The sequence below is a fragment of the Prionailurus viverrinus genome, chromosome B3 (genome assembly GCF_022837055.1).
Source record: "Prionailurus viverrinus isolate Anna chromosome B3, UM_Priviv_1.0, whole genome shotgun sequence".
NCBI lineage: Eukaryota > Metazoa > Chordata > Mammalia > Carnivora > Felidae > Prionailurus > Prionailurus viverrinus.
In genome coordinates, this window is record NC_062566.1 from 47,670,160 (window position 1) to 47,894,083 (window position 223,924).

The following is a 223,924-nucleotide window of genomic DNA, read 5'->3' on the forward strand; positions in this document are numbered from 1 at the left end:
ACTTCAAAGCCTCCAAGGGCGCTTAATAGTTTTGAAATATATAAAACCTTATTCCATTTTAATGTGTTAAGGTAAATCAACAAGGTTTCTGTGTAGAGACAAAGAAGCTTTTTCTTTGAAGCCGTTTAGCCTAACATAGTCTAAAGTACAGCCACAATTTTGCTGAAAGGTGAGACTAAAGAATTTGCTAGTAATTTTTACTTTTCCTGCACTACCCTTAAGAGTTCAACAGGAGCCATAGTTGCTGGCCATGTTTATTTGTCCTTTTCTTTGAACAGGATAACTAAAGATACCGACAGTATTCAATAAAATAAAATAGATGAAACAAATTCTGAGAGACTCCAATACCACATGCTATATTTAACCTAATTTTATTCATGCTTGCCTTGGGATGGGGAACAGATCATTCAGTAAAAACATACAGTAAAAACAAAATATGTCTTATCATGTACAACTTTTAAACTACAATAATGATGTACCTTAATTACTTCCATGCACACAAGTCTAACATTACAATTTGTTTTGTTTTGTTTAAAAATAAACACAGTTAAGACTTCTAGGAGCATTTTATAATAAAGTAATTCCTAATGTTTCTTTGTAGATAGATCAAGCACCTCCAAAATACAAATTCCTATACACAGTGAGCGCTTTACTTAAAATGAATACGAAAGTAAATTAAGTACGTGGACAGCCTTAGGATGAGCCGACATTATATATTCAGCTAAGTAGGCAACAAACCATAGTGCCAAATGGAAAAAGTGTATTTGCAAATAAATTTCAAAAACTAAGTCAACTTTTTATAATTAAATACAGAAAATATACTGATTTTCTAAAATAAATAAGATGTGATGTAGTAACACTTCACTATAAAGAATGCATACCAGAACATTTATAAACGGTGCGTGAATCTTATTAATAGTTTACTACAATAAACGCTGGCTAAATAGAAGTGCATGTGTGAAGCACTATGGATGGTATATGTTTCGCCACATACTTTTGTTACCTTGAGGTAGATAACACATGTGTACCAAATTCGGCATTCATTTTCAGTTGCTGCTGGTATCATGTGTTTTAAGAAATGTGTACAGTATGAAAAACTTGAAAATACTCATGAATGAAAAATGTTTTAGGAAAAAAATAGATATTTTCATGCAATTATGTACAGTCTCACTGTGTAAATTTCAAGGCAAGATTTTTGTTTCCTGTAAAACAGATCATTGTTCTATGAGAGAATGTTTTTTACTTGTCTTAGTGCATTTCTTTTGTCTCCTCCTGCATTGCATTATTTTGCTCTATTCTTTATTTTTGTGTGCAAACGACATGCCAGTTAAAATGAAAACCATCTCACATGTAGAAAAAAAGTCTGGATTTTAAAAACCAAGAACTAATAAAATCCTTTCTAAATGACACCATATGATTCAAGTAAAAAAATGACTTAAACACTAGTAATAAAAAAGACAAAACACATTTCATGAAGAATACAAAGAGAAATGTCTGCTGAGTGTTTTAGTTCAGATGTTTCAGAATGCTGCTGTATGTCTTATGAGGAATCTGAGGGGAAGATTTCATAGCAGAAGGTGTTAAAGTGGCCTGGATTGACTTCAGTGGGGACCCAACTGGACTGTGAAACTGTGGGATGCCTATGGATTCGAGCTGCTTGTTAAAGAGGAACTCCCCACTGTTGTTCAGAAATCCTTCCTCATTTCCTCTCTCCCCAAGCTTCCCATCCTCTACTGGCTCAGTTTCTAGCATTTCGGTATCTTCTTTCCTGCTAAAGAACTTGTCCAGGTAACTGGTATAAGTGTTTTCCTTCTCAATTTGTTCATCCTTCCTTACCTCACAACAAAATTGATTTATAAGAAAACAGTCCTCCCCACCACCCACAAACTGGCTATCCCAAGAAGACTGGTACAAGGCTTCTAACTGAGCCAAATTTGCCATGCCTTTTTCCTGTTTTTCTCGGCTTACTGACTTTGATATCAAACTTTTCAATTCTAGTTGGGACACTGAGCTATTCAAGTCATTCAATTTATCAACAACATCAGTAGGTTCATGTTGTGAACTAAGTTGAATAGTTCCTGCAATAAAGGAATCAAAGTCAAATCCCTGATTCTTTTCCCTTTCTTTTTCAGCCAGTTGCTGTGATGCTTCCTCTAGAGCTATCTGGGCTTTAACCAATCCATTCCTTTCACATTTTGACTTGCCTTTCTTATCAGACTTTTCTTTGCTTTGTTCTTTCCAATTGGAAAGATCTATGATAAGCTTGGGTTCATAATAATGGTTAACTTCACTCTCTCTCCAAACTAAGTTATCTAAATAAGATGATGACCTTGTTTTGTAGTTACAAGTATGGCTACACTCCAGATCACAATATTTGTTTTCATGATGATCTGGGTACTGCCAACAAGGCTCGGTAGAGTAATTCGTATCGAAAGCAGGATCCTCCAAATACTTCTCACGATCTCCATCCAAATATTTTCGAGGATCGACTTGTACTTCTTCTTCATCAGTGACATCAGACAGAGCTCTTGGGTCAAGCTGAACTTCATCAATATCAAAGTTGTTATGTATAGGCCAATCATGCTCTGAAAATTGGCAATCGTGGTACCTGAAAAAAATGAATACATTACTGTTAGTGCAGGGATATGATTTCATTTTCAAATTCACTGAGTGCCTTTTAGGTGAAAGCACTCTGCTAGGTCTATGCAGGGTAACAGGAGTGTAACTCCTAACTTTAATGGAGAGGTAAGATCTATTACTACATAAAGTAATAAAAGGCAATTCTGGTAATTACCAATGAAGCCTATGATTACAACAAAATTCTAAGCCCTCCATTTTTAAATTTAAGATGAAATACCATTTTACACTTATTCCATCTTTTCTTTATTTTTCATCCACCTCAAACACAGCTGCAGATAAACATCTGAGTGACTGGCATGTCTACGGTTCAAGTCCAACAGTTTCATACACAGAAAAAACACTTTGTGGCCACAAAATGAATGTCTCTAATCTTAATCAGGTCTCTTACAGATTTTCACTGTACTGGTACCAAGTCAGACTAGAAAAAAAGGAAGGCTTCCTAGAACTCATAATGAATAGAAAAAAACCTCTCCATGTATAAGCACTACCAAATACGGTATCCTCTTACTGACATAGCACAGCGAGGTGACCATTCATGCCCAAGTAGCAGCAGACTGGGAGACACACACAAATGGTTGGGGGATGGGGAAGAGAGACTAGGAAAGATATTAGAAGACATCTGGTTATGTACCTACTATACACAGGTAGTAGAAATGTTCATGTGGACAAAATGGTCATTGGCAGAGGTGTGTAAACATACAAATACCTGAACATTTTAGGAGGAAGATGCAATGACTTCACAAACTAATTTAATGATTTTTCTTTTAAACAAAGAAATATATGAAATTTTAAAGTTTTATGACTGTCATTAGTGACTTAACACCTAGTGGCTAAATATCAAAATTATCTGAAGATTTTAAACATCGATCTATTATTATATGCTACAACATTACTTTGAAGCAAAATTATACCTAAATTTCTCCAGAAATTTAGAAATCCTAAAAGAAAGCAGAGGGAAAAAAATCTTTAACTCAAATGTATGATATTATCCATTTTGATATTTTATACTATTCAAAATAGAAAAGTCCCTTATACTGGACCTATGTTAACTGAAGTTTTTTTTTTTTTATTTTTTTAGTGTTTATTATTTATTTTTGAGAGAGACAGAGAAAGACAGAGTACGAGCAGGGGGAGGGGCAGAGAGAGGGAGACACAGAATCCGAAGCAGGTTCTAGGCTCTGAGCTGTCAGCACAGAGCCCAACATGGGGCTCAAACTCACAAACCGTGAGATCATGACCCAAGCAGAAGTTGGATGCTTAACCAACTGAGCCACGCAGATTTCCCCCGAAAGTTAATTTTATGTCATTAGGAAAACAGATTTGAATAGCATATACCATGAATCAAAATAATTGCTATCCTAAGATACAAGAGATTATATGGAAAGATTTGAGACATTATGCAGATACCTTACTGGATTAAGGTTGAGTCTTGTCATCCAACATCTTAAATAGTAACTATTAATATTTAAATTACATAAAGGCTATTCAAAGATATTAAGTTTAGCAGAAACCCCAAGGGACCATCACTAATTATTTTTTTTAATTTACTTATTGTGAGAGAGCGAGCAAGCAAGGGAGGGGCAGACAGAGAGAATCCCAAGCCAACTCTGTACTGTCAGCACAGAGCCCCACACGGGGCTCAAACTTTCAAACTGTGAGATCATGACCTGAGCCAAAATCAAGAGTCTGACACTGAACTGACTGAGCTACACATCCAGGCTCCCCCCATCAGTAAATTTTTAAGAGATCTGCATTGTCTTACCATAATTTAAAAATAAAACTCACATAATAAGTGGGCTGTGATCATATAGTAATTAGTACACTGTTGTGAAAATATAATAAATTGTATTTTTCTATCTTAGCATCAATTTACCTTTCCCAGTTATAAATGTGACTATGAGTTTCATCCATAAGCAAAATATCATCAACTTCATCTTCAATATGAAAAGGATGACTGGAAATTGGCTCATCCATTGGAAAAGAATATATGCTCATGTAAGGATGAGAAAGCGCTTCCTCTGCAGTCAACCGATCCATTGGGCTAAATGTCAGAATTTGTTCCAGGAAATCCAGTGCTGCAAAAGAAAGAGATAAAACACCTTAACTATACTGGAGGTCTGCCAACCAATGTAGAGGAAAAAAAGGGATTATATGATTAAAAGGTAAATTAATTTATCAGTGAAATAAAACTGATTTACAGATTAAAAGGATACCTATTCAATAATCTTAATAAATATTTGAAATGTACCCCAATCTCCTATTATGCTCAGTTACAAAATATATATATATATATATATATTAAGTTGAATCATCTGAAACTTCTATTTTTGTCAGTCAAAAATGGGCAAATGACAGCAATTTCATATGGTTCAACCTAATACTATAGGTTGTAATCTCAGCTCTGCAACTCACAAGCTTAACTGAATTACTCCCTAGCTGTCAAGAGCTAGACAGATTACTTAAACTTGAACTTCAGTTTCTTCATGTATAAAATGGGTATATTGACAGATATCTTATAAGGTATAAAAATTAAATGTAAAGCATAGTGTCTAGTGCTTAATAAAAAACACTTTCCCCTTTCCTTCCCTTATCTCACTGACTAGCTGCTGTACTAATTTGTTGATCTCTGTCTCACATCAATCACTGGGCCTTCCTAAGCTAACTCAGCCTGAACCACACTGTCACCAGCCTGAAGGTTGCCCTTACACCACCACACACTTGTATGCCTTATGATTTATACCAATCTTCAACTTTGAGTGATTTCCCCCATCTACTTTCTCTGCTCCCTAGCCGTACAGGCCTGATGAAAGCTACATGCAAAATCACACCCACGGCTCACTACAAATTCATACTGTGGAATTGCAATTTGGCCTTTGCTATTATTGCTCAGCAATGTTCCACACCATCTCTTTACACTATCATTCTCAACAGATAAACCCGCTTCACATTTACCTCAATCCCTAGTTCACTATGGCCTGTCACACACCCTTGTATCTTTACCTCTGTCTCTAAGGAAAAGATAATTCTTCCATTTTCAATTCCCGATTTCTCATTAATGTAAACAATAGCTGATTTTTTACAGCCTTTTATATTTCACAGTGTTTTCATATACATTATCTCATTCAATACTCAATCACTCCAATAAAGACTACAGAAACTAAGACTCACTGCTATTCAGGCCCTGCAGTGGCCCAGGGCTGAGGCCTCTTCCTCTCCTCCCCCTTATCCCCCTCTTATCATATTACCCTAATCTAGGAAGTCATTTCACAATACATCAAGCTGTTCTTGGTTGTCTTGCAAAAGAGTCCATCTTAATTAGCCCAGGGACCATGTGTCACAAGGCAAGAGAGACTCTAAGGCACAGTTATGAAGGGCTGACCCAGCACAATCAGAGAGAAGGGAGATACATATCCCAATACACAAGAGGAATATACTCAAATCCCTAGAATTTGGGAACAGCAGGTGGAAAGAGGAAGAGGTAACAAAGAAACTAGCTAGGCTGAGCTCCCAAGTGCATGCAATATACACATACATAGACTATTTCCATAATTACAGAAAGTTCTATTGGACAGCACTGCTCTAAAGGAAATAAATCTATTTGCTACGATGGTGTTGAAGTGTGCTAAGACATAAAAAAAATTTTGATGTGAGAAAGCAAAAGGGAGGATGAGAGATAAGTATAGGGGGAAATAAAAAAAGATTATTTCATTGAAAGATGAAGACCACTAGGGTTCTGGGGTGCCTGGGTGGCTCAGTCGGTTAAGCGTCCGACTTCGGCTCAGGTCATGATCTTGCGGTCCGTGAGTTAGAGCCCCGCGTCGGGCTCTGTGCTGATAGCTCAGAGCCTGGAGCCTGTTTCGGATTCTGTGTCTCCCTCTCTCTCTGACCCTTCCCCATTCATGCTCTGTCTCTCTCTGTCTCAAAAATAAATAAACATTTAAAAAAAAAAGACCACTAGGTTCTTAATTGTCTTCATTATTACATGTTAATTCATATGTACTTAATCTTGTTTGGCTTTTTCCTCTGAAGATCATGAACAGAGTGGGAGAAAAGAACATGTATTTCTTATGAAGTCCCCATTGCCTCAGAATGTGCTCTGTTCCAAAAATAAAACTCCAATGTTAAACTTGATTAAGAAGAAACTGGTGTAGAGCACATCTACACAACATATCTTTAGTCTCAGGAAATTTAAAAACTCTGCACTGCACTTGTATATAAGCATAGTTCCACTACTTGTGAATACCAAGGATCTTTGGCTGATGGTTAATTAACCCATTATGAAAGACATACATTCAATGCATTATGAATAAATCCCAGCCATCAGGCAAATATTCAAGTTGATTCACAACCAACTAAGACATGGTCCTGACCCTAATGAGGGTAGGGGAAATAGAAGATTCAAGTTTGGCTAGCCTGCAAATGCTTCAACAGCAATGTCCTACATTATTTCTAGCTTGCCTCTTTGGATAAGACACAGCAATAGTGACAACGGCTCAAAGCCAATCAAGGTTATTCCTGAGCAATGTCTCTCAACCTGGCTGAGTGGAGCCACACCTGTAGAGGGCTTTAAAAACAGACACCTGCTCTACTCCCCACCTTACCTCTGGATTCTGACAGAACAGTCTGCATTTTTAAGAAGCTCCCACTTGGGACACCTGGGTGGCTCAGTCGAGCATCGGACTCTTGATTTCAGCTCAGGTCATGCTCCCTGGGTCATAGCATCAAACTGAGTACAGAGTCTGCTTCAGATTCTCTCCCTCTCTCCTGCTGCCCCTGTCCCCATCTTGTGTTCTCATTCTCGTTCACTCTCTCTCTCAAAAAAAAATTCTCCCACAGAGGATTCTGAGGCACAGTCCAATGCTACGTGACTACTGTTCAGTTACGAAAAAGGGTGTCATGACATGGCTACAAGGTCAGGAGCAAGACAGCGCACTGGAATCTGAATGTGAAGATAAGACTTGAAGACTGGTTAGGAATGTAGAACTATTGAAAAGGAAGCGTACAAAACCTGCTGAAATTAAATACAGCTGCTTCTCATTACTTAGGCATTTACTATATAGGTTCTAAGCACAAGTGAAGAAAACAAAATGTCATTATGATATCCCCATCCAGTGCCTATTTCTCAAAACACTTGCTACTTTAAAACACTTTGATACACACTAACCCAAACCACATATAGTGATCAGAGTGGGTAACATGAATAATGGATATGTAATTAAGAGAAACAACTATATATCCCTAACTTGATTCATGAGAGAACTATACAATACTGACATCGATGTATCTTAATATGATAATTCTTAAAAATATAAGACACAATCAACTTTTAAGAAAGATTTTCCTTATGTCCAATGCTCATCCTTAAAAAAATGTTATCCTGGGGCACCTGGCTGGCTCAGTCAATACAGCATGCAACTCTTGATCTGGGGGTGGAGTTCGAGCCCCACATTGGGTGCAGAGATTATTTAAAAATAAAATTTAAAAAAAATTATCTTACTACAGGTAACCACTACAAGAGTTAAAGACTTTTGTATATTATTTATATCAACAAATCCTGAAGACATGTCACTCTTTTTTGAAACATAAAATTATTCTGTTAATGGTCAACAAAGTTTTGATTCTAAGTTCCTACCCCTTTCAAGCTTGCACAAATTCTCATATTTAGCACCTAATATTCCGAACACGAACCTGCAAACTCTAATGTAATGTGTTTGCTCATATGGAGTTTTGCTCTTTCCTCTACTTCCTTGCCCAGAAGCCTTTGCTTTCTCCCAACTCAATTCACTTTCATATGTAAATAACATTCATATTCATACCCAACTTATCATATAACCCTCACAGAACATTTTAGCTTAATGAGGGACAGTGTTTCTAGATGCTCACCTATGCCAGAGAATCAGAGGTGCAAGCTAAAAAAGTAGATGGAGTTAGAACCAGGAGAGGGGTTCAGTGTATTCAATCTGAAAAATTATTCAGAGGAACAAAGAAAGATATCCCTAAGAGTCAGGGAAAGGGAAAGTAAGGGTTGAAATTTTAGATATATCTTAATGTCTAAAGACTTTTTGGGAATATAGAGATCCTGCTTGCATGCATGCATGTGCACACGTGTGCACGCACATGCACACACATACACACACACACCCCATTACATGATGGTTACTCTTGAGTAACAATACCTTCTCGACTAATTCCTGGAAGCAGCTGAGTTAAAGGTTTGTGTGGCTCAGTCATGTCATTTCTAATGTAAACTGGAATTACGCTGAGAAGCTCCTGACGATCTTCCTCATGTACTACAGGAATAGATTCTAAAATCAGCTGCATCTGTTCAAGTTCATGTGCACCTGAAATTAGATAAACATCAAATACAATATAAACATATTCCTCAATGCTTACTTATTTGCAAAAGACATTCTAAAGTTATAGGAAACTAACTTAAATACTGTAATGACCACTGGGAGGAAAACGGTTTTAACTGAATCCTTAATCAGCATGTTTCTTTACTTTGAATATCATCAATCTACTCAAAAAGCAGATCTATTCCGATTTCAGCTCACTGACATATTTACTTTTGGCTGCTTTGTTGCCATAAGAAACTGACCCTTTATGTTTAGCCTTAAATTAAGGCATCATAAAGTAGTGAAGAAAGCAATGAACTGGGATTCAAGACACATGGATTCTAGTCGTGGCTATATCGCTAATTAACTGGCTATACCTCTGGACATACTTAAGATGATAAAGGCTTCATTTCATCACAAGTAAAATGGATGGCTGGACCAGATCTGCACAACAAGAAGTTTTATAGTTATAGGTTACGCTCAGGTAGCCATTTCAGAACCAGTATTAAAGAAATAAAAGCGGGAAGAGGTGCCTGGGTGGTTCAGTAGGTTGGGTGCCCAACTTTGGCTCAGGTCAGGTCATGATCTCACAGTTTGTGAGTTCGACCCTGTGTCCAGATCTGTGCTGACGGCTCAGAGCCTGGAGCCCGGAGCCTGGAGCCTGTTTCGGATTTTTTGCCTCCCTCTCTCTCTGCCCTTCCCCCACTCACACTCTGTCTCTCTCTCTCAAAAATAAATAAGCATTAAAAAACTAAATAAATAAAAGGGGGAACTTTAAGCTAAATGGTGACTAAAGAAAACCATTCAGTTTGCCTTTCCACGAATTTCTAGGATCCATTCAATCTCCCAAATTTTTCTTGGGGTTCCTACTATGAGCAAGGTACTTTAAAATACAGCTATGAGGGCACCTGGGTGGTTCAGTCGGTTAAGTGGCTGACTTGGGCTCAGGTCATGATATCACCGGTTTGTGAATTTGAGCCCCATGTTAGGCTCTTTGCTGCCAGCTCAGAGCCTGGAGCCTGCTTTGGATGCTGTGTCTCCCTTGCTTTCTTCCCCTCCCCAACTCACAATCTCTCTCAAAAATAAACATTAAAAAAAAAAAAAAGTTAAAAGAAATACACCTATGAAACAAAAAAGACCAAACCTCTGTCTTCACGGAGCTTACAATCTAGTGGAGAAAAACAGATAATAACTCTGTCAACATTTATGTCAAATGCCATGAAGAAAAATAGAGTAAGCAGGGAGGATAAATAGCAGTGTTAGGGGCAGGATTATTAACTTATGCAGGATGACCAAGGAAGGCCTCCTTCCTTGGAAATGCTGAAAATTAAAGAAGTTGGAGAACACACCATGCATTCATATGGAGGAAAGGAGTTACAGAAAGATGGGGAAAGGCCCAAAGGCCCATAGGAGACAGAGGGCTTGTCCAAGAAACAACAATTAGTTAAGTGTAGCTGAAACAGAATGGCTGCAGGGAATAGAAGATAAAGTCAGAATGGTACCAGAACACAAAGGGTATGCTTTATCCTGAATTTGATAGGGAGACATTACAGAATTTCAAGTAGAAAAATGGCATGTTCTGATTTATGTTTTCAGAGAAATACTATGGCTACTATGTGGTAATTAGGCTACAGACAGCAAGTATTAAAGCAGGAAAGACAGTTAAAAATCCTGCAATAGACCAGGAGAGACACAGTGGTTGACTGAACCACAGGGAGGTGGGAAGCTAATAGAGATAATAACAAGCAGTTAGATTCTGAATATATTTCAAAGGAAGAGTCCATAGACTCTGTACTGACCAAAGTGAAAGATGAAGCCAAGATGTTTGCCTTGGCAACTAAAAAGTGGATTTGGTTTACACAGATGAGGAAGACAGCAGAAAAAGAAAGGAGGGAGAAATACCAGTTCAGTTTTGGATAGGTTAAATTTGAGATGGTATTAGACATTTCAGTGGGTGTCTTTTATTGCTCTGTTCATTTGAGGCCTCTATCTAATAAACATCTCCCTCATGCTGCTTTTGTTGAATGGCTCACAAATTTACCAATAAAGGAGAAGAGAATTAAAACTGGATCTTTCAAATCATTTTACATATAATTCTCATTAACTGTTTAAAGTTTACATGGGTGTAAGATCAAAATATTGTTATTTAAAGGTGTTGTTTAATCCAATTATTTTTATTGCTATACTTGAACAATTCTGAATATGTTGAATGAATAATCAATACAGCATTAAGTTCTGACCCCATTTCAAATGACTTAGAGCATGATATAACAATTATAAACAAGCTAGTTTTCCTGATAAAATATTCATTATTGTGGCAGCATTAAAATATGTCCACAAATTTGGGTGCCTGGCTGGCTCAATCATTAGACCATGCAACTTTTGATCTCAGGATCCTGAGTTCAAGCCCCTCATTATGTGTAGAATCCACTTTATTTTATACTGTTTTCACATTTATTTTTGAGAGAGAAAGATACTGAATGTGAGTGGAGGAGGAGCAGAGAGACGGGTAGATGCAGAATCTGAAGCAGGATCCAGGCTCTGAGCTGTCAGCACAGAGCCCAATGCAGGGCTCGAACTCATTAACTATGAGATCATGACCCGAGCCAAAGTCAAACACTTAACCGACTGAGCCATGCAGGTGCCCAGTAGAACCCACTTAAAAAAAAAAAGTCCACAAATTTTTTGGTACTCTTCCCTTCAAAAGGTGGAATCCAACTTCCCTCCCTTTGAGTGTGAGGTATACTTAGATGACTTATTTCTAATGCATAAAATAAAGCTGAAATGACAGTGTGTCACTTTTGAGTCTAGGTCACAAAAAGACATGCTGCATTTAGGGTCAATTGGTTTTTGACAAGAGAGCCAAAATAATTCAATCAGAAAGAATAATGTTTTCAGCAAATGGTGCTGGAATAACTAGGTATCTACATCCAAAATAATAAAGTTAAATCCTACCTCACACCATATACAAAAATTAGCCCAGAATGGATCACAGACCTAAATTCAAAAACTAAAACTATAAAATTCTTAGGGCTCAGGCAATAATTTCATATATATGACACCAAAAGCAAAAGTGACAAAAGAAAAAAATAGATAAAATAGACCTCATCAGAACTAAAATCTTTTGTTTCCAAAGACACCATCTAGAAAGTAAAAAGAGAACCTGTGGAATGGGAGAAAATATATTCAAATCATTTTTCTGATTAAATGATTTGTATCCAGAATATATAAAGAACTCTTATACTTCAAATATAAAATACAAACAACCCAATTTAAAAATACGCAATGGAGGGACACCTGGGTGGCTCAGTTGGTTAAGTGTCCAACTTCAGCTCAGGTCATGATCTCATGGTTCATGGGTTTGAGCCCCACATTGGGCTCTGTGCCGACAGCTCAGAGCTTGGAACCTACTTTGGATTCTGTGTCTCCCTCTCTCTCTGCCCCTTCCCCTGCTCATGCTCATGCTCTCTCTCTCTCCAAACATAAACATTAAATAATTAAAAAACAAAAATATGCAATGGATCTAGATAGTTCTCCAAAAATGACACATTGTCAATAAACACACACTCAACATTATTAGTCATTAGGTAAATGCAAATCAAAACCACAATAAGATACTACTTCATATTCAAAAAGAATATAAGACAGACTACATTTTAATTAATGTTGGTGAGAATGTGGAAAAATAGAACCCTCATACACTGCTGGTGGGAATGTAAAGTGTTACAACCACTTTGGAAAATGGTCTAGCATTTCTTCAAAAAGTTAAACATAGAGTTATCATATGACACAGTAATTCTACTCTTAAGTATATACAAATCCAACAGAATGGAAAACATAAAACTACACAAAAACTGTTCACCGATGCACATGGTAGCATCATTAACAATAACCAAGAAGGACAAATAACCCAAATTTCCATAAAGTGCTGAATGTATAAACAAAGTGTGGCACATACACAGAGTGGAATTATTTAGCCACAAGAAGAGGACATACTAATACATGTTATAACATGGATGAACCTCCAAAATATTACATTAAGTGAAAGAAGTCAGTCACAAGGCCACTTGTTATATAACTTATTTACATGAAATACCCAGAACAGGCAAATCTACAGAGAAATAAAGTAGCTTAGTGTTTGCCAGGAGCTAGAAGAAGGGGGAAATGGAAAGTAACTGCTAATGGTTACAGGCTATCTTTTAGGGGGGACAAAAATGTTCCAAAATTAGATGGTAATACAATCCTGTGAATATGCTACAAAATACTGAACTGTATATCTTAAATGAGTGAAGTGTATGGCATGTGAATTACATACTGATAGGACTTTTTTTTTTTTTTTTTTTTTTTTTTTAAGATACAGAAGCTTTCTCCTTGCTCTCTTTTGGATCATTCATTCTGGGGGAAGCCAGCTTCATGAAGCCAACATAATGAAGACATTCAAGCAATCCTATAGAGAAGACCATATGATGACAAACTGAGGCCTCCTAATAAGTCATGCGAGTAAGCTATCTCCAAGTGGATCTTCCTGCCCCAGTCAAGCCTTCAGATGACTGCAGACCTAACCAACACCTTGACTAAACAAATCTGAGTTAGAACCACCCAGTGAAGTAACCTCCCAATTCCTGACACATACAAAGTATGAGATAATAAATGTTTGTTGTTTAAGCAATTACATTTTGAGACAGTTGGTCATACAGCAACAAATAATACAGTAATTATTTTACATGTTGGAAGGTACTTGAATACCAGGAATATAACCTCCAATTACAGTATTGTTTCTAGGAAAAGATTCAATCCACTCAAGCATTTAGTTTCCAGGAATAACTGGTATTTTCTCAGTTTTCTAAATTGAAATTCAATCACTATCAGACATATCAGAAGAAATTTCAGATAAATTTAGGGGGAAAACTACAAATGATTGGTCAATGTTACGTAAGCTGAGTAGTGCAAATGTCAGCATTAAAAAAGAAAAGTAAGGGCATTCAGTCATACCATCCTTTCTTCAACAGTGTTCTCCTATGCACCCTTATCTTTCTTTTAGTAATCCTTCTTTTGTAAGCAGACCCTACCCTTTCTTCTGCTCTTAGCATAATCTGGGAGTGGTGGGAGGGCCACTCTAAGTAAGATTGGTTAGAGAGAAAAACAATAATGTCCAAAGAGAGAAAAGACCTAAATCACCATCATGTCACTTCTCTAACTAAAAAATCTTCAGTACCTTACTACTTCCTGGTTTTCCAAATGGAATTCTTCTGCCTACTTTCTAAGTATTCTGGCCCCATCTTAACTAGACATAGATATCTTCATTATTTGACACCTTGCTTCCATCCAACTTTTTGCACCAATTCTTGCATGTACACGATTTCTGTCATCAAACTTTTCTCACTGATTCAGGTTCATACCCTCATTTACATTACCAATTTTTTCTTTCTCTTCCTCTCACCAAAATTCTTCACTATTTCTATGTAGTGAAAAATCTCATAGCATCAAACTCAGCAAAAAATTCCTTGTTTCTGAAAGGTCAAAGGAGTCAAGCAACAGGACACAGCAGTTCATGCAACAGGGATGATAGTGGACAAAGAATTACTGGGTTTTCAACAATAGCTAAAAATTTTGACTATGAGTGACAAATACTGACAGCATTATACAACTCAGGTATCACTTACCACAGATTACCAACAAGTATTATAAATCTAAAAATACAACATTATGTTTGGGGTGCCTGGGTGGCTCAGTTGGTTAAGCATCTGACTCTTGATTTTGGCTCAGGTTTCTCATGGTTCATGGGATGGAGTCCCACATGGGTCTCTGCACTGACAGGGTGGAGCCTGCTTGGGATTCTCTCCCAGCCCCACCTCCCGTCCCTCCCTTGCTCACACTATCTCTTTCAAAAAAACAGACATTTTACAAAAAAACACACAACATTATGTTTAAGATAAATACAAAAGAACACTAAAATTCTGACTATATTTGCTGTGTGAACAATTCAGTGAATATATGAATAAGTTTTTTAAATTTTTTAAATATTAAAAACACCATTTTCTCTCTTAATATTCCAGACTACAATTGTTTTAAATCTTATGTAATTCTTGCTTCATAGATAACATGCAAAATTATTTCTCTTTTGGATAATTTTCCATATATTTTAAAATCTCTAACCTGCAAAGAGGGTTTTACCAGTCAGCATTTCAGCAAAGATGCAGCCTGCAGCCCACATATCAATGGCTTTAGTATAATTATTAGGAGAAAGTAAAAGACGTGGAGACCTGTACCATTTAGTAACCAATCCTTCAGAAAGATGACCCTGAAAAAGAAACAAAAACATAGTTCAGTTTTTTTCTTTAGCTGAAGAACAGTACAAAACTTGAATCCCTGATCTTAAAAACGAAACAAAACAAAAAACAATAAAAACGAATTGTGAGATCCTAACAAAATACAGTTGTTTTCTGTATTTTTAAGGCGCTTATACTTTTCTGGCTAAATAGGAGCTTAAACTCCCCCTGAGATATATAATCTATAAGATGATGTTCACATGAAGTCTGCTGACCAAAATATACTGTAAGAATTTAGTGCTGATTCTAGGTCACACTTTCAAAACATGTTTCAAAAGAGGAGCTATTTTTCACTTCAGGTCTTAATTAAGGAGCAGGCATGTTTCAAATCAATGAGGGAAAGGTAGAGAAGAACACCAAAGGTGCTACTTCTAAACTAATGCCAAGCTCCTTACTGACAACCCAGGGGACTGGCTCTACTACATATCCCACTCTTAACCAATTTTGCTACTTTACATTTATAAAGTATTTAACAAAAACAGTTATACATATATTGTGTTACTTCATCCTCAAAACAACCTTGAAAAATTATGAAGGTAGATGTTAACTAGGGGTTCTTTATAACCAAAGCAGCTCCACTTTAATATTTTAAAGATCAGGATCCCACAGATAATTTCATTTGAAAACTAAAAGACCAAAGTTCAACTCAGAAAATACTAACTTCTATGAAGGCAAAAGGTTACCTAAAGTACAGTTACTATGAATCCCTTTAGCTATTCTTACTTCCCATTTTATCTTCATGCAAATTTAGATAGCAAACTAAATTAAGTGTGCCTAAATAAGGCATAACAGAATACTAGAGACTCAAAGGGACACAAGACATAAAAGTTCAAATAGCATCCCCTCTTAACTTCAGATAGAACCACAATTCTGCCCTACACACTTAAGAATATATCCCACTTTTAAATAAGGGAGAGTTTCAGTTATAATAAATAACCATACACTTTTAAGAATTTTTATGTAATTAGGATCCCACTCCACCTTCCTTTCAAACACAGATTCTGACTGAAAGATCTGTATCAGAAAAAAAAAGGTACCAAGTAAAGTTTAACACAGTTAAGGAAAAACATCTGTCATAATATAAAAGAAAATACAAGACCTATTCCTGATGATACACATCAGTTTAAAGATCTGTCTCAGCTGGCTTTGCACCTACCTTATGGGAATAATGGGGATCCATGATCCGTGCAAGACCAAAGTCACCTATCTTCAGCACCAAGTCTTCAGTATTAATGAAAAGATTAGCTGGTTTGAGATCTCTGTGCAGTACGTTTGCAGAGTGAATATATTTGAGCCCACGTAGCAGCTGATACATGAAAAGTCTGGCATGCTCTTCCAGTAAAGGGCCCTGCTCCAGCACATTAGCCAAGTCTGTCTCCATGTACTCCTGAACAATGTAAACACTGTTCAGTTCGGTAAGAGAGCCCACATCGTCTGTTAACTGGCTTCCACTAGGACCAAGAATCTCAAACACTTTCACAATGTTATCATGGTCAAGTCTTCTAATAATTTTGATTTCACGTAGAGCATGTTTGACACTTTGGGGATCAGTAAGGACAATCTTCTTGATGGCTACTCTTTTGTCACAGTCATTGTCTACAGCAGAAAAAACCAAGCCATTGCCTCCACAACCCAATGGTTTTAAGTCCATATACCTAGAGCCCAGATCAAAACCATGAATGTTCATGAGACTTTCAAATTTCTCTGCCATTTTGAAACCTCTACTATTGCCTTTTCCTTTCGAATTGTTGAACTTGTGTAAACAAGGAAGAAAACTGACATCAAAAGGAAAGATCTTTCAAAAAAGGAAAAGAAAAATAATTTTGCTTCCACAGCAAGATGATTTCTTGATGTTCATTGCATATGCCAACCAGGCCCGTTGAGTTCCCCTTAGATTTAAAGCTCAAAAAGCTCTACTCATATTGAGAATTAAAAAGATTGCAGTACTCATAGTTCAAGAAAGGGGCAGCAACTCTGCAGACATTTACAGAAAACACTCAAGAAACTCAAACGGAATGAAATGACATACTATGCACTCAGATTTACTGTGCTAAACGATTTAACATTTAACAAAAATGTGAATAAATATGCACACAACAGGCTTCTATGAACATTCTCCTCACAGTGCAGATACATTCAGTGTTGGACTGGTCCTGAGCAGCATCATTCTAAGGTGCTGGTAAGCACTATTTCCGTTTTGCCTCTTTTCTTCCTTTGTTGCTGTGTATTTCAACAGGAAGCCCTGGTGGCTGTTGGTTAACAGAAGATGTCTTTTGTTAGTGATCAGGTGGCTCCAGCTCACCACAATCACAATCAAAGCTACCGTCCATCTTACTCTGATACAACCTAGAGGATGAGAAAAAAGAAGGAAAGAGTCACCATTGCAGGAAATGCTCTTCTTACACCTTTGTTAAATGACACGAACTGAGCATTTAGCTATAAACAACTACTGGTACATTGAACTTATTTATTTATAGTCACCAAATGGAAAGATGACCCTCAATCAAAAATAGCTATCCATGTTGTAAGCAATTCACATGTACTAACTCCGACTCTAGATCCCACCATACTAGATACTTTATAGTATTTACAGTCATTAGGTTGTATCATTTCTTAAATGCCAATGAATGAAGGAAGGTTCATAATTGTTTTACAGAGCTCTTTAGAACTTTTTGAGGACAACATTAGTAACATTTCCCTAAAACAAACAAAAAAACATAATGAGCCTGCAATGTGTTAGTCTTTGTTAAAAAACATGTTTACTTATTAACTATGCCAATGGATATCGAATTAAAAAAATCTAATAGTACAAATAAGAAATCTGCAGAGCATGCTCTTCAGTTTACAAAAGAGTGAACCTGAACAGTGAATAAACCAATAAAGATGTTTAACTCTACCAGTAATTAGAAAAATCAAATTATTCGAGAAGAAAACATTTCAGATTAGAAAAACATTTTTAAGAGTTGCTAATATCAAATCTGAGGAGGAATGTGGAAAAACAAGGACTTTCATACAATATTTGTGAGTTTAAATTAGTAAAAGAATGAGAAAGAGCACTCTGGAATAAATAAATATGTATATGAATAAGTAGCATACCTATGATTTGGTAATTTTTCTTCAAAAAACATTCCCTAGAGAAATACTTGCAAATGAAAAAATTCCCACTTTTTTTTGTAGTAGCAAAATATTAAAAACAGCCTAAACTTTCAACAATTGGAGAATAAATGAACTATATTCATATAGGGAACCACTATATAATAGTAAAAATGAATAGATGGTTGAAATCGCCATACACTCAATTTAAAAAAGCAAACTCAAGATAGAAATGGACATGCTGAAACCAGTTATTTCAGGTTCATAAACAGGCACAATGTTACTTTATATATCTATGTCTATATAGATATAAATACAGATATATGGCAAATGTATTAAAAACATGATTGGTAAGTAACAAATTCATGATAATCATTACTTTGAGCAATGAGAGAAGGGATTACCATCAGGGTGGGGTTACACAGTATGCTACAACTACATCTTTAATTCTTTTTTAAAAATATGTATGGAGGCAGGACAAATTATTAAGAATTTAATAGAACTGGGAGGTATGTATGTGAAGAGCTCATATAGTGGGGGAAAGACTGGCTGACAAATAAGCAAAACACGGATGTCAGATGGCAATAACTGATGTAAAGAAAATAAAAGAGAAAGGGCACAGGGAGAGTGGTTAGGGAATGTCTCTAGTGAGGTGATATTGACAGCAAAGCCCCAAAGCAGGTGGGCCTCAGGGGTGCTGTGTGGGAGTAACTGTTGTGGACAGAAGGGCTAGCACACCAAAGCCCCTGAGGGTGAGTATGTGTCTCCTGTCTGAGACACAACTAGGTGGCCAATGTAGTAGCTCATTTAACGCATGTAATACAGGCTAACTCTTATATGGAAAGGCTTGTTGTTGCTGCTTTTTGATCTAATAGCTGGCAAAGGTGTACGTACAGTGTTATTTTCTGAATGGGTCTGAAGAAATTGGAAGTGGGACAAGTGCAATATTCATTTATTCAAAGGGCTAATCATTTAAAGGCAATGACAGACATGAAATAAAGCAGTCCATTCTGAACTTGAATTATGTGACAACTTTCAATCACCTTCAGCTGTGGCTTAAGAGAACTGCTAGCACTCTCAAACACATGAGCTGTTTCACAGTAGTGAAGCTTTTGTACAATAGGGAATCTGCCTTTATTTCCTGCCTTCTTCATATTGCCACATACCTCACATGTGGAAATACAAGATTCTGAAAAATATAAGGTACAGCTACTTGCCACAATCTGAGCAAACCACTTTCAAGAAATCCACAAACATTATAACTGTGTGAAAGAGAAACTGATGATACTGATAACTCAGAGTCTAGATAAAGAATCCTTATGGCAACAATTTCACAAAAATTGATATTTACTATCACTGAGTTCTTTTAGTAAATATGAGCACTTCGTGTATCTGATTAATGTTGTCAACAACATTAATAGCCTAACAGCTTTGTTTTACTCTAACAGGGATAGTTTCTTCTCTTTGCAAGCTTTTGTCTGCTTCTCAGAAATCAAGGAAAAAAACAAACAAGCAGACTCTGAAAGATTCTGTACCTTACCAGTTTGTGCAAAACATTTTAAAGTTAAAGTCTGCAAACAAACTTTTGAATTAAAGAATGTTTCAATTTTTAAAAGGCTTTAATTAATACTATCTCCCCTTCCCCTCAATTTTTTCTAGTTGTATACATCTTGGTACTTCCAATTCTCTACCAAATATCCTTTAAAAAACAGTACTTTTTAAATTTATTTTTTAGAAAAAGGGAGAAAGAGAGCACATGCCAGTGACAAAGACAGAATCTTAAGCAGGCTGCTCAGCCCACAGCCTGACACAGGGCTCAATCCTATGACCCTGGGATCATGACCTGAGCCAAAATCAAGGGTTGGACCTTCAACTGACTGAGCACCCAGGCGCCCCTAAAAAAACAGTATTTTTTTAAGGCGCCAATATTTCTGAAATTTTACATTTCCAGTCTCCACCCGAAACAGAATGTTTGTTTCATACTTCTTGCCCTTGTGTAGACAATTCCTTAAAGCTCAGTCAACTTTTAAGTTTTCTATAAATGTACATTTTAAACTCAGTTCTACAGACTTGACATACAGAAAAATCTCTAAGCACTCTCTTAAGCTTCTAGTTCACTAGTAGAGCAATCATAGTCAAGCGCAAATAAGTTAGCTTTGCAAAAAGTGACACCGCTATTATTGGACAGAATAGCACTATAACAGGAACTGCAGCCAGATGACTGGAGAGTCATGAGAACGCCAAGATCTCCACTCAAGGCCTCCACCCACATCTGCTCCCTTTAAATTGTAGTGAGACCCAGAAGCATCACAGACCAAAAACTACAAGGATGACAATGCCTTTTCAGGTATCTGTGACTGGTCAGCACTTACAGGAGTAGACAGTGGGTAAAAAATCATATTGGGGAAGGCAAGGACTTGTAACCAACCTGAGAATCACAGAGTCCTCATTATAGATTCAGATGATGACTATACTGAAAGACTTGAACAGACTTTACAGAAATATGACACCATTCTAGTGAAAGAAAGGAATGTTAATCACCAAAACTATAATTCTACAGTGAGGATTACACTAATAAAAAAAATGGTGGGTGGGGGGGGGAGTAAAGCTATTCTTGCCCAGTGATCTACCTCACTGCTCTGTACTAGTCTTTAAAATCCTTCAATATCCATTGGACCAAAAGCTACTGGAGCAGGTTTTCATCCAGGAGCTTGGAAAGTAAGCCCACCTTAATCAGTAAGTTGGAGATAACGCTATACTTCTTCAAGATAAAGTGGATCCACTAAATGTTTCCAATTCATTCATGCTCCTTTCAGCAAGTATTTACTAATTATATGCTATGTACCTGTAAATATACTAGGTACTGGGGGTAAAATAGTAAGTAAAAACAGACTTGTGCCTTGACCTCATGGGATTTACAGTATGATTGGAAACAAACAATAAACTAATAAAAGGAAAAAAGAGGAAGGCAAAAGGGGACAAGTGGTACCAAGGAATGGTACAGGATGCTGAGAACCTGCACACTGGGGGATCTGACCTAATTAAGGATATCTGGATATATGCCTCTGGAAGCCACAAAAAGGCAGAGGCCTCCCATGCTCACTCTTAGTGACCATGAATACAGTTTCCTCCTTATCACCCTGATACAAATCCTGATGTCTCCAACTACCTCCATCTTATAGGTCAATCATGGAGTTCTTTGGCCTGAATAAAAGCATGCAGTTACAACTTAACTGGAGCAGCAGATTACTGCTCAGAGCACCCTCCATCCATATCAACAATCTCTAGAAATGTCCTATTTATTCCATTTCCTCTACCATCTTTCATGTTTAACTTCATAAAAGTAAAGTTCAAGGCCTAGACTCAGGAAAAGATACATATTCCTTCTTCATTTCCACATACTTCAAGGGAGGAAAAGGAAAACTAAGATGGGACAGTAAGTAACTTAAAATAAACCTTCCCAGCATCCTTCTAATTACTCTACCTCCAAATGTTACCCACTCCTACCAAACCCAGTGCTGATACTGTGTTGCCTGGAGAGGGATCCTTAATTAATTTAAATTTTAATTAACATTAGCCAATGTTTTGTTTTGAACAACAACTAGGTAAATAAAATGAATTACAAGGAATGATTTATAAGAATAAAGATGGCTTAAAGCATAAGAGACTCTTAAAAACTGAGAACAAACTGAGGGTTGATGGGGGGTGGGAGGGAGGGGAGGGTGGGTGATGGGTATTGAGGAGGGCACCTTTTGGGATGAACACTGGGTGTTGTATGGAAACCAATTTGACAATAAATTTTATATATTGAAAAAAAAAAAATAAAGATGGCTTTATGCTTTACCTTTGGTCTTCAGTGATCCACCATATAACAGAAGTAAGTCTTCTATGTAGCCTAGTTTGGGTACCAGCTTCCTACATTTATGACAGTTCCCTGAAACTGCATTGGCCACACAGATCTCCTCAAGCACTCCTTTCTTCCCTTAATCATCCTGCTTTCTGTCACTTAGCCTACCGCCAAGCCAAGAGAAATACAGGCAATGTGAGTCAAGCCTAAGAATATTCAGTAAACTTGTAAAATGACAAAGAAAGAAATAAAACAGTTAAATAAATAACTTCACTCTGCCCCATCTTCCCATTCTATAGAAACTGGATTTTCCTTCCCTTCCTATATAAGAACTTGGCCCCCTATCAGAAAAGGAGTCTGGATGTGCAAAGCAAGTTTGAGGTGAGAGACTTAAACATATAAAGGTTACTTATCTGGTTTTCTCTTCCATCTTCCACTCTACTGCTTATCAGGTTAAACGTTGACATGGGTCATCTGGCCTGATCACATGCACTGACAACTCTCCACCTCCCCCTCCTCAATGCCTCTTGCCTACTTTGCTCCTCTCTAGGGTCAAGTGAGTAACTTGAGTTACCTGGAATCCAGCCAACCTCACATCTCCTCAGCCAAAACCTAGCTGCTTTTGGAGAGAAGGGAAAGGTTGAGCTCTATTTACATTCACCTAGGACTATCTCTTAACCCTGGCACAGAGAGGTGTTGTCATAGCAAATTCATCCTCCCCTAAGATCATGTCTCAAGCTCTCATCAAAGCTACTAAGTTTCTAGGGCAGAAAAGGCCAAAGGTTACAGCTTAACTGCTTGTTCATATTCATTGACAATGCCCTTGCTCCTGATGTAGGGGAGCCCTAAGAGTTACCAGGGATCCCTCTCAAGATATGGAACTCAAGGAGGCTCATTGTGCAAACTAATGTCAATGAATGATCTTAGCCCTCTGGGGTGGGACGAAGGACCTTAAAACTAAAACACCAAAGCCTAACAGGCCTTGCCTACTATCAATATCTGCTATAGAAGCAAACTTACAAAGTCAAAGACAGAGGATTACTTGGCTTCAAAGTATCCAATTTTTTAACAACTCTTCTACTCCCAGCTTCTGTTCTTAAATTGTCTGATCCTTTGCCTGAATATACTTTAAGAATTTGCATTTGCCTTTAACTATTTAAAAACCCATTATAAAATAAATGCCATTACGTTTATTTAGATTCTTATCTCTACTTGCTATTTATTCTAGGGTATCCATATTAGAATATAAAAACACAGACCAGATAACTTGGTCAAAGAATCTCTCAAGACCCTTCCAACTCTAAGTCTATGATCTGTGAAAGTACATACAACAGGTCTTTTACTTATCTGGTCTTTGTTCCCAAGCACTTCTTATGGTGGTATGTCCAGAATGGGGGAAATGTGATTGAAACTGCTATATACTAAACATTAAACAAATACAATCCTTTCTACAAATTTATGGCTGGAAGTTTAAAAATAATTATAATAACCCTTCATCCCCTCTCCTATCTCTCTCTTGCCTGAGACCTCATTTCTAAGACTCCTCTCTTAACTAATGTTAAGGCAACACCAGAGCAAATATATAAGCAGGAGACAAGTGGGCAGCCTCCTCCTTCAAGTGCCTTTGGCCATATGAGGATTCCAACCAGATGAAAATTAATATAAATATCTGTAGTCAACATAGGTTAGATTACTGTACACTAACAGAAAATCCCCAGTATCTCATTGACTTACAACAGAAGTTTTAAGTCATGCTCATGCAACAAGTCCAACGTAGCTGTCATCCAAGTTCCTGAAGGAACTACCAGCTCTGCCACTGCCACTCGATGGTGCCAGAAGGAAACAGAATGTGGGAATACCTCACTGGTCTAAAACTTCCATCCAAAAATGACACATTTCACTTCTGCTCACATTTTACTGATCAAGGCAGGTCACATGGTCAAACCTGCTTCAAGGGAGTGGGGAAATGCAATCCCAACATAGTCCCAGGAGCAGATAACCAAGATGTTTTGAACAGCTTTGACTGAAATAGCTTTAATTCTACCATCCATTACATTTTTATTCAACAAAACCTTACTGCATGTTTACCATATGCCAGACATTGTTTTAGGCATTAAGATATAGCAGGGATCAAAAATAGTTTAAAAAAACAAATACCCTGACCTCATGAAGCACATACTCCTAGATCATTGTAGTAGACTCCTCCCTAGCCCACTAACATTTCTTCCCCCCTCTCTTTTCTAATAGTATTCTCCTTCCCTTGTCTTAGGCCATCCTTGCCCAATCTAATCTCATCTCTACTCTTCAGATCCCTCTACACTTCCAGGGCACCGTTCCCCTCCCCTTTGTTGCATGTAGCTCTTTTTTAAAATAAAAGGTTTAAGATTCAGTTGCTTTATTAATACTTTCTGAGCATAGTACCTGGTACTTGTAGGCATTTTAAAAACTGTACTGAGTGAATTAATGTAAATATCAAATTGTATTTGACAGTAAGAAGTTTTGGAGAAGATAAGCTCTATCCTCAATTTTTTCAGAATCAGATCATACTCTGACCTACCACAGGGGAACATCAGTGATGACTCCTAGATCTGGTACTTTCCTTTCCAGGCATTCCCCCCAGGAGCCTCACCCTATGGTAAACACACAGGTTTATCAACATGTGAAACAAGCTCACTCAGACTGAAAACAAAAACAAAAACCTTCAGCTTTGTTATAGTGCCTTTTTTGTTGTCGAGGTAGTAAGAAGGGGTTGTACCACTGAAATAGTGTCTTATATTAGTAGACAAGCAGGATTCTATAGGAAGCCATTAGCCCATGTGATAGCAAGCAGGTATCATGAAGGTATGGGAGACCTTGACATTATTCTGATTATTCTTCAGTTCATCCTAGCAGGCTCTATGGCATTTAACATCAAAGCTTTCCAGACTGCACATCAAACATAACTGCTGTCATTTTTCAGCTAACCCTGGTGAGGGTATGAAGAAGGCCATGCAAAACACTTTTGGACTGTCATCAAATGGACAGAACCACATACTTCATTGGAGAATAATACCCAATTAAAAAAAAAAATGAATCAGAATGGCATGTAACTTTCCTGGAATATCCTTCCTGGTTTGTTTCTCATTTTCTCCAAGGCTGAACAAGCTTACAAGATTAAAAAGCACAGTGTAAGTTTCCTGTCAGATTCACACTAACGTTTGGCACTACTGAAAAATTCCTGTCTGGGTTCACTAAGCCCATATTAAAAGGGGGTAAAAAATGAATTAAAGAGATCTGACATCTAGTTCAGGATTCAAGGCTAAATTAGCTGTGTATCAAAGTAGTCCACATTTCTAGGCCTCAGTTCCTCATCAGGAAAATGATGTAGCTAAACTACATGACTACTACAGCCTCTTCCAGCTCTAAAATTTTATAATTTTTTTAAGCTTATTTATGTTTTTTGAGAGACAGTGTGAGTGGGGGAGGGGCAGAGAAAGGGAGAGAGAAAATCCCAATAAGGCTCTGTGCTGCCAGTGCAAAGCCCAATGCAGGGCTCGAACCCATGAAACCGTGATATCATTCCTTGAGCCAAAATCAAGAGCTGGATAATTAACCAACTGAGCCACCCAGGTACAACAAAAGTTTTATAATTTTAAAGAAAGGTTCAGGATTTCCACTTCTGATTAGAATGCAGAAAATTACAAGACTCTACTACTCTCACCCAATAAACCACAATAAGCTGGATAAGCTACAATATTGCAGTTTTAAAAAAAACTCAACAGGAAATCTAAAGATGCAAAGAAATCTAAATTCTAAAAAAATTTTTTTAATATTTTTGACACAGAGAGAGAGAGAGAAAGACAGAGAAAGAGAGACAGACAGCGCACACACGCGCACAAGCAGGGGGAGGGGCAAAGAGAGACACAGAATCCAAAGCAAGCTCCAGACTCTGAGATGTTAGCACACAGCCTAACACAGGACTGGAACCCACGAATTGTGAGATCATGACCTGAGCTGAAGTAGGTCGCTTAACTGAGCCATCCAGGTGCCCCAAAGAAATCTAAATAAATTCTAGAAAACATTAAGCCCTTCATAAAAGAAGGACCATGGCATAACTATTCTCATTCCTGGCAAAGTAAATAATTTACCACTAACAAAACTGAGAAGAAACCAACCAAATTTATAACCAACTTTAATAGCTACATGTGGTTTCAGCAAACAGATTAGAATTCAGAGGAGGCCCAGCTTCAAGTCCCACCCGCCAACTCTTCCCCACAGGTCCTCACTGAGAAAAAAAATCTGAGGGTAAGGCAGGAAAGCTGAGAGAGAATCTCATAAAGCATATGGGCCTCCAACACATCCAAGGCAGCTGCCCTCTGAGGGCGGTGGTGAGGGACAAGTCAGGAAGCAATGCATTCTGAATATAAGGCAGATGTTCTTCCTAAAGCAAATAAACAGGGCAAAAACACAAAGTACAGAAAACCTGAAGTGATACCAGAAAGTAAAGAAATGTCCAAGCAGTCCCACGAGCTAACAGCTAGGCTGAACAGATTCAGAAAGCTGACAGGGTAGAAATATATGAAGAGATAGTCAACAAAGACTTTCCAAAACTGACAAAAGACACCTACTCACAGACTCAACAACTCAATGCAAGACAAGCAGGATAAATATAAAGAAATTCATACCTAGGCAGATCATAGCCAAATTGTTGAAAATGGAGGAGGAAAAAAAAAAAAGAGCTCCTCTTAAAAGCAACCAGGTAAAAAAGAGTTAAATATATTAAGAGAAGAATGAATAGGATGGCTGATTTATCACTAGAAATGATGAAAGCCAGAAGACAACCTAACGTCATCTTTCAAGTGCCAAAAAAAAAAAAAAAAAAAAAAAAAGGAAATATTGACCCAGAATTCTGTATCTAGGGAAATACATTACAAAAGTGAAGATGAAATACAGACATTTTCAAAGAGACAAAAGTGACAAGAATTGGTCTCCCTCAGACTTTTGCTAAAGAAATGCTAAAAGTTCTTGGGCTCAAGGAAAATGACAACAAATGGAAGCTGCAGAAAGGAACAAAATCTCCAGAAAGGGTAAATAACTGGAGAATATAAAAAAATCTTAAAACAAAAAAACATCTACATGTTTAAATGTCTTTAAGAGATTACTGATTATTTAAAGCAAAAATAATAATGTATCATGGGGTTTACAGCACATGTAGAAATAAATTTTAAGACAACAAGAGCACAAAGTGCTGGAAAGGGGTGAACTGAATCATGCAATTCTAAGGTTTACAGAATTGGTGAAATAATTTATAATATTTTAAAAAGACTGTGATGACTAGTAAAAGGCTCACAGGTTATCCTTAAACACCTTCTTCCTTTTTGGTCATTATGTTTACTTAATAACATGTCCATCAATGGAGAGTAAAAGGAAGGGAAAAAAGGAAAACTAAATAAATCAACAACTGCAAGTAATGACTTAGTTTGTCAAGAGGTTCTTTTATACTTTTACATCAATCATAATATAAACCAATACATTAAACATTACAGATTCATTGGTAATTCCAAAAGAAATGGAAATTAACCATGTTAATCAAGATATACATATTTTCATTGAAATAACAAACTTGATTAAGAATGTATTATGTGGCAACTATTGTACTGGACATATACTCATATACTAAATCCTAACAAGGCTGTAAAATGGATTTTATGATCTTTATTTCAGACAATTTAAATAATGCATTCAACATCACACATCAATGAAAGAGCCATGATTTGAATCTCAGGTTGCAAACTAAAGCCCATGACCTTCTCTCAAATAATAATGCATTTTTTTTTTTTTTATTGACCAGTAAACACTCCCCCACCTCTTACAGAGTACAATATATTTCCTACAGACAGGACACTCTTCTGTATAACCAAAAAGTAATCAAGATCAGGAAATTAACACTGGTATAATACTACTATCGAATACTCAGATCCCATTTAAGTTTCTGCAATTATACCAATAATGTACTTGAGAGCTAAAGGACCCAGGCCAGAATCACATGTTACATTGACAACACAATCTTTAATGTAGTTTTCCCTTTTAGAAGCTTAAAGGAATCAAACATTTTCTATAGTCCACAAAAATTTAATTTACTGAGTACCTGGCATGTGTCAGGCACTATTTGATGGTACAGTGCATGTTAAGACAGTTAAGGTTCTTCTACTTCCAAAGAGTTTACAATCTAGTTTACAATCTAGTGAGGACAAATTAACAAAGAAATAACATAACTCCAGATTTATCTAAGTGCTATGATTGAGTGTCTGGGAAATGGCCATCTAAGAAGCTGAAATCTAAATGAGACGGTACCAGCATTGCTATGAGATGGGAGCAGAGCATTCCAAGCAGAGAAAACAGCAAATACAACCTAAAGAAGGAAAGAACGTGGTATTTTGGAGGAAAGGATGGCAGTGTAGCCACAGCATCCTGAGCAAAGAGAGGGGGGAGTGATGGGGAGTTAAAACTAGACAAGTAGAAAAATAACACATGAGGCTCTGAATTTTACAGTAAGCACAAAGGAAAGCTATGAAGGATTTAAGCAGACGACTGGCACAGTTTCATTTACATTTTAAAAAGATGAATTCTGGCCACTGGTAGGAGAATGGACTGAAGATAATAGAGTGAAAGTAGAACCAGTTAAAAGCTATTTTCAGTAGGCCAAGTGAGATGATGGTGGCTAAAACTAGGATGGTAGCAATCAAGATGTAAAATAGGAGAGAGGTTCAAAACAATATTCTGGAGACTAAGAGAAAAGAACCTGGTGATGAATTAGATATGGGGGATAAGGGAAAGAGGACTTAAGGACAACACCTAGGTGCCAATTACTGAGATGGGGAAGACTGGAAGAAGAAGAATATGGGAAAAAGTTCTATTTTGGATATGTTAAGCCTATTTACATAGTGTCTGTTTAGGTAACTGAGTGGTAGTATCAGGTACACACTGGATAATGTCTGGAGCTCAGGTGAGAAGTCTAAATGTAAATCTGAGAATTATCCACGGTAGACAGTACTTAAGTTGAATGAGTCCACCAGCTGGGGAAAGAATTTAGAAAGGGTTGGGGGAGGCCCAGAACTAAACTCTGGGATATGCCAATATGTGGAGGCAGGTAGAGGACAGAAGCCTGTAAAAAATTTTAACAAGGTGTGAGGTAGCAGAAAAACAAGAATATATGTCTCATAAGCTAAGAAAAGCAGGTGAATATGCAGAAAACAGTAGTCAACTATATTGAATTCTATTACAAGATCCAGGAAGATGAATTTGGTAAATCAAAAGTCACTGGTATCTTGATTAGAGCAACTTCATGGGGTTGAGATGGTGACACAGGCCAGTCTAGAGCAGGCTGAGGAGCAAAGAGGAGAGAGCACACAAAGACAACCCTTGAAATTTTGCTTCAAAGACAATCAGAGAAATGAGAAATTAGACAGTAGCTAGAGGAGAATGTGCAATCAATCAGGAGAGGGTATGTAACATTTCTATAGACATACTGTTCAATACGGTAGCCAATCAGCCACATATGGCTACTGAACAAATGAAATATGGTTAGAAGGCTGAGAAACTGATTGTTTTTCCTCACTAAATTTTTATTTAAATAGCCACATGTGGCCAGTGGCTACCACATTAGATAGTTCAGAGCACATTTATGTACTAATAAAGACGACCCAGTAGAAAGGGAAAAATTCATGATACAACCAAGAGATGAGTCCTTAAGAAGTCAAGAGAAGGAAAGCAGAGCTCAAGTGGAAGAATCTACAAGGGATATGACACGAGTGAAGCAAAGCATGAAGTTACAGCAACCAGTAGAAACCAGTAAAATCTAAAATTACACTATGCCTTAAGCCTGGTTGAAATCTTAAGCGTAAGACTAAATTACAGAAGGCCATAAAAGGTAACCAGGAGGTCTTAGGAAGGCAATTTGTATTTACTAAGTATGTATTAAGCGCGAGGCATCTTCTAAGTGACAAATTATTTTTGCTACTCAGAACTAGTACCTTGCAAATCTTATTTTACAAACAAAAGTACTGATACTCTGAGAGAGAAAGCAACTTCACTGAAATCATATACATAGTAAATGTGAAGATCTGGACACTGGCCAGTCTGATTTACTTTAGGGTTAGTTCTTCCCTGTGCCTAATGTGTGAAGTTAAGAATCAATCAATGTTTCTGCACCTGGAAATAATATAAAAAATGGCAGGGGTGCCTAGGTGGCTCAGTCGGTTAAGCATTCTGACTCTTTATTTTGGCTCAGGGTATGATCTCGTGGCTTCTGAGTTCAAGCCCCATATTGGGCACTCTGCTGTCAGTGCATGAACCCCTTTCAGACCCTCTGTCACCCTCTCTCTCTGCCTCTCCCCCACTTTCTGGCATTCGTGCTCTCTCTCTCTCAAAAATAAATAAAACATTTTTTTAAAATGGCAGATCAATCTGGCAGCTATCAACAAGTGCCAACAAGGCTGGAGGTACTAGACCAGAGGCAAAAACTATCCCCTCGATACTATCTACAAGATAATTAGGGGCGCCTGGGTGGCGCAGTCGGTTAAGCGTCCAACTTCAGCCAGGTCACGATCTCTCGGTCCGTGAGTTCGAGCCCCGCGTCAGGCTCTGGGCTGATGGCTGGGAGCCTGGAGCCTGTTTCCGATTCTGTGTCTCCCTCTCTCTCTGCCCCTCCCCCGTTCATGCTCTGTCTCTCTCTGTCCCAAAAATAAAAAATAAAAACGTTGAAAAAAAAAAAATTTAAAAAAAAAAGATAATTAAGGCACATTTATTTAACAACTATTTTTAATTTTTTAATGTTTATTTTATTATTTTTGAGCAAGAGAGACAGGGTGTGACCGGAAGAGGGGCAGAGAGACAGGCACAGAATCCAAAGTAGGCTCCAGGCTCTGAGCTGTCAGCACAGAGCCCGATGCTGGGCTCAAACTCAGAACCGTAAGATCCTGACCTGAGCCGAAGTCAGACACTTAACTGACTGAGCCACCCAGACGCCCCTTTAATTTTTTTAATCTGAGTGAAAATATCTTTATTAAGACAAACAGGAAAACATACATTCTTGCAACTTACATTATCTACTAAATACAACAGTATGAATCAGAAAACTGGCAGTACTTTATATTAACTACTAAAATCATATCTGGGTATAATGGAAAAGCAAGCAGTTAGAAACCATCTTTCCAATTTGTAAATGAAGAAGGAAATTATTTTTTAATATTTATTTATTTTGAGAGAGTGAGCGAGTGGTGTGGTGGGGGAGGCAGACAGGGAGAGAATCCCAAGCAGGCTCTATGCTGCCAGTGCACAGCCCTACGCGGGCGGGGCTCAATCTCAGGAACAGTGAGATCATGACCTGAACTGAAATCAAGAGTTGGCTGCTTAACCAAGTGAGCCATCCAGGTGCCCCAAGAAGGAAATTATTAAACTGAGCCTAATCAGTTATTAAATTACACCTTAGATTATTTTAAATTTGGTACAGGCAAAAATCATCTAGATCTGCACTGTCCAATATGGTAGCCACTAGCTACACGCAGCTATTTAAATATAATTAAAACAGGGGCGCCTGGGTGGCTCAGTCGGTTGAGTGTCCGACTTCGGCTCAGGTCATGATCTCATAGTTCGTGAGTTCAAGCCCCGTGCTGACAGCTCAGAGCCTGGAGCCTGCTTCAGATTCTGTGTCTCCCTCTCTCTCCGCCCCTCCCCTGTCTGTGCTTTCTCTCTCTCTCTCTCAAAAATAAACATTAAAAATAAATAAATAAAATTAAGTTAAACATTCAGTTCCTCAGGTGCACTAGGCATCATAAATTGCTCAACAGTTACATGTGGCTAGTGGCTACCTCACTGGACAACAAAGAATACAACACTTCCATCATCACAGAAAGTTCTATTGAACAGTGATCAATTAGAGCTTCAATTTCCCTTTTGACTTTTTTCAGGAGACCCAATAAAAGGAGCAACTCAGAAAACCTGAATTTTCCAATCAGTCACTAACCAGTTAAACAACTAAATATACATCATTTAGCAGAGCTTCTAGAAATGAGTGTGCATTTGAATCACCTAAGAGTCCTGTGAAAATGTAGATTCTAATTCAGTAGGTCTTGGGATGGGGTGGAGAACACTGCACTAACAAATTTCTGGGTGATGTTAATACTGCTGGTTCAAAAATAACACTTTGAGTACTAAGATGTTAGTTCTCTCTGGGCCTCGGGTTCCTCAGCTATCATGTACCTGGGGTAAGATAATGGCCATGACTCCTCTGTAAACGCTAATATTTTATAGTTGATACAGAATTAAATGCAGAGATTTCATTCTCAGCAGAGGAAGTTTCTTCCCTTAAGTATTCTAACAAACAACTTTTGTGCTACCATTTTTTCCCATGAAATGACATACTAACTTTAAATTTTTTTTTTTTTTAACGTTTATTTATTTTTGGGACAGAGAGAGACACAGCATGAACGGGGGAGGGGCAGAGAGAGAGGGAGACACAGAATCGGAAACAGGCTCCAGGCTCTGAGCCATCAGCCCAGAGCCCGACGCGGGGCTCGAACTCACGGACCGCGAGATCGTGACCTGGCTGAAGTCGGACGCTTAACCGACTGCGCCACCCAGGCGCCCCATAATGACATACTAACTTTAAATGAAAATGGAAAAATCTGATTTGCTATATAAATGTTCAATCCCTGTACACTTTTAAATCCTTAAATAAATTTAAAGGGCTGACATGTATGAAAGACAAACCTTTTAAGAACCATCAGCGGGGCACACTCTATTTTCTAAATACACAGCTTATGGAAGAAAAAACTTGATGCTGGACTCAGCCCATACACTGTTACCTTAAAAGCATCAGCTCCACATGAAAAGCCAACTCCCTGGGAAAAGCCATTAACTACAATAACATTATGTTGTTTTGTTTTTGTAAAGTTTCAGTCAGGTCTCTGAGCAATAATACTGACCAAAATCCCCATACCACTAGCAAGCTACAGAGTAATGTTAACAGCCCACAAAACAGGCTGAAGGAGCTGACACAGGGCAGCCAACAATGCCACAAAGAACTTATTTTGAGACATCTATTTTAACAGGAGTCCTAGAGTAACACATGGTTCAAATGGGCAATGCGAACAAGGAACTGGACCGTAGAGGTGTGGCTCACCATTTCATAAGGATCTCATGGAAAGGAGACAGGCTAAGGTATCCAGTTTGTTCATAAATTCTGAATTATGAATGACAGGTAATTACCTATACTCTTAAAAAGATAATACAGGGGGAGGGGGGGCAGAGTGCAGTCAGTTAAGCATCTTACTCTTGATCTCAGCTCAGGTCATGATCTCATGTGAGTTTGAGCCCCACATCGGGCTCTGTGCTGACAGCACAGAGCCTGCTTAGGATTCGGTCTCTCCTGCTCTCTCTGCCCTGCCCCTGCTTGTGCACCCACTTGTTCTCTCAAAATAAATAAATATACTTAAAAAAAAATTTTTTTTAACCTGGAAATTACATGTTCAACCTCTAGGTGATAGGATGTTTTGAAAGAAAATATACGATACTTTTACATTTGTATTTTTATACTTCCTTTAGTGGGAAATACAAAGTTTAAATTAAACTTCATTAAACTTCTGTATAAATCATGGAAGGATCTTCCAAAATCTTTCCAAAGATTTAATTCACATTGGGGCGCCTGGGTGGCGCAGTCGGTTAGGCGTCCGACTTCAGCCAGGTCACGATCTCGCGGTCCGTGAGTTCGAGCCCCGCGTCAGGCTCTGGGCTGATGGCTCAGAGCCTGGAGCCTGTTTCCGATTCTGTGTCTCCCTCTCTCTCTGCCCCTCCCCCGTTCATGCTGTGTCTCTCTCTGTCCCAAAAATAAACAAACGTTGAAAAAAAAAATTTTTTTTTTAAAAAAAGATTTAATTCACATTAACAATACACCTTACTACCTGCAAAACTCTTCAAATAAATCACTTTGAGAAGAAAACCTAGGGGATGGGGAGTTTTTCTTCTCACTTTTAAAACAAACTGCTATTCTCCTCAATCTTTTTTTCCCCCCCTCAGTCTTATTTTAAGCCAACCTGCTAAATGGTGGCTTTAAAAACTCTGTCAAAATATCTCGTTACCAAATTTCAGTTTGAGTCCTAAATCTGGAACCTTACATTCTGCTGGTCTTTAAAAAAAAGACTGATGAGGGGTGCCTGGCTGGCTCAGTCAGTGGAGCATGGGACTCCTGACCTCAGGGTTGTGAATTCGAGTCCCATGTTGGGTGTAGAGACTACTTAAAAATTAAAAATAATTAAAAATAAACTTGGGGGAAAAAAGCACTGATGAAAAAGTGCCTATAACAACACCTACTTCAAGTTGTCTTTATTAAAACAGAAAATTCATGTAGATCAGGAGAAAGCACTATGTATAATTATATCAGAGTGAAATGCTCATGTTCAGAGCTATATCCGACTAATATTTCTGCACCTTTACATTTATTTAAACTAATTTCTAGATATTAAAGATAACTTTTAAATTACCAAAGAGAACATAAGGTTAATTTCTACCCATACCACAAAAGTTCTGTTTTTAAATAATCCTTAACAAATCTCTCAATAAGGGAAGAACTGCTGGTATCAAACGTTTAATCATAGCAACTGACCAGCAATTAATTTTACCTCTCAACAAATGTTACAAAATTCCACCTGTAGGTTATATGACCTTCTTTTAAAATGCAATTTTAAGAAGCCATTACTCTTAGAGAAACTGTGGCTCCTCTTGAGAGAATTATGATGTGGACAGAAACATTTTAGCCCTATCATTTAAAAAAATACAGTGTATAAAAAAAAAAAGGGCCACGTAGCAGTCCGTGGGCAGTATGAGTCATCATCCAACTCAAAACTTGCCACACTTCTAAGCTTCCTCCTACCAGACCCCATCCCCTTCAGTAATGTACCCTGAGTCAGCAAACCTTACTATTTTGTCAGTTATGAATTCTCACGATGCTTAAATGAACTTATGCAAAACACTGCAACACATTTAGTACTAACACTTGTCATGAGAACATGTGCTGTTTCTATCGCAAAATTAACTCATCTTCAAATCAATCTTCTTCAGATTCTTTCTTAATCACAAAAAGTAGCCAAACACTACATTTAATCCTCTTTTGCAAGTAAATGAACTCCAAAATATGGTCATATATAAAGGTTTTTATAAACAATTCCCTATTTCCCAGAGATTTTTTTTTTTTTTTTTTTGCTTAACAGTAACATCTAAATAATAAAACATGTCCTGCTCAAATCTGGCATATTTCCTAGATGACTACAATTACTGAATTTAGAACACCAATAAGCAATTTTACAAGTTTCACCAGGCAATTCTTACTAAGTGATGTAACATATATATGTGAAAGGACTTTACACTCCTTGGCACACTGCAAGCAAGCCCTTCATAAACGTGTTTGAACAACGACTTGTTAGAGAGGTTAGAAATTCTTCCACCCAGTTCAAAATTACTTTTCACACATTAAAACCTGACATTTCTAAGAAGAAACTCTAGAAGCCGTTCCTTTTCAGGGCCAGGCCCTGTTTGGACCCTACATTCTTCCTGTCAGATTACTCTTTCCATCTCAGTTTCCCAACGCTTAAGAGAGAATATATCCAATCAGAACTTTAAAACAGAACAAGGCTAGAAGAAACAAGCAATCAGAAAATTACTCTGAAGCTGTCTGAGCTCCATTTTGTCCCCCGTTAATTTTTTTTCCCTTGACAAATCATCTTGCATCGTTAAAAAAGTTAATACTGACTTTTAAGAGCATTTTTAGCACTGAAGAAAACAACATGAATTGCAAACGCAATAAAGCTTCTAATTCCACCACTTCATTGGATCTTTGCCAATGAGCAAGCAAAAGATAAATAAAACAGGAAAGGAATCAAAAAGATCCTGCTTCACAGAGCTCCCACCTAACACCTGAACCAGTTGAGTCTCGCTAAGCCAAGGAACAAAGGAGGCTAGAAGACCTTTACTTTTCAACGCACCTCACTAAATCAGATAAAAACGCACAGCCAAGTGAAGAGGCCCTTTTTAGTGAACTGACAAAACAAGTTTCCATTTGGGTACTTTCACAGACCAATGCTCTAAGTCCCGAACGCAGCTAAGGAAAGGCTGCAGTAGGGCGGGGGGGGGGGGGGGGGGGGGGGCGGAGTGGAGAAAAGAAATTAGGAATTCCGACTCGGACAAGTTTTCTGTACCTCATTTACAGCTACAACTCAAAACTTAGGCAGAAGACTTCGGGGCTCTGAGACCAGCCGGGTGAGTGGTGCGCGCTACGCAATTCGCCGAGTCCACTGGAGACTTTGCCCGGCCGGAGTCAGCTGAGGCCGAGTCACCGGAGTGGGATGGGGGAGGAGACGCGGGAGCATTTCGAAGGCAGCGTGCCAGGAAGGCGAGACTCCGCGCCACCTCACGCTCCCCGGGCCGCCCATCCCGGCCGCCGCCCCTCGCCCGCCGCTCGCCGCCCGGGGCGGGCTTCGAACCCGCGGAGCCCGGCGCGGGTGGCGGTGCCGCAGCGGAGCAGCGGGGCCCCGGGGCCGGCGGGCGCGGCCGGGCCCGGCAGCCGGCGAGGGGCGTGCCGGGTGGGAGGGGCGCGCCGGCCGCTCTGCCAGCCCCACGCGGGGACCCCGGCCCGCCGCCCGCCGGCTCGCGCGGGGACGCGCCGGCCAGGCCCGAGCGGGCGGGCCGGCGGGCGGGAGGGCCGGAGACGGAACAAAAGCGCCTTTGTTGAGCGGCGGCCGCCGGAGGGTCACACACAATGGAGGAAGGAGCCGGCTCCGCCGCCGCCGGCGGGCCCGCCGCGGCGCCCTCCAGAGCCGCCCCGCCGGCGCGCCCCGCACACGTACACACACACACTCACGGGACTTCTCCGGCTCATCGAGGGAGTGCGGGGCCCGCGGACAGCCCCCAATGTCGGCTCAGGTCTCCGGCTGTGCTGGCGGCAGCGGCGTCTCCGAGGCTCTCGCTTTGCCGCAGTCGCCGCCATGTAACCCCGACCCGCGAGAGAGGGCGAGGGAGAGGGGGCGGGGTATCCATGAGCCACGCCCCCTCGCGTCACAGGCTCACTCCACGGGTTCCCCCGCCCCCGCTCGGCCCCGAGCGCCTGCACGCGCCGGAATTTCCAACGCTGGTGACTGGGTTCCGCGCGCTGCGGGGGCGGCGGGAGAGGCACGCGGTGTCATCAGGCACCTCAGGTGGGCTGGGCTGGGCCGGGGGCTGGGTGGGAGGTGGGCAGACGGGCCCTCTGTGCTCTGCCCTTGCCACGTCACTATAGCACAAAGTGACCAAACTCCTTGCTAGTGTTTGCTCACCTACTACGGGCAAGCCACTGGGCCATCCGAGAGGAGTGAGCCTAAGCCCGTGTGCTTAGGGATGGGCCGGGAAACAAGAAAGCCTGGGCCTGAAGACAGGTTGGCTAGAAGGTAGCAGCCTGAGTACGAGGCCAACGCTGTTAGCGGCTAAAAGCTAAGAAGGTCATTAATTCTGCCTGAGGGTATGGAGGAGGGCTTCTAAGTGAGGTCGCCGTGGGTGATCTTTCATCTGGACCAGAAGGAGCAGATATAACCAGAGGAGGCTCAGCTGGATTTGAAGGAGATATAACCAGAGGAGACTAGGGGGAGGGTGTTGTTGCGTTGGGAACAGCGAGAGAGCTAAAACAGGAAGGAGAGCACCTGGCTTGTTGCTGAGCTGGGACTAGGCCTGAATCAGAATTTGGGAAGGGGTGTACTTTGAGATGTAGTGGGAAATGTAGATTGGTGCCTTCTTGGGACTACTTGGATGAAAGCAAACTTAATTTTATTTACCACGACTTATTTGGTCCAAGGAGCGAGCCTTTCCAGCATTTATGGGAAATTTATGTAGTTAGTTATCAATTTAGAGACATGGGTCAGCACATTTTTAATTTTTTTTTTCAACGTTTATTTATTTTTGGGACAGAGAGAGACAGAGCATGAACGGGGGAGGGTCAGAGAGAGAGGGAGACACAGAATCGGAAACAGGCTCCAGGCTCTGAGCCATCAGCCCAGAGCCTGACGCGGGGCTCGAACTCACGGACCGCGAGATCGTGACCTGGCTGAAGTCGGACGCCTAACCGACTGCGCCACCCAGGCGCCCCAGCACATTTTTTCAATGACTTAATTCCTGGTGAGAACCAAACGTTTGGTAGCCCCTTAACCATTATTATGCCCATCTTCAAGCTTGAGGCAAATAACCACTTTAAATATCACATAGTAGCTTGAAGCTAAGTGGTTGGGATAGAGCTGGTGTGTTCTATATGTTTTATACTTAAAACAGTATCATCTGAGTACCAGGTGTGAAGAGGCTGAGTAGATAAAACCAAGAGAAAGGGGGAGCCTGTTTCCAACCGCAAGATTTTGTGGATGCAGTCTCTCTGCAACAAGAGCTCCTTAGGTGTGACCATTACACATCCCTCCTGCCCCCGCAATAGGATACCCTCAGATCCCTGAGACACCCTTCCTTCCTTGTCCATCAATGTTTGATCACCAGCAGGAGATAGGAGGAAAACAAATAAATACTGCTTTTCCCTTGAGAGCTTGTAATGTAGTGTCAACTCCTGACTTCCAGCAAAGACAACCAAAAGAACCTGTTGATCAAAGCCAAGTTTATTGCTTACAACAGTAAGTGATATCACTATGTTGACAGTCTTAGCATCTCAAAAAGGGACGTCATGTGTAGAATAGTTCTAAGATTCAGGGCATCTGGTTTAAGACAAGTCTTTCAATGAAAGCATGATTGAGACTGGACTGAGTTTATAATATCATTCAGGACGATTACAGGGAGGGGAGAGTTTTGAAGGGAGCCTAGAAGAGTAAACAATTGTTTGACAAATCCAAGAGTAATCTGTTGAGGAGCAGGCTGTTTATCCTGACGAAGGCTAGGTCAGTCAATAGTCTGTTGTTCAGATAAATGGACTTTGAGGAAGTTCCTGAAACTGCAGTTAAGTTATTTGCAACTTCATCTTCTTGGGCAAGAATTTCTTGGAATTGAAGTCAAGTTTCTGTGAATGGTGGAGTTGTAAAGGCATGTTAATGTCATCGGTCTTCGTTCTCAATCCTATTGTGTGGCTGTAAATAGTTTCAGTTCTCAGTAGTTTTTCAAACTGAAGGCTATGATCCAGTAGTGAGTAGTGAAGTGATTTTGGTGGATTATGACTTGCATTTTTTCTTGTGGAAATAGAATAAAAAACTAGAGAGCATTGCCCATAATAAAGTAAATACTGTTTTGTGAAACTTATGTTTCCATTATCTACTATATTTCAACAAATCTGAAATGTCATTAATCATAACATGCCATTATTTTATGTACTATTTAGAAAGTGAAAACAACACAAGTGAAAACTCTTATCAAAATATGATACTCTATTGCTGCATCCTGGTTTTAGAAATATTAACACAGAAGACCTATTTTCTTTTAATTGTTATTTTTGAGAGACAGAGACAGAGCACGAGCCGGGGAGGGGCAGAGAGAGAGGGAGACACAGAATCGGAAGCAGGCTCCAGGCTCTGAGCTGTCAGCACAGAGCCGACTCGGGGCTAGAACCCATGAACCGTGACATCATGACCTGAGCCAAAGTCAGACACTCAACTGACTGAGCCACCCAGGCTCCCCTAGAAGACTTATTTCTTAAATTTGATGAAATAAAGTATATATAAATGAGCCAATTGGATAACAGTGTAAAATGTATTTCTACTTATCTCTCATTATTGCTATGAACTATGCTGTTGTCAAAAGAGTCTGAAAGCCACTGTTGTAGTGGTGTCATGCAGGAGAGGATCGAGTAAGTACACCATAAAGCAGCATGAGATGATTACTTCCAGAACAGAAATGCAAATTACCTGCTCTTATTGGAAAGAACAGTTAATGAGGACATCAGGAAAGCTTCAACTGGAAGAGGGAATATCTGAGCCTGGGCTTGATTCCATCAGGAAGGATCAGGGAAAAAATTTCTGAATGAGAGAGCAAAATGTACAAAGGCATGAATGTGCCAGGCACACTTTGGAAGTAGAAGAAATCTGACAGGCCTAGGGGAATGAAGACAAGTTAGCACCAGACTGAGAAGGCCTTGATTGGATGCCAAAACTTTTGGATTTATGTTAAAGGCAGTAGGAGAGGCATTTAGATGATACAACTAGTACTTTAGAAAGGTAATTCTGCCATAAATGGGAAAGGTGGGTTAGATGAACAAGAAATTAGAGACAGGGAGAAGGTAGGAGAATCTATTGCTTTTTCTGCCCTGCATCCTTAATCTGGTAACAATACTCTGATGCCCTCTAAGAGCCACTCTTTACTGGGTAAGTCAGAATTCTGTCACAGTGACGGAAAACCCAATCCAAACTCTGGTCTAAACATGAGAGAAAAAGAAAGAGAGAGAATGTGTCTCTAGTGGGCACAGAAAGGGAATGACGATACAAGCGATAGTCTTGGGGCAGAATCAGCGGGAGTTGGTGAATGCTTAGATGAGTGAAGGGTAAGTTTCTAGTCACTCAGTTGCCCTCACTTCACCTGTTTGGATTTAAATTCCCTCATTAGACTACTTGTTTTATCTTTTTCCAACTCAATTACTATCTTCCTATTAAGATAAACTGCCAGTATCATGATTTGCAAGATGGAAGGCAAAACAGATTTTAAAAATACAGACCACTAAGCTTGATGCCAAACCCTGGAAATTTCCTAATATAAATCACAGAACACAGTGTGTTAGGGAAAATGTAACTATTAGTAGGAGTCATGGAGTCTTTTCAAGTAAATCATTACAAAGAAATACCACTTCCTTTCTTGATAGGATTATTACATTATTGAACAAATGTGTTGGTCATTTCAAAAAGTCAAGATACCTTTAGGTTGGGATGAGAGGATATGGGTTTATATTATTGCAGAGAAACGTTGATTGGAAGAATGCTGATTAATGGAGTGACACAAATCTTGAAGCCTTGTGTTCTCAAAAACAGCAATACACATTTTTCTTCCCCTTTTGCCCAGTCCTGAGTAATGTTTTTGTCAATGTTTTGAATTAAGATACTTAGCAAATTTAAGAACTCAGATCAGAATATGATAGACGACAGAATAATTATTCAAAATCATGGTTTTTACAGAAAGAGATGACATTTAACTGTAGTAAATATAAAGTATAGCCTCTTTGTTCAGAAAAGTCATTTGGGAGGACTTGGGAGATTCAGCTTGACTTGATAATATAGGGGTAAGTTACAGATACTCATGCGGTATGAGCAATCATAAAAAAATAATAATGACATAATGTAAATTGTGTTAAAGTGATACAGCCAGCATTCAAATCACAGGGGTATCAGACCTATGCTGTTGAGCTCAGAATTTCTGAACTTTTTGTGTACAAATATAGATATCACATAAAAAGAACTACCGTACATAACAAATTAGGATTCTTTCAGAAGAGACATCCAAGAAAAGTGTGGAAATCTTATACTCTGAAAAACAGATGAGGGAATTGGGTCTATTTAACCTGCAGAAAAGAGATCTGCTAAAGGGTTTTTATGCAGAGGAAAGAGTAGATGTGTTTCGTGTTGCTTTGGAGTTCAGATCTAAACCATCAGGAGGGCTATTTCCAAGAGGAAAATTTTGGCTCAGTATAAGAAAGGACAGTTTTGGATATTGGAACTGAACCATAGTGGACAGGACTTCCTGGTGAAGTGCGGTGCTACATTGCTGGAAGCATTCAATCAGAAAACAATGGCCACCTGTCAGGGTGCTATAAAAGGAAATGAGGAAGGAGGGGCCTGCAGAGAGGTGTAACATCCAAGGTCTTCTCTAACTTGAAGCTTCTATGTATCTATGTTTATACTCTTAATTTAAAATGATTGCTCTCTTAGACATGGTTTCTAAAAGAACACATTGTAATTTGATTTGTAAATAACTTTCCACTGAAGAAATGCATTGCCAAGTACAGTTGATTCTTTGTTCATGGTAGCTTTGTTCTATAAAGTCACCAAGAACACTGAATTAGTGACTGCTGAGCCATTGCTTCTAGGGGAAATAACAGGATTAGGATCCTGCAAAACTCTGGTCTCAACATTTTTGCCAATCAGTCATTGTATAATTTTATTTTCTGTGTGTTTCTATTTAAAGACACCTAATTTAATATATATTGTTGATTCTTTAACATTAAACTCATGGCCAAAAGCACTATAACTCATGCTAAATGAAGATTATCTAACATATAATCTCTGAAAGGCATATTACACCTTTCTTATACTTAGGGACACTAGCCAGCACATCAGTATTATTCTTAAGGACCATTTTAAACAGCTAAATCACCACCACCAACAACAACAACAAAGCAAAAAAATATGGCACTAAATAGACCACAGAAAAGACACTTGCTTATAGTATGAGAGTTGATACAAGAAGGTAGACTACTGCCTTGTTCAACCCCTATGGAAACGTAGACGTAGGGCAACAAAATTTTCACCACTCTTTGCATAACCACAAATGACTGAAAATGCTGAGTATTGATTTTGCTTTTCTTGTGTTCTTAGTGGATTGGCATCTGGTTTATAGTGTACAGTCTTTGGGACAAATAAATTGAAGCAAGTAGTCAAGTTTGCAAACAGAATCTGCGAGTAACGAGAATTGACTATAGTTAAAAATTATGAAGAAACTGTCTTCAGTCAAAATCCATTAAAACTGTATGTAAAGTTCATTAAGAGGCAGATCAGTTGAATGCTTTTATGAGGTGGGAGACACCTATAAATGAAAATCAAAGATCCTACATTTAACTTGATGGGACAACAAAGAGCTTACCCCTTGGGAGAATGGTAATAGCATCATTCGTCAAATTCCTACCAAGTAGCCTGTTTCGGGTAAACACTTTATAAACATTATATCATTCTCTTAGGCTATGATAAATGGGATTTTGTAGAAAAGCTGCAGTAAGCAAGCTACTTAAATTTTTTTAGATAAAGCCAGGCTTTCTGTGCAATAAAATTACTTTCTGAAACAAAAATTTGTACACTTCTTCAATAATGGTTATGTAACTAAACATTTAAGTGTACTGGGAAATACCTATTGGAGTAATTTTGAGAATAATCCGGGCTTCTGCCACATAACCACTGTAAATAGAAAGAATAGACATGATTTCCTTCTGCCCATCCACAGGGACTGATAAATATTTTCAACAAAGCAGCTTTCACTGTACAAGGTCATTCCCTTCCCTTTTGCATTCCAAAATAGACAAGCTATCTGTCACTTGGGAAATAAGGTAATTACTATCTGTAACTCTAAGTAAACTTGTGTGGAAGATTTGTTTACATTCAGCATTCTGAGTACTCAAGTTATCAACTAGTATGTAGTATGATTTAGTAGGTCTGCCTTCCACAATCCCATCTCCCACCTTCTGTTTGACAAATATTTTGCCTACCGGCAGTTGCCACTACTCAGACACCCTCCCCTGAAAATGTTATCATCCCTATAGATCCAGACCCACCTCTGGGGTCTTGGCTGAAGCCATCACCATCTCTAACAATACCCTAGGTATGGTGTCCTGAAACAAAAATAGCGAGGCCCTCAGGAGGCCTAAGATCCATCTGCCCACCCTGGGTGGCTCTATCTTTGTGAATGCCCGTGTTAGGCTGCCAGAGGCCTCTCCCCACCTCCCCCAACCTCACCCCCACGCCTCCCATACTCAGGGTGTTATACAGGACCCCACATTCAGAAAGACCATGCTTGTTTTAATACTCTACTGTTGCCATCTTGAAATTCCTAATAATTTTATCCTCCTTTTCTTAGTTTTTTATTTTTTGAGAGAGGGAGAGAGAGTACACACGTGTGTGTGTGAGCTGGAGAGGGGCAGGGAGAGAGAGTGAGAGAGAGAATCCCAGGCAGGCTCCTTGCTGGCAGTATAGAGCAGGTCTCAGGGTTTGATCTCACAAATCAAATTGTGAGATTGTGACCTGAGCCAAAATCAAGAGTCAGATGCCTAACTGACTGGGCCACCCAGGCGCCCCAGCTAATAATTTTATCTTTGAACTTCTGTTTTATAGTGCAATTGATGGGACAATGGAGCATGCATGTGAGCAAGAGAAGCAATATGCACGTCCACTGTTCCTTGCTGCCCCATTCACAGAGAGCATTCTCCATGCCCCACAAGCACAGAATACTCATGGACCCACACTGTGCTGGAGTTCAGTGAAACAAAGCCAGTGAGTACAGGGGGTGTTATGCCCACAGCTGAGTAAGTAGAGGGGGCTGATAGCTCCAAAAGGCCATCCTTTCCATTGAAACCAGAACTTGCTTTGAAACCAGAAAGAAGGCAATGGCATTCTAAGAAACACAAAAGACCAAGGAACCCTATTGTATCCTCTCTTGTGTTTCTTCCCTGTATTAGCCAACCACTTATGCTGAAAACCTTTCCTTTTACTTTCAGTCCTTTCTTCCTCCTCATGAAGGCAAAGGTAGACAGTCCTGGCAGAATGTGTATAAAGAAGTGAAATAATAATGGTTAAGTTAGTTTTCTGCGGTGTTCCACTGCTTTGGCAAGAACAAAATATATATGCATGTACGAGCTACGAAACAAATTGTGTCATTTTGGTGACTTCACATAGGAGTTAAATGCTCTTGTATTTCAAACTGGCATTGTTTATGGCAATATAAAAATTAATTATGAAATCCATGCTAATAACAAAATATTTCCTTACTTAGCACGATATTAAACAGTTATAATAAACTGTCGATCTAAATTTAAAACACCAGGACAAGTCGAGAGAGACCAGAAGGAAGGAAAAACCCTTTATGTTTTAGTACCTTTAGCTGCATTTGTTTTTTTCTTTTTGAACAAGGGGCCCCAGAAATTATGTATCTGGCTTTGATACAAAAGAATGCCGGCAGCCCTACCCTGAAAAAGGTGGGTTGGGGAAAGACTCCCTACCTAATGCCACTCCCCTCACTGGTGGGCTTAGGGCAGGAGAGGTGAGAGACTATCTGTGCCAGGTGGATAAGACATTCCAGTCTGCCACAGAGCCCAGCCACCCACACTAGGAGCTGCACTTCCTGTAGTAAATACACTGGCTTCATTACTCATGGAGGTAGGAAGTGGGGGAGGAAGGAAGACCTCGTTCAGCTGCTGGGGCCCATTTTCCCCATGGAAACAATGCCATGGTGTCCATTCTTCTCACAGACTGGCATATGTGCTAAGTGGGCTCCTATGAGTGGGCCTGAGAACCTAACCCAGGTTTGTCACATTGTTTCTCTGAGGAAAGCTCATTTTCAGTTTCAAACAACCAAGTTAGAAATCAACTTTGGGGAACACATCTTGGTCATACAGGAGCTGTCTGTACCTTCCTCACTCAGAAATGCTAACCACAGACAAGGATGGTGTCTGTCAAAACCTAGGTAAGCATTAAAGAGGAGGTTTATATTAAAAGTAAGAACTTCACTTTATCCTCTTGGTGGGATGAGGAGTCCAGTCCTTCAGATGTGTAGCTTGAAGAAGTTGATTGTAGGTTCACCAGGGATGATAGGTCTCTGGCAACCAACACACGCCTACCAAACCCAAGAGACTGTGTACTGCAAACCTAATGCCAATCTACTAAGAACTCGAGAAAAACTGTGCTCAGTTGGACTAAAGATCTGTCTAGTCTGATATTTTCTAATGATGGTTGTGAACCTCTGTTCTATTCATTGTGAACTCTAGTGTTGAGCAGAGGCCCTGAATTTAATGTTCTCTCAATAAATGTTGAAAATGAAGTGGGGTGCCTGGCTGGCTCAGTTGGTAGAGCATGTGACTCTTAATGTCAGGGTCATAAGTTCAAGTCCCACATTGGCCATGGAGCCTACTTTAAAAAAAATTGGGGTACCTGGGTGGCTCAGTCGGTTAAGCTTCCGACTCTTGATTTCAGCTCAGGTCATGATCTCATGGTTCATGGGTTGGAGCCCTGTGTTGAACTCTGCACTCACAGTATGGAGCCCGCTTGGGATTCTCTGTCACTCCCTCTCTCTCTGCCCCTCCCCTGCCTCCCTCTCCCTCTCTCTCAAAATAAATAAATAAATGTCAAAAAAAAAATTATAAACAACACAGATGTTTAAAAAAAAGAAAATGAAGTATTTTTTAATATTGTAATTGCTCTCTATGACATAAAATTCAGAAAGGTAAGGATTTCCTCCAAATATCCACTTATTTAATAAATTTTTTAAAGCAACTTTCTTCTCAGGGAATCTTTATTTTAGTTCCCCTTTATTACAACCTTATGTATCTACTAGGCTCTTTTTTTAAGGGTTTGGGGCAGAATTAGGTGCATGATTCCAGGTATTCATTATTATTATGTCAAATGTAGGATAAAACAATGTTTCCAGTTTTATTTTCCACATTCTTAGCAACAAGAGCTAGCATCATTCTATATGACTTTAGGAAACAGTCAACAATAACTCATGGTTCTCTTTCTTTCTTTCTTTTTTTCAGTAGGCTCCATGCCCAACATGGGCTTGAACTCCTGACCCTGAGATCAAGAGTCTCAGGCTTTACCAACTGGGCCAGCCAGGTGGCCCTGGCCTTTCTTGAAAATAAAGCATAGCTCCTTTCTTGTGGCTCCTTTCTTGAAATAAAGCATAGCTCCAAGCTCATCTTCTTTTAAGTATGCTTCAGATTAACAATCCTAAATACATTATTCAAAATTAGTACAGGATGAAACTCATTTGTCACACTTATGTCCACTCACATAGTTTTGTGCAATTTATCTTTTCTTCAGTTTAGATCCATCTGCTTGGTATTTACTACCCCAGAGAGCTTCAGGACATCTCAGCCCAGTGACTTTTTTTTATATGAGTCTGCTTCCAAGCAGTCCCTAAAAGTCTTAAATAAGACAAGTCTTCCAGCAGTAATTCATGGGGGTTCCACTCTGAAATCAGAAGAATCCATCTGGTATCCTGCACTGACAGTAGATAGCAGACCTAGGGACTGGTCCCAATTCTGCCACTTATTAGTTGTTAGACTACAGGCAAATCATTTAATCTTATTATTTTTTAAAGTAGGCTTTACACCCTACATAGGGTTTGAACTCATGACCCTGAGATCAAGGCCTGAGCTGAGATTAAGAGTCGGACGCTTAGCTGACTGAACCACCCAGGTGCCCCTAATCTTATTTTTTCAATGGTATAAATAACACCTGCCTCACCTCCCTCCCAGGATTGTTCCAAGGATTACCTGAGACTGTGTCTGTGAAAGCACTCTGAGAATGCTAAACAACTGCATAAATAAGGGGTGTCATTAACATCGTCATTCAGTAGCTCACCTGGTTAAAACATGGTTTCCTGAAGGTAAGCCAGCTCTCTCTCCTTTCATTCAATCCATCCCACAGAGGTTCTTCTAGTGCCTATTTTATCCAAGATAGAACTTTTCCCCCACTTTCTTGGTAACTTGGGTAGGATTTCTTTTCCAATGTTTATCGTGTAAATTGGTAGACATTTTTTAAAAAGTGCAATGTCCACTCCGTGCTTATTTCTGTCTCAAAGAGATGTGGTCAAATAGTGAAGCAGGAGACACGCTTGAGCACACTGCTGCAAAGGTGGAAGGCCAGAGCACAATCCCTACCCGCATCTCCCCCCAGAAAGCAGTCTTTTGCTACCCTCAGGCTAGGAGAGACAGAAAGGAAAGCCTAGAGGGGGTGCAGCAAAGCGGTCAGTAAAGAGAACATGAGGAGTAACTGTATACAACCTCTCAGATCCCAACGATCAGTATTACAATAAATAGATTTACTTACATGAAAGCAGCTTAAAGCAAATCTCCTTTAATTTAGCCTGTGGTCCATTCAGCAAAGAAACATTTCTTCCATTTTTAGAAGCTTCTGATGGAGATTTATAGATACTGTTTCCAGAGGAAAAATAAAAGGCAAGTGATTCTCGGGGAAGAGAGGAAAAACACAAAATTTTTAAATGATTTAGCTGTACAGCAGGTTATGAAGGAAGGAAAAGGAAGAGATTAAAATGGTTCTTTCCCTCCTCCCTCTGTGACTCAGAGATTCATCCTAAAAATAATTTTCATTCCAGTTTGGGGAAGCTGAGCAAAGACTCACGTCTCCACATTCCAAGTTCCATGATGGCCTCAGAGAGGGAGGGAACCAAAGGAAGAGGAAAATGGGAAACAGTAACTATTAAAGGTAATCTGGAAAAGACTTTACCTACTCAGAAGAGGTGAGGTGAAATTAAAGGCCAGGCTAGCTGTAATGAAGCAAGCATTTTCTGTTCTTGCCCTAGTCTGAGGTATGTCGTGTCAGCAAGGATGAAGCCTCAACTTGCCTTTCAGCCTTATTTCCTACCAGCTCTTCTGGTGATCAGTGTTTTACTCATTCAAATGAATTTTTGTCTTCTAACATCATTCCCCTTTCTTGTTTTTTTTTAATTTTTATTTTTTAACTTTATTATTTTTTTTTTAGGTATAATTGGTCATTCCTCTTTCTTTGTATCAGCAGCAGAAGGTTCTTGTTTAGGTGTTTCTTTAGTCACATTTAATTGATATTAGTATGTTCATTTTAAAAAGAGGTTTTTATTTTTAAGGTATTTCACACTTACAGAAAAGTTGTTCACGTAGCACACTGAACTCTTTTTTTTTTTTAACCTGAACAATTGGAGAGTAACCTGAAATGATACCTGTGGCAGATAGCAAGATGCATTGACCAGATGCCCTTCAAGGAAGGACTTGTTGCCCAGCCTTGGAGACTGTAGTCGGCACACAGCTGTCAACTTGCATTTCCTTCAGGGTTTGCCTCATCTGCAGAGAGCCATCTTGCCCAAGGAGATGCCCCTTTCCCAGGTGGCCCAAATCCAATGACTGATAATGGCAAGGATAGAAAGGCCTGGCTATTTTGGCCCTGTGCAAGACAACTTCAATGGCCATTTCCGCTCGAGAGCTCCCAGTGGGGTTAGTTGAGGCGATCAGCCTGCAGCTCAGATCAACTTCTACCTCTCCCCACTCCTGTTTGCTTCCCCTCCTATCCACAGATGTTGATCCCAAGAGCTCTCCCTAATAATTATCCTGAAGACTAAAGTCTGCCTCAGAGTGTGTTCCTAAAACACCCAAACTACTACTCAGCCAGGAGAGGTCTGAGAAAGCAGACAATAAAATGGAGTTTTGGATCTGCATCACTCACCACTCACCTGGTAGGAAGACCTCATCACTGGTGATAGATGGAGGTCAGACAGTGACTGGCACAAGGTGGCAGCCCAGTTATTACGATTTTCACCAGCGATGAATTGGGGTAGTATGCCAGTGAAAGAGAATGTATTAGCTTTTGTACTGTGTGGAGGAGATAGTAACTACAAGGGGATTGAATGGTTATTGTGTAGCTCTACTGAAGCTCTAGGTAAAGAAATGAAAAAGCTGAGAAAGTGACTAGCAGACAGCTGAAAGCCAAGTGTGAGAACCAGAAGGTCTCTTTCATAGCAAGTAAAGAGGCTTTCATAACCTGCAGTGGAGAGAACCAGAGCGAGCTAAACCGTTATGTAACCAAGAGCCAAAGGTTAAACTACCAAGTAAACTAGGTCTCCTATGCTAGAGATGCTGCTGTGGTTGAGAAGGAGTGAGACCCTGGCACATGGAATGGGGACATCTGAGCTGATGCCCCCCAAAATCTTGAATTCCCAGATTTCTCTTGATCCTCAGAGCCTGAAGAAGTGAGCTACCCTTCCCTATTAAAAGCTGCACATTCCCTTTGCTTGAGAAAATAATGCCAAGGCCTCTCTCTGCAAGACAACATGTGACTCCTCAGTATCTGCCCCCACCTCCCCTCCTGTCCACTAAATCTATAACTAGGGTGATGTGGCAGCATAACCCAGCTGGGGACATGCTAGGCCTGAGAAGCAAGCAAAGAAACTAGACCCCAAAGGAGCAAAAAGATCTAACCAGCATGGGCTGCAGGAGGTGGCGGGAATCCACATGGGACTAGATTCTGAGGATACTTGATCAAAGGGGATAGAGCATGAGATTAGATAACAATTTGTGTGTGCTCTCCCAAAGTCAAAGATTCACACTCTGATGTAAATCTTACTTGCTAGTAAAATGGCTTCTGTGAAGCATGGTAAAAGTGATGGCCCATGCTGAGTGAGATCAAAATACCATAAATGTCTTGGCAGGTGGGAGAGGAAAGAATTAAAATGCTAAGAGAAATTTAAAAATAATAAAACATCTAGGAGTGAATTTAACAAGACTTGTACACTGAAGTAAAAAGGGGGGGATAAATTTAATAAGACCTATACACTGGAGAGTACAAAACCTTGTTGAAAGAAATTAAAGAAGACCTAAATAAATGGAAAGATATTCCATGTTCTTTTATTGGAAGACTTAATGTTGTTTCAATGCTAATAACCTCCAAATTGATTTATAGATTCAATGCAATCCCTATCAAAATTCTGCCTGGATTTTTTTTTCTTTCTTTCTTTTTTTTTTTTAAAGTAACAGATCTTAAAATTCATATAGAAATGCTAGGGACCCTGAATAGCTAAAACAGTCTTTGAAAAGATCAAAGTAGAGTACTCAACTCCTAATTTCAAAACTTACTACAAAACTATTGTAACCAAAACAGCATGGTACTGGCATAATGATAAACATAGCATAAGAGAATAGAACTCAGAGTCCACAAACAAGCCTACATGTTTATGTGCAATGGATATTCAGCAAGAGTTCCAAAACAATTATTGAGGAAAGAATAGTTTTTTAAACAAATGGTTCTAGAGCAACTAGACATCCCTATGCAAAAGAATGAGGTGGGACCGTTATCTCACACAGTGCACAAAAATTGACTCAAAATGAACTATAGATCTAAATGTATAAAGCTCTTAGAAAAAAATTAAGTAAATTTTTGTGACCTTGGATTAGGCAACAGTTTCTTAGACATGACATCAAAAACATAGCCAACCAAAGGTAATTTGGTAATTTGGGCTTCATCAAAATTGAAAGCTTTTGTGGTTCAAAGAATACCAGCAGGAAAGTGAAAGGACAGCCCACAGAATAGGAGAAATTATTTGCAAATAATATATCTGATGAGACTCTAATATCTAGATATCTGTATCTATATGTATCTATCTCTTTATTCAATAATAAGAGAAATAACCCAATTTAAAAATGAGCAAAGACTTTTAAGGGGGGCCTGGGTGGGCTCAGTCAGTTAAGCATCCGACTTCAGCTCAGGTCATGATCTCATAATTTGTGGGTTGGAACCCCATGTTGGGCTCTTTGCTGACAGCTGAGAGCCTGGAGCCTGCTTCAGATTCTGTGTCTCCCTCTCCCTCTCTGCCCCTCCCCTGCTCACATTCTGAGATACCATTTAGCACCAATAGAAAGACTGTAATGAAAAAAAAAAAAGGGAAAATAACAAATGTTGGTGAGGATGTAGGGAAATCGGAGCCCTCATATGTTGCTGGTAGAAATGTAAAATGAGGGGCACCTGGGTGGCGCAGTCGGTTAAGCGTCCGACTTCAGCCAGGTCACGATCTCGCGGTCCGGGAGTTCGAGCCCTGCGTCGGGCTCTGGGCTGATGGCTCAGAGCCTGGAGCCTGTTTCGGATTCTGTGTCTCCCTCTCTCTCTGCCCCTCCCCCGTTCATGCTCTGTCTCTCTCTGTCCCAAAAATAAATAAACGTTGAAAAAAAAAAATTAAAAAAAAAAAAGAAATGTAAAATGATGCAGCAAATTGAGAAAACAGTGTGATAGCTGCTGAAATAGTTAAACATAAGGTTACCGTTTGACCCAGGAATTCCATACCTAGGTATATACCGGAGAGAACTGAAACATATGTCTGCACAAAATTTGTATCCAAATATCTATAGCAGCATTATTTACAATAGCCAAAAAGTGAAAACAACTCAATCTCCATCAACTGATGAACAGATAAATAAAATATGCTATATCTGTACTATGGAATACTAGTCAGTTATAAGAAGAAGTGGGACTCTGATACATGTTACAACATGGATAAACTTTGAAAACATTATGCTAAGTGGAAGAAGGCAGACATAAAAGGCCACATATTGTATGATTCCATTCATATGGCATGTTCAGAAGAGGCAAATCCACAGTGATAAAGTAAATTAGTGGTTGCCAGGAGCTGTTGGTAGGAGAGAATAAGGAGTGATTGCTGACTGGCACAGGGTTACATTTTGGTGTGAAGAAAATATTCTAAAATTGATTGTTGTAATGGCTGTACAGCCTTGTGAACATACTAAAAACCACTTCAAAATGGGGAATTTTATGTATAGTTTGTGTTACCTCAATTTTTTAAAAAGGGTTCAGGGAAGTAGGAGTGCTGGTGTGGCCACATTATGTAAGATCAGAATACCCACCAGATGACTGTTCCACAGGAGGACCTGGAGAATACAGTGTCTACCAAAGCAAAGAAGAATGTGTTCGTAAACAGCACTAGAATCACTGTGAAGTCTAGTGGTGGCTTGCTTTTGAAGGCTGGACTTATGGTAGGGGAAGCTGTTACAAAACTGATCTCCTCATTAGCAAGGGAGATCATATAACCCAGAAATGATTGAGCCAGGTGGCATCACGCGACTGTCAGAAATCATGTGGATGCAATTAGGATAATGAGTGGCAAGATCAAAGTGGCAACCATGAGCACCTGACCTACAGAGAGTTATGGAGATAGTTAATAAAACATGGTGTCACTTGCTAGAAAATAGATGGGCAGCCAATAAGGGTACTACTCCTTCTGTATAAGCAAAAGAAAACAGAGGGTGAAGGGAATGGAATATTTGGGAGCAAAGTTCTTATATACTGTTGAAATTAAATTCATATAAAGATGTTAATTGTAATACCCCAAGGAACCACCAAGAAAACAACTCAAAATATACATATGTACTAAATAGGAAATGATGAGAGAATTAAAATGGTACATTGGAAAACATCTTTTTAGCACAATAGAAGGCAATAATATAAGAATGAAGGAATAAAAAAGACATGGCATATAGAAAAGAAAGCTAAGTGACAGATGGGCAGATATAAATCCCTCATGTATAGAAGGACTCAGCCAGTTGATTTTGCCTCTGTTACTGACCACACTATTGCTGGCACAATGGATACGTGAATGAAGTGGCCATGGTGGCAGAGACTGAGGCTATTCTTGGCCCGATAGCATGGGTTCCCACTTCTCAGGGCTCATCTAGCTATTGCCACTGCTAAATGTCCAACTTGACAACAAGAGATCAATGCTGACTTCCTGATAGAGCACCAATCTTCAAGGAGACCAACTAAGCAATTGGTGGCAAGTTGACTACTTTGGGACCTTTCCACCTTGAAAGGGCCAGTAGTTCATCCTGCTAGGATGAAGACATATTCTGGGTAAGGGTTTAAATGTCTTATCTTCAGGCTTCGCCCTGGGCTTACACAATGTTTGATGCACCAGCAGAGGACCTCCCATAACATTGTATCAGATCTAGGAACCCAACTTACAGCACAAAAGGTGTGAGAGTGAACTCATGACAATGTTATCTACTGGTCGTTATCACTTATTTTAGCACTCCAAAGCTTCCAGCCTTGTAGAGCATCGGAAAGCCTTGCTGAAGGCACAGCTGAAGTATTAGCTTGGTTGAAATGCTATGAGTGCCATCTTCCAGGATACATTAAACCTATTGAATAAAAGATCTTTATGTGGTACTGTAACCCCAGCAGGAAAAATACATGGGTCTATGAGACAAAATATGGAATTAGGAGTGGTCTTGCTTATCATCACTCCCAATGGCCCCGTGGGGAATTTATGCTTCCTGTTCCTGCTAGTCTGTATTCTGCAGGTTCAGAGGACCTGGTTCCTAAAAGGAGAATATTTCTACCAAATGGTACAGCAAGAGTCACTTTGATTTACTAGCTAAAACTGCTGCCTGGGCACTTTGGGTTCCTACTATTCAGGAATAATTGGGCTGTAAGTAGAGGAACAATCTTGGCAGGGGTATTAACCCTGACCATCAGAAGGAGTTAGGTAAGGTTGCTGTTATACAGTAAGGGTAGGAAAAATTATTTTAGCATTGAGACCATGTATCTGAATGCTTCCTGTTAGTCCCTTGCACAGTTACAATGGTAAATGAATAATGCAGCAAGGACATGGCAGTTAGGAACTCAGACCTCTCTGGGATGAGAATCTAGATCATGCCCCCAGGTAAGCCACTAAGACTAAGAGAAGTGCTAGCTGAGAGTGAGAGGGATTTAGAAAGGATGGTCAAGGAGGAAGGCTGTAAGTTTCAATGAGAGCCTTGAGACCAGCTACAGCAGGGCTATAGCTTGTCCTACAAACCTTCCTCTTCTAAGTCTCCCCAGGAGGAGAGGCTCATCAGAAACCTGGAGAAGCTACTCTTCAACAAAAATGAGGTGGATCTAAGAGCAGCACAGGGAATGAACATGGAGATGAGCCCCTGAGATTTCTCTTTGCAAGACTTCTTGTCCCGGCTCCCTGGAGGACTGTCAGCAGGCAGCCTGCAGTTCCCAGCTCCTGCTGCTGCAGACAGTTGCTTTATCAAAGCTCAGGCCCTTTGGGGCTAGGCCATAGCCAATTCTTGATCCAGGTCTGGGTTTAAAGCCCAGCCCTTTCAGCCTGGTTTGGGACAGTAATGAAGGGCCATTTCAGCTCCAGAGCTCCTCATGGGGTTAATTAAGGCTGCTCGGCCTTCCTTATACGCAGCTTGCTTTTTCCTTCTGTCTAAGCCTGTTTCTAAGCCTGACACCCTTCCACAGGTATCAATACCAAAGGCACTCCCTAATAAACATCCTGGACACTAAAGTCTGACTCAGAGTCTTCTTCCTGCAAAGCCTAAACTGTGAAAATGCCTTGTCATCTCAAATGTGTTTCTTACTAATGAATGAGAACTTTCATCTAGATCGCCCCAGTAGAAATCAGGAATTTAACATTGATATATGAACATCCGTTCAAATGTCGTCAGTGGTCCCAATAATATCCTTCTTAGAGGAAAAGGATCTTGTCCAGAAATTATGCATTGTATTTAGTTGTCTCTTTAATCTTCTTCAATCTTGAATAGCTTCCTCGTCTTTACTTTCATGACCTTGACACTCTGTAAGATTACAGGCCTTTTTTTTTTTTTTTTTTTTTAAAGAATATCCCTCAATTTGGGTTTGTCAACTGTTTTTCAAGATTACATTCAGGTTAAGCATCATTGGCAGAACTAGTAGAGGAGTGATGCCATGTTCTCGTCATTGCATCCTGTAGGTTGGCACATGACTCTAATTTGTCCCATCACTGATGATATGGACTTGATTAAGGTGATGTCTGCCAGGCTTATCCACTGTAAAGCCACCCTTTTCCGCATTATAATTTACTATTTTGCAGGGAAGTATTTTAAGGCTATAAAAACATCCCATTCTTCATTAAATTTCCTATATATTCTTTTATATATATCCATATTGGTTATGGAATCCTTATTTTATTCAATGACTTATAATCCATTATGGTTATTATTTTGACACTGAGACTGTTACATATTTGGCCAGCGGGAGCCCTTTCTGGTTTGCTTCTTTATCCTTTTGACATACCTCCATTATTCTTTTTGCACTTCTTTGCTTGCTGCACAAGCTAGTCCAAGCTTATTTTGTACTTTCTCTGCCCCAGTCCTAGAATCAACCATTTCTTCATGGAGCTCTGTTTCCCTTTGGTGAAACTAAGGGCATTTAGAAACTAAGATCTCAACATTAGGTGTGCTCATTGCTATTGAGGTATCACTGTTCTCAAGCCCTTTCAATGGACAGAACTAAGATCTATCTGAAATACATGAATGGATGTACATAAATACACATGTATATAAACATATACACATTTCTATAAACACATTTGCATCTGTATGTATATACCTATACATATTCAAAATCATGAGTTCACAATGATACCTCCAGTTCCAATTTAACACCAACTAATTCATTCTAGTGTTTCACATTTCATATATTTGACTACTGTCTCTACCAGTAAGAAACCTCACTCTCATTATCCTGAATATGATTACTTATTTAATTAATCCCTCTGCACATAAGCAACCTCCTGTGATTGCTCCTTTCCCTAGTGTGGACATGCTCTTCACCCTGCACCGGGCTACTGCTCCACCCAGATACCCACCACATCTTGCTTGGGCTCCAATGCCCCAAGACGACCATCAGGATGAGGTCGTCTTCCTCACCCTGATCTGACTCTGACACCTGTGCCAGGTGGCCTTCCTTCATGAATGCCCTTTCACCCAGCTGGATCTCTGCACCAACACTAGGCCTCCTCTCTTCCACTCCCCTTCCCTTGTACTATCTTACTGCCATTGAACTCCAACATCTGGCACCAGGCTGCCCCTCTGCAGGGACTCCATTCCTACTCTGCTCATGACATACTCTGATGTCCCCCCTCCTTATGGGAATACCCTCCTCATCCCAGCTAGGTCACTCCCTTCACAGATGCCCTTCTCACCCCTCCTGGGTTCTGACACTTATACCAGGCTGCCCTCTTACCCAGATGCCCTCCTTACACCTCTTGACTACCATGAATCCACAGCCCTACCAAAGACATCCACCCTGCTTGGCCCATGTAATGACTTTTGAATTGTTTTATGGAGGAAGAAGAAGAAAGAGAGTGGGAAAATGGAGGAAGAAGCGACAAAACATTAGTTCATCTTTTTTTTTTTTAAGTTAATTTATTTATTTTGAGAGAGAGAGAGAATGAATCCCAAGCAGGCTCCATGCTCAGCAGAGCCTGACTCAGGGCTCCATCTCAGGACTGTGAGATCATGACCTGAGGGGAAATAGAGTCAGAGGCTTGACCAACTGAGCCACTCCGGGGCCCCTCAGTCATCTTTTGGTTAACTTTTAATAAAATAATTTTTCTGAGATTCACTTCCATTTTAGTTTTTGGCTAGATCTATTTCTGCCATCATGTCTGTTAAATTTATATTTGTCAGGAAAGCCAAAGCTGCCTGCTCAGTGCATTCCTTATCTATGATACCTACCATCTACCAGAAATATTATGGTTCACACAGGCCAATACATAACTGAAAGTCCTCCTCTCTCACCATTCTTTTCAGTGGGGTTTTCAGGATAATATACTGTTATGGGCATTTATATTTGGGGGTAAGGGCATCTTGCTTCAATACTTTCAACTTTTCCCTGATTTCCTTTTTTCCTCTTCCTAGCAGTACTCCATTAAGCTTGCTAGGTTGATTTAAATGGAACCTCAGTTGCTTTAACTTTGTGCTATACTTTTTCTCATAGGAAGGCATTTCAAATGTCCTAAAGCTACATATACCCCAGATCCCAGTAAGAATGGATTATTTACCTCTCTTCAAATGTGTTCCAAGCTGTCCTACCTGTGTTTTTATTCATGCTGGGGCTCCCACCTGGTCCATCGTCTCATTGCTTCTCCAAAGTCAAAACCCTACATCCTGCAAGGTACACTTCACACACTACCTCCCACCAAAGCCTTTGGCACTATCCTCAGTCCGGGACCTCCACAGAGCTCTGTATGCATCTGTGATGTGTATCCTTTTCTGACATGTTCTTTTTTGAAAAATATTTATTTTTGGGAAGAAAGCAAGCTGGGGGAAGGGCACAGAGAGAGGGACACAGATCCGAAGCCGGCTCTGTGCTGACAGGCTGACAGCAGTGATCCTGATGCAGGGCTTGAGCTCACGAACTGTGAGATCATGACCCAAGTTTAAGTTGGACACTTAACCAACTGAGCCACCCAGGCTCCCCTTTTCTGACATATTCTAATTATCATTCTTAGGAGACCAGAAGCTAGCTCCTTAGATACAGGTACCATTAATTTTTTGTATCTTTACCCCATGGAGGCCTTGCATGCAGTAGAAGCTCTACATATGTTTAATTGAAACCTAATAAGGGTTTGTATATTTTATATTATTTTTCCTTTGCATAGTGCAGTCTTCAAAACAATTAAACTTCCTAGTAGCCCTTTCTGGCATGAGACCTAAATTTTCCACCTTACAGAAGAGAAAGATGTTTACTTTTATCATCCAAAGGACAAGAAAATGAAGCTGTTCATCTTTTTTTCCAACATGATTCAATAGGTTGCATTAGTATATCAAGAGATAAAATCTACTCTCAAAGCAAATTCATATTTGCCTACGGACACCTGTATTTTTATCCTGCCCAAATAGCACTCTAAGTTTTGAAGTTATTAAATACTGACATTGTCTCTAGAACATATGCATTTACTTTGCATAGTGAATAAAATTATATTTTCACCTGCAGAGAGATGGCCCCAATTCCTCACTCCCCATAGGAATTATGTAACTACAGTAGAAGACCGACCTGCTTCTTTTGTGTTGGTCTTAGCCTGGATTCTCATAATCTGTTCCAAAGTAGGGCATTATCAAAAATCTACTTTGTCCCATTTTTTTTCTCCATTTAACTGTTTATTGCAAGGGCAATCCTTAGATTGTAAACACTTTGACTCAGAGGTGTCTTCTAACTCTTTTGCATTCTTGTGTGTGTGTTAATGGCACACTATATATCTGCAATGAATCATTTCACCGAATTACTCTTAGGGTGCTTTCTTCCCTAGGCTATCACTACAGATCTCACTATGTTAAATAGTCAAAATATGAACTTTCGGTGTTTTTCTCCTCATGCTTGATCCTCCTGGTTTTAGATCTCGTGTTCATCCCTACTGGTCTGATAGATATGGCACCAAGATTTTAGAGTTGGCAGCTTGAAAATTTTTAAGCTCCTCTTTCTATATCATGCCACGAAATGGCAAAAACTTGGTGAAGAAAGAAGTGTTGGGGTCCATGAGGAGATCTCCTGTATACTAATAGAACTCTTGCTGACAGATACCCGTGGTAGGCTGAATCATGGTGCCCCAGAAAGACATCTATGCCCTAATCCCTGGATTGTGTGAATGTTACCTTATATGGCAAACAAGGACTTTGTAGGTGTGATTAAAGATTGTGAGATGAAAAGATTATTCTAGATAATCAGGGTGGACCCTACATACAATTTCATGTATCCTTTGAATAGGAAGACAGAGGGAGATTTGACATACAGAAAAGAGAAGGTAATGTGACCATGGAGGCAGAGATTGGAGTGATGGGATCACAAGCCAAGGAGTGTTGCCAGCCACTGGAAACTCAAAGAGGTAAGAAACCCATTGTCTTTATAGTCTCCAGAGGGAGCACAGTCCTGCTGTCACCTTTATTTAACCCAGTGAAATTGATGAACCTCTGGCCTCCAGAAATAGGAAAGAATAAATTTCTGTTGTTTTAAGACACCAAGTTTGTGCCCACCAGAAACTAATACTTAAAGACTTGGAGGGTGGGGAGCATAAAGAATAAACACAAACTCCATCCTTAAGTATCTATGAATTAAATAGGAGCAGTTTGTAAAATATTATGACCCAATGTGTGGTAAAATGCAAAGATAAATGCCAAAGTCAGGAAGTACTGGACAAATTCAGAAAAGTGAGTAATCTTCAGTGAGGAGCTGGAGTAGATTAGGTGGGTTTTACTGCATAGGTAGATTGTGAAAGTAGGCCCTTGTACAAAAGGAGAAGTCTTTAGATTTAATCCCCTGGACACTGGGAATTCAGTAACAAATTCTCTCCTCATTTTCTTTCTTTTTGCATTAGGAAAGTAATCTAGGCTTCTCTTAAAACATTTCATAGACATAAAAATTTGAATGTAAGATTCCCTTGTAATTCCAGGACTCCCAGAGAAAAGCTTTGCTAACAAGTTGGTATATATTCTCCCAGATTTTTTTCTGCACATATAGTAATAGGTTTATATAATTATTGTCAAAATGGGATCATGCTATAAATATTCTTTTGCAACCTGCCATTAAAAGTTTTTGAACAAAATAAAAAGGAAAATCATATTTTAAGATGATTAACCTTTTGGCAACACTAATGTAGATCTCCCTAATCTGTCCTAATTACAGTATGTACTGTACTGAGGGGAGAAATGGAAACAAAGAAAGAGTAGCTGAAGGTTGTTAAAATAATCTGGGTAAATCAGGGTAGGGTCTTTGGCAACAACTGATAAAGTAAGGGATTGGAAATTTTTCTAGTAAGGGTCAGGAAATATATGTATGTATTTCAAGATCTTGGGCCACATAAATAAAAACTAATTTCTCCTTTTTACCTTTGAGAGAGGGAAAAAAATAAAAGATTCTACTTATCCACATTTGAAGATAGCCATGCTCTCTGATTGTAGTAATAGCAATCCTAAAGGGAAGAAATTGCTTTCTAAGCAGTGATGGCAGGGCTAAGTATTTTATATACATTGATGTCTTTTCTGATTATGAAAGCATTACATAATTATGACAACATGGAAAAAATTGAAAAGTAAAACAAAAAATAAAATTACCCAGAATTCCATCATTCCACTATAACCACTGTGTGGTTTTTGGCTTATTTCCTTTCAGAAATTTTCCTGTGTAAAGGAATATAGATGTGTATGTGTATGTATATATATACATATGAATATATATGAATATGTATATAAATATATACACATATATACACACACACATATATATGAAATTGAGATAATACTAGATACTGCTTTGTGACATGCAGTTTTTACCTGACAATGTGTCATAAGCATTTTCCCATGTATTTCAATATTCTTTTAAAAACCTTTGTTTCGCAAATTGGCATTTTGGTGGTGGTGGTGGTGGTTGCAACAGTGATACAATTTCATTATGAAAACTGGAAACAAACACAGCCATATGTGAGGTGGAATATGAACACCTTCTCATAATGTCACGTCCCAGAAGTATAGAGATCTGATGGAACATACTCATGCTGGCTCATTGAGCTAATTGTGTGCTTCTTTCCCAAATCCATGTTCCATAACTATAGCTTGAAGTCAGTCATGGCAGGAATATTTACGCCATGGAAGTTGGCAAACATCAGTCAAGGCTTCTTGTCCTGGAGTGCTGGATGTTAAACTTTTACCATTACATCACTGTATATATCTTCCTAGACATTTAGTGTATATTTAAATATTTGTTTACATAAACATAGATGATTACCATAAGGTTCGTTAACTCATACATCATCTCAAATAGTTACAATTTGTGTGTGTGTGTGTGTGTGTGTGTGTGTGTGTGTGGTGAGAATACTTAACATTTATTCTCTTAGCAACTTTTAAATATACAATTCAATATATTTTTCAAAGATTTTATTTTAAGTAATCTCTGCACCCAACTTGGGGATTGAACTCATAATCCCAAGATTAAGAGTTGCATGCTCTACCAACTGAACTAGTCAGATGCCCCTACAATTCAATATTTTTAACTATAGTTACCGTGCTGTATATTACATCCCTAGGACTTACTCTTATAACTGGACGTTTGTACCTTTTGACCCCCTTCACCCATTCTGTCTCTTTTACTACCCCCACCCCCAGACCCTGGCAGCCATAAGCTCGTTTTTTTTTTTTTTTTTAAGATTCCACATATAAGGAAGATCATACAGTATTTGTCTTTCTCTGTCTGACTTATTTCAACTTTGTATAATATTCTTAAATTTCATCCATGTTGGGCATGGCAAAATTCCCTTCTTTTTATGGCTGAATAATATTCCACTGTGTATTTACCACACTTTCTATATCCATTCATCTGCTGAGGGACACAGGGTTTTTTCCATGTCTTGGCTATTATAAATGCTGCTGCAGTGTATATGGGGGGGGGGGACAAATATCCCTTTGAGATGGTGATTTCATTTCCTTTGGGTATATACCCACAAATGGAAATGCTGGATCCTATACTAGTTCTATTTTTAATTTGGGGGGAACCCCCACACTGTAAAAAACATCCAATTTTTTTTGAAAAATTTTTTTAATGTTTATTTATTTTTGAGACAGAGAGAGAGCATGAAGGGGGAAGGGTCAGAGAGAGACGGAGACACAGAATCTGAAACAGGCTCCAGGCTCTGAGCTGTCAGCACAGAGCCCGATGCAGGGCTCGAACTCATAGACTGTGAGATCATGACCTGAGCCAAAGTCGTTCGCCCAACTGACTGAGCCACCCAGGCGCCCCACAACATCCCATTTTCTAACCAGCTTTGGCAATCTAATAATATATAATGTTCCTCTCTTCAATACATATTCACCTACCTAATCCGTGCTACTTAGTATTTCACTGTATGACTGCATTATAATTTATTTGAACAATCCTCCACTGATGGGTGTTTTGAGTGGTTACAATTTCTGACTATTATAAACAAACTTTCAGTGAACATTTTGTCCTTATATATTTGCATATCTGTCAAATTATTTTCCCACAATAAATACCTAGACATGGAAATGTTGAATCAAAGAGTATACCCATTTACAATTTAAATAGACGATACCAAATTGCCCTTTCAAGAGGCTGTCTTATTTTTCTACTACCTTCACCAGTATATGACAATGCACTGATACATATAATTTAAGTGATTGCATAGGATTTCAGTGTATGGATGTCTGATAACTTGTGTGATCCATTCCCTACTATGATGTTCCCAATATTTCTTATTTCTATGAACAATGCTATAATAAATACCCTTGTACATCTTCATGTGGATCTCTTATTTTCTCAAGATAAAGTCTTTGATACGGAATTACAGAGTCAAAGGTAAGAAATTTTTATGACATTTTGTCATTTTGTCATTTTGACATTATCAGATTCAGGTCAGTATTTGAAATTTAAAGTGGTGTTTAAGAATTTACTTGATGCTAGGGGTGCCTGGGTGGCGCAGTCGGTTAAGCGTCCGACTTCAGCCAGGTCACGATCTCGCGGTCCGTGAGTTCGAGCCCCGCGTCGGGCTCTGGGCTGATGGCTCAGAGCCTGGAGCCTGTTTCGGATTCTGTGTCTCCCTCTCTCTGCCCCTCCCCCGTTCATGCTCTGTCTCTCTCTGTCCCAAAAATAAATAAACGTTGAAAAAAAAAAAATTAAAAAAAAAAAAAAAGAATTTACTTGATGCTAAATAGAAATGAATATTTTTTTTAAGTTTATTTAATTATTTTGAGATAGAGAGAGAAGGAGCAGGGGAGGGGCAGAAAGAAAGGGGGACAGAGGATACAAAGCAGGCTCTGTGTGGACAGCAGAGAGCCTGACACAGGGCTCGGGCCCATGAACCATGAGATCAGGACTTGAGCCAAAGTCTGCCACTTAACTGACTGAGCCACCAAGGTGCCCCAGAAAAGAATAGTTCTTTTTTTTTTTTTTCAATATATGAAGTTTATTGTCAAATTGGTTTCCATACAACACCCAGTGCTCATCCCAAAAGGTGCCCTCCTCAATACCCATCACCCACTCTCCCCACCCTCCCACCCCCCATCAACCCTCAGTTTGTTCTCAGTTTTTAAGAGTCTCTTATGCTTTGGCTCTCTCCCACTCTAACCTCTTTTTTTTTTTTTTTCTTCCCCTCCCCCATGGGTTTCTGTTAAGTTTCTCAGGATCCACATAAGAGTGAAAACATATGGTATCTGTCTTTCTCTGTATGGCTTATTTCACTTAGCATCACACTCTCCAGTTCCATCCATGTTACTACAAAGGGCCATATTTCATTCTTTCTCATTGCCACGTAGTACTCCATTGTGTATATAAACCACAATTTCTTTATCCATTCATCAGTTGATGGACATTTAGGCTCTTTCCATAATTTGGCTATTGTTGAGAGTGCTGCTGTAAACATTGGGGTACAAGTGCTCCTATGCATCAGTACTCTTGTATCCCTTGGGTAAATTCCTAGCAGTGCTATTGCTGCGTCATAGGGTAGGTCTATTTTTAATTTTTTGAGGAACCTCCACATTGTTTTCCAGAGTGGCTGCACCAATTTGCATTCCCACCAACAGTGCAAGAGGGTTCCCATTTCTCCACATCCTCTCCAGCATCTCTAGTCTCCTGATTTGTTCATTTTGGCCACTCTGACTGGCGTGAGGTGATATCTGAGTGTGGTTTTGATTAGTATTTCCCTGATGAGGAGCGACGTTGAGCATCTAGAAAAGAATACTTCTAATGACTACTATTGTTTTTGGAAACAATATCTCGTGGCTCTTGAATAACCTTTACATTATTTTCCCTTTAGTTTCTTCTTTGGTATTTTAGACCCAGGATTCTATCCTATTTCTCCTTCCAAATTTTGTTTCTGTGTAAAATGTCAGATAGAAAGTATATACATGTGTGTTTATGTACTGGAAATGAAAGATATCCATATATCAGTATGAGTCACTATTAACCTAAAATGTCACACCCATTTACAGGATTAACCCTGCCTGTCATTTCCTCAATGAGTAAGGAAATAAACTTCAGTCAAGGAGATAAAATCTTTCCTGGACTCTAAGAAAATTTCATCTTATGGAGCCTAAGAAAAAAATTAAAATTTGCTACTTAATTCAAATGTATGACTTTAACAATAGATACATAATAATCACGTACAAAAAAAACACATTTTCTTGGTGTTTACCAGTCAGTCTTAAGAGAAAACAAGAGAAACCAAATGGTTTCTTCTAAGTTTTGTTAAAGGAAGTGTTTTTATTATTATCTAAAGTTAGTGTTTTTCAAATCTCTTCTCTCCTTCACACCACCCTCACTCCCCAAGTCAATTTTTTTGCTAAGGAAAAACTGATGGGGATGGGGGTGTGCACGCGTGCTGCTGGTTTTGCTGATGAATGAGGTCTCTCCAGGGTATACCATCACCATCTTGTGGCCTTCTGCCATATTACCACTAAGGGTTTTAATACGGGAATGCTTTTTTTTTGCAATTGCAAGCGTGAAACACAGTGTAGCAATCTCTTTGTAGCAATCCCTCTGTGGATAAGATAAAATACGTTGAGCGCCAGAGCGAGGAGTTGCCACCCTTACAGGGAGATGATATCGCTGCACTTATGCTGATGATTCTAAAACAACCAACTGAATAAGGAAATCTAGTGAAGAGATTTTATTAGAGTAGCTTTACTGTAAAGTGACATTTTTCAGTTTTGCTTTGGGTTTCAGCCGAATTTGTTTTACTGCTTCCTTTGTAAAAATATTTGTAAAAATATCGGTTGGCAGGGCAGTTTGTAAATCTAACTTTTTTGTCTGTCTCTTTGGTTCTAACGTTGGGAGGGCGTTCCCACTTTTGTCTCAATATTCCCCCACCTAAGTACTATTTTATTATGTTCTTTTATAAAAATGTGTTGTTGTTTTCTCTCCTTTCCCTTTGTCTCTTTCATCTGTTTTTCCTTCTTTTTTCTCCTGCCTCATACTTCCCATTTTGTTCCTTTGGTATCCTTGCTACGTATCACTTTACTTAGCTTCCTCCATTAACACCCACAAGCACAGCGCCCCGCCTCCCCTTTCTTCGGCCTCCCCTTTCTTTGTTCCTTCTAATTCCTTCCCTGGGTGGTTGATGTTCCGGCTCTTTTAGTGTCTACTACACCGACGTCCTGTGCTGGCTGGGTAGGTCTTTTAAGGACATAGCTCCCTGGTAAGCCTCAGGCTTCAGAGAGAAACCTAAATCCTACGTATTCAAGGAAGCCACTCTCTAAACCTAACCCTAGATTCAAGAGTATAAGTTTCAAAAGGACAACCTTTGCTTCAGTGCTAAGAAATGGTTCTTCACCTGACTCATTACTTCTTTTATTTTTTTTTCCTCAAGTGCAACTTTTCATAGGAAGTGTGCTGAGACATTTTCCAAGCCCACGTGTGCTGTCCAAACTCTCATTTGCATAGGGAACAATTATCAACTAGTGTTTTGCAGTTGACACTTGGATCTAAAGTAAGTTCGTTTAAAGACAGTGAGAGGAAAAACAATAAAGATGGTGAAAGGAAAGAGATTTGAGAAAAGGGTTTCCTATCATTTTGGAAAGCAGCTTAAATTTTATTATGAGATGTAGATTTCTGTCTTTTTCTTGACAGCCTGAAAACTCTCCCATGAGGTAATTAGGTTTACATTAAAAAACTTTTAGGGGCGCCTGGGTGGCTTGGTCGGCTAAGCGGCCAACTTCGGCTCAGGTCATGATCTCGTGGCCCGAGAGTTCGAGCCCCGCGTCGGGCTCTGTGCTGACCGCTCAGAGCCTGCAGCCTGTTTCGGATTTTGTGTCTCCCTCTCTCTCTGATCCTCCCCCGTTCACACTCTGTCTCTCTCTGTCTCAAAAATAAATAAATGTTAAAAAATTAAAAAAAAAAAAGAAAAAGAAACTTTTATAAATAAATTTATTTATTTTATTTTGAGAGACAGAGAGAGAGAAAAACATGTGAGTGGGGGAGGGGCAGAGACAGAGGGAGAGAGAATCCCAAACAAGTTTCACACTGTCAGCACTGAACCGGATTTGGGGCTCTATCTCACTAACTGTGGTAGGGCATCTAAGGGCTTGATGCAGTAAACTGTGAGATCATGATGTGAACCAAAGTTGCTCCTCAAATAACTTCTATCACTCCAACTGAGTAAACAGAGCTTCTATTAAAAAGTTACTTGAGGGGCACCTGGGTGGCTCAGTCGTTTAAGCATCTGCCTTCAGCCCAGGTCATGATCTTGGGGTTCGTGGGTTCTAGTCCCTTTCCAACTCTCTTCTGTCAGCGCAGAGCCCCTTGGGATCCTCTGCCTCACTTTCTCTCTGCCCCTCCCCTGCTCGTGCATGCACCTACTCTATGTCTCAAAAATAAACATTAAAAAAAAAATTACTTCAGGCCCACTGTGGATTATGACAATAACAGCTGTCATTTATTAGTCCAAGAACCCAATTGAACCCTGGGTCGGCTCTGTGCTGACGGCTCAGAGCCTGGAGCCTGCTTCGGAATCTGTGTCTCCCTCTCTCTCTTCCCCTCCCCTGCTCACACTCTGTCTCTCTCTCTCTCTCTCAAAAATAAATAAGCATAAAAAAAATTTATTAGTCTAAGAACCCAAGATTTACTTATTCTTCAGAATCTGAAGACTTCTATAGTCATAGGATTCTGGATGCCAACGTAGTAAAAAAAACATAGTTGAATAAAGAATGTACTCCCTAAAGAAAAATTTTCCCCAATTATTCTAAAACTAATGCATGTTTATTGTAGGAGACTTGGAAAACATAGAAAAGAATAAAATACACTAGTCCCCTATCTGCCTCCCAGTGAATGCTATATATATATATATATATATATATATATATGCTATATATAAATATATATACACTATGTTTTTTTCCTGTACATATATCTATGATAAAGTTTAACATAGAAATTAGCCACAGTAAGAGATGAACAAAATAACTAATAGCTAGCATTATTAGTAACTGTAGAATTCAAATATGAAGTTTTGTTTCATGCTTTTTTATTATTTATGACAGTTTTTTCCTGCAGGATGACTATTTGTAATCTTTAGCTTGTTTACTCGTTTTGCTGTTTTGGTTTCTGATCTGTCATGTTAATATAGAATTTTGTGTGTGCGTATAGATTCTAAAACAAGTCTCACTCTTCTGACAACAATAAAAAATGTTAATACAAAAGAAATAACTAATAGAACCATTATAGCAATGTAGTGTAATAAAAGTTATGTGCGTATGGCCTCTCTCTCGAGTATCTTACTGTGCTGTACTCATTCTTCCTGTTGCAATGCTGTGAGATGATAAAATGCCTTCATGGTGAGATGAAGTGAGGTAAAGGATGTAGGCATTGTGACTTAGTGTTGGGCTACTCGTTACCTTTGGAGGACGCGTTAGGAGGGAGATCATTTACTTTTGGATGCGGTGACTTGACTGTGGGTACCTGAAACCTTGGGAAGTGAAACCAAGGAGAGGAGGGGACTGCTGTAAAATAAAAACCTGAGCATCCTGAGTTAACGAAGCAGTGTTGACATTTTGCTATCTATCTTCTTACTATTAAATTTAATTGAATTTTGAGCACAGTCACTGGGTATAAAACTCAAATGTGTCAGGAAGTACACAGTGAGTGAGGTTTTTCTTCTCTTCCCTCCTCCAGTCCCCTAGCTCCTTTCCTTGGTTTCCAGCTTTTGTTGCAGTCTTCCAGAGACAGTGTATCCATTTATATGGTACACACACACATTTCAAATGTGATGGTAGCTTTATATACACCATATTCAGAATGTTTTTCCCCCGGAACTCATGTGTCTTGGATCTTTCCATATCAAATGGTAAACTATTCCTAAAATTATGACTGTGTGTGACATTTTAAAAGTCAGATAGTACTACTACACTTAAAATACTCAGTGTTTACATAATTATGACCAAGCAAGTCTTATTAGCTGTATAACCTAGGGAAAAACCACTTAGGTTCTCTGTGTTTCCTTCAGGTTCCTTATGTATAATATAGGAATATATTAGGAAAGAGTAAGTTAGTTCTGGCCCAGAAGCCCTTAGCCACAATTCTGAAATCCAAAAGCTCTAAAATAAAAAGTACATAGCATTTGGTAGCAAATGCTGCCGGGAACTGACCTAAAGCTATTTAAAGTTTTATCACTCTTAGTTTGGATTTTTGTACATTTTGCCATAGAAATTTAATTTTGATTTGGGATATATCGTCTTCAGACCTAATTAGATGTGTTGAGGAATAAATATATATGTGCTGTATTCCCTTTCTAAAATCTGGGAAAATATCCGAATCTTGAAACATATGTGGCTCCAAGAGTTTTGGATAAAGGACAATGGATCCATATACAAAGCACTCACAACAGCTCCTAGCAGGTGTAGGTATTATGTGTTATCTCTTATTATTACCAGCTGAGCCACATGGCATTCTGTAGCCTTTGGAGGGCTACATTTCCTATTTCCTTGGAGGTAATAATTTCCTTGGTTTTCTGTTTGCTTAGTTGTTTTTTTTTTTTAATTTAAGTGTTTATTTATTTTTGAGAGAGAGAGAGAGAGAGAGAGAGGGAGAGAGAGGGAGAGAGTGCAAGAAGGGGAGGGCCAGAGAGAGAAGGAGACACAGAATCTGAAGCAGGCTCCAGGCTCTGAGCCGTCAGCACAGAGCCCGACACAGGGCTCAAACCCACGAACTGTGAGATCACGACCTGAGCTGAAGTCAGACGCTTAACTGACTGAGACACCCTGGCTCTCCTCTGTTTGCTTAGTTTTAATGTGTCAGGTACAAATTTTTTTATACTCTAATTACAGGAAAATACCCATTCAAAATATTCAAACACATCAGATATGAATATACAAAACTAAGTGTATCTATTTATGAATTTATTAGTATATTCTTTTATTGTGTCTCATCTTCCACCAAAATGCAAGTTTCTGAGAACAGATGCTTGGTCTATTTTGTGTTCTGTTGTATCTCCCGTGCCCACAATAGTTTCTGGCTTGGAGAAGGCACTTAAATCCCTATTGGATGAGTGACTGCAGCAGGTATTCCATTAGCTGTGCGTCCTTCTCAGACTGCTCTCTCTGGGAGCCTTCTGTGCTCTTGCTCCATTCTGGACCAGCAGCCTTCTAGGATCATAGGGATTCCTTTTGCGTCTTCCAATCTTGGGGTTCCTTTTCCTCTGAAGCTTTTCTCTTCCTTGGTTTAGTTCTTCATTTTGGTGGGTCACAATTCATAGACTGTCAAGTACTTTAGTAACTCTTCCAATTGCTATTGCTATATAACAAACTACCTCAAAACTTGTGGCATTCTGCCACAACACCCACTCATTGTTTTCTGGATTCTGTGAGATAAGAATTTCAGAAAGTCTCAGCTGGGCATTTGTGACCTGGGGTCTCTGACTGAGCTTGTCTTCAGATGGAGCTGGAACCACAGGAGGTTTACAGCAGCTGAAGGCTGGTTAGATATTTCTCTCTCTCTCTTTTCAGATATCTCTTTTCATGTAGTTGAGGACCTCTCCGTTTGGTCTGTGTGTCTAGTTTGGGCATCTTCATGGTATGGCAGCCTTAGGTCTCCTTATATAGATGCTGGCTTACACAGAATATTATTATTCTTTCCTTGTATTTAATGATAGGTTGGTTGGATACAGAATTCTAGAATGATCCATTTTCCTTAAGAATTTTGTTTTCTAACTTTCAGAATTGTTGTTGATAAATCCATTGTTAATTCCAGATCTTTTAAAGTTTTAATTTAATTTAATTTTTTTTTTTTAATTTGAGAGAGCGAGGGAGAGAATGTGAGTGGGGGAGAGGAGGCAGGCTGAGGGGGGAGAGAGAGAATCTTAAGCAGGCTCCGCGTTCACTTCAGAGCCCAATGAATGGCTCAATCCCACAACCCTGGGATCAGGACTGAGCCAAAATCAAGAGTCAGACTCTCAAATGACTGAGCCACTTAGGTGCCCCAATTCCAGATCCTTTCTATGTCAGCTGATTTTTCTCTCTCTAGAAGCTTTTAAAATGTTCTCTTTATCCATAGTGTTCTGAAACTTCGTGTGAATCAGGGAATAGATTTAAGTAAAATAACATAAGTTTTGCTTGGTTGAATTTTACGTTCTGCTCAATTTTATGTTTCGAAAAATGGGTTCCTTCCCATTACTTCAATAGTCTAGCTTGAATCAACCTGTCTTAGTCTGCTTGGACAGCTTTGATAAAATACCATAGACTAGGCAGCTCATACATAACTATATACACATATATAACTATATATACATAATTTGTTTCTTACTGTTCTGGAGGTTGGGGGGGCCTAAGATCAAAGTGCCAGGATGACAGCATTCTGGTAAGGGTCCTCTTCCTTCCTCCTGGTTCACAGCCAGGACTTTCTTGCTGTGTCCTCCCATGTTGGAAAGGGCTAGGGAGTTCTGTAATGTCTCTTTTATAAGAATTTGAATTCTATTCGTGTGGGCTCCACCCTCATGACCTAATCACTTCCCAAACTTCCCGCCTTCTAGTATCATTACTTTGGCATTGGGATTTCAGTATGAATTTTGAGGGGACACAGACATTCAGAACATAGTACTAAGAAACCTTTCCTGACAGACTGCCATTCATGCTGGTCATTTTCTGGCTTTCCATTCTTCAGGACCTGTATATAGTTTATAATTTACTTCTGAAACTTAAATTCTTCAGATGTTTTACACTATTTTCCCTCAAACTTGTGTACACACACACACACACACACACACACACGTTGCATATACCATGTTTGCTATTATTTTTATATCCCTATACCACCCATTGCAGAGATCCAATTCAGCAAAGAATCTAATAAAGGCAGACTATGAGTGACTGCTCCATAGCTTCCAAGAAATGAGCTGCCCCGTTGTTGACTCATGGCTAGGGACAGAAACTGCAGGACTTCTCTCTTCCTCTCTAGTTCAGACCAAACGGTTCTTTTTATTTTATTTATTTATTTCTAATGTTTATTTATTCTTCAGAGAGAGACAGAGCATGAGTGAGAGAGGGGCAGAGAGACAAAGGGAGACACAGAATCTGAAGCAGGCTCCAGGCTCTGAGCGCTCAGCACAGAGCCTGACACTGGGCTTGAACTCACAAACCATGAGATCATGGTCTGAGCCCAAGTCGGCCGCTTAATGGACTGAGCCACTCAGGTGCCCCATCAGCCTGTTCCTTTTAAAGGTTAGCTCCTGGGCACCTGGGTGGCTCAGTTGGTTAAGCTTCCAGACTCTAAGATCAAGCCCCTCTCTGGCTGCGTGCTGGGCATGAAGACTGCTTAAGATTCTCTCTCCCCATAACGCGTCTGGGTGGCTCAGTCAGTTAAGCCTCTGACTCAGGTCATGATTTCATAGTTCATGGGATTGAGCCCATGATGGGATTTTCTGTCTCCCTCTCTCTGCCTCTCCCCTGCTTGCGCGCTCTCTCTCTCTCTCTCTCTCTCAAACTAACTAAATGAACATTACAAAAAGAGGGGGCACCTGGGTGGCTGTTGGTTAACTGACTTCGACTCAGGTTCGTGAGTTTGAGTCCCACATTGGGCTCTCGGCTGTCGGTGCAAAGCCGACTTGGGATCCTCTGTCTCCCTCTCTCTCTGCCTCTAGCTCTTGCTCTCTCAAAAATAATAAAACATTAAAAAAAAAAAAGATTCTTTCTTCCTCTCCCTCTGCCCCTCCCTCACTGCTGCTTGTGCTCCTGGGCTTCTCTCCCCCTCTTTCTCTTATACTGTTTCAACTTGATGTGAACATAGAGTTTATAAATCTTAAAGGTATTCTTGTTATTTTGTAAAAATACTTGTAATAATACAGTAATTGTGCTGTGTTATATAATCAGTCTAGTTGAACCTCTCTGGAGATATTGTGGGTGTATCAAAGGTCACAATTCTGAGGATCTATCTTCACCTTATGAAGGCAGAAAATGGGGAAAAAGAGACAACCTCTCAAAAATTTGGTAACAAGGTAAAGCTGCTCTGTAGTTGTTTTATTTAATCACACATTTGATAGATAAAATTCCCCATCCCTGTGAGCAAATCAAGAGATAATCTTAACACCCAAAATTAAATGAATCAAACACAGGGACACCTGGGTGGTTCAGTTGGTTAAGCATCTGACTCTTGATTTCGGCTCAGGTAATGATCTCATGGTTCATGGGTTTGAGCCCCATGTCAGGCTCACACTGACACTGCAGAGCCTGCTTAGGATTCTCTCTCTCCCTCTCTCTGCCCCTCCCCCACACATGTGAGCATGCTCTCTCTCTCAAAATAACTAAATAAAGTAAAAAAAAAATGTTTTGAAAACACAAACCCAATAGGACGAACTTCTCTGAAGTGAAAAGATCATCTTAAATATTCTAAACATCAATGAAAGTGACCTGGGTGTAACCTTAGGCAAGCAGTACATCAATGATTGTGATTGATTTGGCTGAAATCTAGTTGAATGTATTGTATTTTGTATGAGGAAAGGCAATGAATAGAACAATGATCAGTATAAAGTAGAACAAAAACAAAAAAAGTAAAAAGCCAGAAGTTATTTGTTTTGCATTTTTATTCAAATGAAATCAACACAAAGTCTATTTATTAGTCACGAATATAGGCACTGTAATTCAAGACTGAATAAGTGCACTTTTCAAAGATAGTACTCTGAATGAAAATGAATCACAAATCGAATACTTATTTTTCCAGTATACCCAAAAGTTTTAAAGTGATTCCGTCTACCTAGTCTTACACTTTCCATTTTAAACACAACAGCTCTAGAATTGATACCATATCCACTTGAACCCTGTCAGGCACTCTTATCTGCAACAAAAACATATCTCATAATCTCCAAATTAAAAATCCATATTGCTTGTCCAAGATCAAAACCCTTATGAGACAAAACCCTTATCTGAACTAAATCAGGTAATAATTTAGCACAAATGTACATTTTTTTAAAAAACCAAAATATAAGCTTTCTAAAAAAAGACCTAGTCTGTAACATATTCAAGTCATTCTTTCTTTAAGCTTCAGTGAAGCAAGAGGGTTTACCTAGCAGTAACCCATTATGAAAATTCTTACTGTCTGATTTTATCATGTACAATTATAGCCACATTTCCTACCAAAATAAAACTTTTTGTCAGCAAAATGAACACAGTGGAACCCTCTGAATAGTGTTTTTCCAGTTGCATGCTGTAATCCACTAGTAAATCATGAAAGCAATTTAGTGGGTTCACTGCTTGCTGGCATTAAAACCAAAACAAAACAAAAGCTGAAATAGAATAAAGGAGAGTAGGAAATCTCAGGCAGCATCTTAGTGGTAAAGAAGTATTGTTTTGTGAAATATTTCATTTTATACAGTAAGTGTATAGTGGGTTAGGATGTAAAATTTGTTTGAGATACACTGCTCTGAAACTGTAGTTGTCAAAAAGCGGTCTGAAGAAAACCCTTTCAAGGGGTCTGAGAGGTCCTGTCTGTACGAGGCTAGATTTTCTTCACATGCCTTCAACCAAAACATTTCTCAGTAGACTGAATGTAGAAGCAGGTATGAGAATTAAGCTGTCTTCTAAGCCAGGCATTAAAGATCTTTTCAAAACTGTAAAACAATTCCACTCTTCCAATTTTTTGGTTTTGAAAAGATTACAGTCATTTAAAATTTTAAAATACTATTTATGTTAACCTGTTATTTACACATTTTGAATTTTATTTGAATTGCTTTAATTGCTAATACGTTAAATAGCAACAGATATAACCTACACGAAATGCTCTATGGAGTTCTCAACAATTTGGGAACCGCTCGCCAATCTGAAACAAAGGACTTCAGGCCTGATTCGTGGCAGGTTTAACTCGGTCTAGGCCCTTCCGCCCAGCGACTCAAGACCCGCCCACGCCGCGGACACCCAGACGGGAGACGCCCCACCCTCTGTGAGAGTGCTCGCAAATAGGAACGGATATCGACTAAAGGGCGGGACTTATGCTCACAGTGGACATGGGAGAGTCAATGAGCAGGCAAATACCAGGTCACAGAAGGAAAGGAGGCTTTCAGCGAATCTTTGCGACACTGTCGCGTTTCGTTGGTTCCTTGCCGTAAAGACAGCCGCGGAGGCGCCCCCAGCCGAGGCAGTGGCGGACGTGCGGGTCGATGGCGGATATGGAGGATCTCTTCGGGAGCGACGCTGATAGCGATGCTGAGCGTAAAGGTGGGATCGGTTGGGCTTCAGGGGAGCGGTGCGTGTAGGGGCTTCTGCTGCAGGAGCCCGAAGGCGGTACGGTTCCGGGTCTGCGAACCCTGAGGTGCTACGGACCAGTGGTGGCGCTTCCTCCACGCCTGCCTCAGCGCCCCCTGCACTCCTGGCGGTACCAGCCTCCCTGGGCGGGAATCGGAGAGACGAACACGGAGTGTGAGGCTCGGGGTTCTTGGTGTCCGTGGAGCATGCGGTGCTTGGGAGCCGGTGGGGTGAAGGCGCGGGGCAGAGGTGGCGGCGCAGGAGACCCTGCGCGGCCCGGGTAAGAACCTGGGGGTCCTGCTCTGTCCTGTTTTGCTCAAGTGAGCGCAGAGTAAGATCTGTTTGTGAATGAATGGATAGTAGGTGCTCGGGAATATGGGTATGAGATGGACGAATTTGCAGAGGGGCTCAGAAAGCCCTCTTGATTGAAATCAGAGTGGCGTGATGCGGAGTTTGAGATGTCTGGGTGAGGAGGATTGGCAGGATACAGGGGTAGGGCTTTACATAGGCGTTATGCACCGGAGACGATGTGTCTTGTGAGAACCTGTGCAGAAACTGGAATTTCTTGAGTCTATGGTATTAGATGGAGAGCATATGGGATCTGTGTTTGGAGAGGAGAAAGGACTTGTTGATTAAATGAATGATTAGTGGTGCATGGAAGTACTTCTGGCACAAGGACTGTGGATGTTTGAGTTTGAAATAATGAATGAGTTATTTGAAGTGACAAGGGCCCCAAGACCAAGTTCAGAATTCTTGAAAGCCCCCAGGCTCAAAGTAACGTTATCTACTTTTTTTCCTTAGCAAAATGCATTATTGTTGTGGTTCTTTTTTTCTCTAACTCCAGTTTATTTATATTTTTGAGTGTAGTGAAGTGAGCACCAGGTGGAAATCTAGTGTGAGGGCTCCACTGAGATGGGTATTCAGGAGGTTCCAGTTAGGATGAGTCTGGAAATATAGAGTCCTGTATACTAACTCTTGTTCCATTACCTTTGCTGGTGTTTTCTTTTCCCCCTTATTTTTACTTGTTTGTATCCCATTTACCTTTCAAGGCACAGTTCTATGTGAACTTTCCCATGACTCACTGTCATGAAGTTGTTCATTCATTCAATAAGTATTAATTGATCTCCTATTATGTTCTAGCTACTTTTGTGGGTGTCAGGGACAGAATGATGAAAAGGTTGTCTCCCCGCCCCGTAGGCTTATGTGGATGCTTAATACATATTTGTAAGTAGTTGGATAGAAAGAAACAATAGTTTAGTAAGATGTACCCTGCATTGCTTTCCTGTTGCTAACCCAGTGTATGGAGAAGTGATGTGTGGAGATGGTTGCTTTTCTGGGCTTCATGTTTTACTTTTGTATGAGTCTGTTGCTCCTTTCTTCCACGTTACGGTTAGATAATAGGACACTGTAGGATTGACTTACAAATCTGTCCTTGAAGATTGCTTTGGTCTTGAAGGTAGTATGGATGTGACAGGGCAATTCCTGTTAAGCCTAGCATATTTCATTAGTAAGACAGTTGTGGAAAATAACTACACCTGACAAATATCTTGCCGTAACAATGGGTAAAATCTCTACCTAGGCTCAACATTTCTTTTATGTATAATTGTGTCAGGTGTCTTATTTCTTTTAACAGTGTTTTGTAGCTTTAATTGTAAAAATCTTGCACCTCCTGAGTTCAATTTACTCCTAAGTATTTTAGTCTTTTGAATACTATCTCAGGTGAAGTTGTTATCTTAATTTCATTTTTGAATTGTTCATTGCTAGTGTTTAGAAATATAACTGATTTTTGTATGTGTATCTTCTATCTTGCAACCTTGCTGACTCTACTAGCTGTAATTAGTTTTTTGTGTGTGCATTCTTTAGGATTTTCTACATAAGAGATCTTGTCATGTGCAAATATAGTTTCACCTCTTTTGCAATTTGGATGTTTTTATTTCTTTTTCTTGCCTAATTGCCGCAGCTACAACTTTCTGTACAATGTTGTATCCAAGTGGTAAGAATGGATACGCTAGTCGGAAGAAAGCATCCGTGCCATCACAATTACATATATTAGCTGTGGGTTTTTGTAGATGCCCTTTTTCAGGTTGAGAAAATTCCCTTTTATCCCTAGTTTGTTGAGTAGTTTTATCACGAAAGGGTGTTGGATTTTGTCAAATGTCTTTTCTCCATCAATTAAAATGCTCACTTTTGGGGGCACCTGGGTGGCTCAGTTGGTTAAGCATCTGACTTTGGCTTAGGTCATGATCTCATGGTGTGTTGGTTCTAGCCCCACATAGGGCTCTGTGCTCACAGCTCAGGGCCTGGAGCCTGCTTTGGATTCTCCGTCTCCTCTCTCTCTCTCTGCCTCTCCCTCGCCTGTGCTCTCTCTCAAAAATAAACAAACATTTTTTAAAAAATGCTCACTTTTCTTGGGGTGCCTGGGTGGCTTAGTTGGTTGAGCATCTGACTCTTGATTTCAGCTCAGGTCATGATCCCAGGGTTGTGGGATTAAGCCCCATGTTGGGCTCTGTGCTGAGCCTGCTTAAGATATTCATTCTCTCTCTCTCTCTCTCTCTCTCTCTCTCTCTCTCCCCCCCTCTGTCTCCCCTTCTCTCCTTCTGCCGGTCTCTCCCCTGCTTGGGCTTGCTCCTTCTTTCTCTCTAAAATTTAAAAAAAAAAAAAAAAATGCTTACTTTGCTTTATTTGGTTAATATGGTCACAATAATCTTTTTTTTTTTTTTTTTAATTTATTTTTGGGACAGAGAGAGACAGAGCATGAACGGGGGAGGGGCAGAGAGAGAGGGAGACACAGAATCAGAAACAGGCTCGAGGCTCTGAGCCATCAGCCCAGAGCCCGACGCGGGGCCTGAACCCACAGACCGCGGGATCGTGACCTGGCTGAAGTTGGACGCTTAACCGACTGCGCCACCCAGGCGCCCCTGGTCACAATAATCTTGAACCACCATTTATTCTAGGATAGCTCCCACTTTGTCATATCCTTTTAATATGCTGTTGGGTTCAGTTTGCTAGTATTTTGTTTAGTATTTTTGCATTTGTATTCATAAGGCTTATTGGTCTGTAGTTTTCTTTATTCATGACATCTTTGGTTTTGGTATCAGGATAATGCTGGCCTCATAGAATGGATTAGGAACTGTTCCCTTTGCTTCAAAGAGTTTGAGAAGAATAAGCATTAATTCTTTAAACATTTGATAGGATTCATGAGTGAAGCCATCTTCTGGTCCTGGGTGTTGGTTTTGTTTTGTTTTGTTTTAATTTTTCTAATATTTATTTTTGAGACAGAGATAGAGTGTGAGTGGGGAAGGGGTAGAGAGAGAGGGAGACACAGAATCCGCAGCAGGCTCCAGGTTCTGAGCTGTCAGCACAGAGCCCAATGTGGGGCTCAAACTCACAAACTGTGAGATCATGACCTGAGCCAAAGTCGGACGCTCAACTGAATGAGCCACCCAGGCGCCCCTGTTGGATTTATTTTTTATTTTTTCCCCAGTAAGCTCTATGCTCATCATGAGGCTTGAACTCACGACTTTGAGATCAAGATTCAGACACTCTACCTACTGAGCCAGCCAGGCTCCCCTGAGATTTCTCTTTTTTTTTTTAAATTTTTTAAAAAATGTTTATTTCTGAGAGAGAGAGGCAGAGTATGAGCAGGGGAGGGACAGAGAGAGAGAGCGAAACACAGAATCTGAAGCAGGCTCCAAGCTCTGAGCTGTCAGCACAGAACCCAGTGTGGGGCTCAAACTCATGAACTGCGAGATCATGACCTGAGCCCAAATTGGATGTTTGAGCCACCCAGATGTCCCGAGATTTCTCTTTTTTTAATGTAGGTGTTTACAGCTACAGATTTCCCTTTCAGCACTGCTTTCTCTACATCCCTTACCTTTTGGCATCCTGTATTTTCATTTTCATTCATCGGAAAATATTTGTAATTTCCTTTGTGATTTCTTCTTTGAGCCCGTGATTGTTTGAGTGCATTGTTTAATATCCACTTGTGAATTTTCGAGATTTGCCTCTGTTACTGAATTCATTTTCATTCCATTTTTGTCAGTAAAGATACTTCACATGTTTTCAACCTTCTTAAATGTACTGAAATTTGTTTTGGATCGTAACATATGCTCTAACCTGGAGAATGTTCAGTGTGCACTTGGGAAGAATGATGGTAGTAGAGTGTTCTATTGATGTCTATATGTGTGGTTGGTTTATAGTATTATTTAAGTTCTCTGTTTCCTCATTGATCTTCTGCCTAGTTCTGGCTGTTATTGTAAGTGGACTATTGAAGTTTCCAACTGTTGTTTTTGGACTATTTCTCCCTTCAGTTCTGTCAGTTTTTGTTTTTAGGTGCATATATGTTTACAACTATTATATCTTCATGTCAGATGGGCCCTTTTATTTCATAATGTCCTTTTTTATCTTGTAACAATTTTGTCTTAAGATTTATTTTGTTTAATATTAGTATAACCACTATAGCTTTCTTTTCATTACTATTTACATGGAGTATCTTTTTCCATCCTTTCACTTTCAACCTATTTGAGTATGCGGTTGCCGATGCATAGGGGCACTTGTACCCCAATGTTTATAGCGGCACTTTCAACAATAGCCGAATTATGGAAAGAGCCTAAATGTCCATCAACTGATGAATTGATAAGGAAGATGTGGTTTATACAATGGAATACTACTTGTCAATGAGAAAGAATGAAATACGGCCTTTTGTAGCAACGTGGATGGAACTGGAGAGTGTTATGCTAAGTGAAATAAGTCATACAGGGAAAGACAGATACCATATGTTTTCACTCTTATGTGGATCCTGAGAAACTTAACAGAAGACCATGGGGGAGGGGGAGGGGGGGGAAAGTTACAGAGAGGGAAGGAGGCAAACCATAAGAGACTCTTAAAAACTGAGAATAAACTGAGGGTTGATGGGGGGGTGGGAGGGAAGGGAAAGTGGGTGATAGGCATTGAGGAGGGCACCTGTTGGGATGAGCACTGGGTGTTGTATAGAAACCAATTTGATAATAAATTTCATATTAAAAAAATAATAAAGTGAGACTCTTACAGATAATTTGCAAAGAAGTAAAAAATTAAACAAATAGAAATTCATTTTGCCAACTCCTGCCTTTTCATTGGAGAAGTTAATCATTTCTGTTTAAAATAATTACTGATAAGGAAGCACTTTTGCCATTTTGCTATTTGTTTTCTATATGTCATTTTTTTTGTTCCTCAATTCGTATATTGTTCTCCCCCCCTTTTTAAAAAGTTTTTATTTATTTATTTTGAGAGGGGAGGGAGGGGCAGAGAGAGGGAGACAGAGGATCCAAAGCAGGCTCCACGCTATCAGTGTAGAGCCTGATGTGGGGCTCAGTCCCAGAAACTGTGAGACCATGACCTGAGCCAAAATCAAGATTGGAGGCTTACCTGACTGAGCTGCCCAGGTGCCCAGTCTCTTTTTTTAAGACTGATTTTCTTTTAGGGTACTATTGATTTCCTTCTTGTTTATTTTTCTGTATAGTTTTTAGTTTTTTTCTTAGCGGTTATTCTGGTGATTACAGTTAACATCTTGAATTATAATAATCTAGTTTGGATTAATATGAACTTAATTTTAGCAGTACAGGAACATTTTTTTCTACATAGTTCATCCTCTCTTGCCTTTGTTGTTATTGTCACAAATTACATCTTTATACATTGACTTCCCAGTGATGTGGTTTTATAATTACTGGTTTATGTTACTGTGTTTGAAATCTAATCAAGAAAGGAGTTCCTAGAAATACATTGATGTTAACTTTTATAATTACCTATTTAGTTTCCTTATTCTTTATTTCCTCACGTGGATTCAAACTGCTGTCATTTCATTTAAGCTGGACAGGCTTCGTTTAGGAGGCAGGCCTAGTAGCAATAAACTCTGTTTTTGTTTGTCTGGGAATGTCTCAGTTTTGCCAGTTTGTTTTTTATTGATGTGAAATTCATATAAAATTAACCATTTGAAAAATTTTTTTTAAAGTTTATTTATTTTGAGAGACAGGGAGAGTGCAGGTGGGGGAGGGGCAGAGAGACAGAGGGGTACAGAGGATCCAAAGAGTTCAGTGTGGGGCTCAAACTCATGAACTGTTAGATCATGACCCGAACCTAAGTCAGAAGCTTAACTGACTGAACCACCCAGGTGCCCCTAAAATTAATGGTTTTAAAGTGAGCAATTGGGTATTTAGTACCTTTACAATGTTTCCATCTTTTGGCTGTTTGAGTAGTGCTGCTATGAACTGTATTTAAGTTTATTTATTTTTGAGAAAGAGCGAGCAAGTGCACAAGTTGGGGAGGGATAGGGAGAGGGGGCAGAAGATCCAAAGCAGGCTCTAGGCTCAGCTGTCGGTGCAGGGCCGGATGATGCCGGCACTCAAACTCACAAACCATGTGATCATGACCTGACCTGAAGTCAGGCACTTACTGACTGAGCCACCCAGGTGCCCCTGCTATGAACATTTGTGTACAAGTATTTGAATGCCTGTTTTCAATTCTTTTGAGTATATACATAGGGGTGGAATTGCTGAGTCATATGGTAATTCTTTGTTTAACTTTTGAGGAATTACACCATTTTCCAGAGAGACCAGACCATTTTACATTACTACCAGCAATATTCGAGGGTTTCATTTTTTTTCACATCCTCAGTAACACTTATTGTACATTTTTCTTTTTTTTAATGTAGCCATCTCTGTTGGTGTCAAGTGGTATCTCATGTGAATTCAATTTGCATTTCCTAATGGCTAATGATGTGGAATAGACTTCTCATGTGCTCATTGGCCATTGGTATGTATAACTTTGGACAAATGTCATTTCAAGTCCTTTGTCCACTTTTTAATTGTGTAGTCTTTTTGTTGAGTAGTAAACATTGTTTATGTATCTGGATATCTGGGTACTAGACACTTAGCAGATACATGGTTTGCAAATATTTTGTCCTATTCTTTTTGTTGTTTTTTCAGTTTCTTGATAATGTCTTTTGTATAGAAGTTTTTCTTTTTGAAGAAGTCTGATTTCTGTATTTTTTTCTTCTGTCACTTCTATCACGCTTTCATTCTGAAGTCTAGTTTTGCTGGGAATATAATTCTTGGTTGACAGTCTTTGTTCCAGTATTTTGGATATGTTAACCCACTGCCTTCTCGTTTCCATGGTTTCTGACAAGAAATCATTGTTATCGAGAATTCCTTGTGTGGAACAAATTGCTTCTCTTGCTGCTTTCAGCATTCTTTTTTTTTTTTGCCTTTGTCTTTAACTGTTTGATAATGCCGTGTGTAGGTGTGGATCTCTAATTTTATCCTATTTGGCATTCACTAAGTTTCTTGAATGTCTTTGATCACATTTGGGATGTGTTTGACCATTATTTCTTCAAATAATCTTTCTGCCCTTTCTTCTTCTGGGACTCCCATTATGTATATGTTGGTACACTTGATGGTATCCCACAAATCTTTTAGATTTTATTTTTCTTAATTTTTTTCTCTTCTGTTCCTCACTTAATCTTCATTGACTTCTTCTAAAGTTTACTGATTCTGCCTTCTTCCTGCTTACATCTGTTCTTTAGCTCCCTAATGAATTTTCACTTCATTTATTGTATTTTTCAACTCCAGAATTTCTTTTTGGCTCTTTTTAAATAATATGTTTAAAAAAAAAAATCTGTCTTTTTATTGATATTCTCTATTTGGTAAAACATCATTTTCATTGTCTGGGCTTCTTCTGGGATAGTATTTCTAGCCTTTTTTCATACATATGGGCCATACTTCCTTGGTTCTTTGTATTTCTTTATAGTTTTTTGTTGATAACTGTCATTTTGAGTATTATAATGTGGTAACTCAAGAAATCAAATTCTCTCCCTTCCTCAGGATTTGTTGTTGCTGTTTGTTGCAGTAGTTATTGTTTAGTGATTCTTTTGAACTAGTTTAGTAAAGCCCACAATCTTTGTTGTGTGTGGCCACTAAAATCTCTGCCCTTTAACATAGTGGTCAGCTTGTGATTAGACAGAGATATCCTTAAATGCCTAGAACCAAAAACAAAAAAACAAAATAAGACAAAAAAAAAACCTCCCAGTCTTTGCAGTTGGGTCTCTGTGTTGGGCAGGCTTTCAACTCTCAACCCGGCAGTTTACAACCTGTTTTTGCCTTCATCTTTTGCTTTAAGCACAGAACCTGAAGGTCAACTGGAAGTGAGCTTAGTACCCTCTAAATTCTTTTTTTTTTTTTTTTTTAATTTTTTTTTTTTTCAACGTTTATTTATTTTTGGGACAGAGAGAGACAGAGCATGAACGGGGGAGGGGCAGAGAGAGAGGGAGACACAGAATCGGAAACAGGCTCCAGGCTCTGAGCCATCAGCCCAGAGCCCGACGCGGGGCTCGAACTCCCGGACCGCGAGATCGTGACCTGGCTGAAGTCGGACGCTCAACCGACTGCGCCACCCAGGCGCCCCAGTACCCTCTAAATTCTTTACTGGGCATGTGCACAGCCCTGAGCAAGTATGTGGCCTTCCAGATCTCTAGGAATATGTGAGAGCTTGTAAAAGCCCTTACTCCCTGAATGATGTAATTCTCCAGCCTTTCCTCTTAATTACTTGCCCCAAAGCTTCTTAGTTAATTACTTGCCACAACTACTATCCATTATCCCAGGCAGTGGCAACTAATACATTTGCCTGTAAATGTTTTTGGCAAACATTCCCAGGTAGCTGCCTTTGAGAGACTTCTAAGTGAGATAAAGTCAGCCCTTTGAGCCAGTCCAGTGATCCACCAGGCAGATCAAAACTAACAACCATGATTCTTTGTGAATGAGGTCCCTTCTGCTCCCTCTAGTAGTAGTCCACGTACCAGAAATTTGGGCTATCTTTAAGGCATTATTGAGCTGGGGAGTTGGGGTTGGAGTGGAGCAACAGGATAAATTAAAACATCACAAAGTTTTATTGGAGTTCACCTGTTTTTTCTTGTTAAGCATTCCCCTGGTTGCTGTAGCTTTTGGTTAGTTTCCTGAGTAGAGAGAAAATTGATTCTGATGGTTTTTTGACATGTTTTCTCATTCCTTTTATGTTGGGATTGACTTTTGGTGCTCTTTACCTTGCCTTTTTCACTGACATCATTCTGTGTTTATATGATCTCATAGATTCGGATTCTGGATCAGACTCGGATTCTGATCAAGAGAATGTTGCTTCTGGCAGTAATGCCTCTGGAAGTGAAAGTGAGCAAGATGAAAGAGGTGATTCAGGAAAGCCAAGTAATAAGGAACTGTTTGGAGATGACAGTGAGGATGAGGGAGCTTCACATCACAGTGGGAGTGATAATCACTCTGAAAGATCAGACAATAGGTCAGAAGCTTCTGAGCGTTCTGACCATGAAGACAATGACCCCTCAGATGTAGATCAGCACAGTGGATCAGAAGCTCATAATGATGATGAAGATGAAGGTCATAGATCAGATGGAGGGAGCCATCATTCAGAAGCAGAAGGTTCTGAAAAAGCACATTCAGATGATGAAAAATGGGACAGAGAAGATAAAAGCGACCAGTCAGATGATGAAAAGATACAAAATTCCGATGATGAAGAGAGGGCACAAGGATCTGATGAAGATAAGCTGCAGAATTCTGATGATGATGAGAAAATGCAAAACACAGATGATGAGGACAGGCCTCAGCTTTCAGATGATGAGAGACAACTGTCAGAAGAGGAGAAGGCTAATTCTGATGATGAACGGCCAGCAGCTTCTGATAATGATGATGAGAAACAGAATTCTGATGATGAAGAACGGCCACAGATGTCTGATGAGGAGAAAATGCAAAATTCTGATGATGAAAGGCCACAGGCCTCAGATGAAGAACACAGGCATTCAGATGATGAAGAGGAACAGGACCAGAAATCAGGTAATGCATTTATGAGAACCAAAATGGTTTAGTAGAAGTGTCCATATACAGCAGTGGTGCAGTATCCATGCCCACCTTTAGTACCTGTTTTTCTCTTCTGTTCCTCCATTTCAGCCCTTTCTAAGTATACGTTTTGCTTTAAATTTTCCCCCCTAATAATCCATTTATTTTTATCTACCATCATTTGTTAATTGATGATAGATCAAGAAAAAAAAGAGGACAGTCTTCAGGAAAGATATATGGTGCTTAAGTAGCTAGGTAATGAATGGAGTTGGTTCCATTTCTGTGGGTAACTGAGAAGCATGCCTCAGGTGAGAATAGATTTGCCTGGGGAAAAAAAGCAATGCCATTGAAAATCTCCATAGGGTAGTTGTACTGACTTGTAAATCTCATACTCCAGCTCAAGGTTTTTGAGATCCAAAATTTGATCATCCAGAGGTAATTAGGCTCCAAGGAGTTCATTCAAACTAGTCACTTATACTGATAGTATAAGAAACTAATTTGTAAACATTGAATTGCAAAATTATTGATTTTGAGAGGATCAGTTATTTCTCTCGTCATTGTATACTTGCCGTTGGGGAAAATCGACATTGGATACCAAATGGTAATATCAGGAGGTTGCCTGGGGAGTATAACATCCAGAAGATGAAAACGTGGCTGGATGATCTCAGTGAGCTATGGTAGCTTGACACATGCATCCTCTAGAGAGATGTGCTTGGGTCAGAATACTTATTTCTTAAAGCTGCAGGAAACACATAGCCTAACTTTGGCTACTGACTCCCTTTTATAATAGTTATGTACACTGTTCTTCTCAAGTTAACACATTCTTCATATAGAATATTGAAATTTGGAGATCTTGTTTCTTTGCATTGTAAAAGTCACCTAGGTTAGGTTAGAATTCTTTTTTTTTTAAATTTTTTTTTTTTCCAACGTTTTTTATTTATTTTTGGGACAGAGAGGGACAGAGCATGAACGGGGGAGGGGCAGAGAGAGAGGGAGACACAGAATCGTAAACAGCTCCAGGCTCCGAGCCATCAGCCCAGAACCTGACGCGGGGCTCGAACTCCCGGACCGCGAGATCGTGACCTGGCTGATGTCGGACGCTTAACCGACTGCGCCACCCAGGCGCCCCTAGAATTCTTAAGTAATACCTAGATTGTTTCATTTCCATAGGTGATTGATTATACTCACATATTGATCCTGTCATCTTAGCTTAGATATGGGGGAGAGGGCCTTTAATCCTGTAATACATACTCACAGGATAGCATTCAAGACCACATTTTGGCATTATTTAGGAGGAGGCCAAAGAATTTCGAGAGATGGATAAAGGTCTGTCTAGACTACAGGACTGCGATAAGTATTCAATAACTAGTTTTGGGTAGAGTTATTTGTACTCGTAGCAGAATCATTAAAGTTCATGCATTACTTCCCCAATAATAGCAGACTAACCTAAGGCTAGGGTTATGGTGGGGAATCTTATAGCTGGTTATTCTGCTTAACTCTTACCTAGATCGATGTGGTTTTCTTCAAGTTGACAATTAGGGAAATAGTTGTACCATCCAGAGATAGTGACATACAGTTGACTCTTGAACAACATGGGTTTGAACTCTGTGAGTCTCCTTATATGCAAGTTTTTCATTAAATATAGTACATTATTATGAATGTATTTTATGATTTTCTTAATATTTTCTTTTTTCTAGCTTTGTTGTAAGAATACAGAGTGTGTAACATACCAAATATGTGTTAACTCTTTATGTTGTCAGGAATGCTTCCAGTCAACAATAGGGTATCAGTAGTTGTTTTGGGGGAGTCAGACATTATTTGTGGATTTTTGACTGTGTTGTGGGGGGGGGGGGGCAGTGTCCCTAACCTCCATGTTGTTCAACTGTATTTGTCTCTTCCATTGATTGCAATGTATTTGCCTCTGTTTTTCTTTTTTTGTAATGAGTCCTATATAAATTTGGTCATAAGTTTCAGTACCACTTTTTTCATTCTATCAGGTTTTTCTGCTTATAGAAAATAATGTTCCTTGAATTAATTTTATTTTTAAATTAACTACAGTTTGTATGTGTATGTACAGTTCTAGTAGTGTTAACACATAAATATCTTTGTGTAACCTCCCACAGTCAGGACGCAGAACAGTTCTGTTAACCTAAAAAACTCCCTCATTCTGTCCCTTTTGTAGTCACATCCTTTCTCCACCACTGTCCCCTGACAATTACTGATCTGTTTTCTCACTGCACTTTTGTCTTTGGGAGAATGTCATTAGTAAAATGGAATCAGATGTAGTATGTAGCCTTTTTTCTTTAATTTAGACTTCTTTCACCTAGCAGGATGCATTTGAGATTTATCTAAATTGTTAACATGTATCAGTAGTTCATTCTTATTTATTACTGAGTAGTTTTCCATTGTATGGGTACACCACAGTTTGTTTATCCCCAGTGTTGCTTTTAAAGCACAGAATTCAAAGTTAAGATATGACTATGATTATGAAGAACTTCTAATTCTACCCTTACAGAATCTGCAAGGGGCAGTGACAGTGAAGATGAAGTTTTACGGATGAAACGCAAGAATGCAATTGCCTCTGATTCAGAAGCAGATAGTGACACTGAGGTACCAAAAGGTATTCCAGTTACTTCTTTTACATATATATATTTCTGTCTCTCTTTCTTCATTTAACTGTAGTGCACTGTCGACTCTGGACATTTACCCCAGACTGCAAGATCCATGGAAAAGAGTGTGGATACACTTAGTGTACACAGGGAAGTTGTACAGATATGAGAAATCATTTATGCTTAATCAGTTGGAGAAGAACCTGTTGCTGCTGCTTTTTTTCTTTTTCTTTTTTTTTTTTTAACCTAAGCTCTATGCCCAGCGTGGGGCTTGAACACATGACCCTGAGATCAAGCATCGCATGCTCTACTGATAGAGCCAGCCCCACCCCTCTGCTTCTTCATTTATAGTTAGATAAATCTGTTGTTAGGAGGCTGAGGCTCTGATTGAGGTGGCAACGTCCATTTCTTTAGTTTGAATATTGATAGTTTCAGGACAACTTGTTCTTAATTCCTTAGTAGGTTAATAACACAAGAAGGACTTGATTCTTTAAAGCTATGGGTTAGATGAAGAAGTCATAAAAACCCAGGATTAAGTAAGGTAGGTTTGTTAAAAGGATGAAAGATCTGCCTGTTCATCTCTATGGGTGACTGTTTCAAATGGCAGATTGCTGTACAACACAGATGTTAGTGTAAAAGTTTCCACAAACATAAATTTGATAGTTTCATTACACACAACCATTGTGCTGAATGGTAATTAGGCATTAATGTTAAATACCTTATGTAAATTATTGTAAGTAACACTATAAGTAAAGCAAATAGAGGGTCAACTAGAGAGAAAAGGAGAGAGCTGGCAGAACAAGAAGTTGTGGGATTTACTTAAAGATCTTTGGATCTGTAGCTAGTGGTTATGTGCCTGGACTTTGGAATCAGATGATCCAAGTTAGAATCTCTGTGGCTCCACTTTCCAGCTGTATGAAGTTTGGTCAAATCAGTTATTTACTACCCTTCAGTTTTCTGATCTGTAAAAGGGAGATGATGCTAGCTGTCTTAGAGGGTTGGTATCAGAATTCGATATATTCATTCTTTTATTTAGCTCGGTTGTTTATTGAGAACCTGTGTACTAGTACTGTTCTGGGTGCTGGGAATGTAGCAATGATCAACATTCTGGTAGGGTCAGGGTAGGTTAGGGAGACTGATAATCACACGAAGTAAATTAAACATACACTATGTCAGATGGTGTTAAGAACTAGGAAGAAAATGAATCAGAAGGGACATGAGTTGGGTGGTATTTCATTTTGATTTTATCATACAGATGAACTTGGCAGAACCTGGACCTTCCTTGCCTCCCCCCCCCCTTTTTTTTTTTTAATTTTAATTGTTATGGCTTTATTTTTTTAGAGCTATTGGTGTTTTAGAGCAGTTTAAGATTCACTCTGGAATTGGGGGAAGATACAGAGATTTCCCACATACCTCCTGCCCTCACACATGCATAATCTACCTCATTATCAGCATCCCCCACCAGAGCGGTACATGTATTACAATTGGTGAACCTACACTGATACGTCATTATCCAAAGCCCATAGTTTATATTATGGTTCACTCTGGTTCACTCTTGGTGTTGTACATTTTGTGTGTTTGGACAAATGTGAGTGACCTGTATCCATCATTATGGTATCATATCGAGGAGTTAGTTTCACTGTCCTAAAACCCCTCATGTTCTACCTATTCATCTCTCCTTGCACCTAACGTCTGGCAATTGCTGATCTTTTTATTGATTCCATAGTTTTGCCTTTTCCAGAATGTTATATAATTGGAGTTATATAGAACATAGCCTTTTCTGATTGGCTTCTTTTACTTAGTAATGTGCATTTCCTCCATGTCTTTTATGGCTTGACCGCTTACTTTTTTTTTTTTTTTAGGACTGAGTAATATTCCTTTGGATGTATCAGTTTATCCATTCACCTACTGGAGGACATCTTGGTTACTTCCAAGTTTTGGCAAATATGAATAAAGCTGCTGTAAACATTTGTTTGCAGGTTTTAGTGTGGACATAAGTTTGCAACTCCTTTGGGTAAATACCAAGGAGCATGATTGTTAGAGCATATGGTGAGAGTTTGTTTAGCTTTCTAAGAAACTGCCAGGCTGTCTTCTAAAGTAGCTGTCACATTTGCATTCCTGTGAACGATGATTAAGAGTTCCTGTTGCTCCACATTTTTGCCAGCATTTAGTGTTGTCAGTGTTCTGGATTGGGGCCATTCTAGTGTGTTGCCTCTCCTTTTTTTCAGGGATTTTTTTCTCTCCTTTGTCTCAGTAGCTCTCTCATGGTTTTATTGTAGACTATATCATTGCCAATGATTGTAACTGCTCTATAATCTCAGTTTCAAGCAGTCTACTTTCTGACTACCCTCCTATCTTTCTTTCACCCCCTCCTCTACCTTTTGTTTATTGGCTTATTACAGATTATTGTTGTTGTTTTACCAAACTTACCTGAAGTTCTGCCTCTGATGAGAGGGGCCTGGATAGACAGGGGCCTGCATTTTTAAAACTTGAGGGACTGTGTAGAGAATAGGCCTGTATTGAGGGCTTGATCCCCAAAGGTGAGTATCTAGACTGTAGGAGGACATTTGGGCTCCTGGAGAATAAAGGAAAACAGAAGAACAGGTTGCAGAAAATGAAGGGAAAATAAATGTTTCCTCTACAGCCTTGCCTTTCCCTGAATTTGCCCCCTTCCCCCTCCATAGGTACTCTGGTCACATCTTTGAGAGCCAGGTTCAGAGTTGTGTTTGTGTAGTTTCCTGGTGCCTGGTCCAGAAACCTTGGGACTATGTGGAAGGGATAACTTTGAAGAACTTTTGTAATGTATATTAATACTGTGAATTTTTCCTCTATATTACAGATAACAGTGGAACCATGGATCTATTTGGAGGTGCAGATGATATATCTTCAGGAAGTGATGGTGAAGATAAACCACCTACTCCAGGACAGCCTATTGTAAGTAAAATTGCCAGGGTGAACTGTGCCCTTATTGAAGGTTAAGTAAATGTTTCAGAGATTAAGGATCTCTTTTATGCCGAGAAGAGGAAGTTGCTAACTCTTTTGCAATATAAAAGTACAATGAACAGATGACTTTCTTAGTTATGCAGGGAACACATATTTATAAAGGGGAGTAGGAGTAACCACCCTGGTACATTCATCCGTGGGAATGCCATTCAGCAATGAAAAGGTTGAAGTATTGATACACACAAGAACTTGGATGAAAGTCCAGGGTATGCAGTGTGAGAAAAAGCCAATCCCAAAAAGTTACGCACTCTATGATTCCACTTACATAGTATTCTTGAAATGACAAACTTACAGAAATGGAGGAGAGCTTAGTGGTTGCCTGAGATTTAGAAGGGATGAGGGTAAGGACAAAAGTGGATGTAGCTATAAAAAGGTGATATGAATCTTTGTAATGATGGAAATGTTCTGTATTGATTATATCAAGGTCAATCTCCTGGTTGCCATATAGTTTTTACAAAGTGTTACCACGGGGGAAACTGGATATAAACAAAAAGTAAGTAAGTGCCTGGCATGAGGTTGGTGCCATGCTGTAAGAGAGGAGACTGCAGCGATCTGTGACTGGAAAAACTGATTTAAATGTCTTTCTTGTTCATGCCAAGAAGTGTGTACTGTTGATAATCTTCTCTCATTTTAATTGAAAGAGTGACTCCTGTTGGTGAATACGTGGAAGACAGATTTATCACAAAAGTTTTTTTTTTTTTTTTTTTTTTTTTTTTTTTTAAAGACATCTTTTCTTACATTGATGCTTCCGAACTGATCTTGTTTCCCTTGCAGTTTTTGGTGGGGGCTGGATGGGTAGGGATGGGGACTGAGGGCTGTTTTAGCTCCAGAGTCCCAATACCCTTCTTGTCTACCTAAGTCATTAAAGTGTGGAAGTTCAGCTAGACTAGACCATTTCTAACGTTCTATCAAGCTCTAAAATTCTGTTTCTTTTACTAGGATGAAAATGGATTGCCTCAGGATCAACAGGAGGAGGAGCCAATTCCTGAGACCAGAATAGAAGTAGAAATACCCAAAGTAAACACTGATTTAGGAAATGACTTATATTTTGTTAAACTGCCCAACTTTCTCAGTGTAGAGCCCAGGTAAGGGGATCAGTTAAAAGCGTTTCTTAAAAAAAAAAAGAAAGAAAGAAAGAAAGAAAAAAGGCGTTTCTAGATGTTGGATAGAAATATGTGGAATGTTGATATTTTTCTGATTTTACATTAGTTGGCTAATCACAAAATGGAATATCGATCATGTGTCTCTGAAAAAATAAGCATATCTTGTGATAGAAAAAGTATGGACTGATGTTAAAGGAGACTTTTAATGTTTGTAATTGTTTTTAGCAGTTGATAACGTTCTTATGAGTTAATAGAAATTGCAAGCCTTGGGGTGTTTTTCAACTAGTGCAGCCCTGAAAAAGCTGAAATTGGGAGTGGTGGAATGTGCTAGAGATACTAAACGTGTCCACTTTAGCTGCCATTGTGGATGTAGAAAAACTAATGGTTTGGGACAGTTAAACAGTGTTGATGGATATTATTCACTAAGTAACATATAAGCTTGGTTCATTTTTTTTTCCCTAGTAAAATGATGTAGAAAGCTAGAGCAGGTATGCCCTGTTCTTTGGAAGACATATAAAAGTAAAGAATATTTTGAATATTTAGCCTTGCTTTTCAAGCAGTATGTATTAGCACCAAATTTCAAGAAGGGGCATAATTTGAATACTTCCTTGAAATTGAACATGAAGATATTTATTTGACCATTAGGATTTTTCATTATATTATGATTTTTAGTATAATGGAGTATGTTAATAGAGATGTTATTAGATAGCTGTAATGTTCCTTATAAAATATAATTAATAACTTTATTTTAAAAACAATTTGTAGACCTTTTGATCCTCAGTATTACGAAGATGAATTTGAAGATGAGGAAATGCTAGACGAAGAAGGTCGAACCAGGTTAAAATTAAAGGTACTTTTCCATGTTTTACTCATTTAGTTTTTCCTTTTCTAAAGTAAAACCTGGGATATTCACTTGAGACTTGAGCTTTTCAGAATAATTTATGTTTTTCTTTTCATAAATAAATTGTCTTTTCAGAATATTTTTAGGAAGGAAATATATAGCTTTTTCTCTGTAAAGGTGGCACTTTTCCATCATTGTTTTCACTCTTGTATGTTTTTGATGCTTAAATTAATTAGCTTCTTCCTTCAAAGTAAGTAGCATTGTGGTTTGGTGGTTAGAATGACTACCTCCATATGTACTGTGGGTTAAGTTCTAGCAATGTCCTGCAGGAGGATGTCCTTCAGGCTCTTTGATCTATGGATAAATAAATCATATACAAAAAGAATTTATTACTAATACCTTCTGGTTACTCTTGTTGACTATTAGGAGAGATTTTTATTATGCTACATTCCTATTAATGTTTCTCTTTGATATACTTTGTCTCTCCACGGAGGGCCTCTAATCTTTAATCAAGGAGGGTGTAGTTTAAGCAGATCCTTTAAAATTTTTTTTTTTTTTCAACGTTTATTTATTTTTGGGACAGAGAGAGACAGAGCATGAACGGGCGAGGGGCAGAGAGAGAGGGAGACACAGAATCGGAAACAGGCTCCAGGCTCTGAGCCATCAGCCCAGAGCCTGACGCGGGGCTCGAACTCCCGGACTGTGAGATCGTGACCTGGCTGAAGTCGGACGCTTAACCGACTGCGCCACCCAGGCGCCCCTAAGCAGATCCTTTAAAGTTGAGTTGTACCAAAGAATTAGAAGCAGTTGAACTTACAGTACTGTCACTGGAGCTATCCTTTTTTAATTCATAAATCCAAAAGATTGCCTATGTAAATACCTCATTTTTCAGTGGATATTGCATATGCTGTTTGAATGGTAAGTGGCAGTCCAGCATTCTTAGAATTCAGGGGCTGAATTTTTTACAATAATTCCATCTCTTCAAGTGTGATAAATCTACAAGCATCTAAAGAACCTTATACAAGTTATTTCTATCCAAAATGCATGGACTTCCAGAGCTTTTCACTGAGATTTCACCAGTCCTTTTTTTTTTTTTTTTTTTTTAATTCCTTCCTCTTAATGGAAATATAAATCAAATGAGAAAATGGAAATAGACACCAATAACTTGCTCCGGGTCGCACAATTAATAGGTATAGTTTTTAGACTGTTATTTATTTACTTACTTTGCTGTCCTTTTTCTTGCCTCTTCCCTTCCCCCATTAGCTCATCTGTTAATATTTTTCCTTTGAGATTGTGTATCTATTGATATAAGGTTAGGACTGTGAATTTTTCATGCTTGTTTTAGTGCCTCTAACATTATTTTACCACTTTTCGTTATTTCTCATCATTTATATAAATTAATGTGGTAGTTTGTTATTAACTCCTTATTGATTTTTTGCATTTCCCCTTCTATTAGGGTACAGCAAATATCAATATATCTATTTTCAGGCCATAGAGTGTCAGACTCCAGTATAGGCATCAAAGATTATAAATGAGTATTTTACTCTAAAACTTTGAGGCTTAGAGTACAAAAGGTTGGTGTGTAACTATTTTTTAATGGTGTGTGATGGAAAATAACCCTGGATGCTTTCTTTTTTGCTACATTATTTTTTCAAATATTTATTCAAATTTCAGTTAACATATAGTGCAATATTGGTTTTAGGAGTAGAATTCAGTGATTCATCATTTACAAATAACACCCAGTGCTCGTCACAAGTGCCCTCCATCACCCATCTAGCTCATCCGTCACCCCCCTCCCACCATCAACCCTCAGTTTGTTCGCTGTCTTATTTATTTAAATTATCTTTAAATCCAATTTAGCATATAGTATAATAATTTCAGGAATAGAATATAGTGATTGATCATTACATATAATACCCAGTACTCATATCAACAAGTGCCAAGTGCCCTCATTAATGCCCATCACCCATTTAGCCTGTCCCCCCACCCAGTACTCCTCCAGCAACCCTTAGTCCTATTTAAGAGTCTCTTATAGTTCACCTCCCTCCCTCTTTTTATCTTATTTTTCCTTCCCTTCCCCTGTGTTCATCTATTTTGTTTCTTAAATTCCACATATGAGTGAAATAATAACATATTTGGGGCACCTGGGTGGCTTAGTCAGTTAAGTGGCGGACTCCAGTTCAGGTCATGATCTTGCGGTTTGTGGGTTCAAACCCCACATTGGGCTCTGTGCTGACAGCTCAGAGTCTGGAGCCTGCTTCAGATTCTGTGTCTCCCTCTGTCTCTGCCCCTCCCTCTCTCGTGCTCTGTCTCTCTCCCTCTCTCTCTCAAAAAAAAATAAAAATTAAAAAAAAAGGGTAAGACTCATATCTAAATGTTAAAAGAAATCATATGATATTTATCTCTCTCTCATTCCACTTAGCATAATACACTCTAGTTTCATCCATGTTGCAAATGGGAAGATTTCATTCTTTTTGATTGCCAAGTAATATTCCAGTGTGTGTGTGTGTGTGTGTGTGTGTGTGTGTGTGTGTGTGTGTGTGCGTGTGCGCGTGTGTACACCACATCTCCTGTATCCATTCATCAGTCTATGGCCATTTGGGCTCTTTCCATAATTTGGTTGTTGTTCATTGTGCTGCTGTAAACATTGGGGTGTATGTGCCCCTTCAAATCAGCATTTTTTTTTTATCCTTTGGATAAATCCTTAGTAGTGCAATTGCTGGGTCGTAAAGTAGTTCTATTTTAAATTTTTTGAGGATCCTCATACTGTTTTCCAGAGTGGCTGCACCAGTTTGCATTCCCACCAACAGTGCAAAAGTGTTCCCCTTTCTCTGTATCCTTGCCAACCTTTGTTGTTTTCCTGAGTTGTTAATTTTTCCCATTTTGACAGGTATGAGGTGGTACCTCATTGAGGTTTTGATTTGTATTTCCCTGATGATCAGTGATGTTGAGCATTTTTTCATGTGTTGGTTGGCCGTCTGGCTGTCATCTTTGGAGAAGTGTCTGTTCATGTCTTTTGCCCATTTCTTCCCTGGATTAATTTGTTTTTTGGGTGTTGAGTTTGACAAGTTCTTTATAGATTTTGAATACTAAACCTTTATCTGATATGTGATTTGCAAATATCTTCTCCCATTCTGTCGGTTACCTTTTAGTTTTGGTGATTATTTTGTTCTCTTTTTAAAAGTCTCTTACCTATTTTGACTGCTGTTGAAATAAAGAGGTCATGAAACCCAGAAAAAAAAAAAAAGAATCTTTTGTGGTTTTTTCCCTCTCTCTCTTTCCTCTTTTTTGTTTATTAAATTTCACATGTCAGAGAAATATGGTATTTGTCCTTGTCTGACTGACTTCACTTAGCATAATATGCTCTAACTTCATCCACATCATTGCAAGTGGCAGTATTTCATTCTTTTTGATGGCTGAGTATATTCCATTGTAGATATATATATATACACACACACACACACACACACCACATCTTTATTCATCAGTTGATGGACATTTGGACTCTTTCCATAGTTTGGCTATTGTTGATAATGCTGCTATAAAGATCAGATAATGCTGCTAAAAAGATCAGGATGCATGTATCCCTTTGACTCTGTAATTTTGTATCTTTTGGGTAAATACCTAATAGTGCAAATTGCTGGGTCATAGCGTACTTCTATTGTTAACTTTTAAAAAAAATTTTTTTCTGTTTATTTTTGAGAGATAGAGCATTGTGAGTGGGGGATGGGCAGAGAGAGGGAGACAGAGGATCCAAAGTGGGCTCCGTGCTGACAGCAGAAAGCCCAGGAAGGGGCTTGAACTCAGGAACTGTGAGATCATGACCTGAGCCAAAGTCAGATGCTTAACCAACTGAGCCACCCAGATGCCCCTACTTTTAATTTTTTGAGGAGCCTCCATACTGTTCTCCAGAGTGGCAATACCAGTTTGAATTCCTACCAACAGTGCAAAAGGGTTCCCTGTTCTCCACATCCTCACCAACACCTGTTGTTTCTCGTGTTGTTCATTTTAGCCATTCTTACAGGTGTGAGGTGGTATCTCATTGTGGTTTTGATTTGTATTTCCCTCATGATGAGTGATGTTGAACATCTTTTCGTGTGTCTGTTAGCCATCTGGATGTCGTTTTTGGAAAAATGTCTATTCATGTCTTCTGACCATTTCTTCACTGGGTTATTTGTTTCTTGGGTGTTTGATAAGTTCTTTATAGATTTTGGATACTAACCCTTTATTTGATACATCATTTGCAAATATCTTCTCCCATTCCATGGGTGCTTTTTTAGTTTTGTTGACTGCCTCCTTTGCTGTGCAGAAGCTTTTTATCTTGATGAAGTTCCAATAGTTCATTTTTGCTTTTGTTTCCCTTGCCTCCAGTGACTGTCTATTAATAAGTTGCTACAGCTGAGATCAAAGAGGTTGTTGCCTTTGTTCTCCTCTAGGATTTCTATGGTTTCCTGTCTCACATTTAGGTGTTTCATTCATTTTGAATTTATTTTTGTGCATGGTATAAGAAAGTTGGACCCTTTGTTTCTTGAGTGATGTTCTGGAGACTAGCCTGAACATTTTTAAAGAGTTGGTTGGTGGTGTAATTCTTCAAAGAACAGGAATTGGGGTGGGGTGTCTGACTGGCTTACTCGGAAGAGTGTGCGACTCTTGATTTTGGGGTTGTGGCTTTGAGCCCCGTGTTGGGTATAGAGATTACTAAAAAAAAAATAACCTTAAAATAAAGAGTAAGGAACCAGGTATGGTTTATATATTTCTATGAGGTCATCCATCTTTAAAGGTATTTTACTGTGTTTTTCATCCTGATAGGGTAGGACCTAGCAGTGTATTCTATCATAGCTTCATTCTAATTTGAATCACCTTCTATAATAGAAAACATTTTTCACAATGGCTTCTCAGTTAATAATGGCCCATATATGTGTGTATGTTTTTTTGTTTGAGAGGGAGGGTAGGAATAGGGATAGATTGTTTTGTTTTTATGTCTAATTATTAAGGAAAATTTTAAACACATTACAAATATAATGAGAACTGTATAATGAACTCTGATGTAACCATCACTCAGTGGTTGGACAATTTTGTTTCATCTGTATTCCTTACCCCACCTTACCCAGACTTTTAAACAATCTCAGATATGTCATTGTATTTCATTCATGAATATTGAGTTCTTTCATCAGCCCGCTTCGTAGTTGTTTCAAGTTTATTTATTTATTTTTTAATGTTTATTTATTTTTGAAGGAGAGAGAGAGCATGAGTCGGGGAGGGGCAGAGAGAGAGGGAAACACAATTCGAAGCAGGATCCGGGCTCTGGGCTATCCCATAGAGCCCGATGCAGGGCTCGAACTCACAAGCTGCAAGATCATAACCTGAGCCGAAGTCAGACGCCCAACTGATTGAGCCACCCAGGCGCCCCAGGTTTATTTTTTTTAGTAATCTCTACACCAACCTGGGGCTCGAACTCATGGCCCCAAGATCAAGGGTCGCTTGCTCTTCCAATTGAGCCGGCCAGGCACCCCCATAGTTGTTTATGTAGAGAAGAATAAAAAGGAAAGTGGAAAAACTGGAAGGGAACCATTAGGACCGTGTTGCAAAGACAGTCACAGCTAACAGTGGACATCCAGAAAGTCTAAGTGGGAATGGGAGCAGCTGCTTTTCAGGTTGATGGTGAGGGAATAGGCATAGGGAAGCGTGGGCTTAGATCAGTTTTCAAAATACTTCTTTTTGTTGCCATCTTGATTCATATTCTCTTTATCTTTGTGAGTATGTGTTTTTAAATTTTTTCACTCTCATTTCAGTGGCTTTCCAGGATGCAGCAGTGATAAACTACATGCATTTAATGTGCTATGATTTCCTGGTAGTCCCATTGAGTTTAATTTCAATAGCAGTGGTTTTCATTTTAGGAAGCTCTTGAATATTTTCCACATCTGCCTGCCATTTCCCCTACATGCAATTAAGATAACGTTAGGGGAGCCTGGGTGGCACAGTCCGTTAAGCGTCCGACTTCAGCCAGGTCACGATCTCGCGGTCCGTGAGTTCGAGCCCCACGTCGGGCTCTGGGCTGATGGCTCAGAGCCTGGAGCCTGTTTCCGATTCTGTGTCTCCCTCTCTCTCTGCCCCTCGCCCGTTCATGCTCTGTCTCTCTCTGTCCCAAAAATAAATAAACGTTGAAAAAAAAAAAGAGAACGTTAGACTCTAAACCTGCTCAAAAACTAGGGTTTTAATCTTTGCAGGGTGCTGCTTTTTCCTTACCCATATTTAGGGAGCTTCTCTATTTCCCTAGGTTTTTGGTCCCATATTTATTTGGTTTTTTAGCTGTGTGAAAGAACCTGCTTTATAGAGGGGCTTCAGGTCTAAATTGCTACCTTCTGTGGCCTCAAGTCTTTATCTCTTGTCCCGATAGCTCTTATTGTATCTTAACATATCCAGGGTTATGACAGACTTAGCATTAGCTCAAATGCTCTGGCATTCAGTCCCCTTTGTGATTCCAGCTCTAGGAGTTGAGAAATTCACTTAAGCTAATTGTTTTTCCTGTTGATAACGTATCTCTAGGTGATTAAAACAAAAGGGTTTCAATGTTGTCTGTTTTTCTGTCACTATGTGTGTATGCTTATTCTACAATTCTATGTCTCTTGAGGAGAAAGGAAGCAGAAAGTACAGTACTCTAAGGCACTTGTGTTTTAAAACAGGTAGAAAATACTATAAGATGGAGGACACGCCGGGATGAGGAAGGAAATGAAATTAAAGAAAGCAATGCTCGGATAGTCAAGTGGTCAGATGGAAGGTGAGTCCGAAACACCTAGAATGCGACTAGGAGGGATCAAACTTTAGAATAAAACTTTATTTTTTGGATACCTCGTATTAAAGAATTTCCGTTGCTAAGCCTTGGCATTGCACAGAAATCCTGAGAGAAATAAATAGGTAGTTGAAGGTCGAGGGGGCTGGTGAAACACATTAAAAGTAGGCCAAAGATGTGATCATCCTTGCTGGCTATAGTATGGTTGTTTGGAAATGTTAGACCAGCTCCCCTCCCCATTGCATTCTGCTCAGAATAAGATGATGTGTCAGAAAAGCTACCTTCCACTGGGAAAGTAGTAGAGGCTGAGTAAAAGTCATAGTATGTTTTCCTTCGGAACGTACTTCGTTGGTAAACATGAAAACAACATGTTTTGCTTCTTTGTAGGTTGTTTTTCACATCATCCTGGCTTCTTTACTCTTTCCTTCTGAAAGTAGCAGTTGTATCACATTTTAAGTAAAATAAAATCGTAGAATGAAAGCTTTATGACTTAAATATATGAAGTGTTTCTTCTTTTCAGCATGTCTCTGCATTTAGGCAACGAAGTGTTTGATGTTTACAAAGCTCCACTGCAGGGAGATCACAACCATCTTTTTATAAGACAAGGTACTGGTCTACAGGGACAAGCTGTTTTTAAAACCAAACTCACATTCAGGTAACTATTATCAACTACAATATTTATTACGGTAAAAGCAGTGAATATAGATATTGTCCAAATTACTTGACTCCTGATTGAATATAACCTTCTGTATAGTTCACCAAAGACCAAGGTCTGGGTCTCAACTCTGAAGATTCAAACGCTATTTTGTCAGGTACACTAAAAGTTGCTCTTTCACAGGGAACCAAGTCATGCTAATCGAACTTACAGGAGACTGTTATGTAAATCAGAATGTTAATTTATTCCAGTGGTTACTATAGCTTCCAGGGGGTCTAGAATACTTGCTGGTCAGTGTCTTTTTTTTTTTTTTTTCCCCCAATAAAATTGATCTGGAAGACTAACTGATAACTGGAGGTTGGTAGTGTACATGTGGTCAGAGGAAAGGCAACGAGTTGGGCGTCAAGGCTGGGGTCCTCCTGTTCTTTAGGCTGCTGTGTCCAGACCACTCTGGGGGTGTGTCCCCCATGCAGCCCAGAGTACTCAGGTCAGCTGGTGAGAACATTCCCCTTCTTTAGACTGTGTAGGCACTACGGTGAAATGTTCGCATTTTTCTTTTCTTGATTCTAAGCAGATCATCCTCCTTGGGTAATGTTTATCTTTAGAGAGGACACAATAATCTTGATTGCGACTTAGCTTTTTGAAAACTGCAATGGTCAAAAGTCTAGGCTTCAGAATCAGACCTATATTTCAGTTCCATTTCCACATATGCAACCTTGTGCAATTTTCTCAACTTCTCTGCCTCAATTTCCTAATACATAAAATCATTATTTTCATAGAGTAGCTGTGACAGTGAAATCATATAACTTGTAAAACGCAAAGCACTGTGCTCGGCAAATCTCCTTGAGTTTATGTATTTACGGATTCTGGAGGGTGATAATGCCTTGTCAAGCCTTTTTTACTCCAGCTTTTGTTTCTTACTTTCTTTTGAGATAAGAATGTTTCAGTGAGCCACAGAATGGAGAAATTTTGGAATCCTCTCACCTGGCGTGTGCAGTTTAGTGTCCCTGCCTATTTTTCCCTAGAAGATAAGAATGGTTTCTGGTCTGTTGTTTTTGTGATGTTGATGTGACTGGCTCACAGATGTATTTGGTAAACAGGCATTTTTGTTCATTTCTTGCAGACCTCACTCTACAGACAGCGCCACACATAGGAAGATGACCCTGTCACTTGCGGATAGATGTTCAAAGACACAGAAGATTAGAATCTTACCAATGGCTGGTCGTGATCCTGAGTGCCAGCGCACTGAAATGATTAAGGTACTTTTTTGCTAAGCTCTATCCTGGGATTTTGGGTACAGGCATACCTCAGAGAGACTGCGGGTTTGGTTCCAGACCTCTGCAATAAAGCAAATCAAATCGTTTTTTTTGTTTCCCAGTGCATGTAAAAATTATGTTTACATCATATTGTAGTCTATTTAAAAACAATTTTTTAATGTTTATTTATTTATTTATTTATTTATTTATTTATTTATTTATTTTAAATTTTTTTTTTTCAACGTTTATTTACTTTTGGGACAGAGAGAGACAGAGCATGAACGGGGGAGGGTCAGAGAGAGAGGGAGACACAGAATCGGAAACAGGCTCCAGGCTCTGAGCCATCAGCCCAGAGCCTGACGCGGGGCTCGAACTCCCGGACCGGGAGATCGTGACCTGGCTGAAGTCGGACGCTTAACCGACTGCGCCACCCAGGCGCCCCAATGTTTATTTATTTTTGAGAGAGAGAGAGAGAGACAGAGAGAGACAGAGCATGAACAGGGGAGGGGCAGAGATAGAGGGAGACACAGAATCCAAAGCAGGCTCCAGGCTCTGAGCTGACAGCACAGAGCCTGATGTGGGGCTTGAACTCACGAACTGTGAGATCATGACCTGAGCTGAAGTCAGATGCTTAACTGAGTCACCCAGTCGCCCCCACCCCCCCGCCTTTTTAAAATCTTTTTTTTTTTTTTTAATTTTTTTTTCAACGTTTTTATTTATTTTTGGGACAGAGAGAGACAGAGCATGAGCAAGGCAGGGGCAGAGAGAGAGGGAGACACAGAATCGGAAACAGGCTCCAGGCTCCGAGCCATCAGCCCAGAGCCTGACGCGGGGCTCGAACTCACAGACCGCGAGATCGTGACCTGGCTGAAGTCGGACGCTTAACCGACTGCGCCACCCAGGCGCCCCTAAAATCTTTTTATATCATACTGTAGTCTATTAAATGTGCAATAGCATTATACCTACAAAAATATGTAGATACCTTAACTTAAACATATTTTTTGCTAAAATATGCAAACCATCATCTAAACTTTTAGCAAGTCACAACCACTCATCAGAGATCACCATAACAAATATAATAATGAAAAAGTTTGAAATGTTGCAAGAATTACCAAAATGTGACACAGAAACACAAGGTGAGCAAATAAATGCCGTAAGAAAAATTATGCCTATAGACTTGCTCAGCGCAGGGTTGCTGTAAACCTTCAAAGTGCAATAAAATGAGGTATAGCTATATATTAAGAATAGTATTTCCCAAAACTTTGTTTCTCATCTCTTCTTTGAGTACCTTTTTTTTCTTTCCAGCTGACATGAACAGGAAGCTGGATCAATTTCCTAAGCATTTGGCAAACAAGAGTGATGTGGTGATGGTCATAAAACAGACACAAGGGTTTGGGTTTTCTCTGACCGGGTCCTCAGGGTTTAGTAACAAACTGATTACTGAAAGGATCTGAACTTTTGCATATAATTTCAAAGATGATTTAGTGAATCTGAATAGATGTCAAAAGTTAGTGGAAATGCCAGAGATGTAGTCTAAAATAGAATAATAATAGACCAGAAGTTTAAGTGGGAATGTGCCTCAAGGAGAAACAAGCAGAGTAGCTGGTGGTTTTTAAGGTCCGTTTATAATGTTCTACCTACTAGATTTTCAAATCCAGTTAGCTACAAAGTCAATTCTGGGGCATTGTTTGTAAATGATGGGAGTATAATGCTTGTATCAACCCCTGTGGCCTTTTGTGCAGCGCTTGCTTTAAGAAGCCGAATGCAGCAGTATAGTTTCATGCTTTCTCTTCTCTATCTTCTCTGATATCTGCTAGATCTCTCCCATTGCCCTTCCTGCTTCGTGTGGTTTTGTTCCTTGGTGCACCAGGGCACAGTGAGGCTAAGATACTCTGGTTGCCTCAGGGCCTTTCTTACCGATCTCATTATCAGACTCCTGTCAGACTCTGCTGATGATCTGGCCCTGGGCCCCTTATATTTTGTTCAAGGAGGCAGGTTAACTAAACCAGGTTCATAGCAGTGCCTAACCTAATGGGGTGTAGGTACACTGGCTTTGGGGCCTGACTTCTTGCTCCACTACCCCACCTTTTCTGCTCAAGCCAACGCAGCTGGAGGAACCTTCAGACTCTAGTCTCAGCATGATTGGAAGAGCCCTCTGGATTACCTTACAAGATCCCCCCTAACTGTCTTCCACTTCCCCAGTTTCCATGAAAATGCACAAGGAATGAACTGGTTGGTTCTTAATCCCTGTTATACTGAATACAATAGTACAACCTTAATGAAAAATTTGCTGCATAGAATGTTTACCAACGTATAGTTGTATGCAGTAATATAGAGCAATTAAATTAGAAATTCAAAGAAATGCCATAATCTCTCATATTGTGTCTCTGTCTTGTGAACACCAGTGTGTGGATCGCCAGGCAGAGAAGGGTGCGAAGGGTGTGAAAGTTCTACTTTGGGGTTCAGGGACCCTCCCCTGCCAGCACCTCCCCATCCTGTCATCAGGAGCGACGGGGAGCTCTCTGGGGTGAGGGGCCCTGACAGGAATATGTGAGCACCACTGTAGTTTGATGGAGCCTGAGCAAGTTGGGTTGTCTGTCTCAGGGATTAACAGAAACGGCCGCCCTCAGGCGTCCACTGGGCAAGGATGAGGTTCTTCAGGCTGGTTGCTGCTCTCCAGACTCTGACTGACGGGCAGCACAAGGGGACGCTGCAGCTCCCAGGGCCGTGCCTGTGCCAGTTCTGATCGGCCACTGATGCGAGAGAGCCCTCGGCCTCTTCACCCTGTGTTACCTTCACGCCTTAGAACTAAAGAGTGATCGCTGTGTGGTAACAGGTGTAGAATGGAGACAACTAGGTGTTATCCTGGGCTGGGCATTCACATATTCTTTAGAGTAAAAGTAGTTTCAGGTGGGCAGTAAACTAGTTCATTTTTCAAAGTTCACTATTTTATTTGCTTCTTTACAGAAAGAAGAAGAACGTTTGAGGGCTTCTATTCGTAGGGAGTCTCAGCAGCGCCGAATGAGAGAGAAGCAGCACCAGCGGGGACTGAGTGCTAGTTACCTAGAACCTGATCGATATGACGAGGAGGAGGAAGGCGAGGAGTCCATCAGCTTGGCTGCCATTAAAAACCGATATAAAGGGGGCATTCGAGGTGAGTGTGCAGAAGTTAAATTTCATAATTTCAGGGTTCAGGAACTTATCTTTGCATTTGGCCTACTCTGAATTCCCAGTCACTGGACATTTCATCTTTAAGGAATCCGTGGAATGAGTGATACATTTCAAGAGTTACTAAACCAGACATTGCAGAATTCTTCCAGGTAAACCTGAAGGGGTGGAAACTGCTGCCTTATTCTTAAGGAACAGAAACTTTGAGAGGTCGAGTAACTTGCCCAAAGATGCATAGTTAGTAAGTGGACAGTTCTTGAACCGGGCTCATCTGACTTCTGGGGCATCTGTCTCAGTCCCAGTACTGCATCCAGAGATTTCCCCACAGCCCACGGCAAGGCAAGCTGCTGGAAAGCAGACTGAACCCGAGGTAGAAGACTTGGCCTGGGTTCCCGACCTGAGCCGGCTCTAGTCTCACTTCTGCCACTCTTCTGTTGGATTGATGACTTCTCAAAAGTTACAATACCTACCTTCTATTAACCTCATTAGGAAAAAGCCAACCTATTAATAATAGTATTTACAATAGGAGGTTTTGAGAATTGAATGATGTAATACATACACAGTACTTTGCCCAGCACCTGGCACATTCAAGTACTAAAGAAATGAAACCTAAAACCATTGTTGTTATTCTTACTAGTCGTCAGCTTTAGGCAAATGACTTCGTATCTATGAATATCGTGTTCCCTTTCTGTAAAATGAGACTCTAATCCCCCCTAGGTTAGCCCGAGAGAGCTTTGGGAACCACTGTACAATGTAAGATACACCGTGGGTGACCATACATCCTAGTTTTGTCCTTATTGAGTGACAGATTTTAAGAGCACTGAAATTTCCCCTCTGTCATCCTATAAAATACCTTTTTCCTTTCCTTGCAGTGACTGCATTTGTTCTGGTGAGCTATTTCATCCTTCTTTCCTACCTATTAATTATTTTGGGACTACAGTACAGAGGCGATTTTTTTGTTAGTGCTAATTTCCCACAAAAAAGATTAGTTACAGAAATAAACCACATGAATACTAAATAAAAACAAAAAAAATTGAGGATGCTTTCGGTTCACCAGAGATTGAAAACCTACCTGACAAGTTCATTAGCATTCAGTTCAGTTCCAGGGTAGGCTCTGGGTTCTCAGACAAGGGGGTTGGTCTAAAGTCAGCTGCTCTTGATTCCATCCTGAGGTTCACCTGGGCTGGGGCATTAGCGCAGACTTTTACTCCTCTCCATCTCCCTTTGAAATGGCCATCTGGCAACAAATGGTCTTCTCAGGACCAGGACTCCATCCCTTGATTTGATTTTCAAAGCTTATTTTGGAATTTAGTTATCTCCCAGGAAAGAATGACTCAGGCGTCCATAGGTTATTCTGGAAGAATAATAGTGTTTGTGTCTTTAGTGACCTTGCACACAGCTTTTTTAATACTTAATAGTGGTCAGATGAACCATTCTTGTATTATGAGAGGATAAGTGCTTCATTTCAACATATTAAATCTTACATTTATTTTTAAATCCAAAAAATTTTAATGATTTGTTTCTTACAAAAATATACAGAAGGAATGAAAGATAATCATCAGAAGAACTCAGAAATGAACAAATCACTGTCTGAAAATCACTCACAAATCATTCCTTTGCTTTCAGAGGAACGAGCCAGAATCTATTCATCAGACAGTGATGAGGGATCAGAAGAAGACAAGGCTCAAAGATTACTCAAAGCAAAAAAACTGACCAGTGATGAGGTAAAACCAAATTTGTTCAATTGAAGGGGTTACCCTGTATGCTTGAGTCCACTACTGGAATGAAGAAGAACTCACAGCCCAGAAACACAGACAGATGTGGCTGTACACTTCACTGAGAAATAAATGTAGTGACAGGACCAGGAGTGACCCAGAGGGTCTGAGCCCTGTGATCAGGTGCGTGTTGGAAGGTGGCTCAGAGAGGAAGACCCCTCGCTGATGTTGAAGAAAGTGTTAGCTTGTGGGGCACATCAGCCAGGCGGGCATTCTAGGTGGATGAAAAGGCCTGTGAGAAAGTGTTCGGGGCCCTGAGATGGCAAGGCTTGACTAGAAACTAGATATCATTCAGTGTGGGTAGATCAGAAGGTTTATTTATCTCTTCTTTCTTTTGTCTATTTTCAATACATTTTTAAAAATTTTAATTTTTTAATTTACATCCAAGTTAGCATATAGTGCAACAATGATTTCAGGAGTAGATTCCTTAATTCCTCTTACCCATTTAGCCCATCCCCCCTCCCACAACCCCTCCAGTAACCCTCTGTTTGTTCTCCATATTTAAGAGTCTCATGTTTTGTCCCTTCCCTGTTTTTATATTATTTTTCCTTCCCTTCCCTTATATTCATCTGTTTTGTATCTTAAAGTCCTCATATGAGTGAAGTCATATGATACTTGTTTTTCTCTAATTTCACTTAGCATACTACCTTCTAGTTCCATCCATGTAGCTGCAGATAGCAAGATTTCATTCTTCGTGATTGCCGAGTAATACTCCATTGTATATATATACACCACATCTTCTTTATCCATTCATCCATCGATGGGCATTTGGGCTCTTTCCATACTTTGGCTGTTGTTGATAGTGCTGCTATAAACATGGGGGTGCATGTGTCCCTTCGAAACAGCACATCTGTATCCCTTGGATAAATACCTAGTAGTGCAGTTGTTGGGTCATAAAGTAGTTCTATTTTTAATTTTTTGAGGAACCTCCATACTGTTTTCCAGAGTGGCTGCACCAGCTTGCATTCCCACCAGCAGTGCAAAAGAGATGCTCTTTCTCCGCATCCTCGCCAACATCTGTTGTTGCCTGAGTTGTTAATGTTAGCCATTCAGACAGGTGTGAGGTGGTATCTCATTGTGGTTTTGGTTTGTATTTCCCTGATGATGAGTGATGTTGAGCATTTTTTCATGTGTTGGTTGGCCATCTGGCTATCATCTTTGGAGAAGTGTTTATTCATGTCTTTTGCCCATTTCTTCACTGGATTATTTGTGCTTTGGGTGTTGAGTTTGACAAGTTCTTTATCAATTTTGGATATTAACCCTTTATCTGATATGTCATTTGCGAATATCTTCTCCCATTCTGTCGGTTACCTTTTTGTTTTGCTGAGTGTTTCCTTTGCTGTGCAGAAGCTTTTTATTTTGATGAGGTCTCAATAGTTCACTTTTGCTTTTGTTTCTCGCGTCTGAAGACGTGTTGAGTAAGAAGTTGCTGTGGCCAAGGTCAAAGAGGTTTTTGCCTGCTTTCTTCTCAAGGATTTTGATGGCTTCCTGTCCTACATTTAGGTCTTTCACCCATTTTGAGTTTACTTTTGTGTATGGTGTAAGAAAGTAGTTTAGGTAGGGGCGCCTGGGTGGCTCAGTCAGTTGAGCATCCAATTTCGGCTCAGGTCATGATCTCGTGGCCTATGAGTTGAAGCCCCACATCGGGCTCTGTGCTGACAGCTCGGAACCTGGAGCCTGCTTCAGATTCTGTGTCTCCATCTCTCTCCCTCCCCCGCTCATGCTCTGTCTCTCTCTATCTGTCAAAAATAAATAAATATTTTTAAAAATTAAAAAAAAAAAAAAAGAAAGTGGTTTAGGTTTATTTTTCTGCATGTCGCTGTCCAGTTTTCTCAGCACCACACGCTGAAGAGACTGTCTTTATTCCATTGGGTATTCTCTTTTGCTTTGTCAAAGATTAGTTGGCTATACATTTTTTTTAATTAATGGAAACAGTTCTTATGGCAGGAAAACCTCTTTTTCTTTAGATGAAGTACTATTTGAATAGTATTGAATAGTTCAATAAATTAAATTTCTATTGAAATAATAATTATTCCAAAGTAATTTTAAAATATCTTAATTCATATTTTTAACAGTAACCTTTTCAAATTGTAAGAGTACAGGTGCTGAAAATTTTAAGTCTTTTTTTGAGATATAAGTGACATGTAACATTAGTTTTAGGTATTGTACAATACAGTGATTCAATCAGTACACGTATGTATTGCAAAATGTTCACTACAGTAAGTTTAGTTAACATTTATTACCACACATAGTTAACAAATTTTTGTTCTTGTGATGAGAACTTTTAAGGTCTGTGCTTTTAGCAACTCTCAAATATATAATACTGCATTGTTAAGTAGAGTCACCATGCTGTACATTCCATCCCCAGGACTTCTTTTAGCTGAGCCTTTTTAGATCTTTATCATTGGTGTTTTTGAATTGTACTGAGGTATCTATTTGGTTTTTCCTTTTTCTTTTTCCTTTTTTTTTTTTAAAAGTGTATTTATTTTGAGAGAGAGAGAGAAGGGCAGAGGCAGAGAGAGAGAATCCCAAGCAGGCTCTGTTGACAGCATGGACCCAACTGCTGGTTCAACTTGACTAACTGTGAGATCATGACCTGAGCCAAAATCGAAAGTCGGATGCTGAATTGACTGGACCACCCAGTGGCCCCTCCTTTTATTTTTCTGATTGGGTTTTGTTCTGAATGTGAATTCATCGTCAGTACTGAAAATTTCTCTGTCATCAATTCTTCTGTACTTTTCTTGCTGTCCTTTCTTTCTGAAGCCCTGATTAAATGCATTGTTTAAATTAAATTAAATGCATGTTACTTCTGTGTCCTCCACAACCCTCAAACCATCTTTCATGTTTCCCATGTCTTCGTCTCTGCACTCTGGGGCATCTCTTCAGAGCTGCCTTCTAGTTCACTACATCTCAAGTTGTTAATCTCTGTCACTCAGGTTTTAATTTAGTTGTTTTAGTTTTCATCTGTAGAAGTTTAGTGTCTTTCTCAAATTGACTGTTGTAAAAACTCCTTCCCCAACTTGTATTTCCAATTTCCCCTTTTTATGTCTTAAAATGTTTTAAAGCTGTATATAGTCTTTTATGTCTGATAATTCCAGTGTCTGAAATCTTTTGTGTGTAATTTTATTGCCTATTTTCTGGCTCTATTTCTTGATGACTGACTTGTCTCATGTATTCTGTGATTACATGATTGATTTACTTAGCTCAGCTCGATGGGAATTTTGAGGCCTAGATTGATGGGTTCCTACAAAGATGATTTAGATTTGCCTCTTCCAGGTGCATTGAGTATCAGCTACCTGGGACCACTTTAACCTATACTCTTGGAACTAGGTCTTTTTAGATTACCTGAAAGTATGAATTCTGACTTCATGTTATGAATTTTCTTAGAATCAGTTAATTAATTTTTCCGTTTATTTTTTAACAATGACAGATATTATGTGATGGGATCATTCTGTGAAAGCAGCTTTCTCATACTACTTGGGTCTAGGTTATTTTTTTTCCTCCAAAATCCTGTTCATTCTTCAAAGAATTCAATTACATATAACCTTGTGAAAATTGAGAATGCCAGGTTTTTCTTATATTTTTTTATGTTATTACTTTTTTAATGTTTGTTTATTCTTGAGAGACAGCACAAGGTGGGGGAGGGGCAGAGAGAGAGGGAGACACAGAATCCGAAGCAGGCTCCAGACTCCTAGCTGTCAGCACATAGCCTGAAGCAGGGCTCGAACTCATGAGCCATGAGATCATGACCTGAGCCGAAGTTGGATGCTTAACTGACTGAGCTACCCAGGCACCTCTAGATAGAGGATCTTAATGATGCTTTTCCAGTGTGTTGCATTGTTGGCAAACGGGAATCCTCATCTAAGCAGATGCTGTTTTATTTCCTGGCAAGCAGAAACTGTGAATGAAAATTGAGAATTGCCATGGAACTTCTGTTTATTTCTAGTATTCTCAGAAATGAGATTATTAAATGTGATCCATGAAATAGCCTTCTTTTAGGCTGGGAAAACCTGTAACTGCCTGACTTAAAAATGGCTCTTGTGAATGCCTCCTGGCTGTCTGTTACAGGAACTGCCCTCTACCTCCCTTGTCCACATACTCTCTGTTAGGTGTCTTCCTATATCCCTCCCTTCCCCTTTTGTGACAACAAATTATTTCCTCTGCCTGGACCTCCCATCCCCTGGCCACTTTATCCTCACTACCCCAGCTCAAGTTCTGGCTGTGGATTACAGTCAGGGAGAGGAGTAAGGCTCACACATGCTCTAGGTCCCTCTCCCTGTTTGCGCACCAAACCCCATCCCGATGCCATGAGCCTGGGTGTGTCTTTGAAATGCAGGGGGATCTGCAGATTCTAAGTTCCCAGGGAACTGCCATTATCAGCAGAGGATATGGGGGAGAGGGCATGAGTCTGGATTGGAATGAACTGGACTGTAGAATCTTGGCCACTTCCACGGCCTTGAACAAGTCATCTCACGTTTCTGCATCTGTTCCCTCATCTCTGCAACGGGATTTATGTTTGCTGCTTGCACGGTTGTTGTAAGATCATAACATACGAAAGTGGATAGTACAGTGACATGTAGTATTTGAATAGGAAACATTAGTTTCCTTCCCCAACAGGGTCAGAGTTACAAAAAAAGAGAAAAATAGCTTTTCCCCCTCCCTTATTTTTGGAAGTGGTTACAACTTGAGAAAACCTAAATAACTTGAAAGGTAGAAAAATGGGTAAGAGGAGAACCTGTGGAAAAGGGACAAACCCAAGTGGAAAGAAACACAAAGACAGTGGAAGAGAAAGGATCACAGCCTGTTGTTAGCCTTCTGTTCAGATGGAGCAGGTGACCTGCTGAGAAGGATTAGAGTATGGTACCCAGTGGTCTGGTTCCTCTCCCTGCTTCTCTCATGGAACCTTCATTCTCCACATTGGCATCCCTGCCTTACCTGTTAGAGGCCCTTGCCCTCTGTCTATGGGACCCTAGGTCACTTGGAACAGCATAGCCCCAGCTGCCTCTCTTTTGTAGGATTTCCTGTGATTGGGATTAGGAGTATATTTTCCCAGAAGCCTTTGACATTCTTGGTGTTGGTCTCATACTTTCAGACACTTTTTTTTTTAATTTTTATTTAATTTACTTTTTTAATTTACATCCTAGTTAGCATATAGTGCAACAATGATTTCAGGAGTAGATTCCTTAATGCCTCTTACCCATTTAGCCCATCCCCCCTCCCAATAACCCTCTGTTTGTTCTCCATATTTAAGAGTCTCTTATGTTTTTGTCCCCCTCCCTGTTTTTATATTATTTTTGCTTCCCTTCCTTTATGTTTATCTGTTTTGTATCTTAAAGTCCTCATATGAGTGAAGTCATATGATACTTGTCTTTCTCTGACTAATTTCACTTAGCATAATACCCTCTAGTTGCATCCACATAGTTGCAAATGGCAAGATTTCATTCTTTTTGATTGCCGGGTAATACTCCATTGTGTATGTATGTATATATATGTGTGTATATGTGTATATATATATATACATACATATATGTGGTGGTGTGTGTGTGTGTATATGTGTATATACATATATACATATATACATATATATGTGTGTATATATGTGTATATATATACATATATACATATATATACACACATATATATGTATATATATATAAACACACACACATATATATGTATATATGTATATATATATACACACACACACACACACACACACACACACACACCACATCTTCTTTATCCATTCATCGATCTATGGACATTTGGGCTCTTTCCATACTTTGGCTATTGTTGATAGTGTTGCTATAAACATTGGGGTGCATGTTTCTCTTCGAAACAGCACACCTGTGTCCCTTCGATGAATACCTAGTAGTGCAGTTGCTGGGTCATAGAGTAGTTCTATTTTTAATTTTTTGAGGAACCTCCATACTGTTTTCCAGAGTGGCTGCACCAGCTTGCATTCCCACCAACAATGCAAAAGAGATCCTCTTTCTCTGCATCCTCGCCAACATCTCTTGTTGCCTGAGTTGTTAATGTCAGCCATTCAGACAGGTGTGAGGTGGTATCTCGTTGTGGTTTTGATTTATATTTCCTGGATGATGAGTGATATTGAGCATTTTTTTGTGTGTGTGTCAGTTGGCCATCTGGATGTCTTCCTTGGAGAAGTATCCATTCATGTCTTTTGCCCATTTCTTCACTGGATTATTTGTTTTTTGGGTGTTGAGTTTAATAAGTTCTTTATCGATTTTGGATATTAACCCTTTATCTGATATGTCATTTGCGAATATCTTCTCCCATTCTGTCGGTTGCCTTTTTGTTTTGCTGAGTGTTTCCTTTGCTGTGCAGAAGCTTTTTATTTTGATGAGGTCTCAATAGTTCATTTTTGCTTTTGTTTCTCTTGGGTCTGAAGACGTGTTGAGTAAGAAGTTGCTGTGGCCAAGGTCAAAGAGGTTTTTGCCTGCTTTCTTCTCAAGGATTTTGATGGCTTCCTATCTTACATGTAGGACTTTCATCCATTTTGAGTTTATTTTTGTGTATGGTGTAAGAAAGTGGTCCAAGTTCATTTTTCTGCATGTCGCTGTCCAGTTTTCCCAGCACCACTTGCTGAAGAGACTGTCTTTATTCCGTTGAATAGTCTTTCCTACTTTGTCAAAGATGAGTTGGCCCTATGTTTGTGGGTCCATTTCTGGGTTCTCTATTCTGTTCCATTGATCTGAGTGTCTGTTCTTGTGCCAGTACCATACTGCCTTGATGATTACAGCTTAGTAATACAGTTGAAGTCTGTAAGACACTCTTATTTATGTATATTCTTAGGTATGTTTTTGGTTAAACTCTGAGAGCTGGTTTATTAGTATGAAAAAAATTAGCCTTAAAAACACTTAGTAATTATAATTAGTCTTGAAGATAAATTGTTGGAAGACAGCTCCTTCAAAACCATGGGCAGCCTGTTGTTGTGTCTGTATGGACTTGCACTTATAGCTGTGGCAGCAAACCTCGTTTCAGTGTGACAAGAGTAGTTTTGTCATTTGCGTGTATACATGGCGCAGGGGTTTTCTGTAGCTTGGGTCAGTGTGGCAGAGTCCCACGTGTTTACCATTCACTGACCTTTCGCAACCTCAGCCTCAGAATATTCACTCTGTTTCATCTTTGAGGAAGCTAGTTAAGCAATTCTGGAGTGTCATATTCTGGATAATTTAGCTATTGATATATTTGAATTCTATCTGTAAAAATTGTTTTTAGATAACCTCCTGAATTGTTTCTATTAGAACATCATACATGATTTTTAATTTTTTTTTTAATTTACTTTTTTTAAGTTTATTTATTTTGAGAGAGAGAGCACATGCAAGCAGGGTAGGGACAGAAAGAGGGAGAGAGAGAGAGTGTGCCCTCGAGGGAGGGACAGAGAGAGAGGGAGAGAGAGAATCCCAAGCAGGCTCTTCACTGTCAGCACAGAGCCCAACACAAGGCTCGATCCCACAAACCGTGAGATCCTGACCTGAGCCGAAATCTAGAGTCGAACACTTAACCTACTGAGCCACCCAGGTGTCCCAGTATTGTACATGATTTTAAGTAATGCAAACTTGTGTAATAAGCTTTTAATTCAAATATTTTTAAAAAAACCTTTATGATGTGAGTTTTTAGTATATCCAAAACAAATCATTAGTTTACAAAATTGATGGTCATTAAAATACTGAATTTTAGGTAATGAAGAGGTGAATTGCCGAGGAAGCAGAGAAAAGTTTAATCACCAGATCATTGTAAAAATATACAACAGGACAAGTGGCTATACAGGCAGACTTCTTTGGGAGAGCCTTGATCCTTTCCAGGGCAAACCTAGTTTCCAGTTTTCTGCATGCCCTTCTCCATGTACAAGGCCTTCCTTCCAAGAGATTGGTGATAATTGCTTAGTTCTTCCTTACAGCCCTGAAGTTGGGTTATTTTATAGTTAGTTTGTAATTAACGCCGGTTAGTTGTCATTTTTGAATGCTTCTAGTACTTAGTAGATTTGAAAACTGGCCATGACCTTCACCACTGGCTTTATGCATCTGGCAAGTGTTCTTATTCTAAAAATTGTTTTGTGTTTTCAGAGGATCATTCAGTTCAGAGCTACTTTTGATAAACCTTCTTGTAAATATTCTCTATTGACTACTAGATTTTTAAAAATTTTCTTGGTGTAGGAAGGGGAACCTTCTGGAAAGAGAAAAGCAGAAGATGATGATAAAGCAAATAAAAAGCATAAGAAGTACGTGATCAGTGATGAAGAGGAAGAAGATGATGATTGAAGAAAAATGTGAAAACATTTTATGTATTTTTTGTACAGTTTATTAAATATGATGTAAACATGAGTTATTTTGATTGAAATGAATTGATTTGCTTTTGTGTAATTTTAATTGTAATAAAAAAAATTTTAAAGCCAGTCTCTGCTCAGGAAATCTACTTTTCTGAAAGTGAGTTGATTTTTGTATAAGCTTCACATGAGGCCTGAGGTTTCAGTGAACTGCTGCTGCTCTTTCCCTCCCCACCCCCTCATGAGAAGCGTCCTGGTCAGGGCCGGGTGAGGCAAGTGAGGCATGCTTCTGGGGTGCAGAGTTTTAAAGGCACGGAAAGAGCCTCTGTGATTGTTCGAGTTTGTGGGCTTCTCGAACACAGTACCACAAACTGGGTAGCTTAAAACTGCAAAAATGTGTTCTTTTACAGTTCTGGAGCCTAGAAATCCTAAGTCAAGATATTGACAGGGCCAGCCTCCATCTAAAGGCTCTAGGGAAGAATCTTCCTTCCTTTGTCCCAGTTTCTGGGGGCTCCTGGTAGTCCCTGGCATTTGGCAGTGTAACTCCAGTCTTTCCTTGGTCTTCACATGGCACATTTCCCCTTGTGTTTGCTCTGTGTCTCTGTATGTGTCCAGGTCTTCCTCTCCTTATAAGGATACCAGTCACTGGGTTTAGGACCAACCCCAAGTCAGTGGACTTCATCTTAACTAACTATATCTGCAAAGACCCTATTGCCACATAAACTCACATTGGGAAGTTCTGGGTAGATATGAACTTTGTGGGGATTGGGGGGGGGGGGGGGGATCCCTGTTCAGCCCACTATAGTAATCAAGGTAAATAATGTCGTGATACAACATTTAAAAAATTGGAACTAATGCAAAAATCCATGATCAACAAGATGTCATTTTTGTAAACAGCATCTGATGACTGGAATTAGGGTAAGGCAAGTGAAACGAGTTGCACAAGTACAGAGCTGGATGGATCCTCGCTTTACTTAAAATTTTAATATTTTCATGGGTTTTTCACACGGAGTTTTAAAAACATTGTGCTGCAGTTTAACTTGATGACTGAGATTCTGGCACCCTTATTTCACCCACGGTGAATGTGTCACTTGTTGCATCCCTGTCCTGGCCCTCGTTTGTCACAGCATGATGCTTGGGATCCAAAGACAAGCACCCAAGAGAGGGAACCAGGGACAAGCTGTATTACCTTTTTTAGGTTTTGTGGCTAGCATGGAAAGTCACATTGAAGTCCAACACATTCTGTTCATTACAAGTGAGTCACTAATCGGAGGGAAATTTGAGTCGATGGAATGGCAAGGAATTTGCAGGTATGTTTTTTTTTTTTTTTTCAATGTTTATTTATTTTGGGACAGAGAGAAACAGAGCACGAACGGGGGAGGGGCAGAGAGAGAGGGAGACACAGAATCGGAAACAGGCTCCAGGCTCTGAGCCATCAGCCCAGAGCCTGACACGGGGCTCGAACTCACGGACCGCGAGATCATGACCTGGCTGAAGTCGGACGCTTAACCGACTGCGCCACCCAGGCGCCCCTCCAGGTATGTTTTAAATTTAGCATGCACATGTCTTTTCTGTGGTGTTCTTCTACATACACTGATCTTTCACTTATGAATGGATTCCACCCTACTTCTCGTGCTGTTGGTACAATCTGGGCGTGGGGGCTGTGGGAGGCTTATCCCGAAATTGGACCATAGAAAAGTGACATTGAAAGAGAAGGTCCTAAATCACCATTGTGCCACTTTCCTAACACCAAAACCTTCAGTCTCATGCTGTTTCTTGTCTTATCAAGTTGAAACTCGTATGCCTGTTTGTTTGTTTTTTTTTAAGTTACTTACTTGAGAGAACAAGTGAGCAGGGGAGGGGCAGAAAGAGGGGAAGAGAATCCCAGGCAGGATCCAAGCTGTCAGCACAGAGCCCAACATGGGGCTTAATCGCATGAACCGCAAGATCACAACCTGAGCCAAAACCAAGTGTCAGACGCTAAATGGACTGAGCCACTCAGGCGCCCCTACTTTTTTTTTTTTTTAAACTAGTAGGCATGTGTGTCCGTTATTCTCTTATCTTGCAAGCTTAGTGATGCTGGTGCCAAGTTTCTGTAATCACATTTCATCTTTGCCAGTTGCCCCCTGTTAGGGGGCGCTGGAGGGAGACTGGAAGACTGGATAACAAATAAGAGATTGCTCCTTCCTGTTTGTTTATGGAATTTTCTAGAGGCTTCCTGTCAAGTTGCAGCTTTCCTAAGAGACCCACAAACACTTCAGTCTCAGCAGAGGCAGTTCCTTCCCACAGCAGCTCTGTCCAATTTGCAGCTTTACCAACACTTGGAGAGTCAGCTTTATTGTACCTGCCCCTCCCAGAGGCATTAGTGCCAGCTGGACACTTTTCTTCCTCAGGTATGAGTTTCAGCTCCATACTGTAAGTTTTTAAGTTTAATAATTTCACCTCTTTGTTCCCTCATTTCCAAAAGTGCTAACCTAAGTACAATTAAAAAAAATTTTTTTAATGTTTATTTTTGAGGAAGACAGCAAGCAGGGGAGAGGCAGAGAGAGATGAGGGCACAATCTGAAGCAGTCTCCAGCTCTGAGCTGTTAGCACAGAGCCCGATGCGGGGCCTGAACTCATGAACTGTGAGATCATGACCTGAGCTGAAGTTGGACGCTCAACCAACTGAACCACCCAGGCGCCTCAGTACAATTTTTAAAAAATTCTGTATAGATAACTGGTGTGTTTTCTCTTGCCCCACTTGGACCTGACCGGGTAGTCCAGGAAACAAATCCTCAAAGAGGCGATTGGTAGGTTAGTTTGGGTTTAAATGCAGGTCTGAGCTTCTCACCGACAGGCAATGGGATTGCTGGTAATCCATGGTGTGGTGGCATGATGAATCAGATTATCTCCTATGTTTGAGGGCTTTAATGGCTGCTACACTTTGTTAGGCAGTAGTGATGATTATTTGGACTGTGGTGTGGCATGGATGCTTCTGAGTGCTCTGGAGGACTTACAGAAGAAAATTACAAGCTTAGGTCTTTAAATATTCAGCTCAGGTCATGGTCAGAGAACCAGTGAGTTCATTACATCCCTAAAAGAATCTTCTACCTCATAATCAGAAGGCCGAGGTAGCAGGAGGTTAGACAACACTTAATTGTTCAATTGCAGAACTAAAACATTAATTGAATCCACAGCTTCTTGATATCTCTCATGTGAAAGGACATTGGATAGAGAGAGAAACTAGGAGTGGGGTGTCTGTTTGGATGAAGCTGAAAAGCTCGATTTCCTAGTCACTCTGAGACTCCCTTGCTTGTGAGAAGTTTGCTTCCCTAGGTCTGAAGAAACTGGTCTTGCTTGAAAATGTTGTAATAATGTCACCTGGGGCAGTTTGTATTCTCCTCAAGGCTCACCCTTTGCATGCTGTCTGACCCACTTGTTACCAGCAGACCCAGCGCTACGACCTCCTCAGACTCTGACGAAGAAAGCACGAACTCCCAAATGAGGAAGAACTAGCTTCCCAAAAGAACGGCAAGATTTTGCTGATACAGGGAGAAGCCTAGGGAATATGTGTGGATATATTCTAAGAATATAATTCTAAGTATATTCTAAGAATGTGAGATGAAGGACAGACTATAACACTAGCATGGGCCAAACTGGTTTGGGTACACTTAGGTACTCTGGATTTGATGTGTTAGCGCATATAGCATATAGTGAGACACGGCTCTGTAGCTGGTTGGTTAACTAAAACAAACTCACTGGTGACCTACTTGCAATAAAGCTTCCCTGGCATTATGTGGAGGGAATCCAAAGGCTTAGGGAGATGAGTGTTGGATTAGACATACCTTGTGTTACCTGCATACCATGCCTCACCTTCTCCAACTCCATCCCCTGGGAAGGCCAGATTAAAATAATAAACATTTAATATTTCACCATTTCTGAGGGTCGCGATTGGTTTAGCAGGGTCGTTGTGGCTCAGGGTCTGTGATGAGGTTGCAATCAAGACATTGGCTGAGAATACACTATCTAACGGCTTGCCTGGAACTGAAGGATCTGTGTCCAACATGGTTCATTCTTGTGCTGTTGGCAGGAGGCCTCAGTTTGTTGCCACATGAGCCTCTCTGTAGCAGCTTGAGTGTCTTCATGGCAGCTGGCTTCCCCTAGAGTGGGTGACCTAGAGCAGGAGAGAAAGAGCAAGGCAGAAAAGCCACAATGTCGTGCCCTAGCCTTGGAAGTGAGGTTGTATTCTATCGATCGGATAGACCAGCCATGATAACGTGTTGGAGGAGACTATGCAAGGGCAGGAATACCAGAGGCAGGAACCACCAGAAAGTATCTTGAAAGCTGGCTGTCACAGCAGCTTTGCCTTCCACCAACCAACTTGGCCACCCTCCCTATCCAGAGACACTTGACGGGCTCCTGGGGGCTAGGCTCAGGGAGCCAGTCTGAGGTTGGTTGAGTGGAGAGGAGATTTGGTTTATGAATCTTGGGAAAACGTCAAAGTGATGGGGTAAGAGCTGTGTGAAAAACTTCAGTCAGAGAAATTAATGCTGTACATTTTCTCCCAACACTGAAGGTTATAGTAGGACCATGGATCTATTTGGAGACATAGGTGACATTTCTTCAGACAGTGATGGGGACAATGAAAATTCCATTCCAGGGCAGCCTCATGTAAGTACACTCAGTAACCTCAACAGGTTCCAGTGTTGAAAGTTAAACAAGCTTCAAAGCCTGACGGGTCTGACTCCTATGGGGAGAGGACATTGATAATTGAGTAGCAGTCTGAAACATCTGATACATGGGTGACTTTCTCAGCTGTGTTGGGAATTTGTGGATATTAGAAGGCACCGAAGGAACTGCTCAGAAGAGGTTGATGCTAAACTTTAGGGGCTAAACTCTGAAAACTCATAATTTGAAAACCTTGGCTTAAGTTTTTCTGAACCCAAACCTGTGCCAAAAAGCATGTGCTATTTGACTTCTCTGATTTTCTTTCTTTCTTTTTCTTTCTTTCTTTCTTTCTTTCTTTCTTTCTTTCTTTCTTTCTTTCTGAGAGAAGGAGAGAGAGAGAATCCCATGAGGGTCAGAGAGAGGAAGAGAGAAACAGGGTACGAACTCACCTGTAGTGGGACTTGAACTCACAAACCGTGAGATCATGACTTGAGCCAAAGTCAGATGCTTATAAGCCACCCAGGTGCCCTCTTCTCTGATTTTAATAGTTACATAGTACTGAGGGGTTGTACAATTTCACAGTTCTTTTGTTTAATGTCTTATGCAAACTAGATATGCCAACAAAATAAGTATTTTTTTTCTGGTAATGCAGGCTTACAGGTCTTGTTTCCGATGGTGGTATTGTTGGCGGAGAGGATGAAATTTTAGGGAGAGACCTGGAGGGGTTACTGACTACTTTATTCCTAAAGTGGTGCCTGAATTTACTTCCTGTCACACCTGCATCTGCCTAGTATGGGAGAGCCGGAGCATTTCTTTCAATTTTTTTTATAAAATTCTTTTAACATTTATTTTTGAGAGAGACAGAGAGAGAGAGAGCACGCACGCACACACGCACACGCGCAAGAGGGGGAGGGGCAGAGAGAGAGGGAGACAGAATCCAAGCAGGCTTCAGGCTCTGAGCTGTCAGCACAGAACCCAACACGGGGCTTGAACTCACACACCATGAGATCATGACCTGAGCTGAAATTGGATGCTTAACCAACTGAGCCATCCAGGTGCCCTCAGCTGGAGCATTTCTGATTTCACTTCAAGCTCTCACATTCTGATTCTCCTCTTAGGAAGAACGTGGAGTGCCTCAGGACCAACAGGAGGAAGAGCCGATTTCTGAAGGCAGAATAGAAATAGAAATCCCCAATGTCAACTCTGATTTGGGGAATGAATTGTACTTTGTTAAACTACCCAGGTTTCTCAGCATAGAATCCAAGTAAGAGGACTGATTAAAGTTTTTTTCAAGATATTAAATAAAAATAAGTGGAATATAAATGTTTTTTCTTATGAGTTGGCTAATCATAAAGATTAGAGATTCCTCATCTGAAAGGATGATGCAGGTGTTTTTCACTAGTGTAAAGCTGAAAAATGAGGTTGAGAAAGTTTGCTAGAGAAATCATAAATGTTCAGTGCGAAAACCACTGTGACTAGAAAAGACCACGATCTTGGACAACAACATAGTATTGGGTATTTTTCATGAAGCATCGTGAGTGTAAGCTCTTATGCAATTAAACATGATACTTTCCTTTAAAAATGGTGAAAGATGGACCATATGTTATTTATATTTCAGAAAATGTAATTCTTCAAATAAGACTTCGAATTATTAGTCACATTTGGATTTTATTTCAGATGTGTTAAAATCAAATTTCAAGAAAGTACACTAATTTGCATACTTGCTTGAAGTTTTACATGAAGTGACTTGTCTACTGTGACTTTTTAAAAACACCTTGGTGCATGTTGTAAAGATTATTATTATTTTACAGCATTAACAATATTCATTACTAGATATGGCTAACCTGAGATTAAAAAACCATTTTTAGACCTTTTGATCCTCAGTATTATGAAGACGAATTTGAAGGTGTGAAAGTGCTTGATGAGGAAGATAGAACCATGTTAAAATTGAAGGTACCATTCTGTACTTGTTTCCTTTTTTTTAAGTTTTTCATAAAACAGAGATAATGATTTGAGACTTGAGGTTATGAAATGATGTTTTATGTTTACTCTTCAGTCAACAAACAACCGTTCAGACCAAGGTCTGAAATGTCTCTTCAGAATGTTTCTAGGGGAGAAGTTACATAGCCTCATAGTCCCTGTAATTGTCACTTTTCTAACCTTTTTTTTTTTTTTGCAGTTGTAATTTTTCAATGGAAGTAAAGATAAAAATTCTTGAAAATTGTTAGTTCATTTTTTAAAAATGTTTATTTATTTTTGAGAGAGACAGAGACAGAATGCAAGTGGGTTGGGGCAGAGAGAGAGGGGGAGGCACAGAATCCGAAGCAGGCTCCAGGCTCTGAGCTGTCAGCACAGAGCCCGATGCGGGGCTTGAACTCACGAGCTGTGAGATCATGACCTGAGCTGAAGTCGGATGCTCAACTGACTGAGCCACCCAGGCGCCCCTAGTTACTTCATTTCGTATAAACATAGGTATATGGAACTGCCTCTACATGTTACAGTAGACTTCCCACAATAGAAATCTCTCAGGCTCTTTCTGGAAATTCAGACTATGTACAAAGAGATGCCTTGTCTTAAGATGTTTCCTCTTGAGAAGGCCTGGGATGGCTGTACACTCTACTGCTCACACAGGGCGTCATGAGCTATTGCCAGAGGCAGAACCAATTTTTATGCTACCTTCATGATTTGGGGTTCCCTACTATATGGGTAGGACAAATTTGAACTAAAAAAACCCCAAAAAACAAAAAACAAACAGGGCAAAGCACAAGTCTCCAGTTTTAATTGTTAAGAGTATCTTGGGGCGCCTGGGTGGCGCAGTCGGTTAAGCCTCCAACTTCAGCCAGGTCACGATCTCGCGGTCCGTGAGTTCGAGCCCCGCATCAGGCTCTGGGCTGATGGCTCGGAGCCTGGAGCCTGTTTCCGATTCTGTGTCTCCCTCTCTCTCTGCCCCTCCCCTGTTCATGCTCTGTCTCTCTCTGTCCCAAAAATAAATAGAAAAAAAAAAAAAAAAAGAATACACGATTGTTCATTTAAAAAAAAAAAAGAGCATCTTAAGTGTATATTCTTTTATTTACTTTTTTTTTTTTTTTTTAACATAATGCCCAGAGCTTCCTTGTCTTACTAGGCCAGGCTTACTAGTCCTCCCTTCACTGGGTTCATACCCCTTCAAGTGGACTTAACAGTAGGCAGAGATCTCTATGTTAACTGCCCATCTCATGTAGACTCAAAGCCTCATCCTTTCTTTGAACTTTTGGTGTGTCTGGTAATACCTCCATCCTGCATTGTCCTTGGCTTTTACCTCCACTGTTATAAACTAGAGCTTAGGAAAGATTAAAAAATTTTTTTATTTTTATTTTCGAGAGAGAGAGAGAGAGAGCACAAGCAGGGGAGGCCAGAGAGAGAGGGAGACACAGAATCTGAAGCCAGCTCCAGGCTCTGAGCTTGTCTGCACAGAGCCCAACATGGGGCTTGAACCCACAAACCACAAGATCATGACCTGAGCTGAAGTCTGACTCTTAACCAACTGAGCCACCTGGGAGCCCCAAGCTTAGGAAAGATTTAAACAAAATGGTTAGTTTAACCAATATCCCTAGGTATTTGTAGTAGGAGTGTTTCAGTGTTTCTTCATCAGCTATTTTGGAAGCTTCTTCTATCACTACATACGAATTCTTGGCACATGATTATAAGTCACTTGAGGAAATGAAGAACATGCAGTTTAGTTACACTCATTTTGTAATGCCCTTGTATTTTGAACCAGGTGGAAAATACTATAAGATGGAGGAAACGCCGGGATGAGGAAGGAAATGAAATTAAAGAAAGCAATACTCGGATAGTCAAGTGGTCAGATGGAAGGTGAGCCCATAATGCCTGAAGAGCATTGACAGACCTGGAGGGAGGCCTGGGAGGCGTGGAGTTCTCCATGTGGGACCTTACTTTGGGGTCCTCTTTCACTAAAGAATTAACAAAATCTAGGCCTCTGGGAGGACACTTTAGAAATGGGCCCAAGATGTGATCAGATTCATGGTATCTGCCTTATCCGAGTAAGCGCCCAATGCTCGCTCCCATGCGCCAGGTGCTACTGGACACTATAAATTGGTATTTTGGGAAAAATGTTTCTGTTTCACTAATGAAATGGTAGAGATTGGGAAAGTGACAAAACTATTATGTCTCAAATGGGAAGGAGAAGGAGATTTACCACCTTTTGCTTTAAAAAGGCATAAGTTGGGGCGCCTGGGTGGCTCAGTCGGTTATGCATCCGGCTTTGTCTCAGGTCATGATCTCATAGTCCGTGAGTTCGAGCCCCGCATCGGGCTCTGTGCTGACAGCTCAGAGCCTGGAGCCTGCTTCAGATTCTGTGTCTCCCTCTCTCTCTGCCCCTCCCCTGCTCATGCTCTGACTCTCTCTGTCTCAAAAATAAAAACATTAAAAAAAAATTAAAAAAAATAAAAGGGCATGAGTTATTTATGGCATCTCTGTTTTTCTCAGGAGCTCAGTGCACAGTTGCACAGCATTTTAAGTAAAGCCTATAGGGGAGAATGGGAATTGTAGGATTCGTTGACATGTCCACCCCAGCACTGACCGGTGTCTCCTTTCCAGCCTTTCCCTGCATCTGGGCAATGAAGTGTTTGATGTCTACAAGGCCCCCCTGCAGGGCAATTACAACCACCTGTTCGTTCGAGAAGACACAGGTCTACAGGGACAAGCTGTCTTCAAAGCCAAGCTCACCTTCAGGTAACCTTCATACTGATGTGTTGGTACTGGCTGTTAAAGAGCAGCCAGGCCGAGAGGCCGTGCAGAAGGCCTGACTCAGCCCTGACTGACATAATTTCGGGGTGCAGCTCACCAGGGGACGTGCTCGGTTCCCATGCTGTTTTTCACTTTTGCTACAAGTTGCTGTTTCTCAGGGAGCCAGTTCATGCTATCGAACCCACCATGAGACCAGTATGTAAGCCGGGAGACCAGTGAATAAATTCACCTTGGTCAGTGCACCCGGTAGGAGGCCTAGAGGACTGGTCTACGCAGCGCTGCCGGTCAGTGCCCTTTCCCGTGAGAGGAACACAGCTGGGAGGCCGGCCGATTGTGAGCGTGTCGTTGGCGTGTGCACGCAGCAGAGGCGGGGGAGGGGCTGGACAGGCTGCGGCCTGACCCCAAGCGGATAGGCGCTGCACCCCTGTGCTGCAGCTGCCTTGTTGGGCGCTTTTCCTCCTCCGCTCCTTCGCGCACCTTGCCTCTGAAGGTCATAGCGCTGTTGTCCGTCTTGCAGCTCTCCTTGAAGTGGGGCACTTAACAGATGAACAGTGCTCACAGGATTTCTTTCTTGGGGTCACGGAAATGTCCTAAAATCGGATTGTTGTAATGGTTACACCAGTTGTAATTTATTTTTAAAAAAAAATTTTTTTTAACGTTTATTTATTTTTGAGACAGAGAGAGACAGAGCATGAACAGGGGAGGGTCAGAGAGAGAGGGAGACACAGAATCGGAAACAGGCTCCAGGCTCTGAGCTGTCAGCACAGAGCCTGACGCGGGGCTCGAACTCACGGACCGCAAGATCATGACCTGAGCCGAAGTCGGCTAGTTAACCGACTGAGCCACCCAGGCGCCCCTCTACCACTTGTAATTTAAAAAGTTGTTTACGCGGTGCCTGGGTGCCTCAGTTGGTTAAGCACCGACTTCGGCTCAGGTCATGATCTCGGGTTCGGGGTTCATGGCTTCCAGCGCCCCGCCCCATCCCCCATTGGGCTCAGCTTAGAGGCTGGAGCCTGCTTCAGATTGTGTGTCTCCCTCTCTCTCTGCCCCTCCCCCGCTCGCTCGCGCTGTCTCTGTCTCTCTTTCTCTCTGTCTCTGTCTCTCGCGCTCGCACGCTTCCGCTCTCTCTCAAAAACAAACATTAACAATTTTTTTCTAAAAAGTTATTTACTTGTGTATTAAAATGAGTGAATTTTATGATATGTAAATTATACTCAAATCTTTTGCTCTGTTTTAAAGATTAACAGCACTGAGGTTTAGACATTAACAGTGTCTGACTTCTGTGGAAGCTTGAAGAAGAGTCTCAATCTCACTAATTTTTAGTGTCCTTATCTGTAAATTGGAGATATCTACTTCACAGAATGGTGTGTCAGTTAAGTCAAATGATACATTAGATGGCATGCAGTGTGGAGACCTGCCATAATAAACGTTGTTCGGATCCAACGTCTTAATGAGCTTTTCTCCAGTGGTATAAAAGACAAACAATTCTACAGCGTGCTTTTTTCCCCGTTGTGCCCCGTGTTCCACACTCCTTATGTCCCATCTCTCGACAGCCTCAGAGACTCTCCTAAGTTAGGATCATTCTTTCTTTCTGATGTACCACCAATCTGCCTCCCTTGAGCCAGGAATGTTTTCTGCACCAGCTGTTCCTCTGGGCTATCGTGAGGCCTCCTTGCCTTGCCCTTCCTTCTAATTGTATTTCAGATAAAGGGACTTTTAGTTCTTGAGTCAGGACTTGTGGCCTCTGCACCACCCTCACAGACCTGAGATTTCATATCCCTTCTCTTTCTGCTTGTCATCAGGGATTTCTTTGTAAAAGCCCTTGACCCTGCTGCCTGCTCTCCTTTTTTCTCCACTTGGTGCTTCAGCCCCTTGGCATCCCCCCGGGGAGAAGGGACAGAGGGAGGAACAAGACAGGGGGAAGCCTCAGAGCGCCAGGACCCGAGGTCCAGTGTCCTTCATCTGCTAAAGGGGAAGGGGTCATCGTCACAGCTGTTTGTGCTCTCGGTTTGATCACCTGCGATGTTCTTAGTCAACAGTGGGGCATTCTTGTCCATCTCCCAGCAGACCTCACTCTACAGACAGTGTCACACATAGAAAGATGACCCTGCTGCTTGCTAATAGATGCTCAAGGACGCAGAAGATTAGAATCTTACCAATGGCTGGTTGTGATCCTGAGTGCCAGCGCACTGAAATGATTAAGGTACGTTTGCTAAGCTCTATGCTGGGATTTTTTTGGGGGGTATTACAGGCTTACTCTCCAGAATATTAATTCACAATTTTGTATTGCCACAACCATTTTATTTCTTATAGTTATCAGGGAGCCAACTTAAACCTAAGTGTGTGGTTAACCCTAGTAATATCAGTGGCTTCTGGTAAGATGTAGCAAATCAGACACTCAGGTGTTCTCTCTCCAGTTCATGAGATTTCAGGGAGAAATCTGACAGGTTTTATGACAGGTTATCATAAAACTTTGTGAGATATGAAGTGCTGGGAAGGTCAAAAGGACATTCCTGACTCACTCAACTAGGCTCTGTCTTGTGAACACCAGTGTGTGGATCGCCAGGCAGAGAAGGGTGCGAAGGGTGTGAAAGTTCTACTTTGGGGCTCAGGGACCCTCCCCTGCCAGCACCTCCCCATCCTGTCATCAGGAGCGACGGGGAGCTCTCTGGGGTGAGGGGCCCTGACAGGAATATGTGAGCACCACTGTAGTTTGATGGAGCCTGGGCAAGTTGGGTTGTCTGTCTCAGGGATTAACAGAAACGGCCGCCCTCAGGCGTCCACTGGGCAAGGATGAGGTTCTTCAGGCTGGTTGCTGCTCTCCAGACTCTGACTGACGGGCAGCACAAGGGGACGCTGCAGCTCCCAGGGCCGTGCCTGTGCCAGTTCTGATCGGCCACTGATGCGAGAGAGCCCTCGGCCTCTTCACCCTGTGTTACCTTCACGCCTTAGAACTAAAGAGAGTGATCGCTGTGTGGTAACAGGTGTGGAATGGAGACAACTATATTCTAAAGACAAGAATTGTAGTAAATGTAGGTTCAAGTGAGCACAGAGGTAGTTCATATTTTTAAGTTAAATGGTTGATTTGCTTCTTTACAGAAAAAGGAATGTTTGAGGGCTTCTACTCAGCAGACAGTCCATCTGTGGGAGGGGCAGAACCAGCAGGGGCTGGGTGTCCCCTACCAGGACCCCAATAGTGTCCATGAGGAAGAGGAAGGCATCAAAGCTGTGAAAAACCATAACCAAGGGGACCTTTGAGGTAAGCTGGGCATGGAGGTAACATTTCCTCATCTGAGGGCCACAGAGACTGATGGCCTTTTACTCTCTCTCCTGCTGTTACTTACTTAGGACAACGGTACAAAGGCCTTTTGTTTTTATTTTGTGTTTGTTAGGGTCACTTTCCCACAGAAAAGCTTAGCTGGGAAGGTAAGGCACCCCCAAAATAAAAAAAATCAATTAAATAATTCTTGTTCTTATGGAGGGAAAATGTGTAATAAAGAGTTTGCTGCTTGTATAATTGACCCATTATTTAAACATTGTAGTTTCTTAATGTGATCATAAAACCTCTTGGGTGTTTAAAAGTGATGAATCTGAGAACAAAACTTCTCATATCTGTCATTTCAGCATGTCTGCAAGTTATATACACTTTTTCTCATCAAAACTTTAAAAATGTTGTTGGCTCTTCAAGGGAAAATGTAAGTGGGAAGCAACAATATTCAGAAGAAAAGCTCAGGAATAAACAGGTCTTCATCTTTGAAGTTCATTCCCACGTCTGGAGTTCGAGTTCCTTTACTTCCAGAGGAATGAGCTAGAATCTATTTTTCAGACAGTGATGGGGATCAGAAGAAGAAAAGGCTCAAAGATTACTGAGAGCAAGGAAGGTCACCAGTGATGAGATAGAACCAAATTTGTTCAATTCTAAGGGGGTTTGTCCTGAACCCAGGAGCCAACTCCTGGACTAAAAATTTGCTCACAGCCCTGGGGCACAGACAGATGTTTGTATACTTCACTGAGACTCTGGGAGATTAATGTAGTGACAGGACCAGGAGTGGCCCAGAGGAGGGTCTGACCCCTGTGATCAGGTGCATATTGGAAGACTGCTCAGAGAAGGAGATCCCTCACTGGTGGTGAAGAAAGTGTTAGCTTATGGGACACACTGACCAGGCGGGCGTTCTAGGTAGGTAGAAAGGCCTGTGAGGAAATGTGTGGGGCCCTGAGTCGCCACCACACTCAATGGGAGAGGGACCGATAGCTCTGTGTGGTGGAGCAAGACGTCCATCATGTTCATCGTGGTAACTGGGCGTTCTTATTGTTTGGGTGTATGAGTAGTTGAGGGTTATTCCATTTCCATGTTATTAAAATATTTTCCCTTTAATTATTTCCTTTTCTACTCATAAGTGCAAATAAAATTTCAGTCTTAAATATACAAGGGAATCATATTTACCAAGTAAATATATAAGGGCAAAATGGGAATTATTGCCCATATGCCATATTAAAAACAATTTTTTTTTAATGTTTATTTTTGAAGGAGAGACAGAACGTGAGTGGGGGAGGGGCAGAAAGCGAGGGAGACACAGAATCGGAAGCAGGCTCCAGGCTCTGAGCTGTCAGCACAAAGCCCAATGTGGGCCTTAAACTCATGAACGGTGAGATCATGACCTGAGCTGAAGTCAGACGCTTAACCGACTGAGCCAGTCAGGTGCCCCTGCCCATATGCCATATTAATTAATTCACTGTTTTCTGAACACTTAACATGCTTCACTCCGGGTCTGGAGTCACAGGTGGGAGTAAACATTTCAGTAACACAAATGTTGAGCATGTCAGTTAAGCGCTGGTCACCTGTCCAAGGGAAGCATTCGTTTTCCATGTAAAAAATAGATTTAAAACTTTAAAAGCATACTGAGAAAGCACATAAAATGCAAGCAGTCATTTTTAAAAATCCATAGGCTTTAAAATACTTTTAGATAGGGAAAGTGAAATATTGAGGAAGCAGGAAAACATATTTCAAGTAGTATGATTGGAATGTCAGTACAGAGTGAGGAGGGAGTGTCCCTCCTGCCCTGACCACTGCCCAGGGGCAGCCCGGGGTTCGTATGGCCTGACCAGCTGGAGACAGTGTCTGTGGAGATGGGTCGCTGCTGGGCGGTCACCTTCTAATATGAAGGACTGGCTCCCCCATCAGCTCAAGACTACTTTTTTTGGAAATTTTTATTTTAATTCCAGTTAGTTAACATACAGTGTTATGTTAGTTTCAGATGTACAATACAGTGATTCGACACTTCTGTGTGATACCCAGGGCTCATCACAGTGAGTGCCCTCCTTAATCCCCATCACCCACCTCCCCTCAGTTTGTTCTCTAGAGTTAAGAATCTGTTTCTTGGTTTCTTCCCCCCCCCCCCCCTTGTTCATTTGTTTCTTAAGTTTTACACGAGTGAAATATGGTGTTTATCTCTCTGATTTGTTTCACTTAGCATTATACTCTCTAGCTCCATCCATGACATTGCAAATGGCAAGATTTCATTCATTTTTATGCTGAATAATATTCCATTGTATATACCACATCTTCTTTATCCATTCTTCTAGCGATGGACACTTGGGGGGCTGCTTCCCTATCTTGGCTATTGTATGTAATACTGCTATAAACATCAGGGTGCATGTATCCCTTTGAATTAGTTTTTGTATTCTTTGGGTAAATACCCAGTAGTGCAATTGCTGGATCATAGGGTAATTCTGTTCTTAACTTTTTGAAGAAACTCTGTATTGTTTTCCACAGTGGCTGCACCAGTTTGCAATCCCATCCACAGTGCAAGAGGGTTCCTTTTTTATTTAATGTTTTTTATTTTAATGTTTATTTATTTTTGAGAGAGAGAGAGACAGAGCATGAACGGGGGAGGGGCAGAGACAGAGGGAGACACAGAATCAGAAGCAGGCTCCAGGCTCTGAGCCATCAGCCCAGAGCCTGACGCGGGGCTCGAACCCACGGACCGCGAGATCGTGACCTGAGTTGAAGTCGGACGCTTAACCGACTGAGCCACCCAGGTGCCCCAAGAGGGTTCCTTTTTGTCCACATCCTTTCCAGAACTTGTTTTTTATGTTTCTGATTTTAGTCATTCTACAGGTATGAGGTGATATCTCATAGTCCTTTTGATTTGCATTTCCCTGATGATTAATGATGATGAGTATCTTTTCATGTCTGTTGGCCATCTGTAGGTCTCCTTTGGAGAAAAGTCTGTTCATGTCCTCTGCCCATTTTTAATTGGATTTTTTGGGTTTTTTGGTATTCAATTTTATAAATTCTTTATATATTTTGGATATTCTTTATCAGATGTGTTATTTGCAAATATCATCTCCCATTCTGTAGTTTGCCTTTTTGTTTTGTTGTTTCCTTCATTGTGCAGCTTTTTTTATTTTGATGTAGACCCAATAGTTTATTTTTGCTGTTGTTTCTCTGGCCTCAGAGGACCTATCTAGAAAAAAGTTGCTGTGGTGGATGTCAGAGAAATTACTGCCTGTGCTGTCTTCCAGGATTTTTATGGTTTCAGGTCTCATATTTAGGTCTTTAATCCGTTTTGAATTCACTTTTGTGTATGGTGTGAGAAGGTGGTTCAATTTCATTCTTTTGCATGTGGCTATTCAGTTTTCCCAACACCATTTTTTGAAGAGACTTTTTTCCACTGGGTATTTTTTCCTGCCTTATTGAAGATTAAGTGACCGTATACTTAGGGGTTTATCTCTGGGTTTTCTATTCTGTTCTTTTGATCTGTGTGTCTATTTTTGTGCCAGTACATACTGTTTTGATTACTACAGCTATATAACTTGAAGTCTGGAATTATGATACCTCCAGATTTGTTTTTCTTTTTCAAGATTGCTTTGGCTTCTGGGTCCTTTGTGGCTCCATACACTTTTACGATTGTTCTGGTTCTGTGAAAAATGCTGTTGGTATTTTGATAGAGATTGCATTAAAGATTTAGATTGCTTTGGGTGGTATAGACATTTTAACAGTATTTCTTCTTCCAGTATAGGAGCATGAAATGTCTTTCCCTTTGTGTTCTCTTTCTTTCATCCGTGTTTTATAGTTTTTAGAGTACAGGTCATTCACCTCTTTGGTCAGGTTTATTCTTAGGTATCCCATTATTTTGAGTACAATTGTAAATGGGGTTGTTTTAATCTTTCTCCGGCTTCATTATTGCTGTTTAGAAACGCAACAGATTTCTGTACATTGATTTTGTATCCTGTGACATTGCTGAACTCATGTATCAGTTCTAGTAATTTTTTGGTGGAGTCTTTCAGGTTTTGTAATGTTTATTTAGTTTTGAGAGAGAGTATAAATTGGGGAGGGGCAGCAAAAGATGGGGACTGAGGATCCAAAGCGGGCTCTGCGCTGACAGCAGTGAGCCCATTGCGGGGCTCAGACTCACAATCTGTGAGATCATGACCTGAGCCGAAGTTGGACGATCAAACGACAAAGACACCCAGACGTCCCTTGGGTTTTCTATATACAATTTCGTGTCATCTGCAAATAGTGAAACATTCACCTCTTCCTGATTTGGTTGCCTTTTATTTCTTTATGTTGTCTAATTACTATGGCTAGGACTTAGAGTACTGTGTTAAATAAAAGTGGTGAGAGTGGACATCTTTGTCTTGTTCCTGACCTTAGAGGAAAGGCGCTCAGTTTTTCCCCATTAAGGATGATGTTAGGTGTAGGTTTTTCATAGATGGCCTTTATTATGTTGAGGTATGTTCCCTCTAAACCCATTTTATTGAAGGCTTTTACCATGAATGGATGTTGTACTTTGTCAGATGCTTTTTCTGCATCTATTGAAATGATCATATGATTCTTATCCTTTCTCTTATTGATGTGCTATATTAAATTGCAAATACTGCAGCATACCACCCTTACAACCCAGGAATAAATCCCACTTGGTCATGGTTTAGTGAATGATTTTTTTATTTTTATTAAAAATTTTTTAAATATTTATTTTAATCTTTATTTTTGAGAGAGAGAGAGAGACAGAGTGTGAGCAGGGGAGGAACAGAGAGAGAGGGAGACACAGAATGTGAAGCAGGCTCTAGGCTCTGAGCTATTAGCACAGAACCTGATTTGGGGACCTGAGCTGAAGTCAGGCATTTAACCGACTGAGCCACCCAGGCGCTCCAATGTTTGTTTATTTTTGAGAGACAGAATGTGAGCTGGGGAAGGACAGAGAGAGAGGGAGACACAGAATCCGAAGCAAGCTCTGGACTCTGAGCTGTCAGCACACAGCCCAACGTGGGCTCGAACTCACAGACTGCGAGATCATGATCTGAGCTGAAGTCAGATGCTTAACCGACCGAGCCACCCAGGTGTCCCTATTTTTTAAATGTATTGTTGGATTCAGTTTGCTGAATCCAGTTTGCTAGTATTTTGTTGACGATAGCGGAGAACTACTTTGGACAAAATTTCTAGAAATGGTTGATACTGAATTTTACATCTTATCTCGTATCTGTTTAGGAGGTGAGCCCTCCAGAAAAAGAAGAGCAGAGGTTAAAGAGGAAGAACATGACTCAAGTATGAAGTGTGTGCTCATTGTGTACAGTTGACCCTTGAACACAGATCTGAACTGCGCTGGTCCATTTACACACGGTTTTTTGATATAATGTATTTTCTCTTCCTTGTAGCTTTCTTAATAGCATTTTCTTTAGCTTACTTTATTATGAGCATAGTATATAATACATTAAACATGCAAGATATGTATTAACTGTTATCAATAAGGGTTCTGGTAAAGAGTAGGCTATTAGTAGTTAAGTTTCTGGGGGTCAAAAGTTGTATTTGGATTTTCGACTGTGCAGGGTTTGGGCACCCCTAACCCCAACATTGTCAGCTGCATATTATTTTCCACAGTTTATTTTTTTAATAATTTTTTTAATGTTTATTTTTGGGAGAGACAGAGCATGAGCAAGGGAGGGGCAGAGAAAGAGGGAGACACAGACTCCGAAGCAGGAAGCAGGCTCCAGGCTCCAAAGCTGTCCGCACAGAGCCTAACAGGGAGCTCAAACTCATGAACCACAAAATCACAACAAGCTGAGGTCGGACGCTTCACTGAGCCACCCAGGTGCCCCATCAACAGTTTGTTTTAAAGCAATGATTAAATGACTTGTTTTGATTGAAATGATAAATCGAGTTGCTTTTGCATAATCCTAGTTGTGAATAAAAAATGTTCAAAAGCAAGCCTGTGACTTTAGAAGATCCATTTTTCCCAAGGAATAAACTTGTTTTGGTAACTGTTTGCTCTGGGTCTTAGGTTTTTGTGCATTTGGGCTGCTCTGCCCCACCTCATCCTCCTGGCTGGGCCCAGAGGTGGGTAAATTGGAGTATCAGACTTAAGTGGAATTATGCAGAAGAATATAAGACCAAATTAAAAAGGTATAAGAATATAAAAATCGTTGCTTATCAATACATTTTCTCAATTTAAAAATAATGAAGTTTCTTTGGTAAGTCTGTCTTGTGGTGAGACTGACCGAAAAACATGAATGCTCAGTGAGAGCTGATAGAAGGCACTTCTAAAGATGGTTAGACCCGAGAGCTCACAGCTTTGAGAGCAACAGTTGTTCCCGTAGGTCCACATGTTTGGTTCTCGCGGGTGCCAGGTCTTTAGTTGCAGCCATTTCGCTTTTGAATAGTATTAAGGGCATTATGCTAACTAAGGCAGAGAAAATACTGTATGATCTCATTTATAGGACTATCTAAAAAAACTGAACTCAGAGAAACAATCGCCTGGTGGTTGCCAGGGCGTGGGGGTAGGGGGTGGAGGATGGGTGAAGGTGGTGAAAGCTACAAACTCCCAGTTATAAGATGAGTAGGTCTGGAGGATGGAATGTGCAGCAGGGTGCCTGCAGGTGACAGTACTGTACTGCGTATCTGAAAGTTGCTAAGAGACTAGATCTTAATAGTTCACATCACAAGGAAAAATAATTTCTTTAAAACGATATGAGGTGATGTTAACTAAATTTGGGGTACATATTTTGCAATATATACATAAATCATGTTGTGTATCTTAAAGTAATACAAAGTTATATGTTAATCATATCTCAATAATACTAGAAAAAAAATTTTTTAAGTGAAGTGGCACTGTCATGGAGGAGCACGAGCACAGGACTAAACCTGCAGAGGGTGGAAGCTACTGTGATTCCAGAGAAAGCACAGTCCTCAGACGTGTGGGAGGTGCTGTGGCTCCTGACTCCAAGGGGAAAGTGAGACCTGCGTGCCCTGAGAACACAGAGCCAAAAATAGAGAAGATTTTATGAAACCTTGTCAATCTTTTCATCTTATTTATTTTTTTTAGTGTTTTTATTTTTGAGAGAGAGAGAGCGAGTGACAGCGAGCAAGAGAGGGGCAGAGAGAGAAGGAGACAAAGAATCCGAAGCAGGCTCCAGGCTCTGAGCTGTCAGCACAGAGCTGACACAGGGCTTGAACTCACGCACCGTGAGACCATGACCTGAGCTGAAGTCGGACGCTTAACTGACTGAGCCACCCAGGTGCCCCTCTTTTCATCTTATTTAATGGCAAGGATTAAATATAATGTACAACAGAACATGACTAACATTTTATGAAAACATTTTTTCTTTTATAATTTTTATTATACCATGGAATCCCCTTTTTAAATGAAGATACATCAGATACTGTCACTGGAAAAACCATTTACAAAGTTCTATTTACATGTAACTTTTCCAGAGTGCATCTATTACACAAAGCGAGTATGTGGGTTACTTCATTCAAATAACAAGAATTTGCAATTTAATGACCAAGATAATTCTCCTTGAAATCTCTAACAATCAGTGAGTTTTTTAAAACACAAAATGTATATTTGGTCTTTTAAATGACAGGCACCTTTAGGAATGTATTTCACCTATACTTAAGAATTCTACTAGATTTTAGCTACAAGTTTATAGCACCAAAATCCACTTTAATAATATCGGCATTAGTTATTAATATTGATGTTTTTCAATACAATTTCATGTAGACATACTTGAAAAATGAGATCTTCAGACAAATATAAAATTTTTCAAAATGGGCAATTAAAAGCCTTTAAACAGCAATTTAAAAATGCAAAGAATATTCTTTGATTAGATAACCAGGTAAGTTTAAATTGGTTAGCCTACAGAATGTATGGTCTTAGAAAAATCTTTGGTTTAAAAATCAAGACTATGTGAGAACCCTAATCTCTTACAATGCTTTAGAGCTCTATATAGAAATACTGAATGTTACTAAATGGTTAAGAGGTGCTGGAGTTTCAAAGATCAAAGTAAACACCAGTTTTCTCCCTTGTAGTTACAACTCTTGAAAAGATTTTCTGTATTCAGTTGGATGAATGTTCAGCTTTAAAGATATTGATGAAATCTTTTCTTCAATTATATAATGCACTGTCACAGCTGAGAACTGGAATGGTATAAGCTAAACACTTAACTTCTTCATACTTAGGTAAATAATCAGTGAAAAAGAGATTACCCGTAAGTACCATACACACACTATGTAGGGTCTCGCTTATGTCTATTAAAAAAAACCTGATGATAGAAGGGGTAACATACTTATCAGTTCATTGACTTATAGACAAAGCAAGCAAGGAAGCCCTGGGTGCCTGCTCCGTGCTGACTCCCCATCCTGCTGGAAGGGTGCAGTCTCTAAAGTCAAGTACATTTCCAAAGTTGCATATGAAAAGGGGACACACACACACACACACACACAGAAACCCTTGCTAACTTGGAAAAAAAAAAATCAGTGGTCTCTAACTCAAAGGGAATAGTGCAAAGTCGATCTTTGGCCCCTTTAAAACACTGGATATTGATTCAGAAAAACAAAGACACCCACTTCTTCTGAGGGAAGCTTTTGCCTGTTGAGAAGGGTTAATACCAGATCACACACAAGAAGCTGCCTAGCTCAATAAGTAAACTGTCCAAGCCAAAGGAGTGACGTTTTATAATTCAATTTCAAAAATTCTTTTTAAAAGAATCAACACATCTATCCCTACTTTTAACTGGGATTCTTCCCTTTACTCCGTGTAAGTGATAGAGGACAGTCAGGCCTCAATTTCGGGGGTCAGTATTACTCAGATTTTTTCCTGCCTGCCCTCTGTAGCTGGGCCAACTCTGCCATCGTCTGCTCCAGGCGCTGCCCTGAACAGGTCCACATCCCACCATGGTACACTGTGCAAGTGCTCGTTTGAATACCGTGAGCGGTACGAAGAAACTTCTCTTGTGAGAGATTCCTTTTACACAATATGGACAAAAAAGCCAGACGATGAAAGGGAATATAAAAGTAGATGGATGAGGGGTGCCTGGGTGGCGCAGTCGGTTAAGCGTCCGACTTCAGCCAGGTCACGATCTCGCGGTCCGTGAGTTTGAGCCCCACGTCAGGCTCTGGGCTGATGGCTCAGAGCCTGGAGCCTGTTTCCGATTCTGTGTCTCCCTCTCTCTCTGCCCCTCCCCCGTTCATGCTCTGTCTCTCTCTGTCCCAAAAATAAATAAACGTTGAAAAAAAAAAATTAAAAAAAAAAAAGTAGATGGATGAAGAACAGTTTTCCCTACTGGTTGGAAAATTCGTGGAATGCCAATTCAGTATTGTTGTTGTAATTCTGCAGTGCACACACAAACTTTCACGATACTGTGCCACAATTCATAGACATGCCAGTTTCTAATTTACAGTAAGCATCAGTTTAAGTGACTATTTGGCATGTGCCTCAGACTTAAATTCCATCATGTTTGTTATCTTCGATGTCATGTGTTTAATTACCGCCTTCTTTTTTATTATCCTAAATAACCAAGAGTTGACTATATGTATGCCTTTTACAGGGAAGAAAACAGCTTGTCTACTTCGATGCTTTTTACTATGAGCTTTCACAAAAATTTAGTAATGCCCACATTATTGAAATAAAAAACTATAGTGAATTTAGCCATAACTGTCCTTTTAAACAAAGTACTAACCTGGCCAAGCTGATGACTTTGTTGAAACAAGTCCAGGTGTTGGTGACACAGTGGACAAGTGCAGTGACCAGGAATGTGCAGAAGGCCCCTTTCTCTCCCCAACAGACCGGCTTTTATTTCTCAGCCGATGACCAGATTTGGAGTCGTTTTAAAACTCTGGTATCTTGCTTTCTTGATAGAAGCAAAAAGCACACTCTTGCCAAGTTCATGTATTCTAAAACAGGAAAGGGCTCCATGTGATGGAGTAAGGAAAGCTGTGAATGTCTTGTACCTAACAGGTACAATAGCAATTCTAATGGCAGTAATGTCCCTTTTTGATTTAAAAAAGATCGGTCCTTAAAATGTTCATACTATCTACGTAAATGATTTCCTAAACTTTTTTTACAATTGCATTTTTAAACTCATGACTCCTTACAAACCATTTAAGCTAAATTAAAACTGATTTTAGCAGAAAGAAATAATGTTAGAAAATACAAAATATCACCTACTATTGATTTTGCAATTTGAAACTGATAACAATGTAAACTAGAAAAAAGATACATGTAGTTAAAAAAAAAAAAAGATTTCCAGTCTTTTCCCTTCTATCCAGGAAAATTTTACATCTGACATCACCAACATGAGCCCTTGGTGACCTTTTAAAGTCTCCCAAAGATTGTATCTCGGTGGATTTACTGGTGGTCTCCTTCAACTCGTCTTTTGCGAACTGTGAGAAAAAAAAGAGAGGATGTTAGAAATCCCTGTTACTTTGTACAGGGTTAACTTGCTTGTAACAAACAAGCTGCTGCAGATTCCAGTTATAGTTGTACTGACATGTAACGTCCATTTACTTGTTAAGCACTGAGGGGCTTCAAAATGAGAACAAAGACGTGTCCTCAGCTCCCCTGTGCTTACACAGTAGCATCAGAAATCTAATCATGGTCATCAATCACCTTTAAGTCATTGCACCCATTTGTTATTTAAAAAAATTGACACCTCTGTTAAAACGATGAATTATAAATTACTGTGTTGAATTTTGAAATGACATTCAGGAAGCTGGGATTAGAAAGTATTAAAAGCAACAAATATTTGCATGCTCTCCTGATTAGGCATTACAATGTATCTCCTTAGTTTGTGAAAGAATATACCAAAAACATTTTTTTTAAGTTGTTTATTTAGAGAGAGAGCACAAGCAGAGGAAGGGCAGAGAGAAGGAGAGACAGAATCCCAAGCAGGCTCCGCACCATTAGCGCAGAGCCCAATGAGGGGCTCGAACTCACAAACCATGAGATCATGACCTGAGTTGAGATCAAGAGTTGGATGCCTTAACCAACTAGCCATCAAGGTGCCCCAAACATTTTTGTCATTTTAAAGGTAAATGACTTGCTACTATTTCCCAAATTTTCTTTCTAGGGTCTCCTACAAAATGAACCAGGCTCTGACAAAACAACAAATACAAAGTAATGAAAGTCTCAGATCCTGGTAATGTGGCATAAGGTCACATGAGGGTACCATAATAAACTTTGGCCACCAAAGTGGTCAACTAATTCAGTGGATGGTGTACAGAAAGGCGCATATATCTCAGGAGTTCCCAGCCTCTTCACAGACTGATGACCCCAAACCATTAGGCTGTACTCAGTAACAGTAGGACAGAGTCCTCAGGCAGACATGCAAGTGATGTGCATAAAAGCTTGTCTAGCTACTGGCTGGGTGCTAGCTAGAAAGTAAAAACCAGGAGATAAAAAGTATCAAGTTCCCATGAACATTTTTATACTTAAATAATTAAGTACACCCCGGGCTCTAATTTTAGTTCATGTTAATGAAAAGCAGGTTTCCTGTGTTTACTGAAATACTAAGGGAAAAAATCAAATAGAGACTTGAGTCCTCAAATACAAATCTAATTCATATATATAGATCTCTGAAAAACAGAAATATCGAAAGGTAAATCAGATTAACTCTTTAGGGTAGAACATTTCCAAGAAAAATTTGAATTGCAGCAGGATTTGGATGTTATTGGCAGACCATTTATGATGTTAAAATGCATGTTATAGGGGTTCTTGGGTTACCCAGTTGGTTGAGCATCTGACTCTTGAATTTGACTCAGGTCATGATCCCAGGATCATGGGATCAAGCCCTGTATGTGGCTCCTTGATGAGTGTGGAGCCTGCTTCAGATTCTCTCTCTCTGCCCCTCCCCCCACCCACTCACATGCTTGCTCTCTCTCAAAATAATGTAAAATAAAATAAAATGCATGTTATTAAAAAATACATGTTGTAAACAAGATCTAAGACAAAGTGGAGCAAACAAGAAAGGAAGAAAATTAATTATGTGGTTAGCTAGTGTAAGGACAGTAATAGGAGACTCAAAGTTCAATCATATATTGCAACATATACCATATAATCTCTTTGCTGCTACAGCTAGGACACTTCTTAGCTGGAGAGATGGGAGTAGGTAAGAGTATTTGGATGAACAGAAAATAATGAGAAGATTATCAAAATCAACACTAAAGATCTGATACAGCCCGATTTGCAAGATGAAGAAAAACAATATGCCCAAGAGATTGTGTGTATGTTTCAAGTTTTGTTCTTTGGCATCTCTTTCTGGTGGCTACATAATTAGATTGCATATCAGAGCACATGTCTTTATGCTGGCAGCCTTGATCTGTGGGCAGCAATCAACGCAGGGCTCTAAAAAAAAGCTGCGGGTGCTAGGAGCACATAAAATGCAAGATGGGCCCAAGAGCCATTTCCGACTCTTCCTTGGCGCCTACTTGTTACAAGCAGATCCTCGGCTCAGCCTCTAGACAAGAAGCTTATAAATTTGGCCCTATTAACAATTCTTTGGCAATTTCTTTCCAAAACCTACTCCACTAATACAGGTTCTCAATACTCTATGATCCATCAATTGCAAATAAGTTCTAACCTCATATCCTATCTCTGGAAGAGTAAATAGTTATTTTTTGAAGTATCATTTTAATCATGTATTTGGTGGCCTATAATGGCTCTCCAATGCCTCCCACAAAAAATCCAAAGAAATGAAGTTTCTTCCCATGTAATTTTAGTGCCTTCTACTAGCATTCCCTCTTAATCTGCTGACATCACTTTTTTATTGTTAGCTTTAAGCAGCAAGTACTTATTGAAGAATTATTCTCAAGGCAGCATCCTGCAACGAGAGTCAGTTTTCAAACTCTACAAGCTGTCCTCAGTATATAAATAACTCGCTTGATCCCAAATCTGGGTTTTTAATCCGTGCAATTCCCCCACTCCAGGAATGTCCTTATTCTCATTTCATGTCTCAAAATCTGGCTTGGATCAGAATGCAACAGCATGAGGTGGGGGTCTAGAGAGCTACCAACACAAAGCTGTCTGCTTTCTCTCAGTTCTGCTTCACATCAGACCACACCTTCAACATGACCTCCTCATCTCTATTACATGTGGCCCCCGGCACCTACTCACCTGCACAATGTCAACTGAAAGCAGCCTAGGAAATAGTTTTTATGTGTTCTCTCATCTTTTGGTATATTGTTGATTCTTGATGTAATTAGCGTGACTTTGCAAATTACACTGAGAATCAACAGTATACCAAACACACCAATTTCCTAAAATGCAAGAGGCTAAAATCTTCTATGGGAAACTAAGTCATTGAAGGACAGAAAGGGTTTGGACTAATACTCTTCAAAGTAATTTGGGTTGAGGGAAGGAGGCTGTAACATTTTCTGCATTTAAAGAATGCAAACTCAAATATGGTTGAAGCTTAAAAGAACTGCCTCACTTTGAAGGTGCTATTCGGTTTAGGAAATGTTATTTTATCTCTTGTCTAAGTACCTCTTTAAAAAATCTTTCAGTGACAAACACAAAAGGTTCAATTTTTGGAAACATGTAGAAACAAAATTATAAGCATCATATTCTTTAATTCAGCCTTGGCCAGAACACTTGCATCAAACAGAAGCACAAGCCTCAGCAGTATTTCAGTGGGAACCAGGAAAAAAAAAAAGGGCAACGTCTGACACTGACTGATGTGCACTGCGAGAGGACAACCTGCCCGGTAATGGCTGTGTCAGGGAGACCGGTAAGGACAGCCAACACTTGTGTGCCACACACTATAAAACTTGTATCAAAACTAGAATTACTCCATATTTTATCATGTAAAACTGGATTTCTGTCTAGGCCTGTTTGATAAAAAGGGCAAAAAACTTTCCTGTCATGTTGAAATCTTTAATCAGGAGGTGGCTTGTAACAGAGAACAAAATATTTGTTACAGGTAGCATTTATTGTTTCTCGTAGAAAACCGTTCACTTAAAGCTGTGAAATATTTGTAAGCAGACCCACTAACCCAATAATCACTACAACTGCGCTTAAACTGAACTCTACTTCAATCAATATAAAAAGGCTTGTGCAGATTTAAAAAACAAAGGCCAAGTAATTTGTGCAGATTTAAAAAACAAAGGCCAAGTAATCTGTGTTAACATTTTTTTTTTAAAGTAAAAAAATGTTCCTCTAATACAGCAGCTTAATGATATAATTCAGAAATTTGATTTGAAATGCCTATGTCTTACCTAAGTCATTGTTTTTTGTTATAGCATTAGCTGCCCTGGTTCGGGGTCCCTGCTGTGTAAACTGATAACCAAATTTAAGGATATTTGTATTTTCCTCAAGCATGTTGGCGATTTCCAATTCCACAGCTGTCCCCAACTGTTGCCTCTGGAATAATTAAAAATAAAGAACAGTATTAATAAACTAATTTAAAATATTTTTCGAGGTAAATCAAGACTAAGATATTCAGGTACATGCTGATTCTGTTGGTCTTTTTAAGTTTTCCCAATTCTTACAATATACATAAATAAGATAAACAAATCTTAAAGTTCAGTATATGATCATACAGACATCAAAAAATGAAGATTACCAAAACAAGATACCACTTCATACCCATTATTACAGGATGACTATAATCAAAAAGACAATAACAAGTGTTGGCAAGAATGTGGAAAAATTGGGAACCTCACACATGCTGGCACAAATGTAAAATGGTGCAGTCGCTGTGGAAAACAACATGGCCATTCCTCAGAAAGTTAAACACAGCGTTACCACTTGACCTCGCAATTCCACTCCTAGGTATATGTCCATGAGAAATGAAAACCTATGTTCATATAAAAACCTGTATACGAATGTTCGTATCAATATTCCTAACGTTCAAAAGGTAGAAATAACCCAAATAGATTATTCAGCCATAGAGATTAACTACTGATACATATTACAACATGGATGAACCTGCAGAATATTTTGCTAAGTGAAAGACAGTAGACACAAAAGACCATATACTATATAATTCCATTTATATGAATTGTCCAAAATAGGTAAATGTGTAGAGACAGAAAGTGAATTAGTGATTGCCAGGGGCTGGTGGGAGGGGAGATGAAAATGTTCTGGAATTAGTGGTGATGGCTGCACAACTCTATAAATATGCTAAAAACCCATACTAAAAATACTAAGTTAACATTCTGGATGCTTCAAATGTCTTCATCTCCTTTCAGGCCACCACCTTCCCACAAGATTGCCCCAAAGCCTTCCTCCCACCTGCCTCCTAAACCCCAACCCCTACACAGCAGAGTGGGCTGGAGATCCCACAGTTATCGCTGTAGAACACTGACCTGATTGTCAATCTTGAGCTCTGCCAGGGTTTCATTATCTCTCAAAGCATCAATCAGTGCTAGAATCCCAGCTCCTGTAATAAAGTTGGACTCCATATTTAAGCTCTTCAAATTTTTGTTCACTCTCAGCATATCTGCAAAAGCCTAGAAATTAAAGAAAGTATTTGAAGATAAAAATTGACAGCGTCTATCACATACCTACTATAAACAAATACACTAATTAACAGAACAGCTTTGATGTTTCTCGTTAGGTTGTTTTATCTTGACACACTACCTCACAGGCTTCACATGTATCTACTTTTCACAAGTACCCTGTCACAATATTTAGATTTGTCACTGTTGGTAATATTCTCTGCTGCTGTTCACACTGTTATGTTCATTCACACCCTACTCCTTGCTTCTTTCCCCTGTGTCTCTCAGTTTCTCTCAGTTTCTGGGTAGGACTAATTTCATCAAGGTCTCTTTGGAACAACTTTTCCTACTTAGGTCCTACTGCAGTTAGGTTACTGTGTCACCAAAGGAGGATAAATTGTGGATTGCTTTTCAGGGCAGAGACCAGAAGGGATGCCTAAGGCAGAAGGCCAGAAAAGCTCACAGATAAGCAGAACTTAAAGTCAAGTTAAAACAACAGGCAAGAGGGGGCAGACAGAACTTGGGACAGGTATCTATTTCACTTTTGACACTACATAAAAAAGCTGGCTTTGAGATGGGAAAGATGGATGTGGGCAGCTCAGTGAGGAGACTATTGCAACAATCCAGGTGAGAGAAGATGGTGGCTAAGACTGACCAAGGTGGTAGTTGAGGAAGGGGTGAGAAGTAGTTGGATTCTGGAATATTTTGAAGACAAGGCTGGATATACATTTAAGGTGGTGAGAAAGGGAAGTCAAGGATGACTCCATTTCTTTCTGTCTTAAGCAAATGAAAGAGTGAAGTTGTCATTTAGTGAGACAGGAATGAGTGGGAAAGGAGCATGTGTGGGAGGGAAGTCAGGAGTTCAGTTTGGGACTATTTGGGATGTCTGTTAGACATCCAAGCAAACTGTTAAGTAAGTAGGTGGACATGAGTATGGATTTCAGGACAGAGGCACCAACAGGGGATAATAACACTGGAAGTCAGCAGCATATATAGAAAATACACAGCAGGGGCGCCTGGGTGGCGCAGTCGGTTAAGCATCCGACTTCAGCCAGGTCACGATCTTGCGGTCCGTGAGTTCGAGCCCCGCGTCAGGCTCTGGGCTGATGGCTCAGAGCCTGGAGCCTGTTTCCGATTCTGTGTCTCCCTCTCTCTCTGCCCCTCCCCCGTTCATGCTCGGTCTCTCTCTGTCCCCAAAATAAATAAACGTTGAAAAAAAAAAAAAAAGAAAAAAAAAAGATAATACACAGCAAAGAAACAGAGTGACATCAACTAGAAAGTGAGTGTAGACAGAGAAAAGAAAAGGGCCCAGGACTGAGCCCTGGGTCATTCCAATCCTTAGAGGTTGGGGAGATAAGGAGCAACCAGCATAGGGACCAGAGAAGGGATGTTCAATGAGGAGGGAGGAGAATCAAAGCGAGTGATGGCCTCAAAGCCAAGTGAAGAAAAAGGTTCATACCTTAACCCAGGAATGCAAGGTTGATTTAATATGCAAAAGTTCATCAATATAATATACCAGATTAATAGAGTAAAGGACAAAAACCACATGATCATCTCAATAGACACATTGAAAGCAGCTGATGAAATCCAACACTGTAGATCCATGAATGAAATCCTCTGCAGATGTCAAAAGGTCTAGAACTTTATGCAGTGATATGAAAAGATCTCTAAGATATACTGTTGAGTGAAAAATTAAGTTGCAAAACAGCATATATTGCATGACTTCATTTTTGTTTTTAAAAATTATAGAAAATTGGGGCGGCTGGGTGACTTAGTTGGTTGAGCATCTGACTCTTGATTTCAGCTCAGGTCATGATCCCAGGGTCGTGGGATGGAGCACCATGTTGGGCTCTGTACTGAGCATGGAGCCTGCTTAAGATTCTCTCTCTTTCTCTCTCTCTCCCCCCCACTTGCCTGTTTGCACTCTAAGAATAAAAAATAAAATAAAATTGAAAAATTATAGAAAAGAAATACAGGTGGGAATGCAAGCTGGTGCAGCCACTCTGGAAAACAGTATGGAGGTTCCTCAAAAAACTAAAAATACAACTACCCTACGACCCAGCAATTGCACTACTAGGCATTTATCCACGGGATACAGGTGTGCTGTTTCAAAGGGACACATGCACCCCCATGTTTATAGCAGCACTATCAACAATAGCCAAAGTATGGAAAGAGCCTAAATGTCCATCGATGGATGAATGGATAAAGAAGATACCACATTTTCTTTGGAGTGTTACTCGGCAATCAATAAGAATGAAATCTTGCCATTTGCAACTACATGGATGTAACTGGAGGGTACTATGCTAAGTGAAATTAGACAATGACAAAAATCATATGACTTCACTCATATGAGGACTTTAAGAGACAAAACAGATGAACATAAGGGAAGGGAAACAAAAATAATATAAAAACAGGGAAGGGGACAAAAAAGAGACTCATAAATATGGAGAACAAACTGAGGGTCACTGGAGGAGTTGTGAGATGGGGGGATGGGCTAAATGGATAAGGGGCACTAAGGAGTCTATTCCTGAAATCATTGTTGCACCATATGCTAACTAATTTGGATGTAAACTTTAAAAAATAAAAAATGAAATTAAATAAATCAAATTATTTAAAAAAAAGAAAAGAAATACAGGAACAAACCCACAAAATAGATTATGTACTGCTTAATAGCTAAATATCAACTGAAAAAAGAGTAAGTCATGTTCATAAAATCAGTTTAGCCATCTCTGTAACACGCTTGTATATAGCCATCATTTCAATATTATCAATAGTAGCTTACTTACAGCAGCAACAGGGTCATTGCTCCGGGTGGCTGCAAGACTGAAATATTTCACATGTGTGTTGGTTTCCAAAGCTTTTGCAAAATCTTTTAGAGTTGGAATTGGGATATTCTTGAAAGACAATATGTGAAATATTACATTTTAGTTTTCAAGAAATTCAGTCTATTAATCAAATATATTTGTACTTTTTTTTTTAAGTTAAATGTACTCAAATTATATACACATAACATTTAGTCTACAAATGAAAACAAACAACCTCCTTCATATCTATGTGATTTCTCTCTTATGGTACATCTGCACAAACGGTTGATCTAGAGCAGAGTATATATCATTATTTCTCTAGCATTTAAAGAAATTTCCATTATTCTACACTTAACTATTTGGATTATAGGAAGTCAACACCTTAGTATTCAAAATGGATCCACTTTTCTACGGAGAGAGAGAGAGGTCACTTAGTTTAAGCTACAAGGCATTAAGTGAGATTAATCTTACACTACCTGACACGTGGAAAGATAGACTTCTAGAAGGCACTAATTTCTCCCTTTAGTACCAAGACTACAATTCCCTGTAGCCTGGTTATTTTTTGACCATTACTGTTGATTTAGAATGTGAGGATTTTTTTTTAATTAAAATTAGTGATCAACTAGTAATGTTAGCTTTTTCCAAGGCTTTCCTTTTTTTGCTCAGAGGAAGGAACAGCTGCTAAAGGAACAGAAAGGTCTTATTCTCTAGCTTCTTATAATTACCAGATGCTCCCACAGCCCTCAAAAGACACAAAATGAGGAATTAAAAAAATAATAAAATAAAAAGGAATTCTTAATGTAGCTCTTATACAATGACCATTACTCTAGAGATAATTTGAATTTACTCTTCATAAATTTAATTATCCCTAGGCCCTCCTACCTCATTTCTCCTTTACTCCAAGGAAGAGCTACATTTTTAACAACTCAGTAAGATCCCAGAAAGCCTATTTCTAGGTGTCTACTCAAGAGAAATGAAAACATGTTCGCATGTTCATTATGTGTTTAATGGCTTTATTATAATCATCCCAAACCAGAGAGAATCCACAGGTCTATCAACTGGTGAATGGATAAACAAACTGCAGCACATCCACACAACAGAATACTGCTCAACAAACTGATACATCCAATCACAGAGATGAATCTCAAATGCATTATGCTAAGTGAAAGAAGCCAGACTCAAAAGACTACATACTATATGATTTCATTTGTAATGCATTCTGGAGAAGGCAAAATGATAGGGAAAGAAAACATATCAGTTGCTGTCAGGGGCAGAAAATGATGACAAAGGGGAGTAACATGTTCTACATCTGTGGTGGTGGTGATCTTACAACTTATGTATTTGTCAAACTCACTGGACCTGTGCATGAAATAGCGAGAGTTTCACTATATATCAATTATACCTCAAGAAACCTGATTAAAAAAAAAAAAAGAACCCAAAAGACTAAAAAACTCTTTTTACTTTGAGAGCCAGAGAGATTTATGCTGACAGTCTGTAGGGTTTACAGGTTTACATGCTACTCTTTAAAAAGCAAGTCAGAAAAATATTACACCTTAAGCTCTAGGAATCTAAGCATACTGTTAGGACCAAAAACTTTACCTTTAAGTAGAAAGAATTACACTATATCAAAACTGCCCAAACTCTCATCCTACAGCTGACTCAAAGCAATTAAAAACTTTATTAGTTGCTTAGCATACCTACCTTTATATTATTCAAATTGACTTCAACAAGACGAACATCATTTTCTTTAATTCTCTTTAAAGTCTCTTCAACATCGGTTGGATTTGGTGGCTCATCAAATACTGGAAGAATCTTTTCACCTTTCACCACATCTGTAGTAACAAATGAAAAGAGTAAGTGTCTTATTGGCTGATACTATTACAGTGAATTCATATATGAACTTGATCACACACACATACATGCACGTTCAATAGAACTAACCAGAAAGTTCCCCCCACAATTTCTAAATGATCCGTTATGTGTTGACACATATTTAAAGCACTCAAATAAAATGTTATCCTCTTGTATTGTTTTCTCTGAGATTTAATTAGTAATTACTGTAAAAGCAGTAAGAATCACAGACTTGAAGAAACATAGCCTCGGTGAAAAGAGTAAAGTGAAGGAAGGATACATGACCTCTTTCTCTTATGGGGAGTACTACACCTGGGGAAAGGGGGAGGACGAGCAGGAACAGGGAATGGGGAGACAGAGAAGCAACGGTATATAGAAGAGCTACTGATACAGAAATCCCCCAAATTACTGCCCTCCTTCACTTCTATCCCCCAATCCTTCAACATGTATACTATACCCACACACATAGCCAAAATACAACTATGCAAAGTTGAAAGAGGACATAAAAGCCTTGAATCTTCTAATGAGATCTAAGTGCACTTTGATGTGTGTGTAAAGGTCTATGAACATGTGTAACAGGCAAACTTTTATGGATAAATTTTCTGGGGAGAAAACCTACAGCATCAGATTCACAAAGAGTCAAATGACATAGAAAGATTGACAAGGTCACTGTCTGGCTTAGTTCTTCTTTTCTGCCTTCCTCTAGCTTTTTGTAGCAAAACTCATCTTAAGACAAAGTATACTGAATAAATTCCCTTCTTCTTTCAAAATACCACACACGTATACACATAGCATCCTGAGGAGATCAACTTAGATGATGGTCTGAAAATTATTTTCCTGAGGAGAGTTGAAACATCTGGGTGTATCTAGACTGGACACATATATTAAAAGGAAGTATGCACACTGTTTTCAGATTTATCCTGTAGAAGGAGAAGAGAATTTCAAGTTGTTCTGAAAGGCTGGGTTAGAACAGGTGTAGGTTGCCAGGAGGCAGAATATGGTTCAATACAAGGACCAGCTTCCTATCAGAGCTCTGCTAAAAGGACAGAATGGGCTCCCTCTCACATAAGTTCAGCAAGGTTATCTTCTCCAAGACTATAGATCAAGGGGGCTGGAGAAAAAAGATTTCTTACCATAAAGAAAATTAAGTTCTATCTCAATTCTAAACTTTATAAAACCCAAATATTTCTTTCTTAATTCCACAGAATATATGTGTTTAAAAAGCTTTACTTCTGAATAAAGTAATGGATCCAATAAATGGAATGCTGAAACTATTAAGAAAGGCTCATGGGAGACTTTAAAATGGATGGATCAGGAGGCACCTGAGTGGCTCAGTCGGTTAAGCATCCGACCTTGATCTCAACTCAGGTCCTGATCTCAGGGTTGTGAATTCAAGCCCCATGCTGGGTTCCACACTGGGTGTGGAGCCTACTTAAAAATTTTTTAAAAAGGGATGGATTAGGCTGCTAACATGTGAACACAATGATGACTTTTGGCACATTCCCCAAAGAGGAATGACCAGACTTGATATACGATTCAATTACCACTTAGGAAGCATTCTTGCCCCAAAAAACAAAAACCAAAAAGCTGCACATACGCCTCTAGAAAATAATAGTTTTCAGAAACATAGAAGACAGAGAAATATGTAAAATGATACTACAAGGGGAAGATGGTGATGGAGTAGGAGGACCCTAGGTTCGCCTCATCCAATAAGTACAATTGGGTAACTCTCAGATCATCCTAAATACCCCAGAAATCAACCTGAAGACTAGCAGAACAAATCACAAGGTAGAAAAGAGGCAGACTGAAGAAGGTAGAAAGGGTGAAGACACAGTTGGGGAGAGAAATGGATTTGTGGCCTCTGTGGTAAGGAGGGAGCTGTAATCAGGGAGAAGGATGAGAGGCAGACTAGCACTCAGGAAGGAGCACAGGATAAATGGGTCCCACAAGCAACTGGCTTGGAAGGTGAGTGGGCCCGAATTTTGTGAGTTCTTGCAACCAGTGGGGCTTAAGGCCTGGAGTTTTAAAGGTCAGTGTGCTTGGCTGTGGGAGACCTCGGAGGATATTGAGGCTGCTGGAGAGAAGACAGGCGAACAGCCTGTGGACATACAGCGTGGAAACAACAATCTGAAGAGCGCCTGGGACATACAGTGGGGAGGTTAGTTGCCTCATCTCAGATTGTGTTCCAGAGAAGCAGCATTCACGGACCTCTTCATAAAACCATTACCCTTAAGAAAAGGACACACAGCTGACTTTCCTAATACAGAGAAACAGGCAGAGAGACTTAGACAAAATGAGAAGACAGAGGAATCTGTCCCAAATGAAAGAACAGGGCAAGAACATGGCCAGAGATATAACCAAAACAGATATAAGTAACATGTCTGATGGAGAATTTAAAGTAATGACCATAATACTCACTGGGTTTGAGAAAACAGTGGAGGACATCAGTGAGACCATTACCACAGAGAAAGGGAATAACACACCAGAGATAAAGGGCTCAAAAAAAGAAATGAAAGACAGGCCTGAAGGAAAGAACAGGATGGAAGAAGCAGAGGAATGAATTAATGACCTAGAAGACAAAGTAATGGAGAGTAATCAAACTGAACAAAAGAAAGAAAAAATAATTATGCTTATGCAAAACGAAAATAGATGTAGGGAATGCAGTGACTCCATCAAACATAGTAACATTCATATTATAGGAGTCCCAGAAGTAGAAGAGAGAAAAAGGGGCAGAGAATTTATCTGAAGAAATGATAGCTGAAAACTTCCCTAATCTGGAGAAGGAAACACATATCCACATCAGGAGGAACTGAGATCCCTCAACAAAATCACCAAAGAATTTCCACACCAAGACACATTGTAATTAAAATGGAAAAAAATAGTGATAAAGAAAAACCATTAAAAACAGCAAGACAAAAGAAGACAGTTACAATACAAAAGAAACCCGATAAGGCTATCAGAATTTTTCAGCAGAAACTATCCAAGCCAGAAGGGAGTGCCATGATATATTCAAAGTGCTGAATGGGAAAAACCTGTAGCCAAGAATACTCAATCCAGCAAGGCTATCATTCAGAATACAAGGAGAGGGGTGCCTGGGTGGCTTAGTTGGTTAAGCGTCCAACCGTTATTTCGGCACAGGTGGTGATCTCGTGGTTCGTGAGTTGAAGCCCCACATTATGATCTGTGCTGACAGTGTGGAGCCCAGTCAGATCCTCTGTCTCCCTCTCTCTCTGTCCCTTCCCAGCTTGTGTGTGCTCTCTCTCTCTCAAAAATAAATATATTAAAAAATGTTAAGAATAGGAGAAATAAAGTTTCCCAGACAAACACTTAAAGGAGTTCATGACCACCAAACCTTCCCAGCAAGATATATTAAAGGGGACTCTTTGAGTGGAAAAGAAAGACCAAAAGTGACAATATGAAGGTAGGAAACACAGACGCAGTAAAAATGAAGATTTCTGTAAAAAATGAGTCAAGGAATTCACAAAGTAAAAGGATATAAAATACGACACCATATACATAAAACATGAGGAAGACAGAAGAATGGGTTCAAACTTTACTACCAGCTTAATATAAACTGCTATATGCAGAAGACATTATATACAAACCTAATGATAACCAGAAATCAGAAACTACAAACTGGGGTGTCTGGGTGGCACAGTTTGTTAAGTGTCCAATTCTTGATTTCAGCTCAGGTCATAATCTCATGGTTTGTGGGTTGAGTTCTGCATCAGGCTCCACATTGACAGCATGGAGCCTGCTTGGAATTTTCTCTCCCTCTGTCTTGCAAAGTAAATAAACTAAAAAAAAAAAACCAAACTAATAGATATGCAAAGAATAAAGACAAAGAAATCCAAATATATCACTAAAGAAAGCCAACAAACCATGAAAGAAAAGATCAGAGAAAATCTGCAGAAACAACCACAAAACAAGTAAGAAAATGGTAATAAATATGTACCTATAATTACTTTGAGTGTAAATGTACTAAATGCTCCAGTCAAAAGACACAGGATAACAGCATAGATTAAAAAAACAAGACCCATCTATATATGCTGCTTATAAGAGAATAATTCTAGACTTAATGACACCTGCAGATTCAAAGTGAGGGGATGGAGAACCATCTATCATGCAAATGGATGATAAAAGAAAGCTGGAGTAGCAGTGCTAATATTGGACAAAATAGACTTTAAAACAAAGACTGTAACAAGAGACAAAGAAGGACACTATATAATAATAAAGGGAATAATCCAACAAGATAGGACAATTGTAAATATTTATGCACCCAAAATGGAAGCACCCATATACATAAAATAGTTATTAACAAACATTAAGGGAACTAATCAGTAATCATGCAACCATAGTAGGGGACTTTAACACCCCACTTACATCAATGGACAGATCATCTAAACAATCATCAAGAAAACAATTGATTTGATTGTCTGGACCAGACAGATTATTCAGAACATTCTATCCTAAAACAGTAGAATACACGTTCTTTTCAAGTGCACATAGAACATTCTGCAGAACAGATCATATAGTAGGCCACAAAACAAGCCTCAACAAATTAAAAAAGACTGAAGTCATACCATGCATCTTTTCTGACCACAACACTAGGAAACTAGTAATCAACCACAAGACAAAATCTGGAAAGACCACAGACACATGGAGGTAAATAACATGCTACCAAACAATGAATGGGTCAACCAGGAAATAAAATGTGAAATTAAAAAGTGCATGGAAACAAATGAAAATGAAAATACAAGGGTTCAAAGCCTTTGCAATGCAGCAAAATTGGTTCTAAGAGGGAAGTTTCTAGCAATACAGGCCTACTGCAAGAAATAAGAAAAATCTCAAACGACCTAACCTTACACCTAAAGAAGCTAGAAAAAGAACAAACAAAACCTAAAACCAGCAGAAGGAAGGAAATCATAATGTTAAGAGCAAGAATAAATGATATAAAAACAAACAAACAAAAAAGCCCCACAATACAACAGATCAATAAAACCAGGAACTGCTTCCTTGGGGAAAAAAAAACAAAAAAAAAAAACACACACAAAAAAACCCTGATAAACTCCTAGCCAGAATTATCAAGAAAAAAAAGAGAAAAGACCCAAATAAAATCACAAATGAGAGAGAAGAAATAACAAACACTACAGAAATACAAACAGCTATAACAGATTATTATGAAAAACTATTTAAGCCAACTATTTAAGCCAACAAACTGGACAACCTAGAAGAAATGGATAAACTCGTCAACATATATAAATTACCAAAACTGAAACTGTTAAAAATGGAAATATTTGAACACAGTGATTATCAGCAAAGAAATTAAGTCAGTAATCAAAAAACTCCAAGAAATAAAAGTCCAGGACCAGATGGCCTCACATGTCAATTTTACCAAACATTTGAAGAATTAATACCTATTCTTTTCAAACCATTCCAAAATATAGAAAAGGAACACTTCCACATTTGTTCTGAGGCCAGCATTACCCAGATACCCAAGTCAGATAAAGACACCACAAAAAAAGAGAACTATAGTTCAAATCTCTGATGAACATAGATGCAAAAATCCTCAGCAAAATACTAGCAAACTGAATCCTACAATACACTAAAAAAATCATTCACCATGATCAAGTGAACTTATTCCTGGGTTGTTGGGTGGTTCAATATTCACAAATCAATGTGATACAATGTGATGTATAAATAAGAGAAAGGATAAGAAGCATATGTTCATTTCAACAGACACAGAAAAAGCATTTGACAAAGTACAACATCCATTCATGATAAAAACCCTCAACAAAGTAAGTTTACAGGGAATATACCTCAACATAACAAAGGCCATTGATGAAAAACCCACAGCTAACATCTTTAATGAGGAAAAACTGAGAGCTTTTCCACTAAGGTCAGGAACAAGACAAGGATGTCCATTCTCATCATTTTACCTTTCCTTTTTTTTAAGTTCATTCGTTTTTGAGAGAGAGAGAATGCGAGCAGGGAAGGGACAGTGAGAAGGAGACAGAGCATGCCAGGCAGGCTCTGTGCTGCCAGCACAGAGACAGATGCAGGGATTGAACTCATGAACCGTGAGATCATGACCTGAGCCAAAACCAAGAGTTGAAAGCTTAACCAAGTGAGCCACCCAGGCACCCCTCACTCTCACCACTTTTATTCAACAGAGTGCTGCAGGTCCTAACCACAGCAATCAGACAACAAAAAGAAATAAAAGGCAACCAAATCACAAGGAAGAAGTATAACTTTCACTATTTTCAGATGACAGGACACTTTATATAGAAAACCCAAAAGACTCCACCAAAAAATTGCTAGAACTGATAAACAAATTCAGTAAAGTCACAGGATACATAATGAACGTATTGGTTGTATTTCTACACACCAATAAGGAAACAGCAGAGAGATAAAGATGACAATCCCATTTACAATTGTACCCAAAATAATAAGATACCTAGGAATAAACCTAACCAAAGAGGTAAAAGATCTGTACTCTGAAAACTATAAAACACTGATGAAAGAAAGTGAAGACAACACAAAGAAAGGCAAAGACATTCCAGGTTCATGGATTGGAAGAACAAATATTGCTAAAACATCTATACTACCCAAAGCAATCTACACCTTTAATACAATCTCTACCAAAATACCAAGAGCATTTTTCACAGAACTAGAACAAACAATTCTAAAATATGAATGGAACCATAAAAGACCCAGGATAACCAAAGCAATCTTGAAAAAGAAAACCAAAGCTGGAGGAATCACAATTCCAGACTTCAAGGTATATTACAAAGCTTTAGTAATCAAAACAGTATGTATTGGCATAAAAATAGACACATAAATCAACAAACACAGTAGAAAACCCAGAAATAAACCCTTAAGTTTATGGTCAATTAATCTTCAACAAAGCAAGAAAGAATATCCAACAGGAAAAAGTCTCTTCAACAAACGGTGCTGGGAAAATTGAACAGCAAACACACAAAAGAATGAAATTGGACCACCTTTTTACAACAGAGCAAAAATAAATTCAAAACAGATTAAAGATCTAGATGTGAGAACTGAAACCATAAAAATCCTAGAATGAGCACTGGCAGTAATTTCTCTGACACTGGCTACACCAACCTTTTTCTAGATAGGTCCCCAGACGCAAAGGAAACAAAAGCAAAAATAAACTATTGGGCTATATCAAAACAAAAACTCCTGCACAGAGAAGGAAACAATCAACAAAACTAAAAAGGCAACCCACAGAATGGGAAAAGATATTTGCAAATGACATATCTGATGAAGGGTTAGTATCCAAAATATATAAAGAACTCATAGAGCTCAATACCCTAAACCCAAACAATCCAATCAAAAAATGGGCAGAAGACATGAAAAGACATTTCTCCAAAGAAAACATAGAGATGGCCAACAGACACATGAAAAGATGCTCATCATCACTAATCATCAGGGAAATGCAAATCAAAACTACTATGAGATAACACCTGTGAGAATGGCTAATACCAAAAACATGAGAAACAACAAGTGTTGGTGAGGATATGGAGAAAAAGGAATCCTCTTGCTTTGTTGGTGGGAATGCAGACTGGTGCAGCAACAGTGGAAAACAGTATGGAGTTTCCTCAAAAAAGTTAAAAATAGAGCTACTCTACAGCCCAGCAATCACACTACTGGGTATTTACTCAAAGAATACAAAAACACTAATTCAAAGGGATACATGTACCTCAATATTTATAGCAGCATTATTCACAATAGGCAACATATAGAGGCAGCTCAAATATCCATCAAGTGATGAATGGATAAAAAGATGTGGTGTGTGTATGTATATATATATATATACACATATATATATGTATACACACACACACATCTTTTTATATACATATATATGTACATATGTATATGTGTGTGTGTGTGTGTGTGTGTGTGTGTGTATATATAATGGAATATTATTCAGCCATAAAAATGAATGAAATCTTGCCATTTGCAATGACTTGGGTGGAGCTAGAGAGTATAATGCTAAGTGAAGTAAGTCAATAAGACAAAGACAAATGCTACATGATTACACTCCTCCGTGGAATTTAAAAAACAAAACAAACAAGCTAAGGGAAAAAGAGAGAAACTAAGAAACAGACTCAACTATACAGAACTGAAGGGTACCAGAGAAGAGGTGGGTGGGGGGGATGGGTGAAATAGGTGATGGGGATTAAGAACTGCACTTGTGATGAGCATCAGGCGATTAAAATTTAAAAAAAAAGTGATACTACAAGGTTGCAATCAGTCAAACTGAGAATGTGGAAAATTTGACATGACAACCCAGTTTCTTAAAGAAATGGATACCATGAAGAAAGGGGAAGAGAGGTTGAGGAGGGGAACTGTTAAGTTAAGAGGGGGGCGCCTGGGTGGCTCAGTCGGTTAAGCGTCTGACTTCGGCTCAGGTTGTGATCTCATGGTTCATGGGTTCAAGCCCCATGTCAGGCTCTGTGTTGACAGGTCAGAGCCTGCAGCTTGCTTCAGATTCTGTCTCCACTCTCTCTGCCCCTCCCCCACTCGTGCTCTGTCTCTGTCTCTCCAAAATGAATATTAAAAAAATAATAAATTAAAAAAATAATAAAAATAAACTTAAAAAAAAAGAAAAATCAAGTTCCAAGAAATATCTACAGTATGATCCCATTTTTGTAAAAAACAAGACTATGTAAACCGTGTGTGTGTGTGTATGTGTGTGTGTGTATGTCTTTGTATGAACATAGAAGTCTAGAAAGACATATACCAAACTGTTAACAATTAAGGTTAGGGGTGGGGAGAGCGGAAGGCATGATGGCTATGAACAAAGACACTTTTTTTTTTTTAATGTTTATTTATTTTTGAGAGCAAGAGTGAGAGCGACAGCGAGACAGAGTGTGAGTGGGGGAGGGCAGAGACAGAGGGAGACAAAGAATCTGAAGGAGACTCCAGGCTCTGAGCTGTCAACACACAGTCTGATGTGGGGCTCGAACTCATGAATTGTGAGATCATGTCTTGAGCCAAAGTCGGATGCCTAATGGACTGAGCCAGGAGCCCCTGAACAGTGACACTTTTACTTATGTCATACACTTAGGTATTGCTCAAATGTGGTACAAAGATATGTATTACTTTGGTCATTTTAAAGCATCCTATAAACTATTTTTTAAAAAGCCTTGCTTTTGGCTATTTAATACTGTAACAGATTAAAAGGTTCAGATTCGGGGGTCTGGGTGGCTCAGTCGATTAAGCATCTGACTTTGGCTCAGGTCATGATCTCACAGCTTGTTGAGTTTGAGCCCCGCGTTGGGCTCTGTGCTGACAGCTCAGAGCCTAGAGCCTGCTGTGGATTCTGTGACTTCCTGTCGCTCTCTGCCCTCCCCTGCTCACACTCTGTCTCTCAAAAATAAACATTAAAAAAAATAATAAAAAATAAAAGATAAAAGTTTCAGATTCAGATGGTTTCTCCTGAATCTGATTTTTATAACATAGTTTCTTTGTTAACATTGTTGTGGTTTTCTTGAATATCAGTAACACTGAAAATAAAATCTCAACAAAAGCCAAAGTGTGATTAGCTTTCATAGTGCTTACCACTAGTATTATTTATATATTTATTTTTAATTTTTTTTCTAGTGTTTATTATTTTAAGAGAGAGAGAGTGGGAGAGAGGCAAAGAGCGAGGGAGACACAGAATCCAAAGCATTCTCCAGGCTCTAAGCTGTCAGCATGAAGTCTGACGCAGGGCTTGAACTCACGAACCGTGAGATCATGATCTGAGCCGAAGTCTGATGTTTAACCGACTGAACCACCCAGGCACGTCCCATTAGTATTATTTAGTGAGGTGAGAGTAGTTCCTATTACATTTGCTGACACATTAAGAATATTTAATACTCTATTTTCAATAGTCTTCTATGTCAATACCATCTAACTGGAATCTTAGGTTTCAAGTACTTATGTGTAACATTTGGTATGTATATACTGAAGTTGATACATGAAGATAACAAAATACAGTACATTTAACAAAGGGTTCAAATTCACAACACAGCACAAGTACTCACTTGAGAAATGTTCTTGGTCGACACCATTACTACTTCCCACTATATTACATAACTGTGCATTCGTTATCAAATTGTGCATCCCAAGGATAGCTATAAATACAGAAAAAGAAAGTTATTTTTATTTCCATCAGTTTTAACCATAAAGAATTGGTTTTTCAACCAAAAATTTGATTTTAACGTTTTCTGAACATTTTTCTACTCAATTAAAATACAGATTTTGCAGCTCCCAAAAAAGGAGACAATGTGATTAAAAAATCACCTACAATCCCTTTCTCATTAATACTCTTTTATTTTCCTCTTCATTTTGGAATTTAGATCTCCCACATTTCCGAATTCAGACCTACAACTGGAGCCAGACTAATCTTAAATGTTAATCTATGCTTAGCTCCATTTGGTAACTAAGAGAGAATATTGAAATGATCTGTGTTTGCTGTTAATACTTCGCACAAGGTTTTAGGAACAGTGCAAAAGATAGATTTTCAACCTAACCGTTATTTTTACATTTGTTAACTTTCATGTTCATTTACATTCATATTTTAGTTAAGGGTAAAATACCAAAAGTATAGTTGAACTCTCATCTGTGATATTAACTAGCATCCCTCAAAAATGACAGGAGAGATAAATTTGGTTTTTGGTTTTGATACCCTTTTTGCACAAACATGGCAGAAGCTACAGTATGCCCCCAGCCCATTCCACCCTGATGAAAGCACCATTTACAAACACCTCAGTCCTGAGCACCCCAAGGAATAAGACACCTGCTCTGGCTGTAGACTACACTTCGATTGTCCCTGTCCTGGGTCATTCCATAAGAACCATCACTCTTCTTTCACACATGTTAGCTCTTGGGGTTAGTTGGTGCTAAGATATCCCCATATGTCATATTTTTCTACCAAGGAAAATGGGTGTGTGCTGAGGCTGGTGGGGGAGATACTTGTCCAGAAAAGAAACTGGCAATGATGAAAACAACAGGGCGGTTTGGAGTGTTCCGTATATACTTCAGAAAAGATGGGAAAGTGGTGAGTATAAATGCTTTCCGGTTATTCATCTTGGGGTCCTCTTTTTCTTCAAAGTTTATTATTTATTTTTAGTAATCTCTACACTCCATGTGAGGTTCAAACTCACAATCCCAAGATCAAGAGTTGCATGCTCTACCGACTCAGCCAGCCAGACGCCCCTCATCTCAAGGTCTTCTGATAAAATGGGACAGCAGTTGATGCTGGAGACTCTTTTTCAATGCTTAGATAGGACAGCTTCTAACTGAGCACCAGCTGATGAAACATTTTTATAAAGACTTTCAAATATGGTAACATGGGAAAAGATGTCAAATAATACAATACATTCCATTAACATAAAAAGTTCACCACTGACAGTATTTTAAAAACTGAAATCCTTTATGTCACATTTATAGTGTACAAAACAAAGCCAAATATGTGGTCACTGATTCAACAGCACTTTGCTAGGCAAAGGAAGCATCTGTATGACGTATACAGGATGTGCTGGTACTCCCCTCCCCTCCACACTCATTCACAAATGTGTTTTAGGAGATACCTGCAAGGTCACACAATTCTGTATCAGAAGCACTTGTCAAAGCTTCTTCTAATTCTGGGTCAAGAGATACTTTTTCTTCTGTGAAAGTCTGTACAGGCTTCTGTTTAGGGATAAATATTTTCCCTGTAAAATAAAGCAGTTTGTTAATTCCAATACTACTGCTATGAACTAACTTATTAAAAATTTACTCTTCTAACAAAAATTATGAAAAGTACAATTGAAGCTGAAGGAAAAAGTCAACAAGATAAACAATTACAATAACATTTCATCTTCAATATGTATTATAAGTTTCCAGGGCAATATTTGGCTGTACAAGTTGAAATGAAGAAAAAAAAAAAAAACACACCTGAGGAATTCTATTTGTGAAATTAAAAATAGGATCTTTTTGAAGTAATTATGAATTACTAAACAAATAGCGAATTAAAAGATGAATATAGGAATAAATTTTAAGAATCTATAAAACTTTAGAGAGATTTAAAAGACCCTGCAAAATCCACTTTTTTTAATTATTATTTTTTTAAGTTCTTATTTATTTAAGAGAGACAGAACAAGCAGAGGATGGGTAGAGACAGGGGGACAGAAGATCCAAAGCAGGTTCTGTGCTGAAAGCAGAGAGCCTGGCGTGGGCTCAAACTCAAAAACTGTGAGATCATGACCTGAGCTAAAACCAAGAGTCAGACGCTTAACTGACTGAGCCATCCAGGCGCCCCTCTACTTTTTTATTCTTAAGCAACAAGCTGTTACAGTCACTTAGGGGATGGCAGAGGCAATTTTGATTCCAGAAATTCAAGATCTAATTGCAAAGAAATTCCTGTATGTTCTAAGTGGTTTCGTGAAACTTTAGGTCACTGTTCATCTAAGCCTCGATGGAAACTAACAAGGGTTACCTGATAAGAAACTATTACGTGAAAATCAGTATTTTATTACCATATGTCCAACGCAAGATTGAAAACATGAAGAGAATGAGAAGTGATAATGACACAACTGCTGATCAAATAAGATGTACTCACATGGCAGAGCCTGAGTTACTAAGATTGCCTCCAGTTTCTCTCCCAGGACAAGTGAAAAGTCTTACTAAGTGATCTGGAAAAGGCCTATGCATAGATTCACAGATGTGCCAAAGAAACTACCAGAGAAATATGAAAGAATATGTGGCCTGATGGATCTATGCAGTGCTCTATCAAAAGAATGTGGGTTTAGAATCAGTGAGTGTTGTGTACTTCTTCAAGGTACACATCAATTAGTGTACCCATAAGGAATCCCACCACAATAGACTGCTCCCAGGACTCTGGCCAAAACTGTTCAGCTATTTTCTGCTAAGCCCATCTAAAGGATCTTAATTTCTGATATTGTATGTTTTTTATGTTTAGCATTTCCATTTAGTTCTTTTTTAAAAAATAGTTTCCACGTGTCTGCTGAAATTCCTCATTTGTTCATGCGTGCTGTCTACCTTGTCCCTCAGATTTTTTGGCATTTGTTACAGTTATTTTTAAAGTCCCTAGCTGATAACACCAGTATCTGGATCATGTCTGAGTCTTCTATTGACTGTTATTTTCTTGAGTATGGGGCTATGTGTCTTATGATCTTTGACTCCAAGCTAAGCATTTTTGTGTAAAAGTATGGCAGAAACTGAAGGAAAATCTGGCCTTTGTTGCAACTTTAGTTTGATTCAATTCCTCATTGGCCTCAAACATTTTGAATATAGGATCAGGACTTTCTCTTCAGCAAGACCTTGTATTATAACCATGGTGAGGTTCTGGAGATGTCCTGAGCATCTTCCCTTTTTGAATGGTGAACTTTGAGAGATTTCTCTTGATATGTGGCCTAGGCCATCAGCTTTCTGGATGACTATGGAGCTCTCTTTGTTTTCCAGTCCCATCCCCTAATTTTGGGGCCTTGGCAGATCTCTCAGGCCCTCTCGTCTTATCTGCTTTATACTCTATGAAGTTGGGGTTGGCCTTAAAGGGATTTGTCCCACCCCTCCTGCCTCTCCCTCAGTCTCTCCCAGCTGAAAACCTATGCCTCCGGAATTTTCTCTCTGCTCTACTTTATTGCGTCTGTTCTTGTAGTGTCCCTGGCACTAAATGAAGACCTGCAGGAAAGAACTGGGGGTGCTGCACTATCCAATACGGTAGCCACTAGCCACATGTGACTATTTAAATTTAAATTAATTAAAATTAGAAATTCAGTTCCACAGTCACAGTTCAAATACTTGATAACTGCATTTAGTTAGATGGAGCTACACACTGGTTAACACAGACACTGAACATTTCCATCATGGCAGAAAGTTCTAGTGGACAGCACTGCTCTAAGGCTTCTCTGGATTCTAATCTATCATCCAATCCATACACAGTCATTAAAAGTTTGTTAGAAGTTAGGCTGATTTCTCCTTACTCCTTTCTATCGTAGTTTTCTGTTTTTCCCTACATTTCATTCAGAAAAGAGAGAAGTGGGTCATCAATCTCAAGAAGAGTTTGTCACTTTCTAGAATCATTTATGTTTTGTGTCCTCAAGCTCCCTGATAGCTTTTTAAAAACTATAATAAATGCACTTAGGGGCACCTGGGTGGCTCAGTCAGTTGTGTCTGACTTTTGATTTCAGCTAAGGTCAGGATCTCACAGTTTGTGAGACTGAGCTGAGCCCCGAGTTGGGCTCTGTGCTGATAGCATGGAGCCTGCCTGGGATTCTCTCTCTCTCTCTACCTCTCTCTGCCCCTCCCCTGCTCACATACATGCATGTGCTCTTTTCTCTCAAAATAAATAAATAAACATTAAAAAAAAACCTGTAACAATGCACTTAGACTGCTTGTTTGGGTTGGTATGTAAGAATAATAGTCTCTTGCAACTTTATACATCTTAGAAGTCTTTCTGGTCAAGTATTTTCTTATTTAAAAAATTGTATTTGGCCAATTTATAGTGTATTTGTATCAGTAAGGATGTTTTTTTGTTTGCTTTTTAAAGTTTATTTGTTTATTTTGAGAGAGAGAGAGAGAGAGAGAACAGGGGAGGGGCAGAGAAGGAGGTAAAGACAGAATCCCAGGCAGGCTCCACACCATCAGTGCAGAGCCCAACTCGGGGCTTGAATTCATGAACCGAGATATCTTGATTTGAGCTGAGATCAAGAGTCAGATGCTTAACCAAGTGAGCCACCCAGGCACCCCAGTAAAAATGTTTTTAACTGCATATAACAGAATACCCAATTAAAAGGGTTTTAACTGGGGCTTCTCAAGCTTTAATGTGCACCTCACTCACATGGTGATCTTTAAAGTACAGATTCTGACCCACAAGTCTGATATGGGATGAGAGTTAACTCCCAGGTGATGCCGATACTGAACTACAGACCACTTTAAACAGCAAGAGTTCCAACAATAAGTATTTTTATCATCTCAGTAACTCCACATGTAGGTGGCTATAGGGATGGTTCAGCAGCTCAGTACTGACATCAAGGATCTAGGCTCTTTCCATTTTTCTCTTTGGTTTTAATCAACATAGAAGCCTTTGTTCTCAGGCCATCAGTCTCAAGACAACCTTTGTAACACTAAGTATCAAGCCCTCAAGCAACAAGGTCAGGACAGGAAGGAAGGGCACAATTGTCAATTTTTATAAAGAAAACTTTTTATAACGTTTATAAGGAAAATTGTCCACAGATTTCTCCTCTGGTGTCACGGACCAGCAATGGTCGTATGTCCAGTTGCAAAGGTGGCATTTTCAGTCTATTTCAGAGACAGGTTGTGCCAGTAAGAATGAAGGGATTTTTGCATTGTTACTTAATAAGCAAATAGACTGTATTCCAATATTGGACCAGCTGAAGTACACCTCTGTGCTCCCTGGATTCCCTGAACATTTCGCTATAGCTACACAGACACATTCTGCATATTTGTCTGCCTTCTGTGAGCTTTTCAGGGGCATGGTTTATGTTCTCTGTTTATCCCTGTATCCCTGCCTGGCACAAAGTGGGCAAGACAATCTATTGAATAAATAATTTGGTGACCACCTCCAGTTCAATCACCTCATTTTATAAAGTCTCACTTAAATAACTTACACAGCAGAGTTAATACTAGAACACAGGAGTGTTTCTTCCAATAAACTGGTGGCTTTCACTTAAAAAAAAATTTTTTTAACGTTTATTTTTGAGAGAGAGCTAGAGACAGAGTGTAAGCAGACAAAGGGCAGAGAGAGGGAGACACAGAATACGAAACAGGCTCCAGGCTCTGAGCGGTCAGCACAGAGCCCGATGCGGGCTCAAACTCACGAACCACAAGATCGTGACCTGAGCTGAAGTCAGACACTTAACTGACTGAGCCATCCAGGCGCCCCTAAACTGGTAGCTTTCAAATTAACTTTTTAACAGTAGACTTTTCCCCTCAAACAAATACCTCAAATATATAATGGCATCCATAACTGATCATGTTAGTACCAAATTTTGGAATTCTGATTAGACAATCTTTTATTATTGGTTCACAGACAAAGGCAAATCCAAATCATTACATCCTGATAATTCCAGAGCACTTTTCTCAGTGGTTGATAGTATAATTAAAGTAGCATACCATTCATGCCTTTAATTGCCATTTCAGGATAATTACATTTTCCTGAGCTTAGTCTCACTACATTTTCAACTGTCTATGGGAGGGGCTTCTAAAGATTGGCTGCACACTGGATTCACCTGTGGAACTTTAAAAAATTGTGATGTCCAAGTCCCAGAGATTCTGGTTTAATTGGTCTGGTGTGTGAGACATCTGGATTTTTAGAAACTCTCTAGGGACCTTAATGCATAGCAGTCAAGGTTGAGAACCACTAGATTATCGTATTCACTTATGAAACAAAACTACACAAACTATCAAATAGCTGCCCATGTCTTATTCTAGGGACCAATGGAATTTAAAGCATTATAAAAATCTAAAATGTTTATTTTTGTAATCCTCATCTACATTCCATAGAGGCATTATTCATATCTAATTTTCCCATAAACTTTTGCCAAACTTATAAATACAAAATTAATCTCATCATAAAAAAAACAACAAAGCTAAACAACAAAATTTTGAGGGCTTATGGAAATTTTCCTGTGATATACAATTTTTCTATTTTATACAGCTCTGAAACAGTTTGGTACCTCAGCTGGTGCTCCTCTTTATAATAAATTCTCTGTATATAGAGATTTTTGTTGTAGAGGTATTTAGTCTATACGATATTGTTTTTAACAGTATAAAAATTAAGTACTTCATATTCCTTCATGGTTAGCTTAACATTAACCCTGTAAGACTTGTATTTTAATGCATTTTTACAAAATCTCATTACAGAAAAGTAACAGTAAGGAAATTTAACTTCATAAGAAAATAAGCTAGGCAGAAATGAAGTTTAATATTATGAGTACAAAACCTAAGGAGATCCCCCCAAATTAATTTATAGACTTAAACACTCCCTTTCAAAATCTCAGCTGACTTTTTTGCAGAAAATGACAAGGTGATGCTAAAATTCATATGGAAATCCAAGAGACCTAGGACTGCCAAGTAACCTTGAAAGAGAAGAACAAAACTGAAGGACTTACACATCCCAATTTCAAAACTTAATATAAAACTACTGTAATCAACAGTGTTATGGTGCATAAGGAAAGATATCTGGATCAATGGAATAGAGGTTGAGTGTCCAGAAATAAACCCTTTTTGTTAATGGTCAATTGAAGTCTGTAAGGGTACCAAGGCAATTCAATGGAGAAAGAACTGTAAATGATGCTGGGAGAACTGGATAACTACTTGCAAAATAATGAAGTCAATCCCCTATGTCATACTTACCATACGTTAATTACCATATTAATTCAAAGTGGATTACAGACCTAGATGTAAGACCTAAAACTCTAACAATCATAGGAACAGGGATAAGAAGGGTACCTGGGTGGCTCAGTCAGTTAAGCATGTGACTCTTGATTTCAGCTCAGATCATGATCTCAGAGTCATGAGATCGAGTCCCATGTTGGGCTCTGCACTGAGCATCATGCTTGCTTAAGATTCCCTCCCTCCCGCCCCCTCCCCCACTTGTGTGGGTTCATTCTCTCTCTCTCCCTCTCTCTTTCCAAAAAAAAAAAGCAGTAAGACTAAATCTCCATGACCTCGAGTTAGGCAAAGGATTTTTAGATATGGTAGTATAAGCACCAGAGAAATTAAGTAGATAAGTGGTTTCCTAGGGCTGGGAATAGAGTGAGGAATGAAGACTGACAACTCATGGATACATACATGGTTTCTTTTTGGGTGATGAAAATGTCCTAACCTGAAGACTGTGGTGATAGTTGCACAACTCTGCAAATACACCAGAAGTCATTAAACTGTATACTCCAAATGGGAAATTTTATGATGCATACTTAATAAAGACATTCAAAAAATGTATTAAATATGGTTTTCTGTCTGCCTGAGTAAACTTATATTCACCCCCTAAAACGTAAAGGAAAAAAGATAATTTTCTGAGACGTACTGAGTCATACAGCAGGTTTGTACTTCTTAATCAAAATCAGCTGTTTTCTGAGAAATACATTAGCACACTGCTTCGATCCCATAAAACAGGAAATGCCTTTCTTTTTTTTTTTTCAACGTTTATTTATTTTTGGGACAGAGAGAGACAGAGCATGAACGGGGGAGGGGCAGAGAGAGAGGGAGACACAGAATCAGAATCAAGCTCCAGGCTCTGAGCCATCAGCCCAGAGCCCGACGCGGGGCTCGAACTCCCGGACCGCGAGATCGTGACCTGGCTGAAGTCGGACGCTTAACCGACTGCGCCACCCAGGCGCCCCAGGAAATGCCTTTCTTAACATGTGTCCTAATTTAGTCTTTCATCAGTTAGACTTAAGTTAAAAATCTTAATGACCATGAGATACTGACAAATATAATAGATCTTTATAATGGTTAGTTTGGTTTGCACCCCAAAATCGTGCAAGATGAGTGAAATGATAGGTATTTTGTATGGTGGTGTTTTTTTTTTTTTTTAAATTTTTTTTTCAACGTTTATTTATTTTTTGGGGGACAGAGAGAGACAGAGCATGAACGGGGGAGGGGCAGAGAGAGAGGGAGACACAGAATCGGAAACAGGCTCCAGGCTCCGAGCCATCAGCCCAGAGCCTGACGCGGGGCTCGAACTCACGGACCGCGAGATCGTGACCTGGCTGAAGTCGGACGCTTAACCGACTGCGCCACCCAGGCGCCCCTGGTGGTGTTTTTTGCAGAGTAAGGAAATGCACAACAAATTTGATACTGCTTTTAAAAAAAATTTTAAACTTATTAGTATTCCACTTTATTATGCTTATCTTGATTCCTTTGTGTTTTTTCAAATCATGGATTATTTCTTTAAAGAATTCTCCATCTCATTCTGATAAAATGATTTAATATATATAAAGGAACTGGTATATAATAAACATAATAGACACGTTAATTCTTTTTTAATTTTTTTTAATGTTTATTTTTGAGAGAGAGATAGAGCATGAGTGGGGGAGGAGCAAAGAGAGGGAAACACAGAATCTGAAGCAGGCTCCAGATTCCGAGCTGCCAGCACAGAGCCCGATGTGGGGCTCGAACCCACGAACCGTGAGACCATGACTTGAGCTGAAGTCGGACGCTCAACCAACTGAGCCACCCAGGCGCCCCAACACATTAATTCTTTATTCTTATTTCCCCTGGAATTTCTTGCATGTGTGTGCGTGTGTGTGTGTGTGTGTGTGTGTGTGTGTGTGTGAGAGACAGAGAGAGATAGAGACAGTTTTCCAAGACAAACTAACAACCCAGTAAGATTAAAAAACATAAAGCTCCAAGTATCTTTATCAGTGGTTCTTAAACTTCAGGGAATGGAAACTGGTTATGTATGGTATTTCTGAGAAAGTTCCCTAAGCGATTCTGATAATTACTTATTCAAATTGATAACCACTAATCTGGATGATTATAGTTCTGAAAAGATTAGTATGAGTTACCCTGGACTAATCTAATTGTTTTTCCTCTCCTTGAAATATGGTCAAAAAAGCCCTAACTTATAACTCTATCTAAGTGACTTTAATTTCTTTATTTAACGTAACAAAGCCTAAAACTGCAATTTTTAAAAAACTGAAATGACAATTCTTTATACTGAGGCAAAATAAGACAATAAACAATGACTAGGTCAGAAAACATCTCTCAGACAAGTATGAAATGACATGCCCCCCCAACCCCCAAATGAAACAAAACAAACAAAAACAGAGCTATGACTCTTGGTTGCTAATGTTAGAACAGTTCAGTAATGTTTATGTAACTACAAATGACAGCTAAGGAAATAGAAGAAACCAAGATAAGAATTCATGTAATAGTGATTTAAATGGATGGCACTTACCCAAACTCATGTTTGTGCCAAGAGGGAAAAAAAAAAAAGGGACGATCTTGCCAAGACCCTTGTTTTTGTCACCAATCAGTAAGAGATACTGTTAACCATGTTAACAATTTTATTGCCGGGACCTTTCTTCACTAGTCCTCATCTCTTCTCTTTTGCTGTGATAGCAAGTTACAGCTACCACAAATGTAAAGAAATTATCTTAGTCATAGCTCCCAGCCTTGCTGAGTATATATAAGATATAATAAAAAGAAACAGAGATGGCTCCTATTTATTTCATTTCTACAGAGGTGAAAGGCCCCTAGCTAGCTAATTTTAGTGTTTGTTTAAAAGCTACCAGTTCCAGAACAGATTCCAGGCAATTAGGCCACCTTTTGATCAGATGCACATAAACTTCAAATCAACCAAACTCAAGAATGAAGGGCAGATCCTGGAAAGGCATTTTTATTTTCACCCAAAGACACATGAACTTACTCAGTACTGCAATAAATGCTCATTTATTCAACAAATGTTTAGTGAGTTTGTGTACACTAGATAATAAGCTAGCAAGACACTGTATGGAAAGTAAGAGATCTTTATTTTGGGGAGATAGAATTCTAGAGACTTCCATCTGTGGCCAAAATGAAATAATAAAGACAGGATTTACCCACATGCCTGAAACCCCAAAATGGACAAGATATGTGAAAGAAGTTTTCAAGATACTAATAATCATCACACAACCAAGGGCAGCGATCCCAGAGAGATGAGAAACAAAGGAAATCCTGTGACTGCTCAGCTTCCTGCCTGGAGAAAGTGTCTAGCTGCAGCACAGGGAGCGGGAACCAAGGCAGGGCTGGGAGAACGTTCTGAACCGAGGAGACAGAGCTGAGGTCCAGAAAGACCAAAGTGGCTGTGCATGTGCAAGAAAGAATCCCAGAGAGGAGAGAGTTGCACAGAACTGGAGCTCTGGAGCTCTGCAGAGGGCTGCCTTTTCATACCCAGCAGAGCAGTACTCAGCACATGTGTGTGATGGAACTACTTGGGGCCAAGGAAAAAACACCTGAAAAAATTACAGATAATAGTGCCTGTTCTCATGCAGGGCTGAGAGTAAGACGTGTTCCCAGCAACCAGACTATAAAACCGCATCATTCATAGAGCATTGGGTAAGCAGCTCAGAAGTTCCTGCAGTGGAGAAAAATTTAGCCCTAGACTGAATGAATACTGCTCCAGTCTCATCCAACAAATCTTAAAAACAAGTCCCTAAAAATCAAACTGTTTCCAAGTGACTTAATCATGTCCCAGAAAGAAATTCAGGAATATTTACAGTGAAACCAAAATATCCAGCACCCAACAAGTTAAAATTCATAATGTCTAAATCCAATTAAAAAAATAACCAGAATGTAAGAAGCAGGAAAATTCCATCCATTAGCTAGGAAAAATAATCCAATATAACTGACTTAATAATGACAGATGTAAAATTAGCAAGTAAGGATATTAAAACTGTTATTTTTTTTTAAATTTTTTTTTTTTAACATTTATTTATTTTTGGGACAGAGAGAGACAGAGCATGAATGGGGGAGGGGCAGAGAGAGAGGGAGACACAGAATCGGAAACAGGCTCCAGGCTCTGAGCCATCAGCCCAGAGCCTGACGCGGGGCTCGAACTCACGGACCGCGAGATTGTGACCTGGCTGAAGTCGGACGCTTAACCGACTGCGCCACCCAGGCGCCCCTTAAAACTGTTATTATAATTATATTCCATATATTCAAAAAGTTAAGCAGAGACATGGAAGATATGAGGGGGAAAGGAGGAAAAAGGGAACAAAGAACTGATGAGACAACAGAAAAGATATTCCATACTAGCACTAACGAAAAGAAAGTAAGATTGGCTATATTAATATAAGACAATGTAGATTTCAGAGTAAAGAATACTTTACCAGGGGTAAAAGAATACCAGAGTAAAGAACACTTTACCAGGGGTAAGGAAGGTCACGTCATAGTGACAAAATGGTCATTTCATCAGGAGGACTTACCAATCCCTAAATGAACAAAAACTAATAACAGAGCTGCATAGTATATGATTCTGGAACAATTAATTACAGTATTCTATATAGTATGTAAATTATACACTAAATGTTGGAGGGAAAGGAATATGCATTCCCTGGGTATGGTTACCCAGAGGAAAGTTTCCATAAAACGAGGTCTTAATATGAGCGACGAACGATCCATCTGGCTAACTCCTGACCCCAAAGGAATAATGAGTAAATCATTCAAAAAGACAGAGTGATCGGTCTGAAAAGGAGACACCAGTATGTGTTACTAAACTTAAGCAGCCCATTTCAAATACCAGCTTCATTGGTGGGGAAGAGCACTTTATACAGTGTCGGTGACGACCACTTTATATACGTGCATATAAGGGAAGTTTAGATTTATAAGACATGCATACAAAAGTAAGAGCCCATCTTTATCTTCAAATTAGTGGCAAAGAATTACCCACTGGCAGTTACATAAGCCTGTTGATTCAGGCAGGTTATAATCATGATCTTTTTGGTTTATAAAGGGATGAGGTCTGCCTTTTCTCCAAAGAAATCATGTACGCAGCAAGGTGAGGGAAGCCTCTTTTAGTGTAAGAGTAACTACAATAAGTTTCCCGGAAAGCTGATATAATTATGAATAAAGAACTTGGAAAGCGTATGAGAAGTTTTTAGTTTAAAACAATAAGGTTAAATTCACCTTTAGTAACAAGCAGGGAAAGGTAGGGCAGGTGGGATTTCTGACAATAAAACCCAAGGGCATTCCTTTCTCAGGGAGGGGAAGGAAAAACAACAAAAAGCATAGATGGCTCTTCCCTAAGAGCCAACAGGGAGAACCGGAGGCTCTGTGAGGAATGGAGGAGCCCCATCTGGGTGAGTCAGTGGCTCAAAGGGAATTCTCTGGTGCACCTGAATGTAGTATATAAGGTGCAGCATGGCTCTGGTTCATCTGTAAAATAAGGGACACTTGGGGGACAAAACTCAGGCTAGGTAAGGGTGAAGGGTGATACTAGAAATGCAGAGGAAGACTCCTGGCAAAGAAAAGCAAAATGAGAGTCGGTAAGAAATATTAAAGAGTAGGGCAAATTAGTTCTCCAGGAGCCAAATTCATGGCAAACATCTATGCCTTATCTATCCTGGAGACAGAATATTCAAGATACGTAAAAATATAATGGGAAATGCTAATCAGCTATATAGCCAGCACTCTGCATTTTCACTGTTCTCAGGAATGAGAAAGAATAGGATGAACACTCTCCTTCACCCTTGTCTTGGTCTCTACCACAGTTACGTGTTTTGTAGAATTTCAAGGAAAAAGAGGTAAAAAGCTTCCAAACATTTTAATATTATGTTTTTAAGTAAAAGGAATGAATATTGGAATGTTGTTTAAGTTTTCTTAGGTGCTTAGTTTCTCAACATTTTGAACACAGTAGACTCGTAAGAAAGGCATTTTCTTTAATACTTGCCAAGATTACTTGTTACCATATCATACCTAGCACGAGCTTATTAGATTTAGATGAATTTAACAGATGCATATATGCATACTATGAATTCTACTGTAATGATGCACTTAAAAACAATCCTTAATACATCCTTTGTCAGCTATCCCTTACTAGCTGCTTAATACCTTTGTTTTGCTATTAATAAAACTACACTATTGGGGCGCCGGGTGGCTCAGTCGGTAAGCATCGGACTTCAGCTCAGGTCATGATCTCACGGTTCCTGAGTTTGAGCCTCGCATCGGGCTCTGTGCTGACAGCTCAGAGCCTGGAGCCTGCTTCAGATTCTGTGTCTCCCTCTCTCTCTGCTCCTCCCCCACTCACACTCTCTCTCTCAAAAATAAACAAACACTAAAAAAAAAAAAAACCTACACTATTAAAAGCAGAATATTTACTAGTGTAGGACACAAAATGTTCCCCAAAATGCATCTAGGATTAATTTCTTCTTCTCAGACGTTGGCATACACTTTCAATTTGTAAAATGTACAATTTTAAACATTTCCCAGATCACAAAATAAAATTACTCATTTATCTATATATAACCACTCTCAAGAATCCTTTTTAGTCTGTGATGTCTTTTTAAAACATTTTGAGGGGTGCCTGGGTGGCTCAGTTGGTTAAGTCTCAGACTCTCGATTTTGGCTTGGGTCATTATCTCACAGTTTGTGAATTCAAGCCCTGCAGTGAGCTCTGCACTGACAGTATGGAGCCTGCTTGGGATTATCCCTCTCTCCCTCTCTCTCTGCCCCTATCCCACCTGTGCTTGCTCTCTCTCTCAAAACACACACACACACACACACACACACACACACACAAAACACAAAACACAAAACACAAAACAAAAAAAACCCAAAAAACAAACCATTTTGAGAGGATCTAGAAAAACAAAATTTGGCATGAGTATACAGTTTCTGTCCAAAGAAAAAATCCTGAAATGTCCAATTTTCAGTTTTACGTTGATTCCCTTTGGTCACACCAATTCTGTGTAATTTTACCTCCACAAAGAGGGCGTGTCTTTCAGTGAACAAGTATAATTAATCATTTAATTAGTCTCAGAATAGGAGAAGCAGTCAACTTTAATGGTTGGATAATCCTTTTAGTGGTTCCCAATTTTTTGCTTAAAAAAATGAGTGGTCATCTTTTTCAATCTTTGACAATAATTACAATGTGAGATCACTGTGTGATTTTGGCACATAACTTGGAACTAAGGGACATTGCTATAACATGCACTGGCAAAGACAGCTAATACTGTAATTGGGCACTGAATTCTGCAACATAGCATCTCAGTGTAAAAAACATTTTTTTTTTAAGTTTAGAGATTAATGGCAGATTTTACATGTTCTAACTAGTCCAAGTACACAAAAAAGTAAAATGCTTGCCTTAACAGGTTTGCAAACTTTTTTAAAATAAAGAACCAGGAGAACCTCTACTGCCTAAAAGCATCCTAAATCTGAAAATCTATCTCCTATGAAATAAGCTATTAAGAAATTTGGGACTCAATCTAGGTATTTAGGATAAAAAGTCATAGGACAGGCATCTTAAAAATCTTAAAAAAACATACACCTTGAAAAGAAAGAAAAGCTTTGGGATGTTCAGAGCTAAGAAGGCGATTCACATTTAGCTCAGTTGGAAGGTATGCTAATAAGATGTAGATGAATTATTCTCAGGATCTTCTAGAATGTGATCAAGATCTTGAGGATGAGACCCAAAGAAAGGAAGGCATATTAGTGACTAAGGATAACTAAAGCTAACTGATTTAAGGATGAGAGACTAGGGTAGATTAGAGAACATGAGCTGGCTTTTAGCTCTACAGTATTTCAAAGTAGAGCTCTACAACGAAAGTCTCCCAGTTGTTGAAGACTAATTTGTGCTTCTCCAGGTCTACGACACTGTAACATGGCTTCTAAGACTTGACCCACCCAGTCTAGGGTGGTAGTATTTGCTTCCATCACATGGATTCCTGAAATTCAAACCTCATTTCTGTGGTTCTGGACCACTCCTCCATGACAGAAATTAAAGTCCCTTGTTTGGTAATAACATCACACTTACGATCCTTTAAAATGACTATACCACCACAGAGGCACCTGGGTGGCTCAGCTGGTTAAGCATCCAACTCTTGATTTCAGCTCAGTTTATGATCTCACTGTTATGAGTTGCAGTCCCACATTGGGCTCCATGCTAACAACATGGTGCCCGCTTGGGATTCATATTCTTTCTCTCTCTCTCTCTCTCTCTCTCTCTCTGCCCCTCCCCCTACTCACAGTCTTAAAAAAAAAAATAAAATAAAATGACTACACCATAAAGGATTTTTATGGTGATTTCACTATACCCATTAACAAATCTGGTCCACACAAAAACTGTATGAATGAGGCAAAGCAGATATTCAGCCTGTATGATGCCTTTTACATAAATTTCAAAACAGGCATAACTAATTTATTGTATTAGAAGCTAGGATGGTTGGGGCACCTGGGTGGCTCAGTCGGTTAAGTGTCCAACTCTTGATTTCAGCTCAGGTCATGATCTCACAGTTGTGAGACTGAGTCCTATGGTGGGCTCCATGCTGAGTATGGAGCCTCCTTTGGATTCTGTCCCTCCCTCTCCCTCCTCCCCCACCTTACTTGCACATGTGCAGAAACAAAGATAGAAAGAAGCTAGGATGGTGGTTACCTCCGAAAACAAAGAGAAAAGTGGGAAGAAGCCGGGTAGCAACTACATGGCAGTGCTCACTATATAATCAACCAAGCTATATCCTTCTGATTTGTGCATTTTCTGTAAGCATGTTACGCTTCAGGAAAAATTTCATTATTTTTAAAAATGCTAGTCTTAGTCATTGTGTCATAGCTGCCCATAAATAGTATTCAACAAAGCTACAAGAAGCAGTAAAAATAGTGAATGTATTATAAAAACTGACTATGAATGCAAAATTACCTGCTTTTTAACTCAACTACTTCTGTTTACTTCATACCCATCCAAAGTGTAAGAAATGAGATAAAAATTTTTAGAAGTTAGAAAATGGGGTGTCTGGGTGGCTCAGTTGGGTGAGCATCCGACTTCAGCTCAGGTCATGATCTCACGGTTTGTGAGTTAAAGCCCCACACAGGGCTCTGCACTATAAGCTTTGGCTGCTCAGTCTCCCTCTCTCTGCCCCTCCTTTGCTCAATCTCTCAAAATAAATAAACATTAAAAAAATAATAATAAAATCTTAAAAAATATATACAATTTTACGGGCACCTGGGTGGCTCAGTCAGGTAAGCATCCAACTCTTCTTGATTTCCGCTCAGGTCATGATATCATGGTTTATAAGTTCAAGTCACACATCCGGCTCTGTGCTGACAGCGCAAAGCCTGTTTGGGACAATCTCTCTCTCTCTCAAAATAAAATAAATAAACTTAAAAAAATAAAATAGGGGCGCCTAGGTGGCTCAGTCAGTTAAGCATCCGCCTCAGTTCAGGTCATGATCTCGCAGTCTGTGGTTGGAGCCTGTGTCTGGCTCTGTGCTGACACCTCAGAGCCTGGAGCCTGCTTCAGATTCTGGGTGTGTGTCTCTCTCTCTACCCCTCCCCCACTCATGCTCTGTCTCTCTCTCTCTCAAAAGCAAACATAAAAAAAACCAAAAATAAATAAATAAGTTATAAAAAGAAACAAAATTATTACACACTCCAGCTGAAGGAAGATACATCATTTTTTTTTCCCTGCCACCCATATTCCTCGCCTCTATCATTTCTCCCCTCTGATATTTTCTTGTTTTCCACAATTCTTCTCTACCTTCTTTCCTACTCCCTCTAATCCTCCAAGATCTTTCCCTAGGCAACTGGAGATTATGAAACAAGAGCATACTGGGAAGCTTCCTGGGTCAATTTAGGACAAACACGGCTCTTTCACATCTCTTATTTTCTCTTTTTGTCCTCAAATTCCTTATTTTTTTCTGCCATCTCTCTTCCCATATCTCTCCCTCCATTTCTACCTCCATTTGAGTCCATCTAAAACACACATAACAGTAAAATGTGATCAACCAATGTTTATTCTCATAGACTCATACTCTCCTGTATAAATAGGATTGAAGCTATAAACACTGTGACGTTATAGGTATGGCTGTCTGGATGAAAGCATAACCAGTAGTCTTTTCTGTTATAAACACAAAGGAACTGACATTTTTGTTCATCTCTGTGATTCTCCATACTTTAAAACTATGTATTGGTTTTCAATCCTTTTTCTGGCCCTAAACATTTGAGGACAAGACATTCCCATCTCTAACAGTAGTGTGATGGTTAACATTATGTGCCAATTTGGCTGGGCATGGTGCCCAGATAATTGGTCAAATATTATCCTGGGTGTTTCTGTGAAGGTGTTTTTGAATGAGACTGACATTTAAATCAGTGGACTTTGAGTAAAGCCATATGTGGTGAGCCTCATCCAATCAGCTGAAGGGCTTAACAGAACAAAGACTGATCGTCTCTGAGCAAGAAGGAATTCTGCTGGCAGACTGCCCTTGGACTTGAACTGCAACTCTTCCCTAGGTCTCTAGGCTGTCAGCCTATCCTGCAGATTTCAAACTTAATAAGCCTCCATAACCACACGTGCCAATACCTTAAAATAAGTCTCACCCCCTCCCCAACACAGAGCCTTTTGGTTCTGTTTCTGTTTCTCTAGAGAACTCTAATACAAGTAGCTAAGATAATGATGCTGAACTAGAGATAAAGGGCTGAACTAGATAAACTAGTGAAAGAGCAAATGAGTTGGGGATGACAGATAATTTTAAAAAGGTTTAATGAAGACCTCGTGAATTACCCACTCAAAAATCATTCACTAGCCTTCCTCTGTTACAGAGGCTAGAATGCTAAAATGAATTTTCAAGTTTCCCTTGCCACTAAGGGGTAGCCACGTGACAGAGCTGTGGCCAAATTCCTGAGAAGGGCTTCCTTCCCAAGTAAAAAGCTAAAGCCTAACTAGAAGAAAGCACTATGCTCTAACCTTCTTCCTGTCTGGATTACTAAGGATTCAGGTGTCAAAACAGTGCCTGGAAGAGGTAATCTGCAGATCCTGCAACCGCTGCCACCATTCGCCAGTATTCCACACATGATCTCCTCAACAAGGGTGCAAGCAGACTCTGGCTCTGCAGGCCAACGCGCACTGAAAGCTGAGTAGCTTAATCTACTTCATGTTGTGTTATATATAGAACTTTAAAATATATGGCTATACTCAGTCTCCACTGAGGCTACCTAAGGTCAAACTCTGCAATGGGAGGGGCCTGGACTAGAAAACTCTCCTGAAAGTAATGGTTATGAAGCATTGACAATTATAACTATGAATTACTAAGGAAGGCTGTAGGAATTATAACTATGAATTACTAAGGAAGACTCCTTTAAAAAGAGTCTTTGAAAATATGGCCTGAATTATTTTATGACAGTTCTCCTTAAAGACAGGAGTTAGAACAGAGCACTGCTTTGACATCATTTCCATTCTGAAATATACTAGTGAATTAAAATTTTTACCTCAGCACACTAGAGTGTTATATAAAATCACTGTATAATAAAATCTCAGAAATCATTCAGAAGGAACTTACTGGCCAAGTTGATGAAAAATGCAAATGAAGTGCCAGATTACCTGACAAGTTTCTAAGTCAACAGTGTCAGATGCATCTCTAAAAACATTATTTCTCCAGACCTACCTTACCTATAAAAAGAAAAATCAAATGCTATCGAATAATGACTTCAAAGTTTACCTTTTTTTTCTCCAGTGTAGGGCACATAGTCTTCCCTGTCCTTATGCTCCAATGCCTCCTTCTCCAGGTATGAAAGGAGGTGTTCTCTATCAAACGGCCCTGTGGCGGACTTTGACGTCTGGTTCTTCTGCCGGAACCCTGCAGGCAGAAGGGCATTCTGCCAAAGAGAATGAATCAGCCATTATGACCACCAAGAATGCCAACATTATATGCTTCCACAGATCACCCATTTAAGAAAGACTTATAGACCAGAATGTGATACTGGCATTAAATGTTTCATTTTAGGGCAGCAACGTAAAAGTGTTCTACACAAAGTTTTCTTTATTAGGTAGAATTCACTTCCATTATTAAAATAAGCACATAAACATTTTCTTCAGAAAGTTCTACTAGAAGGAAACACTCCTTACTTTTTAAATGTCCTGCATGGTAATAAAAAATAGTTTTCTTAATGATTAACAACTGCTCAGCATATAAGCATATACAGAAAATAATTCTATTACAAAAGAATTCTAAATGATATATACATCATATTCCTTCATAACGACTTCTATTTCGTGGTAAAGGCTTTTTCATATAAACACATGCATTCCATACAGTAGGATATCAGAACATTAATGTGAAAGGTTCAATGTATGGATAGATTTACATCAGCACTAGGATGTACTGCAGCAACCACCGTCATTGCTACTCACGCACCAAGGCACATGGATGTCCTCCTAACAAGAGCTGTATCTCTGGGGTTCCATGTGGGTACAATCTTTTTGAGAGCATGGAGGGACTGAGAGTGGGGAAGGGGTGCAAGGTCATGGATTAAAGTTGTCTCTTGTAGTTCCTACTCTGAATTTCACTAAGTCCAGGAATAGCAAGTGGCGATTAGACAATGTGAGCTCCATCCTTTTGCTCATCGAAAGGCAAGAGGTGGGGCACCCGGGTAGCTCAGTCAGTTAAGCCTCTGACTTCAGCTCAGGTCATGATCTTGCAGTTTGTGAGTTCGAGCCCCGCTTCAGGCTTTGAGCTGACAGCTCAGAGCCTGAAGACTGTTTCAGATTCTGTGTCTCCCTCTCACTCTCTGCCCCCCCACCCTGCTTGTGCTGTCTCAAAAATAAATAAACATTTAAAAAATTCTGATAAAAAAAAGGGGGGTGCCTACGTGGCTCAGTCAGTAAAGTGTCTGACTTCAACCCAGGTCATGATCATGATCTCTTGGTCTGTGAGTTCCAGCCCCACGTTGGGCTCTGTGCTGACAGCTAAGAGCCTGGAGGAAGCTTCTGTTTCTGTGTCTCCCTCTCTCTCTACCCCTCCCCTGTTCATGCTCTCTCTTGCCCTCAAAAAATAATAATAATAATAATAATAATAAAGAAGAAAGAAAGGCAAAGAGGTGATACTGCCTTGTCTCACTGTTCCTAGATATTTTTTGCTTTAGAAATGGAAGGCAGCCCGGTAAGTCACACAAAAGGGCCAGCCTTCTTTTGCCAGCACCTTCCATAATGCTGAATCTCATGGATGTTATAAGATAATTTTCATTATAAAGGTAGATCTTATATAGATAATAATAGGGAATATACATTTTATAACTAGAAAATACAGCACTTCAACTGTGGCCATTTGCTGAGATCCATAATAATTTTCATAAAATTCACCTGTGTGCTCTCCTCATGTAATGGTATGCATTATACAGAAAGGTCATCTATAAATATGAAATACAAAGGAGGTATGTTCCTAACCCTGCACTAAGAATGTGTTTTGTAATGCAAAATTGTCTACAGGAAGATAATAAAGAAACAAGACTTCTACCCACCAACTCGGAAATTGAGAACTATGCATGAAGAATCCTACCCATTTTTACTTCCTAAAAAACTCATTTGTCTATTTACTTCTCTCCGTCTCCAACACCATTACTTTGGTCCAAGCTATGATCAAGCTGGCAGGGAATATTATACTAACTTCCCGACTGGTTTCCCTGGATCACATCATCCCTCATTCCCATTCCATTATCTCCTACCTTAGCCTCATCTCACATACCCTCCTCATTCTAGCCACACTAGCCTTAGTTCCTCCCCTGTGCCTGCCACACACTTGATTCTACCAAAGACCTTCTCTAGAATGCTCTGTCCACCATTTTTTGCTAGTCATTTTTAAGACTGCAGCTCCATTCCCCCAAAGAGGCTTTTCTTAACCTCCCATTATATGCTCTTATACTAATATGGTACGATTATTTGATTAATGCCTACCTCCCCCACTCCTACCAATCTGCATCATGAGGGCAAAGACCACATTTGTTTTGCTTACTCTTAAAACCTTAAGCCTAGCATAGTACCGGAATCTATTGGTTGCTCCCCAAATATTTACTGAATAAAGATTTGAGAACACTTTTAAAGAAAAATGCTCATTAAGGCAAATTAATCAAAGTTACTTCCCATCACCATCAATAATACCTACTGCTCTTTCATGGGGGTAGTAATGGAGTTGCACTATTCCACCTGCCAGGTCAAAATCACGTGAAACATAGGTTGTTTGGTTTTTTTTTTTTTTGTAATTTTTTAATGTTTATTTTTTAGAGAGAGAAAGACAGACAGACAGACAGACATACAGACAAACAGCACAAGTGGGAGAGGGGCAGAGAGAAAGAGGGAGACAGATTCCGAAGCAGGCTCCAGGCTCTGAGCTGTCTGCACAAAGCCAACGCAGGGCTCGAACTCACAGTGAGATCGTGACCTGAGCCAACCTCGGATGCTCAACCAATTGACCCACCCAGGTGCCCTGAAACATAGGTTTTAAATGATACATTAGCTGGAATCCTGGCTCCTTAAATACATTTTTGAACACAAAATAAGTGACAGGTAACTGGCTTTGGAGGCTATAAACTCATCAACCATGCTTTATTAGGAGTATACTTTACTCAAGTTACTAGATCATAATTATTTTATAACAGGTAAAGATCTCATTAAAATGACTGCCACTAAAAAGTATGTTTCTTCCTCACAGTACAATTTTGTTGTAATGATATATACTCCAAGCCTTGGAAATAATTTTAAAAAAAATTAGCTTTTGCCTAGGCTGGCTGGCTGTCTTGTAGAGATAGATGTTTTGAGAAAATGCAGTAGGTTGGCAAATAAATATACTGAATGCAGCATATGGAAAGTAAAACAGCCCTCCAAAATGTAACAAGGAACCATATACAACCTCTATCTGCCCTTCTCTTATCTTCTGAGATTTGTAAGTTACAGCGGCTTTTCTCTGCCAGAAGTGGACACTACTACCCGTGCACTCTTTTCATACCTCATCTTTCACTGGCACTCTTGCCCAAAACTTTACCCACAAGCGGCATGCTGTCAATAAACATCGTTCTTCCAGTCTCATGAGGTTGGGGGAGTTGCAACTGGGGTTGAGGAACCGGCAAAATACACCCAGAGGTTTGAACTCAAACCTCCCCATAAACGAAGCAGGCCTCATGGTTTTGCAAGTAAGAAAATAGAAACCATCAGTTTTCACATGTATAGCATAGTGCAAGTATTAATAGGGTACTCACTGCAGTTTAGCAGAAAGGTCACTAGACTCTGCCAGGGAGCCATCAGGCAGTGAGGGATCTAGTCTCAGTTCTTTCCTTAATTGTAGTAACTGAATCAAGTCACCTAACTTTTGTTTTCTATCTATAAAACACAGGGCAAGTGCTAGATCAATGTTTCTCAACCAAGGTGCTCCCACAGGGGACAAGTGGCAATGTCTGCAAACATTTTTGGTTGTCATGACTAAGGGGAGGAAGCATTAATCATGTTTTCTATTTTCTGTATTTTATGATGCTTTGCCATCTTGGGGGCTGGCTAATTCCTAAGGATAGCAAACAACTTCCTTGGCCCTCCACCCAGCAGTGGGCTTTCCAAATGAAAACCAACCAATCCGGAGCCCATATCCCAACCACCTCCTTTATCTCTCACCCAGCAAACCATTATTGCTCCTGCCCTAAATCACCCAGGACCAGGTAACTGGACAACTGGAGACTACTCCTGTGGCCCAGAGACCACTGAAATTACTCAAATTATCCAATCCTAAATTTGCTCAAACTTGCCAATCCTGTCTCACCCATTTCTTCCCTCCGAAACCACAAGAATGGTTCTGGGCCATACTTGCTCCTTGCTGCTTCTGCTTCCTGATGAAACCAGGTGTTTTCTCATGTTCCCTCTTGGGGACTATAAGAAATACACTCTTTTTTCCTCCATGTCTGTAATCTTACCAGAGCTAATTAAAAAAAAAAAAAAAATCCCAGTTACATTTGTAAACAGGGGGATGTGCTATTGGCATGTAGTGAGTAGAGGCCAGGATGCTGAACAACTTAACAATGCACAGGACAGCCCCCATAGCAAAGAATTATCCAGCTTCAAATGTCAGTAGTGTCAAGGTTAAGGACTCTGGACTAGATGAGCTCTTAGGCTCCTGCCACTTCTACAACCACTTGATTGAAACAGTTCTAAATAGGTTGAACTGTTTGTAGAAGAGACTGCTGTGACAGGATCAAAACAGCACTGTTATCCTCGGTTACCCCCAGACTTATGAGTACCACAAACTTTTCCTTGTGATAACAATTACAGTTAAGGGTTTTGATATAGGTATATCAAATGTCTATAAGGTATAGACACATCAATGAAGTGCTGAAGTAATGCTGAAAAAAGGAGAATTTTCAATAAAAATTCAAAAACATTCCAGCGGGAAATAAATGTGTTGTAGTAACAAGAATAATTTTATAAAACAAACTCTATCTCAATTCTTAAAAGACACTAAAAATCAATGTCTCAGCATAAAGAAGCATGTAGTAAAGAGAAGAAACCTAGCAAATAACCCTTACCTTCAGGGTAAGTAGCCATAACCTTAGGGGTCTCCCCTCAAGGACTCCCCGCCCACCCCCCACCCTGTACATACCAGAGAATAACAATTCAGGTGTTAAGGGACTCTACCTTAGCCTTGTGTAATTTATAAGACAAATAACACCCACTTCGCAAATTTTTTTTTTAATTTTTTTTTTTTTTTTAATTTTTTTTTCAACGTTTATTTATTTTTGGGACAGAGAGAGACAGAGCATGAACAGGGGAGGGGCAGAGAGAGAGGGAGACACAGAATCGGAAACAGGCTCCAGGCTCCGAGCCATCGGCCCAGAGCCTGACGCGGGGCTCGAACTCCCGGACCGCGAGAGCGTGACCTGGCTGAAGTCGGATGCTCAACCGACTGCGCCACCCAGGCGCCCCAATTTTTTTTTTTTTTAACGTTTATTTATTTTTGAGACAGAGAGCATGAACAGGGGAGGGCAGAGAGAGGGAGACACAGAATCTGAAGCAGGCTCCAGGCTCTGAGCTGTCAGCACAGAGCCTGATGCGGGGCTCGAACTCACGGACCGTGAGATCATGACCTGAGCCGAAGTCAGACGCTTAACCGACCAAGCCACCCAGGTGCCCCCCACTTTGCAAATTAAAATGTATATACATATATTCAGGTCTGTTCCATATGGACTGCAGTACTGCTGAGAATCTACTTAGGTCTACTCTACTAATGACTAGAAACTTACTCAATTTGGTCAGCAGCTTTTAGAATGGTAACAATTAGATTTAAGGTCATGGGGCGCCTGGGTGGCTCAGTTGGTTAAGCGTCTGACTTTGGCTCAGGTCATGATCTCTCCATTCCCAAGTTCAAGCCCGCATCGGGCTCTGTGCTGACAGCTCAGAGCCTGGAGCCTGTTTCAGATTCTGTGTCTCCTTCTCTGTCTGCCCATCCCCCATTCACATTCTGTCTCTCTCTCAAAAAAAAAAAAAAAAAATTTAAAGTCACAAAGAACCTTCTAGAGACACTCTACACAAGGGCCATCATAGTATAGAAGCTCTGAAGAGGCACAGAGGTTGACATAAATCAAAGACCTAATTATCTGCTTTATTTTACCAAAAACATTGCTCCCTGCCCAAAGAGAAAAGATTTTGTACAGGACAGGAAATTTCAGATGTTTGAAAATAAGGGTGTTGGTGAAAATGGTTTAGGATATATTGGCATGTGAGTGGAGAGGTGGGGGCAGAAGTGAGGGAACTAAGAAGAGGCAAAAAATTCATTTGGATAAAGAGAAAATGTATGGGTATCTGAGAAAAGTCATGAAAAAGCTAACTGCTCAAATAAGTTACTTAGTTTCAAAGGGTTTGAAAAGTTATTTCATTAGCACCTACCTCAGGGTCAAGATCATCGAGAACAGTTTCCAGTTGTTTCAGTTCTACTTCTGATAGATTTCCAAGGAGCTCATCTTCATCCAGGTCCTTGTACTTTTCTAAGTCCTTCCGGAATGGTAGTGCCATGATTTGCAGTACAGGAAAAGTCACTTAATTTTTGCTATTCAGTACAGTCAGGAGTGATTTCTACTTTTTCTTAAAGCTATGGAGAGAAGAAACAAACACATTTAAAATATTAAGTCATCTCCACCCACTTAGATCTATTATTAAGTGAAATGTAATTTCTATGTGTCATATAGTCTCTATCCATCACACATTACCCTGGTCTATGAATCATTCAGTGTCCTTACCTCTTATTCAAATGTATTAAAAGAACCATTTGATAGAATTTAGAATTTCTGATAACTTAGTTTTAGGAGGAAATAACTCATTATGTGTGCCAAAATAAAAATTTTCTCATCAGTGACTTTCAAATTATTGCTACCAGAGAACTTTGCTTAAGCACAATATGTTTAAGACACATTTGTTTTACTGTAAATTGTGTAGGAGAACATTATCTTCTGACTCACTATTAATAAAGGGGGATATTAATACACTCCCCATTGAGGAGTAGCCACTTGCCACTGGAAAAAAAATAGGTTTTGAAAAGGCACAAAAATTTTTTTTGAAAAAGTGTTTTTACAGGAAAAATTACAGCTTTCTGAAAATGTTTCTTTAAAACCATGCTGGGATACGTCACCCACTGACTGGCAAAGGTGGTCAGCAAAGTCTCATTATAGGAAAGGACCTTTGTCATTTCCTCACCATGTGAATCTTTCCCAAATGAGGTAAAACTCAACAAGCAGCCTCTTTCCAGATACATAACTGTTCCATAGGAAAAGATACTTTGTTTTTTTTTTCAATATATGAAATTTATTGTCAAATTGGTTTCCATACAACACCCAGTGCTCATCCCAAAAGGTGCCCTACTCAATACCCATCACCCACCCTCCCCTCCCTCCCATCCCCCATCAACCCTCAGTTTGTTCTCAGTTTTTAAGAGTCTCTTACGCTTTGGCTCTCTTCCACTTTAACCTCTTTTTTTTTTTTTTAGGAAAAGATACTTTGAATAAATTCCACAAAACATGCAAAGTAGAAATAAAGTATTTATTAAGTTCTAGCCATAAATGTGGATCATTTGTTTCATAAAATGTTCCTATGTGAACAAGAAATAATCCTTAGTCTTAGATATTTTGCTCGATTTTACTCGGCTGCAAAACACTCAGTACTTTAAAGTGTGGATGTATTCCCTTTACTACTCCTCTCTCCCAAGGTTTTCCAACTTAATATTTAAACTAATATATTTTCCTTCTCAAACCAGTAACAGTTTATGGATCCTTTTACGTGTTTTCATCTCTTAAGAAGAAAGGAACATTCACCACAGGGGTCTGTCAGCTAGTGCCCTGACTAGCAGCCACCTGGGTCGAATAACAAGCAAATTAACAGAACTGTGCTTATGCAGATGTTAAACTGCAGGCATTTTGTGTAACTGCCCAAGACAGGTTTGGCTTATACCTGTTCTACTTGGCATCTCATCTGTCTTGGCTTAGCAATTATTCCGGATTTTTTTTCCGTGTTTTTTTTTTTTTTTGAACATATTATCATCATTGTTGTCATTACTAAGTTTGGTAAACCTCCACTGTATACTTCCAACTTTAAGATACTAAGCTCACAAAGTATCTTGAGAATATATCTTCTCAATTAAAAGTAATACACTCTGGGGTGGCTGGGTGGCTCAATTGGTTGAACATTTGACTCAGGTCATGATCTCAGGGCTGTGGGATTGAGCCCCAAGTTGGGCTCCACGCTCAGCATGGAACCTGCTTAAGACACACACACACACACACACACACACACACACACACACACACACGCACGCACGCGCACACGCACTCTCTCAAAAAAAAAGAAAAAAACACTCTTCAGAGAAGATTCAATAGAAGGTATAAGCATTTTCAAATATATTAACCAACAAATACAACCTTGAAGGTGGCAGGCAATTTTAGGGGGAAAAATTAAAAAATAAGAACATTTTGAAAAAATATTCCCTTCATAGGAGTGCCTGGGTAATTCAGTTGGTTAAGCGTCCAACTTTGCCTCAGGTTATGATCTCATGGTTTGTGAGTTAGAGCCCTGCATCGGGCTCTGTGCTGACAGCTCAGAGCCTGGAGCCTGCTTCATATTCTGTGTTTCCTGCTCTCTCTGCCCCTCCCCTGCTCATGCTGTGTCTCTCTCTCTCTCTCAAAAATAAACATTAAAAAAATATTCACTTCATAAAAATACCAATGACATGGTATTTGAGACAGATAACTGTTAAGAAACTGATAAAAGTATATGAACACATACCAAGAGTAATTATTTAGCTTATGCTATTTTTTTAATGTCTAGACAATCATTATAAAAAAGTTTTTAATGTGGTTTAATATATTTATTTTGGGGGTTACAAATTTCTTAGTAAATATTTCCAAAGAAATATTATTTTAATTATTTTGAGCATCCCCTCCCTTTACTCTCAAAGGTGTTCCAGTAGGGGCCATAAGTTTAACAGTCATCCTATTAGTAAGGCACTAGTGGACACTGTGGACAATATGACAGGATGAATACCCATGAATGCACTATCCAGCTTCAGAAAGAGAACATTACAAGGACTTGCATATTCCCCTTTCCAATTGCATCTCCTTCACCCAAAAAAGTAGCGACTGGATTGAATTTTGAATTAACCATTATTTTAACCATTATTAACCAAAGAATTAACCATTCTTTTGCTTTCCTCTTTGGTTTTACCTTACATGACATGTCCTTAACGGTTTTAGATCTGTTCTTTTTTTGCATTTTATACAAATGGACTCATACAGCATGTATTTTTTGGTGACTTGCTTGTTTCACTGAATACTGTTTTAGAGCTGCACTTCCATTTTCATTTTTGTAGAGTGTTTCATTGTATAAATGAACATTTGACTGAACTTGTAGTTGTCCCCTTCTATTTTTCTGCTATAAACAATCTTGTTACCTATTTCCTGGTATACATGTGCAAGAGTTTCTCCAAGTTATTAAAACCTAGGAATGGAATTGCTAGGGAAAGGGTATGGTAATACTCAACTTTACTAGGTAATGTTAAACTGTTTTCAAAGTGGTTGTATCAATTTATATTCCTAGAAGATTCAGTGCATGACAATTCAAGTTGTTCATCCTTGCTAACTGTTGGTATTAATGGTTTCCTTATTTATGTTGCCACTATCCTTGTATATACCTCCATTATAACCACAGATTATGCCTAAGTATCTTCAAAACTTAAGGGTATAGCTGATAACATCAACATACAATGGTAAGAGATTGTTTCCCAAAGAAGCAGATAGAATAAATTACTACAGAATGGCAGTAACATAACTAAAGAAGGCAGTAAGCATGCAGATTTAAGAAAATGCAGTTCATTGGGGCGCCTGGGTGGCGCAGTCGGTTAAGCGTCCGACTTCAGCCAGGTCACGATCTCGCGGTCCGTGAGTTCGAGCCCCGCGTCGGGCTCTGGGCTGATGGCTCAGAGCCTGGAGCCTGTTTCCGACTCTGTGTCTCCCTCTCTCTCTGCCCCTTCCCCGTTCATGCTCTGTCTCTCTCTGTCCCAAAAATAAATAAACGTTGAAAAAAAAATTAAAAAAAAAAAAAAAAAAGAAAATGCAGTTCATCAAACAATTGTGACCATGTTCATTAATCACAAGGGAGGCATGGTGTCCTGACCAGCAAAGTGACCAGCTCCCACTGCAGGTACAGTCCTGGTATGGAGAAGCATCAGACAACCAAAGCTTGATGTCACTTGACATTTACATCACCCCATTACTTCCCTTTATTCTTCTCCATGCTAAGTAATCTTCTAATTAAAACTTGGCTGTTCGCATAGCTTTCCTCACTGTAAATTAATAAACTGATACTTTGGCTTATGCACCACTCTTGTATGTTCATGGTTAGCATGGGTCACTTTTTTTTTTTTTAACTTTTTTTAATGTTTATTTATTTTTGAGACAGAGGGAGACAGAACATGAGTTGGGGAGGGGCAGAGAGAGAGGGAGACACAGAATCTGAAACAGGCTCCGGGCTCTGAGCTGTCAGCACAGAGCCTGATGTGGGACTCGAACCCATGAACTGTGAGATCATGACCCGAGCCAAAGTCGGACGCTTAACCGACTGAGCCACCCAGGCGCCCCAGCATGGGTCACTTTTTAAGATATTAGGCACCTACTGGAATCCGGTTTCTACAAAAGCAAAGCTGAGGATCACCATGTGAAATCTTACACATGGACTGGCTGGCCAGTAACTCCTAAAGATATCCATCTCATGTCAAACCAACAATGACCCCATATTATAAGTCATCATTTGTCTCCCTTGCTAGACACAATAAGACCCTTAAAAAGCAGACATTCTCTCCTATATCTCCCTCCTTACTGGTTTGCCATCACCAGGGACAGTACCTGGTGCATGTAGTTAAGTCAAATTTGACTGAATTGGATCATACATCAGGCTCTCTTTCCTGTTTTTGGTAGTTCCCCCTTCCTCCCCCCAGATATCTAGTGTCCTTCTTTCTCCCTAACTCTATTCCCCTTATTGCAATTAAAAAAGCACTGATAGGGGCGCCTGGGTGGCTCAGTCGGTTAAGCGGCCGACTTCGGCTCAGGTCATGATCTCGCGGTCCGTGAGTTCGAGCCCCGCGTCAGGCTCTGTGCTGACAGCTCAGAGCCTGGAGCCTGTTTCAGATTCTGTGTCTCCCTCTCTCTGACCCTCCCCCATTCATGCTCTGTCTCTCTCTGTCTCAAAAATAAATAAACGTTAAAAAAAATATTTTTTTTAAAAAAAAGCACTGATAATTAGTCTTTGATACTTCTGCTAATCCTATGGAGCCTCTGTATTATTCACCTTCTCTTTCCTCATGTCAACCCATTTTGGCTTGTTATTCAAAGTTCTCCACAGTCTAATTACCCCAGTTAAAACAAAACAAAACACATCTGATTGTCAGTCATCAGAGCTCTGAAAATTTGATTTTCTTGGGGTGCCTGGCTGGCTCAGTTGGTAGAGCATGTGACTCTTGATCTCAGGGTCATGAGTTCAAGCCCCACATTGGGCATGGAGCCTACTTTAGAAAATAATAATAATTAATTAAATATTTTTTAAAAATTGGGGAGGGGGCACCTGGGTGGCTCAGTCAGTTAGGCTTCCAACTCTTGATTTTGGCTCAGGTCATAATCTCAGTTTATGGGTTTGAGCCCTGCATCAGACTCTAAGCTGATGGTGCAGAGCCTGATTTGGATTCTCTCTCCTTCTCTCTTTGCCCCTCTCCTGCTCATGCTCTCAAAATAAACAAACTAAAAAAAATAAATAAATAAATTAGAAGTAAAATTTTTAAAATTTCCTTTTGGGTAAAGAAACGAGTTTCCTCCTCAGGAGGCACCAAGCCTCACTCTTCAGATGTACCAGGCTCAAGACTGTGCATGTTTTCCTCAGTGGCTTCTTCTAGGACCCCTGGACACTGAACCAGGTTACCTACCAGATCAGAAATTTTTCTCTCAAGATCCCATATGAATATTTGTTTTCCAGTACATTTACTGTTCATTCAACAAATACTTTTGAGCATCCCCTGTACCTGGAATTGACTTGTTCCAAACGACAGGCATTCACAATATACAAGACAGGTTAAGTTCTTTGCTCTAATTTACTTGGAAGGTGGCACACAGACAAAAAATGACAAAGGAACAACATAATATCAGATACAATAGATACTACAAGTTAAAAACCAAGGACAATGCTATGGGTGAGACGAGGGTCAGGAAGGTTACTTTCAAATGGTTCAGAAAGACTGTTCTAGGGATGCTTGGGTGGCTCAGCTGGCTAAGCGTGACTCGATTTTGGCTCAGGTCATGATCCCAGGGTCGTGGAATCGAGTCCTGCATCAGGCTCAGCTTGGAGTGTGAAGTCTGCTTGTGATTCTTTTTCTCTCTCTCTCTCCCCCCCCACCCCCCCACCGTTTCTCTGGCCCTCTCCTGCTTGTGCTCTTTCTCTCTCTCTCTCTCTCAAAAATGAATAAACTTAAAAAAAAAAAAAAAGACCATTCTGAAAGGTGACTTTTGAGTCAGGACTAAAAGGTCCCTAGCAGCTCTCCCACTCTAGACCTCTACTATTTAGGTGAGAAGCAATGGTTGTAGGGTTGTAGCTGTGGAGATGGAGAGAAGTGGATAAATGTGTGACATGTTTTGTAAGCAAACTAAAAGGACTTTTCACAGATTCGTTATCAGAGGTAAGGACAAGATATACAAAGGGAGGAGCACCTGGGTGGCTCAGTTGTTTAAACATCCGACTTGATTTCAGCCCAGGTCATGATCACTCTCACAGTTCATGAGATGGAGCCCTGCATCAGGCTCTGCACTGACAGTGTGGAGCCTGCTTGGGATTCTCTCTCTCCCTCCTTCCCTGCTCCTCCCCAACTTGTGCGTGTGCTCTCTCTCTCTCAAAATAAATAAATGAACGTTAAAAAAAACCAGTATTCTTTAATGTTTATTTACTTTTGAGAGACAGAGAGAGACAAAGCATGAGTGGGTAAGGAGCAGCGAGAGAGGGAGACACAGAATCCGAAGCAGGCTCTAGGCTCCAAGCTGTCAGCACAGAACCCAACGCAGGGCTCAAACTCACGAACCTCGAGATCATGACCTGAGCCAAAGCCGGTGCTTAACCGACAGAGCCACCGAGGCACCCTAAAAGTAGTTATTCTTTAAAAAAAAAAAAAGAGAGAGAGAGAGAGATGTACTCAGGAACGACTCACATGTTATTTTCAGTTAATACTTAGTATTAATTTTTTGTTCCATACCTGTTTTTTTCTGAAGAGTTTAATATGGCTCTATGTCACCTCTATTTCTCAGTCTGGTTTTAAAACAAAGTTTCTTGGCTAGTATTTTCAGGATGGTTTTGAGATCCACATTGTGAACTGCTCTAATATGACAACTGTTGAATAATTTTTGGACAAATTTTTGAATATCCACCAATGAACTGAACAAATAACATAAATAAGCCAACTACAAATTACTAAATAAAACAACTGTTGGCTACGGTCTTTAACATATTTGTATGCTAAACCAAAGCACGTGTTTTGGTTAATACCATTTCTGGTATCATCTTCTGCAAAGAGCTAAATCTAAAAAATGAAAGAAACAAATAATTTGTCATGATTCTTAAAAAAACATTATACAATTACTCTAAATTATTTCCTTTCCAATATTTTCCATGCTTAGAGTCAAACTGCTAAAGAAGAGATGGTCATGAATTTGGCACCCAGCAACCAGCGGTTTTAAGATCTACACAGCTGACCCTTCCAACACCTCGACTCTGAGTTCCTTGACCTTCTCTCTTCTGATGGTCCAGTCTTCGCCCTGCCTCAGTCTGACATCCCCATGGTTGTAACCTAGTCCTTCTCATTACCAATAATTATACCCCTCCACAACTTTTAACAACCTTGAGCCTACCTGTCTCTGAACTCCTCTGGCAAAACCCCAAACCTGGCTAAAACTCTCTTCCTACTCCTCCCCTGCACCCGGGTGGCAGAGCAAGTGGGAGAAAAACATACAGACTGGTCATATTTAAAATTTATCACCACTAACATGCCTAGCAATCCTTGGCATGTCCCTAGTCCAGTCACTCTCCTGCTCTCTTACATGACTATTTGCCTCTTTTCCCTCAAACCTTTAATATTTATCACTCAATCTCAAAGACTCAATCTTAATATTTCACTGAGATTTATAGAAACAATCGTAAGAGGGCAGACATCTAACCTTCCACTGCTACACCTACCACCCTACCTACATCTATATCCATATACTGTACCCTCCCTTTTGCTTCTACAGATGAACTGTCCACACTCCTATCTAAAGTCAATCTCACCTCTTGTGACCACATCCCATCCCTGCTTCTCTATAGATGACTGCTCCAGTAACTGTGACCTTTCTTTCCTGGATCATGCCCATGAGCATACAGGCTGTAATATATCCCCCAAAGTGACTTCATAACCCCTTCCAGACACTACCCTATTTCTTGGTTCCTCTTTACAGAAAAGTTCTTGAAAGAAAATTTCAGTGTCCCTAGCCCTCTCCCTCTTATTCTCTCAAACCTTCTCCAATCTAGTTTTTGTCCCCAGCATTCACCCCACCCAAACTGATCTGGTTAGCAGTAACCTGCACAGTGTCAAATCCAATTGTAAATTCTTAACCTGCATCTTATGGGACCTGTTGGCATTTGTCAATAGATCACTCCTTTTGTCTTAAAACACTTTCCTCAGTTGGCCCGGGGGACATTATTTTCTCTTGGTCCTCCTTTATTTCTTTACTTCTTTGGCTATGCCATCTCATTCTCCTCTGATGGTTCTTCCTCATTTTTCCTATCTTTAAGTGTTGGAGTATCCCCAGGACTTAGTTCTTTGGACAGCCTCTCTTTATACTCAATCCCCAGGTGATTTCACACATTGACAATTCTTGGATTTATATTCTCAATCTGGACCTCCTGATTGAATCCTGAATGCCAGACAGGCTATATAACAGCTCTACTTGGATGACTACCACGTATCTCAAACATAAATGTACAAAACAGACTCCTAATTTTCTTCCCTGTACTTGCTCTTACTGTATTTTTCACCATTTAATAAACAACAACTCCATTCTTCCAGTTGGTTGGGCCAAAAATCTTGGGTGTTTACTGTGACTACTCTTACATTCCACATCTGATCCATCAAGCAAATCCTCTTGGTTCTAACTTTAAAGTATTATGTCATACTATCTTCACTGCCTCCATTCTGGTTCAAGTCATCACTTCTTACCTGGCCTACTGCAACAGCCTAACTGGGAACCATGCTCCCACTCTAATGGCCGTACAGCCTATAGTCTATCTTCTGCAAAGGTGCCAGAACGATCTTGTCCTTTTTAACCGAAGTTTTTTATTGAGATAATTATAGATTCACAGGTGAGCTGTAAGAAATAGTAAAATAGTACAGAGATCTCTTGTACACTTTTTCCAGTTGCCCTCAGTGATAACATTTTGCCCAACTAATGTATACAACAATGAGCACATTGACATTTATATAGTCTGCTGATCTTATTCTGATTTCCCCAGTTTTACTGGTACTCGTGTGTGTGTGTGTGGGGGGGGGGGGTCCATATAATTTTATCACCTTGTAGGTTTGTATATCCACCACCACAGTCAAGATACTTAAAAGTTTCAAAAAAGCATTCCTCCTGTTGCCCTTTTGTGACCAAACCCACCTTCTTCTCTAACTCCTGGCAAACTCCTGATCTGCCCTCTATATCTAAAATGTTTTCATTTCAAGAATGTTATATACATAGAATCATATAAAATGCAATCTTTAGGAATTGGTTTATCATTAAACATAAATCTCTAGAGATTCATCCAAGTTTCTGTATCAGTAGTTCATTCCTTTCATTGTATTCCATGGTATATACATACCTCAGTGTAACCATTAGGATGTTGAAAAACTTCCGAGAATGATTCCAACTTTTTACTATTACAAATAAAGTGTCGATGAACATTTGTGTACAGGTTTTTGTGTGAACATAACTAGTGGGATCAGATTAATTCTACTGCTCCCAATCTTTTAATGGTATCTCATCTCAGAATAAAAGCCAAGTGGCCCACAAGGCCCTACATGATCTCCCTGCAAGCCCCAACTCATCTCCATTCTATCCCTTGCTCACAGCACTTGATGTTCTTGTTCTTCGTCCAACAAACTGGGCACATGCCTACCTCAGGGCCTTTGCACTTAATGCTCCTTCTGCTTACAACAGTCTTCCTTGATACAGCTAAATAACCTGCTCAGTCAGTTAAGCGTCCAATTTCAGCTCAAGTCATGATTTCATGGCTTGTGAGTTCAAGCCCCACATCAGGCTCTGTGCTGACAGCTGAGCCTGGAGCCTGCTTCAGATTCTGTGTCTCTCCCTCTCTCTCTGCCCCTCCTCTGCTCCAACCCCACAGGCTCCCATAATGCTGCACTAGGCAATCTCTTCTTACCCCATATTTCCCTCTATATCATTACCTGACATTACATATTTATTGATTCATTGTCTGTACTGTCACTAAAATCTAAATTCTATTCAAGCAAGGACTTTTTGTTCACTACTGCATCATCAACAGAGAACAGGTTGTGACACATGCTAAGTACTAAAAAATACTCAACATAATTATTTTCAAGGCTAACAGTAAAAACCTGGAGTCATCCAAGATTATTGAAACTAACTTCTTAACTCTATACGATAGTAACTTTGTTTTAGGATGATTCTTCCTAGATCAGATTTTTCTAAATTAGGAAGCTATTTAAGAAACTAAAAAAATCAAGAATGTTTATTTCTTCTTTACACTAAGAATTAATAGGAAGCTTAAACCTCGATTAACATGGGTAACTCCATATTCTTAAGTTTCTCATGTTAAATTGCTAAGCCTAGGTTTGTTTTCTTCAAAATTTGCCTTTTTTTTTTTTAAGTTTTATTTACTTAAGTAATCTCTACACCCAACGTGGGGCTCAAACTCATGATCCTGAGATGAAGAGTTGCATTTTCCTCCAACTGAGCTAGCCAGGTGCCCCCAGAATTTGTCTTTTTAAAAATAAATATAGGAGCGCCTGGGTGGCTCAGTCAGTTAAGCGTCTGACTGCAGCTCAGGTCATGATCTCATGGTCCATGAGTTCAAGCCCCTTGGTGGGCTCTGTGCTGACAGCTCAGAGCCCAGAGCCTGCTTCAGATTCTGTGTCTCCCTCTCTCTGGCCTTCCCCACTCACACTCTGTCTCTGTGTCTCTGAAAAATGAATAAACATTAAAAAATTTTTTTAGATAAATAAACACACACACACACACACACACACACACACACACACCCCTCCAGCATGGCTAAAATAAAAATGATGACAATACCAAGTGTTGACAAGGACATGAAGCAACTGAAACTCTCATAAATTGCTAGTGGAATGCAAATCAATTCAAACACTTCAGAAAACAAGTTGACAGTATCTACTAGAACTAAACATACTCAAATCATAATGATATAGCAATTTCATATGCCCAAGAGACATTAGTGTTTGTTAATAAAATAAGATGTACAAATATGTTCAGTGCAGCTTTATTCATAATATTCCCAACCTGGAAATGATGCAAACGTCCATTACTATTTGTGTATACAAATGTACAGTCACAAACAGAACACTACACAGTAATAAAGTACTGGACATGTGCAAACACATGAATGACTCTCACATGTAATATGTCAAAAGGAATATAAAAAACTGGACATGAAATAATATATACTGTGCGCTTTTATGTATATGAAATTCAAGAACAGGCAAAACTAATCGATGGGGATGGAAATCAGAATAGCTACTGGGGGATATAGGTTAGGTAGGGACACTGGAAAACATTCTGAGGTGATGAAAATGCTATATCTTAAACTGGGTGATATATATGCAAGTATATATACATGAATAAAATTTATTAAGCTGTCCACTTAAAATTTTCTTCCTTTACTCTAAGTTATACCTCAAAATATTTCAATATACACCTGCTTTGCGCAAGTAACTATGTATCTGATGTTGAGAATTAAAGTCCCCACATAGAACAGATTGATTTTTCTTTAGCCATGGTAACAAGTAGTCATAAAAAACAAAACCAAAAAACAATTTGCCTTTGTAAGCCAATCAATCACCATCAGTCTCTCACTTCTGAATGTCAGCCAATCAGAAAGAGACTCACTCTAGTAAACACTCCTGAATGCCAACCAAATCATGCCTCTACAGATGATGTCATTATGGCCTGGGAAAAGTTTGCCAGGCCTGAAATTCCACACTTCCCCAAAACCCTATATAAATAAAAGATTGGTCTCATCTGCTCAGATAGACTATACCTAGCCAACAAAGTTTTCCCTCATCATAGTAAGTATTGTTTAGCTTTGTCTTCTCAGTTCAGATATTGACTACTGACTGATAGTCTCATTATCCTTTCATGCTAAAGAAAACTTCTAGTCCTTACATGTGTTTATTTTTAAATAAAAGTATTTCAATGTTGATACATAGCAGATAATAGTAGTTAGGATCAAAATACTCCCTCTAGATAAATACCCATGTAATCATTGGAACTGGATATGGCTCATCATCCAATAATTCATAAGTATCTACTTCAACTTGCTTTGGTTAAAAAAATAGTCAAATTAGAGTGCCTGGGTGGCTCAGTCGGTTAAGCATCCGACTCTTGATCTCAGGTCAGGTCTTGATCTCAGGGTCATGAGTTCAAGCCTCATGTTGGGTTCCATGCTGGGTGTGAAGCCTACTTAAAAAAAAAAATAAAATAAAATCAACATTGCATTTTCTTTTTTGTTTGAACCTGGCTTCAGAATAAATTCGGAAACAATTTTAAAGTAACTTAATTCCACCTGGAGATTTTAACATTTAAGGCATCTAAAATGCTCTCTCATTTAATATTAGACTTGAGTTTCATCTCTGCTGTTTTGAGGAACAGTCTCTTTGATGGAGAAGACTGGAGTAAAGAAAGTCATCTATTTTTCTTGGCATTATTAAAGCAGAGGCTAAGTATGAATATTTGTCAGGGACAGTGTGCAGCAGACTCTTCAACTGCAAGAGAGTTTAAGAGTCTCTCTCATAAAATCATTTCCCTTTTATGAGCTTATGAATTCTAGATAACACTAATTATAACCCAAACATGTACTTCCTGTCCACTGCATCCAAAGCACTATGTACACAGTATTTACCTTCTAAAAAGTAAAAACCATTTTATTTTAGTTGTATATAATATGTATTACTTTTATAGCAAATAAGGCTTTTTTTAAAGGGAAAAATGAATGCTAAATTCATCCTTCTGTTCACTATATCTTCTATACAATGAAGCCTAAAAGACAGTACATTTAAATAATTTTGTAGCGTTCTTCGGATGCTACTGTTGACCTAGATGAACCCACCTTGGAGAGAGGTAGTTGCTTTGCACACAGAAACTTAAGAAAATGGTGGTTAATTATTCTGTGTAAAAATTCCACGGAAATGAACCAACCCACATATGAGATTAGCTAAGTAGCCCCATATTTCCTGCCACTGCTACTGATGCCACCTCAAAATTTTTAAAATGAGATCTATAGATCCCAAAAGCACAAAGAAAGAAAATAAAATCTGAAGTCTGGAGGCATCCCAGATATACTTGTTAGGGCCAGAAAAAAGAAGAGATTTAATTGGAAGGTCACTGAGGGCATCCTCAAAGTAGAAAGCAGCCAGATAATTTGTGACTATTACAAGAAAATACTTCACAGGTTACTCACAACACTTCAAAAACAATCTTTCAATAAGATTACTGAGAGACTCTGTGGCTCCCATGTACCCTACTTCCTTCTCTGGCTCAAAGCAGCCAAACCAGCTCCCAGTCCTAGCCTACCTCCTCTCTTTTCATTCTTCTTGGTGGTGTGGCATCAGGGATAAAAGGCCAAGTCAGAGAGGAACCCACTCTGTGTGCACCACTGATGAATGCCAAAACAGCCACACCCTTAGCATACTCAGTTTCTCAGGACCAAATATTTTTCAGTCTTCTCCTTTTCCTTGGTTTGTTTATTTAATAAACTGGATAGGCTAGGAAATGCTGGAGCTTTCCTAAAAATTATTGTAAAGTCAAAAATCTTAAAATAGAAATGACATCATATGAACAAGTCTCTTAGGGTAATAAGGTTACAGAGCTCTTTATCTTTGCTGGTTAACCCAGAGTCTTCTACCAGTCATACTGTGGACAGAACCAAATATGATATGAGGTAGCTAGGGGAAGCTTAACAGTGCTCAGCCATCAATCAAAATGCTGAATCCATTCCAAGTGTATAATGGAGAGACCAATCTGAGGGCTTTCTTTCTCTTTCTCTCCCAAAGGGGAGTATCACTATGACTCATTGTTCCTCTTTCAAGAATTTTCTTAATCAACAGAGTTAGTAAGCATTGAACTATATACAAAACCCTAAAATAAACGAGGCTAGGTCTAAAAGGAATCATGCTGAGAGCAATCTGAATTTCATGCAGTGAACAAAAGGTGAATGGTAACATCTTTCTTCAGTTTCATCCCTTCTGAATTTCCTGGGCTTCAGATCAGATTCTTTTTTCCCTTCATTCTGAAAAGCTCTCCTTTTTCAACCTTACCAATTTCCACATTTTTAAATAAATATATATTTGTATGCATTTATTAAGCACCTATTACATACTTGTTTTTCTCCCCGCTTTATAAATGCTTCTCAAATGGCAATTTAAGACATCACAAGAATCAAAGATGGCACAAACAGGGCACAGAAACTGTAATACTCAATTGTAGATTTAATGTTAAATGTAGGTACATACTTAATAGTTTTAATTTTCTTTTGTTACACTGTTATTCTCTCTCAATTTTCAAAAGTAGTGACCAGCAAAGTTGGACATACAGCAAAAGTAAATCTGATTCTCCCTCGGCCTCTCCTGCCACCTTCCATCAGAGTATCGCCTGAGTGGCATACCGAAAAGAACCCATCACTGGGACGTCTCTTTCTTTACTCCCTTTTTCCAACCACGGGTACGCAGAACTCTATCCTCTAGCAGTGCTATATATCAACAATTGTGCCACAATAAAGATTAGGAAGCAAATTGCTGTTAAATTGAAAACATGTTTATATGGAAAAATATACTTCCAAATGAGGAAACTATCCTGGGAGAAATCAACTATTTTCAACAAAATGTGCCTACATGAAGATGTACGTGATGGTTGCTGGCAATACTTGCACATCTGCTGATTAACAGTTAATAAGGCATCAAAATATTTTGTATGAATGCTATCCCAGCATTTTAGAGACTGTAAAAATGTAAGACTTTGGTAAAATATGGGAGAAAGTGCTCTAAGGGATTACCAGAACTAATCTAGATCACCAAAATAAACCCACAAGATGTGGAAAATATTTTTTATATGAAGATTTTCCAAATCAATGACCATTAAAAAAGTACTAATGTATATACAGTATATAGCTACTATTGTTATTTGTGTTGTTTACTGTTATTTGTATTTGTAGCTGCAAAATAACGCACTACCTTGGTCAAAATGGCAAGCAATTCAGTAGACAAATGTCTAAAATAAAAAGTTCTTAAAGTATCTCCCTATTCTGTCTCATTCTACTAGTGTTTTAATCCTTCCTGACCAGATTTTGTTTTGAACCAACAACTGATCTTCAAATAAAATTCATTCTTTCGAAATAAAATTCTACTTTTCTCCCTTTTGGGAGAAGGTGAGTCTGGTTGGATTATAATGGGGATAATACAGTAGCACGTTTTAAAGTTTTAATGGGAAAGCCTTCAGTCTTAAAAACAAATGAAAAGAAAATTCTCAATTTTAGGTAGACTATGTAACTCAAGTCCCTTTTCTCTGCTAGCATAAGGAAAATCCTACCTTTAGACTGTCTGATGAATATTTCTCAATCTTTCCTGAAGATATAACAAACTAGAACAAACTTAAGTAGCGGATAGAATTCAATTATTACTCAAGGAAGAAAAACGACAACAAAGAATCCAGAATACCAGAATTCTTAAGGAGAAAACACCTAGCACTTAGCTCCTAGCACTGAACTGGAAGTCTGTAGATCTATGGACTTAAGAGCTCTGTGACTATGAGCAAGTCTCAATTTGCTTGGGTACATGAAGAATAACTAAAATATGGTCCCAGTTCTGACAATGGACCCATCCACAACGGACACAGCAAATCAAATAGCCTTTTCCCCAGGGAACGCAGACTCGGCCTCAGTCCTTGGGCAGCCATTACCAACAGAGGACAAGTGGCAAGAGGATGAAGCCTGTTCAGTTTAACCATAGGCCTCAATAGTCTCTGGTCTCTCTTAGCTCTAATAATCTATTACCTTAAGGAAACCCTATTGAACTCAACCTTGGAAAAAAATAGCAACGTGCTCTCATCACTGCCAAGATGAACAATGTTACAAGTAGGAAGGAAATATATGAAAGCTGAATCATGCCAGATAAGCACAAAAACAAAGTAAAATATTTCAGGAAAGGGACTTGAAAAACCAGAACAGATAGATTAAACAATGAAAAAAGTAAATAATGAAGTCAAACATGGGCCAGTGTTGTTGTGTAACGGAGAAAAAGTTAAAGTGGAATGACCATATTAATAAATGTTTTCCTGAAAAGTCACCAAATAAAGCAAATTTTTATTTCCTATTTTCTTGTAATAAAATAGAAATGTTTCATAAAAACATGTATTCCCAAAACATCATAAATCACAGGAATAGATGCAAAAATATTTTAGTTGCAAATTATACATTTTATTAATACAGTAAAAACACTAGAGTAGTATTCATTTCTGCCTTGTTCTTTATTTCATTTTCTCTTTTTAAATTTATTTTTTTTAATTTTTCAAGTTTATTTATTTATTTTGAGAGAGAGAGAGAGAGAGAGAGAGAGCAAGCATGGGAGGGGCAAAGAGAGGAAGAGAGAGAATCCCAAGCAGGCTCTGTTCAGCCAGCATGGATCCTGACGCAGGGCTCAAACCCACGCATTATGAGATCATGACCTGAGCCGAAATCAAGAGTCGGATGCTTAATGGACTGAGCCATCCAGGCACCCCCTTCTCCCACTTTTTAAAATTCAAAAGTATCTAACTATTGTTACTATTTTAATTAAATTTTAAAACCAAGATACTCAAGAGCAGACAGTACTGGAAGATATTACCAAAAAGACTTTAGAGTAAGGAAAATAGGTTAGGAAAGTATATTTGGAATTTAGGAAAGAGATGTGTGGGAAGCAGTCTTCATATAGGCTTTAGTTGCAGATGGTGATATCCTAAGGAATTTTAGACAGGTCAACCAACCCCATTATTCATGTACATCCATTCCTCAAATATAATCCACTTTTCTTTTACAATGAGTGACTGTAAGGGTTAACAAATGACTCTTAAAATCCTTCCAGATCTAAGAGTTTAAGATCATTCAACTTTTAAAAATAAGTGCAGCGGTGCCTGGGTGGTTCAGTCAGTTATGCATCTGACTGTGGCTCAGGTCATGATCTCATGGTTCCTGAGTTGGAGCCCTGCATCTGGCTCTGTACTGGCAGCTCACAGCCTGTGGAGCCTGCTTCTGATTCTGTGTCTCCCTCTTTCCCTGCCCCTCCCCTGCTTGCGCTCTCTCCCTCAAAAATAAACAAACATTAAAATATTAATAGAAATAATTTTAAAAAACAAAAAAATAAAAATAAATGCAAAGTTCCACTTTGGTGTAAAAGCAAAACAACAAGAAGCATTAGCCATCAAAGTCCTACTAAAAGAATTTCAGAATGTTACTTAAGAAAAAACCTAACAATCTATGAGACCAATATTCCCAAGTTTCACAGCTTGGGACCAAAGGCCCTCTAATTGAAAACTCTGAAACTGGGATTGAGGCCAGTTTTAGGATGTTTTTTCCTTTTCCCTAAAGAAACATCAAGAGAAATAACTTCAACTTTTCTGAAGTTATGCGCAGGTCTTCAAAGCCTTGTGTTTCTGAACCCTGCCCCTTCCCAGGAAGGATTCCAGTACCTAGTGAAATTTCTGGAGCCTCATAATGAAAGAAGTAAAAACAATGTTTTACCAAGCCTTCTCTCCCAGGGACAAGCAAACTCCCTGCCTAACTCTAAGCTCTTGTTTTCCTGCTCTAATGAGCTTGCTTACAGTCACCTGACTAGGCTTCCTGTAATAGTGCTTTTACATTTCATTCCTTTGCTTAGAATCTTTGATTTGTTAGGTGTTTGTATTTTGACAGTTTCTCAGGTGATTTTGATAAAACTCTACCTTCCTACTTTCACTAAGAATTACTAGGAATCCTTGGGGAGCCTGGGTGGCTCAGTCGGTTGAACATCCGACTTCGGCTCAGGTCATGATCTAACAGTTTGTGGGTTCGAGCCCTGAGTCGGGCTCTATGCTGACAGCTCGGAGCCTGGAGCCTGCTTCAGATTCTGTGTCTGCCTCTCTCTCTGCCGCTCCTTTGTTCCCACTCTCTCTCTCTCTCAAAAATAAATAAACATTAAAAAAAAAAAAAAGAATTACTAGGAATCCTCTGCTCTAATCTGGCTGGCTTCCTTAGAGTCTCACAAGTCTCCTAAGTTCACTACACCCCTTTGCCTCATTTGCTTCCCACAACGGTCTGTACTTCTCTTCAACAATCCTCCCTACCCCATCCTCAAATTTCACTTTTACATTCTATCCAAACTCTGCACACCCTTCCAAGACTAGCTCAAGTCCACCCTCTCCAAATCACTTCCTAGCTCTTCCAACCCTACTTGGTCTCTTTTCTGAAGGTCAACAATGCTCAGGATGCACGGCATTTAGCCTCAATGTTTGCCAATATTTGCACCAGGTGTCTGGTGCCCTGACTAGTATGAATGCACACTCCTCTAGACTACGTCTCACGCCTATAATGGTGAAGACATTTCATACACCTTCACAGAAACAGCACACTTGTGACTCTTAAAGATACTACCAGTTTTACTCTAATTAATTTCAGGAGACCAGGGTCATACTAAGCTCTGCTACAGCAATTAAATTAATTTTCAGACTAACATGGAAAGCAGTTACAATGGTTTAAAAGGCACATGCCTACAATATGCATAATGTGTCTTGATGTCTCAAGGGGAAGATGGAGCCTACAGAACCATTCAAGGGGATTGTAGGCCCTGGAGTGAGGGTATAATTATCTTCAGGTGAAGAACATTGAGAGTAACTTACACCAGTCAATAGGCAAAAAGGAAACATTCTTCAAGAAAATGGCACTACCCCCTCAACCTTGACCTTGAGTCCCAAGTGTAGATAACCTCGATCTTAACAAGTTACTATATTATTCAGAATGAATAATCGAAGCAATAACCAACAGATGGATACTTGTAAGTAACCACATGGCAACCAGGAACAACAGCCACACATCCCACATAAGTGATCTTGGGAACAAAACGGGAAAAGGGCAACTATCATCTTCTAGACCAAAGATAGCACTGAAGAGTTTTTGATAGGAAAAGTCATTTGGTATTACTGAATTGTACACTTAAAATGGATGAATTTTATGGCATATTAATTAAGCCTCAAAAAAATTGTTTATTTTTAAAAAAATTTTTTTTTCAACGTTTATTTATTTTTGGGACAGAGAGAAACAGAGCATGAACGGGGGAGGGGCAGAGAGAGAGGGAGACACAGAATCGGAAACAGGCTCCAGGCTCTGAGCCATCAGCCCAGAGCCTGACGCGGGGCTCGAACTCACGGACCGCGAGATCGTGACCTGGCTGAAGTCGGACGCTTAACTGACTGCGCCACCCAGGTGCCCCTCAAAAAAGTTGTTTAAAACAAATTTGGTGACTTGACCTGGAGTATTTGTATGTGGTGAAGCATCCACATAATATTACAGGTTTTTACTGGGGTTTCAAGACAGAAGGCAAAAAAACCTCTGGTACAAAAAACTGAAATTTTTCATGATATTAAGATAAGAGAGTTCCCTATACATAATTAAAACTACAAAAAGACAACCTTTGAAAAATACATATAATAAAAACTAAACCACATAAAACTACTGAAATAATGAGGACCATGCAACTAGTGGGAACAGTTGCTGGGAAAGGAGAAATGGAAGAGAGTGGGGATGAAATGAAAAACTACTATTTTAAGACTGATGACAGCTGAAAAAAGCAGAACTGATGAAAGAAGGGAAGTTTTAGAAATTATTGCTATTGGCCAAGAAGCCTGGTTTACTGCCCTCAGGGTCATAAGGTTTGCCCTGGAACAGGTTCTTTTAAAAGGGGCTGATGGAAAGTTTTCCTTTAAGAGCAAACAAGGATGGGGCGCCTGGGTGGCGCAGTCGGTTAAGCGTCCGACTTCAGCCAGGTCATGATCTCGCGGTCCGTGAGTTCGAGCCCCGCGTCAGGCTCTGGGCTGATGGCTCAGAGCCTGGAGCCTGTTTCCGATTCTGTGTCTCCCTCTCTCTCTGCCCCTCCCCTGTTCAGGCTCTGTCTCTCTCTGTCCCAAAAATAAATAAACGTTGAAAAAAAAAATTAAAAAAAAAAAAAGAGCAAACAAGGGAAATTGAGAGAGTCACATAGAAGTAAAGGCAATTTAATGCAGGGAAGAAGAGGATGTTGCTGAGAGGACCCAAAACGAAAGTTGAGGATAATTTTTCTCAAATTAACACTTATCATACCAACTGAAAAAATAATATTTTTAAGTGAGAGAATAAGACTGTCTTTATCTTACATCTTAACACATTTCTTTCATTTACCTGAGTTTCTCATATTAACGAGGAGGCCATATGCCATATTCCAATATAATGGGGGTAGTGGGGGGGAAAGAATCAACTTCATTTGCATACCTATTATATGCCAGGTACTTTACCATATACATATCCTCATAAAAACTCTGCAAACTATCACTATCCCCATTTCATAAATGAAGAAACGGAGGCTGAGCCAATAAAGAGCCTGCCCCAGGATGTATAACTTCTTTCTCAACAGTGGATGTGAGATTTAAACATGACCCTAACACCCATGCTTTTTACACTGTATCACACTGCCTCTATAAAACACTTTCTACCATGGTTTTACTTTTATGTTACAACATACTACACATTAACAGAAGCAAATTACTGAAGTGACAGTAATTGGCAACAAGAAGTCACAGGCGGACGCAAAAGGGAAGACCAAACTATAAAACACAAAAGTGTGAAACTATTTAATGCAATTACCAACAGCCTATAAAAGTCAACAACCTCAGAAGGCAAGTCAATAGGACAGAATAATACCAAATGCATACAATGAATTCTAACTTCCACGGGGCGCCTGGGTGTCTCAGTAGGTTAAGCCCCAAACTTTGGCTCAAGGCATGATCTCACAGTTCATGAGTTCGAGCCCCCTGTCCAGCTCTGTGCTGACAGCTGGGAGCATGGAGCCTGCCTCAGATCTTGTGTCTCCCTCTCTTTCTGCCCCTCCCCTGCTTGTGCTCACTCTCTCTCTCCCTCTCAAAAATAAATAAACATTAAAAAAATTTTTAAAAATAAATTCTATATCCTCCAAATGATTTTGGTTAAATTAAATTTGAAGGACTCCATTTAAGATAGTCATCAACAAATGGTGCTGGGAAAACTGGACAGCTACATGCGAAAGAATGAAAGTGGACTTTCTTTCACATACACAAAAATAAACTCAAAATGGACTAAAGACCTAAATGTGAGACCTGAAACCATAAAAGTCCTTGGGGAGAGCACAGTCAGTAATTTCTCTGACACTGGCCATAGCAACATTTTTCTAGATATGTCTCCAGAGGCAAGGGAAATAAAAGTAAAAATAAACCATTGAGACTCTATCAAAATAAAAAGCTCCTGCACAGCAAAGGAAACAATCAACAAAACTAAAAGGCAACCTACAGAATGAAAGAAGAGATTTGCAAAACATATATATGATAAAGGGTTAGTATCCAAAATATAAAAAGAATTCATACAACACTCAAAAAACAAATAATCCAAATAAAAATGGGCAGAAGATATGAACAAACATTTCTTCAAAGAGGACACACAGATGGCCAACAGACACATGAAAAGATGCTCAACATCACTCCTCATCAGGGAAATGCAAATCAAAACTACAATGAGGTATCACCTCACCCCTGTCAGAATGGCTAGAATCAAAAAGACAAGAAACAAGTGTTGGAGAGGATGTGAAGAAAAAGGATTCCTTGTGCAATGTTGGTAGGAATGCAAACTGGTACAGCCACGGTGGAAAACAGTACAGAGGTCCTTCAAAAAGTTACAAATAGAACTACCTTATGATCCAGGAATTTGGGTATTTACCCAAAGAATACCAACATACTAATTCAAAGGGATACATGCACCTCTATGTTTATTGCGGCATTATTTACAATAGCCAAACTATGGAAGCAGCCCAAGTATCCATCAATAGATGAAGGGTTAAAGATGTGGTATATATACACAATGGAATATTATTCAACCATAAAAAAGAATGAAATCTTGCCATTTGCAGCACTGAAATCTCCCAGGTGGAGAATACAAATTCTAGGATGTTGGTGGGAACAGATGGTTACCAGAGGGGTGGTGGGTGGGGGGATGGCTGAAATGGATGGTGGGGATTAAACAGTACACTTACCATGATGAAAGAAAGAAAGAAAGAAAGAAAGAAAGAAAGAAAGAAAGAAAGAAAGAAAGAAGAGAGGTAGGGAGGGGGAGAGAGAAAGAGAGAGAAAGAAAAAGAAAGAAAGAAAGAAAGAAAGAAAGGAAGGAAGGAAGGAAGGAAGGAAGGAAAAACTTTATAATACTTTTTACAAAAAATGACACTTAGGGGCACCTGGGTGGCCTAGTCAGTTAAGCTTCTGAATCTTGATTTTGGCTAAGGGCATGATCTCAGGGTTCATGGGACAGAGGTCTGCATTAGGCTCCATGTTGACAGTAGGGGGCCTGCTTGGGATTCTCTCTCTCCCTCCCCTGATCACACTCACTCTCTCTCAAGATAAATAAACTTTTAAACAATGACATTTAAAATAGATTTAATGGGTGTGTGGGTGGTTCAGTGGGTTAAGCCTCCGACTTCAGCTCAGGTCATAATCTTGTGGTTCCTGGGTTCAAGCCCCTCATCAGGCTCTGTGGTGACAGCTCAGAGCCTGGAGCCTGCTTCAGATTCTGTGTCTCCCTCTCTCTCTGCCTTTCCCCCACTTGCATGCACACATGTGCATGTGCGCTCTCTCTCTCTCCCTTTCTCTCTCTACATTACAAATTTTTAAAAAATAAATTAAAAAAATATTTCAACCTTCCTACAAAGATGTCAGTTTATAACCTTGGACAACAGAGTCAACTATCTTTTGTCCCTCTGTTTTCTCATATGCAAAACAAAAATAATAACAGTACCTATCTCATGAGGCTGATATATTGATTCATTAAATGGATACATATAAATCACTTAGAACAGTTCTTGACATAGAGCAAGGGTTTGCTGTTAGCTAATAAAGTCATTATTAATTATTCTCAAAGTTCATTTTTAAGAAATACTTCATAGCTCATACTAGGTATATGAGATATTACTATGCTGTGATCCATACAATACAGTTGATTGCAGAGACTGGATGAGAGAGATAAAGACTAAAAAAGAGAATATAAAAAAGTGAGAGATGGGGGAGCCTGGGTGGCTTAGTCGGGTAAGCATCCAACTCTTGATTTCTGCTCAGGTCATTCATTAACTCAGCTCAGGTCATGATCTCATCATTGTGAGATCAAGCCTGCTCATGAGATCGATCGGGCCAGGGCTCTGAGCTGAGCATGTAGCCTGCTTGGGATTCTCTCTGTCCCTCTCTCTCTGCCCCTCCCCTGCTCAAGCATGCATGCTCTCTCTCAAAATCAATACATAAACTAAAAAAAAAAAAAAAATGTGAAAGATAGATTTACACAAAGACAACAGTAGAACGGAGGTGCTAAGTCACCACCTTGCCCCACTTCTACCAAAATTTATCTCACCATACTATAATCAGCTATGTCATATCTGTTTCCTTTACAGGCTATGAGGACTTTGAAGACTTATTTTTATATTATCAGACCATCATTGGGCCTGCAACATAATAGATAATAAATGTATAATAAAATAAGGGGGGGGGATCAGTAAGCTTTGAAATCGATGATGAGAGTAACTGATTTAACCACACCCTATTTGGACCAGTGGTCAGTCAACAAAGGCTGATTATCACTTTTTGCTCAATTGATTATCAACATTCTATTTTCCCTTTCTTTCTGAACCAGAAAATAAGTTTCAAAAATGTTTAAAAAAGTTAATTTGTTCTAAAATTAGAAATCATCCAAGTGATGATAAAACACATTTCAGTAATTTATTTTAAACATTAAAAATATTGTTCTGATTAGTCTGTTATGCCCAAAGTTAATCCTAATGGTCAAATGGTTAGAGAATCATAGCAATAAACAGGTACTAAATAAGAGACACAGGCACCTTTCAGCTGTTAATCTGCTGGATGCAGTGCAGGTACAAAAAAGTTAAGGCATACTCACTTCCCTCTGATCTCAGGTACCAAAGCAAGCATATTCGAGGATGTCCAAACCTAAGCCTCCTTGCGTGGGACAACCTTTACCCTAGGCCCTGTTTAGTATACAGCCTAAGCAACCATCAATGCCTCCTCCCTCCCAGATATTTGGTACAGGGGGGGATCCCTAGCCCAAGTAGGAAAGATCAAATCCAATTCTTCACCAGGAATATGGAAAGCTAAGAAACAAAATCTAAACTGAGAGATCACATGTCATCAGTCTAGGAGCAGCATCATAGTGAGTTTAAGCCACATTTAAGCTGAAGCTAAGGGGTAAGCACAAGCCTCGAAAGCGGAGAAAGCCAGCCCATAAAGGAGAGGATGCAACAGACTGGGGCTAGGGAGACAGAGAAGGGCACTTGCCTCAGGTGCAAGATTTAAGAGTGCCAAAAAACTCAGTAATCAAGAGAGGTAATATTATGGGGCGCCTGGCTGGCTCAGTTGGAAGAGTGTGAGACCTTTAATCTCAGGGTCATGAGTTTGAGCCCTACATTGGGTGTAGAGATTACTTACAAAAAAAAAAAAAAGATAGGTAATACTGTAACGCAAAGTATTCATAAAAATCCAAATCAACGTCCTATAATGGAGCACAGGCACAGAACCAGGCTGAGGAGAATCCATGTACACTGTAGACAGAGGAGGGAGCACAGGGGCTTTCCAAGGGCCTGCTCTGGGTTCCAGCTGAGAACCCAGCTACCTATAAGGGAGCTCAGTTGTCTTACAATAACAATCCACTACAACTCCCAGCCCTGCCACCATACCTTGTGAAAGGCTAGCTTTAAGTGGGTTGTGTTCCCTGAGACCTAAGAATCTTGACTAACACACTCTATTTGAAAATGAGACATGCACACAAAGCTTTTTTTTTTTTTTTTTAATCAGAGCAATATAAAATTAACTGACAAAAGAATGGGGCTGGTAATTAGTACTAGAGAAGTTCAGAGATCACTGTGGGTTGTCAGGGAAGGATAGATTTAGCTAGATAGAAGAGAAGTATATACTAAGCAAAGAGATCAAAGTACATGCTGGGGGTGGGGGAGGAATGAGAAGGGAGCCAGGGAAAGGAGTGGAAGAAAAGTAAAGGGGAAGGAGTGATCTTCACACACCCTGTTTTCTGGTGAAAGAAGTACAGTTCCATGCTTTTCTGCCTCCAACCCTCAGATCACAATGTTCATTACACCTGAAATACCTTTCTCCCCTTTTCTCATGTTCAAATCCTTTCGCATCTTTCAGGGACCAGTTCAAACAACATTTCTTTGAAGAGCCTTCCCTGGTATCCTACTCAAAAGGAAATATACACCAGAGCTAAGGTTTTGGCAGTTGGGGTTGGGGGGAGGGGGAAGAAGAGGATATGGCAGGGGGAAGGCTAAGGGGCTGAATGCAGGGATGAGTACTACACTCTGGAGAGCAAACTATACCCAGGAGTTCACCCGGGAACGCAGTCTGATGTCTAAGGAAAGTTAGAGATGGTTTGATAAGAAGTAATAATGGGGGCTCAAACAAAATGGCAAAGGAAAGGCAGGTGTAAAGGGTGTGCTGATAACTAACAAGGCCTTGCCGAGGTGAAAATGGGTGCCTGTCAAATAATCACATATTTATTGACATTTCCTAATCTAATTAAGCATTCTGCCCCACTGCCATCCCACCCCCACCTACTCCCACACTCCCACTAAGCAGGTATAATACCCCAGTGGCTATATTAAAGAGGAAACAAACAAGGAAACAAAAGAATTCTTTAAGAATACTAACTTGGGTTGGGGCATCTGGGTGGCGCAGTCGGTTAAGCGTCCGACTTCAGCCAGGTCACGATCTCGCGGTCCGTGAGTTCGAGCCCCGTGTCAGGCTCTGGGCTGATGGCTCAGAGCCTGGAGCCTGTTTCAGATTCTGTGTCTCCCTCTCTCTCTGCCCCTCCCCCGTTCAGGCTCTGTCTCTCTCTGTCCCAAAAATAAATAAACGTTGAAAAAAAATTTTTTTTAAAAAGAATACTAACTTGGGTTAATAATTACCCACCAAGACCAAAAATAAATCTTGGGGTTATTATTTCAAATTGTGCCATGCCTGCTCCAGGGAAAGAGCTGCCTGAATAGATGCCAGACTTATAATGTATACATTTGAGGGGACTCATCTCTTTTCACTGTATGCATATCAAAGAAATATTCCTTAACGACTCATTAAAATGGTAACACCACACCCAGAGAACCAAAATATTCTGTTCGTTATAGTTTTCCATATGGAAATCCTTTACCTTATAATTACAATTAATAACATCCTGCTCAAAGGGACTGCTATGCAATAGACTAAGGAGCTCCAAGACTCTTACTTGTATGCCTATATACATATTAAATAAATGTCAGACTGTTGCTTCTGTACACGTTAAATAAATTCAACTTGCCATCACATTCTAATGTCTCTTGTCTTGTGTGAGCCCTCATTTTCTCCCAGCTTGCCACGCTGTCAACCGTCTTCTCTTACACACTTCAGGAACTGTGTTCACCTAGATGTACTTGTAGTGGTATTAGTGCTTAGATATGTTCTGATATGAAACTGTTTATTTGGAAAGGGTTATCTCTATCAGTTACCTTAGTCTGTATGCTTGTCTTGGTGTGTTTGTGTTTTTTAATGAGTAGGTGTAGGTGTTTGAGCATATGTACCTGAGGGAGTGTATACCTTTACAGGTCAAAAAGCGTGCACATCTGTGAAGGAAACTTGCTTGTCCGTATTTCAATATTCTCAAATTATTAAGAGTATAAAGGCAAAAGAAATCAGTCACAAAAGACTATACTGTATGATTTCATTGTTATGAAATATCCAGAATAGGCAAACCCATACAGACAGAAACAGATTAATGGTTGCCTAGGTTGGTGGGGACTGGGGAAAGCGGGTAGCAACTGCTAATGGGTAGGGGGTTTCTTTTTGGTGTGATGAAAATGTTCTAAAATGGATTGTGGCGATGATTGCTCAACTCTGTGAATATACTAAAATTCACTGACCAGTACTCTTGCAATGAGTGACTTATATGGGATGTGAATTTCAATAAAGCTGTTACATATTAAAGAGAGAAAATAAGGAAACCAGAGTTGTCCTATATTTCCATAGAGGGGTAACATGTCTTTGAAAATCTTAACTTTGCTTCTATTTTACTTAAGCTTGGGTTTAAGATTCCCCACTGCTAAGTTCTCCAACTGGTATAGTCTCTGTCTCCAGCTGTGTCTTTACTAACAAGGATGACACACACAAGGATGACAACAAGGATGACACACATGTGGCAAAGTGTTTACTGATTATCACTCAATGTCTGAACAGAAAAGAACAGATACACTATGATTACAACCATATAAAAATATGTAAATGGATGAACAAAACCTGGAAGGAAATGAGGAAAAATTAAAACAGTTACACTGGAGTAATATAGTTGAGGTGATGTCTTTAAAAAATACTACTTCTTTCAAAAATAAAAAATAAGAAAAATAATAATAATACTGCTTTCGGGGCACCTGGGTGACTCAGTCAGTTAACCGTCCGAATTCAGCTCAGGTCATTATCACACCACTGGTGAGTTTTGAGCCCCACATGGGGCTCGGTGCTGACAGCTCAGAGCCTGTGTCTCCACCTCTCTCTGCTCCTCCCCTACTCGCACTCTGTCTCTCTCTCTCTCAAAAATAAGCATTAAAGAATAAAAAAAATAATACTGCTTTGTGTTATCAGTCAATAAAATCTGGTAGAAACAATAACCAACCTGTCTCCTTAGAAATTATTCCAGGACACATTCAGGAACTGTTTGTCACGAAGGACTGGACTGGAGTAGTGTAGTAGAAAGATGGAAACTAAAACACGTGGATTATATATATTTACATCTATTTTGACCAATCAATAAACAAGAAAATATTAATTTTCTTGTAGGTCTCTACAGCTTGCTCTAATAGAGTCCTAGATGATCTCTCCGAGCTTCAATCTCCTTCCTTCCCCCCGTATCAGCCTGGCTTATGGATAGGGTACAAGCAATACTGAAACTAACACTGCATCCATTACTTCAACTGCAGGAAAGCCATTTCAAATTCAAATTCATTATTAACGTTCCTCCATCAGAAAATATATGGTAACCAGCCCTGGATCAATCTCAATGTAGCTACAGTCTCAAAGAGGTGCATAAAAGTCTTTTTTTGTATTTTCCTTTTGTGTTTAAAGATACAGGGCCCATGCTTAAGAAACTAAAAATAAAAGCACAACCAAAATACAAAGTAGCTCTATTAATTTTCGGTTAAAATACCAAGTTGATCTAATGGAGAAAGGGAAAAAAAATTTTAAACCTACATTGCTAGAACAACTAGATACCTGTACGGAGGGAAAATGAACCTAAACCCCTACCTCCCATCTTGACACAAAAATTAATCTGCGACAGATCACAGACCTAGATGTAAAATCTAGAACAAGAATGCTTTTAGAATAAAACTGAGAATATCTCTGCAACCCTGGAGCTAGGCACAAAAACACTAACCATAAAATTAAAAACTGATAAAATGGTAAAAATTTTATAAAAAGTAAAAATTTCTGCTTATCACATCATCATCAAGAAAATAAACAGAAAAGGCACAGACTGGGTAAAAAATACATATCTAACAAAGGGCTTATACTCAGAATGTATAAAGAACTCCTATGGGGGCGCCTGGGTGGCTCAGTTGGTTAAGCATCCGACTTCAGCTCAGGTCATGATCTCATGGTCTATGAGTTCAAGCCCCTAATCAGGCTCTGTGCTGACAGCTCGGAACCTGAAGCCTGCTTCAGATTCTGTGTCTCCTTCTCTCTGACCCTCCCCTGTTCATGCTCTGTCTCTCTCTCAAAAGTAAATAAACATTAAAAAAATTTTTAGAATATATAAATAACTCCTACAAACAGCAATAAAAAAGATGAACCATCCATTGGAAAAAAAATAGGCAAAAACTTTAACTGATACTTCACAAGTAAAACCAACTGCTACACAGTAAAGCATTCAATATTTTTAATCAAAAAAAATACAAATTAAAACCATACTGAGGTGCCATTTTACAGCTTCTAGTGTGGTAAAACAAAAAAGGCTGACAGCATTAAAATTAGGCAACATAAAAAATGTGAAGAAACTGGAAGTCATATACAAACCACCTTGGACAACTGTGTGGTGGTTTTTTTAATAAAGTTCAACATACAGCTACCCTATAACTCAGTAATTCCACTCTTAGGTGTTTATCAAAAGAAATGGAAACATCTATCCATAAGAGACTTATAAAGCAAATATTCACAACAACTTTATTTCTAATAACCCAATCCTGGAAAAAAACCCAACCATCCATCAAGAACAGAACAGATAAAGAAATTAGGGTGTATTCATACAATGGAATACTAGTCTTCAATAAAAAAGAACCAAGCACCGATATACACAACAAAGATGAATCTCAAAAACATTATATTACAAGGGCGCCTGGGTGGTTCAGTTGGTTGAGCTTGATCTTGGCTCAGGTCACGGTCTTACGGTTCATGAGATGGAGCCCCATGTCTGGCTCTGGCTCTGTGCAGCCAGTGCGAAGCCTGCTTGAGATTCTCTGTATACCTCCCTCTCTCTCCCCCTCCCCTGTCCCCTATTCACTCGCTCTCTCCCAAGTCCCCTCTCAAAAAAACAAAAAAACATTATATTACATTAAAGAAGCCAGACACACACAAAAAGCATATACTGTATGACCATTTATGTCAAGTCCAAGACTAAGCAAAACAAATCTACGGCATCAGAAATACAGTCAAAAGTGGTTGCCTCCACTGGAGGAGGGTAGGTGAGGGAAACTGGAAAGGATCATGAGGAAACTTTCTATAGTGATGAAAATGTTTTCTATCTTATTTTGGCTGAAGTTACAGTGTATAAAACTTTAGAACTCCTCGAACTGGACACGTAACATACGAATGTTCAGCATTTTACTGAATGTTAATTATACCTCAATAAAAATACAAAGTAGCACTCTGCTTCAAGATAAAAGCTAATGATTTTGTTTCAAATAAAATTCTAGAATACGACAGAATAGACACATACATTTTCAATTATTTGCCACTCTGGATTATTCACATCTCTATTACTGCCAATAACAACGGATTACAGACACATACAGGCAGATACATATAGTATACATGTTCATGTTTCATTTTTCATAAATAGCAAATCTAGTTTGGTTCTTCACAATTTCAATATGTACCTAATGGACTGTTAGAGGTCAAGCAGACTTTTCTGTTTTCTATAGCATTTTCCTCTCAATAAGATCTTATAGTTGTGTGAATCTGAGATAAAAATGAGAATAAATGGGGCAGCTGGCTGGCAGTGGAGCCTGCGACTCTTGATCTCAGGGGTTGTGGGTTCAGGACCCACGTTGGGTGTGGAGATTACTTAAAAGAATAAAATACTTTTACATATATATATATATTTTTTAATTTTAATATTTTTATTTATTTTTGAGAGAGAGACAAAGCATGAACAGGGGAGGGGCAGAGAGAGAGGCAGACACAGAATCTGAAGCAGCTGCAGGCTCTGAGATGTCAGCACACAGCCTGATGCGGGGCTTGAACCCATGAACCATGAGATCATGACTCAGATGCTCAACCAACTCAGCCACCCAGACACCCCTAAAATTTTTTTTTAAAGGAGTATAAGTGAGACATGTAAATCAAATGTCTTCAAGGAAAGTCACTGACAGAACAGTGCTTTAGCCATTATGACAGCCTCAAGTATTGCCCTCAACTATTTTAATCAAGACAGAGTCCACACATACTTAAATTTAAGAGCAATTGAAAAGCTTGATGAATAGTTTCCCAGCTAATTTGATCTTTAAAAGATAACAGAGCCTAAATAACAAGAGCTATTACATTGGTACATCGGACTGACACTTGAAAAGCCACAGAACCATTTTCTCCTATTGTTTTACTAGGTCCTCCTTGGTCTCTTTTTCTTCATCTTTTCCCCTCCCTCTTTTGGTCTCTTTCCAGGTGTATTTTTATCCCTTATTGCCTCTCACTCCCCTGCTATTGCTCTAAATGATTTTCATATAGCCAGCTCACCCCAGAATCCAAATAAATAAATTTACAAAATCTTACTGTATTCTATGTACATTTGTCACACAACCAAATAGTACAGAGACTATAGCCTAGGGACAGTGATGGGAAGTGAGTTGAAAAAAAGGTGATTTCATTTGTTGTCCACCCCCACAACTGTAAAAGATCTCTCCTTAACACCCACTGCAGGCTTTTATTCGCTACACAGGGCTCATACAGTGCTCTGAACTATAAACAAGTACACGTGCCCAGTATCAGAGAGAGTAAGCTCCCAGACAAAACCCAGGTCTTATATGTCTGTATTCACTAGAAGCCTATGACAGCGCCCTGCACAGGATGGGGCAAAACACGTATTTGTTGAATTAGTGAAATACTGAATTAATGGGAATGAAAACAGCTGAGGATGGATGAGGATGAGAGGGAAAAAAAGCTCAAAGTACACAGCAAAGAGAAAAGAAGAAGAGAGGAGGAAAAAAGGAGAAAGAATAGAAAAAACTTGTGAAGGCAATTATTTTTGTGAGAATGGAGAGGATTATTTTTAAAAATTTTGAGAACTGAGAAAAGCCATTGCTATGTATCTAGTATCACAGTAATCAGCACCAGTCATAAAACGTCCCATCCTTGATATTTAAAGTGTGAGAGGGGCACCTGGGTAGCTCAGTCGGTTGAGTGTCCAACTCTGGCTCCGTTCACGATCTCAGAGTTTGTGAGTTCAATCAAGCCCCCACATCGGGCTTGCTGCTGTCGGCGCAGAGCCCACTTTCAGTCCTCTGTTCTCTCTCTCTCTCTCTCTCTCTGCCCCTCCCCCACTCACGCCCTCTCTTTCAAGAATAAAACATTAATAAATAAATATATACAGTGTGAGAGACTACAGCATTCCTTATGTGACATGCAGGGACCCTCCTTAAACCTACAAGATCCCGGGTCAGTTATGCATATTAAAGTCTGAGAGCACCACCCTACACCCTTCAAGTCCTTTCTGTTGTAGGGAACCTACGCTTTATTTAAATGGACCAGTAGCTGAGACTTGAAAAGTCTCTGAATAGAGTGAAAACCAATCATTGTAATGGGATGTGACCTGCACGTATTTAACTTTATGTATGTATTTACGTATTTAACTTTATGTATGTATTTAACTTTAGGTGAAGTTTTTAATTGCAAAATAATTTGGCCTGGAGGGTATACCACAAAACTTTTAAATTAGTCAAAAAATATGATTAAAAGAAACTGAGGGGCGCCTGGCTGGATCAGTTGGAAGATTATGCAACTCTTTATCTTGGGGTTGTAAGTTTGGGCCCATGTTGGGTGTAGAGATTACATAAAAAAATCTTAAAAAAAAAAAAAAAAAAAAAGAGGGCATCTGGATGGCTCAGTAGGTTAGGCATCAGACTTCAGATCAGGTCATGATCTTATGGTTTGTGACTCAGAGCTGCATCAGGCTCTCTGCTGTCAGCACAGAGCCAGCTTCCAATCCTCTGTCCCCCTCTCTTTGCCCCTCCCCAGCTCAACTCTCTCTCTCAAAAATAAATAAATTTAAAATAAAAATAATAAAAAAGAAAAAAGAAATTGAGCACTGGGACAGTAACATCCTAAGGAAATCATTTTTGTTCCTTCAGGCCTACCACAGGACTTGGAATGACAAATGTGGCCAATACTTCCTGAATGAAGAGAATAAATGAATTCTAAAAATCAGAGACATTTAGGGCTAGAATAATCTTGGGGTCACCTGGTCCGATAACCTCATTTTAAAGTTGAGCAAACTCCAGACACCTGGCTGGCTCAGTAGGTACAGCATGCAATTCTTGACCTTCGGGTAGTGAGTTTGAGCCCCAAGTGAGGTGCAGAGATTACTTTAAAAAGTAAAATAAAGAGCAAATTAGGAATCCTGAGTGGTTGGAGAGCAAGCAGGCTAAAAGATTTAGAATATACTGGATCTTACATTTTAATTATCTTTTTGTTTCTTCGCTAGAAATGAGTTGGAAAGGGGATTTTAAATATTATAATAAAAGCACTGTGGACTCTGAAAGAAGTGGTAGGGTAAAATGTGCCAAAGACTAGGAGGAAGAGACTAGCAAAAGTAAATGAGGCTAGAGAAAACTATTTTTCGAAGCCCGATATATTTTTTTGACAGGCCAATTAATTAATCAACCTAATCTGCCAAAAAATTAATCTGAAGGATTCTCAGAGAAAGAAACATGAGCTGCATGAAAATGTTACAACCCAAGGGAGGCTGCACATAACTAACTTAAATCTCCACAGGCTTATTTCCTGTTCAAGTATGACCTCCTGGGATAAATTTTACTGCAGTTCATTACCAGACGACTTTTGGTTTTAAGAGAAGCCAACGGCAAGTTGGAAATGAAATTCTTAACTAAAACATTAAAAAAAAAAAAAAGTGGCTGTTTCCCATTTGTTTGTAATTAGATTGAAGGCTTGCAGAGGAAAGACACCAACCTCATAAGCAAAAATACAACGACCCAGTCATGTCCTCAAAACACATCAACACACAAACTTCACAGCCGGATACAGCTGTGCTGCGCAGGAGCCAGGAATTTATTTTAAGGCAAAGGAGATAGATCAAAACCGATGAATGCAAGACCAGCCAGATTTTAGTGCCCCCCCCCCCACCCAAGGGTGTGACCTAAGGTTTTTTTCTTTTCTTTCTTTCTAACTTTCAACTAGCAGAAGCCTTTGCAGGAGTCTGGGTGAGAACACCCTTTTACGAGGATCGTTCCCCCAGCTACGCCTGGGTGGAGTGGAAGGGGCGAGTAGGCACGGCGAGCTCGCACAGCTTCGACAGGCGCGGGCTCCGGCGGGAGGGGAAGGGGCCGGTCCCGAACCCGAGAAGGCTGGGCCCCCGAGTGATTCATCAGCAGCCGGGGGTTAGCGCGCCTCCGGGCGACGCCCAGCGTGCCCCACGGCCCCGGATCGGGCCCGTTCGCCCCCCAAAACAGCACCCAACGCCTCCCCGCTCCCGGAGAGACCAGGAGGTAAGGAGGCCAGGGCTGGCGTCTGGAAGACAGAAACCTCTCCCTCCTCAGCCACCATGGCCGGTGCGACTCCCTGTCTGCGCCTGCAGACGGACTTCCTGGAAAGCACCGGGCCGAGCGTACCTGACTGGCACCCGCTGGAGCTGCTGACCTTCACAGACCCGCGGGGAAAGCCTGGCCTTCGTTTTCCAGCACCCGGCACCCGCCGGTCCGCCTGCGTCTGATTCTTGGGAGTTGCCGGATCCACTCGCCGGCTGCTGCCCCAATCCGACGGCTCTGTCCGTGCGGCCAGTTTCCCCCTCCGCTACGGACGCGCGTGCGCACTCCCCGGTCGCGGGGCATCCTGGGAGCTGTAGTTCGAGCGAGGAGAGCGACGCTCAGCGCTGATCCTGGTTTTTACAATCTGCAAGACGTTGGAAGTGGCTGCGGATAGCAAGTCTTCGTCCAGCCGGGGACAACAATCTTCACTAGTGGAAATATCTCCCCTTGACCCTCTGGGAGCTATAAACAGCAACTAGAGTCTCCTTGGTATAGAGTTCCACTTTGCTTTGACTAAAGAGGCACATGAGGCAGGGCTTATAGTTTGCCCTTGCTTGCTAATGCCAGCACGCGACATGGAGCCCTATAAACACATCATGAAAAACTGATAGAAAAGTAAACAAAGGCGAAGGAAGAGAGGGGCATAAACCAAGCAGATGTCATCTCAAGGGCGTTGTGGCCCTAGTAATTTCCTTAAGCATACAACCAGGGATGATGTCGCAGCTATAGCCCCAATATTCCCAAGCAGTTTTGGCTCCAACCTACCTTCCCATATCAGCCTCAAGCTCTACACCAGATGGTGAAGCTCAGCTAATAGAAGTGGGAGAAAAAAGCAAGTGCTGTTCAAAGGAGGGTGCTGGGGCGGATGGGTAGCCTGGAGGGGAAGACGAAGAGAGTAGCAATACCTCAGAAGACAGTTCTGTGTGTTAGGAAATGACTGTCTTTTATGCAGGGCTCTGTGGAGAGAGAACGGCAATGGCCTTCCATTCATTCCCTTAGTCACTCATTGGTAGTTTTTCTGGCCTGCTCTTCATGACTAAACCATTCCCAGGAGTAATGCTTAGTTTTGATACGCCTTCTTTCGAGAATGCAGCCAGGGGTACCTGCTCAGTCGGTTAAGTGTCTGACTTGGTTTCTGCTCAGGTCATGATCTCATGGTTTGTGAGTTTGAGCCCGCATCAGGCTCTGCACTGATAGTGTGGAGCCTGCTTGGGATTCTGTCTCCCTCTCTCTACTCCTCCCTGCTTGCTCTCTATCTCTCTCTCAAAACAAAAATAAACGTAAAAAAAAAAAAAAAAAAAAAAAGTACCCAGGAAGAGGATGAAGTGCCTGCTTGAGGTACATTCCAGCCAAACCTATTGTGGAAACCAACTAATGGTTAAACCTTTCCTGTCATTTACTTCTGCCCTTGAGAGCAGGAAGCACCCTAGGTAAACACCCTGGAATTTTGTACAATAGTACACATTAATCCCTGAAATGAAGATCACTGATGATTTGGAGTTTTTAAGAAAAAAAAAAAAACCTCCTAAATTGCGAATATTCTTAGAGGACCATCAACATTACACCTTGTGGCCATTGCATCGTATTCTCTATAGCATCTTAGTGTTTATCGACTTCTCAAATATTTTTGGAGATAACAGCTTTCTGAGAGCAACTTCCTACAGAATTCAGATTCAACTAATACATTTCTTGTGTACTTAATCCACACCAAGCACTGTAGCAGCACTAATATTTCATCCAATTCTCAATATAACTCTACAAAGAATATATGAGTATACTCCATTTCTACAGATGAGAAAACTAAGACTCAGAAGAGTTAAGTAATTTTCACAAGAGCACACAACCAACAATTGGAGAGCCAGAAATAAAGCACAGATATCAATAATAGCCAAATTATGGAAAGAGCCCAGATGTCCATCAAGTGATGAATGGATAAAGAAGATGTAGTATGCATATATACAATGGAATACTACCCAGCAGTGAAAAAGAATGAAATCTTGCCATTTGCAACAACATGGATGGAACTGGAGGGTATTATGCTAAGTGAAATATGTCAGAGAAAGACAGATATCGTATGTTTTCACTCTTGTGGAATTTAAGAAACTTAACATAAGACCATGGGGGAAGGGAAAGAGAAAAAAATAGTTACAAACATAGAGGAAGGCAAATCATAAGAGGCTCTTAGAATCAGAGAACAAACTGAGGGTTGATGGGGTGGGGGAAGGGGGGAGGGGAAAATAGGTGATGGGCATTAAGGAGGGCACTTGTTGGGATGAGCACTGGGTGTTGTATGTAAATGATGAATCACAGGAATCTACTCCTGAAGCCAAGAGCACACTGTATACACTGTATGTTAGCTAACTTGACAATAAATTATAAAAGAAAAAAAAAGAAAGAAATGAAGCACAGATATTCTGACTCAAATTCTAGCATGCTTTCCATTGTTGATCAGACTGATGTGTCTCCTAAATCTCATCAAATTCTTTACGCTTCATCTTAGCCAAAAGGCCAAGAGTGATTCTCATCAACTTCTTTAAAGTAAGGTGATCTGTAACCATGTCCATGGTATATGAATAAAATTCTCTAACAGTCCAAGGAGATTGTACTCTAACTGGATGAGGTGACTTATTTGATCTGGATACATTTGATAGTTCTATATGTCATTATAAATTAACATATAGGTATTTCGACTTACCATCAAGTCTGTTGAGAATTCCTGCAACACCTCTGGGGCATTGCTCCTGGGGAAAGTGACAAAACGGAATTCCTGAACAAGCAAAACAGAGGGCTACAGCCATCCAGATATGGTTTGTTTTAAGAAGGCTTTTCCTCATGGGACGCCTAGGCGGATCAGTCGGGTAAACATCCGAGTCTTGATCTTGGCTCAGGTCATGATCTCACGGTTCATGATTTCGGCCCAAGCTGGGCCCCACGTTGGGCTCTGCACTGATGGTGTGGGGCCTGCTTGAAATTCTGTCTCTCCTTCTCTCTGTCCCTCCCCTGCTTGTGCTCTCTGGCACTCTCTCTCAAAGTAAATAAATAAACTTAAAACAAAAAAGAGTTTCGCCTGCAATACGGCTTCTTTTACTTTTTTTTCTTTTTTTTTAAGGCAGAAAGGGCTTTTAATTCGGTGTCTGACTGACTTAATGTACGACACATTCTCTTACTGATCTTCCAATATGGGGTGTCAATGTATTCAATGTATTTTCTCTTTTAACTAGCTATTCATTCCATTTAATTATTTATTTTTGAGAGACAGAGAGCATGTGCATGAGTGGGGAGCAGGGAGGGATGGAGAGAGAATGAATCTTTTTTCTTTAATGTTATTTTTTAGAGAAGGAGACAGAATGCGAGCAAGGAAGGGGCAGACACACACACACACACACACACACACACACACACACACACACACACAGAATACGAAGCAGTCTCCTGGCTTAGAGCTGTCAGCACAGCCGGACGCGGGGCTTGAACTCACAGACTGTGATGAGATCAGGACCTGAGCAGAAGTCAGTTGCTTAAGTGACTTAGTCATCCAGGTGCCCCAAGAGAGAAGGAGTCGTAAGCAGATTCCACGCTCAGCCCAGAGCCCAATAAGGGGCTCAAGCTCATGACAGTGAGATCATGACCTGAGCTGAAATCAAGAGTCGAGGCTCAACCAAGCCACCCAGGTGCCCTGCTAGCTATTCATTTTAAAGTTTTCCTAACAAATATCTAAATACTATTTTAGTTGCTTTTTCTAAAATAATGTGATTTGGTGCTGGGGTTTGCTCCATTCTTCAGACAAATATTAATGTATTATAACCACAAGGTTTACAGACATGAATCTCCTAAACCCATGTGTACTAAATACTACACGTGGGACCAAAGGTGTTAAGAACAATACCCTAATATTGAATAAAACTGAAAAATTGAACCTTCCTAGCTGCTTCCACTTTTGCTACAATCCATTCCCTGAGGTTTGTCCATCCTGCCAAGTATATTCCCACCTCAGTGTCTTTCTTTGCACTACACAGGAGGATACTTTTCCTCCCAAATACCCATGGCTCATGCCCTCATTTTTATGAAGGTTGTACTCAAGGTTCACCTCTGAAAGGCCTCCTCTGATCACCTTACCTTGCCTTTCTCCCCTTTCCTTACTGTCTTCATAGCACTTCTCACTCCCTGATATCATCTTGCTTGTATACTTCGTATGAGCTCCTGAAGGACTTTGTGCTGTTTACTCCTGTATCCTTAACATCTCCAACAGTGTATGACACGGCACATTCAATAGACATTCAATAAATATTTGTAAGAAAAAAAAAGAATATTGAATCCTTCCCTCCCCCTCCTCTTCTCATTTTGGGACACAGAACAAGAGGGTTTGCCTCTAAGTGCCGGCCAGTGATGTGATGCAGGTATAAACACCAGCTTTGAGAGAGTTGGCTCCATACGACAAGACATAGTAAAGTTCATCCTGAAATGGAGGCAGAGCTAAGACTATACTTTATGGGTTGCCATTAGTAGCTTACAAGTTGGAAAGACACAATTCTTAAAGAGGAAAAAAAAAAAAAGGAAAAACTGAAAATTAGATTGACATAAGTAAGTGAAAAGATAAATCCACTGAAGGTCTGTGGTGGATTGAAATATTGTTGCCAAATATTTGCTCTCCTCTAAAGGACAGAACAGCCGTACCCACTGCTATGTGACGTGCAGTGCCTCCCTGTAGACATTGTCAGGCTTGGCTATGATCTAGTAACGTGTTTTTCCTTCTTTCTTCATACAGATGTTGTCATATTGTAATCCCAAAGTTTACAAACATGGATGGACCTTGTTTCGGCCAATGAAATGTGAATGGAAGAGACAACAGGACAGCTCTGAGTGGAATTCAAGAGTCACTGGTATTTCCCATTAGCATGCTTCCTCTTTCTCTCCACCAAGAAAATGACATGTCCCAAAGAGAGGCTGATCCTTCTGCCGGGGTTGTAGAATGAGAAGTTACATAGATCAGTGTCTCGGCCAAACACAGGTACTGACATGTAATGTGACAAGAAGTAAATTGACATTTAGGTTTGCTTGCCACTGGAGACTGACTTAGCCAGAGTGGACTGCTACAGGGTCCATTCAGTACAAGGCAATAGAAATGGAAGTAGTATGGCACCCCTCCCCCACACAGTTAATCCAACTCTGCATAATGGAAAACAGTAAGGTCAGCATACTGCAGAGAACAAATCTGAGACTGTTAGGTAAAATATCTGAATAAAGGACAGAATATGGTTCCTATTAGTTTTCAGGGTTTGGTCAGAGTAAACATGATTGATAAAATGACACTGTAACTCTTCTTAATGTAGTATAAGCCCTAATTACTGTTTTCTTTAAACTTCCAGCCAGAATAACGCATAAAGCATGTCACGCTGAATCAGCATATGCAAATCAATGTCAGCAGCAATTCTCTTGTTATCAAAGGGCTCCTGTAGGAAATAGTTTCCTTGATACACTTAAGTATTTTTTTTAAATATGTATTTTATAGGAGAGATGAGAAATCTTAAGCTAAAGATGTAAATATTCATACGTTTACAAATAAACTTGAAAGTAAAAGGTAAGGATTTCATTCTGGGAGCTTGGAGTTGGTTAAAGTGGGAGGTAGGAATCAGAGAAGACAAACACCATGGTTGGGACATACAATTTCATAGAAAGGATTCAAGCAAACTCTTCAGCTTGAAATGTCCTTAACTATCACCCACCTCTGTCTGTTAGAAGCCTCCTCATGTTTCATTGTCCTCTCAAATGCCTCTTTATCACTCAAACTTCCCTAATGCCATCTGGAATTAATATTGCTGTTTCTCCTATTTTCATACCCTATTATGCCTTCACTGGGATGCACTGAATACATACTTCAGCCAAATACCAAAGAACTGAGAACTAAAATTTTCAGTTGAAGCCAAGGTTGCTGACAAATATCAGTATCAAAGAATAAACTTCTAGAATACACAAATAAATCTCAAGTTTTATGCCAAAAGTTAAATTATTATTTTAATATTATTACCTAAAATGTCAGTTCTAAAATTGTAAAGTTTAACATTGTAGTATAGGAACAATTTTTTCCCAGTACTGTCAGCTGTTAGACTCCTACAGACACTGTAGAGTCAAATTCAGCTGATTTAAGAGGATAAAGAAGATCCAGGCCCTAAAAGGAATTAAATAAGAATTAAATTCTGGTTTTAAATTATAAATGCAAGTTATACCAAACACTTCTACAAAGAACAGTTATGATATGATGTAACTTCTACCTATTCTTATATTATTTTTTAAAAAGTTCTTTTAATGTTTATTTTTGAGAGAGAGAGAGCATGAGCAGGGAAGGGGCAGAGAGAGAGGGAGACATAGAATCTGAAGCAGCCTCCAGGCTCTGAGTTGTCAGCACAGAGCCTGATGCGGGGCTCCAATCCATGAACCATGAGATCATGACCTGAGCTGAAGTTGGACGCTTAACTGACTGAGCCACCCACATGTCCCTGTATTATTTAAATTTGTATAAACATTTGTTGACTAAAAAAAATATGCTGTTCTTCCTAAGTTATCTAGCTAATGCATTCTCTCTTTATATTTGTAGTTATTGTCAACTAATTTCTGTTTATTTACCTACTTGAAATTTCCTTAAAAAATTTTTTTAAATAATATTTATTTATTTTGGGAGAGCACAAGCAGGGGAGGGGCAGAGACAGGGGGACAGAGGATCCAAAGCAGGCTCTGTGCTGACAGGCTGACAGCAGAGAGCCGGATGTGGGGCTGGAACTCAGGAACCATGAGATTGAGTTGAACGGAAGTTGGACACTCAACCGAGTCACCCAGATGCCCCTACCCTACCTACGTGAAAGTTAATTTTGAATTGATTTTTAACTTAGTTTTGAACATAAAATAAACCTTTCACAATCAGCAATTATTATACATTTTATTTATCCAGGAATTAGTATACATTTATACTTTGATAGAATTTCAACAAATAAATAATATAGAGATTTCTCACCTATATTATATCTAGAACACCTGTCTGTTTCTGGAAATGAATATTCATATAATAATAGCAAATATAAATTACATATTTTGTTTATATCAGTGACACTGTTGACTGATTAGATATAAGAACAACCCTTATAAACACATAAACACTTACCATGCTAAAGTTCAAAGAGGATGGAAATAATATTGAAGTAGACATTCCAAAAGTTGAGGCACAAAGCCCAGGACAAATAGGAGATTTGGGACCAAATACCAAGATTCTTTGTTTAATGTGACTTAAGATAGACTTAGCTTTTTAGGCAGGACATTCTACTTCTTATTCACAGTTAAGCTTTTAGTCAACCCCCAAATCTTTATCCACACAGATGGCAGTTAAGTCCTATTTTTCCCATTCTATCTTTTGCAGTTTATTTTTTCTGTCTTAAAGGTAGACAACTATACTGGTACTTGTATTATATTTTACTTGATTTC

At 39.6% G+C, this 223,924-nt stretch overlaps 4 protein-coding genes across 10 annotated transcripts; 2 read left to right on the top strand and 2 right to left on the bottom strand.

Moving 5' to 3' along the window:
- Positions 1-355: 355 nt before the first annotated feature.
- On the bottom strand, positions 356-37,283 carry MAPK6 (mitogen-activated protein kinase 6). Of its 2 annotated transcripts, none has more exons than XM_047861987.1 (6): positions 37,135-37,283; positions 16,461-17,650; positions 15,132-15,276; positions 8,817-8,981; positions 4,514-4,715; positions 356-2,608 (listed from the first exon to the last, which is right to left on the bottom strand). In XM_047861987.1, exons 2-6 carry the CDS (start codon positions 17,013-17,015, stop codon positions 1,507-1,509), a joined length of 2,169 nt encoding a protein of 722 aa, XP_047717943.1. In that variant the 5' UTR covers positions 17,016-17,650; positions 37,135-37,283; the 3' UTR covers positions 356-1,506. The 2 variants fall into 2 exon arrangements, with proteins under 2 accessions (XP_047717943.1, XP_047717944.1); XM_047861988.1 differs by lacking the exon at positions 37,135-37,283 and adding an exon at positions 36,473-36,755.
- Positions 37,284-37,370: 87 nt separating this feature from the next.
- LEO1 (LEO1 homolog, Paf1/RNA polymerase II complex component) lies at positions 37,371-114,078 on the top strand. Of its 5 annotated transcripts, XM_047861990.1 has the most exons (15): positions 37,371-37,468; positions 47,443-47,573; positions 48,303-48,412; positions 59,261-59,378; positions 83,832-84,584; positions 87,103-87,207; positions 90,036-90,130; positions 91,139-91,284; positions 92,068-92,152; positions 98,827-98,921; positions 99,454-99,588; positions 100,712-100,847; positions 103,812-103,998; positions 105,639-105,736; positions 113,968-114,078. In XM_047861990.1, exons 4-15 carry the CDS (start codon positions 59,309-59,311, stop codon positions 114,070-114,072), a joined length of 2,010 nt encoding a protein of 669 aa, XP_047717946.1. In that variant the 5' UTR covers positions 37,371-37,468; positions 47,443-47,573; positions 48,303-48,412; positions 59,261-59,308; the 3' UTR covers positions 114,073-114,078. The 5 variants fall into 5 exon arrangements, with proteins under 5 accessions (XP_047717946.1, XP_047717947.1, XP_047717945.1 ...); XM_047861991.1 differs by lacking the exons at positions 47,443-47,573; positions 48,303-48,412 and having other exon boundaries at positions 37,414-37,468; XM_047861989.1 differs by lacking the exons at positions 37,371-37,468; positions 48,303-48,412 and having other exon boundaries at positions 47,445-47,573.
- Positions 114,079-118,292: 4,214 nt separating this feature from the next.
- LOC125168430 (RNA polymerase-associated protein LEO1-like) lies at positions 118,293-132,690 on the top strand. The gene is made up of 8 exons (XM_047863553.1): positions 118,293-118,730; positions 119,846-119,991; positions 120,596-120,680; positions 122,485-122,579; positions 123,324-123,458; positions 125,541-125,676; positions 126,573-126,732; positions 131,965-132,690. Exons 1-7 carry the CDS (start codon positions 118,650-118,652, stop codon positions 126,729-126,731), a joined length of 837 nt encoding a protein of 278 aa, XP_047719509.1. The 5' UTR covers positions 118,293-118,649; the 3' UTR covers position 126,732; positions 131,965-132,690.
- Positions 132,691-134,075: 1,385 nt separating this feature from the next.
- On the bottom strand, positions 134,076-216,716 carry TMOD3 (tropomodulin 3). Of its 2 annotated transcripts, XM_047863551.1 has the most exons (10): positions 216,539-216,716; positions 182,203-182,404; positions 176,006-176,162; positions 158,444-158,566; positions 156,896-156,985; positions 146,691-146,821; positions 144,972-145,079; positions 142,054-142,197; positions 140,962-141,106; positions 134,076-137,133 (listed from the first exon to the last, which is right to left on the bottom strand). In XM_047863551.1, exons 2-10 carry the CDS (start codon positions 182,326-182,328, stop codon positions 137,099-137,101), a joined length of 1,059 nt encoding a protein of 352 aa, XP_047719507.1. In that variant the 5' UTR covers positions 182,329-182,404; positions 216,539-216,716; the 3' UTR covers positions 134,076-137,098. The 2 variants fall into 2 exon arrangements, with proteins under 2 accessions (XP_047719507.1, XP_047719508.1); XM_047863552.1 differs by lacking the exon at positions 216,539-216,716 and having other exon boundaries at positions 158,444-158,568; positions 176,007-176,162; positions 182,203-182,368.
- Positions 216,717-223,924: the final 7,208 nt, after the last annotated feature.

Excerpts from the sequence above, each read along its gene's own strand:
- MAPK6 (XM_047861987.1), bottom strand. The coding sequence starts at position 17,015 with ATGGCAGAGAAATTTGAAAGTCTCATGAACATTCATGGTTTTGATCTG. Across the intron at positions 8,982-15,131 it reads TGGTAAAACCCTCTTTGCAG|GTGCACATGAACTTGAACAG; the intron begins GTTAGAGATTTT and ends ATCTAATTTCAG. Across the intron at positions 4,716-8,816 it reads TCCAGGAATTAGTCGAGAAG|CACTGGATTTCCTGGAACAA; the intron begins GTATTGTTACTC and ends TTTCTTTTGCAG.
- LEO1 (XM_047861990.1), top strand. The coding sequence starts at position 59,309 with ATGGAGGCAGAGATTGGAGTGATGGGATCACAAGCCAAGGAGTGTTGC. Across the intron at positions 87,208-90,035 it reads TGACACTGAGGTACCAAAAG|ATAACAGTGGAACCATGGAT; the intron begins GTATTCCAGTTA and ends TCTATATTACAG. Across the intron at positions 105,737-113,967 it reads AAAAACTGACCAGTGATGAG|GAAGGGGAACCTTCTGGAAA; the intron begins GTAAAACCAAAT and ends TTCTTGGTGTAG.
- LOC125168430 (XM_047863553.1), top strand. The coding sequence starts at position 118,650 with ATGGATCTATTTGGAGACATAGGTGACATTTCTTCAGACAGTGATGGG. Across the intron at positions 118,731-119,845 it reads CCATTCCAGGGCAGCCTCAT|GAAGAACGTGGAGTGCCTCA; the intron begins GTAAGTACACTC and ends TTCTCCTCTTAG. Across the intron at positions 123,459-125,540 it reads AAAGCCAAGCTCACCTTCAG|ACCTCACTCTACAGACAGTG; the intron begins GTAACCTTCATA and ends ATCTCCCAGCAG.
- TMOD3 (XM_047863551.1), bottom strand. The coding sequence starts at position 182,328 with ATGGCACTACCATTCCGGAAGGACTTAGAAAAGTACAAGGACCTGGAT. Across the intron at positions 176,163-182,202 it reads TCGATGATCTTGACCCTGAG|AATGCCCTTCTGCCTGCAGG; the intron begins GTAGGTGCTAAT and ends TCTCTTTGGCAG. Across the intron at positions 158,567-176,005 it reads CTACACTGGAGAAAAAAAAG|GGAAAATATTTATCCCTAAA; the intron begins GTAAACTTTGAA and ends TTTATTTTACAG.